This window comes from Chamaea fasciata, unplaced genomic scaffold (assembly GCF_029207755.1).
Source record: "Chamaea fasciata isolate MVZ Bird 193981 ecotype frontalis unplaced genomic scaffold, bChaFas1.0.hap1 SCAF_4, whole genome shotgun sequence".
In the NCBI taxonomy this organism is placed as follows: Eukaryota; Metazoa; Chordata; class Aves; order Passeriformes; family Sylviidae; genus Chamaea; species Chamaea fasciata.
The window spans coordinates 1561469-1793968 of NW_027094089.1; the positions used below are offsets into that span (position 1 = coordinate 1561469).

The window sequence follows — 232500 nt, forward strand, 5'->3', positions numbered from 1 at the left end:
CCCTGTGCCTGTGCTTTGAACGCCAGCCACCCCTAACAGTTAACTTTCCTGCTAAAATGGCATTTATGTCACGGGCCTGGGTGAGCAGACCTGGGAGCCGCACAGATGCTGTGTGCTTTGATGCCCTCTCTGGTCCTGAGAACCACTGAGTTCTTGGGGACACTGGAGTGAGGGGTGGACAGATGGATTGGCAGGGGGTTGGGAGAACAGAGAGTGTGACAGGAGGCTGGAACAAGTGCAGGATCTGTGCAACAGCTGCTTGGCTTGAGAAAGAAGGGTTTATCTGCCCAGTGTTGTCCTGCTGAACTTCAGCTAATTGCATATTAAAGCTTTTGGAACAGTTCTCTCACCATCCACACGAGCCAGGGGTTAAACCACAGCACGGGCTGCCCTGAAGAGCTGAACCCCCTGTGCTTTATTTGCCAGCTATACCCACCCTGGGGATTCTCCTGTGGTCTCTCCCCCTTTCATGAAGTCTGATCCTGTATTTAAATCTCTCCAACTAATTAAGTGCACACCTGTTCCTGAAAAGGGGACCTCTGAGAGCTCTCACAGCAACTGGAGATGTGGCTTGCCAAGGTGGGGGTGTTGCCAGGATTGCATCACTTAAACATTTCCAGGCAATCCAGCCTTGTGGGACTGACAGAAGTGATAGAGGCCAGGAAAGACATCATGGGAACACTCTGCACCACTTGGCCTTGATTCACTCTGCTCTGAGAACACAAGTTACAAGGCAAGTTTGCAATGCAAAATCCTAGGAGTAGGATGGAGCTACAGTGACCAACCTTAAGTATTTTGGAAAACTGCTCTGATACAGTCTCACACCTGCCCAGAATGTAATAAGCTCTGTGAAGATGTATCAAGTCTGAGGGCTGACCTGCAACCTCCCTGAGTGGCTTAATAATAATCCACAATAATAGTAAGAGTGGCGAGACAACTTCTCTGGACATGCTTTGTAAAAGAAACGGTTTTAATAATGACAAAAATAACAAACATCATCAAACAAGGGAAATACAAGTCAAACACAGTGCAGAGAACACTCTTACACAGCAGAGGAAGTCCAAAAAAAGCAATTGAGCAATTCTGTGCTGGCTCTTATGTACTTGATGGTCCAGGCGGGGTTTTTGGCACCTTGCCCAGTGAAATTGGCAACAGGTTTTGAGGTACATTTCCAAAACCCAACTAGTGCCCTTGTACTGGCATCTGGCCAATTACTGGGAAAAGAACATGGAAGTTTCTGGGTCCTTTACTTTATTAGGACAGCAAGGGGTGAGTCTTGAACCTGTCCTTATGTGGAAACACCCACTAAGGTGGGGGTGCAATACTACACTGCTCCAGAGTCCCCATGTCATTTGCAGTGTTTTGGGAAGGGTCCCTTGGAGAGGACAGTGTCTCTAGGCCCACTCACAGACAGGCATTCAAGAAGCAGTGTCTCGACTTCAAACAAAAATTTCTTTCATGTGTTTGAAGGTAGGACAGGACTCTCAAATAGTGCCTGTCTCTTTGTCCTAATATCAATTAGCACATAAATCAAGCCTTGGCTCTTAGATGAGTGCTTTGCTTCTTAAACAAAATTGCTATGAGAAAAGCAAGGGATTGATCAGTTTGGTTATTTTGAGCTTACAGTAAGAGAATCAAAAATTGAGAGTTAATTCTTCATGAAAGATGGTAGCACTTCAGAATCTGTCTGTGAAAGACATCCTGTAAATCTTTTTATTTACACTGCAGCACCAAAGCACCTGCATGTGAAATGTTCAAATCCACAGCACTTCAAATTTCCTTTCTAATCAATTTATTCAGTCCACATCAGTATGTATTAGAACTCTCAACAAAAGGATCACACATGATCCCCACAGGAAGCTGTTCAGAGACGCACACACACCTAAAGGGTTCATCTTGTCAGTGTCTACAAACACCTAAATGCAGCAAAGCAGCTGAACACAGTCTGGGGCAGCCAGCTCCAGGCAGCCCTGCCTGAGCACCAGAAGACCTCTGGAGGTCCCTTCCAGCCTCAGCCATTCTGTAACTCTGTGATAAGTGGTATTGCTTTCAACAAAACTAATCCTGTATTTAAAAATAAAAATCATACAGCTCATTACTTGTAAGGACAGCAGGGCTTATTTGTTTGTGGTGCAGCACACCTCACAGTTTGTGTCCTCACCTACAGGGTACCATGCTAGACCAGTTCTTAGGAAGTCACAGGTTTTACACCTATTGCATAAGCACAGGATGTGGTCCAGGAATTTTTCGTGTGTTATCAAAGAACGCCATGAAGGATGGGTGTGAAATCAAACCAGAAAATGGATATTCATCTCCTTAGTGACAAGCATTTTATGTAACCTACCTTCTATTCATACACACACTGCAGGTCAGAATGAGAGCCTTCCTTCATCACCACTTTTTTCTTAAATTTCATGTTTGACAGGCGTCCAGTGCTGCTTCCTTTGAAATCAATGTTCAAATTGCCATTAAGGTTAAAGAGAGCAGGACTGGTTTACCTGTCTGAATTTGAAAAGCGAGTCCAACGCTAAACAGATAAAATTAAGTCAGAACTCAGATTTGCAAATCTTTCTCTTTTGTAGCAACAGTACTCAGCATGTTGTTATGAATATCTGTGGACATAACTGGGGAGAATGTTAATACCACTGGCTGTTAGCATAGAATAATAATTATCTGTTAGATTAGTGCAAAAGGAAAGATGTAATTATTTGCAATGAACAAGACTTGAGGCTTATGATAATGCTGTGTTTTGTTGAACTTTATTTCTTCACAATTGTCTTAGTACATATTAATCATTTTTCTGAGGCATGTTAGTACTATCACACTTTCTTTTCCTTCTCACCTCTGTGCACCAGAAGGGAAAGATCTCAAGTGGTGGAGATGCACCAGCAGATCAATTTTTCTAAAGGCAAAATCACTAGATGTTTACCCCACAAACTGGGGTTTTAATCAATGAGGTTGTGCTGCAGAAACAAAGTAAATGGAAGTCTGATTGACTGGGAAACAGCTGAGGACTGTTGCACAGCAGTGCCAAACTTCATCTGGGTGAGTATGAATTAAAGTGTGGGGTATAACCTCTTCTGACAAGAGGTGAGGCACCGTGTATCTGTGAGGTTATTACATTACCAGCATTGCTCAGCAGGGTTCAGCAGAACTGTACTCCACGAGTGAATCCAGTCTAATGATTTCAGATCATACACCTTTACCCAGGAATGGTGCTGCTTGAACTTTCATTTGAAATGGAATTCTTAAGATCACTGACATGGGATTTTTTTTGCTTATGATATGAATATAAAAGTAACATTGCTGCAATTAGTGCCAAGGTTAAACTCCAGAACCGACTATGAAAAACAGTGGGTTCTTTATTTCTTGCTCTCTCCTGGTCAACAATTGATTTTTTTTTTTCTTTCTGAAGGCAATGCTTTCATTAGAGACAAATTGCAAGACTCCACACAGAGTAGTTGGGCAGAACTGTAGGGAGTGCATCAAGCAAGAACTCACTGCAAGTGACACAGCAGAGCATTTTGAGTTTAGGATTTAATAGAACCAGATAACAAAAACACAGCTGTATTACACTGCATGGGATGAAATCCCTTTGGAGTGGCATTTCCCTTCAATTAAAAAAAAAAATCAACAACCACCAAACCTAAACCTGTTACTGTTTTGTATCTGATCAACAAAACAAAAGATTCCAAGAGGATCTGTGTCTAAAATGACCATGACTTAAGTACAGTGTATGGGATAAATTCCCGAGAAAGGACGCAGTCTAGAAGACAAAGCTGTAAATAAAGATACACATTGGGCAATCACTTTTCACTTTGTTTCATTCAGACTTTTACCCCACCACTTATATGACAGTATTACAGCCAGAAGTTAATACAGTTCTTAACCGAAATACTGGATAACCTGCACTGCCTGTTTCCTCTTTTACTGCTCTGTATCTTTCATACATTTAAAATGACAGCTGTACAACTTTCCCACCAACGTCCCTGCTACAACACACAACCTCCTAATCCTAGAATATTGTGCCGCTGACCTCTCCTTGTTAGACGGTCATTGTGAGAGCAAAGAGAGCACCACACACAGACAGGACAGGGACTTCTCAAGTTGCACCCACAGAGATACTTCCTCTTTTATTATTTTTTTTAAAACTTCTAGCTTGAGGGACACAGTGCATCCTCGTTAAAAAATCCTGCCTCATAGATAATGGTTGTCCCCCAAACCGTGTAACGTGGTCATGCTGTCAGATTTTTACTGAACTTCTTTCATGGCTGTGGTTCTCTGTCTGTCAAATATCTTCTCTCTCGCTGTACGGCATAAGAGGGGAGAAGGAGCTGCATGGAAAAATTGCAGAAAAATTTTCCTAGGTCTTCATGAACTTTGTGTCTGTTTTGAAGACTTAAAGCTAGTCACAGCACAGGCAGTGTTTTTTTGATGTCAGCTAAGGGCAAGGATATAGTTACTGTTTGCATAGGCAGCAGTAGGTAAGCACATAATGCCTAAAGTATCACTTCAGGATCAGCAACAGAGCAGTACATCAGTTTCTTTGTCCTACTTAGATTGCCTGGATGTGTCACAAAGATAAACACATCCACCAGAATTAGCCTACTTTGTTAATTGGACTGAAACCACCCACAAAGACAAAACATTTCGAGTTAATCCTCTGTGGCAGGTGTCCTTCATCACGAAAACACAGGTGAGGGAAAGGTAAGTGCCAGTCATCTGGGAGTTTGGTTCTACACAAAGGCAACATCATGCAAAAAACCCCAAGCAACTCTTGAAAACATCTTTTAACACATCCCTTCCAGGTAAAGGCTGCTGGTTTGCTGATTCCTGTTTCCCATGGTGTGCCCTGGAGCAGCTGGGGTGTAACTTCCCAAAAGTGTGAGGCACCTGCAGCTCTAGAGAAACATTCATTTTTGGTGATGGGCCTTTAGTGTTGCCCATCACTAAGCCAGAAATGCCAATATCAGTTGGGCATCTGTGCTGAAGTCCTGTACCCACTGAAATTTGTCAAAAACACCTAAACTTGCTCAGCTTTTACACAGATCAAACTTCTGAAAGAAATCACAGAAAATATTCCTCTACATAATTGGGTGCATATAAATTTAATGCACAGAAACTCACTGAAAATCAAAAATTTAACCTGGCAACAGTAGGCGTTTTAGATACTTCCTAATATATCTCACCTGATAGTCTTTTTTGTTCTTTTTTTTTTAACTTCCCACTCTGGCACACTGATTTTTTTCTATTCCAAGCAAATAATTCAGATAACCACGGTGATGGTACAGTCTATAAAAAGCATTTGATTTTGCTCACTGCAGCTCAAGACAGATGTAACAGCAACAGAAGAACAAAAGTAATGACAGAGCACTGGGGTGTTAAGCAAAGTCTTTTTCAAAAGAGAAAGTCAGTAGCTCAAGAATCAAGGGGAAAAGATACATGGTTTTGGCTGAAAGAAGTCAGTGTAGTCATTCTCCCTAGGCAGGATTTCACCCATGATGAAAAAGAGGGATCCACAGAAAGGTAAAATATGAGTGAGAAGTCTGGGGAAAGTGCTTTCTTTATTTGGCCTTTATAATAGTAGAAGAGAGCAAATGTAAAGGAAAAGCATTTCATATTAATATTAGGGAATGGTTTCATGCAGATAAGCCCATATGGAACCTACTGTCAATAGGTTTGGAGGATTATGGAAGGACTGGATAACAGATCCTGGCAGCATGGCATCCTGCTACAGAAAGCTGCCAAAGACTAATTACTATTTAAAAAAAAAATCATTGTGCCATCGCCATGAGAATGCTAAAAATAATAAAAGGCTTGTCTTTTGAGCTGAATTGTTAGTGACAGCCTTTCTTGCATGTTCTTCTAAAACATCTAATACTAGCTCCTGTTAAGAGACAGAAGCAGGACAGGTCCCACTCTGGATATTTGTGGCTACTTTATCAGTTTTTACTCATGTTTTTGCCTTCCTTTGTTTGGCAGAGAGAGGGACCCAAGCAGAAAAGGGGATGGCCAAAGGTGAGGAAGATTTCCTCAACCCCAACAGCAAAATTCACCTTAGTTGCTGAACACAGTCCACTCATAAAAGAGATGTCACTTAGTGGCAGCCAGCCCTATTATGGTTCTTCCTAAAAATAAAGCACACTTTTTGTAGTGGTGGGTGTCTGAAGATGCAGACAGTGACAAACAGCATCTCCTTTATCTTTGGATTTTTCTCTTGATGTCTTGAAAACACACCCGTGTCAAATATTTAGAAGAAAGTCGTCTTTTCCCAATCAACGTATTTACTCCTCCAGAAATGCTAATGGAGACTCAGCACCAGAATAAGAAAGAAACACAAAGAGGGCAGCAGCACTGTACTTTCATCTGCTACAGCAAGCAGCTGTCAGCACTAATATAAAAATTATCCAGCAGGCATCCAAATTTATGCTAAGTAAACATTTCTTGAATCTATTACATGCAGCAGGAACCTAGTTTTTCTCTGGCCATTGTTCTGAGTAACTATTTCCCAGTTTTTCTTTCCTATGTTACATACACCAAGCCTGTCACCTTGTTGTGGAAGGCTGGTTGGGCACGTTTTTCCCCCTCATAAGTCCATACCAAATACTTGCAGACACCATCTTGCAGATGTCCCTGAAATGGTTTCACCCAGGGACTGAGGTGAGACTCCACAGGGGATCCTCAGATTCCCTTTCTGGAAGAATAGGAGAGACCCTTGCTTCCTCCCATTCCTCACAGCTCATTTCTCCACACCCTTTTGATTGCAGTCAGCCTGTAATGACATAGGCTAGCACCCCCAGCACTTTTGGGGCCATGGATTCTGTAGTTTTATTATATTTATATATAATATATTATTATACAGTTTATATTCCCTGAGAGTAAATGTGTTTTGCCCTGAGTTTTCCCACCGGACCCTGAGGTTACTGAGAGCAAGCTCAGAAATCAGGAAGGTGAAGAAGACATTAGTGCTTGTGTGTCTTTTGTCACAAGGCTCCCTGTCCACTTGAGCAGTGGGGCAATGTTTTCTCTGGTCTTCCTTTTGCTGCTGTTGTCCCTGTGGTGCTCACTTGTGTTGCCATATTCACTTCCAGATGAGCTTTGGCCTTCCTGACAATTTCTACAAGCAGACAGCACCTCTGCACTCCTGACAGCTGTCCCTGCTCCCACCTCCAGTACACCTCCTTTTTATGTCTGTCTAGCTCCTTGCACATCCTCTGCCCTCTTTGCTTGGCTTCTGCTTGTTGGCATGGAACATTTTTAACCTTAAACAGCCAGTAGCTTTCTTGGACTCCTCCTCTCTCCAGGGCCATATCCTATATCCCATGGTATTCTTCCAGGCAGATCTCTGGACAAATTTTGCTCTCAAGAAGTCCAGGGTGGTCTTGCTGTTTGCCTTATTCCCTCTTCTAAGGGTCCTCATATCCACCATCTCACGGTTCCTACAACCAGGCTTCACTCTGATCTTCAGATTCTTGATCAGTTCCTTCTGGTCTGTGTCCGGTCCAGACAAGCACCTCTGCTCCATGTTCTGTTGATCCATGTAGGGAAGGTCAGTGTTGTTTATTCTTCCATTGGAAATGTCTTGAAAATGGTGTTTATTGCTGCAAAAACACAGCAGGTAAAACACTTCCTCTTGGAGAGAATAATCTGTTACTTCACAGACACAGGCTCATGTCAGGCTCTGACTTGGTGTTGTAGTGACAAGTTGTGCTGCTCTTGAAAAGGCTCTTGGACCATCTTGTGAACTTCTACACAAACCACGTCTCCCTGCTGGCTCCCTCTGGTGCATTTATCACCATCAAAGCTCTTCATTGGCTGCAGAATGACATTCAGCCATCCATTTTCCTTAGAAATCTCTAAGGAAAGTCTAGAAGTCTCCCAATCTTTTCATGCCATTCCTGAAATGCTCACAACAGCTACGTTCCTGAACTTCTTTGTCATCTGTGTTGCAAGCAACCCTAGGATTTATTTGGCTTAGCTTTGCCCTAAAGACCATGTAGGGTTCTCCTGAGATCACATTCCAGAGGAAACTCAGCATTTTTATTATTATTATTTATCTGGTTGACTGCAAACTGGAAATAACAATAGATCTCATACAAAAATGGATTACAGATACAGAGTATGTAGAACAATTTAGGCATCCATCCTTAATCCATGGCCTGGACTCCAGGACAGAGGCATCTCCACATGCAGAGCATGACATCTGATCAACTGGACACACTGGTGTTACACAGGGGCTAAATCTTAGTTTAACTTTTTTCCACTGACCAAAAATACTACTTAAGGATGAAATTCCTTTAACAGTTATCCTTCCTCTAGCTTTTATGTCCTAATCATCAGAAAAGAGCTGCACCTTCCTTAGGGAAAGCCTCATTGGACACAGAAACCAGAAGCTCAACACAGTATTGTAGGTTACTGCACCATCACATTTAATTCTAGTGGGAATGCAGTTCTTTATTAAAATGAATTGAATAGGTACAGAAAAGCTGGGTGAAGCTCCAGAAGGAAGTATGGACTGGATATTCCTGCCATTTAATTCTTTGACTGCTAAAAACCCCACTCTTTCAGACACTGCTGGTTCCACTGTACAGAGAAGAAAGAAAATTTTAAGACCTGTGCTGAGAACAAAAATGCCTGAATATGGGGATGTGGCAAAAGCAAGGCTGTCTGAGGTACAATTCCCTCTTGCAGGACCAACAGGGGGGCCTGGCACAATGGTGCCTTTCAAGGAGTCACAGTCTAGTGGTGATGTTCAGCATATGCTCCAGGGACTTAGCACTAAGCCTGCCTGGCCCCAGGCTGCCATGCTGACCAAAGATGCCAAACTAAATGAGTTAATTCCCAAAGCCACTTGATGGGAAGCTGTGAGAAGAGGACAGACTCGGAGAAACAGTAGGCTGCAAGAAAGCCTAAGGGGAACAAAAGGAGAGAGAGAGAGAAAAAAAAAAAAAAAAAAAAAAAAAAAAAAAAAAAAAAAAAAAGACACCTGCACATAATGCCTGATTAAACAATTCAGCTGAAATCATACAAAAATAGAAAACCAGACCCTCTGACCAAACTTGAGCAGAAATGCATAGTGAAAATTCAGGGCTATTGTGGCTCCTAACAGAACAAGTTTTTACAGACTAATTTTATTTTCTTAATTAGTTTATGTATACATACATATACAAATATTCAAGAAAGCCAACACTATACAGGAGAAAACTTAGAGACCTCCCGGAAAGGCTTTAGCTGGCACTGAGGGACACCAAACAAAGCACTTTATTTGAATGACTTGCTGCAGCCAGAAAAGAAAACAGCTGATCTACTTCTTTCCAGACTTCAGGTCAATTGGACAGGAAGGAACTTCTTTCAGCCTGAACAGGCTCCTCCAAGATCTGAATGTCAGCTAACTACATTATGCCAGCTAATTAAGACACAGGCAGAATGAAGATCCTGCTGAACACAGCAGGATCCCATCACAGGATTCAGCAGACTGTACCAAGTCACACGGGGTGAGACTCCAGGCTGGTGGTGACCCATATCCACCTGCAGGCTGCTGGTTCTGGGCAGGGATGTCTGCAGGGATTTTATCTTCTTACAGTTGTTAGAGACCGTGAGCCAAAAAAAACCAAAACCAAAACACAAAACAAAACAAAACAAAAACAAAAACAAACAAACAAAATAAAAACCCCAAAAAAACCAACCCCATAAAAAAGCAGAAAAAGTGGTTTTTTACCTTTTTTGTCTGAGATTTTAGATTTTTGTGTCATTACAAGATCTAAAAGCTCTGCAGGTTACAATGGTCAGCTTTGCTGTGCTATTCCTTGGCCAGCCACCAGCTAGAATTCTGTCATAGAAGGAATATTTCAGCTTGTTTTGACTTGCAAGTAAGAACAGAAGTGGGGTTTTTTTGGTTGGGGGAGGGGGGGGTTGGTTGGTTTTGTTTTGTTTTTTGTTTGTTTGGTTTTTTTAATTCTTGTGTTGATATAGTAAAGTGGATTTCAGTTGATACAGTGAAATGGCTTTGAGTTGCTTGGAAATAAAGTCAAGGTTTGCATTCTGTATTCTGCAAGTTTAAAGGAAGAAGGCTGCATCAATAAGAAGTCATGGTCATCTGAAGTAACTGACTGAGTTAAGAATTAAATATATCTCACAGGCTGGCTTTTGCATCATGACAGCTGTTGCTGCCTTGCCAGTGAAAAACATAATGGGAAAAGTTTTCCTTCTGGACTCAAGGACAAGCAACCAAGAGAAGAGAAAGAGTAATCAGGAACAGCCCAGGACTAATGTAAGCTGAAAAATTTGCAATTAAGATCCCCTAAATGTTATTTCTATCCATACGGTCCCCTTGGGGACTTCTGCACTTTCCTGCTGATTAGGGTGTTGATACTTTTGGCTTTTGCTCTCTGCTAAAGGTTCATTTCCCTGGGAACAGACACTATATTCATGAAAATAAGGAAGCAAGCTCTAAAAACTGATGATTAAAGAAAACTCAGCTCTTTTCCTACCTGCTGACCAGAAAGTTTCATCCATGCAGTCCATCTGCCCACAGAGATGTAAAACTTTGGATTGAAGTGATAAATCAGCCTGTTGATACACACAGCTGCCTTCCAGAGAAGGATGTGTTTTAAAAAGGCTCTTCTTGGCTTAGCTGGCTTTTAGGGACAAAATAGGCACCTGTGTGGTATAACACCTCAGAATAGTGGGGGATCATTCAGAGGATGCACGATCATGTCTCACTTCACTGCTTCATCAAATGATGCACATTGACTGATCTGTGCTTGATTTTGCAGGACAGAGCTCCTCAGAAATTCAGTGGTACAGAATTCTTGCAGCCAAATTCAGTGGTACAGATTAGTTTATTAAAATCTGTTGTGTCACTTCACTTTAGGCTTCTAATTATAAACATCCAGGGGTTTAGGGTCAGGCCAGGGTGGCACTGTGTGTGAGAGGGTTCAAGTGTAGGCATTAGGAAAGGTTCTGCACCAATAAAATATTTTTGTTAGTGACAAAGCATGGAAGGTGCAAACAGAGAAGGCAACTTTGGGGTTGACTTCTCCTTCCTGCTGCCTGGTGCTGGAACCAAATCATGAACATTTCACTGCAGGTGGGGTTCCCTCTGAGCTCTGGGAAACCAGGGGTTCCCTCATGGGAGCAGGAGCTCAAGAACTGTGTCCACCCTCAGACCACCTCACCCTGTGCCAGAGCAATGTGGGGAATAAGGGCATCCACCAGGGGTTATTCTTCACACAGACAAGCCCTGCTGGCATCTTCTCAGGTCTACTGGACAAAGCCAAAATAGATGGACAATTACTTTGTTTCTATTTTCAAAGGAAAACCAAAACCAAAACCCCTCCAAAACCCGAAGGTTTCGTAAACCAGACCTTGAGCTGCCGAAGTCTCAGCAGGTGAGATCATCTCCACCTGCCCTGGAAGCTGCCCTTAAGCTGGGCTCTTGTTTTTGCTCTTTGCCTGAGGTGGGTCACCAGTGAGCCCTGCCTGGCCTTGGCACCCACTGACCTTCCATGACCTGTGGACCAGTGTCCAGCATGACCTTGGCCATGTCCCCAGCCTGTGGCCAGCTCCTGTCATGAGCCTGCCCTGCTATCACCTGCAGCTCCCAGCTTCCCTGCCCTTTCACCTGATCTTCATTTTCCCTTCTTTCAAGGTTTTTTCCTTTGCTCCAGGAACGCTGAGTTCTCAGAGACTTCAAATTATGACTTAACGTCTGCCTGTAATGTGTTCCAGTTGCATTAATTTACAAGGAGAAAAAAACCCAGAGTCTGAAGTTCATGGTTGTTAATCAATTACCATCCTTGTGCAGCAGTCCTTGTTTTAGACAATCCCCTTTTAAGTTTTTAGACGTTTTCCTAATGTTGTGGTAACACACCAAAACCTGGGTTATGTTTTCAATGTCCTGAAATGCCATAAATGTACTCCTTTGTTATGTATGTGCTTAGACATAGGATCACCCTCATAAAACCCAGAAGCTGATGGATTGTCTAAGGAAATATTGTTGCAAAGCAAATTTCTCCCACTGAAACCCCCCCAAAAATGAAGTGCTTACATGCCTAAAGGTATTATTTGTTTGCTCCTTAAATCAATATTCTTCTTTAATCAATAATGTTTGCATTTTGATTTAACTCAGAGATTCCCATCAAGCTTGAGATATACCTGTGCTGTACAAGGATTCTTGAGAGGTCTCCTCTCCCTTGGTCTTTTAGAGCTTAGACAAGAGATGCATTTTTTTTACCTGAACAATACCCTGGGACAGGCTTCCTAGAAAGTGTGGTTGATGCAGTGACCCTGTCGTTGTTTAAGGAGCATTTGGATGACATCCATAACAATATGCTTCACTGTTTGATCAGCCCTGAAGTGCTTAGGCAGTTGGGTGAGATAAACATTGTAGGTCCCTCACAGCTGAAATATTCTATTCTATTCTATTCTATTCTATTCTATTCTATTCTATTCTATTCTATTCTATTCTATTCTATTCTATTCTATTCTGTTCTGTTCTGTTCTGTTCTGTTCTGTTCTGTTCTGTTCTGTTCCGTTCCGTTCCGTTCCGTTCCGTCCCGTCCCGTCCCATTCCATTCCATTCCATTCCATTCCATTCCATTCCATTCCATTCCATTCCATTCCATTCCATTCCATTCCATTCCATTCCATTCCATTCCATTCCATGGAAAGCAGTGAAACATAAGCAAAACATTGAAGCTAACAACTGAGCATGAAGAGTCCTAAACTGCTTTTAAAAACTTTCAAGTAAGTTCTTCTAAAGCAAAAGATAAACATCTTTTCTAGCATCTAATGATTCCACCTGGGTCATAGTTTGCATGCACTCATGTTGACTGTATAAATGTCTCTGACAGTTCTACTGTAGTGTTTTGGGAGTTTTTTGTTGTTGTTGGTTGGTTGGTTGGTTTTGTTTGGTTTGTTGGGTTTTTGTGGGGTTTGTTTGTTTGTGGTTTTTGGTGGTGTTTTTTCTTTGGTTTTTTTGGGTTTTTGTGGGGGGTTTTTTGGCTTTGTTTTTGTTGGGGTTTTTTTTGGTTTTTGGGTTGTTTTAGTTTTAGTTTTTGGGTGTTTGTTTTTGTTTTTGTTTTTAAATTCAGGGTTGTGTCAAAATATCTGGAGTTGTAGCAGCAAAGGATTTTTGGATGCTTAGGAATGCCTGACGTATGGACCCAGCATCATATGCTACAACTGCCTTCTGATTATTTGGGTGGAAAGAAGGTTGATGAGAAGAATCAGTGAAAATGAACTCTGTAAAAGCTCATAGGAGCCTGAGAAGGGAAATTAAATTGTATGGTATTTAGTAAAAAGTATAAACAGAGGGAAGGAAAGGATCCAGGGTGGAGCAAGATGATTATCTAATAAGGCTTATATATGCATGTAAATATTCCAGTTTCCAACTGTAATAGTTTTTAAATACCTTTCAGTATTTTAAGAGAGTGTTTTTTCTAGTGGTTTTAAAATTTTATTTTTTAATTTTGTTTTGTTTTAATTGATTATTATTTTTCCCATTTCTCCTGTATCTTTAAATATTAGTTTTCAAACCTTGGGGTACTTTGGACAGGACTTTTGGGATCCAGGGAAACTCTGCAGAAGTGTGTTAGCTGGCAAGAGCACAGCACTCATTTTTGGACAGCGTAAGTCCCAATCCCAAACCAAACTTTAACTCTTGCCACAGACAGCTGCCTTCCAAAGCTGCTGTATGAGCCTGCAAATGACACAGGGGAAAGGCAAAAGTGAAGGACCACATATATAATATTCATATGAAAGTAGGAGAAGTCATGCGGATGTGAATTAGAAGAAAGTACTGCTCAATAAAAATAAAAACAGGTTACTATAAGGTTCCAAGTAACAATAATGAGACCTGGATCCTTGTAGCTTAATGGTAGCTTCAGTGCAAGCTGGAGGAAATAGAAGTTAATACAAGATTGGATTTATTCAGACAACTACTATTTTGTCATCTGCTTGCTGTTTACCTTAGGTATTGACAGTATAACTCAAATTGCTATTGAATTTCTGTACCTCAGTGCAAACCTGGCAGTGATTGAGGTGCAGTAGACATCTAAAAAGATCCATGACTGATAGGCCTAAAGAGCTCTATATTCCTACAGCCTGCAATAGTGGTTTCTCCCATTCAGATTTGGAAACATTTTCATGGGTACCCAACCATTTACGAGCAAAAGATGAAAATTCAGGTCTGTACCTCCCACAACAAACATTCTGTTTGAAATTTGCAATAACCTGTGCAAGCACTGAGTATTACATAAATAGGACCAGGGATTTAATTTAGTATTATTTCTACCTGCCTGTCTCCCAGGCTGGAGCTCCCCTGGCAAAGGTTGCTTGACCTGGCCAAGATTAGTTGCTTGGGAAAGCAAATTTCCCTGTGCTGTCTTCAGTGATGGATAAGTTTTTTTCTAGAATGGAAAGACCACTTTGGCCAGAGGTGGCTTTCAGAGGCTTCACAGACCAACCTGGCTCCTCACAGCCCTCCAAAGGTGTGCCTGTAAGGCACATCAGGCTGAAATTAATTCCTTTGTCACAGAGCAAGAGATGCTTCAGTAGATATCTCAAAAATTACTTTCTTGGTTGTGAAAATAGGTGTTTTTGAAACTCTACTCATTCCTCACTTACTGAGTTTCATTTTCCTTTTGAAGTCTCCCCAGATTTTCCCTTAGGAAAGTCAATTTGTCCTTGCTATCTAACATCTCAAAGAAAAAATTGAATCCTCTACAAAAAGGGATTATTTAGGACACAGTTGATGGGTTGCTGCCAGTTGGTTGAGCATGGTGCTGACAATGCCAAGGTCACAGGTTTGATCCCTGTACAGGCCATGCACTTTAGAGTTGGACTGATGATCCTTGTGGGTCCCTCTCAACTCCAAATACTCTGATTCTGTGATAAAACTGAGTCCAGTGCAAACCTTGGCACTGACCACTGGGTGTTCATGCTGTCAGAAGGCAATTGCTACATTTATGTGAGACAGAGAATATTTTCAGGCAAAACTAGGAGGAAAAACATCCCTGTCACTGAACATACAAAAAGATAATGCATGTGAGGCCTTCCTGGAAATGTTTACACTTTTCACGGAAGACTATTTCTGTACACCTCCACAACACGAAAGCTTAAAAAAGTTGCTGAAATTTCACGTTTATCTTGGCAATGGTTTTTTCAAGACTGAATGCTGTAGTCACATCACATACTGTTAGACCTTGTTAGACTCAAACAGGCCTCTCATGTGATGCATTCCAGTGCTTTATATCAAAATATACCAAAAGACTGAGGTGGGGGCTGATATTTAAAGAGGTTAGGATTTATGATGTGCTGTAGATGCTCTCTTGGCATGTTCGCAGAGGATTGATTGCTCTCTTTTTGAGCAGAAAATTGCAAAGTGGTCTTATATGAATGATCTTTTATCTTTGAAAAGATAATTGTGAAATCTGAATGGTAGGTATTTTTTCTGCGTTTAACGTTATCCTTTCATAAAGCTGTCACTGTCTGGCACAGGATTTGTTCATCCTGTGTCTGGACAGAAACAATTCTGAGATGAGTTAAAAATATTTTACTGTGCAAACTCATTTAGTTTAAAAATAACTAGAGATTTCTTTTTGCTCAGGGACTCCAAAGTCTGAACAACCCTTAGCTGAACACTTGATGGACTTTAGAAGGGTGAGGTGGCTAGAGATGAGAGACAGCATTACACAGTGTAGAGGGTGCCTTTGCTATTTTGTAGGATTAGTGTCTGTGATTCACGTGCTGTAACTCTGATTACAGAGTTACATTAAAGAATTTACAGCAGCAAGCAATAGAATGAAAACCCTTGGAAAGCAGTGAGGAAGTTGTGACTATCTGTTACCAGTGAGGTAATGACTGCTCCTAAGGGCCAGAAATCTCTTTAACAGGCAGATATTAGGCTATTAAAAAACTGGTCTGGAAGAAACAGGCAGCACTCTTATCCAAGGAATAGTGACAAAGGCAGAACAGTGAGTAAAAGGATACTTCCTGAATTCAGCAGGGATGTCACAGGTGGGGATGAGATGCTTGCACTCACCTGAGCTCTGAAAGGGGATGAGCTGCCCAATCACACAGCTGGGCTTATCCAAAAGGTGCCTCCTTTATTAATCCTCATGCCTCAGAAGGGGAAGCATGTTCACCTCTAGGAGTTGCTTTGAATTAGCTTTCGCACCAGGGACTATATCCCAGAATTACAGAATATGCTGAGTTGGAAGGGACCCACAAGGATCATCAAGTCCAACTCAACCCAAGAATCACACCATGTGCCTGAGAGCATTGTGCAAATGCTGCTTGAACTCAGCCAGGCTTGGTGACCACTGCCCTGGGGAGCCTGTTCCAGTGCTCAGCCACCCTCTGGGTGAAGAACCTTTTCCTGATACCCAACCTAAACCCCCCCTTACACAGCTTCAGGCCATTTCCTTGGGTCCTGTCACTGTCACCACAGAGCAGAGATCAGTGCCTATCTCTGCTCTGCCCCTCACAAGGAAACTGTAACTGCAATGAGCTCTCCCCTCAGTGTCCTCCAGGAAAAACAGACCAAGTGACCTCAGCTGGTCCATGGAGCCTCCTATTTAGGCCTTCACCATCTTTGTGGCTTCCTCTGGACACTCCCCAATAGTTTTATATCTCTCTTTCATTGTGGCACCCAGAGCTGCCCCCAGCACTGGAGGTGAGGCTGCCCCAGAGCAGAGCAGAGCAGGACAATCCCCTCCCTTGCCCAGCTGATGCTGTCCCTGATGTCCCCAGGACACGGGTGGCCCTCCTGGCTGCCAGGGCACTGCTGGCTCATGTTCAACTTGCCATCAGTCAGGACCCCCAGGTCCCTTTCTGTGGCCCTGCTTTCCAGCATCGCATTCCCCAGTCTGTCTGCACATCCAGGGCTGCCCCATCCCCAGAATCAGAATCTGACTCTTGTCCTTTTTGAACTTCATATGGTTGGTCATTTCCCCGTCCTCTCATTTGTCGAGGTCTCTCCGCAGTCCCTCCCTGCTATTGAGGGAGTCACCAGCTCCTCACAGTTTTTTATTGTCTGTGAACTTGCTTAGTATCCCTTCAAGTCCTGCATCCAAGTAATTTATGAAGCTATGGGGGATGCATTTATCTACCTCCCAAAGAAGACAAGCCATCTTCTGCCCCACCTGCTTGGCTTCTGACATTTGGGAATTGCCTCCTCTTGTACCCCTAGAAGTTGGTGCTTAAAATGTGACCAGCAGTGACAGGCTCCAGCACTTGTAAAAGCATTTTCCTGGGGTCCCTTACTCACTGATTCCCTGAGCAGCCTGAAGTCTGCTCTCCTCATGTCCAGAGCTGAGGTTTTGCTGGTGCTTTTCCTTCTGTCAGAGATTTTAAGCCTGATTGCTACACAGTTGCTGTGGCAAAGACGGCCACCAATCCCCACTAGACAAACTCTTGTTTGGCAAGCAGCAAATCAAGGAGAGCATCTTTCCTAGCCAGCTCTCTTCATACCTGTATCATGAAGAGGTCATCCAGGTGTTCTACGAATCTTCTGGACCTGTTTCTGCCAGCTGTGTGGTGTTCCCAGCTAAGTTCCACCAAGTTGAAATCCCCCAGAAGAACAAGGGCAGTTGAATAAAGGTGTCTCTTAGTTCCTCAAGGAGTAATTCATCAGCACCCTTCTTCTGGCTGGGTGGTCTATAGCAGACTCCCATGATGACATCTGCATTGCTTGCCCCTTAATCCTTACCTAGAAGTCCTCAGCTGTGCCACTGACAACTGTGAGCTCCAGATGTTCCAGCCCTTCTGTGAGCAGAAAGTTAATACATGTGTGACCTTCCTGAAAATGTTTACACCTATGGTGAATGCAGCTTTCGCAGAAGGGTATTTTTCTGTAGCTCCCTGTATTACTAAGGTTAAAAAAAAGTGCACTGAAGTTTCATTTTTATCTTTCCAGCAGTGTCTCTCAGGTGAGAACTTTCAACACAGCACAGTTGGAAGAGGCAAAAAGCATGAGCCCCAGAGGTTGTCAGAATGATAGAATCACTGCGTGGCAGAAAGAAAAAAATCCATCACTCGAGTGATTGTTGAAAAATAAATTCAAGCTTCTCCCCTTAACCTACAGCTTGGTGGCTGGGTCTCAAGTCAGCTAAACCTGCCATTTATGTTTTGGGAACAGAGAAGATGCTTTGAATTGAGTCTGGAAAAACAGACAGTAATTGCCATTTCAATTTGTCTGCCCGTAAGCAGAAAAAATCAACTCACCAGACTTAGGACAAGCCACCTCTTCTTTATTTTTACTTCTTTCTTGCTGTTTGTTTTTGGTTTGGGTTGGGAGTTTTTGGTTTTGTTTTTTTTTTTTTTTTTTTTGGTTTGGTTTGGTTTGGTTTGGTTTGGTTTGGTTTTTTTTTTTTTTTGGGGGGGGGGGGTTGTTTGTTTGCTTAATCTATCCATCTCAGAGAAATCACTACTGCAATGTACTTTCAATCTGGTATGGACCCTGCTAAACAGCATCTATGCATCCTCCAGGTTCCCTAGAAATAGTGAAAAAATTAACAGAATCATAGAATCATTAAGGTTGGAAAAGGCTTCTAAGATCATTGAGTCCAACCTTGACCAAACACCACCTTGTCAACTAGACCACAGCATCAAGTGTCTCATCCAGTTCCTTCTTGGCCACCTGGGCACTGCTGGCTCCTGTTCAGTCACTGTCACCAGCACCCCCAGGCCCTTTTCCTGTGGGCAGCTTTCCAGCCACTCTGCCCCAGCCTGTGGCCCTGCCTGGGGTTGTTGTGAGCCAAGGGCAGGGCCCAGCCCTGGGCCTTGTTGAACCTCCCACCATTGGCCTCAGCCCATGATCCAGCCTGTCCAGATCCCTCTGCAGAGCCTTCCTGCCCTCCAGCAGATCAACACTCCCACCCAGCCTGGTGTCACCTGCAAAATGACTGAGGCTGCACTCAATCCCCCCATACAGGTCACTGATCAAGATTTTAAACAGAACTGACCCCAGGACTGATCCCTGGGGAACACCACTGGCCACCAGCTGGATGTAACTCCACGCACCATTAATCTCTGGTCCCAGCCACACAGCCAGGTTTTCACCCAGCACAGACTACACCTGTCAGAGCCATGGGCTGACAGCTTCTCCTGGAGAATGTTGTGGGAGCCACTATCAAAGGCTTTGATGACACCCACAGCCTTTCCCTTACCCACCAGGTGGGTCACTCTGCCAAAGGAGATCAAGTTGTTCAGACTGGACGTGCCTTTCACCAACCTCGGCAGCTGGAGCCTGACCCCCTGGATGTCCTGTACATGCTGTGTGAGGGCACTCAGGACAATCTGCTCCATAACCCTCCCCACTGCACTGAGGTCACATTGACGGGCCTGTAGCTCCCCAGATCTTCCTCTGACCCTTCTTGAAGACGGGCATCACACTGGCCAACCTCCAGGATGAATCATTTTCCTGTAATGACTCAAAATGACTATGACTTAAATCTTTACTATCACACAGGAAGAGTAGGACAGAAGATGGCACAAAGAAACTGAGCAAAAAGTTACATTCCGTGAAGTGATACAGCAGTGGAAATTGGTCTAATAAGATTTTCTAAAGCAGAAGTAAAATTTCTTGCTTTGGTAAGACTGCCCCTCATGCAGTTGAAATTAACTGCAAAGTTTTAAAGACCTTTTTACTTCTTCTGAGTGCTTAAGTGCACTGACATGGAACACTTACCATCTTTTGTGCATCTGCAGAATGTCAGACATACTCAGCTTCACTGCTCTTCCCTGACAATAAGAATGGCTCAAATAAACTTCCAGAAGTGCAGAACACTGGCATGGCCCTAGGGTTATGCCAGCAGACAACAGCATTAATAGAAACAAGGTGTCCTGGTCTCAGAAAAAGCAAAATTCTAAGTGAATAATGCCTTTTCCCTGCTCCTCTTTCTCATTTCATGTTAGAATGACAAAGGAGATGGGAGGTAATGCTGCACAATTAAGCATTAACTTCTTTAAGTCTGTAAGGCACTCAAGTACATACAAAATTTATTCCACTGGAAGGTGATGGAGAGGAGCTATGCCGGAAGCCCAAGGGGAGAATGCACATAACAGATACTAGTACTGTAAAATCGAGTACAAACCATAATACAAATAATGCAAGTAGATACAAATTCACCTCTACCAGAAGCCATGTCTGTTTCAGAGAAAAAAAAATAGATTTGGCATATAAGTATTCTCTTTCATTTGCAATGAATTCATGTCTTAATATTGGGGTTCTCTCTTGATTTTATCTCCATCTCTTGGTGTGAGAACAGCTGATGTAAAGCTTTTATTTGCAGCTGGCAGATGATGCAGTAAATAGCTTAAACCCTTGACATCACCAAAAGTGACAAATGTAATGAAACATCAGTACATGTCATCACAACAATGGATTGTGCATGAAAACATGACACTGAATACAAAGAACAAACCCAACAAGCAGCTAACTAAATTGGAAGTTGTCATGAAAATGGTCCTTGTCTTGTGTATAAATCTCCAATACAAATTTTCTGGTCCCTCTGAAAACACAGTAACTTCATGTTGCAGTAATTTGTTATGATTCAGCCTCTTTGACAGCAACTTGGCATTCAGGGGAAGAAAACAGAAGCTGTCACCATCTAATTGGATAAGAATTTTGTTCTTACTGTGTCTGCTGTGGTCACAAATATAACAAGGAAGGAAAAACACCACACAGACTGAAATACAAGCTCTTTGTAATAAAGACAGAACACATAACAGTGTCTGATCAAGGCTTCAACATCTTCTTCAGCATACCCATCCCTGTGAACAAAGAGCCAAAGATATGGTGAACACTGGCACACTGACAATCTTCATCAAGCTAATGGGGAGACAACGACTCTCATCTGGAAAGATGATGTGACTTCTGCATGAGAAAGAAGTACTGGTGTGTCTGCACCAACCTACTCTCACCTGAGCTCTTGGTTGTTAAGGGGAAATAGGAGTGATGCACCAACTTCCAGTGAATTTTTGTTTTATATCGTGTTTAAATATCTCTTGAATAAAACATACTCTCTGACCTTCCTCAGAGGGAACAGGCCGGCTGCCTCTGGATAATCCTTCATGGCACTTTCATTTCAATGTAATTAACAAAGTTGCCCCCTGTGCAAACATGGCCCTTGCTGTTTAAACACTCATATGACTACACAGTCCTAAAGTTCTGTTCCCACTGAATGGAATGTTTAGTTTCATCAAAACAGAATTAGGTAAATGCTGACTTGTGACTTGTTTCACACCCTTTGTTATTGCTTTTTTCTCACCTGCCTTCTACACCTTTTGTCAGCACAGAAAGATTAGGGATGACTCCCCAAATGATACACAAGTCAACTGCAAAGGAGTCAAAAGTGTGTATCACTGACCTCTTTGTCTATCCTGAACATGCTTCCCCTTCTTTAAGGTGAAACAACTACTTTTGCTTGCTTGTTTTGTGAACCTGTGTTTCAGCAGAGAGTTGAAATCCCTATTCAAAACTGCAGGAACTTTAAAACATTCCAGAGGTTTTTCAGTGGATGAACAGCGGGGAAAGCAAGACAACAGCCTAAAAACACCTTTATAAAAAACTAATTTTGTTTTTAATATTCTGTGTCCTGTTCTCTAGGTTAGACTATGCGTTTGGTAAACCTGGTCATCCAAGCATTCATGAAAAAGTGACAGTAGGTTGAGCATTATTAACAGAGCTATAAATGCTTAGTTAGTTGACAGGACTGAGCATGTATCAACAGCTCAGTAACTGCACACAGCTTTGAGGCTTACCACTGCATCAGCTGTGCCTTTATCTCAGTGTGCACAGAGGCTGTGGCAGCATTTGCTGTGTCTTTAATTCCTCCACAATCATTGAGTTGCCAGCTCCATTCATGAGCTGAGGGAGTGAAAAATACTTTGCACTGAGGACCAGACACATTTAAGGAGGAAGCCATTTATATCAACGAGTAAAATATTCTGTATTTTCTTTGTTTCTCTCAGAAGATGTGAGGGGGAAAGAAACATCATTAATAGCATGTGAAATATATAAAAGATGTTAAACGTTTTTCATCTGGCCCACTTACACTGCTGCCTACTTCCCAGGAGAAACTGATGCATCAAAGAAAACATCTTGCCATTTACTTCAGTTTGCTTGCCTTCATCAGAGCCCAAGCTACACCACTTCCAAATTTATTACACTGTTTTTGAAATTAAGACAGGAAATGAGCTTTCCTCAATACGGACTGTAGCATTGTGCTTTTTTTTTTTTGGGGGGGGGGTACAGTCTAAAAGTATTTCAAATGCTTTGCTGGTCACTTTGTACTAGAGAAGGAATTTTGTAAAGAGAAAATAGTTCCATCTTACACACTGATTTATATCTTAAGTAAAGATTTTCTCCTTTTTTTGGTAAACAATTTGGAAAGTTACGCATTACAACAATTTTCTCAGTATCTTTTTTTTCATACAGTAATGTGCTAAGATTGCCAGGAAAACAACTCATCTTGAAAAATACAGTAAATTCATACAGAGAAACAGCAAGATAACAATTAAAATTCTACTCTGGTAGAAATGAGCTCAAATCCTAAGCAAAATAACAGGACCAACTGCAGTGAAGGCATAAGCATGTCTTACATCCTAAATATAATTTATTTTAATGTTAAAAAATAATTGCAGGTCTTTCAGGGGTTTTCTGAAACTCAGAGAGGAAACTGAAAATATTTTGAAATTACTTAAACTTGATAAAAGAAACTGTAGCTAAGAATTCCATTGTATTTCTTCATGCAAACTGATACCATCATATGACTTACATTTGTTGACCAAACCCAAAGCCATTTTCAATTTCAACAGAAATGTTTTTATCTTCTTAGTTAATTTTTATTATCCAGGTAAATGCTCATCTGCAAATAATGAGTTTTTGAAAAATAAATGAAACTGGGTCACTGCAAAGTCATCAGGGACTCTGGGGATGGGTAATGTGATACTGTGCCTTTTATATCCAAGTTGTCAGTTTAAATCCAGTCTAGGCCAGCAATGACTGGAGCCTACTGCCACATGCTTGTTACGTGTAACAGGTTAGTAGACTTGGTTCGTTTTGCAGTGAACAAACAACATTTCTCTCTGGTTTTGTGAAACTGTCACTGAAAACTAAACCATGCTGTGTCACAGAATCACAGAACTATTGGCAGGCACCTCTGGAGGTCATCTGGTCCAATCCCTCTGCTCAAGCAGGGCCACGTCCAGGTGACTTTTACGTATCTCCAAGGGAGACTTCAAAAGCTCTCTGGGACAATTTGTTCCAGGGCTCAGTCACTTTCACAGTAAAAGTTTCACGATACTCACAGTGACTGCCCATGTCTCCATGTGTGCCCATTGCCCCTTGGTCCTGTCCTCAAAAGATCCTGGCTTTGCCTTCTTTGCACCTTCCCTCTCCCAATACCAATTCACATCAACAAGGTGCCTTTGAGCCCACTCTTCTTCATGCTGAACACTGCTAACTTTCTCAGACTCCCTGTGTATGTCATATGCTCCAGTCCTTTGTCAGTGGCCCTTTGCTGGACTTTCTCCAGTATGTCCATGTCTTCTCTTCAGCCGGAGCCCACTACTGGACAGAGCACTCCACACACATCTCACCAGTGCTGAGGTGAGGGCAAGGATCACCTCTCTGGACCTGCAGGCAACACTCCTTCTAACGCAGTCCAGAATAACTTCTTTGCCAAAATAACACACTGCTGGCTCGCGTTCCACTTGGTGTCCACCAGGACTTTGTTCTCTGCCTTAGACACTGGTATGGTTAGTGTGAGCCTCTGAGATCAGTGATACCTCTCTGTGAAATACTGGGTCTTCCATTCAGATTGGGCACACAGCAGGAATAAGATGTGTGAAATTGCTGAATATAAGGAAAGCTGACTTCTCTCAGTGCAGGGCTAATATAAACAAATGCGCAACAGTCCAACTGACTGATCACTTTTCAAATAAGCTACAAAAACCTGAAGTAGTTAACATAGTGCAAGGCAGTATGAAGAGATTTACTGCAGATACACTCTCAGAAGTTCATGTAACAAAGAAATGTTCTGTTTACAAAGAGGCTTCTAGGCTTGTGCATTTTTTATACAATGTATGTTCAAATTTAAGGTTTGATTTTGCAGAGTAGCAATGTTTATTGCAAATATGTAGTTCAAGTGTTTACGCTACCACATCTTATTGCATCACTACTGTGATACCTCAAGATAAGACTTTATAAATAAACTGACTTATGGCTGCCTGCATAACTAATTGTATTCATGCCCGCTACGGCATGTGGACATACATTTTCTGAAAGAAAAAAAAAGTTCATTTCATTGCTTTATCACTTCGATTTTAATTAAGTATTGAATGATGCTTTTACTTCAAGCTATCAGTTTACTACTTCAATTTTATTATTCTTTAACATGTATTGCATATCTTCTCTCCATCTCAGAAGACACTTCTATGACATTTGAATTTTATACCCAGGAAGGACCGAAGAGGACCGTTCTACAGGAGACATTCCTGCCCTTTCATTGCTACTACAAAAATATTTTTGTGGAACTCATTACACAAGGCCGCATCCATTGAACTCGATTATCTCCTTATTTAAAAAAACACCAACACCACAACCTTCAAAATTACTGGAATTTTATTTGCCTCAGGCTTATGACTTGCAACCAAAGACATTGTGCAAAGAAAGCAAAGATTAAGTACACTTTAGGGAAAAGGTGATAACCCACATTGGTAACATAGAAGATCAGTCTGATGAAAGAAGCCATACGTTACACTATATAGATTGCAATATTCAATAGCATTTTAAAACCAACTTCTTTAATAGAGGAAAAAAAAAAGTTAAGCAAAGTTTACAGTAGACATAAATTTGATACAATTCAAAAAAGCCTTTTTCTGAAGATCATCAAGCGTAAAGTGGAAAAACGTATATGGGGCAAGATGTATGAAAGCTAACTATTGAACATTCATAAGCTATTAAACAAAGTCGCATATATGTACCACAGTGTAAAAAACCAATACAGGACAAATAAAAAATTTGAAAACTGCCTGATGAAAAATAAAATAACCAGTGGTTTTTAACGACTTCTCCTGGTTATCAATGCTACAAAAGACTTTTTTTTTGTTGTTGCCTTTCTGATGCCACTGAAAAAAAACCTTATCAAACCATAAAACCAGGCACAATCAAACCATTACCAAGTCAAAACCAGCCCATAGAAATATACTATCAACCCACATTTTCCCTCAAAAGGTTTCCCTGTTGTTTTTTGAGGCCCATTTGGTCACAATATGTTACATTTTCTTGCCTTTTTTACACCATGATATCATATGTTTGTCTGGCACTATCCTAAAGCTAATTTATAGAGAATGAGAATACAGAAACAACCTGATGTCTATTTGACAAAAAGAGTTCACTGGGTGTAAAATAGGAGAAAAGAGAAGAGAAGGGGAAGGGGTCAGTTCTGCCAAGAAAATAAACCCTATGGATCACTCATCATCACTTCCGCTTGCTTCCGACTGGTCCTAGAGGTAAGAGACACAAGACAAGTCAGAAATTCTTTCCAGCTATTCTGTGGAATTTGTTAAAGAAGGAAAAATAAAAGGAAGTAGGAGGAAGAAATATGACAATTAAACTGACAAATCAAGATAGCCTGAAGAAAGGTTACTGTGTTATCTAGTATTTGTCTTTCATGAAATTTCATCTAATTGCTGTAGACTTCTTTAGAGAGGAAAGACAGAGAGTCAGGAAACACCAGCTCTTTCTTTCTATCCAGACATTTAAAAACAACTGGGAAGACATTTATTTTCTTTTGCTGCAATAATAGAAGCACTCACTAAAAAAAAAAAGGTAAAAAATAATCAAGCTGTAGGTTTTTCATCTGTGGACAAAAGTGAACAGACCATGAGACTTAAAGGTTCAATGAATGTAGGAACAGCTCGAAGAAATAAGATCCAAACTTCTCAGACTTCTTGTCTTCCAGCACTGGGACCAGATCTCATAAGTGCACTCAGATACAGTTAACACCCCCACCCAATTCTCTCAGGATGATCACTACAAGTTAAATATGTGCTTAAGCATGAATAGTTGAAAATTCTGACAGCAAGCAGGACAGGGCAGAGATGCAATCACTGCAACCACTTCCACAGTCTCACTGAACAAAACTTACATTTTCATCTTGATCCTCATCACTATCATCATCACTCACGACAGGCTTGGCTTTTGCTCTGCTTTGCCTCTTCTTGCCTTTTCCTTTCTCCCGACCTTTTTCATCCTTCTTATTTAACTTGATTTTGACTTTCACTGATTTCGCTGCAAGAGGTTTAACAGCCTACATTAATGTAACATTCACTTATCAACTTTAAATGCTGTCTCTTGTTCACAGAAATTCACCTCTGCTAGCAGCCTGGAAACGCATTCCCCTATGACTTTATATGGACTGTGGAACAACAAAGCAAGAGGTATTTGCTTTTTTTTCTCTTGTTTTTAATAGTTTCAACAGTTATATATATTAAACTATAAAGAATGATTTTAAGCTAAGCACATGCAGCTTCTTTTCATTCTCAGAATACATGCTGTGTACAGACAGTACATGGTCCTGTGAGAAGACAGACATTTAAAAATAATTTCTTCCTTACCACAGAAATGTTTGGCCTTTGTATAAACAGACTGTTTCTGTATTTTAAAGTAGAGAAATGCTGTGTGGAGGTTACTGGTGAATTTTGAGTAGATACCTTTCTAAAGAACATGTTACTCTGATTCCATAATATCCACTCATTTCTCAATGAGCTACTGAAGTTGCATGCTTAGCACACATATGTGACACACTTGGAAGGATAGCTCAGGGCCAAGTACTATAGCTTCTGTAACCAGAGAAAAGGGGTAGCTGGAATTTGGATAGATGTACTGGATTGGCATGGAGTGCAATGAAAGAATCCATCCTTTTCCACTCCACCACTTTTCCAAATCTACAGGGATTTAATGAGTGTTCTGAAACAATCAGGGTTTTACATAGTTCTTTGTCACACTGAAGAGTGTTTTCAACATCATCTGATTCTTAACCATGTGCTGAACTTGGTGTGTCACATCATGCCTGAAGGTTGACCACTTGCTGATGAAGACTGTCTCTAGCCTTTCCAGCCACCTCCATTTACAAACAGCATGAACAGGCCCTGAAGGGCTTATAAACAATTATGGATGCCCACAAAGCACCTCAGTGATTTGTTTCTGGCTTAAGAATTGTTTAAATAGAAGTAAGCCAGAACACCCAGCTGAAAGACCAAAACAATGTTACAGCCAAGCAACCTTAGTAAGAAACTACTTCCAGCAATGGGAAACAGAACCTTATAATCAGTCTCCATGCAGAAGCAACAAAACCTGCTCTTCCATCCCCAGATTTATCTCCTTGTCAATTATCTAGCAGGGGACTCACATTCTGATTCCGATTCCTCTTCTTCATCTTCTTCTTCATCATCATTGCTTTCATCCTCACTTTCTTCTTCTTTGGCTATCTTCTGTCGTGCACTTTTGAACACAGACTGAAGAACAATGGAATCCTCATAGATCTACAGTACAGGAACAAATCTCTGTCAGAACCATGAAGTCAAGCAAAATCAGAAATTCACAGCACAGACATAAATTTCCAGTGCAAGTCTAAAGAGTACATGGCCTTTTCAAATACCAAGTAATAATGTCTGTTGCATGAATTGCACAGGAAATGCCAGCATTAATTCTTCATGCTCTAAATGAAGAAATTTGTCAGTAGCGAGCTGCAAAGAAACAATTCTTACGACGTATTACATCTATAATATCTAGTTAATGTTTTTCTTATTATTTCTACTACCACAGGAACTATTGTGTATTTTCATCAGATCGTAACACCCTTGAAAACCTGCCAAAGGAACAGACTTCAGCAGTAAGCACCTTAATTAAAACATGGGTTATCATCTGGCAATACAGTTAATAATGACAAATGGCTAACCCTCATCTAATTATCTTTAGGCTTTTTCTGAAATCCAAAGAGGTACAAGGAAAAAAATTTATCCCAAGCAGCTCATCACTTCCTTCCTCTCAGATCTAAAAAGACTAGGGCTTGCTCTAAATTGAACATGTGTTCTCAAACATTCTGTAATATCCAAAGTATCTTGGGTATATCAGATTTTCTCTTCAACCTCCAGCACGACTGGACTCTCAAGAGTGACTGCTTTTGGCTTGTAACAGAATTCTTAGATCAACACAGTAAAAATCTCATTGTGTTGGCTGAGTATCTGATCCTTTGTCATCACCTGAACAAATGATCTTGTGCAGTTTGTTTTCTGAAACATCAGAAGACAAGCACTGCACAACTCAGCACAGAACAATTAAGAATAATTACTAGGAGAGTACAGAGTCACAGACTGCATTTGATTTTATCATCATCATCATCTACCTTGGCTGTCTGTCATTCTACTCCTCTGGTTAAATGACACACTTTCTTGTATAAAGGGACACTAGGTATTTGTGAAAAAGATAATGGAAGGATTTTTGACTGTCATTATGCAGTCTGTATGCTAAACGTGATAGAAGTGCTCTAATACATTGTAGGTTCAACAAATGGAATTAGAAAAAGTTTTTTCAGAATACTTAACATGAAATACCTAATTCCTTCTTTTTTCAGTTGACCACCAAGTGCTTTTTGTAAAAAACTGCCTTTCACTGTGGATTGTTCCCCACTCTGTAAGCTCCTCTGTGCTTTTTGTTTAGAGATGTTTGACTGTTTTCAATCATGGCAAATTTTTCTTATATCTATTATCTATAAAAATGTATCATGAATGTTTTGAGAAGGCTGCTCTCCTTAAGACATTAGTAAGCTGTGGGACTCCAGAACTTCCTTCCTTATAGTCCAATAACAACTGACTTTCTCTTATACCTACTTTTTTTAAGTCAGCTATTAATAGAACCTGCCAAGTTCCTCTTGAGAACTATTTATTTTTCATATACATAAACCTAGCATATATAATTGTTCTTAGGAATGGTTCTTTCAACTAACCTTCTGTTCTTTCTCACAAAAACACTTTTCTAAGTAAAAAAAAAAAAAATTTAAAAAAAAAATTCAATTCAAGACCGGTACAACATTTTATTTTTTAATGCTGGCCACTACATTTTTAGCGCATCAATGTGACCCAGACTTTCAAAAAGTTCCCCAATGAAATACAGGGGTTTCAAAAATCATTTTAACCTTCTTTATGTGGTAATTTACTTGTAATATTCCTATCTATTTTGATACACAAAATACCTATGGGGCTGCTTCATGAAAAGCTGTGCAAATAGAAATTTTATTATTTTGACAGAAACCCAATTCCAAGAGGTTTCAAAAAAATCAAGCAACAATGACAGTAGAACTTTCTTCAAAAAGGGAGAAGCAATGACAAAAGAACTTCACAACAAATTACAACCATTCTTGAGAAATCTTCTGTTTGAAGAGACACACAAGCATTTTTAACCCTGTACACATCTGTGTGTCATTTGACTATTATAACATGAAAAGCTTTTCAAAACACTGAGGTTTCATTGAGGACAAAAGCCTTAACATATAAAGTCATTCTATCCCTGAAAATCCTGAATAAGCTTCCATCTCAGAAGGAACTGCTTTGCTCCAAGGAAAAGTAGAGTGCACCACACTAACAGAACACTTGAAGTTCACTGTGTGCTTAAACAACTACCTGAATTAGCCCTTTTGTTTTGAGTGCACACACAAATAATCTAAGTCAATTGGCATGTCAGAGCAAAGGTAGATCAGAACTAAAACAAAGAACACAAGGTGTCAAGGAAGCCTGGAAAACTGGAGGAATACTGCAGATATGTCCTGCGACTCGGGGGAAATCAAAATGAACAGTGTGAGAACTTTACAGAAAAAAAAAGAAAAGAAGGAAAAAAAAAAAGAAGAAAAAAATCTTAGATACACATTACTTGGCCTTCATGATATAAAAAGTAATATTAGTTTGGGTAATTAATGTTGGTTCATTGGAACACAAAATAATACTATACCACATATGTCAACATATTAGGTTATTTCCAAACAGAGTAGCAATATCTACTAACACTTCTATACACTCACGATTACTGCTCTCAATTCTACCATCTCTGCCTATGAAGAGACCAGTTTTCCATAAGCAGGCTGAGTCATTGTGTTGTAAATAATTTTTATATTTTTCCCATTCCACTACTAGTTTTTCATCAGCTCTTTTTATCTCCTCTACTAACTTTTACCATTTTTTGAAGTCTCAGTTATACTTTTTGTTATCAACTTTCCTCCACTTTTTCCCCCTCTTGTTATAATTAGATACTTACAGCCATTTTACTGCTCTATGAATAAGCAGCAAGCTGAAAATTTACATCTGGACATGTAGCAAAATTTTGTCCCAAGCATTCTATCATACTTAATTTACTTTTAAAAATATTTTCAGCTGATTTATTTGTAGTTGTTTCCATGTAACTGAAGACAGTAAGAAAATCACATGTACATATTACAGAAAACATTTTTTCTATGTCTTGATATCAAAAATAATCAATCACTAAATGATGAACTGAATCCAACAATTCTTCGTAATAAACTCCATACTCATTTTTAATTCTCAAAATTTAACATAAACCCCCCAATTTAGCTAAATGTTATCACTAATGTTTAGAAATTTTAAGAAAACATTCAGTATTGGCAGCATCATCCTTCAGCTTACTTTTATTCAAGCTTCAAATAACATCTTTTTTTATCTCTTGCATGTTACGGAAGTTGTCTAGTTGTCTTTATGGTCTCTGCTTCAACTGAATATTGTGTTTGCATCACACTTTTTGGATCTCATCTATAAAAATAATCAACCAAGACTGTGTTTCACTGTATTGTGAGACAACTTTCTCATCTGTCAGCCCGATTTCATAGTCTTTCCTTTTGTATCAGCACCCTGCTCTGAATTCTGAGCCCAATCATGTGTGCAAAACATCTGTTTGAGATGAGTTTGCCTTCCAAACCTGAGACTCATCTGGGATGTATTCCTACAGTTTCTTACAAGGGACACTGACCTTACAACAATTAAAAAAAAAATAAAACAGAGCCTTCAGAGGGTGAAAAACTTCATAAATACATCTTTACTGATGGACAATCTTGAATTTTTATCTTCCATTAGCAGAACTAAAAAGCTTTCTATGATGTATTTTCCTCCACATCCTGTCCTAGAGCTGGACTGTTACATCTTCTACTTCTGTGATCTACTGCGGAAAACCCAAACTGATGCATCATTCCACACACTGCCCTTCACCACAGATTCAAATAGTCTTGCTGTACCTTTAAAGTACACACAGGTCAGAAAAATCTGATCTCAGAATCAGCGCTAAAAACAAATTTTCTGAAAATTTTCACAATGCAGCAGTGAATTCTGGATTCTGAAAATGTGGACATTTTTCTCTACTTGAAGTAGGACTTGAAACAGATAGTCCATATACAAAATAGTAATTATAATCAACAAGCACTAAAAACATTAGATAGGGGAAACCTGTATGTTTAACAGAAGTTAACTCATTCAGACCTGAGATCCCTCCAAGTTGAAGGTCTGTGCATTGTGACACAGCAGCATGACGTCTTTTTCTAAATCCCCAAGACTCCGATATTTATGGTTGCGAATTCTTTCCTGTTGCATTTGTTGAGGAAATGAAGACAAGTATTGATGGGCACCGGTGCAGAAGGAAGAACAGCAGAGAGGAAACTGAATTAGTATTTGATATAACACAAGAAAAGCTTTCTCTTAAAAAAATTTACCTAAGCATCAAGGTAAGTATCTGTTTAAAACAATCATGTTGTTAACATATTACTCAAAAAATGCATCAAGATAAAAGAGCAAAAATTAAGCAATTTCTTTGTGAACTGTAAGGGTTAAAAGCAAGTGAAATGGAGATCTTTTGGGAAAAGAAGTTCCAATTTTGTGTTTCTGGCAAAGAAACCCAGTAACTGTAACAGAAGTGGAAGATATAGAACTATGACATCACCCAAGGTGCAACACACTGCCTAGACCCCATTTACCAAACTCTGTTTGGATCTGACACGATATGACGTGATATGACAGATATTGGGCTAGGGTCTAGAAGGGGAAGCCCTATGAGGAGCAGTTGAGGTAATTTGGTGTGTTTATCCTGGAGGACTCTGAGAGGAGACCTCAGTGCAGTCACAGCTTCCTTGTGAGGGGCAGAGTAGGGGCAGGCACTGATCTCTGCTCTGTGGTGACAGTGACAGGATCTGAGGGAATGGCCTGAAGCTGTGTAAGGGGAGGTTTAGGTTGGATATCAGGAAAAGGCTCTTCACCCAGAGGGTGGCTGAGCACTGGAACAGGCTCCCCAGGGAAGAGGTCAGAGCACCAAGCCCGACAGAGTTCAAAAAGTGTTTGGACAACAGTGTCAGGCACTTGGTGTGATTCTTGGGGAGTCCTGTGCAGGGGCAGGAGCTGGAGTTGATGATATGTGTCCAACCCTTCCAACTCAGGGTATTTATGGTTCTATAATTTTAAACATAGGGATAGGTATATTCCCCTAGAACTATAAAATCCTTGTCAACAGTGTGTTTTTACCAAATCTGTTGCTGACAGATTCACAATTAGGTCTTTTCAAAAAAGGCACTGACATGTCATCCATGTCACACTACTACAGTTTGATTTGACCTTGAAATTACAGTGATACAGTGCAATCTGCACTAAACAAAATTACTAACAAGGTGTGTGACAATGTTTAAAATCTAAACCACCAATGCACGTGGCATGAAATATTTATATTGTTATTTTAAGAGCAACTTTATGCTCACCCTTCTGTAAAACAAAAATAAATGGAGGAATCTCCACTTCCAAAATTCCTCCCTTCCTTACCTTTATCTTTTTGAAGTCCACTGGCTTCCTAATCAATTCATAATACTCTGGTAGTTCTTTCCTAGACGGGAGCTGAATGAAGACTTCACTTAGCTGCCGTCCTGAACTGTTGAGAAAAACAAAGCCATACTGAAAACCGTTACTACAACTTTCTCACAAAACACACACACACAGAGGCACACAATCTAACAGTAAGAAAAAAAATTAAAATAATGTAATAAAATCACAGTGTTTCTTTCAAAGAATTAGAAACTAAACCCTGATTTTTAGATTTGGTACAGATAATTAACCAACAATATGAAATTTGGGACTGTTGTCCTAATGTATCATTAACATGTCATTGACATCTAACATCATTAGTGATGAATATGTATAAGAGGCTTTATAAAAGAAGAATCAGGATTTGCATCTGAATTCCACAGTCTTTTGCTGAGTACACTCTTATTGTTTCCTTGGTTTTGTTCAGTAATTTTTAGCAATTATCCCTTCTGTCACTCTTAAGTTTGTCCTCTTCTTGTTCACTATATAGTTATTCTTGTAATTCCCCTTTACAGCAAACCATACTGATTTCCATGATACTATATGCTGATTGCTATTAGACTAACTTGATGTTACAGCAACAACAAATTAGTGACTTCTATTAATAACTGTTGGGTTTCTGGGAAGATCATTTCAAAGATACTGAAAATCACTACTGCCATTTGTACTTCTTCATGCATTTGAAATAAAGTGATACATTATCTATAAAACTTTTACGCTGTTCGAACATTACCTATAACTTAGAGGTGTCCAAATTCTCCAAGATTCCCATACTTCCCATTGTTTATCCTCTTTTAATAGCTATTGCAACACTTCCATATCGAGGATCTTTTAAAAATCTTCTTACTTGTCATTTTCCAAATAATACATGGCTGCAAGTCACCTTGAGACTTTTATGGGTTTAGTTGGTTTTGTGCTGGTTTTGGTTGGGTTTTCTCCCCCATGTGGATGTACTTTTCACAGAGTAGCAGAAAAAAGCAGTCCTGTGAAGAACTGCACACAGCATTCACAAGTACTTCCCTGTTCACAATCACAGGCTTCCTTCTCTCCCAGCTACTCCAGAGAGGCCCTGTTTTCTCAGCTGAATTTTCAGATAGTATCTCAGGAACACCAAACTTCACAGGAATTGGTCAAGAAGTCTAACAAGCACTGCTTTCCCCCTGGGCTTTTTCTTGCACCCTCCAGGGTGGTGTAGGATCTTATCAGACATCAAACTAAAACTGAATTGAAGGTTAACTGATGCCATGGAGAATAAGGATGGCAAAAAGCACAAAGCTGGCAACAGCTCCGTCCTTCATGGAAGTAATGAATGCTTACTATACAGTATACATTTCTTAATGCCCGAGGTAATATCAGAATTTGAGAAGCTAGTATTTTTCTTATGGTCCTGACAGATTAATGAAGAAGGAATCAACAGATTTTCCTCACTTCCTAACCATTTGGTGCTCACCTAATCCACGATTTTTTACTGTTCTCAGTTTAGTCCTGAGACAGTGCAGCTCCTTCCATCACAGAGGACAGTACTGTAAATACTCTAATTGCAGACCGCTGATCAGCATTGTCCTGCCAAAACCTTGGCACCAACAGGCAGCTGAAGTATTTTTTCATTCAGTGCAGAACCAAAAGCCTCTCTCTCATTCTGCACAGTTGTGTCTGACTTGCAGCAGCAGCCTCTGCCTGCTCAGCAGGAGCTGCCAAGCTGCCTCCTGGGTCTCAGCAAGGCTCTGGTACACACCTGAGTGTGCTCCTGGGCAGTGTGCAGTGCATTCCTGTCCCAGGAGAGAACAGGGAAGTCTGTGTACTCCACACAGCTGCTGGGATAGATACTCATGGAGACCACTTGTCACCTCAGTAGCAGCTACTGGCAACTTCACCCAATAGATCTTATTTATTTGGGAATCACTTTGTTACTGAAAATAGAAGAACGCATAAAATGGCCAGGTAACTGTCACAGCCAAGTCTTACTTATTTCTCTACTGCCAGCAAATAACTGTGAAATTCTGGCCACTGCCCCTGCCATCTCGTTTGGCATGGACTCACAAATTCATTACTTCCCCTGTCCAAGCATTTATACAATGGATCTAAATGCACAAGTCTTGCTCTTGACCTGTGTGAGTGTCTATGTCAGGCTACATGACAGAACCTATCTTCATCACAGACTGCCCTCTCAAAGTGAAACTGGAAGCAATACAAGGAAAAGCAATGCATTATATACATTCCACACAACTGACTAAATTAAATTTTTGAAAACTGAGGACTGCATTTATTTGTTTGGGGTTTTTTGGTTCACAGAGGGAAGTGTTGAGCAGTAACAGCTGCAGCTGAGATCAATGGAATTTCTTCTGAGCATATACAACACTATGAAAACCAGCAACTGTATCTCTGGTGTCCAAATGGTATCTTTAAGTTTCTACTCCTCATTTATAAAATGAGAATAGAAATGCTGTGAGAGAAGTACTGTATCTGCAAAACACTCAGAGTCCTTAAGAGCATTATACAGAAGCCCAGGGGGAATTCAACTGTTCATTACAGGATCAGTGCCCACCTTACATGTGCACGGCACTGATCCTGAGGAAAGCAAAGCAAAACAAAGCAGTATCCTGTTGCACCACTGTAACTCACCTGCCTGCAGCTTGATATAGTATGAGTGTGGATTAGCTATATAGAAGGACTATCACTGCTGTGTTTTATTTCAGCAGCTTTAACAGAATTTTCTATTTGAGTAAAATTACTGAACCACTGATGCTTCAACTGTGCTTTAGAGTCTAATACTGAACAGAATGACTTCAGTAAAAAGGAAACAGCCACTAATAACCTAAAATTCTGATCAAATTTTAAAACATGTTTAGCCTATTTGTCCTACTGAAATAGCTCCTGAGATTACAGCTTTTAATCTCATGGCTGTATTCTTTTCTCTTTTTATATCCATACCCCCACCCTTATATGGTGTTTTATATTAAAAATACAATTCATAAATTATTGAACAGCAGTATTCAATTTTCCAGGTGCAAAACCAGCCAACTGTGATTTGCTCACACATTCTATTAAACTAAGAATGGCACAGAAAACCCTCAAGCTTTAGCTTTATTTAATTAATTACTGAAAATCACTTAAGGCCATGAAAGAAAAAGCATTAAGGGCATGACAGAAGACTACAGCCTGATTTTGTCTACTCAGATCAATAATAGCTTATTCTGTTCTATCATTTTTATAGAACCTACTCTCACAAAGAAGTACTATCTTGCACTCCCATTGTATATGTGCATCCATACTATAAACGAATGCAATCTTTTCTAACAATCTCAAATTGCTGTGTTGTGGATACAGTAGGCGAAAATAAGTAATTATTAATGCAACTCTGATTTTAATCCTTTTGCCCACTTATGTAATTAGGAAATAATAACCACAACAACTACCACATAAAAACCATGTGTAGTAAAAAAAAAAAAAAATATAAAAAAAATCACTTATGGTTGCCTAGCAACTAGCAGGCTACGTGCAGAAAGGAAGGACCAGAATAAATTAAAAGATCTGACTGTGAAAGAACTGTGACAGTTCATTGCTACTGCATCAGCTCAACATGCTAGTCCCATGTGTGCTCACATTACAAACACTTCCATACTGCACAAGTTAAAAAAGCATGAAGAAATACTGCTTATTTAGAAAATGTTTTTTGCTTAGAAAAAAAAAATTATTTGTGCGCAATGTTTCCAATTTTCTCTCATTTTTGTCAAACTGCTTACAAGGTGCATACAAGCATATAATTCCACCCTTTTAGTCAATATTGTCTTCGGTGAAATGAAATGCAGGAACCTCATTTGTATGAGGCTCCTTTTCTATTTGTTTTCCCTGGCAGCATTTGGCCAGAAACAGGCTGCCACAGGCCTGTTAGAAGAATACTGCTACCAACATTCTTCCTCCTTTGGAATCCAAAGGAGAGATAACTATGAAGCTGAAACTGCAATATGTTACTGTATTTCTGGTGGATTTCAAACTTGTAACAACTCTTCATTATTGTAACAAATAACGAAAGTCAACTTGGAGCAGGTAGAATGCAGAATCCTGCATGCTTGTCCAAGTCAGAGTGCTCACAAACAGAAGCATGGCTTGGAAACTATAACTTTTAATCAAATGCAACTCACAAAGATGCTATTTAAAAGAAACGTGAATGCTGGAGAGGAGAATTATAAGGGCTGACATAGTGACTTCCAACAGTAACCCAGCTACATAGGGACGTGATTAATTTTCATTAGTGCTTAACGGTCCCTCTTTGGAACTGACTACAGTAGTACATGGTAAACCTGTTCCCATCACTGAAATGGAAGTGGGTAAAAATAGCTAAATATGTAATCCCTGGGTTTGACATATGGCTATTTACTCCATAACTTGGCCTTGGATATGTGTGTTTGAGTACCCAAGAGTACCACCTGGCATAATTAATTACTAGTTAGATCAGTAATGGCTAACTGTGTTACTCTCCATTTTAAAACAGTTAAAAACTGACAGCTTAAGAAAACAGCTGTAAAGACTATGAATTAAATCCATTTCACGTACAGAGAAAATACCCTCTCCCTGAGCTGTGTCATCAAAATGCTGAGCACCACAGACAGGAGGAGACTCTTGCCAAGCAGGCAAAAGGCACAAAAACTCCACCCTTCAATTTTTTCTGCCTTTATTTCAATGTGGTCAACAGCTACCTGATAGCAGGAGGAGACTGTGGAATTAACTGGTACACCGTGCAAGTCCTTACTTTAAATCTATAAATAGATCAGATGGCAGGTGGGGCACAAAAGAAATCACTGTATGGAACAGAGCTATCAGCATCCCAGGACTCTTGAATTCAGCTGTTGCTATTCATGCAAAGTTAATGCAAACTAGTGGTAGTATCAAACCGGTACCCAGACAGGAAACACTAAATTCTGATGCAAAGCAGAAGGAAACAATGAGTTTTTAAGGAAGTTGAAGGTTTCAAGGTATGAATGACAGAATCACAGAATTATTTACATTGGAGATGACCTATAGTATCATCCAGTCCAACCTTTAACCCAGCACCCAGCCTACCACTAAGTGCCACTTCCTCACACCTTTTCAACACCTTGAGGACAGTGATTCTATCACTTCCCTGGGCAGCCTGGTCCAATGACTGCGCACTGTTTCAATGAAGTCTTTCCCAATATCCAGCTGAAACCTCCCCTGAGGAAACTTGAGGACATTTCCTCTTGTTCTGTGGAGAAGAGGCTGAACCTCTTTCAGCAGCAGCTGTAGAAGACAGTAACATGTTTCCTGGGCCTCCTTTTCTCCAGGCTAAAAATCCCCAACTTCCTCAGCTGCTCCTCACAGGACTTGTGCTCCATACTCTTCACCGGCTTTGCTGACCTTCTCTGGACATGCTCCAGCACTTCACTATCCTTCTAGAAGTCAGGGGCCCAAAACTCGAGTTTTCAGGTGTGGCCTTACTAGTGCCAACTACAGAGGGACAAGCATTTCCCTAATCCTGCCAGAATGAAGTATCACTCATCTTCTCTACTTTCTCTCCTTCATTTATTTAATCAGGAAAAGAAAGCTACACTTACAGCTTTGTCTTCCTCTGAAATAAACCATGAAGAGGAAAACCATCACAAGAAGAAAAATACAGTTTAGGGGACTAAGCCTGCATGTACATGATGCAGAGCAGCAGCTGGGGCTCAAATTTGGCATAAAAATTTCTTATTCTGAAAGAAAAGCTATGGGCAGTAAAACTGTCCCTCCTTTCACAAGGCTACAGCATTTCAAATGGACTTACAAACTACTTTTTGTGTGCCAAACTGGTTTGGTGGTACTAAGCAATAGGATGAGAGGGAATGCGCAGATATGGATGCACAGGAAAGTTTCACCTTAAACGAGGAAGAAGTGCTTTATTATGCGGGCCACCAAGCACAGAAACAGACTGTCCAGAGGGACTGTGGAGTGTCTCTCACTGGAGACATTCAAGAAATGTCTGGAGCAACCTTGTGCCATGCGCCCTGGGATGACTGTTTGAGCAAGGAGGCCGGACCAGGTGACCTGCTGTAGTCCCACCCAAAATGACTCATTCTGTGGTTCTTTGATTTTGTGTTGTGAAAACATAACATACATAACATACGATTCTATGATATTCATTTCTATGGACATTCCTAATTTTATAGAGAAAGAAAGACAAATTAAAAGCATGGGAACTGGAAAAACATGTGACAATAACATCGGACTGATGCACTGCAACTTGCTCTCTTCTGAACAGGTGTTTTACACTGCAAGGTCAGAACGAGGAAGAAGGGTGTTATTCTTAGTTTGAGAAGTAATTGCAACAAAATCTCAGATTAATATGAATTGCAAATGGAGTCTGCAAAGATGATGCATATACTTCACCTCGGAGAATCAGGATCACTGTGCAACTGGAAACATGTTTCCAGGTCCCTGATTCTAGGGTCTTGGTACTGTAAATAATCATATAGACCTTTTTAAATCAAGGAACAAAGGCCAAATCTATCCAGTTATTTCTGTCCCACTATTCCATACGCAAAGATTACAGAACTCTTAACCAATAACTTGTATGAATTATTAAATGCTTCCAGTCATATAACCTCGTGACCACCACCTTGTGTTTTTACATATTTCTACACTTCCTGTGTTTATACCTCCCTTCTTTCCCAGGTGAATTTACTGACAGCAATCATCCTCCCCTCTCAAGACTGGATAAACAAACCAACCTGTTTCCTCTTGTAAGGCTCTCCCATGCTACTTTATCAGTGAAGTAATTATTTACACTTGTGTCTGTGTAAACTAATCTTTCTTGAATGGAAAAGCCTTCAGGTACTATATGCAGCAACTCAAGCTTTAACAGTATCACACCCATAATGAGTATTTCCACAACTGCACAGGCAATAGTGTCATGGTAAGGCTCCTGTTTTCTTATGTCTGGGCAATACTGAAGGACCAGAGTTGGCTTTGACCAATAATTTCTCTGCCCATGTAATTCTCCTTCTGCCAGTTTCACTTGAACTGCCACTTGAATCAGAAGAAGAGTTCGTTATTTCTGGTCTGTGAGTACCATATAATGCACTCTGAGATACTGTACTTCATGACATTTCTTTTACTCCAGACTTAACTGTGTCCATTCTGCTGTGATTAACACACCACTACTGATAATTTTAATTTTGGCCAGGAAATTCCTAATTTTTAATACATATCATAAATACATTGTACCCTATGCCAACACCATGTCTCCAAGAATTTCTTTCCAGTTTACCAGTTACATTTTCAACAGTGCCTTCAGCTAAGTATTTTTACTTCTTTACATTCATATTAATGACCCTACTCATTGTATCTCCTCTTTCTTTCATACTAGCATATAATGTTCCTGTGGTACCCTAAAAAAACAGTTTAGCAAAATCACAGAATCATAGAATGATTTGGGACAGAAAAGACCTTTAAGGATAAAAACAGTCCAGCTCCTCTGCTGTGGGTGGGCAGAGACATCTTTCACTAGGTCAGATGACTAGAAGTCAGAAGATTCTGACCCTTTTCCCTCCTACTTTTGCTTCATTTGCATCATTGATCCATTCTGCATTTTAAGTGAGTATAGATGAAATCTACATTAATTCAGCTTTGCCTATGATGGCAAAGCAGTGTAGAAGGGTAAAAAAGAGTCTGCATCACTAGTACCACCACATGTTTTATGGTTTGATACTGAAAGCTGAGTAATGAGACCACAGGCACAGTTTAAAAAGCTAGCAGTGACTTCAATAGTAATTTTTATTTAATGATTTGGTGCATGTACCCCACAGTTCTTCAGACTAAGGTATCAGCTATCTGTTTCCAGTTTAACAAACATAAATATGAAAGGAAGATAAACAATGCCTATCAGGAAAAAAAAATCTTGAAGCACGTCACTTAATACTGGAATCCAATGCAAAAGAGACTGCACGAATCAAGTACTGTCAACTTGTTAAAGATCTCAACAACTCTCACACCAAAGGCGTTCAAGCACTCCAAGATGAACATTCTCAGTGTCCTCCACCTTTGTCCTTTTTCTCTTTTTTAAACTATTTTCTTTATTATATGGGACACACTCTAGACACTGTAATTTCAGGAAACTAATGCTGGCTGCCAGTCAAGTCAAATCTCGCTGCAGTTTCTTCTCCTTCAGTGTGTCTCTTGCTCTCTAGAAATATGCAAAGAAAATCAGGTTTTACTTGTGAATTGCTCTCTAAAAACTACTAAACCTATTGTGAAAGGAATGTTTCATTAAAATCAACATCATTTGGGATTAATGATGGGAACAGAAGGAAACTGGATTTGCTAAACTGTAGTTCATAAAAGAGAAAAATCTAAATTCAAAGTTTGAAATTGCACTGAGGACATGACAGGAAGGGCAAATTGATCTCAATGCTGACTTTCACTTTCCTGCGTGGAGTTCTTTATCTGAGGTTTACAGACAAGCTACCTCTGCATAACTCTGGGATAACCCTCTCTTTTTCTGCATTTCTTTTTTTTTTTGAGAATCATGTGCTGTATTTATCCACATTGAAAAATTATCTAAAATATTTGTTTTGTGTCTGTTTAAGCTAGTTTTAATATTCACATTTAAGTCTGACTGTGCAATTACTATTTACTAGAGCTTATTATTTTTATTATTGAAATCTTTAGCTTTCCTCGACACAGCCAGCCAATTTTGCTGGATGTTTTTTAAGTAAGGGAGGAAAGGGTGGTACTTATTCCCAGATGCTTACAACTAAAGTCAAGTTCTAGACAGTCAGGAAAGCACTTGGAGAATTCTTCCCTGCATCAACATAGGACAGTGACAGCACAGAAAAGGAGCCAACTAGCAGTTCAGATTTTTGTGAGCACCACAGATTTTACTTTTTATTTTTTTTAACAAAAGGCTTTAATAAGAACAGAAAAGTGGTTCTATATTTACAGGCAACTCTTCTCAAAAGCAAGGGAAAACACGAGATAAAGCACGCACAGACTCACTAGCTCAGTAACATATTATTTTTGCTTTTTTTCAGCTGTCCTTTAAACCGCACAAAACTTACTAAAGGTTGTATTGTTGCTTTGATAAATTAACTCAAGCCAAAGTCAGTAAGATTTTGGATGGGTATCGCCTGACCACCTTTCAGGATACATTTAGTTCTCCACAGTCCAGATGAGCCCTCTGGACTTACCATAAAGAAAAGATAAAGCATCTTTTAGCATTGGAAATTTAAGCACAAGACAAAGATGATTTCAAGCATTCAGATACTAAATACATGAAACCCCATTTTTTTTCCCCAGACGAAACTCATGGCCTACTTTTCTTCCAATTAACCTGTCCCTCTATACTTGCTCCAATTGTCTTCACATTCATAAAAGCCCAGAGCTGAACACTGAACCCCCAACAAAACTGAGGGGTTCCAAATGCCTAAAACTCACTTAACTCTAAAGCTGCAAATCCTGGAAATATTAATTGAACTCCAGAGCAAGTTAACCCCAAATATTTTAAGATATTAAAGTTCCCTGCTGCCTAAATTTGTAATTCTGTTCTTTCATAGTATTGGGTGGTTTGATGCTAGCTCACAAAAAAATCACAATGCAGAAACTTGGAACTCCTCCTTACAACTTACAGCACTAAAGAGCTCAGTTTAAGAAGTATTCTTAATTCTTTACAGAATAGAGCTCCATGCACTTTTTAAATGGGGAAGCAATTCTGTCTTGCATCAATGTGGGGTCCTGGGAGAGGAAACAGTATGCCTTTTCACTACAAAATAGCACAGTTGTTAACTTTTTTTGACAGAAATCAGATAGGACCTTACTGGGGCACAGACATCAGGTAAAAATCTTTAACCTCCCCAGAAGCTATCAGTTACTATCAGTAGCCCTCCCCTACTGAAGGCTAGTTGAAGGAACTTTACTTGCTATTTTAAAAGTGAGAAGTAGATATCCTGGTCAGAAGTGCTTGGCTTCAAGAGAAGGTTCAAGACCAAGGATCTAAAATGCAGAGATGCTTCCTTGTAGTCCTGACTGGAATACCTGAACTTAAACACTGCATCCTTCTCAGCTACTCTGCAAGTTCAGAGTCATAGCAAGATAAATACAATAAAATTGCAGTCAGCTTGTTGCTCATCGTGTTTGGCGCTATGAATGCTGTTGCAATACAATAAAATACTCTTTATGTACTCTAGAAAGAGTCCACAGATCGCAGAATGGTTCATTTTAACACTTATGTCCAAAAAAAGTCACAGATCCCAGAAGTGTGTGCTTTACCAACTACCACCCAAACCACCCTTGCACAGGCAGAGCCAGAAGAGTAGCTGCAAAAAAGGGCACAGTGCAACTTGCCATTTAAAGTCAATGACTGAAAGTTGTTTACAGGCAAAAAGTACATTGCTACACGTAGGTGCAGGTCACCTAATGTAAGTACTTCTTGACTTTCTCTGAATGCATTTAATATTAACTTAGTTTATAATAGGTGCTACATGATATAAGTAATTCACTGCACAGCAGAGGGATAAGCACACAAGAAGGCTTTACTAATTTTTGGCAGATACAAACTGAGTTTAAATACAACTTTTGCAATCAAGTCCGATTCAAAGACATTATGAACTAATTCTCAATTTCTTACTCATAAAGCACAGGTGACCTGCAGTATGAAAATCTGCTAAACAGAAGTCTTCACATGACATTTCACATCAGAAGGAACAGTTTTTTCCCTAAAACCCAACTATTTTGCACATTTTTATGCTGAAAATAGGGATTTCTTGACAAACAGGCTTCCAACTCTGATGTTTCAGTATTTCTCTATTTTTGCTTTTGGCAGCTCTGATGCTCATGATGTGAGCATTTTGGGCAGCCTTTCAGCCTTTAATTGTGAGACCCATGTAAACTTGAATTAATAAATCTGTCTTTTAATATCCTTGAAAAGATTAATTTCAACACATGCTCATGTTAAACTGAAGGAAAATCCTGCTCAAGCTGAATACTCTTAAGTACACACCTTGAGCAGAATGACTTCATTCCTACGCAGGAGCTCTACGCTTACTTTTTTCTTGTTCTTTTAAACTGTATTTCAACAACTTTCTATCAGATGGGTGTTAAAAGAAAAACTCTACAAAGTGTGAGACTTTCAGGTTCAGGCCCTAAGTGGGATTCCTCTTCAGAAAAGCACTGTCAACATGTCTTTCTAAAGACTGAAAAAAACAAAGCTGCTATGAAATAGAGAGTGCATCAGCAGGGAGAGAGAGAGCACATGCAATAGAGATAGACTGTCTCCAAGCTCACCTATCCTTGTAGTTTATCACAGTATCAATGATAGCATTCATTTGCTTTGTCAGTTTGGGTGGATTGGGCGACAGCTTCTCTGCAGGAGGTCTGCCTCTCCTTTTCTTTGCTTTCTCTCCATCCTCCTTCCCAGAATCCTTGTCCACGTTTCTTCGCCTTTTTCGCTTTTTAAGCCGGACTTCCTCTTCCATTTCTTCCAAATTGCCGTCTTCAATTGCCTGACAACATGGATTCAAAAATTATGATTTTTAAACAAAAGAGATATTGTAAAGGGAAATAACAAACTATATTTAAAAACAGCAATAAAACCCCCTTGTAATTCCACAGGATGCAGATAATTCAACCCAAAATGATCAGTGTATCTCTAAACAAGAGTACAAGAAACTTACTTACTAGCAATCGAAGAGACACAAAATATTAACTTTCCTAAGGATCCCACGTTCCTCTGAACCTTGAGTTCTGCACCAAATCACAGTTTCACACATAATGGCTTTGGGAATTGTCTCAGTAAGTGTACAGAAAACATTCATTTTTTTCACATCAGTGTCAGTTTTGGTTTACACGGTCCCATGCAAAACAGACATTGATACCGTATGTTTTCAAACAGGACAGTCTAAACTGTAATCAGCTCCCAAGGCCAGTTCACACACATTCTTTGTGCATACACACAAAACAGAGATGCTTTATGCAGCAACAACTCCTCTTCCAAGCCTTTTAAGCAACTTTAAACCCCCTAAGTGTTAAAATCATCTCAAAATGTATAATTTTCTTCTAGGACAGTAACCATGAGGTAAGCAGAAGCACTGACAGTATAGTGGTTTGTTGTAAACAGGACTCATAACATGGGACACAAAAAATCCATCCCAGAACCCAAATCATACACACATTCACAGACAATTAACACTAATTTCAATTGTTTCAATTACCTGGATGTATGCTTTTAACCAGACCCAGCAGCTCTATGCAGAGGGACAAAAAAATTGGTACAAAAAACCAAACTAGGAATAAAGGGAACCTGTTCACACACGCTATCAGATCCACATCATAAAGCAAGAAGCTGAACTTTTTGTGATTTGAGAAAGCCAACAAAAGAAAATAAATAAAAATACCAGGTCACAAGAGAACTGAAATTAAAAATAAAAAATAAAATAAAACAAAACAGAAAATCGTAAAACTAAGGCTTTCTGATTAATGCTTTCTCAGAACATAACTGATGTTGATATTTGTCGCTTTTGCTTCTCAATATTGCCTTGAGTACATGCAAATGCTAATCAATCCTTTCTCGTAGCTGAAAGAGCTCTAATCCTAAGGCAATTACCTTCATTTCTCCACAGCACCAAACATGGCTAATATTTATGATCATGTGAGCATAACAATCAATATAAAAAAAGTGATTACAGCCTAGACATTATTTTTCTCAATTGTGTACAATGTCTCCTCAAAAACATTTTGTGAACAAAACCTGATGCACAACACAAAATAAACTGGCATGTTTAAAAAACAGTGGGATTTTGAAATCTGTTTCCTATGCATCCTCCGATGTGCAAATCCAAGACAAACACAAAAGCAGAATCCTGAGAGACAGCCTGAAACTAGGCCTTAATAATCAAAAGACAATTTACATCATGCTTCCACAGCATTCAGATATTCACTATGAAGGAGGCTCGAGATCTGATGAGTTAGAAAGAAAGAAGAAGGGAAAAAAAAAAAAATCTGCACACAAATTCATTAATATTCATCCGGCTAAAGCAGGACACGCGCTATAAACCACTGAGGCTAATGAAGATTAAGAAAAGGAAATTTCTCCGCATATCTTGGAAGCTAGAAAAGCTAATAATAAATACAGCATGCAAGGCTGTCAACAGTTAATGTCACTGCTCTCCTCAAGCAGTCAGTTGTACATTGAAACACGGAGAACACCGACTTTTGATGTGTTACACACCTACACATGCCTGTGATGTAGTTCTACTGAATCTTCAAGACGGCAATGAAAAAGGATATTTACCTTACCACTATCAGCAGGCCGGCTATCGGAAATCACAGTTAGTGGGGATAAAATTAACAAGCCAGCAAAGCAGCGAGCTGCTAGTCTCTTCATCAGCTGATCAGGAAAAAAAAGAGAGCTGGGGAAAGGCTATGTTTTCATATACAAGTAATTTTATTTTACTGAAAATTTAATACTGAAAGGATTGTGGATACTGAAATCTGCTGTTTCATTCTACCTGCTACAAGGCCCGAAGCCTTCCTCCTTCAGCTGGTTTTAATATTGACATCTACTTATCATATTTCTCCCCTTATTACTCTAGGCATTCAAATTAGATTTTTAGCTGAGCAGTTACTGATTCTTGTTATTATTTTAATAATAATAGCACAATTAGAATATTTCATGTATGATTTTAAAACTGAAATTGGCTGCATGCATTTTAAACATGCATTCATTACAGAAAATGTATTCCTATTGCTCCACAGCAAACAGATCAAGTTTAGTTAGTGAAACTGATACAATAATCTATTCTGATTTACAAGAAATTTAAAAAAAGAATAAATAAAACCAAACCAAGTCATCATTCTGTTAACTTTGGCAATGTTTTGCTGTCCTTCAGAAAATTTCACGTAACTACAACATATTTGTATTTTTGCTTGCTTGACTGATTTTCTACCACCAAAAAGAAATCACAGTGGTCCTGTCATCACAGAGTTTATAACATCTCACTTTAGAATTCTGCATAGAATTCTTGCTTAGAGTAGGCAGTATTTTGGGGAATAAATAATAACAAAAAAGAAAACATAAAAGTGAAAACTTGGGATTTTTTAAAAATATTACATATAGCAATGCAGTAAAGACAAACAATAAAAATAAAGCCCAAGTAAAGTAACATACACTCTTGCACTCTTAATATTAGTGACTAGCAGGTAGCAATGGAATACTTAGCGAATTACAAATACACTATCAAATTTTTAACTTTCTATTTAACCAATAATATATCAATCAATTACTATATTAAGCTTTCAAAATTTCTATGCATGAATGTAAACTCAGACAGCTTTCTTTAAGACCCTAGTGACCCCACTGGAAAATCAGTCTGACAACACAAGCAGTACAAAAATGTTGCTATTATGACTATTAACATTCGTTCTCAGGAGACAGATTTGCATTTTGTACATAAACAATAACATTTGAAATCAAATCTATATGCTTTACTCTGTCTCAAATGGATGGCTCAAAACCGTACCACATGAATCAATTATCAGCAGATAGGTTAATGCTCTGTGCATCTCCCAGCAGATTGCATTATGCACACACATATGATCCAAGCATGTGGGTATTAGCAACAACATATTTAAGCTAATTCATCTGACTGAGCTTTGTTAGAAAAGCTTACTATTCCAGGCCCTAAGTCCCACACTGAAGAGAATGCCCTTCCAAACCTTTACCAGTATGACAATGATACAAATCTCAGGCACCAATCTCCAGTTCCTGATAGATGATGGGCTGTGTGAGAGTGCAAAGTAGCACAGACATCTCCCATGTTCAAATGCCTCTGGATTAGTGAGGTGAACAGCAAGGGAGTCAAGGAAAATGGTACACTAATAAAAATTTAACACTTTCCTGCCCTTAAGGAAACTGGACAAAACAGTATGAAAAGAAGTCTGGACTCCTCACTTTTTTTCAAGGACAGCTGCAAAAATTTAATGTCAAATTTTGCAAGTTGTCAGGCATCTCATGAAAGGCAAATATGCCACTGAAATTTGAGAACTCCATGTTAAGTTCTGTACTAACAAAATGTTCCTGCTTTTCTGACTCATATTGCAGTAACCCAGTCCATGTACACAAACCAATTTCATTTCTAAAGAAGTAAGACCACGTTTAAAATGGATTAAAGAAATTCAACTGCCTTCCTCCAAAAAGAAGCTCCTACCTCTGAAGAGCAAAAATGTATTTTCCAGAAGGCAAGCAGGAGCTTCTGAGACAGTCTGTCTTCTTATTGCTGCCTGCAATTAGATTTTCACCTTTCCTAAAGGATAAGAGTTGTTTTGAGGTAAAAGTGCTCCTAGGGAACATCAATACAACATTGATACATGAGCTCAAAACAGAAACAAAGTAATGAAAAAATGAAAACTGTTTCTTTTCTCCATTTGAAGGACACAATATTACACGTGTATTCTTCTTCTGTTGAGTATGATATAGCACTGTGATTCAACACCTTTTCTATTCAGAATTACAGACGCAAATAAGGACTAACAGCTAAGTTTTGTTTCCTGACTGTATTCTGCAAGTCAGTAATTGTGCAGGCCTTACACAATAAAGACGTTTTAAAATAATTTTACACAAATCAGGTAACTCAAGTGTGGTGGCAGAGTGAATCAGTGGAGGTGCTCATCAATAAAATCAGCTTTGGTGTCTAAGGCCTGTCTTGTTTAGATGGTAAAACACTGCAGTACGTAATTAATTTTCCTTTGATTGGAGATAACTAGATCACTAGAAAACTGAGACACAGTGAAAGCTCTTTGTACTACTTATAGTCTAAGAGACTGGACACACAGAGCAGAAGTGGCAGGGGGCCATGTGGTAAGACTGCTTGAAGCTGTTCAGGTGAAATGGGACACAAGCACAGGACATACAAATTCCTCCTGTGTCCCTCTCTGAGTCCCTAATTTTATCTTAATGAGATGAAATTCAGAGAGCTTGCTGCACCCCTTCAAACATCAATGCCCTGTGTCTCTCCAACTTGAAAAGTTGAAAGAGAGCTATTGTAACTAACATTATCATGTGAAGAAATATCTTAGCATGCTCATTAAACTCAATATTTCAAGACAAAGCACATAAACACAGGTGAACAGAAAAAAGCACACCACCTTACCAACTCCCTGAACATAAATACTAACCAAATCATACAAAATTTCCAAAAGAACGAGCTTTTTTGGGAACAACAAATAACTTAACAGGGTTAATTTTACTGCCTACTGGCCAAAAGGCACTAAGGTTAAAGGCTGTTAAGCACTTAAAACCAAAAAAAACATGTCAGTGGTGCACTAATGAACAACAGGTGACTGCTTTGCAAAATGAAGTTCACATTTACCACACTAGAAGAGAAGAAAGGAAGAATAACCCCATGGACAGCCGACAATAAACACTGAAAGCCCTAAAATGACATCTACCTAGCCTTGCCAATTTCTCTCTTCAACATGATCCTCCTTGGAATATTGTACTGATAGTCCAAGAGAAGATCTCTTGTTTCGTCGGGGGTTTTTTGCTGTCTTGCTCTGTTTGAAATATTACCATTCTTTATTTTACATTTGTTCTCAGATTAAATCTAGCAACCAACGAAGACTTTGACTTTACACACTGCAGTTCACATTCTTAAATAAATCTCTTCAAAATCCAGTTCTCTTGCTTATTTTTTTACCATTAACATTCCTGACATCTGAGACTGCTTTTGGTCTTCCCATTAGAATTGTTTCTTGGCTCTGTAGAGCAAGTTCACTTACATCATGACTGTATCTTCCTATGCAACACCATAAAAGTCAGTATACCAGATAAACACTGTGAAGAAAAATGCTGTTAACACTTGACAATTAGATGAAAGGGCTTAAGATATTCTATCATCAGTGCAATCCATAAATACCTGAAAATAATTATAGAAGGTTGATGAAGAGTTATTTTAATTCAATTTCCTCTTCTTGTTGGGTATTACTGCACAACAGATTCACTGGTCTAGTTTTTCTGAGACTAAGCTAAAATAGAATATAGACCAGAATCTGTCAAAGGCGAAGAACTATGACTACATCCAGTTTTAACTTGCCTTCATAAAAGTATTGCTTTTTCTAAAAATTCAAAATGCAATTACTGCAAATACATAACAACTTGTAATATTCTGCCTTCTCAGATAGGCTGAAATTCCACCAAATATGGTAAATGAGTTTTTCAGCCCTATGTTCATCAATCAAGAGACTGCATCATCACATCACTGGCTCTAGAATCTTTTTAAGGAGTTAGAGAAGACAGACTGTTTTCTGTTTTGCATTTGGAAATTATTAATAGCTGCCCAATTATTTGCACTGAAACTCCAGCTGCCTATATTTAATTAGACATTAAGAGGAACAATAATGTAAATTACAGTTTTTCCTGAATTTTGATTCAAAGACTGATGCCAAAATGCCCTGACATAACCATGCAAAATATGAGTGAGAAATGGTCTCAACCAAAGCAACAAAGCATAATATTAAAAAACAGGGGAAAAAAAAAAGGTATTGACTTAAAATATTAATAGGATCAAAGCTTTTATCATCAGTGTTTTCTTTCTGGTCTGAGAAAATTTCTTCAGGTCAAATATCCTAATATTTAATCTTGATATAAGATATCTAAATGCTGAAGTTTAATTTTTAATAGTAAAAATATTATAAATTATAATTATGGAATTATAATGAATAATTCCATAATTACTAAAATTATATTTATTAAGTAAAGCATCATGCAAAGCAAAGCCAGCATTGATAAACTCTAGGTTATGACAAAGCCTGCTGATAAGCACATAAAATTTTCTTCTGTTCAAAAGTGAAATCTTGTTAAAAAAGAAAAAAATATTCTGTAATTAGTCTCATTTGCCCCTCCCCCAAAAGGCAAACTGATTTTAAATGGAACTCCTCAAGCTGATTTTGTACCAATGAGATTTTCAAAAACTTTGGGGACAGAGAAATTGAAGAGCACAATTAACTACTCATGATACCAGGACCCCACTGCTTGTCTGCTCATTGCACACCACGGAATGCTCCATTAGAGGAAAGGAATTGAGTTATAGAAAGGAACCACTGTGTCATGCTGACTATAAAAATACTTTGCTCAACCAGTCAGAGGACTGAGAAAATACATACTCACTGTGTCAAGACCCTAAATGTAAAACCACCCAAAAACCCATCACTGTTCTGTGATCTACGTTTACTTAGCCACACTCTGAGAAGATCTACAGGTCTGTAATTGTCTTCTACAGTTTTCAAAATGTCTTGCTAAGAAGACTTGATTTTAAAAACCTCCTGACCAAGCCAACCTCACCTAGAAGCAACAGAAAGATGGGAGAGGAATCTAAAACAATTCTATTCCAGAAACTATTGATATCATCCTCTTACTCTTTATCACTGACCTGTTTTGTCGTGGTGGGGTGTTTTGTTTGTGCTTCCCAAATCTTCTTCCCTTCATCTTAGAAAGCTAGCTAACCTGCTGAAGAATTCCTGTCACTTAGAACAACAGCCTGCTTCTAAACACAGGGGGGAAAAAACTCTCTCTTTCATGACTGGAGGACAATTCATAACACACCTGTGAAATATTACACAGGAAAATTTCTGGGTGATAAACAAACACATTCCCAAATAGATTTCACAAATAGCATTTCCCAAGTACAAGGCATCCTGAGTATTTCAGATTACCTTCATATTGTCCAGAACCTTACAGCAGCATATTGATAACCCAAAGACTAAGTATCGTTAACCGACGGCTACTGGAAATACCTGCATGCAGGCATCCTTGGAAGTATGATTGGAAGTAAAACTGAGAGACGGAATGAGACGTGTCGAGAACTCAAGATGTCATGTAACTCAAGAAAGATACTGTAAGACTAATGAAAATATTGCAGGCATGTTTCCTCGCTTTGGGTTCACAAGAAATCCATCTTGAAGTAAAATCTGCTGTCTCTTGAAGTAAAATCTCTATCGATGCCTCATTTTTTCCCCTTTATCTCGTTCACTGTGTCAGAGACACAGATGCTTGTTGCATAGACAAGATTCTGGAGCACTTAGTGACTGGTGTTACTCAGTGAGGAGGTGAGAATGGGGAAGGTTTCTCCCTTTTAAAATTTTTATCAGTGTTTTTCTCCCTGTCTTATTCTGAACCAGGAAAGCCTACTACTTTAGGAGTTAGGGGACTCTGTACTAACAAAAGCATTGTGAGATAACTGGTACTAGAGTTTTGCGTTTTCTTGAACGAATACATTATCTTCCCTACACAAGGGGCAAGGAAAGTTAATTGCATGAGGAAATGACCATTTCTGATGGGCATCAGGAGGAGGTGGGTGCCAGAGGGTGGTGGTGGGGATTACTTTTCTCATGTTTTCCTATATTCCTTTAAAACAATAAGCTTGGAACTTAATAAACACTGAACATGTTTCTGTCCAAGAACAGATGTTCTTTATTTCCCTGGCGTCTCAAGAGTTTAGAAGGAAAATAGTATCAAGGTTGTAATAGCTTAGCTTGTACTGAGGGTTTTGCTTCCAGAACTTCCTTCTTTGGTCTAAAATAAATCTTTTACTGAAGGGGTGTATTGTCCTGTTGTGCTTCTGAGGTAACTTTTAAATTTCATTTTTCAATTCATTTTGCTAAAATAGTTGATGAATTAGTTCAGAACTTACAAACAAAGTTTAGTTTTGTAGTCTTTCTGTTAACACCTACATTCCATTGACGCGTACAGACAAATGTCATGGAAGAGAAGGAAACATGCTGCAATGAAGTAATGGAAATACTCATCAGTAATAACCAGATCCAAAACCAAGAACAAAGAGGAATTCAACATTCCACATATTTATCTTCTCCCACTCAGGTTAAGACATTGTTTCTTTTGCAAGGGAGATCACACATACAAAACTAATCAGAAACTCACGTATATCTGACTACTACTAAATAGATAGTTAGTTAGAATGGCTTCTTTTCCAAGTTCTGAGGCAAGTATTTACAGCTGTGTTTTATCTTACATTTAATGAAATACTGTTATTGTTGCAGGTAGTTCTAAGCAACGTTAATTTATCTTTTTTCCCTTGACATTTAACTTTTTATAGACATGACATTCTTCTGTTGTGGAAAAAGTACGAAATCTTTACTTTGTAATGTCATTTGCTGGCAGACTAGCAGTGTGAATGATGTTTCGAAGCTCTTAATGCTAATAACTAAAGATAGATTTCCTTTTGATTTTATTGTTTTTTAAAAAAGAATTAAAACTCAATTTAAGAATGGGAATGAATGGATTTCTAAAATTTAAAAAAAAAAATTCCAGGCATTTAGCCCTTTTGCATTCAAAGAAGTTTGTCTCCCTTATCTGCTAAGACTCTACTAATTAAGTCAGAAAAACACCTGATATAAAGACATGGTTTATACCCTCATCAGACCAGTTCTTAGCAAAGAAACTGCAGTCTTGGCTCTTTCCAGGACATTTGCTTCCACTGAACGTTGCAAATATTTGCAGCAACAGGCATCTGCTCTATGGCAGAGATAGAATTGACAATTCTAAGCACTGGAAAAAGGTAAGAAGCCATTACAAACTCTTGTTCTGCAATATACTCAACAGCAGGATACCATATCTTAGTAGATTGTTTCCTATAAAGAAGAGGATGCCTTTTCTTCCATTATAGAAACAAAACAGGTGAGGACTAAACCACAAAGGGATGATTAGCAGATCTCCAGCATGGAATCACTCATTTTGAGATAAATCAGTAGTGTTAGAATAAGTGAACGAATTTTGAGATGAATCAGCAGTGTCAGAAAAAGTAAACTATTTGTCTCTTAAATTAACAGATATTCAGTACTGCCTTCTAAATTGCTCAGAAAAACAACAGAAGTTTTCTCCCTTTTAGATGAACAGACTAATAGACTAACAAAAGGCTTCTAATTTAAAGATGAGCATAAATATTTGTGCCCTGAAACCTACAGCTGTTAATAATATAACAAGAGAACCCCATAGTACAAAGCTTGAACTGGCATTTTTACATATGTCTAGGTAAACTCAGCTACTGCCAGTAATCATACCATCAAGTATTTTCTTTCGTATGTTCTTCTTCTTATATTTAAGTATATTCACATATTGTCAAGCAGTAATCTTTTATTCCAAGCTTAAAATGTGGAACATAACTAAATGGGAGCGAAAATTGAGGTAATAAACTCAAAACGAAATAGATGAAAAATCTTGCAAAAAATAAATGTGTGGGGGAAAAAAAGTAACAGCTTTCAGAAACAATTATAGCTTAATTATTTTTCAGTGGATGTTCACAGACCTCTTGTATCCATTCGTTCTCAGAAAACAGCTTAAGGATTTTTGCAATAACATGGGAAATTTGGTTTAAACATCTATCACTATTATTATAAGTACTCTGAGGCAATTAAGCATAGGAATCACACAGTGTTAGGAGAACATATGACAGAAATATATGGCAAGAGGTTAGAATACCCAATTCCTGTGCCAAAAGAGGAAAAAATTTGCTTACAGAAATAGACTGTATTTAAATAATAAACAGTAGGAGGCAGCTCTTTATGACAATTCCAATATATTTTTTTAATAACTTGGAAGAATTTGGAGGAAGACTGTGTGGAATGAAACTAAGTCAAACTTCGGAAAACTTGCTGAGAAAAGCTAAACTGCATGTATCTTTTATGTATTTTATACCACAACAGGATGCTGTGATGCTACGTTTGAGCATTGTGCAGTGAGTTCCATGTCTTCAGGATGCTTCTGAAGGTGCAGTTATCTGACTATGTCAGGACTCACAGCAGAGCCTGACCCTTCAATATGCATATTACAACCTAGAAGTAAAAATCTAACATGACCAGTATTTGTCTAGAAGACCTTTTCATTCCAGGATAAACTGTACTGCAATTCACAGTCTGATGAGCACAAACTATTATCTACAAATAATACACAGATTCTAGAAATACCAATGACTTAAGAGCACATGAAGTTTCTCAACAAAATAATGTATTCTATACTATACTATAGGTACATATGCAAAAAACTAAAATAAGGCTGTAAGCAACAAAAAAGTCCTTGGTTCTTCATCTGAAGTCCAGCTAAAAATGTCAGATGAAAAGAATACATCATGAATACCCATGGAACTAGATCTGGAACTTGCTAAACACGCCAGTTACAGAGTACAGGACAAAATTACATAGTTGTGGTTACTCAAAAGTTTTTGGAGGATTTGCTTTAAGGCTAAAATTTTACTGCTAGAATAAGGAAGTACACTATCATACTCATCAAGCAGGGTACTCCAGGATGACTCAGGAAACCAACTGCCAGCCACGACATGCCTAAGCATTGGCTGAATTGTTTTTGAGAAACTCAGTCTGAAACCTCCATGTTCTTCCGTATCAGTTAAGTCAGTAGCGGCATACTTCTTTAAATACAACTAAAGACAAATTACTATCATTTAAGTTGCTATAGCAGTAGTTTCTACCGAAGAAGCAGAGCTCTGTATACATACACCAATCCATCAGAAGAATTACTTTTGTCTGCATGTGTACTGCATAAAAAATGTCAGCATAAAGCCTTCCATCACCTGCTCAGGTCTGCCTCCAGAAGATGGCCTTTTACAATAAAGGGTCTCTCAGTTTGCCTCTGATGACTTAAATGGCTCCCTTTTCACAGAGTGAATAAATACTTTGGCCACATAATACACTTGGAAAGGTATGGGTAACATACCCATTTTGCAAATGCAAATCAACATATGAAAATGTAAAGCCTCTATTACAAAAACTGATAGGTGACAGAAGGTGAGCTACTGCATATCACTGTTACCGTTATCATTGTTACTCTCAAGTCATGTCAGAGAACATAACAGTGCAGTGGACGCAAACATTAAAATGTGCTTCATGTTCCACTGTCATACGTCCCCAGCAACAATAATGTTTTAGACTTTTGATGCAGACTTTCATTTTTGTGGGTATTGTGAATTAGTTAATATTCATTTTTGTTTCAGTTTTAGAGTCACAGAATATCCTGAGGTGGAAGAGTTCAACTCCTGGCCCTGCACAGAAGCACCAGAAGAATCACACAATGTGCCTGAGAACATTGTGCATAGGCTGCTTGAACTCTGTCAAGGCTTAGTGACCACTTTCCTGGAGAGCCTCTTCCACTGCAAAACACCCTCTGGCTAGAAAACCTTTTCCTGCTGTCCACCCTAAACCTCCCCTACACAACTTTAGGCCATTTGCTCAGGTCCTGTCACTGGTCACCACAAAGAAGAGGTCAGTGCTTGCTCCTTCTCTTCTCCTCGTGAGGAAGTTGTAACTGCAATGAGGTCTACCCTCAGTGTCCTCCAGACAGCTGATCTGAATCCTGACCCTCCATATAGAGAGTATTTCTGGCATCTTAAACACAGGGCTTAATTCACCTCAAGAAAAATTTTGCACTTGAAACAGTAATGACATAACAGAACCTGAAACCAGATTTTTAACTCACAGCTTCGAGGCTATATAAACTTGGTACGTCAGAGGATACAACTATTTCAAAGAAAATGCAGTTTGTTTTATTTTAATGCTAACAGTACTCTCCACATTTTTTAAAAGTAAGTACTTATTTGGCATTGTTATTATGCTTTCTAGAGGAGAATAGATGTACAATTCCACTTAAAGGCATGTTAATATGTGCTATGGTACTTCACATGTAACATAGCATAGTCAAAATCACATACTGAAAACAAAAAGAATTCTATGAAAATATGGCACTGTTTTACTGATAAGTAGTTCTCATAAACAGCTGTTCATATTTCCTGACAAAGTCCTTCTCACCAAAGAAAAATTAGCAAACACTAAATTTTTTTTATTGAGAATATCTCTGGAATACTGAAGAAGCATTTCAATGTACTTTTTTAGTTTTCAAAGTTAACATTCTCAACCCTCTCAACCCTCTGAGAAAAGAGAAGAGAATTTCTGAGTAAGTCACCCAGTGTGAATCAGGCTCTCTCCCTTATAAACTAACAAAGCCATCCTGCCAAAACAGTGAACCAAAGCTATCAGGGAGATGCATTTAAATTCCCTCTCAACCATGAAGAACCAAGAAAATGCCCTTTCTGCTTCACTACTTTTAATTTCACTGCAAAGTGAAAGTACCCTTTTTTCCTTTTCTTAAGTAGATTCTGAATTGCATTTCATGAAAAGGACATGAAAGATAGATAATAAGTATACTGAATATAAAAACGGCTTGGTTCAATCAGGCCTTGAAGTCATGTCCAACTTTATAACCTTTCAAAAAGCAGCTTCCACATGCATAAAACTTACCAGCCTCACACTGAACATTAGAAAATAGTACCTGGGGCATTCTGACGGTCTCTGGTCACAAAATAGACAACACCCTGGGGTGGTGGACTTTTTAATCTTCCAGTAACAGTCTTTTAAATGCGACTTGTTTGCCTATACAGCTTAACAAATTCAAATGCATCTGCAATTCAATACTACAGAGGAGGGTTAAGATCAGAATGCAATTTTCTTCAAATATCCCGCACAAATACTCAACTATACTTGATTGTGAAACAGGTTTAGCAGCAACTCAGGAAACTTTGCAACTGTAACTAAAAATGTTATAGAGTAGAAACCCAGAGAAAAAACCAGGGGTGCAGGGGTATTATATACCTGAGCTATGCAGATAAAATATCCACAGGGTAAAAAAATTTTTTCCCCTCTTAAGAATTTCAGCCTCCAATACAGACTAAAACAACTACAGACTGTAATGCTAGTTTTACACACAGGTATTTCAGTATTTAATGTAGCAAGACCTGAACAACAGGTCCTATGCCAAGGCTGACCTCTAGATGAACCCTCCAACCAAATGTTTCATGTATCCACTAATTAGTGAAGTACTATTAGCAATATGATATATGTACCTGCTCCTTGGTGAAACATGTATTATATCCCTTTCTGTATTTAGAAATCAGACAAGGCCACGTCTGGCCTTGTTGGGGGCGGAGGATCAAACTCTCTTTGTTCCTCCTTGAGCCCTGGCCAGGCTTTGGGGGAAACCCAATAGGAGGATAAAACCTGATGTTCCTGCTTTAGAAGTAATGGGAGCTTGGTTATTATAGAAGCTAGGCTATTCTCACAGCAGTCAGAAGCCTTGTCGCCTGCAAAGGTGAGGATGCCCAGCTGCTGGGGCATGGTTCTCCAGTCCTTCACTGTGACACCTTCCCTGGACTGATAAGTAGATCGGAATGAAGGGTAAAGCAGGGTAACTGTAACCTTTCTTAATCACTATAGCATTTTTTTTTTTAGTAATGATTAGGTGCATTGCTTATCAATTTGTAATATAGTAAATTACACTACTCCTTAAGTTGGTGTCTGTCTGACCCTACCCATCAGCAAAACACTACTCTAAAATCGAATTTTACATTCCAATTTACAAAAATACGTCTTACAATACCTTCCTAGAATTGATTCTGAAGATATATACAGAAGTGAAGTGCCCTCAGAAAACACAAACCTACTAGAAAACTTTCAGTAATTTATACCAAGTTGTACCAACAAGTTAACCCAAATTTATTACCTCTGTTATCAAACCTGTAAACAGACTATTAGAGTGTGTAAAATCAAAAAGTTAAAGTTGATAAGGAAACACTTGAAAACATGCCTCAAAATCTTCCTGCTAGGTAGTTCGATTTAGTACATCACAAAACTTTAGTAAACGTAAACCAATAAATTTTATGTTGTGGCTATGTTAAACAATATTCACCAGACATTCTGCTTGAGTGAAAGCCAGCACTGTTTTTCTTTAAGATTGACTAATTACAAATCAAACACATGAATTTCACTTACAGTTTTTAGATCAGCAAAACAAGCATGACTGTTACATGTCTGCATGACATAAATGAGACGCTGCTAATTTTGTGCTCAGATATGTTTCCCTGGCCAACATATAAGGCTATTTCAAGTTAACAAGTACAACCAAAGTCTAAGACTTTATGTATGTCACTTAGCCAGCAATTAAATTTCATGAGAAGCTGAAATCAGATGCAACTGTCTCAAGGGTCTTGTACCTACTCAAACAAATCCTCTGTTTCTTGAAGCCTGTCTCAGGCAATCGAATTCTTAGCAGATGACCCCTCCCAAAAATAACATGCCATGGGAAACAGAAAAGTATTATGCAGTTCTGTTAGAAGTGGTGCAGATAAAGAATCTGCTTGAAATACTTCCAGAATGTAAATGTTTTGTAGGATCAGGAAGCAAACTCCTCCTTCCAGATTTCTTTTTTTTTTTTTTTTAAGGAAATATGGTTGTCATGCCAACAGTTAGAGAACAGTGGGCTGCAGCGACAGCTAGTGATGAAACCCATTTGTGTCTCGAGAGTTTTCCTGGGAGACTGTCAGTGAATTACAGGCTGCTCTGGGCAGCAGCACAATCTCACTAAATACTGCCTGTGATCACAGGGTTGGTTTCTCTCATTATTTTGTCCCTTGCTTCCAAACTCAGGTACCTGACCTCCCAGCAAGAAGAGAGCTTGACATACTTGGCCAGTGTACAGACATGCACACAAACCTTGAGGTACACTATCCCTGAGGTCCTGCTGGGATCTGCCGGGGCCAGAACTACACTTCCCAGGGTTATGTGTATCAGCAGACAATTCAGGGTCTAACTTAAAAGGAGCCAGCAGCACCTATTCCACAATCAGAGCTGTGGATGCTGAATGAGGCAAAACTTCTTGGAAAAGAACAGACCTAGAGAACTCCCCAAGACATAGAAGAGACAGCTCAGGACTCCACACTAAGGTTATGAAACCAACTTACTGACCAGAAATGCAAAATTTCATTCAGAAATCCCCATGAGAAGACAGCTATAAAGCTGCAACAGCAGCCACAGCAAGAGAAAAATGTGGGGGGTGCCCCTTGCTGCTGGTAAATAAATCTCCTCCTTTTGTAATACTGCAATAAAAATAGGCCCATTGTTACCTCTGGAAAATGGCATTACACAGAACATAGCTAAAAGGGTGCCTTATGAATTAAAGTATTGCTTTTGATTCAGAATTAGTCTTTTATTTTCAGTTCAACTGCTCTGAAGTAGTTCACTGTACTAAAGTTAACATGAAACAATTAATTCACAGTTTTCATATGTTATGCATGACACTATTACAGGTTACAGTGAGGAAGTCACAAGATATAAGTGGCTTATAAAGTAGACAGAGGTTTATCCTTATAAACTATCTAGCCCCTTTTTACATTTATATAGTTAAGTATTCCCTTGAATATGTTGTACACTGCTATTATGCCATATTCTAGAGACGTCATTCCAGAAAAATCAAACATATTCTCAAAGACATAAAAGTGATGCTGCTGAGAGCACAATGCGTGTGACAAAGAACTCTTGTTTCAAACACAGGAAAAATAAGGTAATAAATAAAACCTCAGAAAACTTTACTTACATTTCAATATCTACCGGATGTAGTTTTGTTCTGAATGTGCATAAGCAATGTTACATTATAAATTTAATTCCATTGGAGAGACTAAAAAGTATTAGTTCTTATTCTTCCATCTGTTTCATCACACCTTCAAGTGCACCTGAAAGCATCTTGCAATGCACCATGAAGCAGTCTGTTCTAAGGAAACTTAGATAATTTGAAAACATGCTTAATTACTCAATAGAGAGAAGGGACAATAATTTCTCTCAACAGAATAAGAAGCCATGGTGAAAAAGGGGTAATATATGTACCACCTTGCCTAGCAAGGTTTCTAGCTCAGCCTCACAAAACAGTCTCAGAAGCAAACAAACAAAACAAAAACTGTCAAGCATATGGGGACATGCTAAAAAGTTGTTTTCAGAGTAGGCTTTTATAGCTTTTTATCAGTGTTTTTAGTGTCTTCAGAAAGACAAAATAGAAGTCATGCCTACTTAACCTCATGAGAAGTTCACCAAGTTGACCAGAAGTTCACCCAAGGACAGGCTTAAATTTTGGAGTAGTTTTGGTGAAAAAAACTTGAAAATTATTCAACAAGGGCATACGCTAAATCCTCTTAGGAAAAAAAGATCAACTAATGAAACATGATTTTGAAAAGCTGGCAAGGAAGTAGAGCCACATAAAAGGATTAAGGTCTTACTCCGTATCAAAAATTTAGCACAAGACAATACCTTCCATGTTAGAAAATGAATTACTGGACTGTGAGGTATAAGTACCACAGAAGTTATGCAAAAGAACTCAACTCCTCCTTACTCAAATGATGCTGCATGTGGAATTCTGATATCCAGCTTTTGACCTTGTAGAAAGATGTCAATTCATATGTGGAACAATTATGGGAAGTCAGTGAAAACAATCCAGAGGTCTAGAAAAGAGGAACTAAGGGGAAAGACTGCATAAGCATGGTTGTTAACCTTTATAATTTACTCAACTGGGAGACAACTTTTCCATAACACAAAGAAATGTCAAAAAAAAGAGTGGCATCAGGCTTCTCTGCATAAGCAGAGTTACTAGGACAACATAATTAGCTTAAAATCCAACAGGAAAATTGAAATAAAATATAATAAAAAGCCAAACAGGTAAAAACAATCCACCCTGGACTTCTAAGTTCACTACTCAGAAACGCCTAGAAGAGGTCAGGTCCTTAACTTCGATTAAAAATGGCACAGGACTGGATGATTCTGCCTGTAGTATGACAGGCATCAGGTGATTTCTTCTATGCCTGCCATTTTTGACAATAAAGCACTCAAAACAAATATTACAGCCAAGGCAAGTCATAAAACATGAAAGCCAAACCTAACTTCTATGCTGCCACAGGCTGAGTGTTCCATCAGTAAGAAAAGTAGCTTAAAATGAACCTGAGTAGACATACACTATACTGCAACCGCTTCAACTGTAGGATAAGGTAAATCTTCAAGAATTCAAACAGCAGTTTATATTTCTAGATCTTTCTTCTCGAGTGATTGCTTGAAAATGTCAGTTATTAAACCTCTGGAATTTCACAGACTTGCTTAAATTTACAGCTGGTGATTAATTCAGGCTTTTTCTCCCCTAAGCAACAGGTCTGGTTTAGCTCATAGTACAGTATTGCACAATGCAGACTCCCAGATACCCCATTTTAAACTATGTATGTAAGATTTTTACCTGTCTTTAGCGAATTAGACACAAATCCTACATCGTGTATTCTTGTTGCTATTGTCTGTAATCACTCTACAACAAAACTTATTCTGTCAAACCATGTAAATTAGTTTTGCACTTATAATACTTTATTTGTAAGTTTTGGAAATCATACTATTATCAAATTTCTGAAAAGCCTTTCCACCAATCATTCCTCACCTCTTTACCACACTCTTGGTACCACAATGAAAAGACACATGCATTATTATTCATTGAATGTAGATTTCAAAGAACAGCAAGCGAAAAAATCCCAGATTTGGTGTTAGTTAAGAGTAGAATCTTTCCTTTCAGGTCTTATATTCTTAAATCATTTATCAAACATTTTGATCTCAGTGGTGCCAACAAATGCTCAAGACTTGGAAATTAAATAGCCTGAGAGAAAGAAAATTTAAGTGAAAATTTCTGAATTCTTAAAAGGATTAAATACAGGTATTTAAAAATATAATAAGGTTGTGCGGCACAGAAAGTTTTAATACACACTGACTAACAGTTTTCATGAATATTGAAGAATTTTTCACGTGTCTGAAAGATGACACTTAAAAAAGTACCTGAAGATGTGAGACCCATGGAAATAAGAACAGTTCCAATAGAATGCTATCATAGTCCTGACTCAGCACTTAGTAACACTGATTTAAGTTTCTGCAGTGCAATTAAAACTTATTTACGTCTTCAACACAGCAGCAGAAGCTGGATAATGAGGGTATTTTAGGTCTAGAATTGTGCACTCCCTGGTGCAGTCCCCAAAATGGAAAGAAAAACCCAGCACAAATGAGTAAATTTCAAGTGTAAAAAACAACCAACCAACAACCTACCCGCAGCCACTGCTTCTCTGTGAGAGCATCGCTGTAGTCCACATCCCTGCGCTGACGGGATCCCCTCCCAAATATTTTCTCTTCTTCTTCTTCACATGTAAGCCTTTCAACTTCAGCATCATCTTTAATAATCCAGGATGGTAACTCATCCTCCTCCATCAGGCGAGGTTTACGTTTAGGGTTCCTGGCATCCTCCCTGCGACGATCCATGTCCATGCGCTAGAATGGAAATTGCCAAAGGATCAAGAAAAGCTTTAAAGCCAATTATTAAGTGAACCATGTTAAAATGCCCACCTCTCTAATAACACTTGAAAGTCCTTCCCAGGCTATCTCCCTTTCATAATATTTCTAAATACTTCTTCCAGTCATATTCACTACTTCATGACCAGCTTTCACTGGAGGAACTAAGACAACACACAGCCAAATGACACAAAGCAGATCACAAGAACACTGCTGTCCCCACAAGGTTTTACTACTACGTAACTAAAAATACACTAGTTTTGTTACCCTGAATATCAGAAGAAAATTAGAAGTTGGTATAAGAAATAAAGAATCAAAGGAGAATTAATAAATTCAGAGAAAATTTACACAGAGCCAGTAAGCCAATATGCTTGAACCCCTAAATTTTTTTCTTACTGCTGTACCAGACAAAAAATGAAAACACAAAAATATCAGATAAGCTTAGGTTAAGTATTAAGAACATTAGAATGCTAAGATTTTCAGTTGAAATTTAAATAATCATTCATTTCAAGTGTGGTGAACGATAGTTCAGACATGGAGACAGCGGATACATTCCCATGATTTACTGCAGACTCATCAGCGATGTGTTTTATAACCCCCCTGGGGAAGCATCCACCTCTGTGGACTACTATGGCTGGCCTGGCTTCCTACAGTCCTGTGAATTGCATCTGCATTGTCCTAAGTACCCAAATCAGGTAATATTAATAGGCATTTCAAATAGGCCTTTTGAATAGTCATGCAGTACTTAACACTCAGTGATCAGCTGCTAAGCAGAGAAAACAAACAGATGGCCACAAACATTCCATTTTTGTATTTGAAAAAGAAAATTATGTAAATAGATGGGCATCAGAATTGTCTGTAGCATCATAAGAGGATACTGCTTTGGCCACTAAACCTTCATAAAAAAACTGTTCTCAATTATGTGCAAATGTCTCTCCATGTGTAGATGATGCTGCACTTAGCACATGATGCCAGCTAGACACACCTTTTCACAACCTTAGCCAAAACACAGACATGCATGAATTCAGAGGTATTATCTCTCCAGAGGGACAGCTCAAACCTGGCCAAATTTAAAAACTGCGGCTTAGTGACAGCACCAGTGAATATGCTGCATCTTCTCTTATCCTGGTACTTTTCAAACATGAGCATTTCTAAAATACTACCTCAGGAAGTGCATGTTACAACTTGTTTTCATCATCTTGCCTTGTGCACAATCTGATTTCTAAACAGAGTGAAAAGCAGAAAGCAAGATGTGTGTCACCAGTCTGCAGGTCCAACTACGTTCAAGAAGGAACTATAAATACATGGGCATTTTCCCTGCTCCCCATTACTTCAGACAACAATTAATGGGCTGTGCAGCCTGTCATTTTTTTATAGCAGACATCTGTATTTCACCTTTTAAAGAATTCATTATTTCATTTGAATTAATTTCAAAATGTGTCCCATTCAAGCTGAACGTGGCTTGGTGACATGACAACCAGAAAGCTACACCAAGAGACAGCTCAAACAGGATCAATTAAAGAGATTTCTGTCTTTCTATTATTTGGCAAAGAACTTGAGTGAAGTCAAGAGGCATATTTTAATGACACTAAGAACATGAAGTCAATGCTGAAACTTTGTATTTCTTCCTCAAAGACCTTAGTCTAACAGAAAGACTATTATAAAAGTATATTACAATAGCTGTTTTTGATACAAAAGCACTTGGGAAGGAAAATTAAAGACCATTTCAGTTAATCTGAGATATCAGAGATACAAACTGACGTTTTTTTCTGAGGATACTACTCAAAACCATATTTATATCTGGGAAACCTCTGGTTCTATCTTTCCATATCTTTCCAAAACCTGTGTTTCAAAGAGACATCTACATTATTTTTATAAAACTAAAATAATAGAATAACTATAATGTTTGCTGTTCTCAATAAGGCCTAAATGCTAAAAATAATATGCTACCAATATTTAAACCTAAGCAAAGAACTTGAATGTTGGCACACTCAAGGCCTAAAATTTCCAGTTTATAAAAAAAGAGAGAGCACTGCTGTCCTGTGAATCGTGAATAGTTATCTTAAACTTTCCAAATTATAACTAGAAGAGTCCTTGAAAAAAAAATTGAAGCCACTCAGCGTAAAACCTTCTAAATTGTAACTAAGAGAGTCCTTGAAAAAACATTCAAGCCACTCAGTGTAAAACCAGTAATTTATACACCCAGTTCTACTAGATTGCCATTTTCGCTTCAAGGAGATTAAGTGTATTAACACAACTGGAGTTTTGGTAACCATTTGACCTTCCACTTGAAAGGCATTTTTTACAACAAAAATCATGATTTTTTAAATGTTTTATTTACTTTATTTAAGCTTTTATAAAACTAAAAGGAACAATTTATTTTCCAGAAAAGTAATTATTGAAGGATTCTTATGAAATGACAGGAGTTGTACAGATCACAAAAACCCACAGACTTTTTTCTGAGTATTTTCTAAATTTTTTTATGATGTGAAGCCTCTAAAAGCCACAGGAGCAAAGTCCACTCGTTCCTTCTTTCTGAACAGTATATTTAGCTCTATAGCTACATTTCAGGTCCTCTGTCAAATAACTCAGTGAAGTGACTACAGAAGAGATGCTCATGGAAACGATCTTTCTTGTAGATTGTTTTGGAAATGCCCATTCTCCAATTAGTAAAATACATGCTTTTACATACCTAGGACTAATTAAATTAATAAATCCAAACATATTTTTGTTGGATATTGCAGTATCCTGAATTTTGACTACATATGCACAACTTTAAAAGGGAATGGGGTGGCATAGGTATCACTACAGTAAGGAGAATACAGACTACCTTTAGCTCTTTATTTGACTATGCAGGATTTGAAATATTGATAGAAAGACAAATAGCTCTGACTGGCAAATTTGCTTTTCAGATGTTTTCTTTTATAAAGAAACAGTTTACAAAAATTAAAACCAATTTTTGTATTAACAATTTAAATTATTTTTTAGCCATTAATAGTTAACTACAATCCTTCTGTCTTACAACCCTGAAACCCCTGGCTTTCAAAGTATGTAGTTTTGCCACTTAAAATTTTTACCACAAACTCCCTACTTACCCTAAAAATGTCCATGTAAATTTATATGAAAAACATAAATTCATCCCCCATAGCTTCATAAATTACTTGGATGCAGGACTTGAAGGGATACTAAGCAAGTTCACAGACAATAAAAAACTGTGAGGAGCTGGTGACTCCCTCAATATCAGGGAGGGACTGCGGAGAGACCTCGACAAATGAGAGGACGGGGAAATGACCAACCATATGAAGTTCAAAAAGGACAAGAGTCAGATTCTGATTCTGGGGATGGGGCAGCCCTGGATGTGCAGACAGACTGGGGAATGCGATGCTGGAAAGCAGGGCCACAGAAAGGGACCTGGGGGTCCTGATTGATGGCAAGTTGAACATGAGCCAGCAGTGCCCTGGCAGCCAGGAGGGCCACCCGTGTCCTGGGGACATCAGGGACAGCATCAGCTGGGCAAGGGAGGGGATTGTCCTGCTCTGCTCTGCGGCAGCCTCACCTCCAGTGCTGGGGGCAGCTCTGGGTGCCACAATGAAAGAGAGATATAAAACTACTGGGGAGTGTGCAAAGGAAGCCACAAAGATGGTGAAGGCCTTGAGGGAACCTTATGAGGAGCAGCTGAGGTCACTTGGTCTGGAGGACACTGAGGGAAGACCTCGCTGCAGTTACAGTTTCCTTGTGAGGGGCAGAGCAGAGATAGGCACTGATCTCTGCTCTGTGGTGACAGTGACAGGACCCAAGGGAATGGCCTGAAGCTGTGTAAGGGGAGGTTTAGGTTTGGTATCAGGAAAAGGTTCTTCACACCAGTCACTGAGGACTTGAACAGGCTCCCCAGAGAAACTGTAACAGCACCAGACCGACAGAGCTCAAGAAGTGTTTGGACACTGCTCTCAGTCACATGGTGCAGTTCTTGGAGTGTCCTGTGCAGGGACAGCAGTTGGAATCGACCCTTGTGAGTCACTTCCAACTCAGCATATTCTGTGATTCTGTGAAAACTGTCTTTACTCTAGGCTCATCAACTGTTTTACATTAATCAGGCTTCAAATTTAATACCAAAAGCTGAAGCAAACAGACAATTTTATCAGCCACTTTCAATTATGGATTAGTTCTTTCCTTCTGCATCTGAAGGAGAAATCAGAAGCTCTTTTATACCAGCAAATCCACTTTCACAGAACACAGGGCATTTTCAGTCAATAATTCAGATGAATTATTTGAGTTTTGGATCAAATGGCCACCTCTTGGGTTGTGTCACATAAATCTCCTTACACTCAAATCACTGATGGAAAGTGTAAAAAGACAGATGTTTGTAAGCACACCTTTCCTGCGCAACCTGGCTTTAGTGATTTCAGTTCTGATGAACACTTAATGAATCTTAGCACGAAATCACTAAACTGGCAAGTCAGCAATGACAAAAGAATAGTCATATGGGGGAATAAGGCCTTTTCCAACAGTGTACGTGAACAATTGTAACTTAGGTAAGAAGGGCCCCTGCACGCTTGTGTAACAGCAAAGTTTTGTAGATGAACTCGTAAACAGAAGACAATGAGGGACTTAAAACCTGTACTGGGTACACAGGTTTTGCATTGGTCCTATCAGCAGTTGTTTCTGTGGATACCACCAGATACACTTCCATTTATGCACACAGGAGTGTCTGTCGTTTTCCACCTTGCAGAAGAAAGCAGTCTCTGTAGAATTAGGGGCCATGGTGCTTTACCATTAAGTACTTAAGCATTGCCCTGTACTGGTGTCAGTGAAGCCCAGAGGTCCTCTAGCCATCCTCAGACTGTACAAACACTAAAAGGCAAGAGCCACGCCTACAAAGGCATTAGAGTAATTATTCCATCAACGCTGCAGTAGCAGAAACAAAAAGGAAACTAGTAATAGAAAGAAGCGTCTCACATTCAAATCACTAGCTCTATTTTGGTAACTGTTCCAACAGTTTTAGCAGCAGAGATGAAGCTAACTGGATTCTTGAAAAAACCATCAACAACGCCCCAGTTTAACTCACCAGAAAACAGCATTGTTAGTCTAGTAATTAATTACCTTGTTAAGTTCCTGTAGTTGTCCTTGCCAATATCGAAGTCCAAAAGTAAGAAGAAATGTTGAATAGTGAAAGTATGCTGTAGAATTAGCAAGCTGAACTGTGACTGACATTTTTGCACTATAAACCTCTCAGGCTGTATCAAACTTTTCCTCCAGACTGTCACTGTTTCCCTGACAGCAAGCATCTCTGAAGTCCTTCTGTCATTTGAGGAACTCTGTATATAAGCAGACTACACATCTTTCCTCAGATGAACAGTGCAAGTAAATAAAACCTATTCCTCCAGTAAAGTTTTGACAAATTTGAGTGACAAAAAGGTTCAGGCCTTTATTAAAAACACTAGAGAAGATAATTTTTTATGATTACACCATCCTTACCATAAAGAGATCAAATTCCTCCTCCCGTCGAGCAATCATCTGATTCAGTGTCTCATCATCCGGAACTTCATCTTCCTCCTGGTTAGAAAGATGGATAAAATTATTAAGAAGTACTCACATGCAGCTTGAACTAACAGCCTCCATCAGTTCAGAGCTCCACTGGCCCTCTTTCACTGACATGTGTGAAGCACTTAAACTGAAACTGAACCTTGTAAAGTGTTAAGCTATTCAGAAGTAACAAAGCAACATGGTGAAAATGACAAATGAGACTTATTACTGCCTTCAAAATCTAAGAATGAGGAAATGAGCAAATACAAACCCAGGAAATTTTGGGTTGTGGTTTTCCTGGGTCAGAAGCACAGTTAAGTGCTTTGGTTAAAATTGATGTATTTCCTACTGTTCTGCTATTCTACAATACTCCTTCAGAAATACCATTCTAGATTTTGAGGTCTTTCCCATCAAAGCAAGGAGACTGAAAAACTCCTGACTAAACGAAAAGAACAAACATGCTTTTATCCTGGAAAATAAGACTGCTGAATCACTTTCTCTCGACCATTTTCTGCTTAAAAATTGAGATGTAAACACTTTACTGCAGATGAAATGAATTATTTCATAAAAACAGAAACAGACACTACAAAAACAATTTAGAACTGCAGCGTTCAATTGAAAATGTTAAAGCTGAAACTGTTACGACACCCACTTTAAAACAAAGCCCAAAATATTCAGTCTTCCTCCCTGAATTATTCTAAAACCACAGACAACCGGTCACTCTACACAGAGCTTTTTGAACCTATGTTACACTACGCTACAGACCAATATATCTTCCTAAAAACTCATGTTTTGAACCCAGTTTAACAGGAGTACAGAATGCTGCAATTAGCATCCAAAAGGCTAATATGCTGTAGCTTTTTTTTTCAGAAATAAGAAGTCATTTATGTATCTACACGCCTTCCCTCCAGTGTCTGGATTTCTACACCTCAGAAAAAAAACCCAAAACAATTCTCATTAATGCAATTCAAAAGGAACACCTTTGTACCTTAATGAACATATAATTTAAATTTTAACATGAACCAGGCAACTGGAAAAATGATAAAGAGCGCTGGTTCTTCTCACTTCTAGTCACTGCTCCTTCACTGTTCACAAAAAGGAAGTCACACAGGTAACACATACAGAGAAAAAAAGGTTCTTTTAGAAATGTCACCATCACAAAAGGTCCACATACTTCCTTATTATATCAGAGTAACCTTTGACCTGAAAAAAATTAGTGATCTCACAGTAGAAGCTGTAACAAACAGTGTCTGCATTATCAGCAGTTAGGCTGAATAATCCTGTTGCCAAACAGGTAGGCTTGGCAGAAGAAAAAAATATAAATAAACTCAAGTGCCAACAAAAAAATTACAGTATGAACAACTAACTTCTAAGCACTTGACATACATTGCTATTATTCTAATAAATCTTTCTAAATACACAGAAATTACCTCTCTGCTTTATCTAGTACTGCTAAAAGGAAAAACATATCAAAACAAAAAGAAAGAAGAAATAAAAGTAAGGGCAGCCTTGGTGCTGAACTTTAAAAAAAAACCTACTAAAAAAGGATGAACAGAACATATCACTCTAACTACAAATGTGAAAAGTTTAAAGCATGCTTAGCATGGGAATATTTAACTAGATGATCAGTAAACAGTATCTTTGTTAGATATACCAGTCCACATTTGCAAGTCAAAGTTGTGTCAATATTGTTGAGAATTTAACTTTTAATTGACAGATTTACTTTCTTTCCCATCAATCTCCTTCTTGATACTCAGTGTTGCTGCAATGAAGGAGGAATGGCTGACCAGTGCAGGATGGTGCAAATTCAATTCCCCTTACTCCTCAAGAGGTTGAATGTTTGGGCAGGGTTTTGCTCAGTCTCTGTTCATAAAGAAGTATTACTTGAAAGCTTCAGCTAGGAGTCAGACTGCAATATCAATACTTTAATGACTGATGCTAGGCTAAGCCAAATAAACCCTTTTTAAAACTGCTTGCTTCAGGATGGCAGACTAATTATATCTGAACAACACACAAGAAACAAATTGCCCTGAAGTCATCTACAAAATATGGCATGTCACATAGGCCTGAGCTACAGCCCTGACTTCTGAAACCCTGTCAGATAAATGTTTCAGAAACAAAAGTAATCCTAATTTTTTAAAAAAATCACAGGATAACTGAAAATGACTGCTGGTTTCAAGTTAATCCATATACTCACACAGAAAGTATGGTCACTTTAGAACTACAGGTTTATTTAATCAAAAATGGTGAGTATGTATATCACCAAATTTCTTCATTAACACCACAAATAAAACACAATTACTGATAAAAAAGTTTGCCACTCTTCTTTAATTTCTATGAAAAATACTAAAACCATACAGAATTTCATCTTAATCACGCTTTTCTAAACGCACAATGCAGAGTTTACACAAAAGGATTAATGACTGAAGAAGTAAACACCTTGATCTTTGAAACTACTCCATATAATGAAGGATGCCAGTGAAACACAGGCTGTAGAATTTTATATCAGTGTGCACCTTATTCAGACACACAAGCCCCACTCAGAGGCAAGACTGGTCTCAAAAGCTCTGTCTTTAGCCACTACAGGGTACTTTCAAGGTGGGAAAAAGTCAGTGCTGATCAAAAATTTCTCTGTGTGTATCATCAGCATAACTGACACATTTATTTAGTTTCTCCCAAGCATGACTTTTGTTCAAAAACTGAATTTTGTTCAAATTAACAGAAGAGTCTGCAGTGACAGGTGAAAGAACAAGTTCACCATTCCACACTTACAGTTCAACAGAAGAACACAGTGAAAAGAGAGCGACACTCAAGTCACTCTATAACCTCACTTTCCCACTATTAAAAGAAAAGACTTGGCAGATCTTTTTAAACAGCTAATTCTTTCTCAGAGAGAAAGTGATGATGAGAAATTCAGGCTGGACACAGCACCAGAAAGAAACAGTTACTTACTTTCTGTTTTCCTAAGCACAAGGCACATCAAAGTGGATCTTAACTCTTAAATAGGTTCCAAAGGAAGCACAATAAAGCAGGGTCCTTCAAAACTGAACCAAGGTTATACTAGCTACATGCTCAGCATGTCTGAAAATCATATTGCTTAGCTGAACATATATATGGACTTAGGAAATGCTTTATAATCTGTTCTGGAAAAAATCTTTGTTTGAATGCAATCATTTGCCAAAATTATAAAGGCTAGAATGGGTTTTAAGTTCCAATGGTTAATTCTACACTAAGATTTAACCATAACCATTACATCATAACCATAATAGGCTACAACCTATTACTGTGACCATAAAAAAAGATAAAAATTAAGTTATTTCTCTGAATGGATGGTAAGGAATTAAAATGAACTTTTTAATTTCAAGAGTTATGAAAATCTTTGTAAATGAAGAATAAAAAAAGAGTCAGTACTTCCTGAGTAATTATTTCTAACTACCTTACCTCATTTTCTTCTTCATGCTCCAATATAGCTTGCAGGAAGGCTCTCCTTTCATGGCTTGAAGATTTCTGATCAAACATTCCTGCCTGAATAACTTTTTGATCTACATTCAGTTTATACTTTGCTGCAGCAAGTATCTTCTCCTCCACACTGTTCACAGTGCACAGTCTCAGGACTCTCACTTCATTCTGCTGACCAATTCGGTGGGCTCTATCCTGGGCCTGCAAATCCTATTGGGCAAAGAACACAGAGAGCAATTAAACTGACAGAATGAACATAGATAATTAAAACTCGTCTTAGAAGTCTCACTTCCCTTATTTTTACAAGTGGCCATTGAGTATTATGTGATTTGCGAACATGTGCATAACAGCTGAAAACATGTGCATAACTATGTACTTCCAGGGATACAGAACCTACTTTCTTAAAAACAAGAAAAAAAAGGTGGCAAACGCATAATTCAGCTACCTCTTCTGGCTTTTTTAAAAAAAGCCAAAGTGTTGTGTTATCCTCTTCTTCTGGTAATCTATACTAACTACTAACCACCGGAGAGTAAGTTCAGTGTGTCAGGCCAAGACTATTGCACTCACATGGTCACATAATTTAGTGAGACAGGTAGCATTCAGCATAGCCTTTACTAAAGTAAAGTATAATGAAGTATACTGCTAACACTAATTATTTAGCCTTTACTAAAGTAAAGTATACTAAAGTAAACTACTAAAGTAGTACTAAAGTATACTAGTAGTATACTAAGGTATTGCAAACTACCAAAGGCTAGGGAGCTGGTTATTATATCCTAAGGGTTAAAGAACAAGTATAGTCATACAAATGAAGCAGCTTTATAACACTCCTAGCACTGATATACCCGAAGATAAAATATATATTCAGGCACAGAATTACCTCACTGATCCAAACCAAAACATTTCCTGACTGTGGCAGTTTGCCTCACTAATTCCTCTCAAACCAGTATTTTATCTCTTACTTGGATTTTTTCCTTTCATCCCAGGTCATAACATCTATTTAAAGAAGCAACCCAAAAAAACATCAGGGATTCTTTACACATTTCATTAAGATATGAAAATAAAAATAACCTGATGAGGATTCCAGTCACTATCAAAGATTATAACGGTGTCAGCAGCCTGGAGATTTAAGCCTAGCCCTCCAGCCCTTGTACTCAGCAAGAAGATAAAGTACTGTGACCCAGGTTCATTGAACTTCTTCAACAGAGCAGCTCGATCCTCTGATTTTGTTGTGCCTGAAAAGAAAATTTAAAATATCATATAATAAAGATGTGAACTGAAGTAATATAAATACAATGTCTGTTGCCAAAAGTAGATGTGAAAGGGTTATTTTAGTGTGCTGCTTTTTGACATCTCTGCCACATTTTCCATAACACTGGCCATGAATGTTTAGGTCAACTGCCTATCACACCGATGACATGGACTTCTCTTTAAATGCATTTGTTTTGACATGTCTGAAGTAGATCTTAAAATGTTGGCTAACACTGTTAAATCTTTTTATAATTCGCATAAATTTCAATTGAAGCTACTACATACAAACAGAAGAGAGCTGTAGTTTTGATTAATGCCTTCTGGCTACGGCAGCATTAAATATTTTTAAAAGCTACTTATATAGAGATTTATCAAAATGTCACTATTTGCCTTCGGAGTCATGGTTAATACCAAAAGACTGCACGTTCTTAAAATTACCCATCTTGAGGGTGATGTATGTATAGAAAATGAAGTTATTAATATTTTTTTTATTACTATGGTGGGTTGTTCCCCAGCTGGCTTCCAGATTCACTCCCCTGCCTCCCCAAATTCAGCAGAAAATGGGGAGGAAGTAAGACAGAAAAGCTCCTGTGCTGAGATAAGGCAGCTTAATGAAAGTGAAAGGTGTGTATGCAACGACAAGGAGAGGAATATATTTACTACTTCCCAGCAACAATCAGATGTCCAGCTGCTTCCTAGGCAGCAGGGCCCCAGCACCTGTAATGACTAATTGGGAATACAAATGCCATAGCAAGCCATGTCCCACCATCCTCCTCTTTTCCCTCTGGTTTTATTGCTGCTCACAACCCTTTGGTGAACCTGGGTCAGCTGTCTCTTCTGGGTCCCAGACCAATGCAGCCTACTTGCCCCGGGGGTGAGGGGTGTTTGGAGAGAAAGCCTTGACACTGCAAGTGCTGCTCAGCAATAGCAAAACACTGGGGTGATGTCACTGGTGGTTTTACAAACCATAAATGCAAAGCACAGCATTACATGGGTCACCAGGAGGAAAATTAACTCTATCCCTCCCGTAGCCACCACAGTCACAGAGCCAAACTGCTGACCCACTGCTGACATAGTGAACCCCACAATATGCTCATGAATTGGGTAGTGAACACTCCACATAAGAACGCCGCTAGACAGAACCTGGACAGATTGCATTCCAGTATGGAAGATACCTGTCGTTACAAAACTGGAAAAGAAGAAAAAAGGGTTTATCTAATTTAATGAATTACCTGAAAAAGACAATGAGGTGTATTTACCATACTGTGTCTTTCCATAAACATTCTGGCATGAAAAAGAATTAATTTAAAAATACATGATGCAAAGTAATCTAAAACATTTAAAATGCAATGTAATTTATCCTTCGTTAATACAAGTATTAAAACATATGGAGGCTAGATGTGTGAAGAGGGCTTTGTTAGCATGCTAGTATGCTCTTCAGATGGTTTTAGCACTCTATGGCACAGTGATGTAGCTCATTTGTGTGTCCATTTCACAACCCCATTTTACATTCAAGGATAATATTGGTTCAAATTCATGTTCATAAATATTTGTGAAAGATGAGAATATTTCTTGGTACTACCTTTTCTTCTGAATAAAGAATGAAGCTAAGAGTCAATTCAAAACTTTGTTAAAAAATATTCAGAAGAAACTTCAAGGCTCACTTATACTGTTCTCTGTATTTATCTTAAATCATTGCTTCTCTACTAAAAAAGCATTCTGATAAATGCTGCTGGTCCTATGTTATACTATAATGAGATAAAACATTAAGTAAAAACAATCACTATTTAAGAGGCTCAGTATGAGGCAGAGATCATCAACATGGAAGACGACCATAAAGGAAACTTCTCAAACAGGTTTAAAACTCAGGTGGGATATGCTATTTTTAGTTTTTGTTCCATAAAATTGTGGGAATCAATTAGAGAATCAAACAGATTGGAAAAGACCTCTGAGATGGAGTCCAACCCTTGATCGAACACCACCTTGTCAGCTCGACCACGGCACTAATTGCTACATCCAATCTTTCCTTAAACACCTCCATGGACAGTGACTTCTCCATGTTCCTGGGCAGGCCATTCCAATGCCCAATTACCCTTCCTGTGAAGAAATGCCTCCTGATGTCCAACCTGAACCTCCCCTGCAGCTTAGGACAAGCTCTTGCCCTGTCACTGGCTGCCTGAGAAAAGAGCCCAAACCTCCTTACAGGGAGTTGTAGAGAGGGATCAGGTCACCCCTGACCCTCCTCTTCTCCAGGCTGAACATCCTCAGCTCCCTCTGCTGCGCCTTACAGGACTTGTGGTCAAGACCCTTCACCAGCACTGTTGCCCTCTTCTGGACATGCTCCAGCACCTCAATGCCCTCCTTGGAGTGTTCAGAGATACTGAACAGAATAAAAGATATTAGTATCTAAAATGTTTCTAAACCATCTTTTCGTTTGAAGTAATAAAACATATCTACACATGAATAAATTGAGGCTTTGATTTCCCTGCAGAATTTGGGCATCACACTGAAATTCAGCTATCCTGTGAAGGGTAGCAGTTGAATTTTAAACAGAAAAAAATGAATTTATTTCATTTGAATACAGGCCTAAAACTGGCCGTATCATTTCTTCTCATGGGAATATTTTCAGGCAATTTAGATAGTGATGACTGATTGGGACCCTGGATTTTAAACCCTGTGTGGAAAAGAGATGAGCTTCTAAGCAGCAAATTTATATATAATCTGCATTCCTGCAATAGACCTGAGTGTTTACCAAAATAATCCATTGACCAAACGGTCCACAGGTTAAACAGATAAAAGAAAATACTGAAAGAGCCAGAGAAAATTACTTCTACCAACAGAAGCAAAAGTATGTTCTTCTCTGTACCTTGTCAGTAAGAATACAGGAAATTCTAATAAAATGCCACTGAAGGATCTACTAATAATTTCATGGTAAATACACTTGCAGGACTATGAAACAGTATTTTGAACCTGTTTTCACTTTTGTATAGTCACAACACGTGACTGTTACAGAAACACCTATAGGAGAACCCAGGGCTCCCATTGCCCAGACGACCTCCTATATTAGTATTTATCCCTTTTTTCCCATTTAGCTTACCATCGAGACGCAGGTAAAGGAAATTTCTAAAGGCAAAGTAGTCCTCCATAATGGTCATGAGTGATGTCATTTGACAGAAAAGGAGCACACGATGGTTGGTAGCCCGTAACTTTGGTAGAATACGATCGAGTAGCTCAAACTTCCCTGAGGCCCGATAAAGTTCAGCTCTGTTGGAGAGAAGCAGCACATTAAATGCCAGAATAAGCTCAATAATTTAAAAGTCTGTAGTCACTATTGTGTCAGAGTACAGCAAAAAGACTGATTTATTTAATCTAAACATGACTAACAGTACCTTTCTTTCTTTAAAATAGCAAGTTGATTAAAATAAATGCAAGTGAAGTCCTGTTTTCCTGATTTTTCTCCAATTACAAAAACTGTGCCAACTTTCAATCACTCAGTTCTTTTTCATTATTTATTAAAACAGATGTTATTTCTCAGCTAGGTAAGCATTCTATAAGCTAAGACATTCATCTGCTGTTTTGTTCTCAACTGGCATTAAAAACAACTTTGAAACTGCAGTTTCAAATTGTATTAATCAGGCATTTATCAGAAACAACTCCCTTTCCACTCAACTACTGTGCACATGGAAGTGAAATACTGCAAACTGAACTAATATATGGAGATAGTGCCAGGAGTCTGATATAGGAAATACCTTTGAGCCATACAACCTTAGTTGTCCTGAACAGTGTTTGGCTGCTTTGATCAACTACTCTTTTGCCTTCTATGCAAACAATTGCAAAATCAACTCCTAGCACTGTAATTCCACCCAGAAAATGATCAGAAGTAAACAGAGTGCCTAAGTCAGCACCACAGTGAGAAATAAACCTCACACAACTTTTCTCTAACCTCGAGTCTGTACTCTCAAAATACAATTTATCATTAGTAACAGCACAGACTCCAGAAGATACACAGCCTTCTGATATGCATGAATATGTAAACAGCCAAAGACTAAACTGTTTTGGAGACAAGTATTCTGGTATACTAGCTAAAGACACAAACACTCTGGTGTACTAGATAAGGAAAAAAAAAATATCATTAGAATCTAAACAGGAAGAGAGTTAGGTGGATGATACATACTTTTTGTTTAGAAAGCATCCACTAACTTGACAGTTGTACACAGTGTCAAGAAAAATAAAGCAAATCTTTTTCATTTCAGATAACGGAAGAAAGGCTACTTGAATTTGGAAAAGAAATAGTAAAGAAGGAAAAGTAGAAGGCAAAAGTAACAAGAAAGAGAAGGAGATCCTAACAGATATCTCTAAAGAGTCATTCCAATGAATTCCAGAGGATATATTATTTCCAAATAAGGGGAAAGGAAGACATGAGTCTTTTCTGTCTGCCATCCTGAAAGAGATGGACAGTCATGAAAAGATCTTATAACACTTCTACTACTCTACTCTTAGTACTGCTACAGTACTATTAGGTTTTGCTTTACATATGTGCCCTGAACTTCCTCTGCCTTTCTATGGTTTTGCTCTACATATGTACCGTGTACTTCCTCTACCTCTGCATAAAATGCTTGAGTTACCCAACATGTAGCTTCCAGAAAAAGAATGTGACCATTAATTCCAATACAACACCATGGACAGCAAGAAAAACAGAGTTACCCGTTAATGACACCATTTGAGTAGCCCAGATGTTCAGCAAAGGACTCCTGCAAAGTTATAAGCAACAAATATATTACAAACTGCACAGCAACCCAAAACTACGCATTCTTACAGAAATCAAATTAAATATTTGAGTATTGCGGTTTGAATTCAACGATGCTCATACTCATGGAAACCACCTTGTGGCAACAGAGCTCAGCTTAGTGTTTCCCTGTACTATTATTTGAAATTCATGATTTGCAGAAGTGACTTCTGCAGCATATGTTTTACCAGACTACAAATACGGTGGAATATTAATTAATTTTTACTTATCAGCAGAAGATCCATCTGTGAATTACTCAATTTAATTACTCAGCACACAAGATCATGAAGAGTGAAAACTACAACAACAACAATAATAATAAATCACAGTAGGTAATTGATTATATTTTCATAAATTTGGTTATATTCCAGATATTTATGACACTTTCTATCTTTTCAGATATATTGTATCTATATACTTAGCTCCTATGGAGAGATGCTATACAGATAGTACACTTTTGCTGAAAAAACAAGATGGATGCAATAGAGCAATTGTAGTTGACATTGCAGAAGATTAGCAGCCTGCTAACTACTAAAAAGATTCTATACATGACATTTTGAACCAGTGTCTATATGCAATAAGTTTGGTGTGTGTGAATACCAAGTTGCTATGGGTTGTCTTAACAAAAACCCCTTGACTTTTTAAAGATACTGCTCCATAAAATTAAATATTTTAAAAATAGTCTTTGGATTATAAATAAAAACATGACACTTGTTGACTATAATACATGTCTTTTCCAAATCTGTCCTTTCCAGTATAAATTACATGGACAGAGATGTCCCCTCCCACACATATAAGCCATCTGAATAAAACAACTCTCAAAATCAAGCCTATCAGTCTTACCTCAATGTGTTGAAACATGTACGGGTGATTGCATATCTTTCTCAATTGCATGATAGTGTTCATCAGAGTTTTTGCTCCACCTTTTCCCTATGGGTAAAAACAGTGCAAATCAAATGATTAATTTCTTAGCTTATGAATATACCTTTTTAAAGTATTTTTATCCCAAACCCAAACACTACATCACTAATAAAAAACCCCAAAAGGAAACAACAATGAAACTCCCCAATAAGAAAAAAAACAACCAGGCCAAACCAAAACAACAAAAATCAAAAAATATTGTACAGTTTTCTTGCTGTATAAATTCACCTGTCATAAGGATGCTCTGTAATGAAAAAGGAGGACCTGGAAGTAATCCATGAAATAGACTACATTTCTACCTGTAGTATTCTTGCTGGGAAGCAGAGCTTCTCTTGCCCTGATTATTTATTCTGTTCATTATGAAATCATACAAACCCCACAGTGTCTGAACCCTCTAACAGAAGTAATTCTAGCTGGATTCTTTTCAATCCCATACTAACTTCCACAGTCTGTTAACCCAATATATGATTTTCTCATTCCAGGCTGAGTAAAACATCAGGCCACAGTTACTAAAATAAAATGTTAAAACTCACTAAATTCATGAGTCATATTATTTAAGGAAATATATTCCCAAAACATACACTGCAGTTAATCTGGTAGAATCACGACACTCATGAGACAGTCAGGTGACCCAGACCAAACTGCATGGTTAAAAACTAACTGCAGCTGGTCAATGTAAGTATGAGAACACTGAATCACATTAACATTGCCAAAAACTTGTTGCTTTCAAACGCCATTTGGTTTTGTTTCCATTTTATAAAACTGTAACCAGAGTGGCATCCATATTCATAGCTTACTATATGACTAATTCAGATTTATTTTAAAAATCTCGGCCAAAACAATTCACCAATTTTGAGTCATAAACTAGGGGAAAATACAGTACATGATTATAATATATACTAGCAATATTTTAGTCTTTTCTGGGAAATACACTGAAATCATAAGTTTGATCTAGAGCAGAGATGATCTATTTGAAGGGGCACTCCACATATTTAAAACTTGGTTTTGTTCTTCCCAAGACTGTCTCAAATTTGCTCCAAAATACAGTTTATATTTGTTATAAAAATAATTTCCTAGAGCTTTCCATCTGAGCAAATTGTCTCTAATCTCAGCTGGGTCCAGGCCAGAGCTGGAGAAAGACAAGATTTTTTCCTAACATGGTGGTTGTTTGCTCATGGAAGCCAAGCAGTCTTAACAACCACCTCCCCCTGCTGCCAACAGGTAGCAATGGTAACAGAGCTTAATTTAACATTTAAAGGGAATAACTAGTTAAGAGAGAGTTGCAAGAATGGAAAAATTTTAGCCCACTGGGGAAAGAGGAAGGCAAGGGAAGTGTTCAGAAGACAGCAAAGGCAATTTTGACTGGCTAATCACAAAGCCAGGCAGAGAAACAGGTAGGAAAAAAATACAAAAAAGCATATGAGCAGATGAAAGAAAGACATCAGAAAAGGAAGGAGACTGTGATACAAAATGAGATTTCTAGGACAACTATAAAGACATCAAACTGCAAAACTGCATTAAAAATACAACTGAGGAACATGAATTAATGTCTAAAAAGTGTTCAAACTATGAACACTTGATTTTCAATATCCAGTGAAAAAGAATACTTTTTCTGGAGTTTAATTAAGCACCAGTAAAGAAAAAAAATTGACTGCAAAGAACTAGAAAGGTAAAGTAAGATACTGAGTAGAAAAACCACCCACTGTACCAATTCAACATGAAAAAGGATTATGGAAAGACTGTATGTGCACTGCATGAGCAATATACACACACAAGAGGGTGCAAACTTAAACTCTTGCATTCGAGATATTCTGCACTGTCTGTTTTAAGTATTTCACATCTATTACAGTATTTCAAATTTGTTATCAGGTGGAAAGTTAATGAATGGCAATTTCCTTACTTTGTATTGACTGCATCAAACCCCATGACAGCATAACCAACATTTACTAATATAAAGTCTAAATCTGACTACATGACTTTGAATCTTACTGACCCCTTAAAGAATTTTGTCACCAACAGACCTTGTAAGGATGAATGCAAGTATACAGTCCTAGCTGACTGAAACAAGACTTAACTAATAGCTCTGAAAGACAAGACACATTACCTTCTGCAGCCATCGCTGCCACAATCACAATTATTCAGATATATCACTGAATTAAGCTCAGCTCAAACAGCTCAAACACTGCCTGTTTGCAGAAAGACACTGCAACTACACTGAATGCAAGCAGTATCTTCTCCCTGTGAATAGCTGCGGTCTTATAACTGAAAGGCATGCCTGAAATTTCTCTTCCCGTGAGATATACCTGCAGTAAGAGTCTACACATTAATTTTGCAAAACAGAAACCATACTATTAATATAACATGTTTACTCATAGTATGTTATTTCCTTCATATTTTAGTCTTTTGTACCTTCTTGTCTTTTTCAGAACCATCTGTGAGAAGTATCCCCTTGGCTTGCATGTGACGGTACAGGATCTTTTGAAGAGCTGACATATCACATTTGATCACATATTCCACCTGGTGTTATAAAAAAAAAAAAAAAACAAAAAAACCCCAAAACCATAAACATGCTGACATAATAACGTTAGTATGATCTAACTGCATGCTCTTGTCATTCTAGAACAAAACAAAAAAAACCCTACTAATCTTTTATCCATACCATATCACCACAAAGAATTTTATTGACCAGCATTCCAAGTGCAAGCACAGAAATTAGTATCTCAAAAGATTATCCATGAGTCACAGCTGTAGTGGGACAACTGAATCCTAAGGATGCAGCTGAAGGATTACCAAACATACTTTACTTCTCAGTCTGTAACTTTTAAAACCTAAAAAATAATTTAAAACTAGTTTTATATTTAATATGCAACTAAAAAAGTTATTTATGTTTAATAACCAATGGAATTTATTGTGTGGGTTAAGTATTATAAAAATATAAAGCTAAGCTTCATAAAAATATCCTCACTGTATATCTAGCAACTAAGAATCCCTCACAGAGTCTAACTGGCATGTTTATCTAGGCTGTCATAGAAATACACCATTTTATCAACACTAAAACACAGGGAATTAATACAGTACTGCATGACCCCTACATTCAGCCTGACTTGTTCAGCTTTGTCAAATTGTATTTAGTTTTTAACTGCATACTAGATTTAAAAACAGTAACAGAAAGATTTCACACATCAATTTAATGTAATTTTTTCTAGTTCCCAGTGTCCAGATTGTAGTCACTATATTTTTAGTAAGTTATGTCAAATAAAAACTGTAACATAACCACGCTAGTGGATAGAAATCTTTCAAATTGTGAATAAAAGTCAATGTATAATATTCCTAATGTTGAATAAATATACAGAAAGAAAATCATCAGGTTATTTTCTTTCCAGAAACACAGGAGTTTAAACTCCTTAAAGAAAAGTGACTTTATTCACTGGCTTCTTTACCAGTATTTGCAAGAGCAAATGAATCTGATTAGCAGGTTTCAGTCCCCAAGTTCAATCCTCATGGCTGTATAAACTCCTTTTTCTAAGATAATGGCAACAAAAAGAAACATGGTCTTCTGAGTAGAAGCGTGTGTGCAACTTGAAAATTTACCCCTTCAATGCCTATTATCAGATTTCTCAAATACAGTGCCTTGATTTCAGTATTACTTTCAAATACAAGTATCTTTTATTCTCAAATAAATGCTTCTGAGGATACCAAGAATTTGACATTTGGAGGAAAAGAAATTTGCAACAGCAGTAGTGCTGACATGATTATAAAGATGAAAAATAATTTCAAAATTACTTTCTTTGTATTGCCTCTAAGCATCTGTACAGAGTTCTTCATTCACTTAGCCAGTCAGCTCATAGCACACCTTACAAGTATTTCAGTGTGGTATGGTTTTAATCCATTTTACCTTAAAAGAAACTTTTCCTTACCACACCTACAAATTTACTTTTTTTTATTTTGTTATTGTTATTAAGCTGTTGTTATTCTGGTAAGAGGAATGTAGAATTGCAGAGGAGGACATAGTGGGACAAGATGAGTTACCCAGAAAAAAACCAATTACATTTGAAATCAGACAATAATTTTATGTTCTGAATTAAAATTCCACTAGTTAAAAAAAACTGTGCAATTTCAAGAAGGCATTTCACACAACTCCAGGAATGATAATACTGGACCAAATTGTGTCTACTTTATAAAGTGCAGTAGTCCTTCAGAAATTTCAGTAAACTAGCTTCAACACAGTGCAAGGAGGATGATACAGGACAGAATTTTATCCTCAGTTTATGGCTGACTCATAAATTGAAACCAGACCCTAATGCAAAGAAGTTTCCTATCTTACAGTGGTTACAACAAACACATTTAAGGTTGGTGAGGAACCCTGAGAATGCAGACACTTCAAGTAATCAGGCTTCCTCAGTGGCCAGTTTTCTCTGAAGAGGTAAAAACAAACAAATATTAAAGAAGTCCTCTTCCACAAAATCTGAAAACAGGACATTACTTAATGCTTAGAAAGAATATTAAACCCTTTCCAAAACTCCTCTCATTGCAAACCTTTTCTGGCAGTTGAGATTCAACCTCCTTCTTCAGTCTTCTCAGCAAGAAGGGCCGAAGCACTTTATGGAGACGACGGATGATTAGAATAGTTTCTTCCTCATTTAAGTCCACCTAGAGAAGTTTATAAAAGTCACTACAAGGCAACTCTAATGTATTAAGTAATGTCACCTGTCACATGAAAAGTTAAGAATGTGCAATAATTATTTGCATCTTACAACCAAAGTGACTCTGAGTCAAAAAACGCACTTTAAACATTAATATTTTGGTATTATAAAAAAGGGGTCTTTTAGTCATGTTAAACACCTAAGTACCATTTCAAGTTCAAACACTAATCCTTCTGTGTAAGCTCTTTTCTGTTCTCATCAAAGTGGTTTATTTCTGATCTTTAACAAAACACTGCCACAGTACCCTTTCTCCAGTCATGGCAAACGGAGCATTGAACCACTGCTCAAATGTGCTGCAGCTCTTGAAAATGGTTGGAAGAAGGAAATTGAGAAGAGCCCAAAGTTCAGGCAGCTTGTTCTGCAAAGGAGTCCCAGTCAGCAGGATTCTCCGAGGGGCCACATAGTGAGTGTTCAAGACCTGAGTCAGCTTGCAGTGATGGTTCTTCATTCGATGGCCCTCATCTACTATCATGTACTTCCACCGAATCTGAAAGAAAATGAGAAGTTGGCGAAGTCAGAACTGGCCAGACTTTGTCAAGTTCCTCCCGACAAGTACAGTCAAAGCCTGAGACATCCATTGGTCTCAGCCTTGAGGAAAGCCAAATCAAGCATTATGCAACTATCAGTGTCCTTGTTAGCAACAAACACAGAAACCAACACTAGGTCTGATGTTGAATTCCGACTGGAATTGAAACAGCTTTCCCATTTCTGGGAAAGAGATTAGAATGACTGGCTCTTCAAGGCCAGAATACGGTTCACAGTGGAAAAGAAACCACACTAACTGCAAATAAATGTCTGTAACAAGAACCCTGACAGGAGACAAAAGCATTTTCAGATAAAGGTAAGTATGCTCATAAACAGCAGCAGCCCTGAACTTATTTTGTTTCCGCTAATCCTATGTTTTTACTTGAGAAGAAAGCAGAATCAAAATCATCTCAGTTACTGCATTTTCAACTACAGTTTCTATTTCTTAATACGAAATCTTAAATGCAGTCACAGCAGATGTTGAAAGCTGTTGTCCAAGCCCTCTGTTACCACCTGTGCTACAACATGGACAGTCAACACAAATGCCACACTGACCATATGACTAGAAGGCCTACTTTTGTAGTTTCAGAGGTGCTAGCTAATTTCATTTCCCAGGACAGGATAAGTGGCGAAGTGCTGTCCTTCCTTTCTTTCAGAAAGAGGGCAAAAAAATAAAGGAAAAGGAACATTATGCAGTCTCAAGCTGTTTCCAAGCACTCAGAATGAATGCACAGCCTTTGTCCTTTGCATTAGAGAGGACAAACAAGTAAAATGCAGTAACTATGCAGTATGTAACAAATGAAGTGAAAACGGAAAACTAAATTACAGGAGGACCAATATGGTTTCTCTGTATAGCAAAATACCTCTGCTTTGTGTGCACAGAAATAGCTTGACAGTACATTTTTTTAAGTTCATTATATTGATACCTACGTGTAGAGAGACAGTGAGCCCCTAAGAACTGCAATGTGTAGACTCTAATTTAGTCTAGATACCAAATTCATGATATAGCTAACTATTTAGTCATGTGGGAGAAAGCTGAAAGGACCCTAATAAGTGAGCTTCAGGACAGAGATAATAGAAAAAGTTAAAAGTCACTGATGCAGATTAGGTTGAATATCATGCAGAGGTGAAAAAAGTCATGTTCTTCCAAGGACAGGTAGGTATACAGTACAGACAAAACAACAGAACTGCACAAAGAAATTAGTCCCCTGGCCACACTCAGGACATTCCTAGTGTTTACTGTAGGGAGAGCTGTGAATGAGAAGTTCAACCATAAACTGAGGAACAGGAACATAAATGAAAGAGTTAACTTTTATTGAAGGCCAGAACCAGCTGGAATATCCCTATAAAACAAAAATGTGTTTTGTGGCATGCTTGACACTTGAAGGTGTCTGGGTCTTACTGTAGAGAATAACAGTTAAAATTACCTTAGCAAGGATATGTTTGTCCTTTATTATGTACTCGTAAGTGGTCAAAAGAACGTTAAATTTTCCACTTCGAAGCTGAGGAACAAGTGAGCGGCGCATCGCAGGAGTACCCTGAAAGAGAGAGACATGTGAGTTGTTATTCTCCTCTTTGATGAAAAATAAACATTGTTCTTATGAATGAGAAGACAACAAACAACCAGATGAACCTGCAATCCTACCACACTGTGAATAATACATTGACATAATTCCAGATCTTCTCAGAGTGCTTTCCCTAAACTGTTCCTAGACTGTAAATCTGCTTATGGGGCTCGTGGAAGTATGAAGCAAATGGTCTGGTCTTGCTACAAATTCCTTGGCTATATCACTACTACAGTAGCCACACAAGAAAGTATTTAGGTAGGAATAAAATGTTAGGTAGTTACCATTCGTAACTCTGAGCAGAAGCCTTGCAAATGTGATAATAAACAATTTTATTTTGCATTTTGTACAGTGATTTACAGTTGTTTTACTTCTACAGTCTTTCACAGTTTATTATATTCTTCTTAGTATGATTAACTCACACTGGTTAGTACCTCATATACAAGACAAAACCTGATGAGCAGACAGTTTAAAAGCTTGCAGAGACAGAGGAAAAACGGTCTCTAGTTCTCATTCTTTTAATTCTACAGTCATACAAAAAACAAATCAAACCTTGTAGGATATCTTCACTACAGAAGGAGCCCATTTGTCAAATTCGTATGTCCAATTGGATAAAGTCCTATCATAGAGATCAGAGAGAAAAAGTTACGTTACATCATCTGCAGATCAAACTTTATACATGTTTCCAAGTGGTTGCCAGCTTTTCAACACATTTTATGGAATCAATCCCCATAATTAATAACATATTTTAAAAATGCACTTCATATACTGCAATAAAATACAAGTATCTCAGGGGGAAGTAATCAGAAAAAAAAAGTGTGAAACATTCATTCAGCTTATATTCAGGATAAAAGTAGTGTTTTACATGCACCTTTATACTCTGGAACATATTAACAATAAGAACAGCATCTCTGGACAAAAAACAGATTTGCAAGTTCCTTTATTAGGCTTATTATCCAAAAATGGACATTACAGCTTTTCAAATACAGCCCAATGAAATTGATAGTAGACTTCATCTGTGCTCTACTTAAGCAAAAATTACTCATAGTGCCACCACTGCCACTATGAGGATCCATTCTTGCACTGCTGTTGCTGTTTGATCCCAACAAAAAAGTTGCTGTAGTGTACATAACTGCTATCACGAGACAAGGGCAAAAAATAACCTTGAGGTTTTTCAGCTGCTTGCTTTTTTTTCCCCCCTTAGTGGACCAGTGATGGCAGCAATATAGAAAAGGCAGAAAATGGCAGCTTTTAAAATGTACACAAGAACTTTCAGCTACTCTCACTTTTCTAAAAAAACACTTGACTGCTTAAAAGACATCAGATGTTTTACTGTGCCCATATGAAAACTGACATTAATAACACTCCCCCTATTTTTGTTTCAGAGATCTTCTCCCAGGTGTTTCTTTTCGAACTAAGTTTATAGTTTGTCCTCATACAATTAGGCACACCTGTAGCATTTATCTCAGTTAATCAGTTACTACTGCAGCACAGCCAGAAGACAGGACACCTCCAAAGAAATCAAGAGATGACCACAAATCAAATTTATCCTAATTCTAGAATAAATCTGCATGCTCAGCACAACTGGTGAAAAAATAAGCTAATGAAATTACCAGGGAACCTCTAAACATCAATCAAGTCAATTACACATAAAAATAAGCAAGAAACTCCTCAATATCCTGTAAGAGTTCTACATTGACTGATATTTTTTATTCAAATCACTAAAACCCACACCTGACCTTTGGAGAAAGGAAAATGCATTAGAAGAAATTTATAAAACAAGCAGCATTTCAGAAAGCTAAGGAAAAGCAGAAAGGGGGGCAGCATAATGAACAACCATAATCTGCACACTTGACAAAAATGTATTTATCAATCAAGGCTACATATATTCAGGGGTACCTATACAGTACTTAAAAGATCAACCTCAATAAAGGCTGCTTGCATGGTATCAGATGAGGCACCAGCTGCTTAAAGAATTAAGCAACATATTTTTAATATCAGAGTTAAAAGCTGAAACGTGAAGTGCAAGCATGTAACAGGAAAGAAAAAACATCCCCCTCTTTTGGCTTAAGAGTGAATTACAGTAAATTCAATACAGCTTGCCAATATTAACAGAACCAAGTGTTTTACCAGCTTTCTGGTTTTGCCAGTGTGTTGTGCTCCAAATAAACCAATCTGCAATGCTTAGGACAATAATGCCAGAATGAGATCTGTTACTTACGACAAGGGAACAATGATGAGATAAGGGCCATTGAGTCTTTTGTGCTCCATCAGGTAAGTGATGAGAGCAATAGTCTGTATTGTCTTTCCCAGTCCCATTTCATCTGCTAAAATTCCATTCAGATTGTTATTATAGAGAGAAACCATCCATTCCAGTCCCTGGAGCTGAAATGAAAAGTAAGAATTTCAGTTATTTAAAACCCACAAAAATAATTAATAATAAATCAGCAGTAAGGGACTAATGTTCTGATGTCCCTGTCTACTTACAAGTTGTATTTCCTCTAGTAATACTATATGCATGGGGAGCCCTGTCTCTCTTTACATGAAAATCATCATTCCTGTTTAAAACACTCTGTAAGGATGAAGTCCGATTTCATGTAGAAAGGTTTTTCTACTGCACACAAAGCAACAGAGGCACTCATAGTAAAGGTTGATAAACACCACTGCAGGGATATGTTTCTCAATTTCAACACCCTCAAATGCTAAAACTTTCCGTGTGTATTTCATGACATTACAATTGCCTGTGTCAATTAAAATCTTTCAAAACCAAACTTGTCAGAACTGCAGGAAACACGTAAGCCTCACGCTTACCAATGGCATCACTGGTATGCTAAAGCTCTCGTAGCACATTCCACTCAGAGTAAACTCCAAAAGTCTACGTCAGAGTAGGCCACCTTTGTCCAAATATGCCTTGTGTATAAAATCCCAGAGCTGGAAGGAAGCCAGAGCTCTTTGGCTTAGCAATGTCTACGTAGCAGAATTTCACACTCCAAGGAATACTGATAGAAAGCCCTACTCCTTTGTCAGACGGATTTCCATGTGTTTGTGTATCACATTACTGATGTGTGTGTGAAGTTTCTACTTCTCATATCCAAAGTTTTGGAGTGTCTCGTGCATGGAGAGCAGGAAATTAGGTGGCCTGAAAAAGTTCAGAGGGAAAACTCTGCAATACACTCTTGAAATAATCGTCTGCTCTCCCTGCGAGACAGTATCCAAAATAATGTTGCCAATTTACTGGCTTTATATGTGGACTGATTCATGTTTACTATTAAGTCATCAAGAGCTGACTGAAATCTGTAGTGACACTCTATGTCCCACCTACAAGGTTGCTTCAGAATTGTGAAAAGCAAAGCCATCTTGTCCGTGTCATTATTCTTTATGTGGAGATATATATATATATATATATATATATGTGTGTGTGTGTGTGTGTGTGTGTGTGTGTGTGTATATACACACACAATGTTCTGACTAGAGAAAAGATGCAGGTTGTTGGAGTTAACCAGAAAGTTGTACTATTGCAGAAGTGTAGAAAATATGCATCAAGGACATTTTCAATCACACGTGAATCTAGCCTATATCAAAGTTCTTGGTTACTAAATCCAGTGAAAGTCTGTGAAGAACGTGTGACACCAACCTCTACAGCAAAATATTTTTCTTATTTTCAAACTGTATCTATCACTGCCCCGAAATATTAGGACCTTAACTAAAAAATAAAATTCTAAACTTTTAACTGTTGGAAGAAGGAAAATACTCTTAATCCACCACAAATTAAAACAGTAAGAAATGAAACTACACATCAATAAGAAGGATACAAAAATCAAAATATTCTTCACCTGCAGTGAAGAAAAGGTAGAGGTAGCTGCAGAAAGTGTTGTTCAAGCAGTATGAATAACATACACAGTAACATTAGCTGTGACAGGTGTCATTGCTTTGGCCATACTTCCGAATTCTAACCTATTAGAGCCTTTGTATTTTTAAACAAATTTTCAGTTTGCCATTTGAAATACCACACTGAAATGTTGGGCAAAATTCCAAGTTTCAAGTATTTAATTGTTTTAATGATTTCTCACCTGATAATGTTTTAATGTGCCATTAATAAGAAGGGAAGACTGCTTTTCCACCCTCTCGGTGATTGCATGAGCAACAGTGTAGTAGGACTGAGACCCTCTAGCACTATACTGCATGCTGTATTCATCATCCACATCTTGTTTGGCTGTCCTGGAAAGCAGAAAAATAACTCAAGTGAATACAAACAAGTATCTTTTGACCATGGCTTACACACGTATGTCTAAAGAAACAGTTCAAGTCCTCAGCTGTGAGGTGAGTATACCAAAGGGTGCAAGATTATAAAGAGTATATAATTAAATGATCATGTTCTTTCTCCTGCAGATATTCATACCACAGAAATATAAAAAACCACTCTAATCTAGAGAAAGCTACTCTTGTGAAATGTCACTGTAAGAAATCAGAGCTCCTAATAAACAGCACTTAAGGAAGACTCACTCAATAATTTGCTTTGCATCTTTCTCAGAAACTTCCTCACTGTTAGGATCCAGGAGTATCTTCTCATCTGTTTCTAATTTGCTTGATTCTTCTTCCTCATCCTACAGAATACACAAACAGAACAGAAGTTGGGAAAGTGTAACGTGTTCCTCAGTCACACTTTAAACTGGCATTCTCATACTGGTAGCTTTCATTGGTCAGTGCTTTATGACAAACATCTGAATCATAAGGTTCAATTTAGACCTATTCTGCAACAAAACTGCACTGCAGCATAAAAAAATTATTAATTTTTGACATACATTTACCTGCAGGAAGTCATAATACTTTGAAATAAAAATTATTTTCCCCTTTAAGGATCTCACTTTCCAAAGGCTTTCTGTGACTACCATATTCATGCAGAGCATTCCAATACTAAGTTTGTTTTCATGTTGTATTCCAGATGCATGATAAATTAGTAAGGTTTAAAAAACTATCAAGTACTACTTATTTAGGCCTCTAATTTATTAATTTTTTAAAACCAATTATTTTTACTCTTTTTGAAATAACCTGTCTTTTGGCTACAGATGCAGCAGATAGCAAACAACTTAAAATCTCACTGAGAATCTAAAAAATGACAGGTATCAGGCCTTTCTCTCCTACCTTAACACTAACAGACGTGTAGAATTATACTACCAGAAACTACTCCTACAAAGACACACCAGAACATCATACAGTCCAGTCAGTTCCAGTGGTTGTTTGCTCTAGTAATGTAAAGGCCGACGAACTTAGGAGATCTGAGTACTATACTTAGTTCTGCTATAAGGCTGTTGGTTGAACATGGTTCTTCTCTATTCCTCACTTCTGTTCTCCTTTAGAAATTACTGACCTGAAAATGCTATGCAAGTATCACTACTCATTATTAATAGTAGGTAATATGATGACCCTGTAAGGCTGAGATCTCTGTGTGGGTTAATTATAAGATTCTTTTTAGAATTTTTGTAATAACAGTATTTAAATCACCATCCAAATACTGAATCAAGTAAGCCTACCCTGAAAAGTCTGAATATAAATCCCTGGCATAATCCCTAACATTTCATTAAACATAATATATAAGTAGTTATCATGTTATTTTATTGCCTATAAAAGTTTCAAGGCATAAACTTTGAAGATGTTAATTTCGTTCAGCACAGAGCCACAATGCAGCACTTTCTGAGATGTATTTAAAACAGGAACCTGCTTAATGCTCTGGTTCATTACTCTTAATAATCAGAGTAAAATATTTACTCTTCCTAACCACAATTACCAGTTAGGCATTTACAGTGTATATAAAGAACAACTGCTATAAATCAAGAATTACAGAATCAATTGATTTTCCTGTTTGTATTAGTCTTAAAGCACCTGCATAACTGCTATCACTTCCCCTCTCTTTATTATGAAGAAGGGGAAAATGAAATATTAAATAAGTACTTATTTTTTACTGTATTGTCACAGTATTTCTTTTTAAATATACGTACCTCCTCCTCATATTCAGAGCCACTTTCATCTTCACTATCTGATCTGGGAGCAACTTCATAGCTGTACAATAATGACAGAAAGATTGTGAATTACAGGAGGAGGTAACAGGTTCAACACATCTTCTATTCAGCTTACATACAATAAATAAAAACAAGAATAGAATTGGTGAAAAAGAAAGTGTGACATGAAAAATATCAATGCAAATAGAACAGTCTACTTGGTATGCTAACTACTTACCCAGGGTTCATTTCCAGCCAAGCATCCAGCTGACTTGCTTTGGGTGCTTCTGGTCCAAGAAGAACTTTGCCCGTTTCAGTGTGAGTCACTTTGACTGGAAGGTCACTCATCTGACTGCTCTCATCTATGGGCTAAAAATTCAAGTGAAATGTTACACCGCAAGGCAGCTGAACTTCATGCTTCTTGTACATAATAAAAAGAACTAGTAGCACTACCTAAATTACAGTTCTGAACAAACTGGAAGTTTCTGAACTTCACTGGAAGTCAAGTTTTGTTACCAGATGCCACACTTTCCCACTAAGCAAACAATGAGTCACAGTATTTCCGTGAGTAACCTGTTCTATGTGACACCCACAAATATACCCCAGTATCCCAAGTAAATTAACAAGAACAGCATGGAAAAGAATACACTACTGGTTTTTGCGAACCAAGACACAAGGTATGTACTCTTACAGGCATTTAATCGTGTTATTTATACCAACAGACATCTGTAATAAAAAACAAAGAGTAACATTATGGCCTTTTCTTTTTTTTATTTTTTGAGAAACAAGAATAAAATAATTCAGTTAACTTTCTAAGTAAAGGCCTCTGTAAAAGATTTACTTCTTCAACTAAGCTGATGAAGCAAGCACCTGTAAGACCTGTAAGAACAAAATCGTTTACTTACCTGTGTTGTAACAAAACTAGAATAGCATAAACACTCTTCATGTTATTTATTTGCCCTGTTTAATCACATATTTTTTCACTTCAAAAATTTTTTGCCTTCTAATACTGTTCTTACCCATGAATATTTTCCAAACAGATACATATGAGCAAGAAAAACTAATTCTGAACAATTCTAAATACAGTGACTGACAGAGTACAAAGCTTGGCCAATTTCCATTAATACTGAAGTTACAGGAATGTTATGCGCATTTTTCTTGTGCAAACACAAATATATTACACTATTTTGCTATAACTCTTACTACATTACAAAACTATCACTTTCAAGTACAAAAAGAAAACAGAAGTAAAACAATAAATAAACAATTTAAAAGCCTTTATATAAGAAGTCTATATAAAGTATTCATAGAAAAATGACGTGGAATACAAAAATTGCACCAAGAGAAGAGTTCTGAATGAGGCAGCATACACCCTACTACTGAATGAACAGTATTATCTGAAGAATGACCCAGATAAATTACTCATTTCTATTAGCTTCTGAGGAAGAAAGAATTTTCAGATGTCTTAAACTATCATAACACTGTACTCTGTCCTGCGACTGAAAGGTAATTACATGCAATGTCAATAATGTATTTTTTATAAAGGTGAGAAGATGGACTATATGGTGTTTACGAGCTCAAACTAGAAAGTAAGTTGTCTATATACAGGCTCTAAGAAAAATCTTTCTTGTAAGCATATTACAAAACTGAGAGGCAGACTTCATCACACTCAGTGACAGATTCAACATACTTTACGTTTTAGTCTTCGATTTTAGGAATAGTGAGAGGCTAGCATAAATGTTAACCCAGGTAATTATTATTTCTGTTTATAAACAACAGCTCCTAAGAACAGGTGTCAACATAACTCTTTTCAAAGTCACAGCCATGATACCCAATCCAGAATCATCACTAGGAAGTTGGGGGTTTTTTAAACCGAAAACTGACAAGAAGAAAAAAACCAACACTTTGTAAGAATTCATACCTCTCCATCGGGACCAAGACCAGATGACATTCCTTCTGCATTTTCTTCAGCTTTCTACAACAAATGAAGAAGTGATAAATACTGTGGTCAGATTACAAGTACAGAAAGAATAATTTATATGATTCAACATTTTGGACCATGAATATGTTTCACTTATTTCTGAACAGCCTGAGATCCACATTATTGAAGGTGAAGATGGATGTAGACAGAGACAGGCCCAGAAAAATTAGCACACAAAGAGCATTTACTTCTGTAAGGAGGGTACCTACTCAACTCAGTCAAGGATATAAATCTGCATATAAAGAAGTGGCTGGCCCACTTGATTTCCAGTTCAGAACTAAAGCTCAATTGCTTATAGGCTATTCTAATGCAAATACAACAGTAAATTATTTTTACATGATTTACTATTAATTTCCTCTAATCTGCTTTAATCTCCATTTTAAAGGTGTCAGCAAGCATCATAGATGTATGATGTATATTCATGCACTTTTATCTTGGGTATGTATTTTGAGATTTTTGGTCTGACAGCTAACTAGAAGGAGTATTTTTGGAGGTCTCTGTATTATTCTAATCATGTGCAGACCTTACTCAAATGAGAAACAAAAGGAACCTTGGAGTTCTTCACTGGAGAAAGCTAGATTTTTTTCTCGCCAGGCACCAACCTGAGAAATGACCAGTATGTTCCTCAAGGTTTATCTTCATTTACCTTACTTAAAAATGTCAACCCAGTATGAGGAAAAATGAAAGACATATAGGTTGCTTTGGCATTCAAACTTTCCTAAACAATTTTGAGCAAGAAAGGACATTTTACAGCTTCTCCTTATGACACACTGCTGAGTTTGCAGTACTACAGCAAAATACTATTTTGGATACTACTGTAAAGAGAATAGAGTAACAACAAGAAGTGATCTCTTAAATTGTATTTTAGAAATAAAAAACTTCCAAGTATTATTAAAATGTGTGATAAATATAGACCATCAAGTAATTCCTTTTTTTGTTTAAGAAGTATACTTGAAGAATAACTGCATTTCTCAATATTGATATAATCCTTAATATCTGCTTCAGATGGTACTTCAGCCTTCTTCTTTGCCATTAAGTGCCATTATCTAGAGCATGTACTTGAAATGAACATGCAGCAGCTGATGCTTAGTAGGAAGAAAAACAATTCAAGCTCCAAGTGCTTCAGCATTTCTGGGCAGCAGGTATGACTGCTAACAAGGAAAGGAACTGTACCAGAAGTGAAGGTTTTAAATAAACACAAGGGCAGGATAAGTTACGAAAATACGTATCTAGTCTTGGCTGAATACACTACATTGACTGAGGATACTTTTTCCCTGGATGAACCAGGGCTGGGATCCATTCTTCTACACTACAGAATGCTGTCTAATACATGAAGATTATTATAGCTTAGCTACAGGCAATGGAAAAGAACCTTAAAACTCTAGTCACAGGAAAGCAGAGAGCATCAGTGCTGTTCACTGTGCAAAAATCTCCTGTGAGCACATTTATAACCTATAGTTAAAAACAATTTTGGAAATTAGAAGAACATATTACAAAGAAAATAAATGTAAATAATGACAGACATCCTGCATTTTTATTTTGGACCATGCAAACAGATCTTTAATATCAACAATTTAGTCCTTGAACTGGGGAAATCTCGGTATTAAAAAGCAGTAAGGCACATGTTGTTCATTCTCTGCACAGTGACAGGAAAAACTACTAACAATAAAGTGAAAAGCTGCATAGCAATTTGAACTAGCCTATCAGATGAAAATTTCATATGGAATACTTTTTCTTATCCATAACTACAGTAGGAAGCTAGAGACAGAAAACACAAATAGGGGAATGTGAAAGAAACAAAAAGGGAAAAATCTATCATGAAGATAGATGAAGATGAAACTGCATCCCAGAGGAAGAATGGAGTAATCTCAGATTTTATTCCATTGAAAACATAAGGTTCACTTGGATATTCTGTGAAGAGTCTGGCAGAAATTATTTCTTCACCATTTACTTCCTCACTACCATTTCTAGGAGAAAATCCTAAGAATTGTCTCTTCTCTTTTTCTGTAACTACAAACATCAACTACAGGTATTAGTAGAATAAACCTCATTATGGACTACAAAACATAAAATCCTAAGAACTTAGTGTATGACTTGGAAAAAAGACACAGTGCCCACTAATTGCAATGCATTCCACAGCCATGCTATGACATATTCATAGCATTCTGGATTAAAATAAAGTGTAATATTTGTGTGAACTCTACTTCCTTCACAGATGAGCAAAAAAAGATTGCTGGAAAGAAGTTAATTGCAAACAAAATTATGCAGATGATCAAGACAGAGAAAGTTGGTTTTTTTGTTTTGTTTTTTTTTTTTTGCTAATCATCCCTTAGGTTTTAGGGTGGGATATATATGAACACTGAATATTTATAGGACATACTTCCTTTCAACTTCAGGGACAGAGAATTATGTCTTTACTGGCATGGCCAGAACATAACCCTGCTTCTCCTACATACTTAGGCTAAACTGACATAGAAACATCACATATGTGGACAGTTAAAGGAATAAGTATTTATTTACATTATTAAAGGGATGCAGTTGTTATACATGCTGTCTCAATAATGATTATCTCTACTGTGCATTATATGCATTAAATCAGGCCTGCTCTCACTGGTAATTACAGGCCAAGAACACAATCCAAATTACATCTTCATTCTGTAGACAGGTTATTGTTCCTATGTTAAGAACATATTCTCAGGAACAGAGGTTTTTTTGAGAGCAGAGGAAATAATGTACTGTTTTTCAGGCCAATAATGTCCAAGATCAGTATTTTTTCTATACTGGTTGTTTTTAGCATATTTCCAGTAGTAAACGCTGTAAACATAATGTTTGTATTTGTAGTAGTAATTAGGAGCAAACCAGGCATGGAAATGGATTATAAAAATCCTCTTATACATTCTGCAAGAGATGAAAGGTACTCTGAGGTGGCAAAAAATGACAAATCATTCCTTAATCATTATTTCACACATAAAATTATTTTTTTGCAAATTGCACTGTGCAATTTCAACAACCTTCTCTTGCAGGGTAAAACATTTCATATGAAGAAAAGTAATCTTATAAAGTTTTAATTAAAGGCTAAAAATGCATAATGAGCAATTTACTGGCAAAACAGCCACATTAATATAATAAATCTATCCAAGTTTCTGAGACATTTTCAATGGTCCTTACAAAATGGACTGAGCTAAGTGTATAATGTGGAAGTCTACAATGAACCAGCTACACAAGCCAGGCTCTTGCCATCTTCTTTATAGAATGCACTTTTGATCCACTGCACTCCTTTTGGGTACAATAATCCCAACTAACACATCTGTCCCAATTTTACCTGTACAAAGTTTATGAGCAAGTTAGTATTATGAGGATATTAACAGCTGAGAATTTCATAATCCTGCCTCCTTATCACCTTGAATTAATAAAAGCATAGCACATATATGTTTCAATAGAAAGAGAGATGAGTTCCCTCAGCATTGAGAATTTGGTGATGTAGATTTTTTAGGCACTCTGGTACGTGTATGATAATCAGGCATCACCACATTTATCCACATTTAAATTGGAATTGAAGAAGAAATGGCTTGAAAATATCAGCTGTAACTACTTGCCTTCTTTCTTCTCCTTCGCTTCTTCTTCTCTTTGGCTGCTTGTGCCTGTTTATGCTCCCACACCAGGTTAGTCAAGTTAGCCACATACTCATCTGTCTGCTGCAACAGGTAGGCCAGGCGTCTGTCTTTCTTTTGATCAATCAGCTTTCTGTAACCTTCTTCATCTTCAGCCTAGGAACACAAAAGAGATGTGTCAGTCGTGACAGAAATGATGGTGAATGCGTGTCATCCAACTCCTGTGTCAATAACGAAGTGTTATCTTAGGTCATTATGATCTGCACAGAGGGGCAGCTACATGGGTAAAGTGCTCGCTGGATGATCAGGCCCAGAGAATCATATATTTGTATCAATATGTCACAGCATCATAGGGCTTGGCAGGGACCTTGATGATCTTTAAGTTTAAATTCCCCAGTCATGGTAGGGATACCCTCCACTAGACCACATTGCTCAAAACCACATCCAACTCGGCCTTTAACACTTCTAGGCATGAGGCATCCACAACCCACTCTCATAGTAAAGTATTTCTTCCTAATACCTATTCTAACCATACCTTCACAGAACCACAGAATCATTATGAAGGTTGGAAGACCCCAAAGGCACCAAGTCCAACCATCAGCTCAACACCACCAGGTCCCTCAATAAATCATGTCATCAAGCACCACATTGATGTGTTTTCTGAACTTCCCCAGGCAGCCTGTTTCAATGCTTGAAAACCCTTCCAGTGAAGTAAAATCTTTCCCTGATGTAAAATTCAATCTATACCTTCTATATACCTTGAGACCATTTCTGCTTGTCCTACCGCTTGTTACCTGGGAAAAGAATCCAACCTCCACCTTGCTACCACCCCCTTTCAGATGGCAGTACAGAGCCATGAGGGCTCCCCTGAGCCTCCTTTTCTCCAGGCTAAACAACTCCAGTCCCTCAGCTGCTCCTCATAGGACTGGTGTCCTAGACCCTGCCCCAGCTCCATTGACCTTCTCTGGACATGCTCCAGCACCTCAGTACCTTTCTCAGAGTGGGGTTGCAAAACTGAGCAGAGGATTTGAGGTATGGCCTCACCAGTGCCAAGTACAGGAGGACAATCCCTACCCTGCTCCTGCTGGCCACACCATTGCTACTACAGCCCAGGATGCCATTGGCCTTCTTGGCCACCTGGGCACTGCTGGCTCCTGTTCAGTCACTGTCACCAGCACCCCCAGGCCCTTTTCCTGTGGGCAGCTTTCCAGCCACTCTGCCCCAGGCTGCAGTGGGGTTGTTGTGACTCAAGGGCAGGGCCTATCACTTCACCTGTTATTGATGGCACTCTGCTGTCCCACTGGCCTCAGCTTTTGATATTGCCCACGATACATTTGGCTTTCTGGCCTGCAAGTGCAAATTGCTGGGTCCTGCTCAACTTGTCATCCCCCAATACGCTCAAAATCCCTCACTGCAACATGTCAGAGAGTCATACTTTATCTGAAGACAGTATGAAAAGTCATACCAAAGGAGTCTATCCTGCATCATGTTGTGTTTAGCATGTCAGTCGGTGATATAGAGGAAGAAAATGGAGGGCACTTCAGTCAAGTTTGCAGAGGACAAGACACCAGGGGGTATCTGTTAATATGCTCAAGGGCTGGACTGTACTTCAGAAGGACCTGAACAGGCAGAGAAGTTGTGCCATTTCTGATGTTAGAGGTTTTCAAGACAGGACTGAAAAAAGGCTTGAGCAACCTGCTTTGAACTCATTGTAAACACTTCTGGAAGCTGGTTCAACTAGAGAGCTCCCTGACAGGCTGAGTGACTCTGAGACATAGATTCCATGATTCTACACATTTCCTACTGTCATGGACTAATGACTGGAAAAATCTGCAGTAGTTATGATCAGCAATGGAGGAAAAAAAATCAGTGCTACATTATGGGACCAGACGAGATCCATCCCAGGGGGATGAAGGAGCTGGCAGGTGAGGTGAGGAAGCTGCTCTCCATCATTTACCAACAGGCCTGGCTCACTGGTGAGGTTCCAGGTGACTGGAAGCTGGCCAATGTGACACTCATTCACAAAAAAGGGTGGGAGGGAGGATCCTAGTAATTATACACCAGTCAGCCTGACCACATATCTGGCAAGGTCATGGAGCAGTTTATACTGAGTGTCATCAGACAGCACTTACAGGATGGCCAGGGTATCAGACCCAGCCAGCACGGGTTTTGGAGAGGTAGGTCATGTTTGACCAACCTGGTCTCCTTTTATGACCAGTTGACCACCTGGTGATCTGGCAAAGGCTGTGCATGTTGTCTGCTTGGACTTCAGCAAGGCCTTTGACACTGTCTCCCACAGAACACTCCGGGAAAAGCTGGCAGCCCACGGCTTGGACAGGAGCACTCTTTGCTGGGTTAGGAACTGGCTGCATGGCTGGACCCAGAGAGTGGTGGGCAATGGTGCTGTATCTGACTCAGCCAGTCACCAGTGGTGTCCCTCAGGGGTCTGTGCTGGGGTCAGCTCTGTTCAATCTCTTTATTGATGACATGGATGAGGGGATTGAGCCTTTCATCTGTGAATCTGCAGATGACACTAAGCTGGGAGAGTGTGTGTTGATCTGTTGGAAGGCAGGAGGGCTCTGCAGAGAGACCTGGAATGGTTGGATGGATGGGCAGAGTCCAGTAGGATGACATTTAGTAAGCCCAAATGCTGAGTCCTGCATTTTGGCCACAATAACCCCTGCAATGCTCAAGACTGGGACAGTGCCCAGGCAGAAAGGGACCTGGGGGTGCTGGTGACAGCAGCTGAACATGAGCCAGCAGTGTGCCCAGGTGGCCAAGAAGGCAAATGGCTCCTGGCCTGGATCAGGAATGGTGTGGCCAGCAGGAACAGGGAGGTCATTCTTCCCCTGTACTGGGCACTGGTGAGGCCACACCTCGAGTGCTGTGTCCAGTTCTGGCCCCTCAGTTTAGGAAGGACATTGAGACACCTGAGCGTGTCCAGAGGAGGCAACGAGGCTGGTGAGGGGCTTGGAACACAAACCCTGTGAGGAACAACTGAGGGAGCTGGGGTTTAGCCTGGAGAAAAAGAGACTCAGAGGTGACCTTATCACTCTACAACTCCCTGGAAGGTGGCTGTGGCCAGGTGGGGGCTGGTCTCTTTCTCCAGGCAGCAACTGACAGAATGAGAGGACACAGTCTCAAGCTGTGCCAAGGGAAATACAGGTTAGATATTAGGAAAAAGTTTTTTGTGGAAAGAGTGATAAAGTACTGGAATTGTCTGCTCAGGGAGGTGGTGGAGTCCCCACCCCTGGATGTGTTTAAAGAAAGACTGGATATGGCACCCAGTGACATGGTCTAGTTGAGATTTTAGGGCTGGGTTGGACTCAATGATCTTGAAGGTCTCTCCCAACCCAGTCATTCTGTGATTCTGTGACTAGGCAGACTGAATGTCCTGAAACACAGATGGTAAGTCTCCTATAGAGATGACTTTTCAAAGACATGAAGTGCAGGCAGTTCATCACCAATAGGAAGAACACAGGAGCTGGACATAAAATTGCATTTAGTCCTTTTTCCAGTATTAAGAGATCCTTTTCTTCTGGATGTCATGTCAAATTTTTTTCATTAACGTATCACTGTTCTACTCTGGTTTTATTTCATCTCTGACAGAGTTCACTATCAGAAACACGATTCACCAGATAAACTCTGTCTCTGAGTCATCCTGGCAACTTCTGCATCCTTGTCATACTGTGTAAGTGTGTTGGACATAAAACAAACATTATTTTCATGTGTTGTGATGATGTAATACAGAATGTCAGAAAAATACAAAAAAGCAGCAGAATTGCCCGTCTCAATTTTGGCTGAAACAACAAATTAAGGAAGTACAGACTGCCTTCTAAAAACAAAACATAAGTAAGGAACACTTTAAAGATGATTACTTTAAAATACAGAACTCTGGGAGATCTCCTGCTTTTTTAGAGACATCAGAATGGATACAGTTAGAAAGAATAGCTATAATGTTCAAATTGAGCTTGCAAATCTGCTTGCAAAATTCCATTGTTATGTTCAACCTGTCAAAATTACAGTGCTCAAACTCGACGTTTTCAGGAAAAATGAATTATCATTATGACTGTTGTTGTTTTAAATTCTTCTAATATTACTGAATATACAGTTTGTGTAATCTAGCCATGGTGCTTCTTTTATACATTTAAGCTTGTCTTGACAGTATCTTTTTAACTCACACCAATGCCCATTTTTGCACGATACATATGGAGTACTACTAATGAGCTGTGACACAATCACCATTTCTAATCATAGTAAATAAAGGGAAAATTTGTGGAATGAATTCAGCATTCCTGAAAAGAGCTGCAAAAAGTTTTAGACACAGCACACTTTTGTAGACCATGGCAAGTATGTGAGAGGAGATGATGTTAATAAAAAAACAAACACTAGTACACATCTGCAAATTCCAAATTTACCACAACTGGACTAAAACCAAATAGGTAAAGTAACCCCATTAACAAAAGACAGAGATTTGTTTTGCAGAAGGATTTAATTCAGCAGTAGGTGCAAAACCCTAAACTGAAAATCCCTGTGAAATCCTGCATGTATGATAAGAGACTCACCAGTCTTGGTGAGGAGTTATAGGAGAAAGCATTAATAATCTGGAAGCCCTGGTATCCTGTTCCGTTTATGGACATTCAAATCTACTTTGTAATTTTCAGCAGTGGACATCTTCAATACTTATCACACTGCATGTTCAATGTGATATAAGCTGAACTTCACAACATACAGAAGCATTTCCCAACTGTCAGTACTGCTTTTATTTAAAATCAGCTCATTTTTTGCTAATAATTAACATTTTTCCAAACCTGGTTAGGCAAACTGCTGATGATTATCTCCAATTATGAAAAAGCTCTACAATACTGATTACTACATAATTTTAAGAAATGCTCTAGGGTCCACACATTTGTTATTCTCTTATGCAAGTTCCTAATTTACACTTTATGCAAGCTTTCATTTCCAAGTTTAACTACCATTGTTGGACTTAATTTTTTTTGCATTTCATTTTGTGATTTTTAAAACCAAACTGCTCAGCTTGCATTCATGGTGGGGATAGATTCTGGAAAGAAACTAATGCTTACATCTGAGCCTTTATTAGATACTTAATGCTTTTTGCCAGTAAGTTACAAAGTAAGCTTGTCAATTTCCTTTCATTCCGTGTTGATGAAATGTTAGTAAAATGTTAAGATAGAGCTAACCAATGTCTTGAAGAGTTTTTTCTACTTCAAGCCACTGCCATACTTGCACATATGGACTGATCTGTCTATGCTTTGAATTCCAGAATTACTTGAACTCCTGAAATGTAGGTAGCCCCCTGACTAGCTCCACAGCATTCTGAAGAGACATGATTATACAAAAACACATTTAACTCTGTTCTTAGAATGATACAGCTGATATTGTGAGGGTATAGGGAAGGAAGAACCATGAAATGGTAAGGAATATGATATGAAGCATTAAATGGGTAGAACTGACTGCTATTCAATCTCAAAGTACATGCATTGCTGCTATTGGTTAGGTACTTTCATATGTGGAATCAACTGTATGTAAAAATTGTGAAGTAATGCCGTGAACCAGTTAGTCATCTGGTATCTTCAAAACTATAAACCTAGAAATAAACCAAAGTCCATTATTTGGGAAATGGCCCAATACCCCTGCAATTACGCAAAAGTGTTAATATATGAAGGTAATAAGTTTAAGTTGCTGTTATTCAGAAGTGACTGCGCTTAGTTTTCATGCTAACAACAAAAAAATATTCCTATACAAAAACCTTACAAAAGAAGGAGCCATAGGTTAAATTCAATAGTATCAGTCTACCATTAACAGAAACATACATAACAGAAGGTAGTAGTTTGGGATTCATACCTTTTTCATTACCAGGTACTTTGCAAAGGAAACACATGGGAGTGGCTGAGATAGCATATAAACATAATACCAGGATACAGTATGTAACTTCAACTGAAAGAACCATATTCTTTCCTCTAATCCTTACCATTAGTCTCCTCATTCTTTCTTTCTCAATTCTCTCAGTTTCTTTCTTCTGCTCACGTTCAGTGTTGGCATGCCAAGTTGCCACAGCTTTAGAAAGTTTCTGAATTTTCCCAGCGACTGACCGGTGGTACTCTTTAAAATCTTTAGCATGCTGCAATATGCTGTTCAGGTATTCCTAGAAAGAGAACCAAGTTAGTGCAGGCACTCTTATATAGCAAGGACCTGCAGTCAAGAAGGTAGGAGTTCCAATCTTAAAGTCTTCCAATTGCTTATCATATCACTTGGAGCTTTTTAATTAGAAAAACTCCAAAGGTAAATAAAATATGTGAAAGAGAAGATCTGCACAGCAAAGTAAGGTGTCACGGGGCAAACACCTAATGAGTTAAAATACCTGGTGCTTCTGCCTACGCTTCCTCTCCTGTTCTATCTTCTGCTGCTTTTCAAGCTTTTCTGTCATGCGAGCCTCTCTCAAAGTCTGGCGCTTGCTCCGTTTGTAGGCTTTGGAGTTCAGGGCTGTCTCCAGGGTCGTGTCACGGCGCATGCAGGCCACCACCTCCTGTCTTAGCTACCGGTGGAGGGAGGGGGGAAAAGACAAACACTCAAAAAAACACAATAGCTCTTAATAAAACAACTTTAAATATTGTTACGGTAGAGTAAAACAGCAAACAGTTCAAAATACACCCTCGTCTCCTCTTTTCATTATAGCTCTAAAAGAATACAGCATTGATACAGTTGCAACAGCTACATCTGTTACCCTAAACAAATCTTAAACCTTCACAGAATGTTAAGAAGTGTTAATTACATTTAATCAAAAGTTCTTCCCTCTTTACAAGATCCTGGTAACATCTGCCCTGTTGCAGTAAAAGGGGCCAGCCAAGATGTTACATGATCAAAATAAAACGCAAATGAACCACATACATTATGCATTTTCTAGTGCTGGACCTGAACGTAACTGACAACTTGTTTCACTGCCAGCTGTACAAAAGACAGGTGAGAGAGCTAGATGTTAAGAGCTTGGAACAGCATTGTCATAGTCCCAGCAGGAGAGCAGGGAGAGCCTGCTGCTTTTTATCTAACCTCTGACAAAGCTCCATTACCAAGGAGTGCCAAGGGTAGAAAGGAAGAAAGACTTGGACATCATGGCACAACTCCTGCCAAGGCTTTTGTCATGAAGTATTTTGCTTGACCTGCCAAACTGCATCTTTGTTCTTCCAAACTAGCTGTAAACCTCCAAAGGCAAGAGGCCTGTAACAGTCTGGCAGCGTGATTCCTTTTCTGAAATTAATTTGCTGATACAGACACTCAACATTCAACTTAAATCTTATGTAGGATCCTCTCGTTTCATTTTCGAAGTCTGTGCCATAGTGGAAATCCCAAAAACAAATCACAGAGAAAAACACACATAGCACCGACACGCAGTTTTTATCAAAACAAGGGGAATTGTGGAAATACTAAGCATGTCCAGAAGGAGGTATCTGTTGAGAAGACCTGTGCTGAAAACCAGCTTGCAGTCTGTCCAGCACTGGTTTTTGTCTCTGTACCAGTGTCACGTTCACTACAAAAGACACAGCTCTATGGACACATTCTAGACTGGAAGATAAAGCTGCACATTTTTATTACCAAAATAAAATAAAATCTTACATTTCTGTGACTTGCTCACTGGTTACATTAGCTGTCATGCAGGATCTGCTTACACTTTGCACAAATGGAATATCTCTTTCCAGTTTACTCTTTGCTGTATGAACACATTTGCTTGTGATGACTATGAAAACTTTCCCCAAGTAAATGGCATTACCTGGCGTTGGAAATTCAGTAACCTAAGTGCCTTCAGCTCCACTGTAGCTTTGGTTCGCAGATCAGGGGGCAGAGAACCAGGAAGGTTCTCCAGTTCCTGGATTCTGTGAGCAATGCGAGCCTGAAGCCTGCAAAACCAGAAAATTGGATAAGACACCACAAGGGATCTGTAAGGCATTATTAAAACCATATAGTAAAAACAGTCAGTTTAACTCAGGCACTTAAATGTCTTTTTCTGAACTAACAGGCTTTTTCAGAGATGACACTGGGTATCTTTTTCCACTTTGAAAATTGTCAAGTCATCAAAATGTCCCTTGGCCTTTCTTTTCAACTAAAACTATACATGTGAAAATAAACTTGGGAATTTTATTTTACACATATTATTAGGATTCTGCTTTCAAGCTTCTTTGACAGGTGTTGTGTTTATGCAGTGTAGTTAGTGATGACATGGACCGTACTTGCCTCAATATCTGGAATTCTACTTCACTGTTTTACTGACAAAGTTTGTTTATAAAGTACTCACAACTCTATAACTGCTACTGTAAATCAAATTCTACTTCACTCTTCTTTTAGAAGCTCATTTTGCATTCATTTGAAAATTCAAGAGAGAGACAGAATGAGGGAGTACTAGACAAGAGAGACAGAACTTGATTTTTTCCAATTTTAGTATTACCAGAAGAATTCTAAAGGTCCTGAACAACAAATAGGATATAATGCTGTATTACTGCAGAAGATGATATTAGTGTCTTTAAGAGCATAAAAAATTGAAGCAGAATTAGATAAGTAATGTTTGTCGCACAGACTGAAAAGCAAATCAAGAGTGATTTCTTAACTAGAGAAAGTTTCACTGAAAGCTGAAAATATTGATTTCAGTCCAGAAAAGTTCATTATTCCTGCAGAAATAGTCTTCATTCAGAAAATGACTGCCTTATTTTGCCATTTCCAGTTTATATAGTACACTAAAATGTTCACATTTTACACAACTGGGTATTCCACTTAGTAAGAAGGTATTTTAGTTCACCTAAGGATGTAAAATCTTGAGAATTAAGTGATTTCTTGCAGAGATGTACTAGCTGGTGTACATTCATACAAAAAAAGCAACCAAGCTGTTCTAAATCACATGCTCTACCTACCTGTCGTTTACCCACACATGTATGCAATCCTGCATCACAACAACTATTTATTTCTCCTTTTCCCTTCTCAAAAAGCTGCGGTGTGTCTCCTGAAACTACCACCTACAGAACAGTTATAGCCAAAACCCAGTTTCTCTGACTTTAATGAAACCTTAAGGGAGCAGTCACAACCTTTCCAAACCTTTTGAGTTGTGAATTTACTAAAGCAACTGAATATTGAACGTATTTAAAATTTCTTTTTTTTTACATTCATGCTAGCAATGATAGCAATGAGTGGACTTTCTTTTACTATACATGAGGATTAGTTAAGTTAGATTCTCCCTGATATACCTTATAGTTTTAGATAACTAAGAATCACTTCCAAACAAACATGAAGTGAAATACTGACTTCTTAGTTCTGTCAGAATTGGGGTTTTATTCCCCTTTAACTTCCAGTACAAAACATATAGAAGTGCTTGCTCTCATAGAAGTTTACAAAAGAGAAGTTCAAGCAATTGCCAAAGCTGGACTGGTCTCTACATTTTTATCATCAAAATTTGTATAAAAATCCAAACACACGTTTCTTGAGATATGTCTGAGCATAATCAAAGCTGACAGAGTGGGCTTATTTATGTCCCATCATCACACTATGTAGTCCACTCCCATACAAAACCCATTTCCCTGCTAATACTTTTTCTTCGAGTTTATTAAAAAAGCAGATCAGAAATAAATACGTATTAAATTTTATCGTTAAATTATACAGCAGATTAGTATCCAGGGTAACTTTTCCTTCAACTCTTTTCCTTCATATGTTGAAATGCACTGAGCTACAAACAACGCCAGTTCAATGCTTTGGTGGGTGATTGCCCTTCCTTTAATAACCCAGACAGAGGGAAGGAATAGGAACAAAAACATCAGTAATTCTAAGTCAGTAGAGGTATTACCTCAGAAAACTCTTATTGTAAGTCAGATCAGTTTTCTGTTTAAAAAAGTCCAAAACAAAGGAAGTTGAAATAGTAATTATAATCTACAGTACCCATATGGAACAATAAAGAAAATGACAACCAGATGGGTTACATAGGAACAAAAAACCCCCAAAAACCAACAAAACAAACAAACAAACAAAACAAACAGACAAACAAAAAACAAAAACAAAAACTAACAAAAAAAAACCCCAACATATTTTTAAGTTTCATTTCATACTATCCGAAAGTACTATTTATATGTATTGTCTACAGTACTAATAGAGTAATGGTAACCGTATTTTCTTCAGTAGTCAGTAGGATTTTTAAAGAATTGCAACTCAAGTGAATAGAAGAACTGCTTGAGCTCTCACCACAGCCACCTTCTAGTCTTTAAAGGAAGTGACCACAGTTTGTTGTACTGTTGCTATTTTCATGGAATAATGCAAACAGCTGTTACGTAAAGAGAATCCAGAGAAAAAAGTTTTCTAGATCTTTTTATTACAATCACTTGAAGTATATAATCTCACTATTTAAAGGATGTAATAAATTCATCTTTGCAGTTCAGCAGTTCACCTTCAAGCAGAAAATGGCTACTGAATGAACAGAGAGATCTCTTTGCAAAATAAGTGATGCACACCCATTCCTCATTAACTTTGGTCAACAGCAGACCTGTACAATTTGTAAAATCAAACCTTTCTGGCATGGGTGCCATGCAGTAAAGAAGATACCTGAGAAGATACTATGCAAGCAACAGAACGAAACCATGTACAATCTGAAGGACATTACCAAGTGTATTGTTTTTTAATGTGCAATGAGAATGAGAAGGTGGGAAAACCCGTCCAACATAATAGAACAACTTTAAATTACAGGCATTATGATCTTTAAGACAGCTATTCAGTGAGATTAAAAAGCAGAACTTTATTTTGAAGAAAGCATTAAGGAGAGTTTTATAAAATCATGAGTATTGGATTTGCATGGCTAGGTGTTGCTAGCCAGGGGGGTTACAGCACTGGTTTACGTGAGAAGCTGCCAGAAGTTTTCCCTATGCCCAGCAGAGCCAGTGCCAGCCAGCTTCAGGACAGACCCTCCACTGGTCAAGGCTGAGCCTGTCAAAACTCGTTTTTCATTCTTTTTTAGGTTTTTCCAACCCTATGGAATTACCCTATGGTAATGCCTCTGTGACAGCAGATTTAAGGGGAGAAAAAAACCCCAACATTCCTGGGCAGATGCAATTGTGGCTACAGGAGAGCAGGGTGAAAACATGAGAGGAACAGCTCTGCAGACACGAAGATCAGTGGAGAAGGAGGGGCAGGAGGTGGTCCAGGCTGCAGAGCAGAGATTCCCCTGCAGCCCATGGTGCAGCCCATGGTGAGGCAGCTGTGCCCCTGCAGCCCATGGAGGACCGCATGGATGCAGAGATCCACCTGGAATTCAAATGGATTTCGAAGTATAATTCCCCTTTATTAAAAGGGTTTAGTGTGAGATCTCAAGAGCCAACTGTTTCATAAAGCCTTCACCAAATTCAGTGTTTTCAGGATAAGGATGTTTATTTTGGCTTTTTTCTGCTCCGTTTTCATTAAGAAATTGTGAAGACACGTTTCTGAATTAAACATGCCTATATTAAAGCTAAATCCAGCACTATCCATAGCACAGAATCTGTCAAACTGTTTTTTTCAAAACTTTTTGTCTGATGTTACTTACAGTTTTAACTAATGAAAAGATTTCCAGGAGTTCTACATATTCTGGAACCCAAAGCAAAATTAACTACCAGTAATATTCAACACAGAACACAGCTTGCTTCTATGTTGTAGGATTAAAAAAACCCCATAAAATATAAAAATCCTTCTGCTGGAGAATCCTTATCAAACTTTAATCTCACTCTGCCATAAAACATCAGTGTATTTAGAACCTAACAGATACGCTGTATCTGTAACAGGTTCCCTAAATAACTAAAAGCATCAGCTTTATTTTTTGTCACTGTTTATGAACACTAAGACATAACAGTTTGGCACAAGTAGTGCAATACAGCAGGGCTGAAAACACAGGAAGAGTAACAATTTGAGGTCAATTGATGCAGAAAACGTTACATCGTACTGGCCATATGATTCTTGGTTGAAGCTAGTGCTACCATTCTTCTGTCAGAATAAAACCATAAAATCATGTTCTACAAGCTTTCTGGAAAAGATCTGGAAAACAGTGATTGCTCATGCTGAAAGTTACAACCACTCAGTCCTAGGGTGTATGGGTCAGACGGGTGGAATGACGACAAGAACGCACTTAAGCAACACCTGACACAAAATGTAAGAACTCCTCTGTAATCAAGACCTGAACTTTGGGCATGGCATCACACCCAAAATGCTTCATGGTGTTTTATCATCTTAAAGCACAAGTTTTTAAATCAGCCTTCTGTGAGATCACCATCCCTCTTGGCTACTTTCCCCTACAAACTCAAAGGAACAACGCAAGATGCATCATTAATCCAAAACAGGTAATACTCTTGAGTGCAATTACCTTCCCCTGACAGATAATCATCAGGAACTTATGTTAGGTGCAGGTCAAAATCCTTCTGCCTGGCAGACTCTCAAGGTCACTTGTTAAATAGCTTTGATGGTAAGAGGGAAGAAGGCTCTTTCTATAACTCAAAATGAAATGTTATACCCTATACTGTGTAACAAATATTCTTCATCATCTAAACAAAACACTCAGAAGGCAATTTTTGAAAATCATGCTACCTGGTACACTTCCTTTTAATCTTGCCCGTGACTTTCTTATTCTCTCCACCCTTTGGTGGTCCAGACAAATCCATCATATTAATAAAATACGGTTTTGCTGTGGCTAATAACACTTCATCCTCTTGACTCTCTCTGTTCTAACTTCCTTTTGTTTATAATACCAAAAACCGTATGCACTAAATTGGTTTCTCTGTAAACTACAAGGATTTTGACTTCCTAACTCTCAATGTTTGTAGGATCCAAGTAATATACTAAGTCAGAAAAGGCCCTTGAGCCTATTTTAAACATAAATGGTTTCCAGTGATGCTTTACTAGTTCATAATTTGGGGTAGAATTAAATAATTGTTTGGTTTGATATTTGTGTACTTCTTGGTAATACAGCCTTTCTCTGGAAACTTTGTTTACACTATGCCCACTACAGTAGCTGACTGCAAGAAGCTCCAGCTAAGGATGTGAAAAACAAGAATCCTTTTAATCTTGTTTGCTTTTACCTATATTCACGTTCTTGGAGTATTTCAACAGGATCCAGCCCCTGTGGCTTCTGTATGGGGCTGATGCGGTTCTGCTTTTGCTGCAGCTGCACAATGGGTGAAGGTTGTCCAGGTGGGGGCTGTGGTACAGAAGGCCCAGGCAAGGTGGCAGCAGGTTGGGCAGCAGCAGGAGCTGGAGAAGGCCTCCCACTAGGAGCTGGTGCTGGAAGCTTCTGTTGGGCATTGGAGACACTCATATCTGGGGCTTGGCCTGGAACATAAATAGTATGGTTCATAAAGCAGGAAGAAAATCAAGATGGTTTTCTGAAGACGAGACATGAAGGTAAGGTAAACATTCAAAATCACCAGAAAAGGCACACTGAGACTACACTCTGTTTTTTGGAACAGACAAACTAACATGAAAGAATGCCACACACTGCAAGAAATGGCTGAAAGAAAAACAAAACGTATGAAACTTTATGATGAATGCCATTTCTTTTACTATTCCTGTGGACTTTTAATTCTAGTGTTACAAGAAATAAAACAACTGTAGAACTGACTTTCTGCAAATGCAAAACCTCATTCTGCCTCCTGTTCACTATCCTTGCACCAATTAGAAGAAAGCACCTAACCACAACCTGACAACAAGCAGAACTAGGTCAGATTTTAGGCCTCTATCAGAACTTAAAAACCATATGAAAATTTTTACAACTGTATTTAGAAATACCTGCCAGATAAAAATAGCTTTTTTTTCCACTATGATCTCCCATTAATTGTATTTATTTCAAATATCAGGAACTCAATTATTCTAATCACCTTGAAAAGCAACACCTCAGTTAACATGAAAATAGTACCTGTCATTTACAGTCACTAAGGGTCACAGACTTCAGTATTTCTTTATGACAAGTTACTCATGCATTCAGATGTTCAAGAATTCACCAACAACAGACATTGTTAAAACAAAGATGGCACTTAATTGTCTGAAGAGCCACAGAAGTGACTTCAGTAATGGAAGACACTTAAGCTAGGGAAAACAGCTAAAGTACACCTGCAGTCTTGTAATCAACCTTGATTCAAAACCAACATCCTGGAAGCTACAGAGATCACCATTTGTCATTCACACATCTGCATCAAACTCCTGAAAAGGAACTTGAGCACAAGCTGTAGATTCTGTATTTAGCAACACTGCATTTCAGTTTATAAAAAGAAAAAAAGCAAGCCCATCAAAACCCTCTGTGCAACCTCAGTTCTCAGGGAACCCAGAAAGTTGAAAGACTGCATAATGAATGACAAATAAATCTGAACACATGGGGGAAAGAAGTTACAGTGTTCATTTGATCTCAAAGACTGCTCTGATCCTTTAAAGCAATTTGATTCCAAAATAACAAAACAGTGTAATTCTACCATGATTTGAAAACTTTTGTTTATAGTAGCAAGGGTGAAAGACAAGCTTGCTGCAATTAAGCTTGCTCAGAACAAAATGTATGAAGTTTTATGATAGTCCCTCAGAAAATTTACACATTTCATTCTGATTGCAAAAAGGCATTTCATGTTTAATCTGTCTAAAAACTGCAGTAATTCCACATGGGTCTTTTCCAAACGAATAAAAGGTTAGACTCTCCATGATTAAAATCTTAGACACAGTAAAGGTTACACTATTTTTCCTCCACAGCTTTTTACCTTTCCTTTTTTACTTTTCCCCCACATCGTTTTCCCACTATACCTTCAGTCCAAGTTTTAGGAGTAATGGCAGTTGTATGTCCAGGTATCCCCGGTGCAGACCCTGGTGCAGCTGCAGTAGCACTCATTCCATGTAATCCAATACCTGCAATTTGACAGAGGAAAAAAATGTGCTAAAATACAAAGCATTTCCCAGATTCAAAAATCATTGTTTTCTAGCATGCTATCCATTCAGGCAAGTAGAACTTTTCCTCACTAAGTAAGGATTTAAATGTTTTTTACTGTTAATACATATAGCTAATGAAGGTAAATACATATACCTAAAATCACATTTCATGAAAAAACCCAACTTATTTGCTAGCAAAGCCATATCCACCAAAACGAAGTGAACAGTGACATTATTAAAACCTAAGAACACAGGATCATCCTAACCCTCAATTCTAAGGCAAACTCAGTAATGGAAGTGCTCAGAAACTTAACAGGTGCAGGGTGTTTAATATAACAGTTTCCTGAGGACCAAAATGTGCTGGCTACATCTATTATCATTGTGAGAAAAAAGTAAGCACATTTCCTTTTCCCTGTGTTTTGCACTTAACAGCACACTATACATGGTTTATTTTCAACAACCTAAATAATCTGTCAACTCGATCCAGATTAGTTATCTACTTTCCTGCATAGCAACAGGAGACAGAAAATTCACCGTAAGAAAAGCAAGGGGAATTGCTATCAGTAAACTACAATTAACATTCAAAAACTATCAAGCATATCAGGACAGACATAGCACTGCACAGAGAAGCAAGTTCTATTTCAGTTATTAGTATTGTGTTTTGACAATATCCTCTTAATAACAGATGTGTTTTATGCACTTGCTCAGGCTTGATACAGTCCCAAATTACAGCCCTGCACAGCATCCATTTCTTAACCTATCACAGGTAGAACTTGGAGCATTACCTGAGCAATGACTCTTAGGAAAGATTCACTTACCAGACTGTCTGTTGAAGGCACTGGGAGGCTGCTGCTGCTGAATGCCAGGCAGGGTCCTCTTACCCTGGACAGCAAGCTGGAGGTTCTCTGGTAAGGGTTGACCTCTAGCCAGCATTTTGTATGCCAGAATCTGAGCCCGCAGCTGATGCAGCTGTGCAGGGCTGAAAGGGGAAGGCCCTCTGTTTGGCTGATTCATAACTTGTGGGTCTCCTGCTATAATGGGTCCTGGCTGACTGGGAGTCATCTGAGGTGGTGTTGGACCTCCTCCAGACATCGGACTGGACACATGCTCTGGTGCTCCTAGTGGAGATGGGTGTGGAGACATATAACCTAAAACAGGCAGAAGAATTATAACCTTACTACTCTGCTAGTTAAACCTGAATTTCATCCAATTTTTTAACAGTACATAAAGTATAGAAGCGTCACTCTCAGATCAGGACAGCTGTAGCATTTTCTGCAAAGAAAAAAGTGCAATATCAAGATAGCCTTGGGAGCTTTTCTGTGAGAAGAACAACACTTATTTAATCCAATAATTCCTAAATATAAAAATTACCTGAAATATCTGGAGTAAGACAAACTAAAACATGAAGTACAATACAGAAGCCTGGGGATATAGTGCTGTTTACTAGAACTATGGAAAATGTTTTTTTGTGGAATACATGCAGTGAAGTCTGCCCAGTTTATAGCTTAATAGTCTATGTTTATTTCAAGGTACACACTTCAAGGAAGATCCATTCACTTCTACAGGGCGTCTCTGCCAACACTCACCAACATACAGAAGTAGAAATAAATGATATTCAAATCCATACAATTGGTCTTTAATTTATACAGATAAAAGGTTTCAGCCAGACAAAGTTATGTTCAATACCTTTAGCCATCTGGCTGCTCAACAACTTGGAACACCAACTGCAAGCACAAAAATTACCCTCTGAAGAAGCTTCTGAAGACTATGTCAAGAGTAATCACAGTTCTGAAATGAACAGCGCTTGTATCTTAATACAGCACTTGAAAATACAGTGGTTTTAATTCTGAATATCAATTACACTTACTACATATTTTCTTGAGCTCCACAAAGCACAAAATACAGCTAGTTTTTGGGGATTTTGTCCACCAAGAGTGAAAAAGAGGTAAAAATATTTACTTGCTTCACTCTGGTAATGTGGAACACAATTAATCTTCTCATAAACTGGAAAGGTCCAACAAAAATACGAAAAAATCTAAAAATCTTCTCGTTGATTTCCATATTCCATGTTTGTAAGTCACAGATCATAACTCTGAAGATCATGGCACAATTGATTCTGTGACACCCTATCTACTCTTCTCCCAGTTTTCCTGCCATTTTAAAGTGAAACTATATCAATTTCATCTATACGTAGTACAGATCACAGAAGAAATTTTGCTTGCTGTTTGGCTTCACTGCTCCTATTGACCCTTAAGTGAAGGCAACATAGGTAAAACCTCAAAGCAGTCTCAACTTTCCTGGGATGACAGAAGCTCTAAGTGGCCCACTAGAACTTAAACAAGTGAAAAGATCAGTGTGCCAAAGAACTGAAATTTGTGTTCAACTTAAATAAAGGTTGTAAATGTATGAGACAGAGGAAAAGGAAGAAAGGATTTCATTTCGCCTAAAAAAAAAGGAAAATGAGATAGAAGTATAGTGAGCAAAAGGAGATTTGTGATAGGAAAAGACCAGACAAGACAGAAACAGACCAAGCTCAAACTGAAGAGGATGATGACAGGAAAGGAAGATGATTTTGGCAAGAATAAGTGCAAGAGAAAAAATGAGGAGAGAAATTGAAACAAAAGGAAGAAAGAGATGTTAAAAAGTCAGAACTGCTGGAGCTATATACTTGTTCAATATAAAAATTGTCTATACATCCCTTGTGGGTGATAAAAGGTATGGTAAATAGCTCAATTTTATTCCACTTATCCATCTTCTTCCACTAACTTACTTTTATCTTTATTATTTTAAGAGAAGAGAAGAAACTACAAATCCCTCTTGCTGAGCACACTGCTTAAAAAAACTCCCATCACACCACAACAAAACAAAAATACACAACTGCATCACTAGTTTTTACTATAAAATGGGGTTTATTGCAATGTTTATCCATTATTACATTTTTAAATATCAGTATTTACTTTAAATGGCACCTAACTGCAATTACATTGTTTTCTGAACTGCTTTTGGTAAAGTGGTTTCTGTCCCTCCTCAAATTATACGGTCCAATTTAGAAATTCCTTAATGACTGATAGATTTCAGACCTAAGATTTTGAAATGCATCTGGACTACAAAAGTTTTCAAAAGTGGTATAACATGTTGAGTACTTGTTTTCAGTCCTGACAGTTCAAGCTGCAAAGTCTGTGACTAAGTTTAGCAAAGAGTTTTCAGAAGTAGACTTTTTTTTATATTTCCAGATATGTATTCATTACTTACACTTTCTCTCTTCCTCCAAGGCCTCTGCATTACCATTCTTAACAATGGAAAACCGTGCTTGTACAAGAGAAACAATGAAAACAAAATTCCCCACAAAGTCAAGAAAGCAGAATATCCTTCCAAACTTCTTGTACAGGTGCTAAAATGTGGCATTTACACAACATAAATTTCATGATGCCATATGAAAATTTTCCTTTAAATTCTGAAAACTTTCATACGACAGTGACAAGAAATACAGCCACAAGCCTCTCCTAATAGAATATTCACACTACTTGCTTTTTTCCTCTATCTTATTACACATACTCTAACACAGATAAGCATGCACATGAGAAGATCCCCTAAAATTGAGTCTGACCACCATAAAAGGACAATAGTAACTTACAGTTTCGAACAATACAGTGAATAGAAGTCACTCACTACCAGGAAAGAGAGGCCAAATAAGGCTGTCTATAATTTAAAACTGTGGTAATTTCTAAGCTTTATCCAGTTTCTGCAGATCTAGTTTAACAGAGTTCTGAAAACCTCAAATGACAGTGATTCCTAATCACTCTCATGCCGAATTTCCTTTCCCTTAAGTCCCATCAGAACTTCACTTACACAATTTGTAAACACTACTTCTCTGCTTTTACTGTGCATCTTTGAGAAGAGTCTTGACTGTCTTTTCCATAATCCTTCAATGGATCATAGAAGAGGCTGCATCAGAAACCCTTCTCAAGCTTTCCTAACTTGAATGCATAATCAGAAACATACTTAATCCCACTTTGGTATCAATTTATTCAGCAAAAATGCAACACAGCACGTCGTAAACAATGCATATTCTTTACAGTATTAACATTGGAAGAAATCCTAGTTCTAACACTTCTCCAAGTACTGTTGGAGGGCAGTGTGTGCACAGAGTTTCTGCTTTAATTGCCCTTTGTTGCACTTCAGTTAACAGAAACAATAACATGTTTCTTTTCTGTTTTAAAGCTGAAAAATCACAGGGCTAAAAATTGAGACACTTTCTTCTTCACTTTTAATGCTATAACAAAATGGAAAGAACACCTACAAATTAATTCAAAAACCTAGTAAGGATACAGAAAGAATCGAAGTTTTAGCAGTCCAAACACTGGAATGTTCAACAGAGATTCTGAACTGCCACTAAAATTTAGTAAATCTTAAACAATGAAAGTGTCTGAGGAACAAATGCACCACATCTTTATGCTAACACCAACAGCAAGGGTATATTTGTACTCAATTTGTACTCAAGAATGTGACTTTCAGAAAATTTTTGGATTTGGAAGATATAGACAGGATTGAAGAAATACAGCTGCATAACTCATTGAACTATCACTTGAAACATCCATTGAAATTAGTTTAAAAAAGATAGAGAAGGAATCAAGTTCATCTCCACAAAACACAGTACAAGAGCACAGTGTCTTGGAACACAGTGAAAAGCGTGTTCATGTCAGACTGAGGCTACAAACTTTCCCAAAGCAAGCAAAACGTAGAATTTGCCCCTCTGCAGTATGGCCAGGGTTAACACCAGTAAAAAAGAAAGAGAGGTCATGTGTGCAAATAATTTAAAGCTAGGACTGCAGAAATAAAATTGTTGAGAGGTCTAACACTTGCAGGCAGAGGAATAAGGTAGCACGTCTTTTCTCATCTTTAAAAGTCTGAAATAATTCAGAAAAGGATGTGCAACTAGTTTAGGAATAGCAGGAATAGTGAACACTGCCTGTGAAGTAGCAGAATATTAGTGAATTCTAGAAGTTAAAAAATGGTGTGTCTTTTTCAGCTCAACAAATACTGCATGATTAATAAAAATTAATACAGATCAAGTCCCAGAATCCTGAAGTCCTTCAGCCCTTACGTTTCTACTTACAAACAGCAAGAAAAGACAGCCAAACAATTCAAATTGGCCTGTATTCCACTACTGTACCACAGAAATTTAATTTGATTTTTATAAATCCCAGAAAAAACCATAAATTCTTTATTCCAGTCCATTTAATTATTTTAATGAAGTCTTTATAATAAAAATATTTTTAATATAAATATTTGGCCCGTCTTTCCAATTTCTTCCCAATCCCCTTCAAAAGTCAATTCTAACCATGATTTTAATCTGTTGGATAAATGTTTAAGAGCTTAATAATTTACAGTAAATTTCATACTCCGCACATAAACACTGCAGCAATCTCCACAGTTCACTCACAGAGCTGGAAGACAGTTTCTAACCAAATTGAAAATCAGTAGCATATAGTAAATTTACTATTTAAACAGATAAATATGAAGTTGGTGCAATGTATTTTCCATTCATTTTCCCTATTAGCATCAAAACAATGGTATAAAGGTATTAAGACTAAACAGGGACATCATTGTACATAAGTTCAAGAAAAGAGAATCCATCACCAAAACTAGTCAGGAATGTTACCCTTTCTCCAATTTGGCAGTAAGACTGGAAGGAGTAACTGCTGAGGAGAAAGATACCAACTCACAGTATTCTCCCCCATAAATTAATGTCAGACTTCTGAAAATCAGCCTATTGCAGTATGCAATAAAAATGTGATGATCTGTCTGAGCTAGTGAAACATTCTTTCTGCATGACTCATATCTCACTGAGCACTAATAAAAAAAATAAACCCAGAAACTAAATAATAAAGTTGCATAGCTTAACCTAATAATTGTTGGTTAAAAAAATTGCAAAGATCTCAGAACAGTAATTGCCATTCAACCAGTGAACAGTAAAATGATACACTTCTTGCAGATTTAGCTTTCAAATGTTTCTGACTTGTTCTCCATTCACTTCAGAAAAGGATAGTTAATTACTTCTTCATACAGGCTGTAAGAATCATTACTTCCAAAATTCTGTATCAACTTTCCCCTGCTCATTCACAACTGTATGTTTGGTTTACATAACCATATCTATTACTAAAAAGAACTAGAAAGACTGCTATTGGAACATTTGACATTTAAATGAAATCTTATTTTGTGATCACTTCCTACTGTAAACTGCATATAGGACCACAACCTTTGGACTCACCACAACTGCTCCACTCAGATTTCTACGAACTGAAGCATTTTATGAAGACTACCCACCCTGCTAATTGTCAAAAAATTTAAGAACATTGTTTCCCACTCTATCTTACCACACCTTGTCAGAATCTTGGAGCCTGTGAACAGGTAGATTTCTGTCAGTAAGAGACCATGACAGATACAATAGCCTACCTAACTTTTCCAAAACAGACCAGCAGCTCTTGACCTCTAAACAAACTTCTGCCTTTTGTCTATGGAACAGATGAGAAAGACATCCAGTGCTGACTCAGCTTTTGTATGGCACAAAACTTACTACAAATACTTAGGTGATCTTTATTGCAAAGATTAATTATCTCCATTAAGTAAGATACAGTTATGTAACACATTCTGAATTCAAATAATTTGAAGGTACCAAAATATATTGGCTCTTTTTTTTTTTCCTTTAAAGGATCCATCTATTACAAACCCTTTTACTCTCTGAGAATATGCAGACTGATTAAGTATTCTTTTAATTCTCTCATCAGATAAATTAAAAAAATGGAGCTGAACATTCTCCAGGATAAAACAAACATACTCTTCTCAGCAGTACAGACTGCTTTTTATGATACAGTTTATACTACTACACAACAAAATATTTTACTCCCAGACATCTACTGTTGTTGGCTGTGCTAAATTCTATGGTAGAACAATAAGCACATTCTTCTTGGATTCTGATCAGCCTTTGTAACCAGCTGAGCATTCACTCCAAAATTTCTGTGGCATGTAATACTTTTATCTGTACTGACTTCAAACTTTTTTCCTGATCACAAATACCTTGAACACCACTGAACGAAAACACACTTCTAAAAGACCAGAAAAATCCACAATTGGATGATCATCTTCTAGTTATAGTTAAGTCTATAATCTGTCATTTATTACCTTAATAAATTTAATGTAGATTGCATTTTTACTTAGTGACATCTTTGTCTTAAATCACAGTATCATACAGAAACAAATGAAAGAACTTTGATAACTCTACCAGGCAGACAAAGCTGTCGCTATCATCATGTTACCAGTTTTAACAATGAGCAAAGAAGCCCCATACATGGGCTAAGATTGTTTTTCCCTGATAACTGCACAAACACTCTATCACTCCTGTTGACATTTTAATGAAGGAGTTTTGTTTATGATCTCCACAAAAAATGACAGACTTGTTTGACGAGTATATAAAAATAATAGTATCATATGAACGTAATATATAACAATAAATTTGTCAGACTAAAGACTGACTTTATGCAATTCAGAAGGACTTGAAGAAGCTCAAGAAGTGTGACTATGTGAACCTCATGAGGTTTCACAAGTTCAAGTGCAAGGTTCAGCACAAGGGTTGAGGCAAAACCCAGCATCAGTACATACTGCAGAATGCAGGGGTTGAGAGCAGCCCTGTCAAGAAGGCCTTGGGGGTGCTGGGGGATGGACGTGACCCAGCCATGGGCACTGACAGCCCGGAGAGACAAACGTGTCCTGGGCTGCATCCAGAGCAGTGTGGGCAGCAGGGCCAGGGAGGGGATTCTGCCCCTCTGCTCTGCTCTGCTCTGCTGAGAGCCCACCTGCAGTGCTGCATCAGCTCTGGATCCCAGCACAGGAAGGACATGGAACCGTTGGAGAGGATTCAGAGGAAGCCACAAAGATGACCAGAGGGATGGACCAGCTCTCCTATGTGGACAGACTGAGAAAGTAGGGGATATTCCCCCTGAAAAAAGGAAGGTTCCAGGGAGACCTTATTGCGGCCTTTCAATACTTGAAGAAGGCTTAAAAGAAAGCTGGAAAGAGACTTTTAAAAAGGACTGTAGTCACAGGACAAGGGGGAATGGTTTTAGACAATAAATTCAGAGTAGATGTAAGACACACTTTTCTTTTATAAGGGTGGTAAAACTCTGGCCAGGTTGCTCAGAACAGTTGGTAGATGCCCCACTCCTGGAAACATTCACCATATCTGGGTCAGTTTCAATGGAGCAGTGAACAGCTCTGAACAACAACGGGGCTCTGGTTCAGTTGAACATGTCCCTGTTCACTGCAAAAGGGTTGGACAGAATGATTTTTAAAGGTCCTCATCCAACCCAAACCATACTTTGTTTCTAAGATTCTATGATTTTTCCAAAAAACTATGCCTGATGATCTGAATTATAGACCTCATCACAAAGAATTGAAAGATGTACAATTTTTTTTTTTATCTACAGTAATAATTACTGACACATGGTCATTCCCCCTAAGCTCTCAAATTAATAGGCAAATATAGGGTGGTCCATTTCCTGGAGTTTTGGAATTATTCAGCTACTTTCCCTCAAATGCCCCCACAAAAATATTGATACGCAAAATATTGCTATTTATCAACTTCAACTTGAGGACTACAAACAATAAGGCATGAAAAAACCCAGACCCAGAACTAATGAGGTGTAATTTCTATTTGACACTTACACTGTTAAAAACTGTACACAACTGTGTACTGCAAGCTCAACTATCAGATATCTACAAGGAAGTGAACCTTGTAGTAAGCCCTGGTTTCTACCATACCCAACCAAAAGTTTTGTCAGGGCTTCAAGAGTTACCAGGCATCTTTCCATGGATTCTCAGAATAGTCATACTGTCCTTTTGCCATGAGTGTGGGTCTGGGTAAACCCTCTTTTGCCACACCGCATATTTCCAAAAAATTTGTAAAAACTCAAGTGTCCTGCTTTCTCTAATGTAGTGGGAAACCAGACAGAAAATATCCAATAGGCTGAAAGGCTATCAAGGAACCTGGTTTTCTACCCTGGACCTTTACACTAATGGCAAAAACCTGAAAGTCTAGTAAATGGGACTTTGCCCAGCAGGCATCAGAACAACATCAAGTGCCATCACCACTTTTTCGCGGAAAAGTGTAAGAACACAAAAAAAATGGAGACACAGAGGCAATGAAAGCTAAAACAGTTCTCCATGTTGGCAAAAAATGTATCTGGAACATTAGAATGTAGCAATATACAGGTGGTTTACAGCTGGATATAACAAGTCTGATCCAAAAAACACCTCATTCAGCATACCTGGCTTTTTCTAGAAGTCTTTAGGGGAACAAAAACCTCAGTGTCCCCACCTAAGCCCTGGATGCAGACACACCACTGGCCAGAGATCTGGGAGGTGCAGAGACTCCCAACCAATAGGCTTCCCAAGCCCAGAAAATTCAAACTGGCAATGAAAAGGAGCTTGGAACAATAAAGAGGTTACTGGCTGATTCCCAGGACTTGAAGAGATCTGTGTCCTGCATCTGTCTCCACCCATGGACCCTGTGTTACATTAGAACATCTGGGGATTTCTTTGACCACTTCTTTTAAAAGTCTGCTCCACATCAGAACTCTAGTAATCTCTATTTACACTCTAACAGTTGCTGGCATACACAAAAAAGAGAGTAGGAATCTGTAGTCTCTAGCCTGACAAAGTTACTATTAATACAATCCATCACCTTTTTACAGTGCAGAATAACCTGGAAATCTGACCTGAGGCTGCACAGAAAAGAAGAAAACAAGAAGCTACTTGTATTTGAAGCATTTGTAACCTATACTCCTGTATTTTCAGTACATAATGTATGAATTGTTCCACCTTCATGTTTAGACTAAACACTCTGTTCATTTCATCCCAAGCAGAAGAGACCCCTAAATGCAAAGACAAGCAAAATTTGTCTCTCAGATGCTCATGCTTACATTTTGTGGAAATCAACAAAAGAGAAAGTTTTACCTGATGAAGAACTTGTCTCTGCAAAGTCAGTTCTATTTCACCTGATATTGAAAGGTTTAACAGAAAAACTGTTATCTGGGTCCCAGACTGGGATTCAGCTGGCAAGTTACAGGCTAGTTCCAGCCACACACCACTGAAAAGCACAACGAAGTTCAGGACCACCTCCTAACAGATCTGTACAGAGTGTGTAACACCACGAGCCCAATATCATTTGGGATTCTTCAGGTGCTGTTGTAAAACAATTAGGCATGCAACACAGAAAACTTTATCTGCTGTTGAAATTATTAATACTAGCAGGTGTTTCCAGTTAAATTTCCAAAACACCAGGCTGCTCATAGAATGCATTCCCTTTCATGTTCCAATCTCACAGGACACAAAGAAGGCATGCAGCAATGTGTAAAAAAGAGTTTCTATCTTCTGGCATAAAAAACATTGGAAAGAACTTTGATCAGCACTTGATGATAACAAAACATATTAAAATGCATTTACATTTTCAGTAACCACGTAAGACAAGAAGTAAGTTGGTGGTTTTTTTCTTTAGAGATGCAAACTGCATTTTGCGATAGACTTGCCCCAGCCACAGACTGGAACCTTAGCTTTTTTCCAACACATGCCTAATGGATACTCCAGAGAGCAAAGGGATTCAGTTATTCTCTTTTCCCCATTCAGCTTTTCCAAACAAAGCTGAAAGGAAGTAATTGGCAATTCTGTTACATGGAACTACAAACTCTTTTTGGAACAAGAGGCCCCAAAATCGTAGAGCATGCACAGTATGGATAAACCTTGGCTATGCTGGTCCATTGGACTCTGAGGTGGACCCATTCCAGGATGAGGAGGTCGCATACTCTTCATGGAGCCACAGTGAACATCTTCAACCATTCCTTTTTCATGCAAGCCATCAATAGACTGTGAAAACAAAATAAGTATTTAGAGAGAGACAGTATATAAAAATATGAACAATTAACTCAATCTAAACAAATACATGAAGACAAAAAACTTCTTTCAGTCGTCATTCAAAATAAACCAACCAGGAACCTCTGCCTTGAAATCATACATTTAGGGAAGCAAAGAACACTATCAGACTGCTTGCCCGTTTCCTTTTTGCCTTTTTTTTTTTCCTTATGAACTGTTTGGCAGTGGCAGAGAGGCAAACTGTCCAAATACAAACACATAACCTGTTTTGGCCTCATATTACAAAGTAGTGTAATAACACACATTAACTTACTAAAGTAGAGCCTGTGGCTTGAGTTATTTTTAGCCCAAACTTTGCCCTTTCAGTCACTGCTCTACTGGAATGCCCCAAACATTGTTTCTCTTTAAAAACAAGGGTGACATTGCAGGAGGTAACCTCTTCTACCCTGACAAAAACAAGGATAGGTAGTCAAGGAGAGGGAAACAATACTTGTGCTCCCTACAGCTCCTGTCACCTCATACACTCCTCAAAAATAGTTCCCATGGTACTTCAAACACAGAACAGTGCCAAGTGCTCTCTTTACAGAGTGAAGAAAAGATAGCTTGGAGTCTGAAAAACAAGCTGAAGGCATTCTGGGCACTGAAAAAGACTCCATAACCAAAACTGAAGGGCTCTGAAAGTAAAAAAAAAGGGAAAAGTAACATTGGAAGAAAGATATCCTAAGAAACAAGGAAGTTTTCCATGAAAGCAAAATTTATGTCCCTAACTATGGAAGGGATTAAGATAATTAAGTTCTAAGTTAGGGCTCTGTAAGGCTTGGTATTAGGAAGGAAGTCACTGGCATCACTTACTTAGCCACTCTACAGAAATACAAGGCTCTGTCCCACTCTAACACATGCATGCATGCATGCACACTAAATGCTGTTCTTGCAAACCCTACTGTGAATGGAGACCTCGTGGTCTGTTTTATCTAAATGTACATCTATTTATTGAGAATTCTTTTTAAGAAGAGACTTAGATAACTTACTCCAATGGAAAATTCAGGCAGTTAATTAAATGAGTGTGCAAGAAGCTGCATCAGCTCACAGAACTGTCATTTCTTATTTTTGAGTAATTTGTTGCACATGACTCAATTTCAACAGAACTGAACAAAGGCCACCCTTTCTACAAAAGAAAAAATAATTCCACATTTCAATTCATAAACCCTCCATAAAAAATTTCTACTTTCCATTTCAGTCATCAGATTTGAGTGAAAACACCTTGAAACACACAGAATTTGCTGTTGTTCAGCATTTTTGAAGGATTTCACTATAATTTTTCCTTATCAGAAGTTTGGGTTAAAAGGAGGAAAGTTACAGAAAAGGAAAAATAAAATGGACTTTTCATGTTTCACTGAATCATTTAATTGTCGTGACAGCATAAAAATATTTGTGAAAATAAACTGTATCAGAAAAGCACACACTACTCAGGAAGCTATTTTTGATCACAAGAACTTGGGGTATGGAGCAGAAATGCAGACACAGACGACTGGCACATTAAAAATAGTTCCACTCTGCTAACCAAGTAAATCCCAGTGCCCTTTTCTGAGGCATGAAGATCCCTCCCTCTCTCTTTGCCCCTTCTCACAAAGATAGCCAAAGCAGAGGAGAACACTCACTTCACACTGTCTGCAGGAGCTGAGCACAGCAGAAACCAAAACACCTGCAAAGCAGGAGGCATTCTTGTTTTGTCATGGTAAGTGCTGGCTGCCATGGTATCTTCATGGCTGCCAAGAGGAGGAGCCTTGCTGGTAACCCGATCTGATTTACAGAACAGAGGACTCTAGCTGTACATATTTGTGGTGTGCATAACTGCAGGGATGGGTTTCACTGCCCTGACAGGTGTCAACCATGAAACCTCTGGGAACACAGACAGCTCAGGTGGGAATAGGAAAGCACACAGCAAGCATACATCAGAAGTACCAGTATAAAGAGGGTGAGGAAAGGAGCTGTCAGTTAAGAAAACAGCAGCAGGGAAGAGAAAAGCAAGGATGTTTTGATAAAGCCTTTGGTAGAGGGAATTTTTTTAAAAAATCACACAGGAACAGAGAGGTAGTGACGTGATCATACAAGAAAACTTCAATTCAAGGCATGCTTCTGTGGAGAGAACTGATCAAAAGAACAGATTTTTGAAAAAAAAAGTATTATTAAAAAAACCACAAGACACAAAAACAACTGTAGCAAACTGAAATGCTTTAAGTCTAATGGAACAGAGACTAAATATATAGCAGAAAAGGGATTTGCATCTCTGTATTACACAGTGAAAAAACTGAAAACTAAAACTCATAAATCAACTTTTTACTAGCAAAAATGCAAAAGATGAAGATGGCATGAACTTCTGTGAAGCCCAAATTAGTTTTAATGATTATGCAATTGCTAATGTATGCAGAGACCGTTACTTCCAAGAATGTAGTTCATCTAAAAGCACCTTTAACTGGCTATGAAAAAAATGTGTACAATAAGAAAGGCAATTCAGCAGAGGACAGCTGTGGACCACAAGAACTGAGGAATAGTTGTTTTGGAAACTTTCCTAAAGCACTGTATAGTTACAAGGCTAGAAGATAACTCAAAATTATGCAACAGGTTAAGAATTACAGAGGGTATCTTTCAGACAACGTAATTCTTGTAAATTCTTAAGTCCTCTGTAAGTTAATGAAGCTATCTTCCACAAAGACATTAATAGGATAAGTAACCTATACTACCAATAAAGCACAACTATCACGTTGGGGTGCTTTTTTTTATTTTAGTCTTCTAATATGACAGAACAGAAGGGAACCAGGAAGCTGAGACATATTCAGCTTTGAGCAGAAATTACAATTTTGATTGGTCCCCATACGTAAGGAAACAAGTACTGAAGAGGCCAAATAAACAATGCCTCCAGAAACAGAATGAGGGATCAACTTCTACCGTAGGCTAGCACATGCCTATAGACTTGGCAGACTTACAGACTTACATAATGTCTAATGCATAAAGAACATTTTGCCTACAGTGCTTTTACTCTGAATTTAGCAACTAAGGTCTTCTCAGAGATACATCACAGTTTGACCTATTTTCAGGTAAACTGTGACATTACAGCATCTAGTTTTTTGGTTTAGGTTTTTTTTTTTATTTTAATACACCTTTTTAAAAAAAATCAAGCAAAAAAGCACTCTGGCCTTTAAATCAAAGACAGAATACCAAACTGGTTTTCTTTTAGACCATACATCCTCCGAAACAACAGAATCCCACAGACTGAACAGCAGTGTGTTGTCACGTAACAGCCACACAACTGTACAGCATAACTGAACGCATCCCTGAAGAACAACCTGTCTGAATGTGGTTTTTGCAGCAGGAAATTCGCCACTGATACCAGTAAATCTTTAAAAAGATTACTAAATCACCACTTTACATTAAGTTCTCTGTTGATTTTTCAAGGTTGGCCATACTTCCTTTCCTTTTTCACTAATGTAGACACAAAAAACAAAAATAATACAGAGAACGTGTCTGCTGATGTTGTGTGCTGTTACTTCTAGGACATTGAGAGAACTACTTTGATTCTCAGAATGTCAAATGTGCATAGATTTGTTAGCCAATAGTATCCGAAATGGGAAACCATTTGCATTCTGTTTTAATGGAACATCTGAGTGAACAACAAACATTTTTAGTAAAAACTACAGTATTTCTGAAGAATTTTTTCTCTCCCTCACATTTTATCTCACTCACCAATACCAGTATATAACATCATTGTAATTACTCCACAGTCAGCATTTACAGTACACCCCATTACAAATTCACAAAAGAAGTGATTATGCATCACGTTACAATTAAATGGAAGAGAAAATAAACAGAGTTCACAGAACTCCATCCATCCCTCAAATGAGCACCCTGCAAATTAACAAGATACAATGTTGTCATAACCAAAAGTTAAGCAGTTAAAATCATGTGGACCACCTAGCATATAAGAAGATACAGAAGATACAGAAGACTGCCAGAAGATACAGAACGGCTAGAGAGGGAAGGAACCTCAAAGATCATCAAGTTCCAAACTCCTTCCAGTTTTGTCTCTAGACAAGGTTGCTCTGAGTCCCATCCAAACTCGCCTTGAACACTTCCACGGATGGAAAATCAACAGCTACTGGGGGCAACCTGTTCTAATGCCTCACTACCCTCACAGGAAAGGATTTCTGCCTAGCATCTAATCCAAACTTACTATCTTTCAGTTGGAAACCATTCCTTCTTATCCTGTCACTGTCTGTCCTTGTAAAAAGTCTCTCCGCACCTTCCTTGCAGCCTCCCTTCAGGTATTGGAAGGCTGCAATGAGGTCACTTCAAAGTCACCTTTTCTCCAGGCTGAACAAACCAAATTCTCTCAGCCTTTCTTAACAGGAGAGTTCCTCCATCCCACTATCATTTTGGTAGCCTCCCATGGACTCACTCCAACAGTTCCATGTCCTTCCTGTGCTGGGACCCCAGAGCTGATGCAGCACTGCAGGTGGGCTCTCAGCAGAGCAGAGCAGAGCAGAGCAGAGCAGAGCAGAGCAGAGCAGAGGGGCAGAATCCCCTCCCTGCCCTGCTGCCCACACTGCTCTGGATGCAGCCCAGGACACGTTTGTCTCTCCGGGCTGTCATCTCTCCCCAGTCTAGAGAGGACTGTTGTGGGGGACTGTACGAGAGGCTTCATCAAAATTCAGACTAAAACCATGTTACCTCATTCTGCCTCCACAGAAGTTTCCATGTGGATGCAGAAGGAAAGTGAGATTAGGGCAAGAAAGGTAGCAATATTTTATTTTAACATCTTTCAGCTTCCAAGTACTTTTTCTCACAAGACTCTCTGAGGCTGTTATCTGAGCAGTATCCCTGACAGACTTCTTAAGTATTCCTCCTTAATACTGTGATGCATCCAAGACACACTTTGGTAAAATTTGGACCTGTATTTTCCTGGAAATTTGGTTGATAGTCCTCAAGAAACTAGCAAGAAATGCAGTTAATTTATTGTTTCTGTCAAAACTGATGAAAAATAGTAACAAATTTTCCTGTGGAAAGGTCTTCTGGTTACCAAGTGAATATACAATCTTTAGCTTTCATAATAACAGTTCTTAAGTGAACAGACGTTAGGAATTACCATTTATTTATACAAATTTGTTTCAATCAGTGTTTCAGCTATTGATTGATCCTTGGATTTTTTTAAGCTTTTTGCATTATATTATCATTTGTAAACTAGTCAAACACCTAACACAGAATGAAGTTAGTTGACTTAAGTATGTGGATTTTAAAAGAAGAGCTCCATGCTATTGCATACATGGCTACCCCACAAAGTAACTGTGTAAATGGGTCACTTTTGGTGCAATCCCCTACTTTTACTGCATTTCATTTAAAAAATAGTGTTATGATATTTCATGGCTTGAAAGTCAACATATTTTATACAGCACTAAGCAAAAAGAAAATGTTTATTTGGTCCAGTTGCAGGTGGCTGACCAGTTTTTTTCATTACACTGAAAAACATTCAGGTAATATTTGCAAAATAATCTAGAGGGACCCTTCTACAGCATTTCTTAGACCCCTCCAACAGTTATCCCAATATATCCCTATTTCTGGAGCTGCACCAAAAAACAGACCCAAAACGTCCTCTAGACCAAAAATTAACTTTTTTTTACCTGTATCCGTTCAACAGACACACGTTCTAGCTTAATTATACACATTTGAAGCCATGTTGGAACCTCTGAACTGGAAATGTAAAAGAAAACAGCAAGGCTGTTGCTACTAAAACAAAGACTTGTGAAATTACATTCTATATTCCATTATCATAATCAAAGTGTAGAAAAGGTCGAGTAATTTAACCACAACTATACTGAATGATCATCTTTGAATTGGCTTGCCAGGCTTTGTGGTGCCGTTTTTCAAAATTTTTCAAAATATTTTTTTTAAATATTTCAATGCCACCTCAATGGGAAAATTTCTACTCTGGCTCACAGAACCTTGTGAGATACTCTCTGAAGTCTCCAAAAGAATATTGTGGGATGACATTTAATTATAATATAGGATTAACTGCCTGATATAACAGGATGCAGCAGTTAAAAACATAATGTGTGAAGCATTCAGCCATTCTACTGAAATTTCCTGGCGCCACTTTCTTCTTCTACAGGTACAAGAAAAAATTGAAAGGAATGAAGGATTTTAGAACCCTGGCTGTGAAGTCTGGGGACAGAGTTCTGAAAAGCTGGGCTGTAAGCGACCCCAAAACCAAAAAAAAAACGCCAACTGCAAATGTCTAACCTGGCTAACAGCTAAATCAGATACCTCCAGATTCAAATGCAAAGGTTATAGTTACAGCACACACTGAACTCTCAGAAATTACAACAGGTCAGTACAAATGGATAGCTGGATCACAGCCTCCTTCACTGCAGCTAGTCTTTGTGTTATTAAAAATATTTTGGTTCTTCATGTAAAAGACAGTGATGTCATGTCCCTACTGATTAGATATAGTTTTAATGAATGAAACTGAACCACATGTGAGTGCGTCAAAATGAAGATGCCATTTCAAGAGGAAAATTAAAACATGTTTCTGTATTTTTGAAACAGTTTTTTATTGTAATTTTTTCTCTATGTGCATATAACAATTCCCTGAGTGGAATTAACAAGAGCTGCCAAAATGTTTTCAATATCTTGGCTCTGTAAGCTGCTACCACGTATTTCCGAGTAGAACATCAGTGCAATCAAAAATTTTCTGGGTTCTAAATCTCTGGTATACAACCTAAAATGACAGTACATAAAGAGACTGTTCTCACAAAGGAATTTCCACACAGGCAAGTATTTCCTCAAAGCAAAAAAACATTAGTGATAGTCTAACCATACATAGTCTAATTTTAAGTGTATAACAGTAACTACTGAAGTGCAATTATTGGCACATTCTACGTGACATAGTTTTATATTCCTTTGTAAGACGGAGTCCTTACAAAATAACTTGAAAGCCACGTTTTTCAACCACATTTTCAATATGGGAGAGTAAACAAATTTGCAATACAAATCCTCTAAGGTGAATTAAGCTTGCTTTGTTTTTTTGGTTTTTTTTCAGAAAAAGAACAATTTCATGCAACATCAGAAACCACCCCAGAAAAAAACATATGTGATGTCCAAAGAGACAAGAAGAAGAAAAAGAGAAAAAAGGTGTTTAGAATGGTGTCTCTTAAAGTTTTAACACTATCATTCATGTTATTGTCATCTGTCTTACTGAAAAGTACAGTGTACAAATGAACAGCTCCTAACTACTAACTGTAGTTCAAAGTAGTCTACTAAGCACAAGGAAGCTGTGTTTAATCTGACACACAAGTAATCTTTAGTAATAAAGAAGTATGAGTGTAGCTGAAGCTTTGCAGGTGATGTGCTATAGCAGTTAAGCAGGTCTATGCACAGTTTAGGTAGCTCCGTTCATCAGTGGAGAGAACTCTAGAGAGAAAAGGTTCACTTGTAATAAACTATTACCTTATGCATCTGATGCATGCCTTCCTGTGGATAATCTGTAGGCCCCATGGTCGGCATTGGATGGGAGACACTGGGAGGACCAGGACTCGGCCCCATCATGCTGTGAACGGAGCCAGGAGATGGCCCTGGCCCTGGGCTAGGTCCCAGAATCGGTCCAGGTGAAGGTCCTGGTCCAGGGGAAGGACCAGGATGAGGCATGGCGCCAGGGTCTGTAGGCGTGGACATCTATTTTCTGTCTCCTTTTCAATTAGCAGAATAGCTCTAGTAACAAAAACAAAACAAAAACAAAACCACAATTTCTATGTGACATTACAGGCATGGAAAAAAAATTCAATAAAATCTACTGGCAGTCATTACACACACACACACACACACACGTTTACGTACACACGCAAGCTGTCATCAGCAGAAAATGTTTACATGATCCTTAATGTTGCAAATTAGCTTGATCATCCCTCTAGAAGCCTACTAGAAAGATAAGGATCTTGAAAATTCTGTCCATTTCTGGACATTTGTGTAGTGCTCACAGAACAAAGCAGCTGGCGTGCTATGAGAAACATCTACCAGAAACAACAGTTGAACTAACTTGCTATCACCAGATGTGTCATGTGGGCCAAGCACAGTAGCACTAAAAACAGGAAAGAGAGTGGGGCATCTCTGTAACCTAGGTGTTAAAAAAATCTTTCCCTAAAAAGCTGTGACTAGCCTGAAATTTGTACTTGTAAAATTCATGGTAATACAGTGAAACAAGCTATAAAAGGATTATTAAGACTACCTTCAGAACTTTTTTGCATTTGCCAGAGAGCACTGAGACACCCATGAAGCCACCAGCCTGCCCTGGAGGGGCTGACTGGGCACGGGTGGAGCCAGCAGTGACAAGGACAGGTTGGAACACAGCCTGACTGCCCCCAACCATCCCTTGCCGAGGCAAACAGCTCCAGTGTGGAGCCACGGACTGCAGCGAGCAGGGCTGTAGCCAAGGGAACCACAGGGGAGCGCTGACATCCACCTGGAGCTGGCAGCTTGCCCCAGAGCAGCTGACTAAGCGTGAGCGCAGCCAGCAAGGACAGCGGCTGCCCCCGCTCTCTCAAATGGGGTCCCAGTGAATGTAACCAGGGCACACTGGCAGCGTTCCCCTATAATCATTTGGGAGCAGCCAACAGAGGCAGTGAACAGACGCAGGAGTTGGAGAAAAAGGGCATAATATTATTACATATATATGTATATATGTATATTCTCCCTCAGGTATGGTTTGACATGCCACAGAGCTCATTCCGCCCGAAGTCACTGCACCAGCCATGTCAGAAGCTTCCAGCCAGGCAGACTATCCAAAGGTAGATGTAACTCCTCAGGACTCAGTCTGCCAGGAGTGCCTAATGCCCCTCTGTAAGGCTGGGGCTGACCATCACTCCTGTCACAGAAGATGTGTTATTGTAAATGACCAGGTTAAGGAGCCACAGGATTAAGTGAACAACATGTGCAGTACTCATGAGAATGACTGAGACTGACAGGCTATTCTCAAAGAGTCTCTTAAGTCTCAAACCTCCACTGAAGAGAAGATGCAGGTGGACTCAGAACCCCACCAAGCAGTAAGGCAGAGTCTCTGGAACACAAAACCTGGAAGGTGGTCACTGGCCACACTAGGCAAAACACTTTTCTCCTGAAAACTTGAAGATGACAAACAGGTCTGGTACCATTTACAAGAAGTATGACGATCTGGAATGGGCAGGACAGTCAACTGATGAGGTAGGCAAAGGCCTTTCTGGGATAGGGGAATCGTCTGGGGCAAGACAGACTGCCACCCTCATTAAGACTGCCCCTGTTAATTAAAAGGGAAGGGTACTTGATACAGGTGACTCCCTTCTTAAGAGAACTGAAGGCGTGCTATGCACACCAGATCCAAGGCACAGGGAAATCTGCTGCTTCCCAGTGTCACATGGTTCCAAAATTGGGTGTCATTGGCAGAATTTGTCCCTTTTTTTCTTTTTTTTTTTCTTTTCTTTCATTCTTTTTTTTTTTTTTTTTTGTCATGGCATGGTCTATCCAAAAATTGGTGTACTGATACCTGAAGGGATGTACCTTTCACAAAGAGGAAAAAGGGTTCTACCACAAGAGCTAGCAGGGCTCATTAACAGAGCTTTAAACTAGACTGGAAGGCAGAAAGGGATAAAATCAGGATTGCCAGTGATAAACAATGGGATGGCACACCAAAACTTGAGGAACTGAGATCACTCAGTCTGCCCCACGGGGTGTAGGCTACAATGAACTACACAGCATGAGAAAGGAGCAAGGAGAAGCTTTAGCCCCGTGCCAGAAATATGACATCTCTGGCATAAAAAAACCTCAGTGGTATGAGTCCAGTGCCTGGTGCACCATGCTGGATGCTTACAGGAGGGACAGGCAGAGCTGGCAAAACAGCATTGCTCATAACAGAGGGACAAGAATGTATGGAGGTTACAACTGGCAATAGCAGTACCCTTAACCCTCTGGGTCAAGATTAAGGGATAAACAAATAAAAGAGATGTCGTCATGAGAGGCTGCTACAGATCACACAGGGACAACAATGACATCAATTCCTCAAGTAACCAAGGGGCACCTTCAAATTTCTCCTTACAGGGTAATTCAACCAGCCAGATGTTAACGGAGGACACCACACAGCTGGCACAATCAAGTCCAGGAGATTCTTAAAACACCTGGATGACCTCTTCATGGTTCAGTACTCAGAAAGCTGACTAGGAAAGATGCTCCCCTTGAATTCAAGCTTGATGCTTGTCATGAGCAACACAGGGATTGCTGGCGCTCCTGGCCTCACTACCCAAAAAGTAATCAGCTTAAAATCTCTGACAGAAGAAAAAGCACCAGCAAAACCTCAGCTCTGGACATGAGGAGAGCAGACTTCAGGCTGCTCAGGGAATCAGTGAGTAAGGGACCCCAGGAAAATGCTTTTACAAGTGCTGGAGTCTGTCACTGCTGGTCACATTTTAAGCACCAACTTCTAGGGGTACAAGAGGAGGCAATTCCCAAATGTCAGAAGCCAAGCAGGTGAGGCAGAAGATGGCTTGTCTTCTTTGGGAGGTAGAGGCAAAAAAAAGAAGGTGCAGGCTCAGCAAAAGCAAGGTCAGGTGATGTGGGAGGAATAGAGATGCTGCTCACCACTGCAGGGAGAAAATCTGTCATGCTAAAGATCCACTGCAGTTGAAACTGGCCACAGTTCGGGGGGGACAATAAAAAGAGAGAGGGTTTATGCATTAATAGCAAAAGACAGTGGAGAAATAACATTGTGCTGTTACAGGATGAGGACGGTCACCTCACAAGCTGGGACATGGACATGGCAGAGATGTTTAATGCTTTCTTTGCCTCTGTCCTCAATGCCAATGATGGATTAAGGGGTCCCAGTGGCCTGAGCTGGAGGACAGTGGCTGTGAGAATCAACTCCCACTTCCCTGGAAATCTCTAAGGCCCAATGGAATTCATCTGAGAATACTCAAAGAGCTGGCTGATGTCATCATGAGACCTCTCTCAATGATTTTCAAATGGACTTGGGAACCTAGATAGGTCCCAGCTGACAGGAAGCTGGCTGATGTCCCAGTTTTCCAGAAAAGCAAGAAGAATGAGCCTGGAAACTCCAGGCCTGGCAGTCTCACTTCAGTGACCAGTAGAATTATAGAGAATATTACTCCGGCAGGTATTGAAAAACACCTGAAGGACAATGCAGTCATCAGTCACAGCCAATACAGATTCATGATGGAAAAGTTCTGCTTGTCAAAATTAACTTACTTTTATGAGAGAGTAACCCACCTACTTGACCAAGGGAAGCCAGCTGATGTAATCCTTTTGGATTTCAGTAAAGGTTTCAAAACAGTTTCTCACAGGATCCTTCTGGACAAAATATCCAGTACACAGCTGGGTAAACACATCAAGCATTGGGTGAGCAACTGGCTGATGGGCTGAGCACAAAGGTTTACAGTGAATGGGGTGGCAATGGGCTGGTGACCTGTCACTAGCTGGGGACTCCTCTTTAGGGCCAATACTCTTAAACACAGTATCACAGACTGGTTTGGGTTGGAAGGGACTTTTAAGATCATATAGTGCCAACCCCCCTGCCTGTCCCTTCCACTGGATCAGGTTGTTCAGAGCCCAGTTCAACCTGGCTTTAAACACTTCAATCTCTCTGGTCAACCCCACCTTAAAGATTTCTTCCTAACAGCTGATCTAAACATACCTTCTTTAAGTTTAAAACCACTCTTTGTCCCGCCACTGTGTGCCCATACAAAAAGTCCCTCTCCCTCATTTCTACAAGGCCCTTTCAGGCAGCAAAAGGCCACAATGCCGTCTCCCTGAAATACCCTCTTATCCATGCGAAAACCCCTGCTCTCTCAGCCTTTCTTCACAGGGGAGGTACTTTAGCTAACACTCTTCAACTTCAATGCCATCTCCTGGACAGACCCCAACAGGTCCATGTCTTTCCTGTGCTGGGAACCCCATGCCTGGACACAGCACTCCAGGTAGGATCTCATGAGGGAAGACTAGAGGGGGAGAACCACCTCCCTCACACTGTGGGTCACGTTTCTTTTGGTGCAACACAGGATGCAGCTGGCTTTCTGGTCTGGAAGCGCACATTACTGGCTTACCTTCTTAAAAGACTTGGATGAAGGACTTGAAGGGATACTAAGTTTGCAGATGATACAAAAGTGGGAGGAGCTGCTGACTCCCTCAGCGGCAAAGAGGCCCTACAGAGAGGCACAGAAAAATTTGAAGACTGGGAATTTATTAACCATATGAAGTTTAACAAAGACAAATGCCAAATTCTGCATCTGGGATGGGGCAACCCTGGATGAACAAACAGACTGGGGAATGAGATGCTGGAAAGCAGGGCCACAGAAAGGGACCTGGAGCTCAAGGGAATGGTTGAACATGGGTCAGCAGTGCCCTGGCAGCCAGGAGGGCCAGCCATGTCCTGGGGGGTACCAGGGACAGCATCAGCTGGGCAAGGGAGGGGATTGTCCTGCTCTGCTCTGCTCTGGGGCAGCCTCACCTCCAGTGCTGGGGGCAGCTCTGGGTGCCACAATGAAAGAGAGATATAAAACTACTGGGGAGTGTCCAGAGGAGGCCACAAAGATGGTGAAAGGCCCAAACCAGAAGCCCCAGGGAGCTGCTGAGGTAATTTGGTTTGGTCAGCCTGGAGAAGACAAGACTGAGGGAAGAGCTCATTGCAGCCTACAACTTTCTCACAAGGTAAAGAGGAGGGACAGACACTGTCACTGCGTCACTTCTCTGTAGCGACCAGCTACTGGACCTGCGGGAACGACCTGAAGTTCTATCACCAGAGTTTTAGGTTGGATATCAGGAAAAGGTTGTTCGCCCACAGGGTTTTTGGGCACTGGAATGGGCTCCCCAGGGAAGTGGTCACACCACCAAGCCTGGCAGAGGTCTCTGACCCATGGTGTGGTTCTTGGGGTGTCCTGTGGAGTGGCAGGAGTTGGACTCAATGATCCTTTTAGGTGACTTCCAGAACGGGGTATTCTGTGATTCTGTGACTTGGTACCTTGGGATCCTGTTCCCTATGGCCTATGAAACTTGCCAGTTCAAAACTCTAAGTCACTAATTAGCCCTCCACAACCTCACAACATGACCACAAAAGGAATCAAGATATCAAATGTTCACAACTGCAAACACCAGAGCTTCCTCTAAGAGGCCTACATTTTGTATGAAGGCCAACATGTTCCCACACAACAAGTAGTTCTTACATGCATCAATCATGATACTGCAAAATCTAAGACTGACACTCTTGCAGCTGAGTCGCTACATGCATTATAAGCAAAATTCAAACCATTTAACAAAGCAGATACCTGGCACCACCCTCCCCACCCAGAATAATGTATACAGGACCATAACACATTCAACTACAAAAGTGCTATCAGTACACAGTACCCCCATAATACCTTATTTCACAAAAGACATCTACCTATACCCATGCACTAAAATGGTATCTTCCCCTCTATTCACCTATTCATCCTATTTCAAATTCAACTCACAGTTCTCATAAAAATTAGCTCCAGTCCCAGTGTTAGTTACACTGCTATTTACAAATACATTAAGCATATCCTGTATGCAAATTTGAAAAATTTAGAATTCTATTTGATAGGACAGTAAGTGTCCAAACTATGAAAAGCAGGAACTACCGGAGCTAAATGTCTGAATCACTTACACCAGACCAAGTCCTTTCATCACCATCACTTCGAGCGAGGATACACTCACCCCATCTCACATAATTGGGAATTAACAGATTTGTATTCAGACATTTTGTATGTCATAGAACAAGGAAAAAAAAAAAAGTAATTTAAAAAATCTATATCAGGGAACACAAAGTGTTGAAAATACTACTTAAACGCAAGTAATAACTCCCGCCTGAAGACAGTCATGAAAATAAAGAGACAAAGCAATTTTCTCCGGCAACAGTAGTCCACAAAATTAAAAAAAATGCTGCTGACCTAAACCAGGACACAGTATGGCCCTCCCAACCAAGCATCTGTTCACAGAACCAACCTGTTGAAAAGTTTATAGTTTAACATGTTTCAAAAATAGCTTAGTTCATATTTATTAAGTCTGAGATTGTATTAAAAAGCCTCACAGAAATTAGATACTCTGCTGTCATTAAAATTCAGTAAAAGCTATATACCTAATTCATTTAGGCCCTTATGAAAGCTTCATTAAAATCAAAGCAAAAAGCTACAAAAAGACAACATGTCCAACCGTGGCCAAGTTCCATGCAGATAGTATTGGTATTATTTTGGCTAAATTCTGGTGCCTGCAAAGAAAAAAGCAGTATGAAGCCAACTCCCTGCCAAAAGCCAGTGTTGACCTATTTCTTTGGACTGCTTTTTAATGAGTAGTGCCTGTTAGAATTAGAAAGCAAGGAGAAGAAGAGGGGAAAAAAAAAAAAAAAGCAAATGTTTCCAATAAATTACAAGACTACAGTAAAATGAAAAAAAAAAATCTTATTGTTCCAAATTATGAGGCTCTTGGCCCTGATTCTTTAACACATTACACCTTGTTTAATGGTTTTTCAAGTGTTCAATCTTACAATTTCCCCAAAACACTGACTGGAGTAGTTCACATTCACATGACTTCAAATAGGATGTTTTTTCCCCCTGAACTGTAATCCCTCACCACCTCTTAGATCTATGTACATCAACATCAACAATCCTCTTTTGTGAACAGCCCCAAATGAACTACTGGCAACTGAATTAGCTGTGGTGAATCACATGGCTCTTCCTGCGGTCTCAGAGAATTTCTCCACCTCTGCTGGACACAACCAGAGTTAAGACAGGGAAATAAAAAAGGCATCTATTGTATCAGACTAACTTTAGCCAAATGCAAATACAAAGAAGAGCCACAAAACCAAGAGCTGAAGATTAAGAGAGACCTAGGATCTCTGCTCAACTATTTCTAGATCAAACAGTCTAGGATAGTAAATATCTGCACTGTGAATGATTTGAAATCACAGTCTCTAAGCATAAATGTTTCTCCACTATCATTTTATATCCACCTAGGAAGTTTTGTAGATGTGACTAATTCACTGTACAATATGGCCTCCATCAGTTCAATGTTTCTACAACACATATTTTGGTAAAAAAACCTGCTACAAACCCAAAGGTAACAAAGGCAGGGATTTTTTTTCCCATGAGGAAGTATTAGCAGATCCCAAACGAAAACACAGCAGGTAAAAAACCATTTGCATTACTTTGGAATTCAGGACCAGCTGTACACCCAAAAAGATCCAGGGATTACAGACTGCTTTGACAGGGCACACACCGAGTCTAAGAACAGATGGAGCAGTAAGTATTTATAATTCTTCTAGCTAGTTCCCTTCACCATCCAATATAAGTTCTGCCTTTCCTCTCAACCTAAATTGAACCTCAGCCAGGATGTTTTGGCCACATGTCCTGCCTTGGATATGTAGTAGAAAGTAAGGAACTATACTGCTTAGAGCTGATGAAATATGGACCCAAACAACAGCCACACAGATACTGAAAAGCTGACTGTAACTCTGTCTTCACAGAGAAACAGTTAACTGTCTACTTCTCCCCACACATTTCCAACTGCAGTCATGATGCACAGGTGGCTTTGAAAAGATAAACTGTAAACTTGTGATACACTATAGGCTAAAGGAGTTATCTTTATTATAGTACCACACAAAACAAGAAATTACACTCTCAGTGATTTGTATTACTTGCTAACTATAATCAAAATAATATGCTCAAAGTAGAAGAGCTGATTAGTAATGATAGCAAACTCATCATCACTAAATAACTTACCATACAAGCAAATTAGTGTTTTGAATTGCACAACTTCACAGGAGACTCTGCATTACCTTTTGTCACGATTTAACTATCATCATTTGATTAAATGGCCGTTCAATCAATACACAAGTTTACATGAAACAGGAAAAAAACAGTGAGAAGACTCAAATCTTCAACTAACATATACCAGAGTTATTAGATCACATAAAGAGCAGCCAAACCCATCAACAGCGGAGATTCTGCCTTTGCACACTCATGTATTCAATGCCAGTGTACCTTGAAAACCTGCTGCAAAGGAATTTGTAGTTTAAAATACAAACCACAGAACCAGAAACGCTGAATCTTAATTACTTATCCAGGCACCTAGGCCAGAAGAAAAAAACCTCTGCCAACACTATTTTAGGGGCACGTCTAGCTCTCTACCAGAAACTGTTGCAGGCATCCCCGAAGAGCAGAGCTCGCAAAATGGGAGGAATGCTTACACCAGAACCTTCACTGTGGAGTCATGTAGTGTAACAGACAGTTTACTTTAGGATGATAGTCAATACTCCTCACCGTAAAGTAATTCTCGTAGGAATTCTTACTCCTACTGCAGAGAAGTTTCAGCTTTACACAAAGCTCTACTTTTCTCCACTTTGCTCTAGCTTACAGCCTACCCTCGCAGGAAAAACTAACATCAGCAGCAAAAAACGACTTGTTAAACAGCTGGGAGTCGAAAGTACTCCAGACTGTCAAAAGGCATAATCACAAATCGGAGTGCACACAAGTTAGGCTAAGCTATGCTGCCAGACTTTACTGTGAAGACACGACAGCACAGGCATATGATCCTTCCTGATGGCTTTGCTGCAGAAGACAGTAGCCTTCAGGAAAAAAAGAGAGCAGATAGCTGCAGTCAAAAGTTAAATTGCCATCAGACAACGTCCAAGATCAATCTCACATTTGCTTCATATATAGATTCCACCATAAATTACAGGCACAGAAAACTGATACAGGGCACTACTAAATGGCAACTTTTCATATTGTGGGTTTTACTACAGGTATTAATCACACTTATTGAACATTGTCTTGTCATTGGTTTCTGAATAAAAATCTTAAGAGATGCAGGCAGAAGAAAGGTATGCACCATATTACTGACAGGCCTTGGCTTTACTTAAACAGGGAAGAAGAGAGGAAGAAGGCAGAAGACTGTTTTAAATTACATTTAAAAGTTACTTGTATTAAAATTTAAGTTACTTGTAAAATATCAACGAAACTATATATGAAAAACATCTCTTTTCTGTAAAAAAACCCTTATTCTTAACATTTTCTCCAACGCCTCGCCTTTAAATGATTCACCTGGGTGCTAAAAGTGATAAATAGGAAATATTCTCTGCCAACTGGAGACAAACCGGAAAATGTTAACACCTAACAAGTAATGAGTTTACATGAGTGGAAAAAAAGAACAATTTTCAGTGTTAGTCTTCTTATTCTGCTGTATTTACAAACTATCAAAGCTGTGTTTAAGAAAGCTTTAATTCCTTCCCTTATTCATCCTTCTTTACTTTATGTTGAAAATAAGACATGAGCTTTTCTCTAATACCAATTTTATTGCAAGTGATCTTTATGCCATAATGCTGTGTTTATTGTTCCACTAGAGAATAAAAATACCCAACCTAATCTGATAAAGTCCAAAAGTGATGGAGGTCCAGGAAACACCTATTACACATAGAGAACTTTGATTGCAGCAGGGAACACACGGAAATGTAATGGACATTTCGATGAGTACTTTGCAAAAATGTTCTAATACAAAGAATGTGAAGTTTCACTTGTAGCTCACAGCAATATTAGGTTCACGTTCTCATTAGGATGACAAAAACCAGTAGAGTAGTAGCGTTGACATTTTTTAAGTTGCTACTGTGCACAGTCTGACCCTATATTCTAAAGTCCAACAAAAACTGAGAAAAATATATCCGGAGATAGTAATTTCAAACACACCTTTACCACGAATATATGTAATGTAAGTATGCCAGCTGAAGGACTTTTTCTCTTGTCAATTTTCAAGCCTCAGGTGTTGGTGAAAGCACTTTTCAAACTTGACAAGAAACGTTCATAGACTACTTCAGAAATGAACAAAAGAAAAGATCTAAAACTGCTTTGAACACACTCTTTTGGCACATGTTCGATGCAACACCACAGAAATACCAGTCTTACAGCTGAGACATAACTCATGAGAGAAGTAATGTTTTCAATGAAGATTTACCCTCAACTCTGGCAAGTCCATATATGCTGTATGTATACTTGTATGCTGTACATGCTGTATGATCCACTCTTAAATTTCAAAAGCTCACTATCCATACAGTCTTTTTGCTTTCTATTACTGATACATACATATATACATACATACATACATATATATATATATATATGTATATATATATATATACATAAAAACCTGCCTTGGGGCAAGCCTATCCTTCTGGTACACTACTTTTTTTTTTTTTTTTTCCCTTAGAATCACAAAAGGACAAAAGAAACAAAGTCAGAGACAATAATAGGGCAATTAGGTTCCCAAAGAGAAAGTGTGCCCGTATTTGCACAACAATAGCAACTTGCACAGAGCAGACTGCCCCACCCCGAACAAGTAATACTGGTATACTACCAACTGGTACACTACCAAAGGAATTAAGTTCTAGTACGGTGCTTATCGTTTGGGTCTTAGGGGCTGTGGTTAAAACCACTTAACACTTCAGAAAGTTAAAGCAAAACAGGAGAGAATGCAAACGGAACAACGCCAAGTGTTACAGACCCCAGATCAATTCTTCACTGCAAGCACGCAGAATACTCGGAGCGGTAAAAAAACCCGACCAAACAAAAAAAAAAAAGAAAAAAAGAAAATCCAGGAAGAACTTTTTATCTTCAATCGTTCAGCTGGTTGTTTACTTGAATATTCATACTCACAGAAATATTAATAAAGATACATCCTGAAAAGAACAGCGTTAACGTAAAGTTCGGTAACTCTGCCTACCGAACATTAGGAGCAGATACTAAGAAAAAACACATACGGTAAGATGTGCGTAATCTGCAGACACTTTTACACTCCCTTTACTTGATCATAACGCACGCTCAGGGGAAAACAAAACAAAACAAAACAAAAAAACAACTCAAGCCAATCGTCAAACTGTAACTTCAGATCGAGTTCAGAAGAACTGCAACTTTTCCAGCCGTGCGCGGTTTGCAGCTCCACCATTATAAATTTAAGAGGGGAGGAGACAACGCAAAACTCCATTTCTGCACGCACCGCCGACACAGGGCAGAGCCGGGCGGAGGACCCGGGAGCCCCGGGGGGCGGCGGGGCGAGGGCGGCCGCTCCCTGCCCGCCGCGCTCGCTCCCTCCCCGGACGGCCGCTCTGCCCTCGGGCCCTGCCGGACGGGCGGCGCGCAGGCCTCGGCGCCGGGCCGCCCGCCGCCTCCCCCGCCGAGGCGCCGGGGCGGGCGAGCACAACGCAGCAGGGCCCTGTTTTCCCCTCCCCAGCCTTTCTGGAAAGTTTTCTCCCCGGCCGACGGGCTGTAAAACGTCCCTGCCTGGGAATACGGCCCCGCCGCCGCCTGCCCCCGCCCCTCCACGAAGCAGCGGGTGCGCTGCTGACGGCGCTGCCCGCGCACGGCCCCGTACCTCGGCCGCAGGCGGGCGACCGGCCGGGCGAGCAGCCGGGTCATGCCTCAGGACTGGGCTGGGCCCGTCTCCCCGCCTCTCCTTCCCTCCGCCACCATGTCACACCGACCAAACATGTCTGTGCGCCTGTGTGCGGCGGCGGTGACTTCCTGATCCGCCGCCGCCGCTCGCACAGGCGGAGGGACGAGAAAAGGCCACCCAAGCCTGCTATCCTCTTCGCCCGCCGCCGCCTCCCGCCTCTGCCCCGCAGCGGCCCGGGGACGGGCTCCGCTGCCCTCCGGCCCCGCCCGGCAGCTGGCTGCAGCAGCGCTCTGCCGCCCACCCCCGCCTCCGGCTGGGCACAGAACTTTTCCAGGTGCCAAACGCCGCCGTCCCCTCTCTCGACATAGGGGCCGGCGAGCCGCAGCTACCTGAGCATCGGCGCGCGTGTGCATCCTCGCTCCCGCCCGGCCGGGTTAAAAAAAAATAAATTTCCGCGCACACCGGAAATAAAACGCTTTTTTGCTTGGCAGGCGATTCCAAAATTGTAAGCGCATGTTTTTGTGCTACTCTGCTAGGAGGTGGGGAGGAGGAGGGGGGCGAATTTCTGCAGGGAAAACGGGAGGGGTACGACGACATGCAGGCTATTTTGGGAAGTAAACCGCGACACCTTTACAGCAGGAGTGACTGCACAGTTAAAAACAAGAGACCGAAAAGCAACAGGAGCCGCAGCCCTGTTGGGCTGAAGTCTCAGCCCCCGCTTCTTCCCCCCTCCCCGGTGTGTGCAGTGTTTGTGACAGGCAGGCAGCGAGATGATCCGGATCATGGCCTCCCTGGCTCTGCCGGGGAATGCCGCTACTCTCCTCGCAGGCGAGACCGCGTCCCCCCTGCACCATGTTCCTCCCTCCCCATGCCTCCCCACTTCCCCTCGCTCGGCTGGGTCTACGCCAGCGTGTGCCACGGCGGAGAACACAGCCCCGCCGCACCGCGCTCCGCTGCCTCCGGACACCCTGAACTTCACCCTGCGACCCCGGCAGCTGCGGCGGAGCCACCCACGGCCCGTCCGTGTGGGCTGTCGCTCGCCAAGGACCCATTTCTCCCGTAGCCGCTTCGCCTGCAGCCCGTGACACGCTCGCTGGGCGGCAAGACCGAGAGTGCCGCTGACTCACGAGTCAGCCACCGGCGACTCCGCGGGGGTTCTGTCGCTCCCACTCCGGAGATCCGCATCGTGATTATTCCAGAATAATACCGGATCAAAACTTTCTTCTCTCCACCCACTGGGGGGATATAAATATTCGGGAGGGCCGGGCGCCGGGGAAGGTGGGGAGAGGAAGCAGGTGGCTCGGCTGGGACCGGCGGGGCCGTGCGCGGGGAAGGGGAGCGCTGCGGGGAGGGAAGGTGGGCACGGTGCGAGCCGGCACAGCCGCTGACAATAAAGGACCGTGCCCGGCACGGGGAGCTGGCGGGGCTCGACCGACTTGCAAGTTGTATTTACCTTCCGCTCGGGCGGAGCGCCGTGCTGACTGTCGCTCCTCTCCCCCGTCAGTGAGTCACCCGAGTCCAGAACCGGAGCGAGGGACTAGATTACGAACATGACTTCATTGATGACAGCCATTCCCTCCTATTCCTAAACTCCTGCCCCTCCTCCGGCCCCCCTTCGCGGACGCCACTGCTCAGGCAGCGGCGCTGCAATTGGTCCGCCGCCCAGCGAGTGCCCGCCCCCTTGCGTAGAAGGAGCGGTTCTATTGGCCCAGCGGGCTGTTGTTCATGAGGGAGGCCGGGGGGGGGGCGGAGGTGTGCAGGCGCGCGCGGGGCGGGGTGCGCTGCGCTCCGCGGCGCCGCGCGCGGGGCCAGCGGTCCGCTCTCGCGGCGGCGGGCGCTGCCCGGGTGCCGCCGGCTCCTGCGCCCCTCCCAGCTCGCCTCCGCGGCGGGGAGAGAGGGGCAGCACCTCCCTCCTTCCCTGCGAAGGCGGCAGCAGTAGGGCGCGGGCGGCACTCGCGGGATTAGTTTGGGGAAGAGGTGAAGAAGGTGCTGGAACTGCGCCGTGCCTTTGCCCCGCCGGAGGGGCAGGGAGGAGCCAGCCTGACGGGCTGTGGATCAGCTGTGTCTGGCTGTTGGAGTGAGAGCGTGTGTGTGTGTGTGTGTGCGCGCCCAGGGCGGGTGTCTCCCTCCCTTTAAAGAACAAAAAACGCTTGGGAGGGGGAAAACTTAGACCCCGTCCCCTCTCTCCGGTAGCTGAGGGTGCTGTCATGGACGAGAGCAGGCTGCTGAGGACATTCCAGGGGAACCGGCCTGTCAGGCGGTTTCCGGCGCCCAGGCTGCCCGCTGCCCGCAGCCCCTCGCCGTGCAGGGCCGAGGCTTCGGCGGAGAGAACGAGCCCGGGTGAAAAACGGCGGTGGAGCTCATGTTTCTGCGGGATTGGGAGGGGGAATAGTGCAGTTGTGTTTGTTCCGTCTTGCTTGCTTCCGTTTGAGTATGATTTTTAAAGTTGGTTTGGTAGTACGCTTTCCAGTTCCTTAGGCTGGTGCCGGGTTTTGAGTGCTTGTTGTTGTTTGCTGTTTGGTTTTTTTGTTGTTGTTTTTGGGGGGCTTTTTTGTTTGTTTTTTTTTTTGTTTTTCTTTTTCTTTTAATGCTTCAGGTGGTTTACCTGGTTTGCAGGGGCTGCAGCGCTCTCATGGGGTTTTTTTTGTACAAGCTGTACCTGTTCGTGTAACAGGCTACTAAGTAAGTACTTCATTAAAGTAATGGGCCCGCCTGTCTGAGGGTTTGTTGTTTTTTTTTTCTTGAACGCGAGTTGTAGAGATTAAAAAAACCCAACACAGCCAGACTACCGTACTTGGTGTTACAAGCGGTTACGTTTTTTAATGTCATGTCACATGGGCGGTGTTTGCCATTCTGAAAGTAAAATTTCGCCTTGTGCTGTGGAGTAAGAGTGTTCGTAGGATCCTGAGTAAAATCAGTAGCTAGTACGGAGGCTCAGGTGGACGGGTTTAGGTGAAATTCCTCTGCTGTGGTCAGGTGGGGTAGTTAAAGACCTGAAGCAGTGCTGGGAGCACCAAATGCATCTTGTGGTCTTAAAGTGACAGGTGTTGTTTACATGGTGTTGAGCTTAGAGCTCTCTTTATTGTTCAAATCACCAATTTGCCATGCTGGCAATACAATGCTAATTACTACTGTTCCTGTAGTTTTCCAGCTTAACCGTTGGCTTAATCCTATTTTTTACGTAAATGACCAAAATGCCAAATGATGAGTGTGTAAGAATCAGTGCTAACTGGACAACACTAAGTATCAATAAAGTAAAAAAGTTTAAAAGGCTACATTTTCAGTTCACCATTGTCAGTGGAAAATACTTCCTTGGGAACAAAATCAAAGGAATTGAATCATTCAAATCATAATATACAAAATAACTTATGTCGTTATGTAAATCTTTTGATCCAGTTGTAATTTACAGCTTTGTTTTTACCGTTGTCTTAAGCTGCATACTGGTGTCTAAGAGATAAAAGAATGTAGTTAACATTCTTGGAAAATTATGCTAATGGAAATGAAAGGGGTAAAGAGATCCTTTTTTATTATCTTTTTTTTTTCTTAATACCCTTTTTTTTTTTTAATACTGAAACTCTCATTAGGCAGTCATTTGCATTTGTGGTTTGTTTTTCCTCCACCATTCCCCAGCGTAAATCTGAAGACTGTTTGCATTTTCTCTCTCCAGAAGGGAAAACAAACATTAAATAATGGAGGGGAAGCTTTCTTTCAAGACAGCTCAACTGTTTGCTGGATCCAGCAACACTCAAGCCATTCTAAACGAGGTCAAGCCATTCTTTTTGTTAGAAAGCATACAGTGAAGAAAAAGAAAAAGTTAATCTACTAGGCAAAAGAAAAGTCTCTTGACTCTGGAATAAATGCAGCTATATTTAGTTAATGATTATGTTTATTTGGGAAGGTTGCAGCAGCCAATTTAATTTTGGAGAGTGTGAACATGCCTGTTTCTGCTGTCAGTCTGAAGGCTTTTTTGTGTTTTGATGAAGTACCATTGAATCTCATTGTAATCTATACTGAGGGGATGGGAGACATAGTTTTTTTGTTTTGTTTTGTTTGTTTGTTTTTTGTGTTTTTGTTGTTTGTTTGTTTTTTTGGTTTTTTGTTGCTTTTTTTTTTGTCAAGGAAGGCATGTTATGAATCCCTGATATGAAAATCTTAATTGGAAGGGTCAGTAGGGGTTCCCTATATGAGACTTAAGTAGCTGAAACTTTGTCCAATAATGAATATGTGAACATGATGAATAATCGCACACTGCAGGATAAATTCGTTTTCCCCCTATTAATTTATCTAACATAGGAAAAGGAAGAAAAGATGAGGGCCCTTAACTTCACTTAATGTTTTTGCATGCGGCCATTAACTGTAAAATCGCATGTAAAATTTTCAAACTATATAAGGTACCACTACAAAAAGAGGTATGTCTTTGACTAGCTAGATATGTTGTTGTGGAGCTAAAGCTTGTTTTTGTGAAGAATGATACCAACATAATAAGTCTGTTTAGAAACTGATGTGTCAGTGGTATTCTTGCGGGGACACTTCTACCAAAAGGAGGTCATTGCCATCAGGGAGTTGCAGATGTTTACAGCAACCTCACCATTACCACCTTGAAACCCCTGCTGTGACAGTTAGTGGTGCTATTTCTGTGTTTGCTACGAATTGTCTGCCAGAGACAATTGCACTCACTGCAACAGAATAGCAGAAAATACTGTTTTTTAGTATTTCACCCAGTTCTTAGCAGAATCCAGCTGCTTTGGCCTGGGTGGCCAGTGAAAAAGAGCTAAAGCTAGAACATTCCAAGAAGGTGGCTTTATACTCGGGCTTCTGCATAAAACCCAAAACAGGAGAAAAATGTTCTTTCATGGGTCCAGGGAAATCATAAAGAAGTGAACTTGCCATCCACAAGTCCATGGGCTCCGAAGGGTTCCCTCACACCTCTGAGTGCTAAAGGAACTAGCGGACATGATTGCTAGGCCCCTCTCAGATTTCTGAGAGGTCATGGCAGTCAGGAGAGGTGCCACAATGCTGGAGAAAAGCAAATACCACCCTGGTTTTCAGAGGAGGAAAGAAGGAGATCTCAGGGAGGTACAGGCCAGTTGGTCTCCTCTTAATCCCCAAAAAGGGAATGAAACATTTCCTGGAGGCTACCCCCACACACAAAGACGGTGAAGAGTAGTCAGCATGCTTAACTAACCTGATTGCCCTCTATGCTGAGACTTGCGTGGATGAGAGGGAGAAGCTGAGGATATTTACCTGTGGCAAGGGTTTTGACACTGTCTCTGGTGTTGTTCTTACAGGCAAGCTCAGGAAATGTGGGATGGATGTGTGGACAGTGGGGTGCCAGTTGTCACTGCAACTTCACTGTCCACTCATCTAGCTCATATTTCTTGAGCTGCGGATCTCCGAGGGTTGTAATCGGTGAAACAGGGTCTCTTTGGAGTAGTGGTCGTCCCCAATTGTTGAGTACTGGTCCAGTATTGTTTAACATGTCAATCAGTGACTTGGATGAAGGGGCAGATGCCTCCTCAGCAAGTTCCCTGATGCTGCAAGGGGTGGCTGATAAACCAGAGAGCTGTGCAACCCTTCCAAAGGACTTCAACATGTTGAAGAGGTGGGCAGAGAGGAGCTGTCTGAAATTCAACAATATGTCCCATTTTGGGCTCCTCAGGACAAGAGAGGCAGGTAGCTCTTGGAGCATGTCCAGCGAAGGGCAGCATGGATGGGGGCTGGAGCATCCCAATTTAGCAAAAAGGCTGAGGGATAGGGCCCGTTCAGTCTGGAGAAGACTGAGAGAAGATCACATCAATATGTATAAATATCTGAATATCTGACATCGCAAGGATGGATCCAAGTTCTTCTTAGTGATGCTCAGTAACGGGCAGAAACTGGAATTATAGAAACATCCACCTCAAGATGAGGAAGAAATTCTCTACTAATGGAGCACTGGAGCAGGCTGCCCAGAGCAGCTGTGGAGTCTCCTTCCCTGCACTACTCAAAAGCAGTCGAGACAAAATTCTGACTGCCATGCACTACGGGGTCCTGCCTGAGCAAGTAGGCTGGTGACGTCCAGTGGTCTTCTCCTGACCTGTCTGTTAAAGGGGAAGAATACTTTCCCTGAAGTAGGTGAATCCTGGAAGGAAGGTTACTCTTTAACCATCTGTTGTTCTGCTGCACGTAATACCACCGTGCCAACTGTACCTTCATTGTATGTAGAGTGTAGCTCAGCCAGTTATGATTAACAACAAAGTCAACTGGAGCTGGTTCAAGCTTTTCCTTTTCTTGTGGAAAAGTTAATTACTATTGAATTTAAAAGTAAAACTTATGTTGAAATACAACTTCTATGAATGTGCTTGGTACTCATGTCCCTTTCCTCTTCACCTTTTTTACCTGGAGACATGCTCATCTATCTGTATTCACAGATTGAAAAGATAGAGCCTGTTTCAAAGTAGCATCATTTGCTCTAAACTCCCAAGGTGTTTCTGTGAGTGTGGTGTTGAAAAGACAATATTCAAGTGAGATCTTTTCAAGGCTAAATAGAGTGTAATAGCAATCCTGAGTGGAAGGAGCCTTTCTGAATACATTCCTGTATAAAGCTGGAGTGTGAGGAAGGTGAGCTGGCTTGCACAGATAATGCGTTACTGTTCCTATTATGTAGTCTCTAAAGTTCTAGAGTTTGGTTTGATACGATATTTTACAGGAGAGGAGAAGCACACTGTATTATCTCTTTCTGCTTTTGTTCTTTTTAGGCAGCCATTGTGCTTCCCAAGAAAATAGTCCCAGCTTTGTGTGTATGTTTTTACAAGAATAACACTCTGCACTTGATTTTTTTGAATTTTATCTTAATGGTTTCTGAGTATCTGCAATTTCTCAACATCAATTTCAGTTCCAATCCTCTCTTCTACGGTGCTCACCAAATCCCTCTGGCTTTGTGTCAACTGCAGATTTTGTAAACATACTCATTAGTGAAGCAATTTAAAAGACTGTTGAAGATAACCATGCCCAGAATGGATTTCTCTGGTACTCTGAAGTGTCTCCAGTTATTAAGCATTCATTCCAGGGTGTTGACCTGTTGTTGTTCTGGCATCCTGTTATCTTCTTGTGTGCCTCTAGTAAGATGATTTGTTTTCTAGTTCTGGCTCTTCCTGGCCTGTTACACAGGCTGCTGCAAGTGGTCAAATATCTTTTGTTCAGTGGAGCAAACCCAGAATTCTGAACTGAAGCCTGATTTCTTGGAGAGTCCATTTTGCTGTTCTTCTGTGGTTAGTAGTGCTCCTATGGCAAATGTGAATTTACCCATCTTTAAACGTTCTCTGAGTTTGCCGCTTAAGTAAAAGGCACAAGTAAAATCTATCATTATTAACCTGTTCTGGTGTCCCTTTTTAGAGTCATGTTAATTACAGTTCTACTACCACTGTAGAACTTTGAATGTACTAGATTGTGAAAAATAATTTTTTTTTTTTTCTGTATGATTACAAAGACTATGGTGATTCAGTTTAGTCCAAGAGAAATACAAGTATGGAGGACAGTGGGTTTTTTCTTCAAGTAAGACTCAAGTCAAGCCACTATTCAAAGAATGGCATATAATACATACATGTAATATATACTCTAATTTGGAATATGCTGTTAGGTTAGAAAGGAAATCTGTTTAGGCAGTGAATATTGTGGACCTATGAAAAACATGACTTGCCCTGAAAATTCTGTATAAATTACAGCTACACACCAGGAAAATCTTATGACTGTTTGATTAGTAGAATTTCCCATAACTTTTTTTTCTCCTCCACTTTTCTTTCCTCCATTAAAATTTGAGTCGTGTTCCTCTCTTTTTTTCTCACAAGTGTGTATCTTTGCACTTTTCTCCTTTCTTTTTTTACAGTTACCTATTTTTTTTTATTTGCTTTATGTTTTCCTCCAGATTTTTTTTCCTTCATCAGTGCTGTTTATGCCAGTATTATACAGAGTGACTACAAGGTGGAATTACACTACATAAAAAATACTCACTTTTATAAGTTACTACTCACTGTTTAAACAATGTTTGAGAACGAATTATGACTACTTTCTCATCTTCAACTTCAGGCTTTGGTTTCGCCCAGATACGAGCATGTTTAAGGCAGTGGGATCTAAGTAAAGCTGAATTTGGCAAAGATTTTCTCACTGCTGTTAACATGACTTTCATCCTCCCTAAATATGTGGGGTTTGTCATACTTAACTTCATCATATGAAAGGGGATATTCTTATCCTGACAACCAGGAAAAAAATGGCACAGACAGAAAAAAAACTCTAATTCTCATTCTCTGAAGAGAAAATGTAGGGATTTTTTCTGTTTGTTTTCACTATATTTTTCTGGGTCCTGTTTCATAATGTGCTTAGTTTTCAGATTACGAGATTGTGAATCCACAAGCAAGGCACAGATTATATCGGGGGGGTTTTTTAATTCTTGAGCAGTAGAATATGTGTGCCACTTCTCATCCTGGTATCTGTTTTCAAATAATACAATAACTGAATACAGTTAGAACATACTGGTAAATTTTATAAATCAGTGCACTACATGAAGTAGCAGAATATTTTAAGATTCTCTTCTGCCTAAATGTGTAATGTGTGAGACAAGTCCTGGAATGTCTCATTAGGCTTCTTATCTCAAAAATGTATTTTATCAAAAATTAACCTGGTGAGTAAGATGATAAGGAAAAAACAACAGTAAAATTGGGAGGGAAATGGTCTACTAAGAGAGAATTGTTTCAGTGTTTTGTTAGATATGTTCTCAGTGTGCAGGGACAATTTTGTTGTGTACCCTAACAGAATTTTCCCAGGAGAGTGACTGCTGTCTGCTCAGTTACACAATTTGATCAGAGTACCAAAGGCAAATAGCAGATCTGGGATGAGTAAGATTTTCTAGAGGCTATCAAACACCTGGATAAATTGGAGCCATCTCTGCTGCTATCTGCTTTCAGAGTAGTGACAAGATAAAGCCCTAAGGGTGTTCTGTTTGTGCTCCCCTATGAGCTCATTGCTAACTGCTGTAGGTAAGTAGGACTCTGGAGATATTTTTATTTTCTATTTATACTTCTTCCTTTCCAAATCAGGTGCATGAACATGAAATACAGCTGCTCAAGAAGGAAGGTATGCAATTTAAGACGTACAGTTTTGTTTTCAGCTGGTCTTGTCAATATGCAGACTTTTTCTAATTTAGTGTTCACACTGGTTAGGGTATAAGAGTTGTTTGCTTCTGTTTAGCTGTAAACAACTGATCTTGAAGCCAGAATAAATCCTTCATCATGGGATGATGTACAGGACAGGCCATTCAGTAATGCTAACGCAAGAAGTAGATGTCAGCTTTCTGCAACTGTTGTTTGCATGAGTCGCTGCTGCTAGCAATCTGCTGACACAGCAATTTGTATCACCACTTTTAACACAGAGATTCAGAAAAATCTGTTCATTTTGGCTGGGGAGGTAATTTGGATGTGCTGGACATGACCCAGATATGTGCACTCACAGCCCAGAAAGCCGAAGGGCTGTATGCAAAGTAGTGTGGCCAGCAGGCAGAAGCCCTCTCCCTCTGCTCTGCTCTGCTCTGGTGAGGCCCCACCTGCAGTGCTGCATCAGCTCTGGGGGCCCAGCACAGGAAGGACATGGAATTGTTGGAGCTGTCCAGAGGAGGCCACCAAAATGATAGAGGGATGGAGCAACTCTCCTGTTAAGAAAGGCTGAGAGAATTCGGTTTGTTCAGCCTGGAGAAAAGGTGACTTTGAAGTGACCTCATTGCAGCCTTCCAATACCTGAAGGGAGGCTGCAAGGAAGGTGCGGAGAGACTTTTTACAAGGACAGACAGTGACAGGATAAGAAGGAATGGTTTCCAGCTGAAAGATAGTAAGTTTGGATTAGATGCTAGGCAGAAATCCTTTCCTGTGAGGGTAGTGAGGCATTAGAACAGGTTGCCCCCAGTAGCTGTTGATTTTCCATCTCTGGAAGTGTTCAAGGCCAGTTTGGATGGAGCTCTAAGCCACCTAGTGTAGTGAAAGGTGGTGCTGCCCATAGCAGAATTTGAAGGTAGGTAATTTTTAAGGCTCATTTCAACCCAGGCCATTTTATAATTCTGTGATACGAGCCAAGCTATTGCATTTTAGCAATGTGATAGGTGAAGGCAACTTTTCATCCAGCAAAATAGGTGATTCCAGAAAAGAATCATCCAATCATAAACAGGATATAATACAAGGGATTAATTATTGTAAAAAAAATGTAATTTCACGTAGTCTAGTTCAGCCAGGAACATTTCTGTGTTAAGAAGATAGCTGTGTTCCTTTTAGAAATCCCAATGAGTTGTTCAGCCTTTTTACATGTTTCCTACTTTATTGCATAGAAATTCTCCTACTTAGCTTGCAAGAGTTTTGTGTTCATTGTTGCAGCAACTTTGCCTGCTGTCTGAGAGCTAGAGGCTGTTTCCCATCTTGTTCATTGACCTGTACATGTTAAACTTAACAAAGTTACAAAGCCTTGTTTTAATACCTGATGTTTTAATCTAGCTGTGAAACGTACTTGAGTTAACTCGAGTTAATTGTGTGCTTGACAGCTCTGGGTAGGATAGTGATAATGATACTTACTGTCCAGTTTGTCTTGTGCAATAAATGATAAGTTAGCTGAGACGGCTAGGAGATAGATAGCCTCTGGCAAAGAAAGTTCTCAGAACTGCTGTAACTACAAACTGTCTTCATACCTTGGAAATTCTTCATGCTTTGAGAAACTTAGGTATAAATGCAGAAAAAAAAAGTCTGTCAGTAGATGAAATTGTGAGGCTCAGCACAGATTGTTCTCACCAGCTTTGCCAGAGACCTTTGAAAAATTATTAGACTCTTCAAGGTTCTACTAGGTTCAAACAGTGCTTCTCTAATTAACAGCTCTGACAGAAATGTTAGTAGTTTGAAATAAAATATTTTAATAGGACACTACCCCTTGGATAGGCTTCATCTCCCATAAATCGTAAAACATGTTCCTGGAACTGGCCTGTTAGATTCTTAAATGTTTGTGGAGATTGAGGTACCGGGTCTAAGTTTGATGGTGCTGTTCCAGTTTAACCTGTGATACCTGAGGTGTGGGCATGGCACTGCTTCTTAAGCCAAAACCATGCAGTCGCCCTGCACTATCCATGAAGAGAAAATCTGGCTTGCTGAAGGGACTTTTCATGATGGGACACTCCATTGTCCTGGCTGACAGAAAGCAGAATGGTCTGTGTGTTAGTAAATGTATAACAACATAAGTTATTAATAACTAGTAACCGCTGCAGGAGTTTGCTGCAATGCTTATCAGTCAGAGCCCTTTATCCTTTGCCATGCACTCTCTAATGCTCAGGTGGAATATAATGTATATGTGAGACTGTTATCACAATCAAAACATTGTTCTAGTCCACACCTTTTTTTTTTTTCCTTTTTTTAGAATTTTTAAAAGCCTTTATCAGTCTGGAAGCCTCTGTCTCAAATGTAGATGTGTCTAGCCTTGTAGTTTTTCAATTCTTTTCCTAAAATAGAGAATAATCATAATTATATTTTAATGAAAAACTGTTAGTAGCATTATAAACTTTACTTTTAATGCATTTGGTAACTACAGAAGCATAATTGGATGCTACTTTTGTACAGTGTTAAAATAATCCATTTCTGATACGAAGATACTGAGAGGCTTTAGAAGCGTGATACACAGAGCTTATCAATGGTTTTCAAATATTTCTGTTGTCAGCTGTCACAAAACAGAAATTGTTTTCTTCCTTTCACTTCCTCTACAATGTATAAAACACATGCGGTTAACCAGCTGTTCTGAATTTCCAAAAATTTACAACTTACTGGAAATACCTGGAACTCTTCTGCAAAATTGATGAGGACTTTTTCTGCTATAAAATTTGTATAGAATGATTTGCTCAGAGCAATAACAAAATAGAGCAAAATAACTGTCAGATTAATCCCTGCGTCAGAGAGTGGGAATCTGGCAAAAAGTTGTCATCACTTGTTACCTACCTAGTTGTAGAGGTGTTATAAATTGTCTTAAATGACATAACAGTACTTGAAGGGTATTAATATTAGACAATGAGGAGAAAGATGCAACTGAATCTTAACATATTAGTATCTGGAAGAAAGTAAATGTTTAGTACCTCAGAGTTCATTTGTTCAGGATAAAAGATGAAAATATCAAAGAAAATAAGCCACCATGCAACTGTGGATTTGTACTGGAGAGGTGTTTGTCTAAAAGGGGTTTAGCTCTAGTGCACTTGCTGATTTCAGTAAATGTAAAGGGATGCATTTAAATGGATCATCTCTGATTAGAAGTTTTGGAATGCAGAGTGATCCCACTCCAGGGAGGCCAATGAGCTAGGTAAACATACAGTCCTTAGTTACAAAAGGCTTGATATTAATATTCTGGGTGATGAAATTAGGTTGTTGTGTTGTTGTTATTATTACTAGATTGTCAATTATATAAATATAAATTCTGTCAATCGTTTCCTGTATTATTTATTGGCCCACTGTATTTACTTCCTATTTAGCAAGCAAATGGATTTTTCTGAGTGAGTCAGGGGTACAATCCTCTGCCTCACTATTGCCTTCATGCATTCTAATGTGTGCTAACAATAACATTAAGGACAATGGCTGTGCAGCTTTTGCCCCTGACTGCTATCTGCCTTCTCACCAGGCCCAGAATGCTGAACAAATTATCAAGCAAAGCAGGCTGTCAGTGTGGTATGCCTGGGTATAAGTGTACATCTAGTTCATGACATTTGGGTTCATGAGTGTTAGTATGTGTGGTGTACAGACTGGTAAGCAGCACAGATGCATAATTATGTTAAACTTTCTCAGGAGTCTTTCAAAAATGCAGAGAACCTGAATTCTGCTGGTGAACTGCTGAACCTGTGCTAAGACTGGATGCATTAAGGATAATTACAAGGAAGAAAACAAGTTTGTGAGTGGATAAATGCAAGCAGACTGCAAAGAGTAATAAGACAACCATCCCCCAATGACCAAATAAAGTGACATTTAAAAGTTAACTGGAAACAAGTACTGTAGTGCTGTGAAAGAAAACACCCCAGGGACAAGGAAACAAAGATAATCAGTTACAAAAAAATAAGCTAATATAGCACTAGGTGTAAGGGATATAATGACAACCCCCAAGCTAGCAATGAAGATGCAGTTGGGTAAGGACTGAAACAGGTATGAAACACGTGGAAAACTCTTGCGAAGTGTTCATTATCCTGCACCACTGGTAACAAACCAAGCTAATTTTTTTGTCATTAGGAAATTATTAGGGGCATTTTTGTTAATTAATTATTTGAAATTTATTGTCTTGTTTGCACAAGAGGTGGTAATAGTTCTTGCAACAGGAAGATTGTTTTGAAGTAATGATGAAAGTTTGTCTCTTCCCTCTTTCAGCAATTCTTCCCACATCATTCCCACTGTAGTCCTGCCTCTTCAGGAGTACTTGCAAGAGGCTCAGCTTACTACTTCTGCCATGGCACAGGATAACCAGGAGAAGAAAAAAAATCTTGGTACTTTTGTTAATCCTGTTTGTTCCTGCTGCTGCCGTGCATCCCTCTAACTCTTTCCGCAGAAGCCTAGGTTATGCAAGTAGGAACTAAAACCAACTCTTCAGGTTGTGTAGGTTGCGGAAACAACTGATTTTTGCTGTGTTGTCTGAAATAAAGCAGGTAGTCTGCTTTTCTAAGTTGCTTCCTACTTTGCTGGGGCCAAAAGCTATTTTTTTCCCACTTGTGAGACTCTGAACAGGCCGTATTTTAGAATTTAGGAAAGAGCTATGTTCAGAGCAATCTAAATAGAGATTGCACAGGCATGTCTGTTTCTGAAGCCACTGCACAGAGGGAGGACTTTCCAGAAGAACCCCTGAGAGCAAAGGTGTGGCATAAATCCCTGCACAGGGCAGATCCAAACTGGAATTTTGACCCTAAATGCACTAACAGCATGCTAAATTCAGAAACCATCCCAAAAGTTAAATAGAAATTTTCCGCTTAGAAACTAGTTGGCTAGTTGGACAGACTTCTACCTAGTCTTGTTGCCTGGGAAATCGACCTGCAAAACTTATGCTTGTCACAGCATAGAGTTTTTAAATAAAGGAGTTGGACCATAGACATGAGTAAGGGCAATAGCAGCAAGTTGTCATTCCAGCCCAGTTATCAAAAACTTGTGGACTGTTGAAGAATAACCCAAACACACTGGAGACAGTGGGGTTTTTTCTGCTACATAGGCAGCATCCACAAAGAATAACACTGACAGGATCTGAAACTATTGCTCTGGCAAATCTAGAGATGAGTCGCCGTTATCAGCATCAGTGATACATCCACTGCTATTCCTTGCTTCCTATTAAATACGCAAAATTTTGGCTGCTTTGAAGAATGAATGATCCCCCTAAAATATTGCTCCTTCTGCATACCCATTCTTTTTCCTATACCTAGTTCCTATGGGTTAGAGTGGATGGGGGTTTTTTATTTATTTTGTGGGCTTTTGTCCCTGGTTTTCTTTGTTTATTTGGTTTTTGTAAATCTGCCTTTCACCGTACTTGAAACCTGATTACTTGCATCTGTGTTCCTAGCTGGAATACATGGTCTGCCTAGAAGGAAAATGGCTTTTTTCTTATGTGAGAGAGAAGATGAGGAAGCACAAGCAGAGGTAAGAGTAAGAGAAAAGTCATAATGGAATAAGAAACAAACCAAGTTAAAACTGATTTATGGGAAAAAATTCAGACCAAGGAATGTGAAATGGAGGTTCCTGGTGGTTCGTTCCTCATGGCTGCTGCAGGTTTTTCTGGTAGCTGGAATATAACTTCAAAACTAACTTCTGTGCTTTGTTTCATCTGATAGGTGTACTTGGAACACCCTGTATAAGCAACTTCATACAGAAGCAATTATGATTGTAGTTGGTTAGAGGATGATCTTAGGGATAAAGAAGACTTAATAGAGGTTGTAAACAAGTAACATTTTTATTGTGCTGCCATGGCTCATGTACGCTGTTATTTTTTTGTTTTGGTTAAAGGACTGTTATACCAATTTGAGAAACGAGCATGTTAATGCTTCTGCAATTGTGGAGAGGCTGAACTGAGGGTTAAGGCAATCCACCTTCAGAGATCTCAAATTTCAGTCATTATGAAAGTGCTTTTTCAGAGGCATAGCTTATTCATTTCAAGGATTACATTGTTGTGTAATTTTATTCAAAAAACAGCCTGGCTGTTAGTAGACACTGGTGAGTAAAAAAGTTGTTGTTAAAAGGACTGTGATTGTGATAGTTACCACAAGCTGTGCAACGGACCATTCAGCCTACAGATCAGTTTAAGAATGGAGGTCTGCAGTTATATTAAAGTTTTTATTTAGTGGCCAGGCTTTGCCAGAGGCCCTCTTGAAAAATCAAAGCTTTGGTTTCAAGAATTGGCAAAGATGTTAGTGCAGATGGGACTTGAAATGTCATAGATGGAACCTTTCTTACTTTGTTTCTGAAAGTATACATGTGTGATCTGGGTTTGTCCCTCTTTGGAAATTCTTTTATATTTAACTCAGATAACAGCAAGTGAATTGCTGCCAAGACATTATAGAACTATGCTGCACATAGCTACCATATTTTCATGTCATGACAAATACTGCTTTCACTGTTTTATTCTACCTTGGCTTAGAGAAAGCTGCATTAAATTGCATTGGAAGCTACACTGAGTAGACTGTATTGATACTCCTGTTCAGATCCCTTGCACTGGCCTTCATATTATGTACTCTTGTCTTATGGAGCCATGTTAACATGTTGTGGTAAAATTTCTAGCATGCCATGGTGGTGCATTTTCTCCCCCAGTGTTTCCTTACATCTGCAATTATGCTGTGGAGAATAATATGCTTGTACTGAAAATGTAATTTGGTCAAACACCTAAATTCTTGCAAGTTAGATAATCCCTACTTTGAAAGCATAAAGACAGCATGCAATTTCCCTGAAAGAAAAAATAAATTAGTGGCAGATATATGGACAGCACACAGAGGTCAACTCTTGATCCAATCATCTAGGTGGCAGAGATGTTGAATCTGTGTTGATAGAGTGAGTTTCTTCTTTCAGCTCAATAATTTGCATTAATTATTTGATGGGAAGGAGAGGGGTATTTTGAAGGTATTCCATAAAACAACCATGGTGAACAAGAATCTTGACAGGTAGGTTTAAATAATCGTAGTTTCAAATTTGCGTTCTCTTTAGTAAAAATTCTTTAAAAAACAAGCCAAGAACAGATAGTGACAATAAATACTGACTTACCTTACCCTTGAAACAGTTTGCTGAGTAACTTCACAAGGTGGAAGTGTTTGTAGGAGGATGTACTTTGACTTTAAATACAGGCAGAGCTTTGTAAACATATTCAAATCACTGTACACATGGCAGCTTTGTTTTCCCCTAGAACCTAAGCAAGATGGGTTATCTATTACAAATCTCATGCAACAGGTACATTATTGTGCAATCAATACCTTAAAAGGTTTGCTAAAATACTTTGCAGTTTTCTTTCTAACACCACAGAGGTTCTGCTATCCATCCAATCACAGAGTTTTGCATTACAAAGCTATTTTGGTGCCATCTCCAAAAAGCACATTGTGAATGTGCTGCAGTGCTGGGTCTTGCTGATTTGCCTTGTAGGTGGATGCTGGCTCGGTGTCTGTGACTGTTCAGTTCCAAAAGAGCCATTTTGTGCTTGTAGGGTTAGGGTTGTTTTTTTTTTTTTTCTTTGCAATATGATTCACAGCCCACTTTCTTCAAGTTTTGTCACCCACAACTACTTTTTGGCCAAATTTAAGACTGAAAAGAGGGGACCCAGTAGTGACTGAGTCACTTCTGTTGTGTGCCAACAAATTGCTCGTTTGCTGATTAGCCACCTGCTTTGGATCTGGATTATATCCAGACCTGCTCCAGCTGGCCTGAGAATGGGAATGTCAGCTGTAGTCAAGGATACCTGCAAAGCACTGGGAGCTGCAGCAAAACATCTTTGAAGAGAAGCCCAGGAAAAGGCAAATTGAAGGGAAGGCAAGGGAAAAATTGAGGCAAGGAGCCAATTTCTGATCTCAGCATCACTGATGTCACCAATACGAATTTGGTCCACAGAGTGCTGAGGAAATGAGAATAGAAACAGGTCAGAGGGAAAGGTGACAGACTAGCACAGGTGACAGCAAGGGGAAAAATTAATCATGTCTCAACTGTAATTTTAATGGCTACTCTGCTTTAACACTTGAAATGTCTCTTACTCATCCAGGAGCATAAAATTAATACAATCTTTCTGACAGTCTGCTTGTTTTTCATAGCAGCTCCAGACAGGGATTTTTACTGGTGGTGCACTCATCTACAGATCCATTTGAAAAGCAACATGCTTTTCAGATCTAATGAACAAGAGAAGGTTTAAATCTCCTAATGCTTCAAGTGAAATCCTGTAGTAACAAGCATCCTTATACTTAATATTTTCTTTCTTGTAGTGTTTTACACATTTACAAGGTTACAGCTTGATTTGCTGTGAATATCAACAAGTTTAACTATGCTTTAGAGCATGTTTTTGTAAAAAATTGCTACAAACACACAAAAAACTATCTTTCTGAAATATTTTCACTTGAAAATGGTCATGAAACTCTACTGGTGAGTCAAAAAATTAAAATAAAAGTTTGCTGCAAGGATTTTTTAGTTGTTTCACTAGACTGTTCATTCTAAAAGTAGTTTTTCTTCTAAAATAAGGAACAGAAAGTATGCATGAAGAACCTCTCACCTGCTTTCAAGTACTCTTCAATCTAACAGAGTTGTGATTGATTTATTATTTGTTTATAGTGAGTCCATTCTAAATTCTTTCCTTTTTTTGAACATTTTCCCCTGGAAAGTTGTTGGTTTGGGTTTTTTTGTTTGTTTGTTTTGTTTTGTTTTACTTGGTTTGGTTTTTTGGATTTTTTTGGTAGATTGACCAGCAATCATAAAACTAAGGCAATTAGCCAATTCCATGTGTCTAGGTACCACAAAGGTTAATATGATTCAGTACTCATATGATACATTGCAGTTACTGCCTTTCACTAAAGAGGAATAAGGCTTTGGAATTCTTTGCCCACTTGAATAGCAGCATAATTTTTGGAAGTGTTTGAGAAATCCCACTAAACTGAGGGAAAGGAAGTAATGTCTCATATTCCTATTTGCAGATACTTAGAGGCCTGATCTAGCAGTAAGGTATGCTATGTTTTCTGACTGTTGCGTTAGAAAGTACAGGAGTGTTTTGGTGAATTTTTTTTTTAACTGTGAATTTATAGGAGATTTGTTTTGGCTTGAAGCTGACAAACTTTGTCAAGTCTGAAAAATCTCCTCTCGCAAAAAAGAGGGGAAAAAAAGGCAAAGAAAATTCTCCTTCCAGTTAGTTAGAGTCTTAGACATAACTAAGACAGATACTGTATATTAAAACACAGACATACCCCTGCCCCTAGAAACAGAACTGTCATCTGAGATCAACAGTTTACATTAACAGAGATATTTGAAATTCTCATTTCCAGATTTTTCTGTTGAAATTTGATTTCTTTTGTTGTTTATTACCCCAGCCACCCAAATTTGGGAGTGGAAGCAGTGTTACAGCCTCAGACAAGCCCCTGTTGAACTGCTGCTCATACAGGACTGTCCTTGTATTTCAGCAGCATTGCCTGCTGAATTTAACACTCATCATGTTTACTCATTTCCAGCTTGAAACCTAAACAGAGCAGGTGTGTGATTAGCTAATTAACACAGCCAGATGAGCCTTTTTAAGAATTAATCTAAGTATAAAATACTTTACATTCAGATTCCAGTTTTTAACACTGCTGGATGAGGCCATTCTCTCTTCTCAATTTGGAAGAAGGTTTAGTAGGAATAGATATGTATAAGGAAGTCAACAGGATTGTATGATACTCTGTAATGATAGTCAAAGCATGTTATTCAGCAAATATTTATATTTAAGATTAAGGGAATATCTGTAAGTTTTTGCAACTCAGTTCCAAAGTTGAAGAAATTTCAAAATGTGAGATGTCTTGAAAAAATTTCAGAATGTGAGGTGTCTTGCTGTAGTAAGTTTATAAAATACCTTAATCCTATTATTTTGGAAAAATGAATATAACTGTTCTTTGTTTTTCATTTTTATACTTGCATTTCTTGTGGAAATAATTTTTTTTTTCCCTTAGCAGCAGCTGGAGCTCAGTTATGCTTCGTATTTTCCTGGTAAAATTTGTCTAAGTACAACCATTAGGAGCAGAAATTTGCATTAAGCTGCTAGTATAAACTTTAGTATGCTATAAATGCAGCCAGTCCACTTCTTACATGGCAGCTTCTTTATTAGTCCACTCCCTACAGTTATCCTTCTTGGAAGAGTGATCTGCTCTTTGTTGTATGCTTTGCTAAGAAATGTGAGTGAAAACCAGGATGTGACTGTAAAGGTTTCTTCCCTTCAAGCTTGACTGGCTTTTCTTTATAATGTCTTTTTTTTATTATTTTTTTTTTATTTTATTTTTTTTAAGTCTGCTCCTTCAAAGTTAGCCTTCTGCATTTGGCTCGGAGAAGGAGTCACGAGATGATCATGTGCAGCACACCTCTGTGCTTCCCTCTCAGCAGTTCCTCCTCTCCTATCTGGCAGCTGCTGGATTGGAGGTGAATGCTGTCCTGCACTGGGTTGATCCAAACCAGATTCCACTCCAGCTGTTTCCAGATAAAAATAATCATCTTTCGAAGTTGAGGCTGAAGTGAATTGCCAACATTTGTTAACACGAAGCATAATTGTGAAGATGTGCATTGATGATGTAGGACCGTAAGTCTCAAATGGTCTGATTTCAGGCAAGTGTCTTAAGGAAGACCCTTCAGCCTCTTCTTAACATCCCTTATATGCCCCTCATTGAGAAGATCCCCCTGGTGTATGAATTGCAGCCAGGAATAAGGAGGACATATTAACTCTTGAGATGACAATTTGGCATGACCATGACCAGGGTCTGTGACTGACACCATAGTGGTGGGGTCACTCTTTTCTCTTGCAGAGTGATTTATCACACATTAAATGTGGGTACTCAGGCAGAAAAGTTCCTTGAATCGTAAAAAGATCCTGAAATCCCTAGTAAAAATGTTTCTCTGAATTCTGCAGTGCAGAATGATAGTGGATGAATGTGAAGTGTATGTATAAGGAATGCATTTTAAAAATCAGGTTTTCTCTAAGGATAGGAGTGTATTTGGCCTTGTAGGAAAAATGGAATTTTGCACCATCTGAACAAGTATTTTTCTGTTGGCAATGCCTGCTGTTCCCTAAAGGGATCATCTAGTTGCTCATAGGATTTTCCTTTCATTTGTTGCTTGTACGGTCTCACAGTTTCTCTAAGAATAAGAGCAAAGACATTGATACTTCAGCCTCATCTTTCTAGCTCACAGAAGTGACAGAGAAGACAAGATCCTCTTTCTAAGCAAGAACATTCCATTTTCTAGCTTACAGACCACAGACAATGCATGTGAAATTGCTTGAGAAAGTTCTCATGATTTCTTGGGAAAGTTATGGAAGAGCTGCTTCATTCTCATTCTTTCTTAAATCAGGTTAATGTAGAAAGCAGTCTTTATATAGCTTGAATCAAGGCACAGTATTCTTTAAGTTGTCTGGATGCTTCACAGACTCGTGTAAAATGATTTAGAAATTTGTATCTTGATACTATGTCAATACAATATTAGCACAAAAGAAACTATTTTGGATGTTTTTATTCTATCCTTCTTGTTCAAATTATTTGATTTTTTGACAGATTTTCAATCCAGTCACTTAGTCATTCCTGTAACTTCCTGTAGTTCAGAGATTCCTAGATAATATGCCGCAAATATATGGAGTAGTTGGAGGTTAAAAGAAGTGCCAAAATCTGTTTTAATCTTCACCATGGTTTTAAGTAAGAAAACCAGAAAGGCATGCTTTAAATGCAAGCTGAAAGTCAAAGATGCATTTGAAATTTAGGAAGTGCTTGTATAGCTTTTTGAACCCTCCAGGAACTGGATTTATACATTAAATATTTACAATGTAGCCATGAGTCCTTTTGTATTATGGCTTCTTCAACTTACATCAAGTTTGGTTGCAGGTGGAAGTTATTCCTTCAGAGTTTTGGTGATCTCTGAGTGTCATTGAAGTGGTGTATTGCTGCTTTCCCACAGTGACTTGTAAGTAGCTCTTTAATGTAAATACCTATATTGTTTCACAGCTGGTGCTAGTGGTTTGCCCATAATAGCTTCATATTCTTTCCATAAACTGTAATTCCATTGTTTTTTCCAAAAGATGGATTTTCACTCCTGCAAAAATATGGCTTGTAATAGGCTGGCTACGTGTTGTGTCATGTGCTTCTCAAAACTTTTTAGAAAGCTTTCAGAACAAAGATGTTTTTAGAGAAAAATATTTTTCAGCTTTTAGGTATAACTACACCTCCAGATATAATTAGAATGATTAGGCTGGTTTTCCCTAATTTCAGTAATTTCTTAGCATTTTTGCTCTAACGTTTTCCTAGTCATTGTGGCAGAAGGAGAGAACTTAGCATTCTTAATATCTTTTGATGATCTGTGTCATTTAGCTTTTTCTGATGCATCTGCCATTGCCAAGGAAAAGGAAGTTTTCATGGCTGGGGCAGGGTTTTTTTTGTTTGTTTGTTTTTTTTTGGGGGGGGGGGTTTGTGGTTTTTGTTTTTTTTTTTCCCTGCTTATCTTTCTGACTGGAAATGTAACGCAGTATGATTCCAGCCAGGAACACTGATTTGCACAAGGCTTTGGGTATTAGTGACGTTGAGCACTATCTGAGCGCAAGTTGCTCTGAAGAAGTCTATGAAAAAAAAAGACAACCAAATAATTTTATGAGACTGAGACTTCCACCCCCACAGCTTCAACTACCTACAGAGGTACAGAGAAAGTATTCTTCTTTGGGTTAGTTTATTTTCTGAAAAATTAATGGACTTAATTTTAATTATCATAGGTTTAAAAATGAGGATGAAAACTACGCAAAAATCTCCTACCAGTTCTTGACATCTGACAAGATATAAAATGAGCACTTTATGTCCAGGTAGTACAGTTGGTAGCATCACTACTCTTAGAGTAAAGAATTTCTTTATAATAGCTAATCTAAACATGCCCTCTTTCAGTTTAAAACAATTGCCCCTCGTCCTGTCACTATCTGCCCATATAAAAAGTCTCTCTCCCTCTTTATGATAAGCCCCCCTAAGGTACTGGAAGACTACAACCAGTTCTCCCCAGAGCCTTTTCTCCAGCATGAACAAGCCGAAGTCTTTCAGCTTGTCTTCACAAGAGAAGTGCTCCAGCTGTCTGATCATCTTCTGATCTGACTTTTCCTCTGACTCTGCTCCAACAGGCACATGTCTTTCCTGAGCTCATGCAGCCCACTAGGTGGGATCTCACAAGGGCAGAATCCCCTCCCTGGCCCTGCTAGCCACCCCCCTTTATGGTGGAGCCCAGGACATGGATTCTGGGCTGTGAGCACACACTGCTGGGTCACATCCAGCTTTTCATCCAGGAGAACCCCCAGGCCCTTCTCCACAGGGCAGCTCTCAATGAGTTCTCCTCCCAGTCTATACTCATATCTGGGACTGCCCTGACCCAGTGGCAGCACTTCACACTTGGACTTGTTGAACCTCATGAGATTCCCATGGACCCACTGCTTCAGCTGCTCCACTTCCCTCTGGATAAGATCCTGCCTTTTCGATGTCTCAGCTTTGTGTCACCTATAAACCTGCTGAGGCTACACTCGATGTCACTGGGGATGTCATTGATGAGGATATTGAAGAGCACCAGTCCCCAGACCTCTGTCTGCCCTGAGAAACACATTCCTCACCAGCCTCCCCTTGGACAAAGAGCCATTGACCACAACTCTCTGGCTGTGTCCATCCAGCAAATTCCTTAATCACTGAATAGTACATCCATCAAATCCATGTCTTCCCAGTTTGGAGGCAATGATGTCATTAGGGACCATAAAGGCCTTTCAGAAGGAGACAGAAGACATCTGTTGGTCTTCCAGTCATTGCTGCGTCACAGAAGACCACCAGGTTAGTCAGGCATGATTTTCTCTCAGTAAAATTTGCTGGCTGCCTCAGATCCCTTCCTTGTCTTTTCTGTGCCTCAGTATATCTACAAGGAGTATTTACTCCATGATCTTCCCAAACATGTAAGTGAGGCTCACTGGTCTGTAGTTCCACAGATCTTCCTTTCTCCCACGTTTAAAAATGGGAGTGACGTTTCCCTTTTTCCAGTCTCTTCGCCTGTCTGCCAGGACTTTTCAAATATGATGGAGAATGGCTTGGCAACATCAGCCACTTTTCTCAGGACCTGGAAGTGCATCTCATCAGATCCCATAGACTTGTGGCTGTTCAGCTTCACCAAGAAATTCCAAACCTGTTCTTTGCTTACAGTGTGAAGGACTTTGCTCCTTCAACACCTACAGAAAGGACCAGGGACTTGAGAGATGTGGGAAGCCTGGCTGCCAGTGAAGACTGAGGCAAAGAACTCAGTGAGTACCTCAGCCTTCCAGCAGTACACCCTTATCACCAGGGTGGATACACTCTACTTGGCCTTTCTTTTCTGACCTATGTTTGTATAAAATCCCTTCTTGTTGTTCTTCACATCTCTTGCCAAGTCCTGTTCCAGCTTTGCCTTGACTTTCTTGATGCCATCCCTACACATCCAGATTATATCCCAGTACTCTCCCCAGGTTACCTGTCCCTGTTTCCACAGCTTGTACATTTCTTTCTTACTCCTCAGTTTGATGAGGAGATACTCACTCAGCCATACCAGTTTCCAGCCTGCCTTCCATGATCTTCTGCACACTGGGATAAAGATCTCTCGTGCTCTAAGAAAGCTCTGATCAGTCTCTCTGTTCTTAAGGAAGGTTACCTGGGGGACCACATTCACCAATTTTTTCCAACAGCTAGAATTCCACTCTTGCGAAGTTCAGGGTATTGATTTTGCTCCTTGCCAGGCCCAAACTCCTTGAGATCACAAACTCAACCAGGGTACCTAGTTACAGCCGAGGCTGCCCCTGATCTTAACTCCTTTGATGTGCTTATCTGCTCCATCAATGAGAACCAGGTGCAGGTAATGTCTTAGGTTAGTTTTCTAATACCTGCACCAGGAAGTTGTTCCTTACACTCCCCAGGAGTGTCCTGGATTGCTTGCTGTATTCATTTCCTAGCAGATGACCAGGTGGTTGAAGTTCTCCAGCAGGATGAGAGCTTGTGGGCATGATCCTTCCTGTGTCTGTCTGACCTTTCCTTAACATTGAGCACAACACCCCTAACCCTCCTTCCCTGCCTGTCTCTTCTGAAAATCTTGTAGCCCTCAGCTGCAGTGCTCCAGTCATGTAACTCATGTCCCATCTTTCTGTGATAGCAATTAGGTCATAGTTTTCTAATTCCACCATGGTTTCCAGCTCATCTGGCTGGTTACCTGCACTGCATGAGTTGGTGTAGAGGCACTTCAGCTGGCCTATCCACTTCCTCATCTTCTGGGAAGAGCCCTCTCTAATTCTTTTGGGATGATTTACAGGTATTTCTCTGCTGTCCCCTAAAGTGCTATTGTTGCTGGTTCCTTTCTGATAATCCAGTAGAGCATCCTCTTTCTCTACTAAATGTAGTTTAAAGCTCTTCTAGTATGTCTTGCCAGCTTGTTTCCCAGAGTAAGTGTCTGAATGCTTCAGTACCAAGGCTTGCTTAAGCACAGCACAGAGATGTAGCAGTATTTATAAAATGTATTCCCAATTCTGCAGAACCCTGAAGGCCAGAGCATGCAAAACCATCTGGAAATAAAAGAAAGGAAGGAATATTGTGCTGAGTCTAATGAGGCTCATTCTTTTTTTATGAGAAAGCTGTTGAACGTGACCATGTGCTCAGCAACAAACAATGCCTAAATAAGCAAGTAAGGCCAGCTTCTTAATAATGATAATCAAGGGCAACATTTTTAAAAGCGCAAACTACTAATTACAGAAATATGGGGCCTAATCTTACAGTCTTTCCCACAGGGAGAGTTTTCTTGGCTACACTAACAGTGCTCAGCAGAGTAAATACTGGAATCATAGAATGAGTTGTGTTAGAAGGGACCTTAAAGATCCTTACAGACTCTTTGCCATGGGTAGGGACACTTTCCACTAGACCACCTCAAAGATTGCTTGGAGCTCCATCCAGCCTGGGCTTGAACACTTCCAGGGATGGGACATCCACAGCTTGTCTGGGAAATGTGTTTCTGTGCCTCACCATCCTCCCAGGAAAGAATTTCTTTCTCATATCTTAACCTAAATCTACTCTCTTTCATTTTGAAGCCATTCCCCCTTGTTCTGCCACTAGAAACCCTTGTAAGAAGTCCCTCTCCAGCTTTCTTCTAGAGCTCCCTTACACACTGGAAGACTTTTTAAAGTCTCACCAGAGCCTTCTCTTCTCCAGACTGAGTAATTCCAGCTCTCTCAACATGTCCTCATAGGAGCTGTGTTCTATCCTTCTGATCATATTTGTGACCTTCCTCTGGACTTGCTTCAACAGGTCTGTGTCCTGATGTTGGAGCTCCATTTTTCTACATTTTTTATATTGTTTCCATAGGTGATCCATTTATAGATGCAGGCAAAAAATATTTCATTTTGCCTTCAGTCATGAGGGTGATACTTGGACTTAAAAGCACAGTTTCTTTAGGAGTTCTTGGAGCAGATTCAAAGCTGACCAAAACTCAGGTGTTCCCAATTTCATTGTTGTTTAAGGTTTCCCTCCTGCAGAGTGATTTAAATTGAGCTGGCAAACTGAGTAGATGAAAACAGGCAGACTTTCATCTTATTTCCATTGTTTATGACAGATTGGGTGGTGCCTGCAGGAAGGTGCATGTATAAACAAGCTCTAAGGTAAAATACTGGCAAGTCTGCAAGTGCTGAAAATTGAGCATGCATCACGCTGAAACGATGCTTCCTCAACAGAGAAAAACAATCCTTGTAGATGTTTGTCTCAGAGAAGTTTCACAAGATGTCTAAGATTTTTGGGAGAAGTGATGCAGATGCCAGACTTGTTAAACTTTCTCTAAAGATTAACCTGTACCCACCGTAAATGAAATTAGGTTTACTAGCTAGTAATTCCTTACTCTCAATAGGCAAAGTATGTTCATTAGTTTTGGTTAATTGAAATGTGTTAGGTAAATTTAGATGAAACTCAGCCATTTTTCCTTCACTACCAGTTCTTCACTACTGCTGTAACAATGTTTTCCACAGTCTTCAGATTTGCAAAAGGTTCTTTTTCTTGTAATGCTGAAAAGTGGGAATTTTCTTCAGCTACTGCTCAACTTTTTCTGTTGTAAACCCTCCTTTCAGAAAGTACATCCAACTTCCTGCATCTCTCTGATCATGAGACATAGTATAACTGTGCTACACTTAGTTTTGTATGCTGAACAGGTATTTTCTTAACTTTTGCAAATACTTGAAAAATTTTAATTTCATTCCATTGTAAAATTTCATTCACTGATTTGGGTAAATATGATATTAACCAAGATTTTCCCTTTCTCTATAATTTTTGGAAAATGAGCAAGTGTTGCCCTTGTTTTGCAGGCTGGCAGTTCAGGACAGAATTGTTAAGTCATTTAACATTAAAGAGTTTAGATGCCTAGAAACTAATGGAAGCATGGAATCCAAGAGGGCAACAGAGCTTTAGCCACTGATGCTGGTGGGCATTTATAGCAGAGTCAGGCACAGCAGGTTGCTCAGTGCTGTGTCTGTCTGGTTTGAATGTCCCTCGGGATAGAGACTACCATCCTCTCTGGAAAACCTGTTCTTGTGTTTGATCACCCTCACAGTAATTTATTTTCCTTGTGGTTAAATGGAATGTCTTCGTTCGATTTGTGCCTACTGCCTCCTCTTCATTCCCCGGATATTACTGGGGAGAGCCTCAATTTTCTTTATTCTCTTCCGTTGGGTGTTTACACACATTTATAAGACCCTCTTGAGGCTTCTCTTCTTCAGGTGGAACAGTTCCAGCTCTCTCAGCCTCTCTTTGTGTAAAAGGTGCTCCAGTGTTTGTGTTCTGTCATCAGACTCACTCCAGGATGCTCAGGGTGGCCCAGACCTGGACCCAGCATCTGCAAGTGCATCACCAGTTCTGAGCAGGGAGAAAAGACCTCACATCTTGGCTTAGTGGCAGTGCTCTTCCTAAAGCAACCCAGGATACCACTGGCCTTTTTTATTTCCTCAGGGGCACACGCAGGGTCAGCTTGTTCATATTCAGATCTCCAGCAGGTTTTCTGACAAGCTGCTGTTCAGCCCCTGTGTGTAGCCCCACTGTGTGGCAGACCCATGTGTGTCCAGTTTGTGCACAGTCCTTTCCAAGTGTGTAGGCACCTGAGCTCTCATCATAAACTGCTGTAGGTGTGTGTATCCATGCCTAGGCTGCAGCTGGCTTGACAGGTCTGAGGACTGCTTTGTAGGTCATGCCCAAGCCTGCTCAGAGGTTCTTTGATAAGTTATCCCTGTGCCTACAGCTCTAAAGGGATCCAGTGCTGTGACTGTGTTTTTAGCTTGCACCTGAATGTGTCCTGCATAAAAGGGAGCAGTTGTGAGCATTTTCATTCTTAAATACAGCTGCCAGTCCAGTTTGTTTTGGGGTATTTTTGGGTTTGGGGGAGGGGGGTTGAGGGCGGGGGGATTGTTGTTGTTTTTGGTTGGTTGGGTTTTTTTATGCAACCAGACTTGCTCAGCAAACAAGGAACCAGGCTTCTTGGTCTTCTGCAATTTCAGGAAGTTCAAAATCACAGCTTCCAGAGAGCCCAAGTTCAAATTAACTCGTTTTCTTTTTGAGCCAATGCATACACGCTGTTGATCAGCCCTGGCATGACAGTACTTTCAAGAGCTCAGTCAGGCTGGATGCTGTTTGAGGGCCTGCAGGAACAAGCTGTCTTTCCAGAGGTGCTCTGATTCCATAGCAACTGTCACTTTACAAGCAGACAGATAGCAACTCAAGCCCCTGAGCCATCCCACTGCCCAGAACTACTGAGGCTTTACTAGTTCCAGTAAACATTAGAGTTGCACTAAGCCTGATGCAATCAACTGCAACTCCAGTGACTTCAAAGGCTTTTGTCCCACTGTCACCGTCACTGAAATGACTATTTCAGTGACAGTGAAGTAATTCCCATCAAGTACAGATTACTTAGAAGCTTTTGGATAGAACTCAACCGTACAAGTTAAACCTATTTGTCAGAACTATGATCAGTGAACTGAAGACAGGAAGGCAATCTAATTTTACAGTTTTATTAAGATGTGGTAGTTGGACATGGCTACACTATGGGTAAATTCCTATAGAGAGCTTCCATTACAAACATGAAATACTGTCCAGGGAAGCAGGACCAGGCTATATTAAAAAAATTAATTTCAAGCAATTTACCTCCGTTCATTGCAAAAGCAATTCATCTTGCAGCCACTGCATCAAGAAAGATAGAGAGGCATTTGTCTTTCTTCTGAAAATGTAACACAACAGTGAAAAAGCAAGGGGCATACCAAAGGCCAGACTGAAAGGACTCATGGGTTTGCCAGATGGATCAGAGTTAGGATTGTCTGCCAGTTACTGATCTGAAGCCTTTGTACTGGGTCTGACTGGGAGGAAGGTCATTTTCACCATAACAGCTGCTATGGTACTGAAAACAGACCAACATTTCAGACACTGCTGAACAGCATTTGTGCAGCATGAAAGCATTCTCTGCTCACTCTTACCCCCAGTGAGTAGAATGGAGTGTGAGAGGTAGGGAGAGCACACAACTAGGCACATGACCCAAACTGACCAAAGAGATTTTCCATGCCCTGCAGTGTCATGTTCAGCAGTAAAAGTGAGGGAAGAGTGGAGTTAGGTAGGTTAGCTGTCTATTGTTTGGGAACTGATGGGACATCAGTCTACCATGGGAGGTGGTTAGTGATGGAGGTGGTTAGCTCTATCATGAGCTCTTGAGGGTTTTTTCCATATCTTCTTCCACTTTTCCATTGCCTGTTAAAGTGTTCTTACCGTGACCCATGAATTTTCTGGGATTTGCTCTTTCCTTTTATCTTTCCCCATAAAACTGTCTTTGGGCATGAGGGAGGGAGCAAGTGTCTCTGTGGTGCTTAGGTGCCCCCAATAGTTTAGCATAACTCATGCAAAAATCAGTTTTCAGGACAACTCTTTAGGTGTGTGTTTAAAACCCATGAATTAACAGAACTGAAGCTTTTTGTGGAGTGCTGTGTTTTAAAGTCTGTGGAAGCAGGGAGCATTGAACAGGCAGAGAAATTCCTCGCATTTTTCTGGAGAGCACCATGTGGAGTGAGGCAGGGCCTCTGAATCACTTCAGTCCTTGCCTTGTGTTCTTTGTCTTTCACAGTCAGTGGTGGTGTCTAATGGGACAGCCCTTAAACAGCAGCCACCATGAGAAGGCTTTTTCAAGAAAGATGAAGACTGCTAATAGCACTTTGCTTGCCTGTTTCAAACCATTGTGTTCTTTTCCGCCTGAAAGTTTTACTGCCCATTTGTGGATCTCACGTTTCATGGAAGGCTGGCATTCCTTTCTCCTAAGAGAAAGCTGGAAATGTGAGGAAACCTGCAAAACCATGATTTTGAATATCAAATGGTCAAAATATTTGAAAAAGTAAATTTCAGAGGGAGGTTCCACGCCCATAAAAAGCCAGTTAAGGAAGTAGAAATGTATTTATATGTTCACTCCCCATTGACCCTCCAATGGGAAGCTGCTATAGTGTGTTATCATTGCAGCCAGTGCATCTCTGCTCTGCGTTACCTGAATGCAGGGTCAAGTTCTGTACTTTCTAAGGATTGAATACAGGGAGCACAGACACAAAGATAAACAGGGCCTGGCTGGGATGGAGTTAATTTTCTTCCAGATGCTGCTCTGTTTTGGGTTTGTGACTAAAGCAGTGGTGATGGCGTAGAGTTGTGACATGGCTTGTATGGCATTGGGGCTTTCTCTTTTCCCAACTCTGCGTCAGCAAAAAGAAGGTTAGGGGAGCTTGAGATATTTTGAGAGGATGTAACCAAGACAGTTGACCCAAATTATCCAAAGGGGTATCCCATGCCATAGAATATCCTGGGTGGGGAGGGTTTGGGTTTTTTTGAATTTAGACATTGCTTGGACACTAACCAGGTGTCAATATCAGTGTGCTTGTGGGAGGTGAGTGGTTTCTTTGCATCACTGCCTTTTTTTTTATTCTTGTTTAATGTTGTTTTCTTTTTTTCTTCCTTGTTTCTTCCCATTTATAACTATTTTTATCTCAACCCCTGAATTTTCTTGCTGTTGTTCTTACTATTCTCTCCTTGTCTGACAGTAGGGGAGTGCTAAAGTGGCTGTGTGGGGCTGACGTGTTAACCAGCATGTTGACATCCTAAAGTAATAGTCGTCTGTGGCATGTGCCAGGCAGAACTCACACAGGACCTGATTTTCACTCATATGCATGAAGTTACTCATGGCTTAAATGTTTGTTGTGTAAGGCCTGAAAACAGTAAAGAGGCACTGAGGCTTCTGAGAGGGAGAATGGCACGGATGAAGCCTGTAATATTTAGATAAAGTAATTTTTAATAACTGGGAAATCTTACATTGTGTATCTGTAGAACTGCTTTTATACAGGTGCTTCCTGATGTAGTTTGCAAGTAGCCATCAATCTGTTCACCCCAGAAAAGAGTCTCACTTGCAAGTTTGTCTATTGACTTGTGACTGGTATCTCCATAACGAGATTTTTTAACAAGTTGTGGCAGGATGCCCCCCACCCTAGGAGGGCCTGTTACCTATCAGCTGATGCAGTAGCTCAGAGCACCTTCCCCCTCATATGCATTTGCTAATTGCTGAAATAACTCAATCTGGACAGCTTGTCTTGTAGCAAGTTATTTTGGCACCATGGAGGTGACATTCCCAGCTGACAACAAACATCTTGCCTTGAAAGGAAGACTGCAGGAAGACAGGCTTGAATTTCTGACTGACAGACACTTCACTTTACAAACTATAAAAGCTACACCATACTTCCACAAAGCAGACATCTTCTGCACATTACCTGGAAATTTGTGGGGATCTCTCCTCAAGGTTTGGGACACCTGTCTTGAGTTACTCTCTCAAGGTCTCTGTGTACCCCATCATCAATTTGGTGGTAAGTTACATTGGATCCTAATCCATACTATTTCTTTGCTAGCAGTTATATAGATACCTTTATGTTATGCACTGTTTTATGTAATCTATTAGTAGTTCTTTTGTTTTATCCTGTGTAGTAAGTAACTGTTTAAGGCCCTTTTTTTGGTTAATCTCCTGTCTGTGTAATAAATAACCCATATTATAATAAACTTTCTTTGCTATTCTTGAGAACTTGTGAGCCAGAGTGATTTGGGTGCAGGTCACCTAAGTAGAGCTGCTGTGAAAAATCTGAGCCTGTGGCAGGGCTTGTTCAAATCTCTCACTCGGTCCACAACACAAGTGTATGAAAAAGGACTTACATTTGAAAAGGCACCAAGAAATTAACATGGTTAAAAGCTTTCAATATTTTTTTGCCTCCTGGACAGAAGGATCATGTATCAATAACAACAGAAAAAAAAAATAATAGAAAAAAACTAGCTTGGCTTTAAAGAAAAAAATTTTCTTTGTAAATTAGTAGAAAACTTGAATGCTGAACTTGAGCAAATGCTGTAATTTATCTGTTTATTTCCAGTTCTGTGCAGAAGCCAGTGATATCTACATTGCAACACTGCCTTAGTATAGCACTGTATAATAAGCATTTCTCAGTAATTGCTAGCATTCGTGTTACACAGCCACTAATACATTACCTTGGGTGCACTATCCCAGAAAATACTAAAATGTGACTATTTCCCACTTGGGAAAGCTGAGACATCACCTTAATCGTTTTTAACTTGATTTAATGTGCTCTAACCAATATCCTGTCAAGCTGACATTTGAATGCAGATAACATTGGCATATTTATACATGTATGTAAAATAAACATTTTGGTACTATTGAGAAGAAATAGAATATGAGTAGTTTACTAAAGACTACAGATAAGGGGCATGGAAATATCTTTTTGGAGCAACAAACACAGATCTGTTAGTATGAGTGATTACCTTCATATGATGAATTAGGGTTACCTGGACACTTATCAGCCAGTGTTAAACATAACCTTGGGATAGTTACATGACATGTAAATGAATTATAGTATAAACAAGTGATGCTGCAGGAGTTTTTGATTGGATTCAAGATCAGAATATGCAAAAGCAATCAGAACCGAGCTGGATGTTGCTCAGCAGATCCTGCCCTGGTTTTTAATCACAGATTCAGAATTGAACATCATTCCCAACTTGTGGTAAAGTTAGAGTTTTCTGTCTTGATTTATGAAAATAAAAAATGATCCATGGCCTGTAGCCTGGAAGATGCATCTCCTTTTATATCTTCCTGTGTCAGCTAAGCTCAACTGACAAACTTAGGTTTAATGTACTCCAGTATCTACAAGATATGGAGATGTTAGCAAGGTCTTTTCAGCTTTGGTCTCATTTCTCTGTCACAGTGGCATGTACATCTGTAAAATCACATTTTTCTGTTTACTTGCTTGTACTTTTTGTCCACGCTCACTCAGCTGACAGATGCTTTTACCAGTCACTCTTGATAAAACAGCTTGAGCTAGAAATCAATGCTGATATGAAAACTCATAAGAGCAGCTTCAAATCCACTCTGTTGAGAGCAAATCCATTTTATTTTAATGAAGGCGCACCTGCTTACAGCAGTGATGAATGTGGCAATGTGACAAGACATAAGCATGTGTTTAACTGTAAGTATGTGCTTAAATTTCCAAGCGCTCTCAGGCTTAAAGTGTGAGTTCATTTGAGCTGAGGATTCTGTTGCTGATTCTAATAACTGTGAAGAAAGCTGCTAAACAGATGATGCAATAAGAGCTGAGATGACAAAAACCATGCATGTGTCTTCTTAAAAAACAAATACTTTTCCCCTTGCTGTGTTTGTAAATACCATGACAGAAGAGAACATGGCTTTCCAGGCTTTTTATTTGTTTGTTTATTGTTAGGTTTCATGAAACAGATGTGGACAATTGCAATATTTTCCATGGGTTTTGGGTATTTCAGCAGGTTTTTATGGACAAGGTTAGCCTGATGAATGATTTTTCAAGAGTATAAGGGAGCCTAGTGAAGGAATTTGAATCACTGGAGAAGGGGATCAGTGTCAGATTTCTTCCAAGCAATGTTGTATACTTTTACCTATTGCACCAGTATGAAGAAGGTGCTTCCTTCTCCCTGCAGAGGTAGCACCACTGAAAGAATGAGATGAAATGCACTTGTTCTCATCTTTGCTTGAGATGTAACTGAAGAATAACTGGTTTCAGGCACTGAAGGCTCTGCCTGGAAAGCATGTAGCATCATGCAGTTTGAGCTAAATTACATCCATGCTATGAATTAAGCATAGACCTCACTGTGCTTTTTTTGCCCAGGCATGTTCAGGAAATGCACTTCTGGCAGTAAGGCACTACAGAGATGCTGTATTAGACTGGCCTCCACAATGCTGCAAGGAAAAAATGTGAGCCTGCATCATGAATTGTCTTAAGTGAGCTGTTTCCTTTGCATGTTCTGGGAGGGCTGGACATGTTCATACCAAGGGTAAGTCCACACAGAGCTATACGAAGCTTTGGTCTTTCAGAAAATGGTGTGAGTGTTTTGCAGTCTTGAGGGTTTTTCAGGTTGCCCGTTAGTATTTTTCCTGGAAAGTGAATGTCTGCTGCAAGCCAGCCCTCCTCATGTCTGCTGTCCATCTCCTTCCAGGGTGGGTGAAGCCCATTTTCTCTGTCTGCACATTCTTCTCCCGTCTTTTGCATTTGAATGTTGCTTGGCCACTGTCTTGTGATTTTTGTTTTAATCACTGCCTTTTTCTTCCGTAGTCATTATTGCACCATGCATTGTGAAATGTTGATAGGATTGGAAGTCACTGTCTGCATAATAAAATACTTCTTATTTTCTGTTGTAATAATATAAATATTTTCTCATGTCTTTTCTATTACATATAGAAAAGGGTGCTTAGTTGTTGCAGTGTACTTCTTGCATTTCAGAACTTCGTGCACTGGATCAAACATTGCTCTGATGATGTGACAAATGCCTTTGTCATGGTTTCTTATGCATTTGCACCTCCCACCAGGTGACATATTCTGTTGAACTAACTCTGAAATGGTACATTTTCTATCAGCACACTTATGCTTGAGAATGTATTGTGTTTCTGCTTTGAGTATTACAGCAGTTCATGAAGAAAGGACTGGATCAACTTTATCATTTTCACAGTGAGGAAAGAAAATGCATGCACACTGAATACTTTAGTTTACAGTGGTGTATAACAAATTGTTTGTTCTTTCATGAGTTATCCCAAAATGCAAGTTAGTATTAGCGCAGGTACAGTACAGATACATTAATACAGTACAGATAACAAAGGAAAACCTAAATTGTCTGATGATAATAGCTTAGGTAGCACTGCATTCATAAACAAACAACACTTCTACTCACACTAAACATCAGGATGAATTTTTTTCCCCATTTGGACAATCTATTAATAACTTTCTTATTTCCATTCTGGCTTAATTTTCTGCAACCTTTGTTGGCTCTGGCATCATTATATTTCAGTTCCTTTCTACTATTGAGTCCATGGCCTTACTTATCCATCATTTTATTTGCCCCCCCCCCCCATTTCAGATGTTAGATGTAAGCTGGGATATTTATCTCAGCTATCACAATTTGGAATAGTCACTCAGAATGCTTTGGCAATGCTCTTCAAGGGGTGGACAGAGGCCTTCAGTCTGATTCAATTGTTCCCTTCATTCTCCCCTCCATCAACAGCTGTTACAGAAATTCAGAAAAAAACATGTATTACACACACAGAGACACACACTCCTCAACTACTAGACAAAGAACACTTTACCACTTTATGCCCTTCAGATAAATTGTAATAAACCTATGGCATTTCCTGTTAAAGAAGGTGAGTTACTACTCTGAACTACACAATAGCATACATCTGAAAAGATTTTGTCTTAGCCATGGGGGTATCACAGAACTGTTCGAGTTGGTCTGGATTCAGCCTATAAAGGACATGAAGATGGCAAATTTAAGTCCTGCAGGCTATCATTGAGATAAGTACCATAGAAAAAGAGAAACATTAATTATTTCATTACTGAAATGCATAGTTATAAATGTCATTATTTTTTGCAGGCTGAAGTAAGCATTCAGCCTGGTTTACAGGTTATAAACATGTTATTTCAATACAGGTTACATCAATACAACTTATGATTGTATGGATTGCAGGCTCTAATTCTAAAGGAGAGGACCTATGTAGGACTAGCCTAACTTGCCATTAATGGGAGACTAAAATTCACTGGCTGTAATTAAATGATACAAGTTTTATTATAAAAGAAAATAAAAATCCAGGTGATAACTGCTCCAGCTTTTTGCAGGACAAGCTGATCCATGCAATCTTGTCCCATTCACACAGAACTAGATTGATATCAATTGTACAGTGTGACCTTTGTTGCCAAAATCTTCTGTGAAGCTTAATAATGCCTACTCTGGTCAAAGGAAAAATTGCATAGGTCATTGAAGAAAATAAAGTACATAGAAATAGTGTGACTAACGTGTAAGAGTTTTGCCAGACATGGGAAAAACATGATTGACACTATTCATTGCATGCTCTAAGACTGCCAAAGGCACTAAGGATTGGACATAAGCTTGCCTACGCAGAGGGAAGCTGAAATAACCATTCCAAATACAACCTAAACCATGAAAATAGAGCTGGAGGTCCTGGCCAGAATGCCTCTTAAGAATAAGGTATCCCAAATGAACAATGCAGCCATAAATAAGCTAACAACATTCGGAAGATTCAGGAAGAGTAGACAGGAAAATAAAATGTATAGTGATGACATTTTCATGGTCTCACATTTTATGGACCTCCAACACTGCTTCCTTGATTTATAAGTTGAGGGTTTTTAATACAAAAGTATGGGATCTGGTAGAAAAAAATAAAGATGGTATTAGAATGCAGCTCCTTCTGTGTCACAGAGGAGGAAGTATTAATCTGAACTACACAATAACTGCAAACAGCTGAGAATACCCATAAATATGGTTGGGACACAGAGCTTTCTGTCCTACCTCATAGGTATATTGAAATGACAAAATGGAGAAATAATTGCCAAACTGGTGGTGACCATCACTGCTCACTATGCTTTGCATGGCAATGAGTATGCTGAGTGCCCTCCCCTATGCCAGCTACCTGGGTGAGCTATTGAGATTTTGCTAACATTGCAGGTAAGTGAGAGTCAGAGGGCAAAAACATTTGGGGTAAGGGCTTCTTTCTCTTCCATCACTGTAAACAGTATCATTCACATGCACAATGACAAGGACTTAATTCATAAAGAACACTTTAGCAATGATCACCTCAATTCACCTGGTGGTTGTTTACTTATCGCAGGAGCCACATGTGGGTGAAGCCACCTTGCCTAGTGTTAATCAGGGAATTATAGGATATGGTGAGTTGGAAGGGATCCACAATGAAAGTGTTTTGAAAACTTCTACAAAGGATGTTTGTGTATAGTGTCCCTGAGAGTTCATGCCATTTTAGGAGTAGCGTGGCCGAGGAAATAAGTAACCTGCAGCCCAAGATATGATTTTTCCTGAATTTGAAGTAAAAAGGCATGGAAGTTCCTAGCATGAAAAGGAACAAGAAAATGTCATCTCTTTACTTTTTTTTTTTTTTTTTTTTTTTTTTAAATTACTGTCACTTTTTCTTCAGGACCAATTTTAACGTGGCTTCAATCAGGCATTTTGAGATGCTGACACTAAATTTCTCTTCACGGACAGTTGTCTGAAGTGAAATGTTAGTTTTTTGGTTTTCCAGAATACAGCTCACTTTCAAATGAAGACGTTGAGAGCATTCTCTGTTTTCCCATGGTCCATGTTGATAACTGTGGGCAGCTGCACAGTCCAAAGAGAGTTCCTGAAAGGACCATACTTCAGGGCTGTTAATTTGTTGGCACAGCTTCTTGGGTATAAGAAGGTGTGTTTTCAGAGATTGGTTAGCAGTGACTTCACCAAGAGCTTGTGACAAGATAGAAAGGGACACTGCAAAATGTCCTTAATGATCAATTCCCCCTATTTTTTAAAATTAAATTGGATTTCTATATAAATAGATCACAGCTCTGTTGTTGAGTTGCATTTACATAATTCCCATCTAGTATGTTTTTTAATGTCATTTTGGCTTTGTGGGGCTCAAAATAACAGAACACAAAAATCATATATGTGTATGCAGAATATGTTAATATACTCATTTTATCAACCTGTTTTTCTGAATATACTTATGCCATTCAAGTGATTTTGTTCAAAGCTAAGGTCTGATCTGTCTAGGAACTTGCCAAAATGGGTGAGCTTGACTCTGCTCAGCTCATTTTTGTGGTTTTCTTATCTTGATGAATTGTGAAAACCTTGTAAATTAATTCTGAGTGTTAAACACAGGAGTACTACATAGGAAGGGCTGCTGAAAACCTTACAAGTGCATTATTATGTGTAAGAACTCCTTCTGTCATAAAATTACATGGTGCAGCTAGAAAACATGGTAAATTTGTCTAAGCTGGCATTCTATTAAGTGGAAAATTAAGAGATTAACCTAAACTAAGCAGTCCAAAGCACACAGGGGGGTGTGTGCTCATATGCGTATGGGAGCATATAATGTGCCCGAGAGTAGGAAGACACACAGTATGATTCATCTTGCTGACAAGCAGAAACATTTGATATCTTAGATGGAGCCCTAATACTCCATAACTTTGTATAAAGACTCTGGATGTAGTTTTGATAGCAAAATATGTGTATGGTGAACCACCTGCCATCTTCTTCTCATTAAAAAGTTTTCTTGTTTATTCATTTATTCCTGACAAAGATAAAATTTCAAATAAGGGTTTCCAGGTTTCCATTCTACTTTCAATGTAGTACTCTTCTAATGAATGAAGCCCAAAATAACTAGTCATTATTTCCTTTCTCTTAGTCTACCATTGCTTTATACAATGTACAGGGTGCACATGCAAAAGAAAAGGTGGTGGTACTGCTATTCTGCTGTGGTGAAGCGAGAAAATGGAGAGTAAGAGGCTTTCTAGACAATTTCCATCATAACTCTAATGGTATGTTATAGTAAAGGGGATATGTCTGTTATTAGTGTACAGTTAGACTAACCAGCATGAGATTTTTGCCTGTCAGGTAGGCAGTGTACTGTGGGATTTTAATATTGAAGTTTTTAGAACTAAGCTCTCCTAATAAACCAAAAATGTAGGTACGCTCTAATACTACGTCAATGAAGCTGATTTACATATGAATAGAAGGCCAGCATACATACCTTAAATAAACTGTGAGAAATCCAGGCTGCTGCACGTAGGTAGAGGAGACACACCTTGAGGCAGGATGAAAGACCAGAAGATTACGTTTTACAGTTTATATCTGTTCTTCTCCCCATGTTTACTCATAACAGGCTGCAAATAAAATCTTTGGGAAAGAGGACAAATGCAATTTTGAAAAGCAAAGATCACAGATGAAGTTGTCATTGAAAGCAAAGATATAGGCAGCTGAGGACATTACAACATTCGTGTTGGCTGAATTATAAACTCTTGAAAGTCTTTCCACACCGTTATAGAGATGCAGAAGTCAGTGTAACAGGAAGTGGAGATAGACATTTTTAAAACAGTAACTAGGCTGAGGTCTGGATTCCCTTAAGTGTTAGGCTGACACCACTCCTCAGGGCTGCCTGATCCATGGCCATGTTTGTGCTTGGAGAGTTCTTCTATTCACAAGGCTTTGCTAGGCAACAAAAAGGCAGCACTTACACTTAAAACTTCATTAAGCTGCTTCAGCCCAATTAGCTATCAGGCTATATGCTATGGAAAGGACATTTACGTAGTATTTGTTCTGTAGCAAAATAATATTCGTAACTGAAATAAAGATGTAGGAAATCTAAATGTGCGTAGGCTAAGGATGACTTGTGTCGGTAGAATTTATTGATGGGAGGGCTAATAAGATGACCTTCTGTAACTATCCATCCCATTCTTTACCCATGGACAGCTCAGCTGTGTCATAGACCGCTGGGCTGTGTGTAAAACAGCTCCTGAATCACTAGCAGTTGCAGTCCAATTATTTTGAAGTAAAATCATAACCTTTTATTTCCAAGACAAATTGAACTGAACTATGGTGTTTCAGAAGCAGCCTAAGCCTCTGTGTGGCAAAGGTCCAGTACACTCAATGCTTTCTCTAAATTGCATTGAACAGCTCTTGGTCACCCAGAAACAATCTCTTTTTCTCCGTGTTTAAGTTTCTCTGTGTTTCTACTGTCCAAGTAGAAACCCCAGTTCCAATACCCTGGAATAGTCAGGGTAGGTGACGTTGCCAATTTTTGCAAGGTAATGCTGCATTCCCAGGGGAGTTGATGAAGGGGATGATTCACACTCAAACTCTTGGCTCTGACAATCTGGACGGTGTATTCCCAACATTTCAGCAAGGCAATATGTGACACTTTATTAAATTTGCCTGCTCTGTAGCTGCTAAAATCATACAAATACATCCATTTTGAAATGGACTTTATCTCTTCCTTCCCACCACTGTCACAATGTGACTGGGTATGCTAGAGAAGCTGGTGTAGGTGAAACAGAGAGCTTTTTCACCAGGTAGGGCTGTCATCATCTCTGATGGAAGTAGGTTTTGCTGTTTGAAAGACTTGGCTGCATTTGGGGTTGATTCAGGTTTTTTCAGTGTGCCCTTGCCTTCTTACGATATTGCTATTTGTAAGCATAACTGTAAGAAAGGTCCTTTAACCTTTGCTGTCATGATATAAGTCTGAATGCTGGATGAACAAAGCTGTTGGGAAGGGATCAATCTGCCAACAGCCAAAGGTCAATGCCTGGGTATAAACTACAGAAATAAAATCAATCCACCATAACCTAAATCCTTCAAAGATACCGGCAAAATGCCAAGATGGGTCACCCACAGTGCCTGAGCACAGGTTGCAGTGGCTGTCAGCCAAGCTAAACTGCACGTTGAAGGGATCCAGTCTTGCAGAACAACAAGCCTACACCATGCAAGTGCTACGTATCTCTACGAAGATGCTTAGGTAGTATCACTAAATCCCCAAAAGGTCGTGAGTTGTGAAATGGACAAGGTGGGAAGCTAGCCCATAATTGCCCCCATGTTACCTAGGTAATGCATGCCCATCAGACCTCTGGCAGTGAATCTTACAGAGTGTTCACTTCAGAGATCAGCATCCCTGCCAGCTCCTGGTACTAAAAATGAGCCTGTCATGAATCCTAGTGCATACAGCCTTGAAAGAGAACCTTACCAAGCTTACCTTTCCATGTTATCACCCTGCCTAGCCTTGCTCTACCCTGTCCTGAAATTTGCCCTCTGCTCTCAGGGATTGATGGGCTCTGATCTTCTGCACATTTGGAGTATAGAGGAAACTGTACCCCAGATGTCTGCTGTCTGCACTGTCAGTGGCCCAGTGATGTTTTTGTTATCTGACTGGGCTAACTGGGCAAAACAGAGCAGGTAAAGAGCATGACAGTGGATGATGAGTGGCTCTGCACAGGAAAGGAATGTCCTGATCCCAGCCACAGCCCACACCAGGAGAGGAGTGTCCTGGACACAGCCACTTCCAGACCTCTCTGTGCTCTGCCACAACATCTCTGGGATTAATTCCTCCCCACCCTGAATAGGCAGAGGAAGGCCATATCCACTGAGGACAGACCTGCATGACAAGACACCAAAGTAAGTAAATAGTTGTTTTTAAAAGGCAGACAAAGCACTGGATGTTGTTGATAGACAAAGCTGAGCAGCATCTTTCATGGATTTGGTGTGCAAACCTGGTGTGCAAGATTGGTGTGCCATCCTGGCGGGAAAGATTAGTGTCTAAGACAGAGGTGTTGAGCTGGTGGCCTTCTCATTTTTACATATAGATGCACTTTGGTATTTTATAAACTTCATGAAAGGAAAATCTGGGCAACACAAAGCTATTTTTTTCTACTTAGCAGCTGGAAGTAAGGTGAATTAATCAGCCTCAGTGGTGTCCCTTCTGAACACCACCATCCCTAAAAGAGAAAAGACAAACAAGTAATCCAGAACAGCGTGGCATGGTTGAAATTATCTCTGTCTTGCTTTGTTCACCTGGAAGAAGAAACTTTTTGGTGAAAGGCAGGTGTAATTCAGTCTTTGTGCTGACTCACACTTGGCAATCGGCTGAGAAAAAGCTGCAGAATATGATGAATTATTTGTTAATAATTGGGATTTTATGTGTGTGTGTATATGTGTGCACATGCATATGGACAGCTGCAGCTCAGTGGGACTGAGAAACTGCATTTATAGTAGAAGTGAGGACTTCACTGGCTAAGCCACCTATGCCTCTTTTCTTCTCTTTTTCCCTCTTTCCACTCTTCCATACACTCACCATATAGCATCTTTATTAATATTTAAGTGTTCAGATATAATTTAATCCACACAGTCCCTTTGTGCCTATCTACAAAAGAGTTTGTTCCATTGCAGTGGAAAGTTACAGTGTTTATTACATCTCTGTCTACGGCGAACCCCAAAACAAGCATTTTATCTTCACTCCTGTGATCATCATAAGGTAGAAAACGAAATTTCCAAAATCAAAAATCTGTAGAAGAGTTTCAGGGAACTGCATGTCAGTTTTTACTTTGATGTACGCTGTGTTTAAAAAAAAATCTGGGAAGGGGAGGTGGTGAGGAGAGGAAAAAAGATGCAGTCAGTGTCTTCCAGGAGATTTCCTCTCTATTGCTGAATTCTTTAGATTGTACAAGGAAGAAAATAATCTCCTCTTGCTGCCTGGAGTGAGAGAATGTATTCTGAAGAGACGCTGTAAGAACTTAATTTAGTACTATGGATGGTTGCTCATTCCCACTTGCATCTTCATAAAAGTAAACATCACATCAAGGTTTGCAGTGAGGGTATAATGATTTTTAAAACTTTGATGGGACTGGCAGATAAATACTTTGTTTCCTAAGATGATTTAGAGAAGAGCTTTATCTCAGGCTGGTGAAATTAATCACCTGGTCCAGAAGTAAGGAGGGAGCTAGGATTAAGGGTGTGTGTTTACCCAGGTGATGGGTACTAGTTTCTGAAATGTATAGTGCTGTGTATTTCCTGGGAGAGCACAGTTTTGGTCCTATTTGTCAAGGGCAGTTGAATGTATTAACTTCTTTTTTTCTCTCTCTCTCTCTCTCTGTGTTCTCTTTTTAGTAAGACATTTAAGCACGCACTGTACTAGTTCAAGAAGCAGAGCTCTGTATTTCTCTCCTAGTGACAATTGAATCCTCTCTACCTGCTTTCATTATTTGGTTGCATCTTCAAAGTAATAGCTCTTTTTCTTTCGTAGTTTTCCTAAACTAACTCTGTCTTTCCTCACTCCTCTCTGCCACCTCCTATTTGCACTTACAACTACTGTCAGTGTCATCTGTGCCTGCCATCTGCTTCCAGAATATTATGAAGCTGTAATCACAGGACATTTTGAAATTTATTCATACAAATCAAAGACATTCAGTTGCTGTCAGGGGTGGATTTAGAGCTAGGAAAGGCATGGGTCTCCTGGCAGAGGCTTTCAGAAGCAGCAGCTGGCAGAGGAAGGCTGGAAGAGGTTTCCCTGCCCACTTTTCCATCCCACCTGGCTCCTGACCTCCAGCATTTTTGCATTCTCAGGGCTGGCTTCAGCTGAGATCAGCTAACACTGCCAGATTTGCAGTTTAGTGGTAAACATGAATCTGGGTGAGAATGAGACCAAAGGAATTTTTCACTTGTGACCCCATTTATGTAAAAGTGTATAACCACAGCAGTAACCTCTGTCTTGCTCCTTTTGCAAATAGGCTGTACCTCAGTATACATTTTTTCTTTGTTATTTGAGTTAGGGGCTACTTTATTAAGTCCAAGCAGTACCTATATTGGTACTAATCCCACTCAAGGGCCTCTGGATGCTATTCTAGTAAATGGTAGTAGTGATACAAGATGTGGAGCTATCTGTATCTCCCCACGTGGAAAGCAGATGCTAAGGGTTGCTCCTGCACTGCTCAGTTTATACTCTAAGCTTCCAGAATAATGGAATAGGTTGAAATAAGCTGTGTTTGCATTGTGTGATGCTGTAGACTGCTTCTTCTGCTCCAAGAGAGGTTCTACAAAATGAAACAGCTGGTGCCAAGGACCCACATACACAGCATGTACATTTCAGGGTGGTGGAGTTTTTGCTTTGGGCTTTCTCTGCTCCCATCTCCTGGACTGATTTGGGGCAGAAGTGCCTTAGTTGCTCTTGGTGTGAAATTTCTAATTTGGCTTCATTCAAGGAAAGACTGAGCCATGCTCTGTGCAAGCCAGGGTGGAGGTGATGGAGAACCTCGTGCTTATAAAGCTAGAGGGCTGATTTTTGCAGTATGCTCCATTGACTTTGAAACTATTTAAAATCAGTTTAAAATGGCTTACTCCTTCACAGTTCATCTTCATACATTTGGCAGATTGATGTGCCTTTCAAAATGTCTATTCTAGGTCTCCTGTTTTCCAGAAGCACCTTCAATATGTCAGTGTTTCTATACATGTCCCTAAATGGAAATATCATTATTTAGGAAATGCAACAAAAATGACAGAAAGAACTGTTACATATTTTTGCAAAAACAAATCAGTTGCTCAGTGGATTCCCCTTTCTCCTAAGACCTATAAAAAGATCAACAGGAATTTATTGTGCCTATGTCCTCAGTGAAATGGGTGCACAGTGCCTGTGCTGCCCATGCCAGCTGAGCTGCTGCAGTCTCAGCTAGTAGCTGGAGGCAAGTCAACTCAGGGTCCTGGAGGCTGTAGACACAAGCCCAAGATCTGTGGTCAAATGCTTGGCAGGTGTTAGACCACAGAAAACAAATGATTAGGGAAGCTTCATTTGGCTCGGTTGTTGCTGCTGAGTTGCTGTGTGGGAATAAAGAAGTGTGACCTGCTGACTTCAGTGGCAGTACGGCAGCTGAAGGATTGCAAAAGCAGGATGATTTAATCCCAGAGGTTTTTGTTTTTTATTTAGGGGGACATCTTAAAAACACACACAAAGGAGCTAGATGTGACGCATAGTGAAAACAGGAGCAGTGTTTTCAAGGGATCAGAATTAGGATGAATTTCTTCCCTATAATTGTCTACCTACCTCCTGGTGCCACAGCACCTTCACTGGTGGGAAAACTGATGAAGCTATGCTTAATTAGAATTTAAAATCCCTGACAAGGACAGCTTGAGAGGAAGGGTTAGTCACCTGGTGCCCTGGCTTCGGGAGGGGTGTGGCTGGTACCATGTCAGCAAAGGCTGACAGTAGTGCAGATGAAAGGGCAGACATGGAAAGCATCAGTGCAGGCAATAGTAATGTGAGGGAAATACAAAAGGCGAGGGGAGAGGCCATTGTATATTACCACCCTTGATGAAATGCCTGAGCCCTGTCACCGGTACGGACACGAAAGAATGAGGCAGGCAGCAAGAAGGTCAGCAGGAAAGTTCTATATTTAATTTTCTGACCCCATCTTATATACAATTCTTTCAGAAGGCACAAGATTGGCTACATAGGTTGCCACCTCTTTGACCTCCTTGGTGAAGACCACCATCAGTCACCTTTCTCCTCCCAGAGGAGAAATATGTAAACTAAAGGATAAATTCTAAAAATATACATTGTTTTCTTGAAGCTGTGTGAGAACAAAATGCAAACTCTAAAAAGCAGGCAAAGTTGGGGCAACAGAGCCCCTTGTCCCAGGGTGGCAATTTGTCACGGTTGCCGTCAGGTGATGTGGATTGACAGCAGAGATCTAGAAAGGGAGGAGGAAATGGTGGTTGTGAGCAAGCGAGACAGAAGGCACTGAGTCCTTGGGTCATGCTTCTCTTGTGGTGAAGCAGGCAATGGTACCTACCAAACCCCCATTTCAGTGCTAGTGGGTGATCTTGACTCCAGGCAAGCACAGATTTCTTTGTAATTGTTCAGCTAATCTCACAAAAGGAGTGTATAATTGAAATGAACAGCAGTTTACTGAGGTGCGGGTGAAAGATGTACAAGTGTTTTTGCTGCATCCAAAATGCACCAGAACAACTGAAACTTACTGGGACAAGTTGAAGCAACCTTCATCTCCCTGCTTCTTCACACAGATCGTGTATGAACATGCTGATAAACATGTTTTGGGATGGGATGAAAAGCCCATTTACCTGTTAATCTGTTTTCATTGTGGGAAGCACAAAAATCTTAACAACTCAGACAAGGAGCCTCATCATGGAGTTTGCAAGTCCTTGTTCTGAGTGATGCCTTGGGAAGGCTGGCCTGAAACAGAGACTGGACTGAGTTAGAGAATAAAGTTGGTATTTGTTGAAAGGCCTCTAGGATACACCTTGGGCAGGACAAGAGCCTGACCAGGGCTACACCCAAGGTGGACCCAAAATGGTCACAAAATGGCTGACCAGTCACGAGGACTTACATTTTTAGAAGTTTTGGTCCATTTGCATGTTGGGGTTTAATTGTCCAATTACAGTTCCAAGTTGTGAGGTCCCATTCTTCTTGTTCCTGCCTGCAGCCCACCCTTGTTTGTGCTTTTGGGCCTGAAAGTTGTCCTTGGTGTTCATCCGGAAAAGAATTTGTTTTGTCTGCCTACTCTGTGAAGAGAGCTTACCAGCACTTAATATGAGGCTCAGAACTACACCCCTAGGCAGCACAGAATCTGAAAAACATGAAAGATAAAACTTAAGGCATCATGGGCAATAACCAGCAGATGTGACAGCAGAGATTGGACCTAAGGCCCTGCAGCTGCATCCCCATGTCTGCACTACCACCCCTTGGATGGGGATGAGGCTCCTCTACCTGTTGTAGTGCACTGTGGTAGTCAGCTAGAATAGGGGCCACAGCCTAGAGAAGGGAAAGGGTAGGTGTGATTATGGGACAGGACACTGGAAAGGATGTGGGGTTCCTGGGAAGCAGAAATTCAAGGTGGGTAAAACCATTTTCTTCTTGTTTAAGTTAGCTGTACGTAGACTTGTCAAGATTTGAAATGAGTGGGGTGTTTTTTAGAAAATATTTAGCAAGACAATTGTAAAACAGCTTGGCCCTTGGCTAGTTAGAGCTTCACAGCTTTAAATTTGGTTTGTTTTATGTGCATAGCTACAAAGTCTGTCAGGTATAAACCAACAGTATATTAATATTAGTGTGTGTTCGGCTACTCTGCTGTAAACTCTGTTTCTCAGCCCATTTCATGCAGCTTTGTCCCTCCCTAATCTTATATCTGTCTTTGAAATTAAAAGGTTTGCTGAAGTAATTATTGATTTGTATTAGGAAATACTGTAGAATATTTTTTTTTTATGTGTGGCCTGAAGTGAAACAGGTACAAGTCCATGGATCATGCATATTTTACAGAAAAATCTGACTTTGGTGGTAAACTGCAGATTTCAAAAATGTTGGTTCTTCAAATCCAGCCCAGGATTCCCAGTGGAACTGAAAGCAGTATTGACTGTTCAGGTTCAGCATTCCCAGGAGTGTCCTTAAGAGGCACATGCTTGCAGGAACTCAACACCTAGTTTCCGATGTTCCTAGATCTGATCTTAAGTATGCATCAATGAAATTAAGATGCCCCAGTCTCACAAGTTCTGGTGTGAAAGCTGAGAATATGAGGTCATAAAATAGCAACTGGTGAAATTAATTTGGAAGCAAATAAAGCAGAGAAATTTTATTTGGATTTTCTTTGTTTTACAGTCACGGAGTGGCAAATAACATGATTATACAAATAATGTGATTTTTCAAGGTGCTTCTTACTAGGAGATTCTGATCAAGGCTTACTTTTATATCCAAATGATAAACATTTTGCTTTTTACAAAACAATTATTTTATAAGTCAAGGGCTGGTACCTGCAGATAAACTTGTGCTTCAGCACACTCTTCTGACATGAAAAGCACTCATAAATCACAGTCTAAACTGCAATTTCACATCCTCTCAGAAACCACTCTAACAAAGGCATGGCAAGTCATTTAGGTAGTTGGCAGAGCAAAGCCTGTCAGTGCACTAACACTGTAGGCATGTAACCTGCTTTCCCTTCTTCCATCTGCTGCATCAACTGGGTAGGCATTATGCAAAACAATAGCTTCTACCATTTCAGAAATACGTAGAATTCCCCTTTAGCTTGCAACCTTTTCTATCCCTTTATATTGTGTCAAGATTTTGAGATCAGACACATGAGTTGCTTCACTGAATCTGAGGGAAAAGGAGCTAAAATGTCATAGGAGGTATGTCAGGAGCACGGTAGACCATGAGAAGACTATAGGCACATGGTCTGTTAAATGCCTGTCCTTCGCAAAGGTGGGGAATATCACTCCTAGAATAAAAAACATGGCATTGGGCCACCCCTAGAAATAGGAAATCAGCACAGGAGAAGGGTGCTGCACTTTCCAAGGTCAGACATGGATCTTTCCCAGGCAGAGGCTGGGAACACTCTCTCTGGAGGAACCTGCAGGGCTGAAATAACCTTCCCCCTGTGTAGGTAGAGCCAAGCAGTGGAGCAGGGTGTTGAAGCATGACCAGAGCCAGTCTTGGTTCAGTGGAGACTGCAGGGAACAGCAGAGCTTCCAGTTAGTAAAGCATTCCTGAAGCTACCCAGGATTACTGCCCTTGTGCTCTGGGCGTAAGGCATAACCAAAGTGTTTCAGTGCAAGAGGTGCAGGATACCTATGTGCCTTTATTATGGGAAATACTCTTCTGAGATTCCTGTGCATTTTGGGTGTCACTACCACCCAGGTGATACATTCAGTGCAGCTGCTTGATGATAGAGAAAACATCAATAGCCAAAGTGAAAACACTCCAATAATGGGAATGTGAGATGAGAAAGTAAATGGCAATGTCGAGAAATGTTTAAGGCTTTTTCTCAGCCAGAGAGTTTCCCTTTTTAGAAGTAAAATCAGGACATGTAACAAACAAGGACGATTTGAAAGAGAAAGTATTCCCATGTGTATTGTTTTTGTTTTCTCTTAGGCTCAGATTTGTACTGCACTGTAGCACAAAGTCCTATTAGAGACATCTGGTTTAAGTCTGTAGGATTATTTGTTTATGGGTTTGGCTTTTTTAATTTTCATTTTTCTCCCTTTTACTTTTGATTCTTTCTCCCCTCTAGCTTTATGATCCCCTCTAGTAATATTTTCTCAACTTTTATCTTCTTTGTTTCTTTTATCTTCTCCTCTCCTTCTCTCCAGTAATCTTTAGATGCACTTGCCTGCTCAAGGCACTATCTTGCAGAGTTAGTAGATCCTTCAGATGAGGAGTGCTCAAGCTTTAGAAAGACCCATTCTTTCCTTTATTCTTTCTCTTTTTTTCCCCCACAACCTTTTACTGTCTGCAGAACCAACTGCAGAGAGGGAGAGAGGCTCTCCTTCCTTCCAAGTACAGAGTGCCACCTTTCTTGGAAGTGGTTTTCCCTGATTTCTGCAGCTAATGGAATAATTTCCCTTCCTAGTTACTTTGATGAGTCTCTTTCTGTCTCCCAGAGAGTGGGGCACCTGTGTGATGGTTATTGGCATCCAGACACTTTGTTATACCCTCTCTCAAGTAATGGGTTTGATTTTCATGTTCATTAAGGTTGCTCAGCACCTGGTGAAGTGCTGCTTTTAGGACTCTCTAGTCTCCCAGGTTGGTGTGAAAGGGATTTTGGCACAAGTGAGAATAAAGGCCAGTACTGCCATTACCTGCTGTTCAAAATGACTCATTACTTACTTTTCTTTGGGAAATTGATGCTATCAATTTGTGATAGGAAAAAAGAAGGATGTTCGTGCTACTAGAAACACTGCACAGTGACTTGAAGGATTTTCAGATTTTCATTCACAATTTTGCCCATTAGGTAGTGCATGATACTTATTAGGTTATACAGCTTGAGGCCAGCTTTGGTCTCCAAAGAATAAAAAGACTTTCTTTTTTAAAGGTGCTGTCGGATTCTTGCACTTTAGGATTGATTTTTATTTGTGCAGCACAGATGGCCCAACCACCTCTGTCTTCACATAGAATAAACCCAAATGTCTCAATTGCAGGAATTACTTTTTTGCAGGTGCACTCCTTTTCTTCTCCTTGGATAAGTTCATTTGTAAGATGTTCATGAGAAGAACTTTTGCATGGCCTGAGCTTTTTTTAGTTAAGAGGTACATGAAGTCCAGTTACCACTAAGCACTTCTGAGAATTTATGTTCCTTCCATAGTTACTTTTTCAGTCAAAATTTCCACTTTGAATAACTTGCACATAGGTCTTTTACACAACATTGACACTTCTTCACCTCATACTTTCGTAATAACTGTTATAATTTGGTTCAATCATTTTGTCAGTGGGATGATATAAACCTCCATTAGATGACCTTTTCAATCCCTTTTTTTTTTGGGGGGGGGGGTGTTGGGGGTTTTTTGTTTTTTGTTTGGTTTTTTTTGTGTGGAGGAAACAAAACCAGATGTCATGTCTGAGTAGGTTTCTCTGTATTTTAAAATCTCCCTGCAAAGGTATCTGGTTCATCACCCTAAAGGACACAAGGAGTGTGAGTTTGCAGAAATGTGTGACTCTGTCTTTTCAAGATCACGGTTTCCAATGGGTGTATCTATACTAAGAAGATATCTATGTATCTATGTACACTACACTGCACAATGACAAAAATTGCCAGACTTTGTCTGGTAAGCAGGCAGGTATCAAATCCATTCCACTTGCAGCCTCTTCTGTCTTCATAAAGAATCTTCTGGAGTTTGCAAAGCAGTGTGGCAGATAGAGAAATTCTTTAGTAGTTTAATTATGCATTCAGTAAATCTCATAATAATGGGGTATTATATTTAATTTTATATTGTACTTATTTCTAATAAGATGCAGACTATTAACTTCAGATGTCAGAATGCAGCTAGTTTGTACCTTTCTAGTGTTTCTTCAGGCCATCAGCAGATTTCGAAAGACATTATGATTCACATGCTGTTCCCCTTTCCATTTTCACCTCAGAAACAGAGCATTAGAGACACTGTTAATAAGTGTCTGTCTTGTTAATAAGGACAAGACAGACTGAAGCAATTCTGCAGAAGTTGATAAATCTGAAAGGAATTTCTGCAGTGGGAGTGGATTTCCACGTATTTGTTACATACACCAACATTATATACATATATATGTATGTGAATTTGCTGCAAGAGATCTCTGATTAATTTAAAATTATGGTATGATGTTGTTCTTTCACCCTTAGTTCCTTTATTGAAACATTAATACACATTTTGCACTAGGTGATGAAAGCAATATTTTACTTCCATCTACCTCTGCCTTTTAATTAATTTATTTATTTTCTAATTCTTTCATCACTGTCATTTTATTCACTTCTTTTTGCAAGTTCCATCTTTTAATTTGCCCTGTGTAATGAAATTCTTCTCAAATTACCTGCTGTTTCCCATCAGCCTGTGTGGCTACCTCATCATTCTGTTCCCTTTTTTCTCCCATGATTGTTCCTCTTTTTTTGGACCTACCGTTCTGTATACAAAAATAAAGACCACTCCTTTGCTGCTCAAAACTCTCAGATGGAAGGCTTTTGCCTGCTATATCACCTTTGGCTAAAATGCAAGTGAATACTCGTGCATTTATTTAAATGATAAAGAAACTGTTAGATCTAGAGAAGAGGCCTGAGATCAAGGAGTAGTGCTGATATGATTGTCTTCTCCATCCTTCATGACTTCTATCCTTGCTGGCCTGTGGAGGCTGGTAGGCCAGTCAGTAATGTAGACACTCTCCCTTGGAGAGAGAGCAACCCTTAGGGTCCAAGGATGTGGTGGGTACCCTAAGGGAGAAACCTTGGGAGATGTTCTCACCCTCAGGGTTAGCAAGTATGTTCCCCCCATGAGGCTTTGTGGTTGATATGTTAATCATTTATACCTCATTGGCTCTTTCCCTACTTATTCCTTTTTACCCTACCTGATTGGTCCATTTTCGATCCTTCCCCTCATTGGTTCATTTCTCAATCGTCAACCCCATTGGCCAAGTTGTGTAACCCCACCCCCTGGCTTTCCTATATAAGTCCCTGCTCTCGATGGTTCTCTGATTCTTTGCCTCTGGAGCCTTTTGAGGAAGCAGCAGAATAAAGGCTCTGAGGAACCTCCAGACTGAGACCCCGTCTCTCCTTTTGTGCCACCCTGAAGGCTCAGCTCACAACTGAGCTGGAATCACTGGGCTGAGCTGAAATCACTAGACTGAACAGGAATCACTAGGCTGTTGCAGACATGCCTGTGAGACCAGGTATGTCTTTTTCAGGACACTTCTCTGGGGACATCCCAGCACTGACCACCCTGACCACCACTGCCTGCTGTGACACTGGCCCTCCTTCTTCCTTTCACACGTGCACGTAAATGATGAATATTATACTGTGCAGGTAGGGCCAGTAGTAGCATCCTGTATTTTCTGGGGTTGTTTTAGGCAGACATATGGTATCTAAACTGTAGGACTGGTGGGTTCCTCACCTTCCCAAGGCATCTTCTGCATCCCAGACTGATGGTGTTATATTTTTATAAAATACATAATTATATTTTATAAAAATTATAAATATACATAATATTATATATTATAAAAATATATAATTTTTATAAAATTCCCATTGAATCCCATGTCCTTCAGTGGTTGCCTGAGGACACTAGCTGCCTATTAACGCAAATAATCAGCACTACCTCTATTTGTGGAAAAGAATCTCTGTGGACTTTTTTTGAGGAGAAGCATGAACCAGGAGAAATAAGTGAATTGCCTTTCTCTTTTCTCTGTACAGCACACCTGCCCTGCTTTGCTGCTGCCTCCTCCTGGGGACACAAGGACATGTAAGCCTGGATGTCTGTTTGGAAGATACAGCTGAAAATCATTGTTCTAACTGAGGGGGTCTCCTCCAGCACTCAGCTCAGATGACACAGACACATGCCAGACCCAGTGGTTTCTCCTGGCTTTTCTGCAACCACTAATTGTCAAACAGCTGTAGAGGTCACAGGAAGTATCTTCTTTCCAGTATCTGGTCCACGTTGCAAGCGCAATGTGCATTTTTTTGAGGCATAAATAGCTTCTGAATTCAATAGCAACGATCAGCACACAGATTTAAAAATTGCTGGAGTGCTGGTTATGATCCTCTTTTCTAATCTTCTGGTTAGTCAGAGCTTGGAAGTTCCACCACACTGTGCCTCTGTTAAGTATACTGCTCAATTTAAGTGCAACATTTTCCTCACCAAGGCAGAAGAAAGTTGTTTGGAGAAGAAAGAACGTATTCCTGCAATTCTTTATTACAAATTCTCATCCATGTACAAATCAATTGCCATTTATAGATTGCATGGGAGAGCAAAGATTAGGCACGAAATAAAGCTTGAAAATAGATTCCTTTTGATGTGTACCAAGCTCAGGGCTCTTATGAGATGTTATCACTACAAAATGGTACAGCCAGAAACGTGGTTCAGGCAACTGTGAACACTTACATGACCCTAGTCATTTTAATGTCTTCTGAGTACAAATTCATACTTGTGCACTTACCAACATCATACACTGCCTGCCAGGAAGGCTTTTGCTTTTTTATGGCTTCTCACATCCTGGCAGGAAACATACTTTATCCATAGTTTTGTAGAAGTGGAATGAATGTGTTGAAGTGGGGTCCTGTGCTTCCCTCTTCCCAGGCTCCTCAGAGAAAGTCCAAGTTGTAAAGGATATAGTGCAGTCTTTCAAGAAAAATAATGCTATTTCTTCCTTTCACTGGTGCTTGGCAGTTCACACAAGTTGGATCTTTTCTCTGCAAGTACCAGTTTGGCTGTGTACACTGCATTTCTCTACTTACCAGGCAACTCCTGTTTTCACTCAGAAGTGGCATTAGTGTCGTAAAGCTGATTACATGTGAAGGAAAACTTTTGCATTGATGCCACAATGACTGACGTAAAGACCATTTTCTATCATCTGAGGAATTACTGCAACAACTGGCAGCTTTTAGCACAGGTGGCCATTAGCTGCCAGGAAACACCTGACCTAAAGCTTTTTGTTTATTAGCTATGAACGTCCAACCAGACAGCCATTACATCAAGTAGGAAATAATGTGATTTCCTTTTCTGCATGTTGAAAAGTTAGAAGCTGAGCTGCCCATTGCCATGGAGACAGCAGCCAGCTTGCAGATGGCATGTGAGACACTGGCCACAAGATGAACACTCCCACCATAATCTGCCAGCTCCATCTCGCTGGTTTGGAAGAGAGTGAACACTGGAAATATGCTTTTCTCTCCTGCTTTCAATGGTTTTGCTCCTTCAGATGTGAACAGTCCTTTTCAAGGAGCAGAAGGAAAGTTGCCTCACACTATCTGACCCTGGGTAAAATGGTCCTGATTTGAAGCACGTTTGGGGTTAAGTTTACAAAAAGTCCGAAACATTTTCCACAAGAAAAGTCACTATTGAATTCAGTAGAATTTAGATCTCATGGGGAGCAATAGGCAATCCTTTAAATCAGCTGTTGTTATGCCATTTTGGGGGGTTTATATTTCTAGCTTTTGAAGCTTTGCCAAAGTAACTTTAAAGGCTTCAGGGTGCATTGCCATTGAAACTGTACAGTTAAGATGCTCTTTGTCCCAATTCATCCTGATTCCTGGGGAGAACACACTGTCTCAACACTTTTGCCTAGACAAGAGGGCTCTTCAAAGGAGAGGCTGAAGGAAAGGATGTATAAGAATACTGGAGAGGAACTTTTTGTAAAGGCATGTAGTGGTAGGAAAAAGGCTTTTAGCTGAAGGAGGGAAGATGTAGATTAGATTTTTAGGAAAAAAATTCTTACTGTGAGGGTGGTGAGGCAAGTTACCCAGACAGGTTGCAGGTGCCCCATGCCTGGAAATGTTCAAAGCAAAGTTGGATGAGGCTCTGACAAAGCTGATCTGGTAGAAGGTGTCCCTGCCCATGGCAAGGTGATTGGAACTTGATGATCTTTATTTTTTTTCTTTGGATCTGCCACCCCAAATAATTCCTTGACTTTATGAAATCAGGCTGCCAGCACGGGGATATGCACAGAGCTTGTCTGGTACACGCTGCTGATGGCTGAGAAGTAGATGGAAGCCCAGAATTCCACACAGGGAAAAGTGAAGTGTTTCATGCATTTTCCGCACACATAAAACCTAAGCAGTTCAAGCATTCTAGATCCAAAGATTTCCGTAAAACTAAACACTACTGCATCATCTACATGCCCATTACACAGAGTCAGGGTTTTCATTAACAGCCCTATCAATAAAGCCTCATACACATTCAAAAAATGGATCATGTTCAAGTTTATTATACAGAATTCTAATTCAATAAATTACATTTAAATTTTCTGAGATTCTTCTTTTTCTAAGAAATAACACAGACAATAGAATTTTACCTTATAGTTAAAGCAAAAAAAAAAAAAAAAAAAAAAACCACAAAGAACCTTTTATTTCTCCTTATAAAACTTAAAAAGTTTCTGACATTTTCTCTCAGGTCAGAGACACTGCATGCAAATACCTGTTCTGCCACTCAGTCAGTGAGGCAAAACATGCAATCAGTCTCCTCCTTGGAATAATTGCTCAGCAAACAAGATGCATGTTATCCATTTTTATTCTTAATATTTCAGTTAAGGTTCAGGTACCGTATTTTACTTCTTATAATGAGTACAGTTTTACAATGGTTGTTTGGAGTTTACAGTACATAACATCACTGACAGCTGCAGAATGCTTGTCATGTGCACCAGAGCTGGATTAAATATAAGTACATTTCTCTGGGCAGTAACAGTGCTGAGATATAAATTGCAATGCATGTCTGCTTTACTCCATATGCACAAGCGTCATTTTCCCTGTTATTTCAGTACATGGACATATTTGTTATGATTTTGTTTATCAACAAAGCTGTATTATTAATGTTATATTGCATCTCAGGTAAAGGAAGATTATTAGTCAGTAAGGTCCACTGCAGAGAATGCTCATGTGTTTCCAGTCCCAATGATTTTACAGTATAATTCCTAATATCCCTAAATGATTTGGGATGAAAACCCAAGAGTATGCACTCCTTCCTCTCATGTTTTTTACACTGTAGGGACAGAAATTTCAATTTCTGTAAGAGGAGTGACTTGGCTGATTCCTGGATCCATGATTTTCTTCTGTGCTAGCTATATCCTGAGAAGGGCAAACAGGAACAGAGGGGCCATCAAAATAACTCTCTCTACCTATTGACTAGTTCACGTTCAGGATTTGATAGGTTGGTGGAAAATATTTTCCTGTTTCAAAGATTAATTCCTAATTGCCACAGTCCTCATGAGGATGTTCTAGTTAGGAACTGTGCAGTGCAGATGCATGGATCATGGGAAAGAGCATGGATCAGTGGAAGGAGCTGTGCTTCTGCGGGTTTTCAGATGGCCATTTTTTTCCCCCACATGCACAAAACTGTAGGTGGAAAAGCAAAACGAGGAGGACAAGCATAATTTCATAGTCAGCCATCCCAAGGGTAGGAGTGGTAAAGCTCAAGATGAAGGGATTCATTTTTCCATCCTTTCTTCCATGGCTTCCTATTATTGGAGAAGATTTTCTCCCTCTTAATCCCTAAGGCTCATCCTTGCATCTACCCCAACAAGATCTACAGAGTGGGCTCTCAGATCCCACGTGTAAATATCTAATGGCTGCTACCTAAGTATGGCATGAAGATGAAGCACGAAGCTGATGTTTGTGCCTGAGATTTCCTCCCCTAACTTTGATGCTGGGTTTCATGTCACACTGCCCTATTTCTCCACAATATACACAGTAAATCTCTGTATTTTCTTCTTCACAAATGGACCTCTTTGCTGTATCAGTGGGTTGCACAAAGCCAGATTTTTGTTTTGAACTTTATGGGTCTGTGTTTATGATACATGAAACTAAAAAACCAAACAGCTACTGAATGATCACACAATCATTGTTCTTTCACTGTAGGGAAATCTGTTTAATCTCCCATATTGGACTGTTCACTGACTAAACACCCTGGCCTGGTCATTGTGAAGAAGTAGACCATGCACAGTCAGAAATAGCAGCAGGAAAAAATGCACATCAGGGAGCATATTCTTCCCCTTACCCTAGAGATACTGAAGAAACAGAAGGGGAAATCCCCTTCAAAGTGGAACCAAACCACCCACAGCAAAACTTTACTTAGAAAATGCCCAGTATTAGACCCCAGCTTCTACTCTCTGTCAGGCTTTTGTTAGGATTTACTCAGAAATAAGACATTTGGTAGGTCCATCTCAAGGATATATCGAAGAGATAGTCAATTTAGTGTCTCATACAGAAAGATCTCCATTTTTAAAATATTGGGCTTGACTCCTGTCAGTGGGCATAGTGCAGATCCCAAAAAGCCACTCAGACACCATCTGCACCTGTGGAGGATGCAGCCCATCCTTGCTATCACTCAGGGGAAGAGAAGGAGGGACATCTGCACTCAAGTTTGGGGTCACAGGCATCACATCAAAAGACAGTATGGTCTTTAATGTGGGAAGAGGAGTGTATAATTCATTATGGAGTTTAGCCAACAAAAGGCTCTTTTCCCTAGCAGTAATCAATGCTGGTCCTCCCTCTCCTGTTTCTGTCACAAACTCTTTTTTTCTTTTTTTCTTTTTTTTGAAACATGTTCAGCAGAGGCAAAACAACAAGATAGGATTTCCTCCCTTACTCCCAACTCTGACAGAAGGATTTTATCACAAAATAGCTAATCTAAACTGCATGCAAATATGAAGACCATAGTGCTACCACAGGAATGGAGCCTGTTTAGGTATGGGGTGACCAGAAGCTGGTTGCTCTCTTCTGAACAAACCCAAGTGGTGCAGCAAGAAATTCACAGATTCAGGGAGAGCAGGAGGAGTATTTTTCCTGGTTTTTGCCACTTAGCTTTGACTTTACTGCCCAGAAGGAGACATTTTCAGATGCAGGAAGCCAACAGGAAGTTAGTAGCAGGGAGATTTGTCCTCTATCCAGAGAGTCAAGTGGTTCAGGCCAGCCTCATACCTTTCATATGAAAGCAGAATTGTCTGCATACACTCCAGCTGGCATTGAGTCTCTGTTTACCATCACTCTTCAGAGAAACAGTAAATGACTCCTTGCCTGTACAAAAACCAGGGTTTTGTGGGAGGACAGATTTAGCATTCTGCCTGCTGCATTGCCTTGGCCCTTTGGAACAAGGCTGCTAAAAAACACTCAACAGCTTGTTTCCACGGATTTTATGCTATGCCCTAAAGTAACACCGTAATCTCTGCTGGTGCCTACATTTGCCCATGCTCCAGGCAAGAGCATCCAAATGCATTAATGCACTACATGGCACCAATCACCACTTCTCAACAGTGTGTAGCTGACATGGGTGTTGGGGATATTCTGTCCAGACACCTCTCACATTCCTGTGAGAGCATCACAGCAGGCTATGAGAGCAGCTCACTTGTCAATTGGCAGCCACACGTGCTAAATAACTGGGTGCAGCCCTATAAAGGACTTTTAATATATGTTTCTCTGCCCATTAAATCCCCCATCTCATTGTTATCAGGATTTATTAATAACCCTTCACTGGTTCCTGATAGTTGGTGGTATACAGCAAGCTCTTGTCCAGCTGTGTTTTTGCAACACAATGATAGATGATTGATGTAATATTCTTCCCACCTTGGCTATCCATGATTTTTGCACCCATATCTAAGTGGCTTCAACACTTCATACCTTCAGTTTGTCTTGGTGCTTCATGTCAATATTGTCTTTTTATTCTGCAGACAGCATACAGTCTTTATTTGCACAACCATGAGTGCAATAGGGCCCCAAGATGCGGCTGAGGCTTTTGATGGTCAGTTCCTTCTGTAGATGAGGCTTGAATTTTAGCATTACTCTGGACTCAGGCTGAAGGATGCACACACTCACCCAGGCTGGGATTCAAAAGCAACAAATAGCAAGGTGATGGATAGATGCTCCTGGCTTTTGGCATGTAAGCAAAGGAATTAGCAGGCTGTAACTGCACAAGCTTATAGGGCCTGGAACAGACTGGCAGGCACTGACGTTTGTGTCAGCTGGAAAAGAAAGCAACAACAAAAAAACATGGAACACAGAGCAGTAGTACTTCAGAAAGGAAATCTCAGCTATTTGCAGAATGCCATCAGCTGAAATTTCTAAAGACCAGAAGGGCCCATTTTAAAGTGCTCAGCATGCCCAGTCGGGGCCAGGTTTTCAGTTAAGCTCAGTTCCCATGGAGGCAGCTAAACAAGAGCCAGATTTTTAAAAGCACTCAGTATCCAGCTGTTTTCATTGCAAAAATTCTGTCCCAGTTTTTAAACAGAGCTCAGCACCACCCAACAGGCTGTGTTATTTCAAAAGCTTGCCCTAAGTGACTTCACACCTGGTGTCATTGTTTTGTTGGCTACCTGTGAGAGGAACAGGCTGCCTCCATTTCTGTCTTCTTCCACCTTTCCTGAGCCCTGATGTGGTTTGAATAATCTGAACTATCAAATAACTGTTCTGGGTATTGTACAAAGAGGGAATATCATGAAATGCACCTCACAGACTACAACATGGTGAACTTCACAGTTCTTCCAATTTACCAGGCACTTTTGAGCTGCAAGAGCCAGCATTATGCTTCGACCTGCCAATCATGCTGACTCACGTCAAATTATGTCATTTTCCAAATGTCTGAGTTTGGAGGTCTCAACCTATTTTCATATGTAGATGAAGTTGAGAGTTTCTTTCTCCTGAAGTCTGCAGAAAAGCAGAAAAGACAGCAGATTCCGTGATTCAGGGAAGACTTGTGTGGCAGGTGATGTAAAACATTATCTGGTTATCAACACTTGTAGAAATTGCAGTCTTCCTTCCATCAGCATGTCAGTGTGAAGCTTTCTAAGGGCAGGAGTAACCCTTTGATAGGAGAAGCCAGCCTCAGGGTTCCTAAATCACACACAGCTCTTACACTTTCTCTCAAACTTTATGGGAGCTTGTAGGAAGTGTTCAACCTACAGGCAATATGGGAAAGGGTAAAGTGCCTTAGTGCCCACTGTCTGCAAAGGTTCTTGTGTAAGCAGAGGGGTGTAATTCTGAACGTGGAATGAATCACAGAAATTTTCAGAAGGTGGTCTACAGGAAGAACCAGAGTTTCCTTTTATTTCAGTTGTTTGTTTGCTTGTGTTGGGTTTGGAGTTTTTTTGTTTGGTTATTTGATTTGGGTGCAGTTTGGGGTTTTTTGGGGGGATGGCGGGGGTGTTCTTCTTTCATGTGAAAATCCAGGAGACAGAGAGGGAAGGGTAGAAAATTGATTTGATTAAAGAAGCAGCCCACCACACAGACAGGCTCAAGCTGTGCACTCTCAGGGATTGGTAGCTAAAGACACTTCTCTCCTTTCAGAGCAAGTTTAAAATGCTCTAAACAAACTACTTCAAAGAAGAAAAGACCTGAAGAGCGGGTGAATTTCAGTCTTCTTTAAAAAAGGATGCTGTTCATTTGAGAGGCATGTATCCACCCATTTGGAGCTTCCTCCCCTGTCATTCTTTCCTCTCATTTCCTTGCTCCCCCTTGCTGTGTGCCCATGTGACACGCAGCCGTTTGGTGAGAATCGAGAGGGATATTGGCAGTTTGGGAGCTGTTGTTCCTGCTTATGTATGCAAAGAGCATAATTGCTAAGAGCATCATCTGTTGTAATTTGCACATCCACGCGCAGAATGGATCAGGGCAGTCTTCCCATAAGGATGCAGCTCCTATTTTTTTTCCCTCTCTGCTTTTCTGGGCAGTAAAATATTAGGTCTCCGGGATGTCATTGCAGCACAGGCTGAACAAATGCCCTAGGAGGTGATCCCTGCCCCAAATAGCTTACACTCTTAATATAGCTGCAGGTAACCAGGATGTGAAGCAGCATTTCTGTAACTCTCTTACTTAACACACAAGTTTGAAATTACTTGAGAAATTATTTAGGTTGGTCTGCAGCAGGTGTGAGAAGTTAGCAATGCCAAGCCCAGCATCGCAAAAACACTCTGCACACACCAAGCAGGAACTGTGTTGCTCCCAAAGATTATCTAAGCAAGGGGCAACCATGGAGCAGTCAGTGAATACTGGTTTGGAAAGCAAAAATAGCAGCTGAAAAGAAAAAGTAGCAGCTGTGTAATAATAAGAGGACAAAATATTGGAAAAATATAAAGAAATACAGAGAAAATATCAGAGGGATTTCCAGTGAGCCTCTCCATCAATTTTGTTGGTTCTCACTGTCACAGCCATTTGACTTCCCATGATCTTCTGCAGCAGAAGCAAAGCCAGTATGCTCTTTAAAATCTTAAAAGTGCAGGTCAGACAAAGCCCTCACCTGAAAGTGCAAACTGCACAGGTGTATTAGACACCTCAGAAACCAGCCTTGTGCTCCCTGATGACAGGGAAGGGTGCTTCCCTGTCTTATTGTTGTTGTTCCATTTGACTCCCCTAAGTAAATAGACTGCCCATGTTGTGTCTTGAATTCCTTGAATTTCTTCATCAAGCCATACTACTTGCAGAAGATTCCCCAATTACTGTTCATGAAATTCAGCACTAGAATCCCGCTGTCCAAAGAACTTTTTTTGGTCTGTGGCAGAACCCACAGATGTTTGTATTAGGATCCTTTACTCATTAGATTCTGACCATGTTGTCTCAGGGAGCCTCACCTCCTTCCCTAGTGCCTGGAATTCTGTGTCTTTTTTTAAGCAGAGATTCAGAAGAGAGAATTTCCCCTCAGACAGTGGTCTTTAAAACAGCAATGCAGTTTGTGTGAACACATGGAGGGCCCACTGAGCCTCCATCAGTGTTGGAATGCCAGTCTCTTCCCAGCCTGGCTCTCTGCTGAGTGCTGCACTATTGGATGCTGCTTCTGTGTAGCCGCACCAGAAATGGGGGAGCTGGGGGCTGCCAGTGAGCTCCAGCCACTTTCCACACATGTGATTTTGGGTTTTGCTTTACATGTGCATGCAAAGTGCTCTTCTCCTCCAGCTGCAGCACGGGGACGTGGCCCCCAGGCAGAGCCAGAGCCACTAGAGGGCATTTGGAGGACATCAGATCAGTGGGTAGCAGGTGTCTGGGCAGGGGATGAGCCAGGCCTGCCAGCCTGTCCCACTGTGCCAAGCTGTGGCATGCAGCAAGAAGCCTCATCTCAGTGCCTTTCTCATTCTGTCCTTCTGCAGCTGCCTCTGGGTACTCTGAGTTGGTGGTTTGCAGAAAGCATGGAATATAAGTCCTTTTTCCATGGATGGACTGCTGCAAATGGGCAGCAGCTGAGGTGGAACAATGCTGCTAAATAGACCACTGAATAACTACACCTCCCTTGACTGCAGCCTTCAAAATAGCTGTGCATGTAGATATGGGGCATAGCTTTGTTCATCAGTTTTAATCAGCTGCCTGCAACCTCCTCATTTAGGTTTTCTTGGCATTAATTCAGAAGTCCATGATTTTTCTACCTTTTGCCATCTACTCTCTCTTAATGGAGAGAGCTGTTCTCCAAGGCCAAACTTGAACAAGAGCATACTCCTGCACTTCATACCAACCTCTTTCAAGTCCATTTCACTAGACTGAGGAATTGAATATGGCCTTCTGTATTCCAGATGAAGGCCAGGGCCTTCAAAATATAATATTTGCAGTGACTTCATCACCATGTAGCTGTCTGCCATTCTTTGGGAATGCCTGGCACAGTCCATAAGAGTCCTTTCAGTCAAGATTAAACAACTCCCCCAGTGTTCCTCTTTACTTCCTCTTTTAAAATTCTTTTTCAAGAGATCAGCAGTACAGAAACAGCATGGCAATACATATGCTTGCACGGTGACTCTCTGCACAGGTGAGTTCCCATGAGAAAAGTTTGCATTGAAGAGCTTCAGGTTGGCATTTCTGGCAACTGCTCCAAGTGTGTTGGAGAAAAGGGATAGGCAGGACAAGGGTGAGCTTCCACTTGAAGTGGGCCAAGAAATGTCAGAATGAGTTAGCCCTGGTCTATTGCCAGGTGTTTTTGTAGTCTTAAAAATGACCAAGTGCTGCCTCAGTTATCTCCCCATCAAATTGCCTGGCAAAACTTCAGATGCTCAGGAGTGGCCTTCTGAAAACAAGCAGGAGTCTTGCAGGATTGAGACAGATAATCTAATGCTTTCCACCAAAAGAAGGGACACCTAATGTTTTCCATAGACTTGAGAGAAGGGAGGCCAAGCCAGCATCGAGTAAGACAGGTCAAACTCTGTCAGGCTTGCTAGGGTCTTCCAAGAAAACTAGAGCAGCTGGGTTGTTGTAAAAGTTATTTATGGCATGGCTAGAAGATCAGCCTCAAAGATGAGGAGTTCAAAGGATAACAGTCTGTGCTATTATGCAAAGCTGTTTGGCATAAATTCCCCGTGTCCCAGGCAGAGACAATGCAGTGGCCCCATCAGCAGCAGCCTCAGCAGTCCCGATGCAATGCATTTTATTCATAATATGCATTCATAAAGCATCCAGTCAGCTACAAACATGATTTTTTACTATCTTTTTGGTGCCTATCCTGGTCTAACATTGATGTATGAAAGTTTTCTTACACAAATTCTATGTATATAGTTGTATCTGTTCAATCTAGGAATGCTAGCAATGCTACATTATGTTTTCATTATGTCTAGGGCTTAGTTAACTCTGTTACTGAACTTTAAACTAGGCCTTAGGCTTTTCTTACTAACTAATACAGGCCCTTTATTTGCTTAAGGCACTTAAAATATTCTCTACTTTATTTAAAACTAAAACTTACCTCGTGTCTGTGTGGATTTAGGTATTTTAGGTTCTCTGAAGGTTTTAATTCAGCCCTCACATTTCTGAGTACTTCTGAGCCTGTGTGAATGGGGCCCAGAGGGATTTGCATCCCAATAAAACTCCACAAAAGCAGAAAGGGGTACAGTCTGTCCATCCCTCCGATGTTCTCAGATTGAGTTAGGTGGGCTTGTGGAGGGGATTGGGAGCCCTTTGGGCACAGGTTCAGAGATTCAACCCCTATAACTGGCACAGCAGCACAACACCATGACCCATCACTTTGTACAGCTACTCTGGGGTGGGAGTGGGAGTGATAGGCTGGATTTATCTCAGGACACACATGTCTGTGGCAGCACGAGCACCTGTCTGCTCTTGGAAGCAATCCTGATGGACATCTGAGGTAGCTTTGGTGCTCTTGTGCTTCTCATTGGGGTTGCTTCACTACCCTTCTGCTTCCAGGAACTTGGACTGAGTAAATCAAGCTTTATGGCCAAGAGAGGCACTTTCATACAAAGTCATGCCTTAAACCTCAGCAATAACTCAGAAGGCAGTGCAGGGATTATTTTTATGCCAGTGGTAGGGACAAGAGATGTTTCTTGGGGCACAGTAACAGACCTGTAGGTAGAGCTCAAGAACCTTGATAATGTTGTTCTGAGCCCAGCATCCAGATTTTTCACGTAACAAGTCAGGTTTTACAGGCTACCTGTCTCCATTAATGAATTAAGACTCAGCAAACCACAAACTGAGATAACCAGTGTATTTTTTCCCTTAAGAAGAGAATTAGAAAACACACTTGTACTGGGAATTGTGAATGATACATTCTGCCTGAAGGAAAACAAATTACCACTCCAGCAGGAAAATTCACATCCCCAGGGTTCTGAAAGCAGCTCATTTTGACTCTCTTCTTTTGGTCTGTTGGGGATTTGAGAGGAATGATTTGAGACAGGGCCAATGTGGAAAATTCTCTCCTTGTGTTCTCTTTCTTTTTTACATTACTGTCACACAACAGGTGATGAACAGGCTTCCTCAAAGTCATTACGGTAAATGCAATTACATTTCATACACAACAGACAGTTGCTGCAAATCTTGACTGGTACATCTTTAATGATATACTGGTTTCAGGGAGGCCATAGATGCCATTGCTGTTCAGTAAGTAATAGATTATTTATTTTTCCTCCCACAGCATGAGGTGCTGTTTGAAAGGAGACTGAACTAAATAAAGTAAATAAATAAACTAAAGAAGTTCCCAAAGTGAACAGAAGGCACTATATTTACACAGTAAAAACTGCTGCTGGTTTCAGGATGGCTTTGTCATCTTAGGTTACCGTGGTGACACACAGGTGGGAGAAGAGTAGTGTGATACCATCATCCTGCCTACCACAGGCATGTGGTGTTTTCCTTGGACTGCTATGCAAATTCTGGAATGCACCTTTGAAAGCCACCTCATCAGATCTTGCACAAATTTGGGTTGTTGCAAGGATACTCCAGAGGTTGTCTGAGGAGACAGTTCACAAATATCCAGTTGTAGACACCAAGAGAGGACATGAGCTTCACAGACCACATTTCAACAGTAACTTTACCAGTTGTCAAGGCTGCACAAGTGCTGGATTTTAAAGTTGGAATTGGGTGTGGAACCTTAAAATACCACTTTTTTGGTGGAATCTTGGCTTCTGGCATGTGAGTCTTAACCTGGTGATGTGATGTGGACGACACTGCCATGTCCTGGTGAAGTCAGTGTGAATAGGTTGTTTTTGCAACATCAGAGAGGAAGGAAACAAAGTAAAAACACACTTTCAGTATTAGGTGCAAAAAAGTCCTGTATTTGAAAGATATTTCTTTTATATTAGTACAAGTGTGAGAAAATCTGGGATACAGAACTTTCAAACAAAAACAGTGTAGGATTAGGTTCTGCAGGAATGGATTTTATATATCAAATTTTAGTCTCCTGCATAAACTGAATAACTTATAATTATTGCAGTGTAGTTATGGCAGAGCAAATCTACTGTATGTAGAGAAATTACAATTCTTAGGAATACATCAGGATTAAATTAGGACAAATAAAGGCTGAAGGTGAACTTTGGTCAGACAGTAAATACAAAAAAACCCCCATACTGTACACAGACTTCTGAATAAACACATAGAACCTTGAGCAAATTGTTAAGACAGCCAAGACATCTTGCTGACCTGTATTTGCAGGGAAGGCTATTCTCCTTATGGTATAAGACAAGGTTCAGGGATGAGCACATATCGAAGTATTTATCAGCATTTGTGTATTTGTTCTAAAGCACTTACTAACACTAGTTGAGAAGCCTGTATGTGGGTACATCACAATTTTAAAAATTAAGCAAAAATGAACATTCTTTAATTTCATGGGTTTTTTTCCTTTGGTGGTAGTATCAGCTGTCATAAGATGAGTTCTACTATGTAGGCTTTGAGAATCTCAATGTCACATGTAGCCCTGAACTTTTGTCATCTTCCTGGTGGAAACACAGGGCAGTGTCTGGAGGTGTTTATGTTTGCTGACAAAATGTCTAGTTGCCCATTTGTGGATGTATTAGCCACTTGTAGATTTTGAAACATATGCCAAACAGCTGTGACTATGTAGGGCTAATAGGAATGCATAAAAACCCTTATTCTTCTCTCTCTTCATCCAGACTGCTGGGAGAGAGGGCTGTGCTCTGCTTTCTGAGCAGCCAAGGGTCTCTCAGGAGACACTTCTTGCTGAGTAGATTGTGCCTCAAGAAGCCTCACAAGCATGAAATGTAGAGCAGCTGCTGGCTTTGATGGCCTTCCTCTTGTTGCTTCCTCCTAATCACATCTTTCAAACTAGTATTTGGGGTGGGTAGGCAACTTTATGTGGGGATTTTTGTGCCCCTCAAAATGGGAGTTAATTATACACTGTAATGTCTTTGGCTGAACAGTGGGACATGGTCTCAATTACACTTTGGTCACTACATATTTTCAGTATTGTAATCACAAGAATCTTTCTGTGAAGGATAAATTGCAGGCAGAGTAACTTACTGAGAAGTGCACTGTTTTTCTACATCTCCCTCACACAAACAAATAATAGTTAATAACATTAATCGAGCAGATTCTAGGGCAGCTGGCCAAGGAAAGTATTTGTCTTGTGCTGAACACCTTCTGTTGCACTCTGCAAACACAAGCTGCTGGAATGACCTCAGCACTTCTTTTGCTTTTATTCAAAGTCACTGAGATGTTTATGATTCAGTTGCCTCCCTATCTCAGCAGTAAATACCTACACAGCAAAGGCTTGTAAATCTGCCATTCAAGCAGCGAAAACAACAACATGCCAATCCAATAAATGACTCCCTCACAGTGTTTTCATTATAAAAAGAAGACTTCTTCTGTGTTCTGTCCAAGAACATCATCCTGCAAAGTTTGCTTTATAATAAACAAGGGAGGTCCAGCAGAGATGGGCAGCAGATCAGAGGAAAGAGAATGTCATGTAGACTAAATCAGGGTGAAAAAGAAAAGAAGGCATAATTTTTGTTGAGCATGTTCTTAAATTACCCAGTGATTCTGTTAAATTCATTTTCCTACACAGATTAAATTTTTTTGGAAGTGGCCTTTTTTGGCTGTATTCATTAATACTTAGATATTTAGCAGTGCTGTGAATGGTTTGATATTCTTTCCTGCTTTCTGAGTAAGAAAGTGAATAATTTTCCTGTATTTTTTGCTACTAATCCACTAGTAAGGAATAATCAAACAATAGGCAGTTGAAGCAAATTCTTCATGGGCAAATCATGAATTTATATATGGCTACAAAGTGTATTTCAAAACCTTGTGAACAAAACAATCTGTCAGAATGCAAACTAGCACATTCATCATTTACAAACTGAAGAAAAGACTGCTTCAAACTCACTGAGTAGTTTGCTCATTATATAATTTGTTCAGCTTCAAAGTAGGTGATAAAGTAGTGGGGAAAACAATTTTGAAATGCCTCTCTTAATGCCCAGTGCCTCATTTATACATCTGCTGATTGAAAAATGCAGAGGAAAGATGGTGTTAAAAAATAATTTTGTTCCACTATTGCTACTTTGCTTTTGAGAGCTAGCACAGGTGTGATCAGCATTTTTCTTTCCCTATAAAGGTAGATTTTCAACATTTCTTTACTTAAGAATAAAGATATAACACTTGCAAACAACAGAAACCCCAAGAAACCCAAACCAATCCAAACAAAAAAAACACAGAATAGCTCCCCCAAAAACACAACAAAAAGCCCCCACAACACCAAAATCAAACAGCACCCTCCCCCCCCCAAAAAAAAGATCAACATGCACACATGAAAAGCCCTAAATAAAAAGACAAAGAAAGGCAAAGAAAAGGCCCAGAAATCAAAAGCTACTATCAGATTGGCTCAAAAACTTTATGTCCTTAAGGATTTGGTTGTCTTCCATATCTCTGGGATCAGCCTGTTGCACAGGCATCCATGCATTTTTCTCCTTCAGAATAAAAGCCATTTTCAGTTGTGGCAGGATGTTATATAAACAGCTTTTTTTACCTAACTCAGGAAAAATAAGAGGAGGAAGAGGAGAAAACAACTGGGATGATTTTATCTGTTTGTTGGATTTCTCTGTACAGGTGACTGGATTATAAAAAAAACTGAGACACTTCAGTAGGTGTGTTTTAGAGCTGATGCCAGGAAGGGAATTAAAGTGGTGAGACAGAGAAATGGAGAGAAGGTCAGAGCCACTCCTGTTCAGTGGAAGAATGTTGAAAGAGAACAAAGGGGGAGAATAAGCAGAGAAGAGCTATGTGAGCCTTGGAACAAGACAAAATGGCAGAAGTCTTGAAAACAAGAAAAGCAGAATTAAACCCTTTTTGCACAGAAAATAATTAAAAGGAACAGTTGTTAAAAGGAACAAAGAAACAAAGAAAATTGTTAAAAGGAACAATCAGCTGTGGAAGCTGAAACATAGGGATCTTGAGAGAAGGTTCGGTGTTGGAAGTGTAGGAAGAGGGGAAGAAAAGAGGGAAAAAGTCTCCAAGGAAAGTCAAAGCACTGCAGAGAGATAGAAGGAGGAGGTCAGCTCTGTCTCTGTGCTCCTGCACATGTGGCTCTGCATGAGGAGAAGGGCAGGGCAGTGCACAGTGTGACTGCACTGTGGCTCACTAAAAAGAGCAGTTTCCACAAGAAAGAGAAAAAGACACGCACCAGACTGATTTAGCACCAGCTGTGCTTACTATGTTTTTGATGGGGTTTTTTTTCCCCTTGTGTTGTACAAACAAGTCTAATTTTGAGCAGAATATCGTCCTTTCATTGCTTTCCCTGTAGCTGGTGTTCTTGTCAGCATCTCCTGCTCTAAAATACAGACCACACTGTAATGATGCTGCAGGGTACTAACTTTCAGGGACAGCAGGAAGAGCAACCATTTGATAACTGTGAGGCCTCTGCTGCAAGAGTGGGAATAAAAGCCTTCAGAAAGGGATGGCCTGGCTGCTCCTAATTAAGGTGTTTAGTATATTTTGTCAAGAAACACTGCAGAATCACAAAGTAACCTACAGGCAAGGCACAAGGCCTGAGGAACAATGGGAGGCCAGTGGTGACTGCTTTTTTTCTAGCTCCAAACCACCTTGTTGATTGCAGCATGGTAATAATAATAGTGCTTTTCAGGCAGCCATGCCCCTTCTTAAGGCACTGTGTGGGAACAAGGGAAAATTAAGGAACAAGGAGAATTACGGAAAAGTTAAGAGCTGGTGCCCAGCTTTCTCTCCAGTAGCCTGTGGCCCCAGAGGGAGGCAATGCTGCCCAAGGCAGGAATAAGCACCCTCTCCACTTTCTTCACTGCAACCTGGAAGGTCAGTTCTAAGAAATACAAAAAATGGCAGATTTTAGAAAATGTGCATCCCAGCTGTATGAAAATATCCTAACAAAGTCACGATAACAGCTTGCTCCTGTCTATTTTGTCTCTACCTATTATAGGCCCCACTACCCTGCTGTGTCAGAGGACTTAGAATGTTTCTGCAGATCTGATTTAAGAGCTGTCTGTGGAAAGATTATCTGAGATGTCTATCTTAGATACCTGGAAAACCTTAAGACACCTTTATGGCAGAGAGCTGTAATTATCTCATACACCAGAAATATGATTCAATTACACGTTATTGCAGAAGCAGAGCCAAAAAAACCCACAACAAACTGTGCAAGTCTTTGCATTTATGTAACTGCAGAAGACTGGGGGGTCCAGTAACCTTGCCAAGGTGTTAGCCATCAGGAACTTTATTCAGCATGCTATGTGTCTGTTCCCCACAGCCTTGCACTACAGAGGAGGTCAGGACAGGGATTCCTTCAGGCACGTGGTGGAGCTGTGTGCATCAAACACAATACTGAATCTGTGGCTTGAAGCAAGACTAAAATGTGGTATCTTCAGTGCAGTGTTATTTCACAGAAATACTGCCTTGTCTAACTACTCCTGCTGAGTAGCCAGCCAGCTCAGCACAAAACAGGAGGAGGAGGGTTGGGCTAACACAGAGCAGGCATGGATTTGCCCTCTGAGGCTACCCTGGCCAGGGCAGGCTGTGGGAGCACAGCTCCAGAGGTAGAGGGGCAACAGCAGCCTCAGTCAAGGGGGCAGCCTGAGTCATGCCAGGTGAGCTCTGTGGAGAGCCTGGTGCTCCTTATGGGGCCTTAAGTCAGCAGCCTGGGAATGCTCTTTATCACAAAATGTGTAAGCCTTTGTGTATGCATTCCCTGAGGACCTTGGGATGAGGACATGACTTCTGATGCCAGTGCCATTCGTTTAGTTGTCTGTCCTAGACCAAGGTAGGCAAGAATTTATTCAGGTATGGTGATCCTCAACATGGCCTTATTGACACTTGATTATAATCCTGCTGTCCCGTTAGCCCATTTTTACTCAGCCTTTCCTCAGGCTTGTTTGATTCCCAAGCATTCAGCAAAATGGACTTCAGGATCTAACCCAGGGAATTTATTCTCTCCCATCACAACAGGAGAGAATGTTTGTTCTGCTCTGAGAATCTGAAAAAGATTTGTAAAGTACATCCACAAAAGAAGTTTCCTCTGAAACCCTCATTTCCTGGCTGCAGTATGCCTGTCACATTTCCACTGATTCATTGTTCAGCTTCAGGAAACAAAACAGCTCTCAGTCCCTCTGTTGGAGTTTGCTTCATTTGTATCATAGCCTGTGATAAAATCCTAACTACACTGTCTTGGACATTCACTGCGTCCTTGTTGAACAAGGGGGAACGTTTGATGCATAAATTATCCTGTGCTTAATTTTGCATGTCATATCATTATAGAGTATTTAGAACTACTGGACTTTACAGCATTTATCGTCACAGCTCAGTCGCAGTGACTGGCTTGCTGAGGATACGACGCTGAGTTTCCATGGTAAGCAATGCCCACAGCGTCTGAGGGACAACAGAAAACTTTAAGGCATAAACTCTCTCACCAAGCAGCCTTCACCTTTCTGCAAAGAGAAGGCTTGTACATCAATTTCTGCTCAAATCCTTGCACTGACCATGAACACTGTGAACAGACTCCAGCCCTCCTGTCCACATGCAAAGTCAGCATGACAATCACCCAGCCACTCAGCAGTCACACGGTTTGCTGCTTCCAGGTGTGTCTTTTCCTCTACCTTGACCTCACCTGGTTTTGCAGGCTCCCAAAACAGTGAACCAGGACAGAGAATGATTTTCAAACCTGCTTGCTACAATGGGCTGTGGCTTCAACACCAAACAACACACTTCAGTGTATTGAGACAGCTGCAGCAGGCATAAACAGGATCCAGCCCTGGTGAGTTTTAGGTCAGCTGCAAGATTACAGGCAGTCCTGCCCACTGCAAAAGTACAACCCTCCCCACAGGCCAGGATAGGAACCCTTCACTTCATCTTAGCTAACCTTGACAAATTCTCACTATTTATATTCTCATATAAATTCTTGATGGGGACAGGCAGTTGAAAAAGAAAAAAAAAACAACAATTGAAAAAACTTGTTCTGTTTTCCACAAGCAGCAGAAACCCCTCCATTAGCTAAAGGACATCACATTAATTAGAGAACAGATGTTGTAAATAATCAAGATTTTCTTAGGTATAGTAACAAAAAGCATGCATCTGTGTTATATGTGAAAAAATCCACTTATACTGTACTCCTCGTCTATTAGTGCTTTTAACAAGGTAATGAACCACTCATTCAAGACTTGATGATTGAAGACACCCCTGAATGTGCTCAAGGCAAAAGAGAACCTAACAATCTCTTTAGGGAAGAGAACCAGCAAGCAGCCTCTGTGTACCCCAAGAAAACACAATGACCTCATGACAGATTTGCTGTCTTAAATGGACAGTGAGGCTTGGTCAGGGCATGGGAGCTTAAAGGAGGTGGAGTGAGGCACGTGTTTCAGAGCTCTGCAGTTTTCTTCAAGTCACGAAACAATTCCCCTCCTATCCTCATTTTCATCCTCTTTTAAGATAAAGGCCACGACTCCAGGTTTAGTAGCAACTGATTTTTTTTTTTTTTCCATTGAAGAGTTCCAGGAAATGAATCATGCCTGAAAACGACCATTTCATTACTTGTGAACTGAAGCAGCTGAGAAATGCTTTAAGGACATCCCAAGGTTAAAAAGAGGGAAATGGTTCTTGACCTGCTGTTGAGCCTTACATCTATCCCATGATTAAACTTGCAATATCTGGTCTCTCTGCCTCTCTGTGGCTGCTTCCATCTGTGCAATTGTGTTGGGGTCACTACTCTAAACTCTGCAGCTGTCCTCAGACTTTCCGTTGCATATTCACTTGTCACACCAACAGATTTCCACCTGAAGGGTCTGTTGGCAGCAGGAGAATTTCTGTCAAAGTATTTGAATACCTGCCCTAAAACAGCCATTTCTGAATTTAGCAGAAAAGCCACTAACTGGTAATTCCTTCCCTCTGTTTATCAGTGATGGAGACTTACAATGCCCCAGCACATTTCCCAAAACATTGTTTTCATCTAACATGGTAAGCATCTAAATCTAGCTCCTGCTTTGAGCAGTACTTGAGAAAAAAGCTCTGTCACATAAATCTGCTCTGAGGACTGAGGTGCCCAAGTTCCCACAGCACAGATATCCCCATGGCTTTTAACCTCTGCTTCATCCTGCTCTGGTAGTGCCAGTCCAGGACCATGCAAGTTACAGAAATGTCAGCCAAGGGTAAAGATGCCCCTGAAGTCTGCATCTTAACAGTGATACCACTCAGCTTCCTTTGAAATGGACTCCTACTAAAAGTGTTGAGTAATTTTATCCACAACAGCAGTCACAGAAAAGCCATGCTTCTGCAGCCATGAAGAGGATATACTTGCACAGAAAAAAAAAAAAAAAAAAAAAAAAAAAAAAAAAAAAAAAAAAAAAAAAAAAAAAAAAAAAAACAACAACAACAAGAAAAAAAAAAAAAACAGAGCAGGGAAAAAGTTAATCTGTTGTTTTCACCCAACAGGCATAGCCTATCTCCTGGATAGGTCACCTGGGCAATGGACTGGTACATTATGTCTGCAGAACTGTTGAGAGGCCTTGTGCTTATGTAGAACCATAGAATCATCTAGGTTGGGAAAAAAACCCTACTCTGGGGCAAGAGATTCATCTAATCCAGCTGATAGTATTGTTTTCTCCAGTTTAATGAGAGCTAATTGTAAATTCCATCACAAATTCCTTATATGCCTTCTTACTAGGAGATTTTTACATTTCCTTTCTTCTTTCTCTGCTATCAGTGATTATGTTGGTAGCCTTCAGCAGAGTGCCCTCATATTCAATCCCTTTTTGAATCCAAAGACTGTATCCCTGGGAAATAAAACCACAGCACCAGGCCCACATGCCAGCTGGGTTTGTCACTGTGCTGAGAGCAGGGCGGCAGAGCAGGGCTGCACATGGCTCAGCTGGACTCTGCCTGCCATGCCTGCCTTGTGCTTCTCTGCAGCCACAGGGGTACTCCAACACTGGTGGAGCTCTTGGACTTACTCTTAAGCTTTTTCACACCCAGAAGTTACAGCACTGAGCTCCAGCCTTTTATTTACAAGCTTTCCATGGAGTGTGACTGTGTAGAGTCGACCTGGGCTGGCTGCCAGGTGCCCACCAAACTGCTCCAGCACTGCTTCAGTCAGCTGGGCATGGAAGGGGACAAAATAAAATGGAAAACAGCTCACAGGTAAAGGTAAGGCAGTTTTACTAAGGCAAAAGCAAAATGGTGCTTACTTAAACAAAGGAAAAAAACACAGCGATTTTATTCTGTACTTCCCATCAACAGTGGATCAATTCCCAGGAAACAGGGCTGCAGCACATGTCACAGTTGCTCTGAAAGGCAAACACTGTAAATAACCAATGCTCTCCCTTCCTCCTCCTTTACTTAGCTTTTATATCTGATGTCATATGGTGTGAAAGATCCCTTTGTCAGTTTAGGTCAGCTGTCCTGGTTATGTCCTCTGCCAAGATTTTGCACACCCCCACGCTGCTGGTGGGGGGGTGGAATGACGGACAGACATCGCGTCTGGTGTGTCACCAGCACCTTTGTAGGTACCAATGCAAAGCACAGCCCTGTGAGGGCACCTGTGAGAAAATGAACTCCATCTCTATAAAATTACAACAAACAATAACATTGTATTAAAGCCCTACTGAGCACTTGTCCACATTGTGTGTCCTTTCCCGGATGAGGAAGTGTTCGTGAGGAAACACCCCATCATCTTCTCCTTGTGGGGATAAAAGTCAGTGGCTAATGTGCATAGCAGGGTCTTAAAGGTTTGTGGAACTCATAAAATAACAAAGAATAGTAAATATTTACAAAGCAAACTGAAGTGAAAATAAATGAATTTTCCTTCATCCTTCAGAAGCCGCTGGATTTTTATGTCTGCTGTGCTTACAGCCGCATGGTTTTTTTAGAACTACGAGGTGAAAATTCAGATAAATTCAACTATGAGAATATTAACTATTTTGTGTGTCACATTTGAATTAATGGCTGAGATGTTTTCATTCTCAGGGAAGTGCTCAGTATGGAAATGTGGTTTTTGGGAATGCAAATAGCTCACACAGATTTTTTGGGAATGGTAGACAAATGGATGTTTGCACAGGTGTAATTAAGCACAGAAGAGGCAAACCTCTGTGCAGAACTGATTCACAGTCAAATTTATCAGCCTTAAAAACCCATATTGCTTTCCATGTTGCTGTATTATCAAACGATGTTTCAGTGACTTAAATTGGCAAATCTTCAGAATGATGTAAATTAGGTGATAACTTTGGAAACAAGGTGAAATTTAATCTCTGACAGTGTCAGTGGTGGGGGCAGTACAGTGTGTAAGTAGTGCCTTATTGAAAGAACTGAAGTCTATCTTGCCAAACACAAACCTAAAGCACTGGGCCATGGAAATTATTTAAGTAGAAGGCAGTATCTACCTTCATGGCAGTGTGTCTTTTCCAAGTAATTCACCAATAGATAAAGAATAATCTTTCTTTGAAGAATTTTCTCTTGCAATAGAGAAGTAAAAGCAAAAACACTATTTGGTACACAGGTAAGATGTTTGGGGATGTAATGTAAAATGTGGAACTCACCATGAAAGTCTAAACAAACCTAGCTCTGATATTGCTAATGCCAAAACCTCAATCCCCAAAATCAGAGACATTGCTCAAACAAGATTTCCTGCAACTCTAAAGGCTTACTAAATCTCATCACTAAAACAGATTATTCCAGTTCTTTACTCCTCCCTTACATCAATCAGCTCAATATAAATTCAACACATTTCAGGAAATGGAGAAAGTTATGAAAGAACTTAAATGTTATTTGAGAAATTTTCTGTCTTCCCTATGATTAATACATACTCAAAAATTGTAACAACCAGCAGATGTCTCTGCAGCCACTGATCAGTGCTGCGCACATGAGGAAAAGCAGGGAGAAAGAATTTAATGAGTGAGCCTTCACTCCAAGATCGACTTCCAGAAATGTCAAACCTACACAGAAAATTCCAGGAGAGCAGAGACTGACAGCATTATAGCAGCACTCCCTAGGAAGAAATCAGCATTTTTCTTGGTTTTACAAATAGCAACATGAACGCCTTAGAACTGTCTGTTTTCAGAGTGGTTTATCAAGAATAAAAAGTTTCTAAATTTGGTGTCTTTGCCTCAAAAAGGCTTTGTTCTCTAAAAGGGCAAGCTTGCCAACCCTGGAGCTAACCTGTAGCTGTACTCCTTGTCCTCCCACAGGTGAAAATGACTGCCACAAACATCCCTTGCTCTGCTCCAACTCAGGGCATGCAGCTTCAGGCTTTCCTTTGCTAATGTATACACAGAAACATGTGAAAAAAATAGTATTTACCCAACCAAAACAAGACACCCTGCTGTACATCAAATTCCCTCCGTGGGGGTAAGGATAAGCTGGAAAATGAGGCTGGTGATAGTTATGAGTCACAGTATTTAATGTGCTGTGGTAAGGCACTTGAATGTTATGACTGTGAGAGCAATAGAAGAAGCTATCTGATGGCAAAGCACATATTTTCTACCACTGTGAATGATTTGTAAGCCCAGTGAGTTGCTGACTTGCAGCCTAATGTCTCCTGGTAGAGTCAGCTTTATTGAACCCTGTTGATACCAGCTATTTCCCCGCAGGTGGATTTGTGTTGCATTTCTGTCTTGCACAGAGGCAGTCCCTCTCGCCACAAAGTTACAGTTGGATTTTGGCTCAAGACAACTGAGGAAAACCTCAGGGAGCACAGCAGAAATATAGAAGCTCTTTTAAGCCTTTTTTTTTCCCTCTTCCTGAACTCTTGGAGGCCCGAAAATGAGTGTAACTTGCCACTGACTTCAATGGACCCTGCTGTAAAATGAGCACCTCTAACCTCCTTCCATGAAAAAAAATTCCGAGGACATGGAGAGGCTGTTTGGTGTGAATGCAATTCAACACTTTATCTTCTCTGGATCTTCTAGTTACTGAAATTCAAGGACCCCCGTTATATATTTCCTGTAATGAAATAGGAAAATCCTACTGGCATTATGGTTCTTGGCTGAAGACGTGTAACAAATGAGATCATTCTCCTTTCCCTTGCAAGTAAGGTGCTGGGTGGTTCAGTTTGCAGGGGAAAAAAGACCAAGGGGAGGTATGGGTTTGTTGTCTTCTTCTTTTCTTCTTTTCTTTGTTGTTAGAGCTGGGATTAATACTCAAGACACACAATTCGTGTTCAGACTCAGGTGTTTATTAATTCTTATCTACTGTACAGTCTCACAAGTTGTGAGTTCTAGCTAACAAGGTGAAAAATCGCTGCGTCTCTAACACCTTCCAAGGTCTTTTAAGCACAAATTATCCAATAACAAGATGACACCTAGATTATTTTAACTTTTAACCCAATAACCAACCACCCGTGGCCTGCAATGCAGATTTTTCTACCCAATTACAAAATACCACCCAAACCCATGAAGAAGGTGAAAAAGAAGCACTTTTCCCACACCCTAAATTCTCCATCTTGCCCTATATATATTACTATATACTGAAGCCTTAAACTCTAAGTTTTCCAGCTGTGATATCACACTTCTATTCAAACTACACACCCATAATCCCAGTGCTGTCACTCAATTTTGGAAGCCTGTTCCAAGGCCTCAGGTCAAATGCAGTGTTTGCTTGAGGGTCAGTGCTTGTCAGCACAGAAAGTCTAAAATTCTCAGCTTCCAGGGTTCCAGTCTTTACTATATGACATATGTTTGTGTAAAAGGTTTTTATTTTTCTTATCCTTTAATTTTCATGAATTACATTTTATTCTTCTCTGTTTTAAATAAATTGAGTAGCAAGGTTTGTGTGTATATTTAACCACTGTTTAATGAAAAGCCTGCAGTTCATACCTGTGATACATGATGTATAATGCTGCTATAGGAAAAGTAGCTAGTGTTGTTACAGACCTTCATCTTAATTATGAAAATTTTTTATTTAAATATAGAGCTGAGCATACAAAATACAGCACTAGGCCATCTGTTAGTTTTCCATCTGGACTCATTTGCAAAATACTCTCTGTTTCCCTCCTAAACACTATTTATAATCTTCCTTGGAAAAAAATATGACTAATCTATGGCACACAAGAGGTAGCTATTTGCGTGCCACTTTTAATAGAAGTGGCTATATAGTTCAAAGTAGTAGCAAAATATATTTATTTTGTTTTGCATGCAGGTGTAAAAGCTCACATGGTTTCTAAACAAACACAAAAAAAGTTTTTCATATCACACTGCTTTTAACTAGCAAAAAGTGAAAATCTTCAAGATTTCTGATTTAATAGAAAAGTTACAAGTGAGGATGAACAGTTAGCATTTTGAAGTGCCTGACCAGGACTTTTGCAGTGATTCTGAAGTGGCTTGTATTTCTGTCTTGCTCAGCTTGAAACGTTCCCCTGAGGCCTGATTTCTGAAGATAAGCACACAGATGATACTTATTATAAAGTAATATAATACTTATTATACTTATTATAAAGTATCATCTGAGCTGAATTTTGCAACATTAGGGTAATCCCTGATCGTTTGGTCCAAAACCATGTTCCCCAGACCAGCAAAAGTGTGGGCAGTGGTCTAGCCATACCTCAGAGCAGCAGTTCCAGGGAGCCCACTGGAAGCCCCCTGGAAGACAAATGCATGGGATTGATTTCATGGTACCCTCCAAGGCCATCTGAGGGTTGTGTCCTATTTTCTGTCTCCACTCAGTATCGCAGAGCAGTGAAAGCCTCATTCCCTGGAAGCTATTCCCTAGTCACTCTTCTGCATCTCTGAGTCAAGGTGTCTTGAAGTACCTTCTCAGGACCTCCTCTCTCCCCTAACATGTCATCTTTGGACAAAATCCATTTCACAGCTGCCAGAGTGGAAAGCTAATAGGGGCTTATTTCAAGGGTTTATGATTTGAAGGGCAACTATTCAATAGTATCTTACTCTCCTCTTCCCCTTCTCTTCGTTTTTCAGTGAATAACAATGTTTTTGACACCTCTGATTGTTTTAATCCTTCATAAAAAAAAGAAAGGCTGATTCCTCCTGTCTAACTTTCATGCAAGGTTCTGAAGAAGTCCTTTGCAGCGTGATGTTAAGTCATCTTTGAGGGTTTGGGGTGGTTTTTTTGGTGAGCAAACAAATTATGTTCTAGAAAACACATTATAAAAAAAGAACTGGAACAAATTGCCAGGCTCCCTGGCATTGCTACTTCAGGCTGTCTAGTATCTCATTCCTCATGCCTGTCTTTCTGCCATCACTGTGGCAGGTTGTTTTAACTTCTCTGCTACAAAGACTGTCTTTTTTTTCTCTCTCGATTTTCAGTACTATGCATAAATGCATTGTTGCAAAATGAAGCTTGCATGTGCAGTTGCAATACAGCCCTCCCCTACACCCCAAATCTGAAAAAATCTGGTCCCTGTCTACTGATTGTGAAATGGGAGACACTTGAAAAGTTGCAGCAGGCCATATGCAGAATCCTTAGTTTAATACTGGCAAGACCTGAAAACTTCATGCAGCAAACCAGTTTTTATTTTATGTTAATAAGAACAAAATGACACTCTAAAATACCAACTATCTTTGTAATGTCTTCCTGTCAAAGATGAAAAAACACCCTTAACTCAGAGTGTTGTATACATTTACAATGAAATAGAGAAAATCAGAACAGATGCAGGAGGTACAAAAGGCACATAGCTAATGAGTTTAAATGACTATAATGCAAACAATAGCAGCTATTTACTAACGATTTAATTAACTTCCCCCCACCACCACCACCCACGCCACCTTAATTTAAATTCTTTCAATAACATATGGCAACCCTAGAGTGCATTTTGCAAACATTCCCCCCTCACAAATATTTGCATACTTCTGGCTGGATGTGGCTCAGGAGCTGAGGAACACTCTGTGGCACACAGCAGGCACATGTGGCTCCACAGGAGCCAAATGTGACAAAGTGTGGACTATGTGGTGTCCCCACTCAGAGGGCTTCAGACCCCTTTATGTACCATAAAGCTTTGGTCCCTTCTGGCTCCTGTGTGCTGGTGGTGGCCCTGCCCTTTGCTCAGTCACCTTTTTTTTTGCCTTTTTTGTGTGTGACAGCTGGAATTGGACCCACTGCTTGGTGCCAGGCACTGCTGTGCCTTGTCAGAACCAGCCTCCTGGAGAGACCCGTGTTGCTCTGTAGGACTCAGCCACCACTGGGAGCTGGAGACATAGTTAATACTTCCCCTGAAGTTTCCCCTCTTAGTTTCCAAGGAGAAAAGAGAAAAACATGAAACAGAGCTCTCTAGGATCTCACTGGCAGGGAAGCTTACTCTTGAACTTTTCAAGGTCACTCTTAGTGGAGCCAGAATCAGCACTTACCCTTCCCTGCTAAGTCGCCGGAGCAACCAGAAGTCCAGGCACTGTTTTCTGCTGCATCTGAGATGCAGAAAGAAGAAAGGTACCTACCTATCCTAACAGTAACCTCAGGGGTGTTATGTATGGTGTTTGCAGAAGAAAACCAAAATGCAGCGGGGAAAGGGAAAGGGAAAGGGAGAGGGAGAGGGAAAGGGAAAGGGAAAGGGAAAGGGAAAGGGAAAGGGAAAGGGAAAGGGAAAGGGAAAGGGAAAGGGAAAGGGAAAGGGAAAGGGAAAGGGAAAGGGAAAGGGAAAGGGAAAGGAAAGTAAAAGATCCTAGCTATGGCAGAAACCTCTGCTTTCTATCTGTTGCCCAGGAGGAAGGTCTTCCACACAAGGAAGACTTGTGTCTAATTTAATGCTCTAGATGTGAGCACTCTCAGCCTCTGGGTTAGCGTGAGGTCAAAGGAAGAAATGGCACCATTTACGTTTCTCAGTAGACCAGAATAGGTCCAAGCAGTTGCTCTGTTTATATGAGTTCAAAGGAAGTGATTTTGAACTCTAAGCTAAGGTTTAAGATGGAACACTGTTTCCCAGATATGTAATAAAATTTATGTGCCATGAACTTGCAGATCAGTCTGTTATAGGCACAAGTGCCAGGGTTTAATATGTCCTGGAGTAAGTAAAAGTAAACCTTCCATAGTCGTTATGGTTAAGTAGAAATGACCCAGTTTCCAGAAATGTTAAACACCCACTTTTTTTGTCAGTTCCCATGAGATTTGCAGATTCTCCAGACTTTTTCAAATCCCGTTACTCTCGCTGATACAACTAGGGCATCACATCCCTACAAGTGAATTCCTTGGCAAGCAATCTGCTCTGGGCTTTGTCTTCTAGTTTGTTGTTACTTTAACCTCGGGACTGGTTACTCACACAGAAATGGCTACTCCTTCTAACAGGATTTTTCAGAATCTATTCTGGAAATCTCTTTGCACTTAGAGTCAGACTCTTAAATGTATTTAAAATGCTTTAGAAAACTGCGCTTTAAAAAAAGTCAGATGGCATATTCATGGAACGATATTTTTCCGTTTGTCTTGCCAGGTTAAAGGAAAATCTTCCATGGCAACATAGCAGCAATCACCCATCCATTAACAAAAAGCCTTGATTTATTTTTTTTCATAGTAGGAGGTGTAATTTCATTTCTCTTATCATTATGCCTATTTCACATACTTTACTACTCAACACTCTTATTTTCAGTCATTTGGGTTGCTTATAAATTTACATTTTTCAATGCCAAGTGAATTATCAACCCATTATTAACTTTATACAGCCTGAAATGGCAGTCTCCCTTTCTGGGATGTGTGCATATTCTTGCTTTCTGGGGTGCATGCAATCCCTATCTAGAAAATTAAAAACTAGGATGTTTATTTTTTGGCTGTTTCGTTAGGGGATTTTTTTGTGGGTTTTTTTATTTTTTTAACTTTTGATAAATAGAAGTACTTTGTAAATGGGTAGAGGCATTTCTGGAAGAACATTTTGCAGGTGGGGGTCTTTTATTTTAGTGCTGCTCCATTTGAAATTTAATCTTGAAATTATTTGAATAGTGGTTTATACAATGACTCTGAAATTGCTACAGGTGATTTAGTGACATTCAGTCTTAGCGGTAAAGATATCATACACTTCATGTGATTTTCCTTTGAAATTAAAGACAGCAGATATTTCACAGAGAGCTTTTTTAAAAAACCACAGTGTTATGTGTATTATGGGGGGCTGAAATTTTTCACAGATATAGTGACCAACAATGTTCATTCCTGTCCCTAGAGGTAAGAATCTGCAGGTTTGTATATATGGCATTTAGGTCTTCATGGCAGAATCAAGACCCAGTAAGAGACTTTCCTGTATACTAGTCTTTTCCACACTCATCTAGCCATAGTATTTCAATTTACAAAACCAATGGCAGGTTTGAGCCCACATATAAAGCTTGCAGATATTTCAGTTGCAGATGTGGCATTTAGAGGGATGTGTTGCTGGGGAGTGAAGTAGAAAAATTTTTGTCCTTCAGAGCACAAGGAAGAATTGTAAGGATTGTCTAAATTCATTGTTCATATTATTATTATTTAAAAGGTATCCCATGACTGTCATTACTACTGAACAGTGTTACTTCTTCATCATGAGGTATGTGAGAGAAAACACCACAGAGCACAAACTAGGCACAATCTAGCATTGCTGTGGTTTTTTTCTTTCTTAGGAATCACACATGCTATCAACAACTACTTGATTTGTCTTGGAGAAAGGCAGAGTAAAATTGAGTGGCAGCATCCTCCTCAGTACCTTTAGGCATGATCCCTGACATTTTGGTCAGCAGCGTGTGTGTAACAGGATGTGGGGCCAGGTGAGGTATTTCATCTCTGGGTCAAAGAGCCTCATCAGAGATAACTAACTTTGGATTGCACCTGCATAGACTATCACATGGAGCTGCATGGCCCTGGGTGTGAATCTAAGACCTTGGTTAGCATTTTTTTTTTCACTCCTTTAGCGAGAAGATTTTAATTCCTCTTTAATCTCTCAGAGTTTCCCTTGGCTGTAGTTCTGAATATTACTCTTCTCCCAGTCAGAATCTGAGCCTCTATTTAAAAGCTCCTTTACATTAACAGTCTTGTATTAAATTATTCTCTGTTGCAACATTTTGATTTATCTATAGATCTGTATTTTTTGAAACCATTGCTTTTTACAGCATTCTAATTTATATAGCTGTTGGTTTTGACTGTCAAAACATTTTTAGTTTTAATTGCTGTGTATCAAGCTTCTAGGTATAAAACTGTCAGATAAATCTGAGTATCTGCATAAATGTGGGGAATTGCATGTGTTATCACTCAGCTATTGCTGGTGGGCAGTTAGCAAACTCTTGTCTAGGATCTCTGTTCAGCTGCTGCAGAGCAGCACTGATAGGATAAACCACTGATCAGTTGTCAGACCATGTGCAGTTATGACATTGATTCTGTACAACACAGCAGATTATTCAGATTGCCCAACCCCTCAGCAAAGTAGTGTGCACAGCCAACTTTACTTCAGTCAGTAACACACAAAGTGCTCATTTCGCAGGGTACCTCAGACAAGAGATTTCTTCTGGCTTCTGAGAGAAAAATTGATGTCATTTACTGTCTTGGGTGGCCAGCAGACCAGTGACTCCTTGTAGTCCTTAGGAGCTGCTTTGTGTTTGGCCTTTTCAACAAGGATAAGGCTATTTCTGAGTACAGGGACTGGGACAGGAGGAACACTGCAGTGCCTGTGACTCTGTACTGCTGACTGCACACTGGAACAAGGCACTGTGACTGGTCAGTTATGCATTTTCTCCCTGGCTGAGGGTCCTGGACCAAGGCAGACAGAGGACCCAGAGCAGTGAGGCATAGCCTAGCCCAGGCTCTGAGCTCTGGTAGGAGGAAGGCTCCCTGAGCTGGCAATGGCACTGCTGGCAGATGGGCTGGAGCTGCAGGATGGCTGTGGGTGTTGTTGTGGTGGTTCATTGTCACACAGCATCAGAGAGCAGCTCCTGGAGCCCAGCTCAGTGGTGGTCTCTTGAGTCTGCAAGAGCAGTGGTTCCTCCAAGGATGTCAGGACAACCTCATCCTCTTATCAATAGCCTGAGGTTCTTTTTCAGCTGGATTGTGCAGACATGTGAGAAGTTGCATCCACACTGGGCCCAGAAGCAGAATAATTATGTTTTCCCCTGCTGTTTTCTGTCTGGGAAGCTGCCCCCTTATCAGCTTGTCAAGCAGAATTCGGTAATGGAATCCCACTACAAGAGATAGGTCTTTCCAGACTTCCCTGGAGCTATGGACCTGGGGTTGATTATCTATAAAATGTTTTCTCCTTCTCTTTTTCAAGCAGCACACAATAACTTTCTGTTCATATCAGTTACCTGGTACTCCTGCAAGCAGTTCAGTGCTTCAGGGGCACAGTCCTTGTGCATTTCACACAATACCTACTGACTTTGTCTGTCTTTGCTCTCCCTGTTTCTTATTGTGTCCTCTGGTGTTTGTATTTGGAGGTCTGTATAGGTGGGACTGCATGTGTCTGTATGCACAGCACCTGGCATAGTGGAGAAAGCCAACTTGTGCTCCTGCATTACAGACAAAACATGTTTTCAATCTACCAAGCATAGATAGGGAAAAATGTAAGGAGCAAAAAGACTGCAGGTGCACAGAAGTTGGTGGCCTCTTTCACTCAGCACAGCCAAAATCTTACTGCAATGCTTCTGAGGGTGTTCTTCCAATTAATCTTGCTGCAAATTAGACACAAAGTAGATCTTTTGGCATGATTTTCTTGCGTTTATTCCTTACTTGCTTATGCTTGTCCTGCTTGTGACTATTTTGTTATTTCTGCTCTTAAAGATGTATTGTTTCACTTTTAAATGAATAGCCTCTCTGAGGTAAGGAGAGAATTGCAGTGATTTTTGATGCATCTATCTTTGCTTTTTCATTTTGTGCCTAAGGTGCTCAAATTGAATGAACTTTACTGCCATCTGGAGATGTAGTATTTTCATTTCTGTTTGTCATTTTACCTTTGAATTTCATTACAGAGCCTCATTCCTGGGGTTTAAAGAATAAAAGGTTTTTTGTGTTTTACATACTACAGTGCTGTAGTTCTCTTTATAGTGATCAGGTGCTGAAATAAAAGTCACCTCTGGCATCTGGTGAGAGTGTTTAAGATTGAACCTAGTGAGTTAATCCACCTAAGGACAGAACCCTACCTGCTGGATATGTGCCGGGTTTTGGTGTCAGTAGAGGATGATGACAGTACACTGCAGTCCTGCATGTGGTCAGTCTGGGACACAGGGGAATGAACAGACAAACTCTGCCCTCTCTCTGAAACCTATCAGTATCTGGAACTGTTGGAATTGTAGCAGGTGTAAAAGGTAGAATTTTTGGGTTGGTGTTATCTTCTGCCACCCTGGTGTTAGTTTTAGTTGCAGGTGTAGCAATGCCATGCCTGTAAAACGTGGCACCAGCTGGGACATACACTAGTGGTGTGAAAGTCTTGATAAAAGGGGTACAAGAACCAGGAAACGTGTCAGACCCTTGAAAGACACGTCATTAGACTGTGGTGGGTTGACTTTGGCTAAATGCTGGGTGCCCACCAAGCTGCTCCCACTTCTTAGCTGGACAGGAGAGAGAAAATAAGATGGAAAACAACTTCTGGGTTGAGATAAGCCAATTTACTAAAACACACAAGCAAAGAGAAAAAAAAGGATTCTCTACTTCTCATCAGCAAGCCATCTATGGCCACTTTTTGGGAAGCAGGGATTCAGCAAGCTCCAGAAGGCAAACATTCCTCCTTGCCTCCCTCTTCCTCCTCTTTATTTAGCTTTTATATCTGAGCTGATGTCATATGGTATGGAATATGCCTTTGGTCAGCTGTCCTAGTTATGTACCCTCCCAGAATCCTGCCCACTCCCAGACTACTGACAGGAAACAGAATCTTGGAGAGACAACGTTGATGCTGTGCTAGCAGAGGCCGAAACACTGGTGTGTTACCAACACCCTTGCAGCTACCAGTGCAAAGCAGAGAGCTATGAGGGCTCTTCCACTGAAAATCTCAGCTAGACCCATTATATAGACTCCCTTGGAAATAAGGACAAAATCACTTCGGTACAGAAACCACAGACAATCAAAGGAATCAAGTTTAAAATAAATGAAAGGAGATAATATTTGATCAATAGACATTTGTTGTGTAAAGCTGCTTCCCAAAGGAAACTGTGAAAAAAAAAACCCCTTTGTGTTCCATCAGAGGAAGATGGTGTTGAGAAGAAAATCACATCTGAAAATAAGTGAAGGACAGGAGAGTCTTACAGGCATGGCAGTGGGATATGTTTGCATTGTTCTTATTTTTTCTGTTCTTATTCTTTCTTATTCCTGGACAACTGCTAATGGCAAGTAGTGGAGATGGGCTGCTGGCTCAATGCATCCTCCTTTTGGGACAGCACAGCCCTTCTAATGTTGTCCTTTTATCATGACAAACGTAACAGTGGGAGGGAAATGGACTGATGCAAAATAGGTGAAGTATTGAAATTACGGGTTGTTTATAATTAGTGTTGTTTTACCTTGACACTTGAATGCTAATTGTTTAAATTTTGAAAGCTCCTGCTCAAAGTAGTAAAAGTAGGATAGCAGTTCTGATATAGTTGCACATATTCTTTTTTCCTACATGACACAATGAAGAGCACATTTCATCAAAGCACAATAAACTTAAATGAGTCTCTTGCTCAATACTGCTTTTCAACTGCAGCCATTCTTACTATCACTCTTACAATGTTTGTGTCATTTGCTGGAACATCTGTGAAATACTGTGTCTTTTTTTCAGAGATCCACACTCAGATAAGAGAATTATATAAATACAGGGCAGAACGAGCATTATTATAAAAATGTTTTGCTTTGCTGTAGTAAAAGAAATTATAAACCTGGTTATGCTCTTTGTTTGCTTTTAAGAGTTTGGATCTGCAGGGAGAAGAAACAAAACAAGAACCAAATTTCTGCTCTTGGCATACAATCATGGCCAGGACTTTGATTAAAATGACAAGAGCTGTTTTATGGCCAAGTTGCATTTGCAGAGAGAAGAGTAGCACAGGGAGAAGGATGACAAGTTCCTTGAAACCCAGCTCTCCTTCCCCCACCAATCTCACCTGATATTTCATGTTCCAGCCAGTAGCTGGAATTGCAGCACCTGCAGTGTTTCAGATGTTGTGCACTGAGCCACAACAAACTTGTGTTTGTCAAGGCACTGTCTTCACAAGGGTGTTTTTCAGTCAGATCCTGCTGGTTCATCCGAACTAGCATGTGACCTCAATGCTCATTCTGCACACCTCACATGACCCACTTGTGGTCAGTTATCAGGTGACAAAACCCATGTCAACAGGGATTTGGTGAGACTAACTCAGCCTCGAGTTGCTAGTTGCTCAAGGTTTACTGAGCGTTGTGTCTTTAATTAGGGAACTAAGGTGTAAACTGCAGTGTCCTTTGCAAAGTCAGACCTGTGGGAATAATTTCAGGAGCCAGTTGCTGATGCTAGATAGTAATTTGGAACCCAAAGGGATTTACATATGGATAGTAAATTAACGTGCACAGTAGTAACAGGAATTTATACCTGGAACATCAGAGGTCCTAATTACCCCATTAAAAGGAATTGGGTCATTTCTTATTTAAAGGATTAGAAGAGAGTGCACTTTCTAAGGATACAAAGAATGCACATGAGCAAGACATTAGGAGTTTTCTGTTGTCAATTGGTAAATGCTGCCATTCAGAATTAGTGTCGAGGTTTGAGATTGGCCAAACACCAGACACCCACGAAAGTTGTTCACTCACCCTCTTCCGTTATAATTTGGCAGAGGAGAGAGAAAAAAAAAATTAATAAAGAGCTCATGAGTTGAGATGAGGCTTGGGAGAAAAAAAATACCCTAAGGGCTAAACAGATTAAAATTTAAAGGTATAAAGTTAATTTATTAGTAACAGAGTCACGGGAGGATAATGAGAAGTAAAATAAGCCTTTAAAACATCTTTTTTTCCCCCCCAGCCCCTCCCTCCTTGCCACTGACAACACAGGAAGACAGGGCATGGGAGTTTTGGTCAGTTCATCACTGGAGATCTTCTGTTTGCTCAGGCAGAGGAGTCTTTTCTCTGGCTTGCCATGGGGTCCCTCCCATGGGCAAACAGTCTTCCCAAAACTGCTGTGGCATGTGTCACTTGTCCACAGCGTGCATTCCTCTAAGGATAGGCTGCTCTAGTTTGGAAGCAAGGGCCCTGTCTCTCTGTCTCTGGAAGGAGGGGCCCTCTCTCTCTATTTGGGTCTCTCATGGATCACAGATTTCTTCAGCATCCACCCATTCCGGCGTGAGCCCTTTTCCCACAGGCTGCGAGTTGGTCTCTGCATTCCCCATGGACTTCATGCATTACAAAGGCACAGTTTGTTTCACCATAGTCCTCATCTTGGCTCTGATGCTTGGAGCACCTCTTCCCCCTCTTTCTTTTTCCCTCACCTTGCTTGTCACCGTGCTATTTTCTCTCACATGCCCTCACTTCCTTCTCTTCTCTGATTAGAAGGAAAACTGCTCCTTGTAGGTGTGAAGGCCCAGGGGCTTATCCCAAAGGTGGCTGTGCCTCAACCCTGGAAGGACCGAGGCAAATAGGGAAAGATACTCTGGCTTCCAAAACTGAGTGATAGCGCTGGGATTATGGGTGTGTAGTTTGAATAGAAGTGTGTAATATCACAGGGTGCAAAACTTAGAATTTAAGGTTTTAGTATATACAAAATGTATAAGGCAAGATGGAGGATTTAGGGGGTAGGCTAAGTTCTTCTTTCTCCTTCTTCGTGGGTTTGGGTGGTTTCTTGTAACTGAGTGAAAAAGTCTGCATGGTGGACCCCGGGTACTTTGTTATTGGTCTAAAAGTAAAAATAATATAGGTGTCATCTCGTTACTGGATAATTTATGCTTAAAAAGACCTTGGAAAGAGTTAGAGCCACAGCCATTTTCTACCTTGCTAGTTGGAGCTCCCAACTTGTGAGACTGTAATATAGATAAGAATTAATAAACATCTGAGTCCAAACACGAAAACTGCGACTCCCAAGTATTAATCCCAGCTCTAACAAGAAGAAAAGAAGATAACAAAGCCACACACCACCACCTCTGTCCTTCTGCCCAGGGCACAGCTGGCCAGTGGTGGCCAGGCAGGCAGGGCTCACTGCAGGCCCCACTGAGATTGCAGTGGCTATGGCTCACCACCACCCCAGGACAAAAACTCTGCTTGCACTGTTTTGATTTTCTTCTGAAATATGTCATCACAGGGGCATTACCAACCTCTCTAAATGGGCCAGAAGCATGTCCATCTTCAGAGCCATCAGAGATTGGCTCTGTTGGACATGGTGGAAGTTTCTAGCAGGTGCCGACTGCCTAGGCAGAAAGAGTGAAGTAAGGCAAGATTATCTCCTGTGTCTTATTTTGTAACTGGTATACATGGCTGAGTTTTGCAGAGCAGTGCTGGTGAGTGAGAGGGTGGGATTAACAGTGAAGAAGAGACTAAGGGAATTTAAGTTTTCAGGTGTTCTGGTTGAAGAGCCAGATGGGACAGGACTTTCTAAAATTGGTAGGACAGACTCGGTTTTCCCTTGCAAGAAATATTGAAGACTGAGAGCTCTTTTGTGGCTCATGCTATGAAAGTGAATGTAAAAGGCTGGAATAATCAGTGAAGATAGGTGAATATACCGCATGGACACACTTTCAGATTAAAACTCACTATATTTTCAAAGACCAGATTTGAGCACAAGATGTAGTGCTGAGTTTCTTCACATCTCAACAGAGCACTGACATCACTGTTTCTGTTTGGAAAGCTGTCTCCTCAAAAATTATGAAAACAATTGGTATTTAATCCTGACATAGAGGAGAACATATATTTGTGTAGCTTCGGTAAATATCGCTGAATCTGAATGCCAGTTCCCACTTGTCACTCTTAAGGCACAGTTTGGGGTTAGTTTCAAAACTCTTATCTAAGCCTCCTTCAAATCCAAATCCATGTGCTGGACCACCTAACCCAGCCCAGGCAAGATGTATCTGAAAAGTAAATCTTACAAGCATGAGTAAAAGCAGCTGGATGTTTCATGACAAGAGCATCATAAAACTGGAAAAAATTAGGAACATATAGATCTGTGCAGCTCTTTGCTGCCAGGTTCCTCCGCCAGGAGTATTAAGTGTTTGCCACAGCTCTGGTGCCTCAGCAAAGTAGCCCACTTACTCATATAGAAGCCTGTCTGTGTGTTGGAAACGGTCAAACCATATTAAAGCTCTGGAAAATTAACAGAAAAGAATGTCAGAATGTTCAAATATTACACAGAATTCTTGAAAATAAAAGAGCTATTCACTTCACCAGAAAGAGGTGGAGCATGTCACATTTTTGGAGAGACAGAAGCTTAAGCTTTCAACCTTCCCTTCTCAGTTATAAACCTAACAGGCTGTTCAGATTTTCTTTCAGAGTCTGTTTAGGGTGCCAGGCTCCCTTCAGAGAAAGGGCAGACAGCAGTGACAGAGGCTGTAGCTGGGTCCTTTCTCCAAAGATCTGGGAGATGGGATCTGTTGCACCCAGTCCTCTGAAGAAGAAAAACACCATTGTCACAAGAGACATCTTGCCTTTGATCAACCTATATTCAAGGTTATCCGTGCCCCTCAGCTGGATAAGTGTAACAAAACATGCAGGATTTTTTTTTTCTCAAAGACACATGATCAGCTTTCAGTAGAATTTTTTCTTCCCTAAAACTGCTTTTTCTGCTCTGAGAAAGGTTAGCACTTGGCAGTATATTGCGAAATAGTAACTTCTGCTCGCACATAACAATGTGAGAAAAACCTGTGCTGGTGAAGTCTAAAAGCTACAGACATTCCACATTATATATAGTGCCTTGCAACTGGAGCACCATCTGATGAACTGTTATTTTACTTCTGATAGCTATTATTTTGCATTAAAAAAATAAATAAATCAATAGAACAAGGAAATCAGCCTGATTTTGTATGGACTTGAGCCCTATACTTCTGCAACATATTAACAATATTAGTTTTCTCTCCCTCTACTCTTTACCTTGCACATCTTTCAGATTCTCTCTGCATTCCTGAAACAGCTACTTCACTCTCTCTGCTATCAAAATGACACTACATGGTTTGAGGTTACCTAGATGATGACACCTCATGGCCAGACACCCAAAAATGTAGTGGTTGAGGACCACTTTTTCTCTGCTG

At 39.9% G+C, this 232500-nt stretch overlaps 1 protein-coding gene and 1 long non-coding RNA gene across 3 annotated transcripts; one reads left to right on the plus strand and one right to left on the minus strand.

Annotated features, from left to right (window-relative positions):
• Positions 1-24613: 24613 nt before the first annotated feature.
• On the minus strand, positions 24614-144309 carry SMARCA2 (SWI/SNF related, matrix associated, actin dependent regulator of chromatin, subfamily a, member 2). 2 transcript variants are annotated; one of them, XM_066180705.1, is made up of 34 exons: positions 144177-144297; positions 130748-131008; positions 123121-123244; positions 113146-113475; positions 112205-112306; positions 110503-110752; positions 105204-105330; positions 103800-103973; positions 103410-103583; positions 97403-97573; positions 93747-93800; positions 92064-92194; positions 91826-91886; positions 90333-90433; positions 89900-90047; positions 88051-88214; positions 86382-86448; positions 85692-85802; positions 83984-84226; positions 83573-83686; positions 81446-81553; positions 78959-79045; positions 78034-78080; positions 76427-76593; positions 73150-73313; positions 72064-72291; positions 68575-68652; positions 62860-63078; positions 44185-44402; positions 32872-32977; positions 31549-31650; positions 27423-27555; positions 26160-26302; positions 24614-25515 (listed from the first exon to the last, which is right to left on the minus strand). In XM_066180705.1, exons 2-34 carry the CDS (start codon positions 130970-130972, stop codon positions 25480-25482), a joined length of 4707 nt encoding a protein of 1568 aa, XP_066036802.1. In that variant the 5' UTR covers positions 130973-131008; positions 144177-144297; the 3' UTR covers positions 24614-25479. The 2 variants fall into 2 exon arrangements, with proteins under 2 accessions (XP_066036802.1, XP_066036803.1); XM_066180706.1 differs by lacking the exons at positions 24614-25515; positions 26160-26302; positions 27423-27555; positions 31549-31650; positions 32872-32977 and adding an exon at positions 40770-41089 and having other exon boundaries at positions 144177-144309.
• A 7268-nt stretch (positions 144310-151577) lies between these two features.
• Positions 151578-197681, plus strand: LOC136288748 (uncharacterized). The gene is made up of 7 exons (XR_010720566.1): positions 151578-151831; positions 156115-156230; positions 157289-157365; positions 163791-163869; positions 173558-173833; positions 176165-176330; positions 194525-197681. It is a non-coding gene; the product is annotated as an uncharacterized lncRNA (long non-coding RNA).
• The last annotated feature ends 34819 nt before the right edge of the window (positions 197682-232500 follow it).

Bases quoted from the DNA above. Each gene is read 5' to 3' on its own strand.
- SMARCA2 (XM_066180705.1), bottom strand. From the start codon at position 130,972: ATGTCCACGCCTACAGACCCTGGCGCCATGCCTCATCCTGGTCCTTCC. The intron at 78,081-78,958 runs GTAAGACTGATA...ATAACTTTGCAG, and splicing joins ACATGTTTCAACACATTGAG to GAGTCCTTTGCTGAACATCT. The intron at 73,314-76,426 runs GTAAGCTAAATG...TTTTCTTTTCAG, and splicing joins CCTTTACCTGCGTCTCGATG to GCACAACAAAATCAGAGGAT.